Source organism: Rutilus rutilus (genome assembly GCF_951802725.1).
Source record: "Rutilus rutilus genome assembly, chromosome: 12".
In the NCBI taxonomy this organism is placed as follows: Eukaryota; Metazoa; Chordata; class Actinopteri; order Cypriniformes; family Leuciscidae; genus Rutilus; species Rutilus rutilus.
In genome coordinates this window covers 16,612,364-16,900,721 of record NC_140217.1, presented here as the reverse complement: position 1 = coordinate 16,900,721, position 288,358 = coordinate 16,612,364, and the positions used below count along the sequence as shown (strand labels likewise).

Genomic DNA, 288,358 nt, shown 5'->3' with positions numbered 1-288,358 from the left:
CCAGAAGTAAATGAGGTATCTTCACCAAACTCGGTACACATATGTACGAGCTCAATATGAGGTAACAGTAAAAAAATCGCGGCGATTGGCCACATGGTGGCGCTATAATATATAAAAAACATAAAACAGGCTTTAACCACCTGACCGTTAGTCCGATTGACTTGAAAATTGGTATGCAGTGTCTTGGTCCAAGGTGTCATGTATGTGTATGAGGACATTGGCGTATCTAAAAAAACATGGCCGCCATCGGCCAATGAAGTTTGAGCACCTATTAGACAAGGTTAACGGAGGCCGATCGGAACGAAACTCGGTGGGCATGTTCTACTCATGGCCCTAGAGGTCTGTAAGAATTTTAAAAGAAATCGGCCACTAGTTGGCGCTAACGAGTTTTATGGCTCTGTAATCACGTGGTGTTACACTTATTGTCACAAAATGCATACCATTTGATAGATCTCCTCTTGTTGAACAACTTTGCCTCAAGAACCATTGCTGTCAATCAAACCGTTCATTAAATATTCGTAATTATGTTAAAAACGTACTTTTGCGAACTAGTCCCTGGTTTTTCGCCCGATCGGAACCAAACCAGGCTAGGACAATTCTATGGACTCTCTAGGTCAATAATTATCAAAAAAAAGTTGAACTTTTGCATTTTTCGCATGGCTATAACAGGGTCATTTAGAAAATGGGCGTGGTAAAATGCACTCAAAAGCCTATAAATCCTAAACGAAAACTCAGAACTTCACAAAAATTGATGAGCATATGTGTCATAACCTGCTAAAGAAGCATGGAAAATTTTATGAAGATCGGACCATAGTTGTTGCTATAACTGTTAAAACGCTTTAAAATCATATATTTCCTATGGTAAATTGCCTGTATTTGCTGTAAATGGTGTCTTCTATCATCATATAATGTTCATATCATAATGTTCAAAACCAGTGCAGCACAATTCTCTGAACTCTCTAGATCAATAATTATCTGAAAAAAAGTTTAACTTCTTCAAAAGGTGATTTTATATGAATATAATGACATATTAAGCCAATAAGTGGTATTTTACTGCCCCCTGCTGTCATTTCATCATACTACTCCCTAATATTGTTATAAAATTCATATTTAGACTTTATAAAATCATTATTTTAACATTTACAATCACATTTTGTCAAAATTCAACTATTGAGTATTACTATTGACAATTGTGTTACACTGAGATATGGAAATGGACGAAAGTAAATGAATGAAATGAAACGAAAGTAACGGCATTTAAGCCACGCCCCCGAATACAAATTCATTCATAACTCGAAAACGGAAAGTCGTTGCGCGCTCAAATTTTGATGGTGAGGACCTCTCCGGGCTCTTGATCGAAACGTGTCGTCGCGGGCCTCGGGAGCGCGCCCCCCGCGCATCGCGAATCCGCGGGACCCCCGATTTTGAACGGCCATTACTCCCGACCCAGACCACCCCGGACATTGTGTGAGAGCTCGTTGGAAAGGGCACGTCCTTGGCTAGCTTCGATTCAAATGTGGTGTTATTTGCCCTGGGCATTCCAGAGATAATAGCCCGAACAGATATGCCTTATAACAGTCATAACTCCCAGCCCCAATCGCCCAAAAACATTCAAACTCATTCAACAGGGCTCCTCAAGCACTATCTATGCTCTGAGTTTCAGAATTTTTCGCCTTTTGGTTCCTGAGATATAAGTAAAAAAACAAATTCCCATTCATTCATTCAAACACTTCAACTGTAAAATGTAAGCTATAATACCACTGTTGTCCACTAGAGGGAGCAGCAGGATTACGCATGATCTTTTAATTCGCTTCAGTATTGGGAAATAAACAAATGCTTTAAGAAGCAATCTTTTTTATTATGTTTTTTTTTTTATTATTATGATATTTGTATATATTTTATTTTTTTATTATGATTATGAACGGTTTGATTGACATTAGTGATTCTTGAGGCAAAGTTGTTCAAGATGAGGAGATGAAGATATTTTCAAAATATCACATCCTAAAAACATTGAAAACATATTTGTCTTTGTGTGTGTGTGTGTGGATGTGTTTGTGTTTGTGTGTGTGTAAGCATGCTTAATGGAAAGAACATGGAGAAACTGCTTTGTTTTACTGGTGGATAAAAAAAGTCTTTCAAATGAAAGTGAGTCAATTAGTGGTCTTCTACTGCCCTCTGCAGGACATTCTACTTAATAAAATATTTTCATCTGTGCTTTTGCATTAGTTTTTGGACTATATCAAATTACTTGCATGAAAATCACCTATTATAACACAGTCATGTTTTGTCAAAGTTTATCACTTCATTTTTACTGAGCTCTCAGTTTGAACAATTCTGCCTCTCAGTGATTAATTTGAAATCTGAAAATGGTGTTATACAGAGGAGATTTGCAATTATCATTTTGTTACCTATCTTTTATTTTAAATATCTCCATCTACAACAAAATGTGTGTGCATGTGTGTGTTCAAGCATGGTTAGTGTATTAAGTATTATTGTTTAAGTATTATTGTTTTCATTTACATTTTAACCACCAGAAGAAGAACACTCATTGGTTCATTCTGCTCACTAAAATATTATTTTTCATTTTTTTTTCCATTTGAAATATTGTTTAAACTTAATAAAATCATTAAAATAACATTTCAAATCATATTTTGTCTGTTTATAAATCCCACAGACTCACATTGGCTGCAATACTAATGTTTTTGTAAAACACAAACCTGATAGTCTAATCTGTGTGTATTGTGCATATATTATTGATATTATTACTATTGCAAATCATGTTATTGTAACTCATATCTTAATAGAATATTATTTGTAATTTTAATTCTTTATTTCTTAATTGTTTTTTTATGATTACTACAGATATTATCACCAAAGATATCAACTACACCTTCACTTTTAGTATTGACACGCTGCACACACAGCACAATCACACACTCACTAATGCATTCAAATAAATGTAATCTTACTGTGCTACTTTATTTGTACATGATTAGAATGAACAGAAATCTAAGAATATTTTTCTTCTTTTGTTAAAGCCATTTCAGACTCCAAGTAAGCATTATATTACTAATCATCTATTTTACAGGTGCCATACAATTGAAAACTGTATTGTATTTATCTTGGCATAGTTGAATGATAAGAGTTCTGGACATGGAACTGACATACCGTGAGCCTCAAACACCATTGTTTCCTCCTTCATGTGTAAATCTCCTGTTTGCAAAAGACAGCTGAAAAATGAGTGAATCCCACCATAACACCAACTGTGACGTTGGAGTCAGGATCATTAATATTTATACCCCCCAAATTTGCATTTTCCAGTCCATGTTCTAGGCCAGGCAGTGTTAATGTGGACCTGCACAGCCGAATCATCAGAAGATCTGCAGGTATTGTGAAGAAGCAAGCAAGGACAATAGTGAAAATGGCAGATCATGGATATAAATGTTATGTCTGAGGCTGTGCTGTGGATTTGAGAACTTTTCATTCCCTTCCCACAAAAGAGAACTGTCAACAGGCATGGTTGATGTTTACAACAGGATAAACTCACCATTTTAATTCAAAGCTGTTAGTTTGCTCTTAACGGAGGCCGATCAGAACGAAACTCGGTGGGCATGTTCGACTCGTGGTCCTAGAGGTCTGTAAGAATTTTGAAAAATCAGCCACTAGTTGACGCTAACAGGTTTTACGGCTATGTAATCACGTGATGCATATCATTTGATAGATCTCCTCATACTGAACAACTTTGCCTCAAGAACTACTGCTGTCAATCCATTTGTTCATTAAATACTTGCGATTATGTTAAAAACCTACTTTTGCGAACTAGTCCTAGGTTTTTCGCCCGATCGGAAATATACCAGTGCAGTACAATTCTCTGGAAGCTCTAGATTATTAATTATATAAAAAACTTTAACTTTACCCATTGGGTAGCCATAACAGGATCATTTAGAAAATGGGTATGGCAAAAAACACTCAAAAGCCTGTAAATCCTAAACAAAAACTCAGACAACTCACTAAACTGCCTTATGTGCTTAAAGACCCTAAATGCTTGAACCCCGCTAAATGCTGCTTGCAGCTTTAATTAGGGGTTCAAGCACGAAGTGCTGAAACCCTATTGTTATTGTAAGGATTTTTATTATTAGGGGTTCAAGCACGAAGTGCTGAAACCCTATTGTAATTGTAAGGATTTTTATTATTATTATTTTTCTTCTGCCGTAAAACGCATCGTGCAGCCCAAACCGTAAGTGCTAGAGACTTGAAACTTTGCCATATGGTAGTACAAAAATCGAGGAGAGGTTATCAAAATATGAGCCAGATTGGCCAATAGGTGGCGCTACAGTGCAAAAACCAAAAAAATGGCATATTTTTGCTTAAATCTCACCAACCCTTTGTCACAGACTCAAGTGTCTTATATCATTGGAATCCTTGGCTCAAGCCGAACAAAAAAGGCCTCAAGGATTTCCTTTCCGGTATGCAAATTTTCCGCCATTTTGGATTTTGTCCAAAACCTACTTTTGCGAACTAGTCCTAGGTTTTTTGTCCGATCGGAACCAAACAAGTGCAGAAATGTTCTCTGGAGTCTGAATATCAATAATTATTAAAAAAATGTTTAAATTTTGATTCACGGTCGCTAAGGGGTGCCAAAACGTTCGAAGGAGGCGGAGCTAGTTTTACTAAAATGGCTATAACTCCAGAAGTAAATGAGTTATCTTCACCAAACTTGGTACACATGTGTAAGAGGTCAATCTAAGGTCACAGTAAAGAAATCACGGTGATTAGCCACATGGTGGCGCTATAACATTAAAAAAACATAAAACAGGCTATAACCACCTGACCGTTTGTCCGATTGACTTGAAAATTGGTATGCAGTGTCTTGGTCCAAGGTGCCATGTATGTCTATGAGGACATTGGTGTATCTCGAAAAACATGGCCGCCATCGGCCAATGAAGTTTGAGCACCTATTAGACAAGGTTAACGGAGGCCAATCAGAACGAAACTCAGTGGGCATGTTCGGCTCAAGCCCCTAGAGGTCTGTAAGAATTTTGAAAGAAATCGGCCACTAGTTGGCGCTAACGAGTTTAATGGCTCTGTAATCACGTGGTGTTACACTTATTGTCACAAAATGCATATCATTTGATAGATCTGCTCATGCTGAACAACTTTGCCTCAAGAACTATTGCTGTCAATCAAACCGTTCATTAAATATTTGTAATTATGTTAAAAACCTACTTTTGCGAACTAGTCCCTGGTTTTTCGCCCGATCGGAACCAGACCAGTCTAGGACAATTCTCTGGACTCTCTAGATCAATAATTATCAAAAAAAAGTTGAACTTTTGCATTTAGATGGCTGTAATAGGGTCATTTATAAAATGGGCGGGGCAAAATAAATAAAAAAACCTATAAATCATAAATAAAAACTCAGAACTTCACAAAAATTGGTGAACATATGTGAAATAACATCATTAACAAGCATGCCAAATTTTATGGAGATCGGACCAAAGGTGGCGCTGTAACTGTTAAAAAGCTTTAAAACCATATATTTCCTATGGTAAATGGTCTTTTTCATCTATTATGTCAGTAGTTACATGCTTGCTAAATAAATCTTAATAACTTTTGATGCTTTTATGCTTAAAGGCCTTAAAGGCCTTAATTGCTTGAACCCCGATAAATGCTGCTTGCAGCTTTAATTATTATTATTCTGCCGTAAAACGCATCGTGCAGCCCAAACCGTAAGGGCTGGAGACTTGAAACTTTGCCAGATGGTAGTACAAAAATCGAGGAGAGGTTCAGAGATTATGACCCCGATTGGCCCATAGGTGGCGCTATAACAACCAAAAGCGCGAAACTGCTCATAACTCCTAGACCGTATGTCGTAGACTCAAGTGTCTTATATCATTGGAAAGCTGGAAACGTGGTGAACAAAACGTATATCTCCGATTTCATTTCCGGTATGGAAATTTTTCCGCCATTTTGAATTTTGTCAAAAAACTACTTTTGCTAATTAGTCCTAGGTTTTTTGTCCGATCGGAACCAAACCAGTGCAGAAATGTTCTATGGAGTCTGAAGATCAATAATTATCAAAAAAAAAATCGAAATTTCGATTCAAGGTCGCTAGGGGGCATAAAATAAACATTGTGGGAGGAGCCTATTTTACTAAAATGGCTATAACTCAAAAAGTAAATGAGATAGCTTAACCAAACTCGGTACACATGTGTAGGGGTTCAGTCTGGGGTCACAGTAAAAAAATCGCGACGATTGAACAATAGGTGGCGCTATAACATGGAAAAAACATGAAAAGGGCTATAACCACCTGACCGTTAGTCCGATTGACTTGAAAATTGGTATGCAGTGTCTTGGCCCAAGGTGCCATATATGTCTATGAGGACATTGGCGTATCTCAAAAAACATGGCCGCCATTGGCCAATAAAGTTGAGCACCTATTAGACAAGGTTAACGGAGGCCGATCGGAACGAAACTCGATGGGCATGTTCATCTCATGGCCCTAGAGGTCTGTAAGAATTTTGAAAGAAATCGGCCACTAGTTGGCGCTAACGAGTTTTATGGCTCTTTAATCACGTGGTGTTACACTCATCCACACAATATGCATATCATTTGATAGATCTGCTCATGCTGAACAACTTTGCCTCAAGAACCATTGCTGTCAATCAAACCGTTCATTAAATATTCGCGAACATGTTAAAAACCTACTTTTGCGAACTAGTCCTAGGTTTTTCGCCCGATCGGAACCAGACCAGTCTAGGACAATTCTCTGGACTCTCTAGATCAATAATTATCGAAAAAAAGTTGAACTTTTGCATTTGGATGGCTGTAATAGGGTCATTTATAAAATGGGCGTGGCAAAATACATTAAAAATCCTATAAATCCTAAATGAAAACTCAGAACTTCACAAAAATTGGTGAGCATATGTAACATAACATCATTAACAAGCATGCCAAATTTTATGGAGATCGGACCATAGGTGGCGCTATAACTGTTAAAAAGCTTTAAAACCATATATTTCCTATGGTACATTGCCTGTATTGGCTGTAAATGGTCTTTTCCATCTATTATGTCAGTGGTTACATGCTTGCTAAATAAAACCTGATAACTTTTGATGCTTTTGTGCTTAAAAACCCTTAAAGGCCTTAATAGCTTGAACCCCGATAAATGCTGCTTGCAGCTTTAATTATTATTATTATTTTCCCCTAAAACGCATCGTACAGCCCAAACCGTAAGTGCTAGAGACTTGAAACTTTGCCAGATGGTAGTACAAAAATCGAGGAGAGGTTATCAAAATATGAGCCAGATTGGCCAATAGGTGGCGCTACAGTGCAAAAACCAAAAAAATGGCATATTTTTGCTTAAATCTCACCAACCCTTTGTCACAGACTCAAGTGTCTTATATCATTGGAATCCTTGGCTCAAGCCGAACAAAAAAGGCCTCAAGGATTTCCTTTCCGGTATGCAAATTTTCCGCCATTTTGGATTTTGTCCAAAACCTACTTTTGCGAACTAGTCCTAGGTTTTTTGTCCGATCGGAACCAAACCAGTGCAGAAATGTTCTCTGGTCTCTGAATATAAATAATTATTAAAAAAAAGTTTAAATTTCGATTCACGGTCGCTAAGGGGCGCCAAAACGTTCGAAGGAGGAGGAGCTAGTTTTACTAAAATGGCTATAACTCCAGAAGTAAATGAGTTATCTTCACCAAACTTGGTACACATGTGTAAGAGGTCAATCTAAGGTCACAGTAAAGAAATCGCGGTGATTAGCCACATGGTGGCGCTATAACATTAAAAAAACATAAAACAGGCTATAACCACCTGACCGTTTGTCCGATTGACTTGAAAATTGGTATGCAGTGTCTTGGTCCAAGGTGCCATGTATGTCTATGAGGACATTGGTGTATCTCGAAAAACATGGCCGCCATCGGCCAATGAAGTTTGAGCACCTATTAGACAAGGTTAACGGAGGCCAATCAGAACGAAACTCAGTGGGCATGTTCGACTCAAGCCCCTAGAGGTCTGTAAGAATTTTGAAAGAAATCGGCCACTAGTTGGCGCTAACGAGTTTAATGGCTCTGTAATCACGTGGTGTTACACTTATTGTCACAAAATGCATATCATTTGATAGACCTGCTCATGATGAACAACTTTGCCTCAAGAACTATTGCTGTCAATCAAACCGTTCATTAAATATTCGTAATTATGTTAAAAACCTACTTTTGCGAACTAGTCCTAGGTTTTTCGCCCGATCGGAACCAAACAAGTCTAGGACAATTCTATGGACTCTCTAGATAAATAATTATCAAAAAAAAGTTGAACTTTAGCATTTTTCACATGGGTATATTGGGTCATAAAGAAAATGGGCGTGGCAAAATGCACTCAAAAGCTTATAAATCCTAAACGAAAGCTCAGAACTTCACGAAAATTGGTGAGCATATGTGCCATAACATTCTAAACAAGCATGTAAAATTTCATGAAGATCGGACGATAGGTGGCGCTATAACTGTTAAAAAGCTTTGAAAACCATATATTTCCTATGGTAAATTGCCTGTTTTGGCTGTAAATGGTCTTTTCCATCTATTATTTCAGTGGTTAAAAGCTTTCCAAATAAAACTTAATGTCTTAAATGCTTATGTGCTTAAAGGCCTTAAATGCTTGAACCCCGATAAATGCTGCTTGCAGCTTTAATTAGGGGTTCAAGCACGAAGTGCTGAAACCCTATTGTAATTGTACTGATTTTTATTATTATTTTTCTTCTCCGCTAAAACGCATCGTGCAGCCCAAACCGTAAGACCTGGAACCTTGAAACTTTGCCAGATGGTAGTCCTCAATTTGGGGAGAACCTATCAAAGTATGGCCCAGATTGGCCCATAGGTGGAGCTATAATGACCACATTTACTAAATTGCTCATAACTCCTAGACAGTTTGTCCTAGAATCTCAATTTTAGCATCACTGTGATCCCTGGCTCCAGACGGACAAAATGGCTATCTCCAAATTCCCCTACGAGCAAAAAAAAAATTTGTTATGGGCAAATTTGTCCAAAACCTACTTTGGCCAACTAGTCCCTGGTTTTTGACCCAATCGGAACCAGACCAGTCTAGGACAATTCTCTGGACTCTCTAGATCAATAATTATTGAAAAAAAGTTGAACTTTTGCATTGGCCTGGCTGTAACAGGGTCATTTAGGAAAGGGGTGGGACATAAAAACACTCAAAAGCCTATACAACCTAAGGGAAAACCCCAAACTTCACAAAAATCGATGAGCATATGTGTCAGAACATGGTGAAGAAGCATGCCAAGTTTCGTGAAGATCGGACAATAGGTGGCGCTATAACTGTCCAAAACGTCTCTTCTTATTAGGGGTTCAAGCACGAAGTGCTGAAACCCTATTGTAATTGTACTGATTTTTATTATTATTTTTCTTCTCCGCTAAAACGCATCGTGCAGCCCAAACCGTAAGACCTGGAACCTTGAAACTTTGCCAGATGGTAGTCCTCAATTTGGGGAGAACCTATCAAAGTATGGCCCAGATTGGCCCATAGGTGGAGCTATAATGACCACATTTACTAAATTGCTCATAACTCCTAGACAGTTTGTCCTAGAATCTCAATTTTAGCATCACTGTGATCCCTGGCTCCAGACGGACAAAATGGCTATCTCCAAATTCCCCTACGAGCAAAAAAAAAATTTGTTATGGGCAAATTTGTCCAAAACCTACTTTGGCCAACTAGTCCCTGGTTTTTGACCCAATCGGAACCAGACCAGTCTAGGACAATTCTCTGGACTCTCTAGATCAATAATTATTGAAAAAAAGTTGAACTTTTGCATTGGCCTGGCTGTAACAGGGTCATTTAGGAAAGGGGTGGGACATAAAAACACTCAAAAGCCTATACAACCTAAGGGAAAACCCCAAACTTCACAAAAATCGATGAGCATATGTGTCAGAACATGGTGAAGAAGCATGCCAAGTTTCGTGAAGATCGGACAATAGGTGGCGCTATAACTGTCCAAAACGTCTCTTCTTATTAGGGGTTCAAGCACGAAGTGCTGAAACCCTATTGTAATTGTACTGATTTTTATTATTATTTTTCTTCTCCGCTAAAACGCATCGTGCAGCCCAAACCGTAAGACCTGGAACCTTGAAACTTTGCCAGATGGTAGTCCTCAATTTGGGGAGAACCTATCAAAGTATGGCCCAGATTGGCCCATAGGTGGAGCTATAATGACCACATTTACTAAATTGCTCATAACTCCTAGACAGTTTGTCCTAGAATCTCAATTTTAGCATCACTGTGATCCCTGGCTCCAGACGGACAAAATGGCTATCTCCAAATTCCCCTACGAGCAAAAAAAAAATTTGTTATGGGCAAATTTGTCCAAAACCTACTTTGGCCAACTAGTCCCTGGTTTTTGACCCAATCGGAACCAGACCAGTCTAGGACAATTCTCTGGACTCTCTAGATCAATAATTATTGAAAAAAAGTTGAACTTTTGCATTGGCCTGGCTGTAACAGGGTCATTTAGGAAAGGGGTGGGACATAAAAACACTCAAAAGCCTATACAACCTAAGGGAAAACCCCAAACTTCACAAAAATCGATGAGCATATGTGTCAGAACATGGTGAAGAAGCATGCCAAGTTTCGTGAAGATCGGACAATAGGTGGCGCTATAACTGTCCAAAACGTCTCTTCTTATTAGGGGTTCAAGCACGAAGTGCTGAAACCCTATTGTAATTGTACTGATTTTTATTATTATTTTTCTTCTCCGCTAAAACGCATCGTGCAGCCCAAACCGTAAGACCTGGAACCTTGAAACTTTGCCAGATGGTAGTCCTCAATTTGGGGAGAACCTATCAAAGTATGGCCCAGATTGGCCCATAGGTGGAGCTATAATGACCACATTTACTAAATTGCTCATAACTCCTAGACAGTTTGTCCTAGAATCTCAATTTTAGCATCACTGTGATCCCTGGCTCCAGACGGACAAAATGGCTATCTCCAAATTCCCCTACGAGCAAAAAAAAAATTTGTTATGGGCAAATTTGTCCAAAACCTACTTTGGCCAACTAGTCCCTGGTTTTTGACCCAATCGGAACCAGACCAGTCTAGGACAATTCTCTGGACTCTCTAGATCAATAATTATTGAAAAAAAGTTGAACTTTTGCATTGGCCTGGCTGTAACAGGGTCATTTAGGAAAGGGGTGGGACATAAAAACACTCAAAAGCCTATACAACCTAAGGGAAAACCCCAAACTTCACAAAAATCGATGAGCATATGTGTCAGAACATGGTGAAGAAGCATGCCAAGTTTCGTGAAGATCGGACAATAGGTGGCGCTATAACTGTCCAAAACGTCTCTTCTTATTAGGGGTTCAAGCACGAAGTGCTGAAACCCTATTGTAATTGTACTGATTTTTATTAGGGGTTCAAGCACGAAGTGCTGAAACCCTATTGTAATTGTACTGATTAGGGGTTCAAGCACGAAGTGCTGAAACCCTATTGTTATTGTAAGGATTTTTATTAGGGGTTCAAGCACGAAGTGCTGAAACCCTATTGTAATTGTACTGATTTTTATTATTAGGGGTTCAAGCACGAAGTGCTGAAACCCTATTGTAATTGTACTGATTTTTATTAGGGGTTCAAGCACGAAGTGCTGAAACCCTATTGTAATCGTCCTGATTTTTATTATTATTATTTTTCCGCCATAAAACGCATCGTGCAGCCCAAACCGTAAGACCTAGAGACTTGAAACTTTGCCAGATGGTAGTACTATTGCTCGCTACTCAGATACACGGACTCAGCCCAATCGGCCCATAGGTGGCGCTATAGCAATCAAAAGCGCAAAACTGCTCAGAACTCCCAGACCGTAAGGCGTAGCTTCAAGTGTCTTATATTATTGAAATCCAGAGCTCCTGAAGAAAAAAACGTATATCTCCGATTTCATTTCCGTCATGATAGATTTTTCGCCATTTTGAATTTTGTCAAAAACCTACTTTTGCGAACTAGTCCCTGGTTTTTCGCCCGATCGGAACCAAACCAGTGCGGAATTGTTCTCTGGAGTCTGAAGATCAATAATTATCGAAAAAAAGTTGAAATTTCGATTAATGGTCGCTAGGGGCTGCAAAATTAACGTTGTGGGAGGAGCCTATTTTACTAAAATGGCTATAACTCAAGAAGTAATTAAGTAAACTTCACCAAACTTGGTACACATGTGTAAGAGGCCAATCTGAGGTCACAGTAAAAAAATTGCGTCGATTGGCCACATGGTGGCGCTATAAAACAAATAAAAACATATAGACAACTGACCGTTTTTCCGAATGACTTGAAATTTGGTATGCAGTGTCTTGGCCCAAGGGGCCATGTATGTCTAAAAGGATATTGGCGTATCTCGAAAAACATGGCCGCCATTGGCCAATGAGGTTTGAGCACCGTTAACGAAGTCCGATCGGAGCGAAACTCGATGGGCATGTTCGGCTCAAGCCCCTAGAGGTCTGTAAGAATTTTGAAAGAAATCGGCCACTAGTTGGCGCTAACGAGTTTTAAGGCTCTGTAATCACGTGGTGTTACACTTATCATCACAAAATGCATATCATCTGATAGATCTGCTCATGCTGAACAACTTTGCCTCAAGAACCATCACTGTCAATCAAACTGTTCATTAAATATTCATGAATATGTTAAAAACCTACTTTTGCGAACTAGTCCCTGGTTTTTCGCCCGATCAGAACCAGACCAGTCTAGGACAATTCTCTGGACTCTCTAGATCAATAATTATCGAAAAAAAGTTGAACTTTTGCATTTGCCTGGCTGTAACAGGGTAATTTACAAAAGGGGCGTGGCAAAATACACTAAAATGCCTATAAATCATAAACGAAAACTCAGAACTTCACGAAAATTGGTGAGCATATGTGCCATAACATTCTAAACAAGCATGTAAAATTTCATGAAGATCGGACGATAGGTGGCGCTATAACTGTTAAAAAGCTTTGAAAACCATATATTTCCTATGGTAAATTGCCTGTTTTGGCTGTAAATGGTCTTTTCCATCTATTATTTCAGTGGTTAAAAGCTTTCCAAATAAAACTTAATGTCTTAAATGCTTATGTGCTTAAAGGCCTTAAATGCTTGAACCCCGATAAATGCTGCTTGCAGCTTTAATTATTATTATTATTATTATTCTTCCGCCGTAAAACGCATCGTGCAGCCCAAACCGTAAGAGCTGGAACCTTGAAACTTTGCCAGATGGTAGTACAAAAATCGAGGAGAGGATCAGAGAATATGACCCCGATTGGCCCATAGGTGGCGCTATAGCAACCAAAAGCGCGAAACTGCTCATAACTCCTAGACCGTATGACGTAGACTCAAGTGTCTTATATCACTGGAAAGCTGGAAACCTGAAGGTCAAAACGTATATCTCCGATTTCAATTTTTGTATGCAAATTGTCCGCCATTTTGAATTTAGTCAAAAACCTACTTTTGCGAACTAGTCCTAGGTTTTTTGTCCAATTGGATCTAAACCAGTGCAGAAATGTTCTCTGGAGTCTGATTATCAATAATTATCGAAAAAAAGTCGAAATTTCGATTCCTGATCGCCAGGGGTGATAAATTAATGTTGTGGGAGGAGCCTATTTTACTAAAATGGCTATAACTCCAGAAGTAAATGAGATATCTTCACCAAAATTGGTGCACATGTGTATGAGTTCAGTCTGGGGTCACAGTAAAAAAATCGCGGCGATTGGCCACATGGTGGCGCTATAACTTGAAAAAAACATAAAACAGGCTTTAACCACCTGACCGTTAGTCCGATTGACTTGAAAATTGGTATGCAGTGTCTTGGCCCAAGGTGTCATGTATGTCTATGAGGACATTGGTGTATCTCAAAAAACATGGCCGCCATCGGCCAATGAAGTTTGAGCACCTATTAGACAAGGTTAACGGAGGCCGATCGGAACGAAACTCGATGGGCATGTTCAACTCATAGCCCTAGAGGTCTGTAAGAATTTTGAAAGAAATCGGCCACTAGTTGGCGCTAACGAGTTTTACGGCTCTGTAATCACGTGGTGTTACACTTATTGTCACAAAATGCATATCATTTGATAGATCTGCTCATGCTGAACAACATTGCCTCAAGAACCATAGCTGTCAATCAAATCGTTCATTAATTATTCGCGAATATGTTAAAAACCTACTTTTGCGAACTAGTCCCTGGTTTTTCGCCCGATCGGAACCAGACCAGTCTAGGACAATTCTCTGGACTCTCTAGATCAATAATTATCAAAAAAAATTTGAACTTTTGAATTTTTCGTATGGCTATAATTGGGTCATAAAGAAAATGGGCGTGGCAAAATGCACTCAAAAGCTTATAAATCCTAAACGAAAACTCAGAACTTCACGAAAATTGGTGAGCATATGTGCCATAATATTCTAAACAAGCATGCCAAATTTCATGTTGATCGGACCATAGGTGGCGCTATAACTGTTAAAAAGGTTTGAAAACCATATATTTCCTATGGTAAATTGCCTGTATTGGCTGTAAATGGACTTTTCCATCTATTATTTCAGTGGTTAAAAGCTTTCTAAATAAAACTTAATGTCTTAAATGCTTATGTGCTTAAAGGCCTTAAATGCTTGAACCCCGATAAATGCTGCTTGCAGCTTTAATTAGGGGTTCAAGCATGAAATGCTGAAACCCTATTGTAATTGTGCTGATTTTTATTATTATTATTATTCTGCCGTAAAACGCATCGTGCAGCCCAAACCGTAAGAGCTGGAACCTTGAAACTTTGCCAGATGGTAGTACAAAAATCGAGGAGAGGTTCAGAGAATATGACCCCAATTGGCCCATAGGTGGCGCTATAGCAACCAAAAGCGCGAAACTGCTCATAACTCCTAGACCGTATGACGTAGACTCAAGTGTCTTATATCACTGGAAAGCTGGAAACCTGATGGTCAAAACGTATATCTCCGATTTCATTTCCTGTATGCAAATTGTCCGCCATTTTGAATTTTGTTAAAAACCTACTTTTGCGAACTAGTCCTAGGTTTTTTGTCCAATTGGATCCAAACCAGTGCAGAAATGTTCTCTGGAGTCTGAATATCAATAATTATCGAAAAAAAGTCGAAATTTCGATTCCTGATCGCCAGGGGGTGATAAATTAATGTTGTGGGAGGAGCCTATTTTACTAAAATGGCTATAACTCGAGAAGGAAATTAGATATCTTCACCAAACTTGGTGCACATGTGTATGAGTTCAATCTGGGGTCACAGTAAGAAAATCGCGACGATTGAACACTAGGTGGCGCTATAACATGAAAAAAACATGAAAACGGCTATGACCACGTGACCGTTAGTCCGATTGACTTGAAAATTGGTATGCAGTGTCTTGGTCCAAGGTGCCATGTATGTCTATGAGGACATTGGCGTATCTCGAAAAACATGGCCGCCATCGACCAATGAAATTTGAGCACCTATTAGACAAGGTTAACGGAGGCCGATCGGAACGAAACTCGATGGGCATGTTCGACTCATGGCCCTAGAGGTCTGTAAGAGTTTTGAAAGAAATCGGCCACTAGTTGGCGCTAACGAGTTTTATGGCTCTGTAATCACGTGGTGTTACACTTATCGTCACAAAATGCATATCATCTGATAGATCTGCTCATGCTGAACAACTTTGCCTCAAGAACTAATGCTGTCAATTAAACCGGTTATTAAATATTCGTAATTATGTTATAAACCTACTTTTGCAAACTAGTCCTAGGTTTTTCGCCCGATCGAAACCAGACCAGTCTAGGACAATTCTCTGGACACTCTAGATGAATAATTATCAAAAAAAAGTTGAACTTTTGCATGTAGATGGCTGTAATAGGGTCATTTAGAAAATGGGCGTGGCAAAAAAAACATTAAAAAGCCTATAAATCCTAAATGAAAACTCAGAACTTCACAAAAATTGGTGAGCATATGTGACATAACATCATTAACAAGCATGCCAATTTTTATGGAGATCGGACAATAGGTGGCGCTATAACTGCTAAAAAGCTTTAAAACCATATATTTCCTATGGTATTTCCTGTAAATGGTCTTTTTCATCTATTATGTCAGTAGTTACATTCTTGGTAAATAAAACTTAATCACTTTTGATGCTTTTGTGCTTAAAGGCCTTAACTGCTTGAACCCCGATAAATGCTGCTTGCAGCTTTAATTATTATTATTATTATTATTCCGCCGTAAAACGCATCGTGCAGCCCAAACCGTAAGAGCTGGAACTTTGAAACTTTGACAGATGGTAGTACAAAAATCGAGGAAAGGTTCAGAGATTATGACCCCGATTGGCCCATAGGTGGCGCTATAGCAACCAAAAGCGCGAAACTGTTCATAACTCCTAGACCGTATGTCGTAGACTCAAGTGTCTTATATCATTGGAAAGCTGGATGCCTGACGAACAAAACGTATATCTCCGATTTCATTTCCGCCATGATAGATTTTCCGCCATTTTGAATTTTGTCAAAAACCTACTTTTGCGAACTAGTCCCTGGTTTTTTGCCCGATTGGAACCAAACCAGTGCAGAAATGTTCTCTGGAGTCTGAATATCAATAATTATCGAAAAAAAGTGGAAATTTCGATTCACGGTCGCTAAGGGGCGCCAAAACGTACGTTGTGGGAGGGGCCTATTTTACTAAAATGGCTATAACTCCCGATGTAAATGAGGTATCTTCACCAAACTTGGTACACATGTGTATGAGTTCAATCTGGGGTCACAGTAAAAAAATCGCGACGATTGGCCTCATGGTGGCGCTATAAAATGAAAAAAACATAAAACAGGCTATAACCACCTGACCGTTAGTCCGATTGACTTGAAAATTGGTATGCAGTGTCTTGGTCCAAGGTGCCATGTATGTGTATGAGGACATTGGCGTATCTCAAAAAACATGGCCGCCATCGGCCAATGAAGTTTGAGCACCTATTAGACAAGGTTAACGGAGGCCGATCGGAACGAAACTCAATGGGCATGTTCAGCTCATGGCCCTAGAGGTCTGTAAGAATTTTGAAAGAAATCGGCCACTAGTTGGCGCTAATGAGTTTTATGGCTCTGTAATCACGTGGTGTTACACTTATCATCACAAAATGCATATCATTTGATAGATCTCCTTATGCTGAACAACTTTGCCTCTAGAACCATTGCTGTCAATCAAACCGTTCATTAAATATTCGCGAACATGTTAAAAACCTACTTTTGCGAACTAGTCCCTGGTTTTTCGCCCGATCGGAACCAAACCAGTCTAGGACAATTCTTTGGACTCTCTAGATCAATAATTATCGAAAAAACGTTGAACTTTTGCATTTGAATGGCTGTAATAGGGTCATTTACAAAATGGGCGTGGCAAAATACACTAAAAAGTCTATAAATCCTAAATAAAAACTCAGAACTTCACAAAAATTGGTGAGCATATGTGACATAACATCCTTAACAAGCATGCAACATTTCATGGAGATCGGACAATAGGTGGCGCTATAACTGTTAAAACGCTTTAAAATCATATATTATATGGTAAATTGCCCGTATTGCTTGTAAATGGTATTTTCCTTCTATAATCATATAATGTTCATATAATAATGTTCAAAACCAGTGCAGTGCAATTCTCTGGACTCTCTAGATCAATAATTATCAGAAAAAGTATAACTTCTTCATTTGGATGGCTATAATAGTGTCACTTCAATATGTAGCCTTGACCAAGTGTCTCCAAAAGCCTATATCTCTTTAATAAAAACAAGTCAGAACATGTGACTCTTAAGAAGTATGAAAAATTTCAGACAGATCGGACAAAATTTGCCTCTATAACAGTTAAAAATGTAAAAAAATATATAACATGGCATATTAAGCCAATAAGTGGTATTGTACTGCCCCCTGCTGTCATTTCATCATACTACTCCCTAATATTGCTATATAATTCATATTTAGACTTTATAAAATCATTATTTTAACATTTACAATCACATTTTGTCAAAACTCATCTATTGAAGTATTACTATTGACAATTGTGTCACATTAATGAATGGAATCCAGAAACGAAAGTAAAAACGGAGGCCGCCATTTAGGCCACGCCCCCCCCAGTACAAATTCACTCATAACTCGAAAACGGAAAGTCGCTGCGCGTTCAAATTTTGATGGTAAGGACGTCTCCGGGCTCTTGATCGAAACGTATGGTCGCGGGCCTCGGGAGCGCCCCCCCCCCCCCCCCCGCGGATCGTTAGTCCGCGGGACCCCGACTTTGAACGCCCGTAACTCCCGACCCAGACCACCCCGAACCTTTTGTGAGAGCTCGTTGGAAAGGGCGCGTCCTTGGCTAGCATCGATTCAAATGTGGTGTAATTTGCCCTGGGCATTCCAGAGATAAAAGCCCCAAAATAATATGCCTCATAACTCCCGGGCCCAATCGCCCAAAAACACTGCGATGGTCTCATTCAACAGGACTCCTCAAGCACTATCTATGCTCTGAGTTTCAGAATTTTTCGCCTTCTGGTTCCCGAGATATAAGTGAAAAACCAAATTCCCATTCATTCATTCAAACACTTCAACTGTAAGATGGAGACTGTAATTCCACTGTTGTCCACTAGAGGGAGCAGCAGGATTACGCATGATCTTTTAATTCGCTTTCAGTATTGGGAAATAAACAAATGCTTTAAGAAGCAATCTTTTTTTATTATGATGTTTTTTTTATTTTATTATGATATTTGTATATATATATATATTTTTTTTTATTATGATTATGAACGGTTTGATTGACATTAGTAATTCTTGAGTCAAAGTTGTTCAGGATGAGGAGATGAAGATATTTTCACAATATCACATCCTAAAAACATTGAAAACATTTGTCTTTGTGTGTGTGGATGTGTTTGTGTCTGTGTGTGTGTCTGTGTGTGTAAGCATGCTTAATGGAAAGAACATGGAGAAACTGCTTTGTTTTACTGGTGGATAAAAAAGTCTTTCAAATGAAAGTGAGTCAATTAGTGGTCTTCTACTGCCCTCTGCAGGACATTCTACTTAATAAAATATTTTCATCTGTGCTTTTGCATTAAGTTTTGGACTATATAAAATTACTTGCATGAAAATCACCTATTATAACACAATCATGTTTTGTCAAAGTTTATCACTTCATTTGTACTGAGCTCTCAGTTTGAACAATTCTGCCTCTCAGTGATTAATTTGAAATCTGAAAATGGTGTTATACAGAGGAGATTTGCAATTATCATTTTGTTACCTATCTTTTATTTTAAATATCTACATCTACAACAAAATGTGTGTGCATGTGTGTGTTCAAGCATGGTTAGTGTATTAAGTATTATTGTTTAAGTATTATTGTTTTCATTTACATTTTAACCACCAGAAGAAGAACACTCATTGGTTCATTCTACCCACTAAAATATTATTTTTCATTTTTTTTTTCCCATTTGAAATATTGTTTAAACTTAATAAAATCATTAAAATAACATTTCAAATCATATTTTGTCTGTTTATAAATCCCACAGACTCACATTGGCTGCAATACTAATGTTTTTGTAAAACACAGACCTGATAGTCTAAACTGTGTGTATTGTGCATATATTATTGATATTATTACTATTACAAATCATGTTATTGCAACTCATATCTTAATAGAATATTATTTGTAATTTTAATTCTTTATTTCTTAATTGTTTTTGTTTTTTATGATTACAGATATTATCACCAAAGATATCAACTACACCTTCACTTTTAGTATTGATAAGCTGCACACACAGCACAATCACACACTCACTAATGCATTCAAATAAATGTAATCTTACTGTGCTACTTTATTTGTACATGATTAGAATGAACAGAAATCTAAGAATATTTTTCTTCTTTTGTTAAAGCCATTTCAGACTGCAAGTAAGCATTACATTACTAATCATCTATTTTAAAGGTGCCATACAATTGAAAACTGTATTTATCTTGGCATAGTTGAATGATAAGAGTTCTGGACATGGAACTGACATACCGTGAGCCTCAAACACCATTGTTTTCTCCTTCATGTGTAAATCTCCTGTTTGCAAAAGACCGCTGAAAAATGAGTGAATCCCACCATAACACTGACTGTGACGTTGGAGTCATATATGTCAGTGGTTAAATGCTTGCTAAATAAAACTTAATAACTTTTGATGCTTTTGTGCTTAAAGGTCTTAAAGGCCTTAACTGCTTGAACCCCGATAAATGCTGCTTGCAGCTTTAATTATTATTATTTTTCTTCTGCCGTAAAACGCATCGTGCAGCCCAAACCGTAAGTGCTAGAGACTTGAAACTTTGCCATATGGTAGTACAAAAATCGAGGAGAGGTTATCAAAATATGAGCCAGATTGGCCAATAGGTGGCGCTACAGTGCAAAAACCAAAAAAATGGCATATTTTTGCTTAAATCTCACCAACCCTTTGTCACAGACTCAAGTGTCTTATATCATTGGAATCCTTGGCTCAAGCCGAACAAAAAAGGCCTCAAGGATTTCCTTTCCGGTATGCAAATTTTCCGCCATTTTGGATTTTGTCCAAAACCTACTTTTGCGAACTAGTCCTAGGTTTTTTGTCCGATCGGAACCAAACAAGTGCAGAAATGTTCTCTGGAGTCTGAATATCAATAATTATTAAAAAAAAGTTTAAATTTTGATTCACGGTCGCTAAGGGGCGCCAAAACGTTCGAAGGAGGCGGAGCTAGTTTTACTAAAATGGCTATAACTCCAGAAGTAAATGAGTTATCTTCACCAAACTTGGTACACATGTGTAAGAGGTCAATCTAAGGTCACAGTAAATAAATCGCGGTGATTAGCCACATGGTGGCGCTATAACATTAAAAAAACATAAAACAGTCTATAACCACCTGACCGTTTGTCCGATTGACTTGAAAATTGGTATGCAGTGTCTTGGTCCAAGGTGCCATGTATGTCTATGAGGACATTGGTGTATCTCGAAAAACATGGCCGCCATCGGCCAATGAAGTTTGAGCACCTATTAGACAAGGCTAACGGAGGCCAATCAGAACGAAACTCAGTGGGCATGTTCGGCTCAAGCCCCTAGAGGTCTGTAAGAATTTTGAAAGAAATCGGCCACTAGTTGGCGCTAACGAGTTTAATGGCTCTGTAATCACGTGGTGTTACACTTATTGTCACAAAATGCATATCATTTGATAGACCTGCTCATGCTGAACAACTTTGCCTCAAGAACTATTGCTGTCAATCAAACCGTTCATTAAATATTCGTAATTATGTTAGAAACCTACTTTTGCGAACTAGTCCCTGGTTTTTCGCCCGATCGGAACCAGACCAGTCTAGGACAATTCTCTGGACTCTCTAGATCAATAATTATCAAAAAAAAGTTGAACTTTTGCATTTGGATGGCTGTAATAGGGTCATTTATAAAATGGGCGGGGCAAAATAAATAAAAAAACCTATAAATCATAAATAAAAACTCAGAACTTCACAAAAATTGGTGAACATATGTGAAATAACATCATTAACAAGCATGCCAAATTTGATGGAGATCGGACCAAAGGTGGCGCTATAACTGTTAAAAAGCTTTAAAACCATATATTTCCTAGGATAAATGGTCTTTTTCATCTATTATGTCAGTAGTTACATGCTTGCTAAATAAATCTTAATAACTTTTGATGCTTTTATGCTTAAAGGCCTTAAAGGCTTTAATTGCTTGAACCCCGATAAATGCTGCTTGCAGCTTTAATTATTATTAGGGGTTCAAGCATGAAATGCTGAAACCCTATTGTAATTGTGCTGATTTTTATTATTATTATTATTATTCTGCCGTAAAACGCATCGTGCAGCCTAAACCGTAAGTGCTAGAGACTTGAAACTTGGCCAGAAGGTAGTACAAAAATCGAGGAGAGGTTCAGAGAATATGAGCTAGATTGGCCAATAGGTGGCGCTACAGTGCAAAAAACAAAAAAATTGCATATTTTTGCTTAAATCTCATCAACCCTTTGTCACAGACTCAAGTGTCTTATATCTTTGGAATCCTTGGGTCAAGCCGAACAAAAAAGGCCTCAAGGATTTCATTTCCGGTATGCAAATTTTTCCTCCATTTTGGATTTAGTCCAAAACCTACTTTTGCGAACTAGTCCCTGGTTTTTCGCCCGATCGGAACCAAACCAGTGCAGAAATATTCACAGGAGTCTGAAGATCAATAATTATCGAAAAAAATGTAAAATTTCGATCCACGGTTGCTAAGGGGTATCAAAACGTTCGCAGGAGGCGGAGCTAATTATACGAAAATGGCTATAACTCGTGAACGAAATGAGATATTTTCACCAAACTCGGTACACATATGTATGAGCTCAAGTTGAGGTCACAGTAAAAAAATCGCGGTGATTGGCCTCATGGTGGCGCTATAATATGAAAAAAACATAAAACAGGCTATAACCACCTGACCGTTAGTCCGATTGACTTGAAAATTGGTATGCAGTGTCTTGGTCCAAGGTGCCATGTATGTCTATGAGGACATTGGTGTATCTCAAAAAACATGGCCGCTATCGGCCAATGAAGTTTGAGCACCTATTAGACAAGGTTAACGGAGGCCGATCGGAACAAAACTCAGTGGGCATGTTCGGCTCAAGCCCCTAGAGGTCTGTAAGAATTTTGAAAGAAATCGGCCACTAGTTGGCGCTAACGAGTTTTGTGGCTCTGTAATCACGTGGTGTTACACTTATCGTCACAAAATGCATATCATATGATAGATCTGCTCATGCTGAACAACTTTGCCTCTAGAACCATTGCTGTCAATCAAACAGTTCATTAAATATTCATGAATATGTTAAAAACCTACTTTTGCGAACTAGTCCTAGGTTTTTCGCCCGATCGGAACCAGACCAGTCTAGGACAATTCTCTGGACTCTCTAGATCAATAATTATCAAAAAAAAGTTGAACTTTTGCATTTGGATTGCTGTAATAGGGTCATTTATAAAATGGGCGTGGCAAAATGCAATCAAAAGCCTATAAATCCTAAACAAAAACTCAGAACTTCACAAAAATTGGTGAGCATATGTGACATACCATCATTAACAAGCATGAAAAATTTTATGGAGATCGGACGATAGGTGGCGCTATAACTGTTAAAAAGCTTTAAAATCATATATTTCCTATGGTAAACTGCCTGTATTGGCTGTAAATGGTCTTTTCCATCTCTGATCATATAATTTTCATATCATAATGTTCAAAACTAGTGCAATACAATTCTCTGGACTCACTAGATCAATAATTGTCAGAAAAAGTTGAACTACTTCATTTGGATAGCTATAATAGGTTCACTTCAAAATCTGGCCTTTACCAAGTGTCCCCGAAAGCCTATATCTCTTTAATCAATGCTCAGACCTTCTTAAAAACAAGTCAGAACGTGTGAAATATCACCCTGAACAAGCATGAAAATTTTCAGACAGATCGGACAAAATTTGCCTCTATAACAGTTAAAAAGGTGAAAATGATATGAATTAATGGCATGTTAAGCCAATAAGTGGTATTTTACTGCCCCCTGCTGTTTAAAATAGTCATTTTCTCATATTGGTATTGGTAACAGCCATGGTAAATCATGATAAATGATGGTGTGTGTGTGTGTGTGTGTGTGTGTGTGTGTGTGTGTGTGTGTGTGTGTGTGTGTGTGTGTGTGTGTGTGGTACAAATATAACAAAGGTTTTATTTTCCAACATGAAAACAAACATAACAGAGTGCTAGTGCACAAACAATAACCGACAATGATAATGGATGAGAGGGGAACTTAAATACACAGATCAAGACAAGGACAACAGGTGACGGTTATGATGATGAGGAGCAGGTGATGATGAGGAGGGTGATGAGGAGCAGGTGCAGGTGATGACGACAGATGGTGAATGTGATGAAGACAGAAGGTGAATGTGATGAAGGTGAATGTGACACCAATATCACTGAAACATTTGTGTGTGTGTGTGTGTGTGTGTGTAGCATTATTGTGTGTAGCATATGTAGCAAGTATGCATTATTGAGTTAACATGGAAACACTGGTTTGCTTTAGTGCAGAAAACTGGTCAAAATCATGAGGTTTAAAGTGAAAGTGAGCCAATAAGTGGTCTTCTACTGCCCTCTGCTGGCCATTCTACTTATTAATTAAATTTTTCCACATGTGCTTGCATTTATACTTGAATACACACTAAAAATCACTTATATAGCAATAACTATTATAACACAATCATATTTTGTCAGTGTTAATCACTTTATTTGCACTGACACTTCAAATAATTGCTAGTAATGTGGTAAATCATGGTTAACTATGCTGTGTGTGTGTGTGTGTGTGTGTGTGTGTGTGTGTGTGTGTGTGGGTGTGTGTGTGTGTGTGTGTGTGTGTGTGGGTGCGTGTGTGTGTGTGTGTGTAAGCATGCATTGAGTTAACATGGATAAACTGGTTTGCTTTAGTGCAGAAAACTGGTTTAAAGTGAAAGTGAGCCAATAAGTGGTCTTCTACTGCCCTCTGCTGGCCATTCTACTTATTAATGAAATATTTCAACATGTGCTTGCATTCATACTTGAATACACACTAAAAAAATCACTTATATAGCAATAACTATTATAACACAATCATATTTTGTCAGTGTTAATCACTTTATTTGCACTGACACTTCAAATAATTGCTAGTAATGTGATAAATCAGGCTAGAAACATGGTAAATCAAAGTAAATAATACTAGATTGTCGTTTATCTCCTGGTAAATAATACTAGAACGTGGTATATCATGGTAAATCATGGTTAACTATGTATGTGTGTGTGTGTGTGTGTGTGTGTGTGTGTGTGTGTGTGTGTGTGTGTGTAAGCATGCATTGAGTTAACATGGAAAAACTGGTTTGCTTTAGTGCAGAAAACTGGTTTAAAGTGAAAGTGAGCCAATAAGTGGTCTTCTAGTGCCCTCTGCTGGCCATTCTACTTAATAATGAAATATTTTACATGTGCTTTTGCATTCATACTTGGACACACACTAAAAATCACGTATATAACTAACTATTATAACACAATAATATTTTGTCAGTGTTCATCACCTCATTTGCACTGACACTTCACATAATTGCTAGTAATGTGGTTAATCATGCTAGAAACATTGTAAATCATAGTAAATAATACTGAAATGAGGTGTATCAAGGTAAATCATGCTAGAATCCTAATAAATCATTCTGGAACATGGTATATGATAGTAAATCATGCTAGAATCATATTAAATAATTCTAGAATGTGGCAAATCGTTGTGGGAGGAGCCTATTTTACTCAAATGGCTATAACTCAAGAAGTAAATGAGATATCTTCACCAAACTCAGTACACATGTGTATGGGTTCAATTTGAGGTCACAGTAAACAATTTTATGGAGATCGGACCATAGGTGGCGCTATAACTGTTAAAAAGCTTTAAAACCATATATATCCCATGGCAAATTGCCTGTATTGGCTGTAAATGGTCTTTTCCATCTATTATGTCAGTGGTTACATGCTTGCTAAATAAATCTTAATAACTTTTGATGCTTTTGTGCTTAAATGCCTTAAAGGCCTTAACTGCTTGAACCCCGATAAATGCTGCTTGCAGCTTTAATTATTATTATTATTCTTCCCTAAAACGCATCGTGCAGCCAAAACCGTAAGGCCTAGAGACGTGATACTTGGTCAAATGGTAGTAGTATTGCTCGCTACTCAGATACACGGACTTAGCCAAATCGGCCCATAGGTGGCGCTACAGCAACCAAAAGCGCAAAACTGCTCAGAACTCCTAGACCGTATGTCGTAGACTCAAGTGTCTTATATCATTGGGAAGCTGGATGCCTGACGAACAAAACGTATATCTCCGATTTCATTTCCGCCATGATAGATTTTCCGCCATTTTGAATTTTGCCAAAAACCTACTTTTGCGAACTAGTCCTAGGTTTTTCGCCCGATCGGAACCAAACCAGTACAGAAATGTTCTCTGGAGTCTGAATATCAATAATTATCGAAAAAAAGTTGAAATTTCGATTCACGGACGCTAAGGGGCGCCAAAACGTACGTTGTGGGAGGGGCCTATTTTACTAAAATGGCTATAACTCCAGAAGTAAATGAGGTATCTTCACCAAACTCGGTACACATGTGTAAGAGGTCAATCTGAGGTCACAGTAAAAAAATCGCGGCGATTGGCCACATGGTGGCGCTATAACTTGAAAAAAACATAAAACAGGCTTTAACCACCTGACCGTTAGTCCGATTGACTTGAAAATTGGTATGCAGTGTCTTGGCCCAAGGTGTCATGTATGTCTATGAGGACATTGGTGTATCTCAAAAAACATGGCCGCCATCGGCCAATGAAGTTTGAGCACCTATTAGACAAGGTTAACGGAGGCCGATCGGAACGAAACTCGATGGGCATGTTCAACTCATAGCCCTAGAGGTCTGTAAGAATTTTGAAAGAAATCGGCCACTAGTTGGCGCTAACGAGTTTTACGGCTCTGTAATCACGTGGTGTTACACTTATTGTCACAAAATGCATATCATTTGATAGATCTGCTCATGCTGAACAACATTGCCTCAAGAACCATAGCTGTCAATCAAATCGTTCATTAATTATTCGCGAATATGTTAAAAACCTACTTTTGCGAACTAGTCCCTGGTTTTTCGCCCGATCGGAACCAGACCAGTCTAGGACAATTCTCTGGACTCTCTAGATCAATAATTATCGAAAAAAAGTTGAACTTTTGAATTTTTCGTATGGCTATAATTGGGTCATAAAGAAAATGGGCGTGGCAAAATGCACTCAAAAGCTTATAAATCCTAAACGAAAACTCAGAACTTCACGAAAATTGGTGAGCATATGTGCCATAATATTCTAAACAAGCATGCCAAATTTCATGTTGATCGGACCATAGGTGGCGCTATAACTGTTAAAAAGGTTTGAAAACCATATATTTCCTATGGTAAATTGCCTGTATTGGCTGTAAATGGACTTTTCCATCTATTATTTCAGTGGTTAAAAGCTTTCTAAATAAAACTTAATGTCTTAAATGCTTATGTGCTTAAAGGCCTTAAATGCTTGAACCCCGATAAATGCTGCTTGCAGCTTTAATTATTATTATTATTCCGCCGTAAAACGCATCGTGCAGCCCAAACCGTAAGAGCTGGAACTTTGAAACTTTGACAGATGGTAGTACAAAAATCGAGGAAAGGTTCAGAGATTATGACCCCGATTGGCCCATAGGTGGCGCTATAACAACCAAAAGCGCGAAACTGCTCATAACTCCTAGACCGTATGTCGTAGACTCAAGTGTCTTATATCATTGGAAAGCTAGACGCCTGACGAACAAAACGTATATCTCCGATTTCATTTCCGCCATGATAGATTTTCCGCCATTTTGAATTTTGTCAAAAACCTACTTTTGCGAACTAGTCCCTGGTTTTTTGCCCGATTGGAACCAAACTAGTGCAGAAATGTTCTCTGGAGACTGAATATCAATAATTATCGAAAAAAAGTGGAAATTTCGATTCACGGTCGCTAAGGGGCGCCAAAACGTACGTTGTGGGAGGGGCCTATTTTACTAAAATGGCTATAACTCCCGATGTAAATGAGGTATCTTCACCAAGCTTGGTACACATGTGTATGAGTTTAATCTGGGGTCACAGTAAAAAAATCGCGACGATTGGCCTCATGGTGGCGCTATAAATTGAAAAAAACATGAAACAGGCTATAACCACCTGACCGTTAGTCCGATTGACTTGAAAATTGGTATGCAGTGTCTTGGTCCAAGGTGCCATGTATGTGTATGAGGACATTGGCGTATCTCAAAAAACATGGCCGCCATCGGCCAATGAATTTTGAGCACCTATTAGACAAGGTTAACGGAGGCCGATCGGAACGAAACTCGATGAGCATGTTCGACTCATGGCCCTAAAGGTCTGTAAGAATTTTGAAAGAAATCGGCCACTAGTTGGCGCTAACGAGTTTTTTGGCTCTGTAATCACGTGGTGTTACACTTATCGTCACAAAATGCATATCATTTGATAGATCTGCTCATCCTGAACAACTTTGCCTCTAGAACCATTGCTGTCAATCAAACCGTTCATTAAATATTCATGAATATGTTAAAAACCTACTTTTGCGAACTAGTCCCTGGTTTTTCGCCCGATCGGAACCACACCAGTCTAGGACAATTCTCTGGACTCTCTAGATCAATAATTATCAAAAAAAAGTTTAACTTTTGCATGAGTATGGCTGTAATAGGGTCATTTAGAAAAGGGGCGTGGTAAAATGCACTCAAAAGCCTATAAATCCTAAACGAAAACTCAGAACTTCACAAAAATTGATGAGCATATGTGTCATAACCTGCTAAAGAAGCATGGGAAATTTTATGGAGATCGGACCATAGTTGGCGCTATAACTGTTAAAACGCTTTAAAACCATATATTTCCTATGGTAAATTGCCTGTATTTGCTGTAAATGGTGTCTTCTATCATCATATAATGTTCATATATCATTATGTTCAAAACCAGTGCAGCACAATTCTCTGAACTCTCTAGATCAATAATTATCAGAAAAAAAGTTTAACTTCTTCAAAAGGTGATTTTATATGAATATAATGACATATTAAGCCAATAAGTGGTATTTTACTGCCCCCTGCTGTCATTTCATCATACTACTCCCTAATATTGTTATAAAATTCATATTTAGACTTTATAAAATCATTATTTTAACATTTACAATCACATTTTGTCAAAACTCATCTATTGAGTATTACTATTGACAATTGTGTTACACTGAGATATGGAAATGGACGAAAGTAAATGAATGAAATGAAACGAAAGTATAACGGCATTTAAGCCACGCCCCCGAATACAAATTCATTCATAACTCGAAAACGGAAAGTCGTTGCGCGCTCAAATTTTGATGGTGAGGACATCTCCGGGCTCTTGATCGAAACGTGTCGTCGCGGGCCTCGGGAGCGCGCCCCCCGCGCATCGCCAGTCCGCGGGACCCCCGATTTTGAACGACCATTACTCCCGACCCAGACCACCCCGAACATTGTGTGAGAGCTCGTTGGAAAGGTCCCGTCTTTGGCTAGCTTCGATTCAAATGTGGTGTTATTTGCCCTGGGCATTCCAGAGATAATAGCCCGAACAGATATGCCTTATAACAGCCATAACTCCCAGCCCCAATCGCCCAAAAACACCTTGATGGTCTCATTCAACAGGGCTCCTCAAGCACTATCTATGCTCTGAGTTTCAGAATTTTTCGCCTTTTGGTTCCTGAAATATAAGTAAAAAAACAAATTCCCATTCATTCATTCAAACACTTCAACTGTAAAATGTAAGCTATGATACCACTGTTGTCCACTAGAGGGAGCAGCAGGATTACGCATGATCTTTTAATTCGCTTTCAGTATTGGGAAATAAACAAATGCTTTAAGAAGCAATCTTTTTTATTATGATTTTTTTTTTTTTTTATGATATTTGTATATATTTTATTTTTTTATTATGATTTTGAACGGTTTGATTGACATTAGTGATTCTTGAGGCAAAGTTGTTCAAGATGAGGAGATGAAGATATTTTCACAATATCACATCCTAAAAACATTGAAAACATATTTGTCTTTGTGTGTGTGTGTGTGTGTGTGTGTGTGTGTGTGTGTGTGTGTGTGTGTGTGTGTGGATGTGTTTGTGTGTGTGTGTGTCTGTGTGTGTAAGCATGCTTAATGGAAAGAACATGGAGAAACTGCTTTGTTTTACTGGTGGATAAAAAAAGTCTTTCAAATGAAAGTGAGTCAATTAGTGGTCTTCTACTATGGAAGCAGGACATTCTACTTAATAAAATATTTTCATCTGTGCTTTTGCATAAGTTTTTGGACTATATAAAATTATTGCATGAAAATCACCTATTATAACACAGTCATGTTTTGTCAAAGTTTATCACTTCATTTTTACTGAGCTCTCAGTTTGAACAATTCTGCCTCTCAGTGATTTATTTGAAATCTGAAAATGGTGTTATACAGAGGAGATTTGCAATTATCATTTTGTTACCTATCTTTTATTTTAAATATCTACATCTACAACAAAATGTGTGTGCATGTGTGTGTTCAAGCATGGTTAGTGTATTAAGTATTATTGTTTAAGTATTATTGTTTTCATTTACATTTTAACCACCAGAAGAAGAACACTCATTGGTTCATTCTGCTCACTAAAATATTATTTTTCATTTTTTTCCCATTTGAAATATTGTTTAAACTTAATAAAATCATTAAAATAACATTTCAAATCATATTTTGTCTGTTTATAAATCCCACAGACTCACATTGGCTGCAATACTAATGTTTTTGTAAAACACAGACCTGATAGTCTAATCTGTGTGTATTGTGCATATATTATTGATATTATTACTATTGCAAATCATGTTATTATAACTCATATCTTAATAGAATATTATTTGTAATTTTAATTCTTTATTTCTTAATTGTTTTTTTATGATTACTACAGATATTATCACCAAAGATATCAACTACACCTTCACTTTTAGTATTGACATGCTGCACACACAGCACAATCACACACTCACTAATGCATTCAAATAAATGTAATCTTACTGTGCTACTTTATTTGTACATGATTAGAATGAACAGAAATCTAAGACTATTTTTCTTCTTTTGTTAAAGCCATTTCAGACTCCAAGTAAGCATTATATTACTAATCATCTATTTTAAAGGTGCCATACAATTGAAAACTGTATTTATCTTGGCATAGTTGAATGATAAGAGTTCTGGACATGGAACTGACATACCTTGAGCCTCAAACACCATTGTTTCCTCCTTCATGTGTAAATCTCCTGTTTGCAAAAGACCGCTGAAAAATGAGTGAATCCCAGCATAACACTGACTGTGACGTTGGAGTCATATATGTCAGTGGTTAAATGCTTGCTAAATAAAACTTAATAACTTTTGATGCTTTTGTGCTTAAAGGTCTTAAAGGCCTTAACTGCTTGAACCCCGATAAATGCTGCTTGCAGCTTTAATTAGGGGTTCAAGCACGAAGTGCTGAAACCCTATTGTAATTGTACTGATTTTTATTATTATTATTAGGGGTTCAAGCACGAAGTGCTGAAACCCTATTGTAATTGTACTGATTTTTATTATTATTATTAGGGGTTCAAGCACGAAGTGCTGAAACCCTATTGTAATTGTAAGGATTTTTATTATTATTATTTTTCTTCTGCCGTAAAACGCATCGTGCAGCCCAAACCGTAAGTGCTAGAGACTTGAAACTTTGCCATATGGTAGTACAAAAATCGAGGAGAGGTTATCAAAATATGAGCCAGATTGGCCAATAGGTGGCGCTACAGTGCAAAAACCAAAAAAATGGCATATTTTTGCTTAAATCTCACCAACCCTTTGTCACAGACTCAAGTGTCTTATATCATTGGAATCCTTGGCTCAAGCCGAACAAAAAAGGCCTCAAGGATTTCCTTTCCGGTATGCAAATTTTCCGCCATTTTGGATTTTGTCCAAAACCTACTTTTGCGAACTAGTCCTAGGTTTTTTGTCCGATCGGAACCAAACAAGTGCAGAAATGTTCTCTGGAGTCTGAATATAAATAATTATTAAAAAAAAGTTTAAATTTTGATTCACGGTCGCTAAGGGGCGCCAAAACGTTCGAAGGAGGCGGAGCTAGTTTTACTAAAATGGCTATAACTCCAGAAGTAAATGAGTTATCTTCACCAAACTTGGTACACATGTGTAAGAGGTCAATCTAAGGTCACAGTAAAGAAATCGCGGTGATTAGCCACATGGTGGCGCTATAACATTAAAAAAACATAAAACAGGCTATGACCACCTGACCGTTTGTCCGATTGACTTGAAAATTGGTATGCAGTGTCTTGGTCCAAGGTGCCATGTATGTCTATGAGGACATTGGTGTATCTCGAAAAACATGGCCGCCATCGGCCAATGAAGTTTGAGCACCTATTAGACAAGGTTAACGGAGGCCAATCAGAACGAAACTCAGTGGGCATGTTCGGCTCAAGCCCCTAGAGGTCTGTAAGAATTTTGAAAGAAATCGGCCACTAGTTGGCGCTAACGAGTTTTACGGCTCTGTAATCACGTGGTGTTACAAATATCCACACAATATGCATATCATTTGATAGATCTCCTCATCCTGAACAACTTTGCCTCAAGAACCATTGCTGTCAATCAAACTGTTCATTAATTATTCATGAATATGTTAAAAACCTACTTTTGCAAACTAGTCCCTGGTTTTTCGCCCGATCGGAACCAGACCAGTCTAGGAAAATTCTCTGGACTCTCCTGATCAATAATTATCGAAAAAAAGTTGAACTTTTGAATTTTTCGTATGGCTATAATTGGGTGATAATGAAAATGGGTGTGGCAAAATGTACTCAAAAGCTTATAAATCCTAAACGAAAACTCAGAACTTCACGAAAATTGGTGAGCATATGTGCCATAATATTCTAAACAAGCATGCCAAATTTCATGTTGATCGGACCATAGGTGGCGCTATAACTGTTAAAAAGGTTTGAAAACTATATATTTCCTATGGTAAATTGCCTGTATTGGCTGTAAATGGACTTTTCCATCTATTATTTCAGTGTTTAAAAGCTTTCTAAATAAAACTTAATGTCTTAAATGCTTATGTGCTTAAAGGCCTTAAATGCTTGAACCCCGATAAATGCTGCTTGCAGCTTTAATTAGGGGTTCAAGCACGAAGTGCTGAAACCCTATTGTAATTGTGCTGATTTTTATTATTAGGGGTTCAAGCACGAAGTGCTGAAACCCTATTGTAATTGTACTGATTTTTATTATTATTATTATTCTTCTGCCGTAAAACGCATCGTGCAGCCCAAACCGTAAGTGCTAGAGACTTGAAACTTGGCCAGAAGGTAGTACAAAAATCGAGGAGAGGTTCAGAGAGTATGACCCCGATTGGCCCATAGGTGGCGCTATAGTGCCAAAAACCAAAAAAAATCACGGTTTTGCTTAAATCTCCTTAACCCTTTGTCACAGACTCAAGTGTCTTATATCACTGTAATCCTTGTCTCAAGACGGACAAAATGTATATCTTCAATTTCATTTCCGGTATGCAAATTTTTCCGCCATTTTGAATTTTGTCTAAAACCTACTTTTGCAAACTAGTAGAGGGTTTTTTTGGCCAATCGGAACCAAACCAGTGCAGAAATGTTCTCTGGAGTCTGATTATCAGTAATTATCGAAAAAAAGTTGAAATTTCGATCCACGGTTGCTAAGGGGCGTCAAAACGTTCGCAGGAGGCGGAGCCAGTTTACTAAAATGGTTATAACTCATGAACGAAATTAGATATTTTCACCAAACTCGGAACACATGTGTATGAGTTCAATCTGGGGTCACAGTAAAAAAATCGCGACGATTGAACACTAGGTGGCGTTATAACATGAAAAAAACATGAAAAGGGCTATAACCACCTGACCGTTAGTCCAATTGACTTGCAAATTGGTATGCAGTCTCATGGTCCAGGGTGCCATGTATATCTATGATGACATTGGCGTATCTCGAAAAACATGGCCGCCATCGGCCAATGAAGTTGAGCACCTATTAGACAAGGTTAACGGAGGCCGATCGGAACAAAACTCGATGGGCATGTTCAACTCATGGCCCTAGAGGTATGTAAGATTTTTGAAAGAAATCGGCCACTAGTTGGCGCTAACGAGTTTTATGGCTCTGTAATCACGTGGTGTTAAACTTATTGTCACATTATGCATATCATTTGATAGATCTGCTCATGCTGAACAACTTTGCCTCAAGAACCACTACTGTCAATCAAACTGTTCATTAAATATTCGCAAACATGTTAAAAACCTACTTTTGCGAACTAGTCCCTGGTTTTTTGCCCGATCAGAACCAGACCAGTCTAGGGTAATTCTCTGGACTCTCTAGATCAATAATTATCAAAAAAAAGTTGAACTTTTGCATTTGGATGGCTGTAATAGGGTCATTTAGAAAATGGGCGTGGCAAAATACACTAAAAAGCCTATAAATCCTAAATGAAAACTCAGAACTTCACAAAAATTGATGAGCATATGTGACATAACATGCTAAAGAAGCATGGACATTTTTATGGAGATCGGAGCATAGGTGGCGCTATAACTGTTAAAATGCTTTAAAGCCATATATTTCCTATGGTAAATTGCCTGTATTTGCTGTAAATGGTGTCTTCTATCTATTATCGTATAATGTTCATATCATAATGTTCAAAACCAGTGCAGCACAATTCTCTGAACTCTCTAGATCAATAATTATCAGAAAAAAAGTTTAACTTCTTCAAAAGGTGATTTTATATGAATATAATGACATATTAAGCCAATAAGTGGTATTTTACTGCCCCCTGCTGTCATTTCATCATACTACTCCCTAATATTGTTATAAAATTCATATTTAGACTTTATAAAATCATTATTTTAACATTTACGATCACATTTTGTCAAAACTCATCTATTGAGTATTACTATTGACAATTGTGTTACACTGAGATATGGAAATGGACGAAAGTAAGTGAATGAAATGAAACGAAAGTATAACGGCATTTAAGCCACGCCCCCGAATACAAATTCATTCATAACTCGAAAACGGAAAGTCGTTGCGCGCTCAAATTTTGATGGTGAGGACCTCTCCGGGCTCTTGATCGAAACGTGTCGTCGCGGGCCTCGGGAGCGCGCCCCCCGCGCATCGCCAGCCCGCGGGACCCCCGATTTTGAACGGCCATTACTCCCGACCCAGACCACCCCGAACATTGTGTAAGAGCTCGTTGGAAAGGGCACGTACTTGGCTAGCTTCGATTCAAATGTGGTGTTATCTGCCCTGGGCATTCCAGAGATAATAGCCCGAACAGATATGCCTTATAACAGTCATAACTCCCAGCCCCAATCGCCCAAAAACACCTTGATGGTCTCATTCAACAGGGCTCCTCAAGCACTATCTATGCTCTGAGTTTCAGAATTTTTCGCCTTTTGGTTCCTGAGATATAAGTAAAAAAACAAATTCCCATTCATTCATTCAAACACCTCAACTGTAAAATGTAAGCTATAATACCACTGTTGTCCACTAGAGGGAGCAGCAGGATTACGCATGATCTTTTAATTCGCTTCAGTATTGGGAAATAAACAAATGCTTTAAGAAGCAATCTTTTTTATTATGATGTTTTTTTTATTATGATATTTGTATATATTTTATTTTTTTATTATGATTATGAACGGTTTGATTGACATTAGTGATTCTTGAGGCAAAGTTGTTCAAGATGAGGAGATGAAGATATTTTCACAATATCACATCCTAAAAACATTGAAAACATATTTGTCTTTGTGTGTGTGTGTGTGTGTGTGTGTGTGTGTGTGTGTGTGGATGTGTTTGTGTTTGTGTGTGTGTCTGTCTGTGTAAGCATGCTTAATGGAAAGAACATGGAGAAACCGCTTTGTTTTACTGGTGGATAAAAAAGTCTTTCAAATGAAAGTGAGTCAATTAGTGGTCTTCTACTGCCCTCTGCAGGACATTCTACTTAATAAAATATTTTCATCTGTGCTTTTGCATTAGTTTTTGGACTATATCAAATTACTTGCATGAAAATCACCTATTATAACACAGTCATGTTTTGTCAAAGTTTATCACTTCATTTGTACTGAGCTCTCAGTTTGAACAATTCTGCCTCTCAGTGATTAATTTGAAATCTGAAAATGGTGTTATACAGAGGAGATTTGCAATTATCATTTTGTTACCTATCTTTTATTTTAAATATCTCCATCTACAACAAAATGTGTGTGCATGTGTGTGTTCAAGCATGGTTAGTGTATTAAGTATTATTGTTTAAGTATTATTGTTTTCATTTACATTTTAACCACCAGAAGAAGAACACTCATTGGTTCATTCTGCTCACTAAAATATTATATTTCATTTTTTTTCCATTTGAAATATTATTTAAACTTAATAAAATCATTAAAATAACATTTCAAATCCTATTTTGTCTGTTTATAAATCCCACAGACTCACATTGGCTGCAATACTAATGTTTTTGTAAAACACAGACCTGATAGTCTAATCTGTGTGTATTGTGCATATATTATTGATATTATTACTATTGCAAATCATGTTATTGTAACTCATATCTTAATAGAATATTATTTGTAATTTTAATTCTTTATTTCTTAATTGTTTTTTTATGATTACTACAGATATTATCACCAAAGATATCAACTACACCTTCACTTTTAGTATTGACACGCTGCACACACAGCACAATCACACACTCACTAATGCATTCAAATAAATGTAATCTTACTGTGCTACTTTATTTGTACATGATTAGAATGAACAGAAATCTAAGAATATTTTTCTTCTTTTGTTAAAGCCATTTCAGACTCCAAGTAAGCATTATATTACTAATCATCTATTTTAAAGGTGCCATACAATTGAAAACTGTATTTATCTTGGCATAGTTGAATGATAAGAGTTCTGGACATGGAACTGACATACCGTGAGCCTCAAACACCATTGTTTCCTCCTTCATGTGTAAATCTCTTGTTTGCAAAAGACCGCTGAAAAATGAGTGAATCCCACCATAACACCGACTGTGACGTTGGAGTCAGGATCATTAATATTTATACCCCCCAAATTTGCATTTTCCAGTCCATGTTCTAGGCCAGGCAGTGTTAATGTGGACCTGCACAGCCGAATCATCAGAAGATCTGCAGGTATTGTGAAGAAGCAAGCAAGGACAATAGTGAAAATGGCAGATCATGGATATAAATGTTATGTCTGAGGCTGTGCTGCGGATTTGAGAACTTTTCATTCCCTTCCCACAAAAAAGAACTGTCAACAGGCATGGTTGATGTTTACAACAGGATACCTCACCATTTTAATTCAAAGCTGTTAGTTTGCTCTTAACGGAGGCCGATCAGAACGAAACTCGATGGGCATGTTCGACTCGTGGCCCTAGAGGTCTGTAAGAATTTTGAAAAATCAGCCACTAGTTGATGCTAACAGGTTTTACGGCTATGTAATCATGTGATGCATATCATTTGATAGATCTCCTCATACTGAACAACTTTGCCTCAAGAACTACTGCTGTCAATCAATTTGTTCATTAAATACTTGCGATTATGTTAAAAACCTACTTTTGCGAACTAGTCCTAGGTTTTTCGCCCGATCGGAAATATACCAGTGCAGTACAATTCTCTGGAAGCTCTAGATTATTAATTATATAAAAAACTTTAACTTTATCCATTGGGTAGCCATAACAGGATAATTTAGAAAATGGGTATGGCAAAAAACACTCAAAAGCCTGTAAATCCTAAACAAAAACTCAGACAACTCACTAAACTGCCTTATGTGCTTAAAGACCCTAAATGCTTGAACCCCGCTAAATGCTGCTTGCAGCTTTAATTATTATTATTATTATTATTCTGCCGTAAAACGCATCGTGCAGCCCAAACCGTAAGAGCTGGAACTTTGAAACTTTGACAGATGGTAGTACAAAAATCGAGGAAAGGTTCAGAGATTATGACCCCGATTGGCCCATAGGTGGCGCTATAACAACCAAAAGCGCGAAACTGCTCATAACTCCTAGACCGTATGTCGTAGACTCAAGTGTCTTATATCATTGGAAAGCTGGATGCCTGACGAACAAAACGTATATCTCCGATTTCATTTCCGCCATGATAGATTTTCCGCCATTTTGAATTTTGTCAAAAACCTACTTTTGCGAACTAGTCCCTGTTTTTTTGCCCGATTGGAACCAAACCAGTGCAGAAATGTTCTCTGGAGTCTGAATATCAATAATTATCGAAAAAAAGTGGAAATTTCGATTCACGGTCGCTAAGGGGCGCCAAAACGTACGTTGTGGGAGGGGCCTATTTTACTAAAATGGCTATAACTCCCGATGTAAATGAGGTATCTTCACCAAACTTGGTACACATGTGTATGAGCTTACTCTGGGGTCACAGTAAAAAAATCGCGACGATTGGCCTCAAGGTGGCGCTATAAAATGAAAAAAACATAAAACAGGCTATAACCACCTGACCGTTAGTCCGGTTGACTTGAAAATTGGTATGCAGTGTCTTGGTCCAAGGTGCCATGTATGTGTATGAGGACATTGGCGTATCTCAAAAAACATGGCCGCCATCGGCCAACGAAGTTTGAGCACCTATTAGACAAGGTTAACGGAGGCCGATCGGAACGAAACTCAATGGGCATGTTCGGCTCATGGCCCTAAAGGTCTGTAAGAATTTTGAAAGAAATCGGACACTAGTTGGCGCTAACGAGTTTTACGGCTCTGTAATCACGTGGTGTTACAAATATCCACACAATATGCATATCATTTGATAGATCTCCTCATCCTGAACAACTTTGCCTCAAGAACCATTGCTGTCAATCAAACTGTTCATTAATTATTCATTAATATGTTAAAAACCTACTTTTGCGAACTAGTCCTAGGTTTTTTGCCCGATCGGAACCAGACCAGTGTAGGACAATTCTCTGGACTCTCTAGATCAATAATTATCAAAAAAAAGTTGAACTTTTGCATTTGGATGGCTGTAATAGGGTAATTTATAAAACGGGCGTGTCAAAATACATTAAAAAGCCTATAAATCCTAAATAAAAACTCAGAACTTCACAAAAATTGGTCAGCATATGTGACATAACATCATTAACAAGCATGAAAAATTCTATGGAGATCGGACGATAGTTGGCGCTATAACTGTTAAAACGCTTTAAAACCATATATTTCCTATGGTAAATTGCCTGTATTTGCTGTAAATAATGTCTTCTATCTTTTATCATATAATGTTCATATCATAATGTTCAAAACCAGTGCAGCACAATTCTCTGAACTCTCTAGATCAATAATTATCAGAAAAAAAGTTTAACTTCTTCAAAAGGTGATTTTATATGAATATAATGACATATTAAGCCAATAAGTGGTATTTTACTGCCCCCTGCTGTCATTTCATCATACTACTCCCTAATATTGTTATAAAATTCATATTTAGACTTTTTAAAATCATTATTTTAACATTTACAATCACATTTTGTCAAAACTCATCTATTGAGTATTACTATTGACAATTGTGTTACACTGAGATATGGAAATGGACGAAAGTAAATGAATGAAATGAAACGAAAGTATAACGGCATTTAAGCCACGCCCCCGAATACAAATCCATTCATAACTCGAAAACGGAAAGTCGTTGCGCGCTCAAATTTTGATGGTGAGGACCTCTCCGGGCTCTTGATCGAAACGTGTCGTCGCGGGCCTCGGGAGCGCGCCCCCCGCGCATCGCGAATCCGCGGGACCCCCGATTTTGAACGGCCATTGCTCCCGACCCAGACCACCCCGAACATTGTGTGAGAGCTCGTTGGAAAGGGCGCGTCCTTGGCTAGCTTCGATTCAAATGTGGTGTTATTTGCCCTGGGCATTCCAGAGATAATAGCCCGAACAGATATGCCTTATAACAGTCATAACTCCCAGCCCCAATCGCCCAAAAACACATTGATGGTCTCATTCAACAGGGCTCCTCAAGCACTATCTATGCTCTGAGTTTCAGAATTTTTCGCCTTTTGGTTCCTGAGATATAAGTAAAAAAACAAATTCCCATTCATTCAAACACTTCAACTGTAAAATGTAAGCTATAATACCACTGTTGTCCACTAGAGGGAGCAGCAGGATTACGCATGATCTTTTAATTCGCTTCAGTATTGGAAATAAACAAATGCTTTAAGAAGCAATCTTTTTTATTATGATGTTTTTTTTTTATTATGATATTTGTATATATTTTATTTTTTTTATTATGATTATGAACGGTTTGATTGACATTAGTGATTCTTGAGGCAAAGTTGTTCAAGATGAGGAGATGAAGATATTTTCACAATATCACATCCTAAAAACATTGAAAACATATTTGTCTTTGTGTGTGTGTGTGTGTGTGTGTGTGTGTGTGTGTGTGGGTTTGTGTGTGTGTCTGTGTGTGTGTGTAAGCATGCTTAATGGAAAGAACATGAAGAAACTGCTTTGTTTTACTGGTGGATAAAAAAGTCTTTCAAATGAAAGTGAGTCAATTAGTGGTCTTCTACTGCCCTCTGCAGGACATTCTACTTAATAAAATATTTTCATCTGTGCTTTTGCATTAGTTTTTGGACTATATCAAATTACTTGCATGAAAATCACCTATTATAACACAGTCATGTTTTGTCAAAGTTTATCACTTCATTTTTACTGAGCTCTCAGTTTGAACAATTCTGCCTCTCAGTGATTAATTTGAAATCTGAAAATGGTGTTATACAGAGGAGATTTGCAATTATCATTTTGTTACCTATCTTTTATTTTAAATATCTCCATCTACAACAAAATGTGTGTGCATGTGTGTGTTCAAGCATGGTTAGTGTATTAAGTATTATTGTTTAAGTATTATTGTTTTCATTTACATTTTAACCACCAGAAGAAGAACACTCATTGGTTCATTCTGCTCACTAAAATATTATTTTTAAATTTTTTTTCCATTTGAAATATTGTTTAAACTTAATAAAATCATTAAAATAACATTTCAAATCATATTTTGTCTGTTTATAAATCCCACAGACTCACATTGGCTGCAATACTAATGTTTTTGTAAAACACAGACCTGATAGTCTAATCTGTGTGTATTGTGCATATATTATTGATATTATTACTATTGCAAATCATGTTATTGTAACTCATATCTTAATAGAATATTATTTGTAATTTTAATTCTTTATTTCTTAAGTGTTTTTTTTTATGATTACTACAGATATTATCACCAAAGATATCAACTACACCTTCACTTTTAGTATTGACACGCTGCACACACAGCACAATCACACACTCACTAATGCATTCAAATAAATGTAATCTTACTGTGCTACTTTATTTGTACATGATTAGAATGAACAGAAATCTAAGAATATTTTTCTTCTTTTGTTAAAGCCATTTCAGACTCCAAGTAAGCATTATATTACTAATCATCTATTTTACAGGTGCCATACAATTGAAAACTGTATTTATCTTGGCATAGTTGAATGATAAGAGTTCTGGACATGGAACTGACATACCGTGAGCCTCAAACACCATTGTTTCCTCCTTCTTGTGTAAATCTCCTGTTTGCAAAAGACCGCTGAAAAATGAGTGAATCCCACCATAACACCGACTGTGACGTTGGAGTCAGGATCATTAATATTTATACCCCCCAAATTTGCATTTTCCAGTCCATGTTCTAGGCCAGGCAGTGTTAATGTGGACCTGCACAGCCGAATCATCAGAAGATCTGCAGGTATTGTGAAGAAGCAAGCAAGGACAATAGTGAAAATGGCAGATCATGGATATAAATGTTATGTCTGAGGCTGTGCTGTGGATTTGAGAACTTTTCATTCCCTTCCCACAAAACTGTCAACAGGCATGGTTGATGTTTACAACAGGATACCTCACCATTTTAATTCAAAGCTGTTAGTTTGCTCTTAACGGAGGCCGATCAGAACGAAACTCGATGGGCATGTTCGACTCGTGGCCCTAGAGGTCTGTAAGAATTTTGAAAAATCAGCCACTAGTTGACGCTAACAGGTTTTACGGCTATGTAATCACGTGATGCATATCATTTGATAGATCTCCTCATACTGAACAACTTTGCCTCAAGAACTACTGCTGTCAATCAATTTGTTCATTAAATACTTGCTATTATGTTAAAAACCTACTTTTGCGAACTAGTCCTAGGTTTTTCGCCCGATCGGAAATATACCAGTGCAGTACAATTCTCTGGAAGCTCTAGATTATTAATTATATAAAAAACTTTAACTTTACCCATTGGGTAGCCATAACAGGATCATTTAGAAAATGGGTATGGCAAAAAACACTCAAAAGCCTGTAAATCCTAAACAAAAACTCAGACAACTCACTAAACTGCCTTATGTGCTTAAAGACCCTAAATGCTTGAACCCCGCTAAATGCTGCTTGCAGCTTTAATTATTATTATTATTCTTCCGCCGTAAAACGCATCGTGCAGCCCAAACCGTAAGAGCTGGAACCTTGAAACTTTGCCAGATGGTAGTACAAAAATCGAGGAGAGGATCAGAGAATATGACCCCGATTGGCCCATAGGTGGCGCTATAGCAACCAAAAGCGCGAAACTGCTCATAACTCCTAGACCGTATGACGTAGACTCAAGTGTCTTATATCACTGGAAAGCTGGAAACCTGAAGGTCAAAACGTATATCTCCGATTTCATTTCCTGTATGCAAATTGTCCGCCATTTTGAATTTTGTTAAAAACCTACTTTTGCGAACTAGTCCTAGGTTTTTTGTCCAATTGGATCCAAACCAGTGCAGAAATGTTCTCTGGAGTCTGAATATCAATAATTATCGAAAAAAAGTCGAAATTTCGATTCCTGATTGCCAGGGGGTGATAAATTAATGTTGTGGGAGGAGCCTATTTTACTAAAATGGCTATAACTCGAGAAGGAAATTAGATATCTTCACCAAACTTGGTGCACATGTGTATGAGTTCAATCTGGGGTCACAGTAAAAAAATCGCGACGATTGAACACTAGGTGGCGCTATAACATGACAAAAACATGAAAACGGCTATGACCACGTGACCGTTAGTCCGATTGACTTGAAAATTGGTATGCAGTGTCTTGGTCCAAGGTGCCATGTATGTCTATGAGGACATTGGCGTATCTCGAAAAACATGGCCGCCATCGACCAATGAAATTTGAGCACCTATTAGACAAGGTTAACGGAGGCCGATCGGAACGAAACTCGATGGGCATGTTCGACTCATGGCCCTAGAGGTCTGTAAGAGTTTTGAAAGAAATCGGCCACTAGTTGGCGCTAACGAGTTTTATGGCTCTGTAATCACGTGGTATTACACTTATCGTCACAAAATGCATATCATCTGATAGATCTGCTCATGCTGAACAACTTTGCCTCAAGAACTAATGCTGTCAATTAAACCGGTTATTAAATATTCGTAATTATGTTATAAACCTACTTTTGCAAACTAGTCCTAGGTTTTTCGCCCGATCGAAACCAGACCAGTCTAGGACAATTCTCTGGACACTCTAGATGAATAATTATCAAAAAAAGTTGAACTTTTGCATGTAGATGGCTGTAATAGGGTCATTTAGAAAATGGGCGTGGCAAAAAAACATTAAAAAGCCTATAAATCCTAAATGAAAACTCAGAACTTCACAAAAATTGGTGAGCATATGTGACATAACATCATTAACAAGCATGCCGATTTTCATGGAGATCGGACGATAGGTGGCGCTATAACTGCTAAAAAGCTTTAAAACCATATATTTCCTATGGTATTTCCTGTAAATGGTCTTTTTCATCTATTATGTCAGTAGTTACATTCTTGGTAAATAAAACTTAATCACTTTTGATGCTTTTGTGCTTAAAGGCCTTAACTGCTTGAACCCCGATAAATGCTGCTTGCAGCTTTAATTAGGGGTTCAAGCACGAAGTGCTGAAACCCTATTGTAATTGTCCTGATTTTTATTATTATTTTTCTTCTGCCGTAAAACGCATCGTGCAGCCCAAACCGTAAGAGCTGGAACCTTGAAACTTTGCCAGATGGTAGTACAAAAATCGAGGAGAGGTTATCAAATTATGACCCCGATTGGCCCATAGGTGGCGCTATAGCAACCAAAAGCGCGAAACTGCTCAGAACTCCTAGACCGTATGTCGTAGACTCAAGTGTCTTATATCATTGGAAAGCTGGACGCCTGACGAACAAAACGTATATCTCCGATTTCATTTCCGCCATGATAGATTTTCCGCCATTTTGAATTTTGTCAAAAACCTACTTTTGCGAACTAGTCCCTGGTTTTTCGCCCGATCGGAACCAAACCAGTGCAGAAATGTTCTCTAGAAACTGACGATCAATAATTATCGAAAAAAAGTCGAAATTTCGATTCACGGACGCTAAGGGGCGCCAAAACGTACGTTGTGGGAGGGGCCTATTTTACGAAAATGGCTATAACTCCAGAAGTAAATGAGGTATTTTCACCAAGCTCGGTACACACATGTATGAGCTCAATATGAGGTAACAGTAAAAAAATCGCGGCGATTTGCCACATGGTGGCGCTATAATATGAAAAAAACATAAAACAGGCTTTAACCACCTGACCGTTAGTCCGATTGACTTGAAAATTGGTATGCAGTGTCTTGGTCCAAGGTGTCATGTATGTGTATGAGGACATTGGCGTATCTAAAAAAACATGGCCGCCATCGACCAATGAAGTTTGAGCACCTATTAGACAAGGTTAACGGAGGCCGATCGGAACGAAACTCGGTGGGCATGTTCTACTCATGGCCCTAGAGGTCTGTAAGAATTTTAAAAGAAATCGGCCACTAGTTGGCGCTAACGAGTTTTATGGCTCTGTAATCACGTGGTGTTACACTTATTGTCACAAAATGCATACCATTTGATAGATCTCCTCTTGTTGAACAACTTTGCCTCAAGAACCATTGCTGTCAATCAAACCGTTCATTAAATATTCGTAATTATGTTAAAAACCTACTTTTGCGAACTAGTCCTAGGTTTTTCGCCCGATCGGAACCAAAACAGTCTAGGACAATTCTATGGACTCTCTAGGTCAATAATTATCAAAAAAAAGTTGAACTTTTGCATTTTTCGCATGGCTAACAGGGTCATTTCGAAAATGGGCGTGGTAAAATGCACTCAAAAGCCTATAAATCCTAAACGAAAACTCAGAACTTCACGAAAATTGATGAGCATATGTGTCATAACCTGCTTAAGAAGCATGGAAAATTTTATGGAGAGCGGACCATAGTTGGCGCTATAACTGTTAAAACGCTTTAAAACCATATATTTCCTATGGTAAATTGCCTGTATTTGCTGTAAATGGTGTCTTCTATCATATAATGTTCATATCATAATGTTCAAAACCAGTGCAGCACAATTCTCTGAACTCTCTAGATCAATAATTATCAGAAAAAAAGTTTAACTTCTTCAAAAGGTGATTTTATATGAATATAATGACATATTAAGCCAATAAGTGGTATTTTACTGCCCCCTGCTGTCATTTCATCATACTACTCCCTAATAATGTTATAAAATTCATATTTAGACTTTATAAAATCATTATTTTAACATTTACAATCACATTTTGTCAAAACTCATCTATTGAGTATTACTATTGACAATTGTGTTACACTGAGATATGGAAATGGACGAAAGTAAATGAATGAAATGAAACGAAAGTATAACTGCATTTAAGCCACGCCCCCAAATACAAATTCATTCATAACTCGAAAACGGAAAGTCGTTGCGCGCTCAAATTTTGATGGTGAGGACCTCTCGGGGCACTTGATCGAAACGTGTCGTCGCGGGCCTCGGGAGCGCGCCCCCCGCGCATCGCCAGCCCGCGGGACCCCCGATTTTGAACGGCCATTACTCCCGACCCAGACCACCCCGAACATTGTGTGAGAGCTCGTTGGAAAGGGCGCGTCCTTGGCTAGCTTCGATTCAAATGTGGTGTTATTTGCCCTGGGCATTCCAGAGATAATAGCCCGAACAGATATGCCTTATAACAGTCATAACTCCCAGCCCCAATCGCCCAAAAACACCTTGATGGTCTCATTCAACAGGGCTCCTCAAGCACTATCTATGCTCTGAGTTTCAGAATTTTTCGCCTTTTGGTTCCTGAGATATAAGTAAAAAAAAACAAATTCCCATTCATTCATTCAAACACTTCAACTGTAAAATGTAAGCTATAATACCACTGTTGTCCACTAGAGGGAGCAGCAGGATTACGCATGATCTTTTAATTCGCTTCAGTATTGGGAAATAAACAAATGCTTTAAGAAGCAATCTTTTTTATTATGTTTTTTTTTTATTATGATATTTGTATATATTTTATTTTTTTATTATGATTATGAACGGTTTGATTGACATTAGTGATTCTTGAGGCAAAGTTGTTCAAGATGAGGAGATGAAGACATTTTCACAATATCACATCCTAAAAACATTGAAAACATATTTGTCTTTGTGTGTGTGGATGTGTTTGTGTTTGTGTGTGTGTCTGTGTGTGTAAGCATGCTTAATGGAAAGAACATGGAGAAACTGCTTTGTTTTACTGGTGGATAAAAAAAGTCTTTCAAATGAAAGTGAGTCAATTAGTGGTCTTCTACTGCCCTCTGCAGGACATTCTACTTAATAAAATATTTTCATCTGTGCTTTTGCATTAGTTTTTGGACTATATAAAATTACTTGCATGAAAATCACCTATTATAACACAGTCATGTTTTGTCAAAGTTTATCACTTCATTTTTACTGAGCTCTCAGTTTGAACAATTCTGCCTCTCAGTGATTAATTTGAAATCTGAAAATGGTGTTATACAGAGGAGATTTGCAATTATCATTTTGTTACCTATCTTTTATTTTAAATATCTACATCTACAACAAAATGTGTGTGCATGTGTGTGTTCAAGCATGGTTAGTGTATTAAGTATTATTGTTTAAGTATTATTGTTTTCATTTACATTTTAACCACCAGAAGAAGAACACTCATTGGTTCATTCTGCTCACTAAAATATTATTTTTCATTTTTTTTTCCATTTGAAATATTGTTTAAACTTAATAAAATCATTAAAATAACATTTCAAATCATATTTTGTCTGTTTATAAATCCCACAGACTCACATTGGCTGCAATACTAATGTTTTTGTAAAACACAGACCTGATAGTCTAATCTGTGTGTATTGTGCATATATTATTGATATTATTACTATTGCAAATCATGTTATTGTAACTCATATCTTAATAGAATATTATTTGTCATTTTAATTCTTTATTTCTTAATTGTTTTTTTATGATTACTACAGATATTATCACCAAAGATATCAACTACACCGTCACTTTTAGTATTGACACGCTGCACACACAGCACAATCACACACTCACTAATGCATTCAAATAAATGTAATCTTACTGTGCTACTTTATTTGTACATGATTAGAATGAACAGAAATCTAAGAATATTTTTCTTCTTTTGTTAAAGCCATTTCAGACTCCAAGTAAGCATTATATTACTAATCATCTATTTTAAAGGTGCCATACAATTGAAAACTGTATTTATCTTGGCATAGTTGAATAATAAGAGTTCTGGACATGGAACTGACATACCGTGAGCCTCAAACACCATTGTTTCCTCCTTCTTGTGTAAATCTCCTGTTTGCAAAAGACCGCTGAAAAATGAGTGAATCCCACCATAACACCGACTGTGACGTTGGAGTCAGGATCATTAATATTTATACCCCCCAAATTTGCATTTTCCAGTCCATGTTCTAGGCCAGGCATTGTTAATGTGGACCTGCACAGCCGAATCATCAGAAGATCTGCAGGTATTGTGAAGAAGCAAGCAAGGATAATAGTGAAAATGGCAGATCATGGATATAAATGTTATGTCTGAGGCTGTGCTGTGGATTTGAGAACTTTTCATTCCCTTCCCACAAAAGAGAACTGTCAACAGGCATGGTTGATGTTTACAACAGGATAAACTCACCATTTTAATTCAAAGCTGTTAGTTTGCTCTTAACGGAGGCCGATCAGAACGAAACTCGGTGGGCATGTTCGACTCGTGGCCCTAGAGGTCTGTAAGAATTTTGAAAAATCAGCCACTAGTTGACGCTAACAGGTTTTACGGCTATGTAATCATGTGATGCATATCATTTGATAGATCTCCTCATACTGAACAACTTTGCCTCAAGAACTACTGCTGTCAATCAATTTGTTCATTAAATACTTGCGATTATGTTAAAAACCTACTTTTGCGAACTAGTCCTAGGTTTTTCGCCCGATCAGAAATATACCAGTGCAGTACAATTCTCTGGAAGCTCTAGATTATTAATTATATAAAAAACTTTAACTTTACCCATTGGGTAGCCATAACAGGATCATTTAGAAAATGGGTATGGCAAAAAACACTCAAAAGCCTGTAAATCCTAAACAAAAACTCACTAAACTGCCTTATGTGCTTAAAGACCCTAAATGCTTGAACCCCGCTAAATGCTGCTTGCAGCTTTAATTAGGGGTTCAAGCACGAAGTGCTGAAACCCTATTGTTATTGTAAGGATTTTTATTATTATTATTATTATTTTCCCCTAAAACGCATCGTACAGCCCAAACCGTAAGTGCTAGAGACTTGAAACTTTGCCAGATGGTAGTACAAAAATCGAGGAGAGGTTCAGAGAATATGAGCCAGATTGGCCTATAGGTGGCGCTACAGTGCAAAAACCAAAAAAATGGCATATTTTTGCTTAAATCTCACCAACCCTTTGTCACAGACTCAAGTGTCTTATATCATTGGAATCCTTGGCTCAAGCCGAACAAAAAAGGCCTCAAAGATTTCCTTTCCGGTATGCAAATTTTCCGCCATTTTGGATTTTGTCCAAAACCTACTTTTGCGAACTAGTCCTAGGTTTTTTGTCCGATCGGAACTAAACCAGTGCAGAAATGTTCTCTGGAGTCTGAATATAAATAATTATTAAAAAAAAGTTTAAATTTCGATTCACGGTCGCTAAGGGGCGCCAAAACGTTCGAAGGAGGCGGAGCTAGTTTTACTAAAATGGCTATAACTCCAGAAGTAAATGAGTTATCTTCACCAAACTTGGTACACATGTGTAAGAGGTCAATCTAAGGTCACAGTAAAGAAATCGCGGTGATTAGCCACATGGTGGCGCTATAACATTAAAAAAACATAAAACAGGCTATAACCACCTGACCGTTTGTCCGATTGACTTGAAAATTGGTATGCAGTGTCTTGGTCCAAGGTGCCATGTATGTCTATGAGGACATTGGTGTATCTCGAAAAACATGGCCGCCATCGGCCAATGAAGTTTGAGCACCTATTAGACAAGGTTAACGGAGGCCAATCAGAACGAAACTCAGTGGGCATGTTCGGCTCAAGCCCCTAGAGGTCTGTAAGAATTTTTAAAGAAATCGGCCACTAGTTGGCGCTAACGAGTTTAATGGCTCTGTAATCACGTGGTGTTACACTTATTGTCACAAAATGCATATCATTTGATAGATCTGCTCATGCTGAACAACTTTGCCTCAAGAACTATTGCTGTCAATCAAACCGTTCATTAAATATTTATAATTATGTTAAAAACCTACTTTTGCGAACTAGTCCTAGGTTTTTCGCCCGATCGGAACCAAACAAGTCTAGGACAATTCTATGGACTCTCTAGATAAATAATTATCAAAAAAAAGTTGAACTTTAGCATTTTTCGCATGGGTATATTGGGTCATAAAGAAAATGGGCGTGGCAAAATGCACTCAAAAGCTTATAAATCCTAAACGAAAACTCAGAACTTCACGAAAATTGGTGAGCATATGTGCCATAACATTCTAAACAAGCATGTAAAATTTCATGAAGATCGGACGATAGGTGGCGCTATAACTGTTAAAAAGCTTGCCTGTATTGGCTGTAAATGGACTTTTCCATCTATTATTTCAGTGGTTAAAAGCTTTCTAAATAAATCTTAATGTCTTAAATGCTTATGTGCTTAAAGGCCTTAAATGCTTGAACCCCGATAAATGCTGCTTGCAGCTTTAATTAGGGGTTCAAGCACGAAGTGCTGAAACCCTATTGTAATTGTAAGGATTTTTATTATTATTATTTTTCTTCTGCCGTAAAACGCATCGTGCAGCCCAAACCGTAAGTGCTAGAGACTTGAAACTTTGCCATATGGTAGTACAAAAATCGAGGAGAGGTTATCAAAATATGAGCCAGATTGGCCAATAGGTGGCGCTACAGTGCAAAAACCAAAAAAATGGCATATTTTTGCTTAAATCTCACCAACCCTTTGTCACAGACTCAAGTGTCTTATATCATTGGAATCCTTGGCTCAAGCCGAACAAAAAAGGCCTCAAGGATTTCCTTTCCGGTATGCAAATTTTCCGCCATTTTGGATTTTGTCCAAAACCTACTTTTGCGAACTAGTCCTAGGTTTTTTGTCCGATCGGAACCAAACAAGTGCAGAAATGTTCTCTGGAGTCTGAATATCAATAATTATTAAAAAAAAGTTTAAATTTTGATTCACGGTCGCTAAGGGGCGCCAAAACGTTCGAAGGAGGCGGAGCTAGTTTTACTAAAATGGCTATAACTCCAGAAGTAAATGAGTTATCTTCACCAAACTTGGTACACATGTGTAAGAGGTCAATCTAAGGTCACAGTAAAGAAATCGCGGTGATTAGCCACATGGTGGCGCTAAAACATTAAAAAAACATAAAACAGGCTATAACCACCTGACCGTTTGTCCGATTGACTTGAAAATTGGTATGCAGTGTCTTGGTCCAAGGTGCCATGTATGTCTATGAGGACATTGGTGTATCTCGAAAAACATGGCCGCCATCAGCCAATGAAGTTTGAGCACCTATTAGACAAGGTTAACGGAGGCCAATCAGAACGAAACTCAGTGGGCATGTTCGGCTCAAGCCCCTAGAGGTCTGTAAGAATTTTGAAAGAAATCGGCCACTAGTTGGCGCTAACGAGTTTAATGGCTCTGTAATCACGTGGTGTTACACTTATTGTCACAAAATGCATATCATTTGATAGATCTGCTCATGCTGAACAACTTTGCCTCAAGAACTATTGCTGTCAATCAAACCGTTCATTAAATATTTGTAATTATGTTAGAAACCTACTTTTGCGAACTAGTCCCTGGTTTTTTGCCCGATCGGAACCAGACCAGTCTAGGACAATTCTCTGGACTCTCTAGATCAATAATTATCAAAAAAAAGTTGAACTTTTGCATTTGGATGGCTGTAATAGGGTCATTTATAAAATGGGCGGGGCAAAATAAATAAAATAACCTATAAATCATAAATAAAAACTCAGAACTTCACAAAAATTGGTGAACATATGTGAAATAACATCATTAACAAGCATGCCAAATTTTATGGAGATCGGACCAAAGGTGGCGCTATAACTGTTAAAAAGCTTTAAAACCATATATTTCCTTGGATAAATGGTCTTTTTCATCTATTATGTCAGTAGTTACATGCTTGCTAAATAAATCTTAATAACTTTTGATGCTTTTATGCTTAAAGGCCTTAAAGGCCTTAATTGCTTGAACCCCGATAAATGCTGCTTGCAGCTTTAATTATTATTATTATTATTATTCTTCTGCCGTAAAACGCATCGTGCAGCCCAAACCGTAAGGGCTGGAGACTTGAAACTTTGCCAGATGGTAGTACAAAAATCGAGGAGAGGTTCAGAGATTATGACCCCGATTGGCCCATAGGTGGCGCTATAACAACCAAAAGCGCGAAACTGCTCATAACTCCTAGACCGTATGTCGTAGACTCAAGTGTCTTATATCATTGGAAAGCTGGAAACGTGGTGAACAAAACGTATATCTCCGATTTCATTTCCGGTATGGAAATTTTTCCGCCATTTTGAATTTTGTCAAAAAACTGCTTTTGCTAATTAGTCCTAGGATTTTTGTCCGATCGGAACCAAACCAGTGCAGAAATGTTCTATGGAGTCTGACGATTAATAATTATCAAAAAAAATTCGAAATTTCGATTCATGGTCGCTAGGGGGCATAAAATAAACATTGTGGGAGGAGCCTATTTTACTAAAATGGCTATAACTCAAAAAGTAAATGAGATAGCTTAACCAAACTCGGTACACATGTGTATGGGTTCAGTCTGGGGTCACAGTAAAAAAATCGCGACGATTGAACAATAGGTGGCGCTATAACATGGAAAAAACATGAAAAGGGCTATAACCACCTGACCGTTAGTCCGATTGACTTGAAAATTGGTATGCAGTGTCTTGGCCCAAGGTGCCATATATGTCTATGAGGAAATTGGCGTATCTCAAAAAACATGGCCGCCATTGGCCAATGAAGTTGAGCACCTATTAGACAAGGTTAACGGAGGCCGATCGGAACGAAACTCGATGGGCATGTTCATCTCATGGCCCTAGAGGTCTGTAAGAATTTTGAAAAAAATCGGCCACTAGTTGGCGCTAACGAGTTTTATGGCTCTGTAATCACGTGGTGTTACACTCATCCACACAATATGCATATCATTTGATAGATCTGCTCATGTTGAACAACTTTGCCTCAAGAACCATTGCTGTCAATCAAACCGTTTATTAATTATTCGCGAATATGTTAAAAACCTACTTTTGCGAACTAGTCCTAGGTTTTTCGCCCGATCGGAACCAGACCAGTCTAGGACAATTCTCTGGACTCTCTAGATCAATAATTATCGAAAAAAAGTTGAACTTTTGCATTTGGATGGCTGTAATAGGGTCATTTATAAAATGGGCGTGGCAAAATACATTAAAAATCCTATAAATCCTAAATGAAAACTCAGAACTTCACAAAAATTGGTGAGCATATGTGACATAACATCATTAACAAGCATGCCAAATTTTATGGAGATCGGACCATAGGTGGTGCTATAACTGTTAAAAAGCTTTAAAACCATGTATTTCCTATGGTACATTGCCTGTATTGGCTGTAAATGGTCTTTTCCATCTATTATGTCAGTGGTTACATGCTTGCTAAATAAAACATAATAACTTTTGATGCTTTTGTGCTTAAAAACCCTTAAAGGCCTTAATAGCTTGAACCCCGATAAATGCTGCTTGCAGCTTTAATTAGGGGTTCAAGCACGAAGTGCTGAAACCCTATTGTAATTGTAAGGATTTTTATTAGGGGTTCAAGCACGAAGTGCTGAAACCCTATTGTAATTGTAAGGATTTTTATTATTATTATTCTGCCGTAAAACGCATCGTGCAGCCCAAACCATAAGTGCTGGAGACTTGAGACTTTGCCAGAAGGTAGTACAAAAATCGAGGAGAGGTTATCAAATTATGACCCCGATTGGCCAATAGGTGGCGCTATAGTAAGCAAAAGTATAAAATCGCAAATAACTCCTAGACGGTTTGTCGTAGACTCAAGTGTCTTATATCACTGTAATCCTTGGCTCAAGGCGGAAAAAACGTATATCTCCGATTTCATTTCCGGTATGCAAATTTTTCCGCCATTTTGAATTTTGTTAAAAACCTACTTTTGCAAACTAGTCTGTGGTTTTTTGTCCGATCGGAACCAAACCAGTGCAGAAATGTTCTCTGGAGTCTGAGTATCAATAATTATCGAAAAAAAGTTGAAATTTCGATTCATGGTCGCTATGGGGCGCCAAAATGTTCGAAGGAGGCGGAGTCAGTTTTACTAAAATTGTTATAACTCGTGAACGAAATTAGATATTTTCACCAAACTTGGTACACATATGTAGACGGTCAATTTGAGGTGACAGTAAAAAAATTGCGTCGATTGGCCTCATGGTGGCGCTATAAAACAAAAAAAACGTATAGACACCTGACCGTTTTTCCGAATGACTTGAAATTTGGTATGCAGTGTCTTGGCCCAACGGGCCATGTATGTCTAAAAGGATATTGGCGTATCTCAAAAAACATGGCCGCCATTGGCCAATGAAATTTGAGCACCGTTAACGAAGTCCGATCGGAACGAAACTCGATGGGCATGTTCGACTCATGGTCCTAGAGGTCTGTAAGAATTTTGAAAGAAATCGGCCACTAGTTGGCGCTAACGAGTTTTATGGCTCTGTAATCACGTGGTGTTACACTTATCATCACAAAATGCATACCATTTGATAGATCTCCTCTTGTTGAACAACTTTGCCTCAAGAACCATTGCTGTCAATTAAACCGTTCATTAAATATTCAAGAATATGTTAAAAACCTACTTTTGCGAACTAGTCCCTGGTTTTTCGCCCGATCGGAACCAGACCAGTCTAGGACAATTCTCTGGACTCTCTAGATCAATAATTATCGAAAAAAAGTTGAACTTTTGCATTTGGGTGGCTGTAATAGGGTAATTTATAAAAGGGGCGTGGCAAAATACACTAAAATGCCTATAAATCATAAATGAAAACTCAGAACTTCACGAAAATTGGTGGGCATATGTGTCATAACATGGTGAAGAAGCATGCAGAGTTTCATGGAGATTGGACCATAGGTGGCGCTATAACTGGCAAAAAGGTTTGAAAACCACATATTTCCTATGGTAAATTGCCTTTATTGGCTGTAAATGGATTTTTCCATCTATTATTTCAGTGGTTAAAAGCTTGCTAAATAAAACTTAATGTCTTAAATGCTTATGTGCTCAAAGGCCTTAAATGCTTGAACCCCGATAAATGCTGCTTGCAGCTTTAATTATTATTAGGGGTTCAAGCATGAAATGCTGAAACCCTATTGTAATTGTGCTGATTTTTATTATTAGGGGTTCAAGCATGAAATGCTGAAACCCTATTGTAATTGTACTGATTTTTATTATTATTATTATTCTTCTGCCGTAAAACGCATCGTGCAGCCCAAACCGTAAGTGCTAGAGACTTGAAACTTGGCCAGAAGGTAGTACAAAAATCGAGGAGAGGTTCAGAGAGTATGACCCCGATTGGCCCATAGGTGGCGCTATAGTGCCAAAAACCAAAAAAAATCACGGTTTTGCTTAAATCTCCTTAACCCTTTGTCACAGACTCAAGTGTCTTATATCACTGTAATCCTTGTCTCAAGACGGACAAAATGTATATCTTCAATTTCATTTCCGGTATGCAAATTTTTCCGCCATTTTGAATTTTGTCTAAAACCTACTTTTGCAAACTAGTAGAGGGTTTTTTTGGCCAATCGGAACCAAACCAGTGCAGAAATGTTCTCTGGAGTCTGATTATCAGTAATTATCGAAAAAAAGTTGAAATTTCGATCCACGGTTGCTAAGGGGCGTCAAAACGTTTGCAGGAGGCGGAGCCAGTTTACTAAAATGGTTATAACTCATGAACGAAATTAGATATTTTCACCAAACTCGGAACACATATGTATGAGTTCAATCTGGGGTCACAGTAAAAAAATCGCGACGATTGAACACTAGGTGGCGTTATAACATGAAAAAAACATGAAAAGGGCTATAACCACCTGACCGTTAGTCCAATTGACTTGAAAATTGGTATGCAGTCTCATGGTCCAGGGTGCCATGTATATCTATGATGACATTGGCGTATCTCGAAAAACATGGCCGCCATCAGCCAATGAAGTTGAGCACCTATTAGACAAGGTTAACGGAGGCCGATCGGAACAAAACTCGATGGGCATGTTCAACTCATGGCCCTAGAGGTATGTAAGATTTTTGAAAGAAATCGGCCACTAGTTGGCGCTAACGAGTTTTATGGCTCTGTAATCACGTGGTGTTAAACTTATTGTCACATTATGCATATCATTTGATAGATCTGCTCATGCTGAACAACTTTGCCTCAAGAACCACTACTGTCAATCAAACTGTTCATTAAATATTGGCAAACATGTTAAAAACCTACTTTTGCGAACTAGTCCCTGGTTTTTTGCCCGATCAGAACCAGACCAGTCTAGGGTAATTCTCTGGACTCTCTAGATCAATAATTATCGAAAAAAAGTTGAACTTTTGCATTTGGATGGCTGTAATAGGGTCATTTAGAAAATGGGCGTGGCAAAATACACTAAAAAGCCTATAAATCCTAAATGAAAACTCAGAACTTCACAAAAATTGATGAGCATATGTGACATAACATGCTAAAGAAGCATGGACATTTTTATGGAGATCGGAGCATAGGTGGCGCTATAACTGTTAAAATGCTTTAAAGCCATATATTTCCTATGGTAAATTGCCTGTATTTGCTGTTAATGGTGTCTTCTATCTATTATCGTATAATGTTCATATCATAATGTTCAAAACCAGTGCAGCACAATTCTCTGAACTCTCTAGATCAATAATTATCAGAAAAAAAGTTTAACTTCTTCAAAAGGTGACTTTATATGAATATAATGACATATTAAGCCAATAAGTGGTATTTTACTGCCCCCTGCTGTCATTTCATCATACTACTCCCTAATATTGTTATAAAATTCATATTTAGACTTTATAAAATCATTATTTTAACATTTACAATCACATTTTGTCAAAACTCATCTATTGAGTATTACTATTGACAATTGTGTTACACTGAGATATGGAAATGGACGAAAGTAAGTGAATGAAATGAAACGAAAGTATAACGGCATTTAAGCCACGCCCCCGAATACAAATTCATTCATAACTCGAAAACGGAAAGTCGTTGCGCGCTCAAATTTTGATGGTGAGGACCTCTCCGGGCTCTTGATCGAAACGTGTCCTCGCGGGCCTCGGGAGCGCGCCCCCCGCGCATCGCCAGCCCGCGGGACCCCCGATTTTGAACGGCCATTACTCCCGACCCAGACCACCCCGAACATTGTGTAAGAGCTCGTTGGAAAGGGCACGTCCTTGGCTAGCTTCGATTCAAATGTGGTGTTATCTGCCCTGGGCATTCCAGAGATAATAGCTCGAATAGATATGCCTTATAACAGTCATAACTCCCAGCCCCAATCGCCCAAAAACACCCTGATGGTCTCATTCAACAGGGCTCCTCAAGCACTATCTATGCTCTGAGTTTCAGAATTTTTCGCCTTTTGGTTCCTGAGATATAAGTAAAAAAACAAATTCCCATTCATTCATTCAAACACCTCAACTGTAAAATGTAAGCTATAATACCACTGTTGTCCACTAGAGGGAGCAGCAGGATTACGCATGATCTTTTAATTCGATTCAGTATTGGGAAATAAACAAATGCTTTAAGAAGCAATCTTTTTTATTATGATGTTTTTTTTATTATGATATTTGTATATATTTTATTTTTTTATTATGATTATGAACGGTTTGATTGACATTAGTGATTCTTGAGGCAAAGTTGTTCAAGATGAGGAGATGAAGATATTTTCACAATATCACATCATAAAAACATTGAAAACATATTTGTCTTTGTGTGTGTGTCTGTGTGTGTGTGTGTGTGGATGGATGTGTTTGTGTTTGTGTGTGTGTCTGTGTGTGTAAGCATGCTTAATGGAAATAACATGGAGAAACTGCTTTGTTTTACTGGTGGATAAAAAAGTCTTTCAAATGAAAGTGAGTCAATTAGTGGTCTTCTCCTGCCCTCTGCAGGACATTCTACTTAATAAAATATTTTCATCTGTGCTTTTGCATTAGTTTTTGGACTATATAAAATTACTTGCATGAAAATCACCTATTATAACACAGTCATGTTTTGTCAAAGTTTATCACTTCATTTTTACTGAGCTCTCAGTTTGAACAATTCTGCCTCTCAGTGATTAATTTGAAATCTGAAAATGGTGTTATACAGAGGAGATTTGCAATTATCATTTTGTTACCTATCTTTTATTTTAAATATCTACATCTACAAAAAAAATTGTGTGCATGTGTGTGTTCAAGCATGGTTAGTGTATTAAGTATTATTGTTTAAGTATTATTGTTTTCATTTACATTTTAACCACCAGAAGAAGAACACTCATTGGTTCATTCTGCTCACTAAAATATTATTTTTCATTTTTTTTCCATTTGAAATATTGTTTAAACTTAATAAAATCATTAAAATAACATTTCAAATCATATTTTGTCTGTTTATAAATCCCACAGACTCACATTGGCTGCAATACTAATGTTTTTGCAAAACACAGACCTGATAGTCTAATCTGTGTGTATTGTGCATATATTATTGATATTATTACTATTGCAAATCATGTTATTGTAACTCATATCTTAATAGAATATTATTTGTAATTTTAATTCTTTATTTCTTAATTGTTTTTTTATGATTACTACAGATATTATCACCAAAGATATCAACTACACCTTCACTTTTAGTATTGACACGCTGCACACACAGCACAATCACACACTCACTAATGCATTCAAATAAATGTAATCTTACTGTGCTACTTTATTTGTACATGATTAGAATGAACAGAAATCTAAGAATATTTTTCTTCTTTTGTTAAAGCCATTTCAGACTCCAAGTAAGCATTATATTACTAATCATCTATTTTAAAGGTGCCATACAATTGAAAACTGTATTTATCTTGGCATAGTTGAATGATAAGAGTTCTGGACATGGAACTGACATACCGTGAGCCTCAAACACCATTGTTTCCTCCTTCATGTGTAAATCTCCTGTTTGCAAAAGACCGCTGAAAAATGAGTGAATCCCACCATAACACCGACTGTGACGTTGGAGTCAGGATCATTAATATTTATACCCCCCAAATTTGCATTTTCCAGTCCATGTTCTAGGCCAGGCAGTGTTAATGTGGACCTGCACAGCCGAATCATCAGAAGATCTGCAGGTATTGTGAAGAAGCAAGCAAGGACAATAGTGAAAATGGCAGATCATGGATATAAATGTTATGTCTGAGGCTGTGCTGCGGATTTGAGAACTTTTCATTCCCTTCCCACAAAAGAGAACTGTCAACAGGCATGGTTGATGTTTACAACAGGATAAACTCACCATTTTAATTCAAAGCTGTTAGTTTGCTCTTAACGGAGGCCGATCAGAACGAAACTCGGTGGGCATGTTCGACTCGTGGCCCTAGAGGTCTGTAAGAATTTTGAAAAATCAGCCACTAGTTGATGCTAACAGGTTTTACGGCTATGTAATCACGTGATGCATATCATTTGATAGATCTCCTCATACTGAACAACTTTGCCTCAAGAACTACTGCTGTCAATCAATTTGTTCATTAAATACTTGCGATTATGTTAAAAACCTACTTTTGCGAACTAGTCCTAGGTTTTTCGCCCGATCGGAAATATACCAGTGCAGTACAATTCTCTGGAAGCTCTAGATTATTAATTATATAAAAAACTTTAACTTTTGCATTGGCCTGGCTGTAACAGGATCATTTAGAAAATGGGTATGGCAAAAAACACTCAAAAGCCTGTAAATCCTAAACAAAAATTCAGACAACTCACTAAACTGCCTTATGTGCTTAAAGACCCTAAATGCTTGAACCCCGCTAAATGCTGCTTGCAGCTTTAATTATTATTATTATTCTGCCGTAAAACGCATCGTGCAGCCTAAACCGTAAGTGCTAGAGACTTGAAACTTGGCCAGAAGGTAGTACAAAAATCGAGGAGAGGTTCAGAGAATATGAGCTAGATTGGCCAATAGGTGGCGCTACAGTGCAAAAAACAAAAAAATGGCATATTTTTGCTTAAATCTCATCAACCCTTTGTCACAGACTCAAGTGTCTTATATCTTTGGAATCGTTGGGTCAAGCCGAACAAAAAAGGCCTCAAGGATTTCATTTCCGGTATGCAAATTTTCCCGCCATTTTGGATTATGTCCAAAACCTACTTTTGCGAACTAGTCCCTGGTTTTTCGCCCGATCGGAACCAAACCAGTGCAGAAATATTCACAGGAGTCTGAAGATCAATAATTATCGAAAAAAATGTAAAATTTCGATCCACGGTTGCTAAGGGGTATCAAAACGTTCGCAGGAGGCGGAGCTAATTATACGAAAATGGCTATAACTCGTGAACGAAATGAGATATTTTCACCAAACTCGGTACACATATGTAAGAGCTCAAGTTGAGGTCACAGTAAAAAAATCGCGGTGATTGGCCTCATGGTGGCGCTATAATATGAAAAAAACATAAAACAGGCTATAACCACCTGACCATTAGTCCGATTGACTTGAAAATTGGTATGCAGTGTCTTGGTCCAAGGTGCCATGTATGTGTATGAGGACATTGGCGTATCTCAAAAAACATGGCCGCCATCGGCCAATGAAGTTTGAGCACCTATTAGACAAGGTTAACGGAGGCCGATCGGAACGAAACTCAATGGGCATGTTCGGCTCATGGCCCTAGAGGTCTGTAAGAATTTTGAAAGAAATCGGCCACTAGTTGGCGCTAATGAGTTTTATGGCTCTGTAATCACGTGGTGTTACACTTATCATCACAAAATGCATATCATTTGATAGATCTGCTTATGCTGAACAACTTTGCCTCTAGAACCATTGCTGTCAATCAAACAGTTTATTAATTATTCACGAATATGTTAAAAACCTACTTTTGCGAACTAGTCCCTGGTTTTTTGCCCGATCGGAACCAAACGAGTCTAGGACAATTCTCTGGACTCTCTAGATCAATAATTATCAAAAAAAAGTTGAACTTTTGCATTTGGATGGCTGTAATAGGGTCATTTATAAAATGGGCGTGTCAAAATACATTAAAAAGCCTATAAATCCTAAATAAAAACTCAGAACTTCACAAAAATTGGTCAGCATATGTGACATAACATCATTAACAAGCATGAAAAATTCTATGGAGATCGGACGATAGGTGGCGCTATAACTGTTAAAAAGCTTTAAAATCATATATTTCCTATGGTAAACTGCCTGTATTGGCTGTAAATGGTCTTTTCCATCTCTGATCATATAATTTTCATATCATAATGTTCAAAACTAGTGCAATACAATTCTCTGGACTCACTAGATCAATAATTGTCAGAAAAAGTTGAACTACTTCATTTGGATAGCTATAATAGGTTCACTTCAAAATCTGGCCTTTACCAAGTGTCCCCGAAAGCCTATATCTCTTTAATCAATGCTCAGACCTTCTTAAAAACAAGTCAGAACGTGTGAAATATCACCCTGAACAAGCATGAAAATTTTCAGACAGATCGGACAAAATTTGCCTCTATAACAGTTAAAAAGGTGAAAATTATATGAATTAATGGCATGTTAAGCCAATAAGTGGTATTTTACTGCCCCCTGCTGTTTAAAATAGTCATTTTCTCATATTGGTATTGGTATCAGCCATGGTAAATCATGATAAATGATGGTGTGTCTGTGTGTCTGTGTGTGTGTGTGTGTGTGTGTGTGTGTGTGTGTGGTACAAATATAACAAAGGTTTTATTTTCCAACATGAAAACAAACATAACAGAGTGCTAGTGCACAAACAATAACCGACAATGATAATGGATGAGAGGGGAACTTAAATACACAGATCAAGACAAGGACAACAGGTGACGGTTATGATGATGAGGAGCAGGTGATGATGAGGAGGGTGATGAGGAGCAGGTGCAGGTGATGACGACAGATGGTGAATGTGATGAAGACAGAAGGTGAATGTGATGAAGGTTAATGTGACACCAATATCACTGAAACATTTGTGTGTGTGTGTGTGTGTGTGTGTGTGTGTGTGTGTGTGTGTGTAGCATTATTGTGTGTAGCATATGTAGCAAGTATGCATTATTGAGTTAACATGGAAACACTGGTTTGCTTTAGTGCAGAAAACTGGTCAAAATCATGAGGTTTAAAGTGAAAGTGAGCCAATAAGTGGTCTTCTACTGCCCTCTGCTGGCCATTCTACTTATTAATTAAATTTTTCCACATGTGCTTGCATTTATACTTGAATACACACTAAAAATCACTTATATAGCAATAACTATTATAACACAATCATATTTTGTCAGTGTTAATCACTTTATTTGCACTGACACTTCAAATAATTGCTAGTAATGTGATAAATCAGGCTAGAAACATGGTAAATCAAAGTAAATAATACTAGATTGTCGTTTATCTCCTGGTAAATAATACTAGAACGTGGTATATCATGGTAAATCATGGTTAACTATGCTGTGTGTGTGTGTGTGTGTGTGTGTGTGTGTGTGTGTGTGTGTGTAAGCATGCATTGAGTTAACATGGAAAAACTGGTTTGCTTTAGTGCAGAAAACTGGTTTAAAGTGAAAGTGAGCCAATAAGTGGTCTTCTAGTGCCCTCTGCTGGCCATTCTACTTAATAATGAAATATTTTACATGTGCTTTTGCATTCATACTTGGACACACACTAAAAATCACGTATATAACTAACTATTATAACACAATAATATTTTGTCAGTGTTCATCACCTCATTTGCACTGACACTTCACATAATTGCTAGTAATGTGGTTAATCATGCTAGAAACATTGTAAATCATAGTAAATAATACTGAAATGAGGTGTATCAAGGTAAATCATGCTAGAATCCTAATAAATCATTCTGGAACATGGTATATGATAGTAAATCATGCTAGAATCATATTAAATAATTCTAGAATGTGGCAAATCGTTGTGGGAGGAGCCTATTTACTCAAATGGCTATAACTCAAGAAGTAAATGAGATATCTTCACCAAACTCAGTACACATGTGTATGGGTTCAATTTGAGGTCACAGTAAACAATTTTATGGAGATCGGACCATAGGTGGCGCTATAACTGTTAAAAAGCTTTAAAACCATATATATCCCATGGCAAATTGCCTGAATTGGCTATAAATGGTCTGTTCCATCTATTATGTCAGTGGTTACATGCTTGCTAAATAAATCTTAATAACTTTTGATGCTTTTGTGCTTAAATGCCTTAAAGGCCTTAACTGCTTGAACCCCGATAAATGCTGCTTGCAGCTTTAATTAGGGGTTCAAGCATGAAATGCTGAAACCCTATTGTAATTGTGCTGATTTTTATTATTATTATTATTATTCTGCCGTAAAACGCATCGTGCAGCCTAAACCGTAAGTGCTAGAGACTTGAAACTTGGCCAGAAGGTAGTACAAAAATCGAGGAGAGGTTCAGAGAATATGAGCTAGATTGGCCAATAGGTGGCGCTACAGTGCAAAAAACAAAAAAATGGCATATTTTTGCTTAAATCTCATCAACCCTTTGTCACAGACTCAAGTGTCTTATATCTTTGGAATCCTTGGGTCAAGCCGAACAAAAAAGGCCTCAAGGATTTCATTTCCGGTATGCAAATTTTCCCGCCATTTTGGATTTTGTCCAAAACCTACTTTTGCGAACTAGTCCCTGGTTTTTCGCCCGATCGGAACCAAACCAGTGCAGAAATATTCACAGGAGTCTGAAGATCAATAATTATTGAAAAAAATGTAAAATTTCGATCCACGGTTGCTAAGGGGTATCAAAACGTTCGCAGGAGGCGGAGCTAATTATACGAAAATGGCTATAACTCGTGAACGAAATGAGATATTTTCACCAAACTCGGTACACATATGTAAGAGCTCAAGTTGAGGTCACAGTAAAAAAATCGCGGTGATTGGCCTCATGGTGGCGCTATAATATGAAAAAAACATAAAACAGGCTATAACCACCTGACCGTTAGTCCGATTGACTTGAAAATTGGTATGCAGTGTCTTGGTCCAAGGTGCCATGTATGTCTATGAGGACATTGGTGTATCTCAAAAAACATGGCCGCTATCGGCCAATGAAGTTTGAGCACCTATTAGACAAGGTTAACGGAGGCCGATCGGAACAAAACTCAGTGGGCATGTTCGGCTCAAGCCCCTAGAGGTCTGTAAGAATTTTGAAAGAAATCGGCCACTAGTTGGCGCTAACGAGTTTTATGGCTCTGTAATCACGTGGTGTTACACTTATCGTCACAAAATGCATATCATATGATAGATCTGCTCATGCTGAACAACTTTGCCTCTAGAACCATTGCTGTCAATCAAACAGTTCATTAAATATTCATGAATATGTTAAAAACCTACTTTTGCGAACTAGTCCTAGGTTTTTCGCCCGATCGGAACCAGACCAGTCTAGGACAATTCTCTGGACTCTCTAGATCAATAATTATCAAAAAAAAGTTGAACTTTTGCATTTGGATGGCTGTAATAGGGTAATTTATAAAATGGGCGTGTCAAAATACATTAAAAAGCCTATAAATCCTAAATAAAAACTCAGAACTTCACAAAAATTGGTCAGCATATGTGACATAACATCATTAACAAGCATGAAAAATTCTATGGAGATCGGACGATAGGTGGCGCTATAACTGTTAAAAAGCTTTAAAATCATATATTTCCTATGGTAAACTGCCTGTATTGGCTGTAAATGGTCTTTTCCATCTCTGATCATATAATTTTCATATCATAATGTTCAAAACTAGTGCAATACAATTCTCTGGACTCACTAGATCAATAATTGTCAGAAAAAGTTGAACTACTTCATTTGGATAGCTATAATAGGTTCACTTCAAAATCTGGCCTTTACCAAGTGTCCCCGAAAGCCTATATCTCTTTAATCAATGCTCAGACCTTCTTAAAAACAAGTCAGAACGTGTGAAATATCACCCTGAACAAGCATGAAAATTTTCAGACAGATCGGACAAAATTTGCCTCTATAACAGTTAAAAAGGTGAAAATGATATGAATTAATGGCATGTTAAGCCAATAATTGGTATTTTACTGCCCCCTACTGTTTAAAATAGTCATTTTCTCATATTGGTATTGGTATCAGCCATGGTAAATCATGATAAATGATGGCGTGTGTGTGTGTGTGTGTGTGTGTGTGTGTGTGTGTGTGTGTGTGTGTGTGTGTGTGTGTGGTACAAATATAACAAAGGTTTTATTTTCCAACATGAAAACAAACATAACAGAGTGCTAGTGCACAAACAATAACCGACAATGATAATGGATGAGAGGGGAACTTAAATACACAGATCAAGACAAGGACAACAGGTGACGGTTATGATGATGAGGAGCAGGTGATGATGAGGAGGGTGATGAGGAGCAGGTGCAGGTGATGACGACAGATGGTGAATGTGATGAAGGTGAATGTGACACCAATATCACTGAAACATTTGTGTGTGTGTGTGTGTGTGTAGCATTATTGTGTGTAGCATATGTAGCAAGTATGCATTATTGAGTTAACATGGAAACACTGGTTTGCTTTAGTGCAGAAAACTGGTCAAAATCATGAGGTTTAAAGTGAAAGTGAGCCAATAAGTGGTCTTCTACTGCCCTCTGCTGGCCATTCTACTTATTAATTAAATTTTTCCACATGTGCTTGCATTTATACTTGAATACACACTAAAAATCACTTATATAGCAATAACTATTATAACACAATCATATTTTGTCAGTGTTAATCACTTTATTTGCACTGACACTTCAAATAATTGCTAGTAATGTGGTAAATCATGGTAAATCATGGTTAACTATGCTGTGTGTGTGTGTGTGTGTGTGTGTGTGTGTGTGTGTGTGTGTGTGTGTGTGTGTGTGTGTGTGTGTGTGTGTGTGTGTGTGTGTGTGTGTGTGTGTGTGTGTAAGCATGCATTGAGTTAACATGGATAAACTGGTTTGCTTTAGTGCAGAAAACTGGTTTAAAGTGAAAGTGAGCCAATAAGTGGTCTTCTACTGCCCTCTGCTGGCCATTCTACTTATTAATGAAATATTTCAACATGTGCTTGCATTCATACTTGAATACACACTAAAAAAATCACTTATATAGCAATAACTATTATAACACAATCATATTTTGTCAGTGTTAATCACTTTATTTGCACTGACACTTCAAATAATTGCTAGTAATGTGATAAATCAGGCTAGAAACATGGTAAATCAAAGTAAATAATACTAGATTGTCGTTTATCTCCTGGTAAATAATACTAGAACGTGGTATATCATGGTAAATCATGGTTAACTATGCTGTGTGTGTGTGTGTGTGTGTGTGTGTGTGTGTGTGTGTGTGTGTGTGTGTGTGTGTGTGTGTGTGTGTGTGTGTGTAAGCATGCATTGAGTTAACATGGAAAAACTGGTTTGCTTTAGTGCAGAAAACTGGTTTAAAGTGAAAGTGAGCCAATAAGTGGTCTTCTAGTGCCCTCTGCTGGCCATTCTACTTAATAATGAAATATTTCACATGTGCTTTTGCATTCATACTTGGACACACACTAAAAATCACGTATATAACTAACTATTATAACACAATAATATTTTGTCAGTGTTCATCACCTCATTTGCACTGACACTTCACATAATTGCTAGTAATGTGGTTAATCATGCTAGAAACATTGTAAATCATAGTAAATAATACTGAAATGAGGTGTATCAAGGTAAATCATGCTAGAATCCTAATAAATCATTCTGGAACATGGTATATGATAGTAAATCATGCTAGAATCATATTAAATAATTCTTGAATGTGGCAAATCGTTGTGGGAGGAGCCTATTTTACTCAAATGGCTATAACTCAAGAAGTAAATGAGATATCTTCACCAAACTCAGTACACATGTGTATGGGTTCAATTTGAGGTCACAGTAAACAATTTTATGGAGATCGGACCATAGGTGGCGCTATAACTGTTAAAAAGCTTTAAAACCATATATATCCCATGGCAAATTGCCTGTATTGGCTGTAAATGGTCTTTTCCATCTATTATGTCAGTGGTTACATGCTTGCTAAATAAATCTTAATAACTTTTGATGCTTTTGTGCTTAAATGCCTTAAAGGCCTTAACTGCTTGAACCCCGATAAATGCTGCTTGCAGCTTTAATTATTATTATTCCTTCTTCCGACTGGGTGTCTATGGCAGCCCATAGAACCGATTGCGGGAAAGTTGTAATGGTTTGACATTCTGATAGAGGACAGTCCCAACATTAAAGTCCGCGTGAACCGGAAGTTGCAAACGACTTTTCTCCAGTGTTGTGACGTATTTCCCAGTGAAAAGGAATATTGAACAGAGGGCAGGGTTTTACTCTAGCGCTCCTCCTCTCCATCTCTCGCTCACAGCAGACTAACGGTTTGAGGGGAGTGGTTAAGCGTTTCCCAAACCAAGCCGTCAAACCTACGTCATCAGAGAAGGAACGCCATTCCAGACCGGAAGTAACTTTTCAGACTTTGATTAAAGATTACGACGGCAAACAATTTTTTTCTGTGTATTAACTTGCACGGATTAATTGTTCACCACAAGACTAGTAATATGCACTAACAAAGTAAATAGGGTCAATTTTGATTTCAGTTGGACTTTAAATACACCAATTTTGGTGTTTCTAAATCATTTCCACCTGTCCAAAGTTTCACTAATATTTTTCTAATAACTTTTGAACCGTAAGGCCAATCAACGAAGCTCAAGATGATTCGATTGCACCCTATGACGTCATTTTCCGTCATAAAAATATGTCCGCCATTTTGAATTTTCCTAAAAAGCTACTTTTTCGAACTCGTCCTAGACGGTTTGTCCGATTTGCATGAAAATTGAACCAGATCATCTACAGACCATGCCGACAAAAATTCAAGTTGATTCGCTTAACCGTTTTCGATAAACACACAAACAAATTTTACGTAGCGCTTGAGAAAACAGATGTAAGGCGGTATCTCCGCAACGCTTTATCGGATTCAGACCAAACTTGGTACATGTCATCACAAGCATGACCTGAGGCTACATGCTGCGTTTCGGCGCAGCGCCACCTACTGGTCCGGAGATATGAAAAATGGCTATTTTTGCTTATAACTTCTGAACAGTTTGTCCAAAAATCATAAAATTGGTATCGTTAGATTCAGGGCAACATGCCGAGTCGACTGACATCCAATTTTACCATATCGGTCATTTTGACTGTCGGCCATTTTGAATTTTGTGCTAAAATGCTGTATTTTAAGAACGCATGAACGGATTGTTACGAAACTTGGTATGGGTCATCAGCACAATGTCCTGAAGGAGCGTGAGAAGTTTCGAAACAGCGCCACCTAGTGGTGAATTTTTTTCCCCCAACTGCTTATAACTTTGGGTGTGGTTGACTTATTTTCACGAGACTCATCTAATTAGACTCCTGAAACCTTGCCGAGTCCTACGATACCAAACATGCTAGGTTTCGCCTTACGGTTTGTGTAGCGTTGTGATTTAGCGCTTAAAAAACATTTGGCTATATCTTCGAAACCGCTAGTCCGATCGAGACGAAACCACCGTTAGAAGTTTGGAAACATAGGTCGATAGCTAAACATCAATGCCCAAATGCGAAAATATTGATAGTAAGGGGTAGTAAAATCCAATCAAAGTCATGTGTCAGTAATTTTTTACGTGTTTTTTCATATAAATGTCTATAACTCCGAAGCAAATTGAGATATTTTCACCAAAATTGACACACATATGTATGGGCTCACTCTGAGGACACATAAAAAAATGGTGGGACTGAGCCTCTTGGTGGCGCTATAATAGAACAAAACATGAAATTACCATTGACTTCAATACAATTTTGTGAAATAAAATGCAATACTAAATAGGGATGTAACGATATCAAAATCTCACGGTACGATACAATTTCGATATTGACCTCACGGTACGATATTTATTGCGATATTGTGGAAAAGCTCACGGTATTGTTAAATAGCTCACGATAGTGTTTGTGATGATAATAGCGAAAAAACACTGACATTTATTCTGCTTTTGCCAGTCAACAGGCAATTTATTGTTGTATTTATGGATCATGACAACATAAAACGCTGATCACATAGTGCTTTTAAAGTGCAAGTTGTAGTCAGGAACATCAATATTCTGTATAGTCATATTTGGTTGCCTAACTGATTCTTCTGTGCAATGTTCAAGTTAAGAAGCAACTAGAACAATTGTAAACAATAGGGAATTCCCTTTAAGTGCAAACAAAGATCAAGTTAAGTCAGGTTTAAATGTGCAAGGCAAATAAAAGCAGCCTTTTAAAACTGGTATTTAGGAACATAACTTAAACTTAAATAAAATAGTTTAGTCAGTCAAAAAGCCTTTTAAAAAAACACTGACCTATCATTTAGCTTATGTTAACGTTTTTCATCAGAAAGATCAAAATATCTACATCGCAAGGGAGAAGAAAAAAAAAAACCAGTAAAAAAAAAATCCTTAAACAGTCTGGCAAAAAGCCTTCTGAAAAACACTGACCTATCCTTTAGCTAATGTTCAAGTTTTTCTTTAGAAAGATCAAAAGATCTACATTGCAAGGGAGAAGAAGAGACCTCTGGGCATTTACAATATCCCCTGCTGTTGAAAATACCCTTTCACTGGGCACCGAGGTAGCAGGTATACACAGGTAGGTCTTTGCTAATGACGACAGAATAGGATACCGCCCTGCATTGTCTCTCCACCACTTAAGAGGGCAAGCAGACAGAGAAACTAATGCTTCTTTGCAGTAAGAGTCAATTTCTGCCTGAATTCCACCTGTGACTTGATTACTGCTAAAAGAAGAGCCAAGGAGGTCCTCAAGGGCATGCTTCTTAAGAGGAGGCACAAAGCTCGCGCTGCTGTCGTCTAGATCTGCTGGATGTGGGCTCCTGGGCAGCACATCTTGGTCCTGGTTCATAAATGATAAAAAAGACATTATATTAGCATTTTATTGTATTTCTCTCAATTTTCTCTATGGCACAGCGTTAACATTTTTTACCTGTTGTTGCAGCTGTGATGCTTTGAACTTTATTCTTTCAAAGACGTCCTCTCTCTCTCCACTGCCTAGATGTTGCAAGGTCCGAAAGCGTGGATCCAAAGCACTGCTCTCCTGCATGAACTTTTCATCCTCTCCTTGGTATCTGTCAGTAAGATCCTTCAGAATGGCTGCCTTCATCTGAGCAATGGCATTTGAGTGGTGATTATCTGTGGCCATGCTGTCTTGAATCATTTGTTTTAGTGGTGAAATGAGAGATATTGTTGGTTGCGACTCATCACAGAGAACAGTTGTGGCCTTTTTTATTGGTAAAAGAATCTTCACAAGATCCTCTGCATTTGCAATGTCAGATGTGTCCAAAGTGTCAATTTCACGTGACTTGTGTCTCAGTTCATCACTCAGTAGGGCTGCAGCAACAGCTTGTTGTTGTTCAAGGTAGCGCTCCACCATGTCCAGAGAGCTATTCCATCTTGTCACTACATCAATAATGAGTTTATGTACAGGGAGATTGAGTAGTTTTTGTTTGGTGGTCAGCACGGCTGTGGCTGTAGAACTGCGGTGAAAAAAACTTGCTACACGTCTGACTCTACCGAGGAGGCGGCTCACTGCGTTGACCTTTAAACCTGCTTGGGAGGCCAGGTTTAGTGTGTGCGCAAAGCACCGTATGTGAGGGGACAGTTCGGCTTCCTTTACTGCTACTCGCATGTTGCTTGCGTTGTCAGTAACAACAGCGATCCTTGTTCCAATCTTGTCCAGCCCCCACTCTTTGACTGCAGATTTAAGGACTTCGGCTATGTTTACGCCAGTGTGTGATTCGCTAAGCTGTCTAGTTTGTAAAACGTAACTCTGCATTTCCCATTCACTCGTCAAAACATGTGCCGTAATAGTGATGTAACTGTGAGTCGCTCTGGAAGTCCACCCATCAGTGGTAATAGCAATGCACTCAGACTGTTTAAGGTTCAACATGACACGTTCTTTTGTCTCACGGTAAAGAGCAGGGAACACAGTTTGACTAAAATGAGCCCACGACGGCATTTGATACTTCGGCTCAAGCTTGGCCACTAACCTTTTAAATCCTTTGCCATCTACTGCAGAAAAGGGACGTAAATCACACGCTATGTATTCCGCGATGTACCTCGTGATTTCTTGAGCCCTTGCGCTGTTGTGTGGCATAGTTGTTGAAAATGCCTCCTTCAGGGTTTTTTGACCGGACAGGACATTCCTTGTGAGAGAATCTGCAAACTTTTCGGGATGATGGGTCGTCAGATGACTTCGCATATTGCTTGTGTTTCCCGTGTTGTATCGCAGTTTACTGTGGCAGTGCTTGCACATAGTCCATTGTCTGTCCACCACCTTCTCTCCTTTTGCGTTTTTTGACACGGCGAAACCAAAATGTTTCCAGACATCTGATTTAAAAGCTGCAGGGGCTGGCACAATCTCAACTTCGGGGTTGTTGTTTTCATCCTTACAAGTATCGCTGTCGGCCATGCTGGCTTGCTGTGAGCTTGTGTGGACAGCGTGCAGCGTGCAATCCTATTGGCTTAACAACGGTTGTTGTGACGACGCAGCGCAAAGGATCATGGTCTATGTAGTTAACAATGATTTGTTCCGCGGTACTGTGTTTATTCCTCTTGCTTTTTGACGGACACCTGTCCTTTTAATATTGTAACCCAACCACGACGATATCGAGACACGTTTACCACCGCGATAGCGCGATATCGTCAATATCGTTACATCCCTAATACTAAACAAATGCATTGGTGTAATATTACGAAACTCAGAATGTGCCAACAACACCATCCCCTGAAGGTACTCAAAATATTTCGAAACAGCGCCACCTAGTAGTCAAAAGTTATAACAAAATTTCCAAAAAGGCTAATAACTTTTAAATAAATCTGGCTATTGAAATGCCACTGGTCTTAATAGATTCCTTGGGTCAAGCCGAGAACATAGATACCAAGTTTTCCTTATTTGGCCGAACTTCCTGTCCGCCATCTTGATTTTCAGTCAAAACCTACTTTTTCGAACTCCTCCTAGACTGTTTGTCCGATTTTCACCAAAATCGAATCGTATCATCTCCAGACCGTGCCGACTAAAAGTTATGGATTTCGTGTCGATAGACGAAACTGTTTTCGTATAGCGCAGCAGCAAAGTTGAGGCATGATGCTAATAGCACTATTCAGGCTTTATCTCTGCAATGCCTTGACATATTGACACCAAACTTTGTATGTGTCATTGTCACTTCACTCTGACCACATCACATCAGTTTTGTAACTGCGCCACCTATTGGTCGAAAGTGATAATCCATTAAATCATATTTTTAATTATTGTTTCTATGATTTTTCAGGCATTTTGCCTAAAATCCTCTTTAAATGTCTTTAATTGCTCATTGTTGCAGTTGGTCTGACACTTTCAGACATGTTGGCATGTCTTGTCGTCTTATTCTGCTTGGCCCCGGTAATGGCTGCTTGCAGCTATATTTGCTTCTATTTTTATTAAATCCAGGCAATTGGTTGATGAATGAAATTGGTTGGTTGGTGATTTTCGAATAATAATCAAATAATTCCCAGTGATCATCAAATATTATTTTAGCTTGAAATGCCCATCCCTATTAACCACTCTTCAAATTTCTGTAATATGGAGTCAAGTGTTGCTCAGGTGGGAAGGAAAAGGTTTAAGAATGAGTTAAATGGAAGACTACTAATGCTTAAAATTGATTTGGCTGTATGCAGAGACCTATCTGTTCTTTGCATAAATGCACAGTACACTGAACAGAGAAAAAGTTGTTGCGCACTTTGACAGTTGGGAAGGATTTCTTGCATCAATATAATGTTGAATTAAGCCATGTTTGCTCAGTATTATCAAATAATGGTTGTAACATGATAAAGGCAGTGTCTTTACTATACAATATGCAAAAGGGCACACAGCAGTGCTGGACTGGGGATACAATTCGGCCCTGGACAAATCCAGCCCATCCAGACCACAAGTTCACCTGTGAATGCTTTGCTGGGGTTTGGGCCTTAAATTGGAGTAAATCAATTAATAAATAAATAAGACAAACAAATAATGAAATAAATACTAGATATTATTGAAATTAACTTAATATTGCATTTTTGTCACATAGAAATGTACTTGACTGTAAAGCACTGATTTTGAGCTAGGATGCCATAAAGTAAATTTACTGCTATTACATTTTCATTTACTCATGCCATTCAAAACCTGTATGACATTCTCACTTCTGTAAACCACAAAAGATATTTTGAAAAATGTTGGTAACCAAACCATTTAGGTTAACCTTGACTTCTATTGTATGGCCAAAAAACAACAACAACAACAACAACCAGACATTTCTTAAAAGATCATCCTTTATGTTCCACAGACAGAAATTCATACAGGTTTGGAATGACATTAGGGTGAGTAAATGATTACATTTTGGGGTGAAATATACCTTTAACAACAATAACATTAGTAAAGAGTTAATACCTAATTTATGTAAGATACTTATATTTATCTTTCATCAGGCTCTCATTGAATTAACAGAGAGAAGTAAGCTTCATCCTTAATTCATGGGATCCAGGCTTTACAGCTGTTTTGTTAAATTATCCTTTGTAATTGCCTTAATAAAATGTACCATAGTTTTTGCACAGAATCCAGAGTTTAACTGTAGTATTAGTAATAGCATGGTTAGGGATGTAACGATTCACTCAACTCACGATGCAATATGATTCACGATACTGATTTCACAATATGATTTTCTCACGATTTTTTTTAAGCAAAGTTTGATTTAAAACAAATTATAAATGAAAAAGTGTCCTTTTATCATTTCTCAACAAAATGCTGCACATTTCTTTGTAAAAATGTAAATATATTTTGTCAAATAATAAAACTACATTGAAATTTTAAAACAAATACCAAAAAGTCCCTCCAAGGAGATCTTTCCATGCTGTTTTCTTGGAAGGAGGTTGTTTCAGCTCTTTCTGTCTGTCTGGTCAAGAGGCTGCTCTGCGTCAGGGGGGTGCACACTGGTACCTTCTTCACCCTCATCCTACAAAGGAATAGCAGATATAAAAAGACTAAGTTAAATTTAAGTACAACAGGGGTTTCACATTGTTATAAAGGAAAGATTTTAATTTTATTTGTTATAATTTGTATCATTACACTTGAAAGAGTTAGAAAAACAGAACACATTTAGAAAAATATGCCATAAAAATTAACAAATTATTTAAAAACAAAATCCATGTACACATTTAGAAAAAGAAAACACCTGGTTGCCATGAAAACACTGATGTACCTTGTGGTCTCCGTGGCTCTCGCGAGTGAATTGTTACATCCCTAATCATGATATAAAACCATGCTCCTCATTACCATGGGTATATGTTTTCCAAAGTAAATAAATAATAATAAACTAAATGCTCCTCATTACCATGGGTATATGTTTTCCAAAGTAAATAAATAATAATAAACTAAATGCTCCTCATTACCATGGGTATATGTTTTGCAAAGTAAATAAATAAATAATAATAAACTAAAGAATTTATGCAAATAAGAATATTTAACACATACAATCAACCTCAAAGTGATTTTATATATACCCCAATATTTAATGTAAGTACAGTGTGGTACTTTCCACTAACAGAAATGACAACCCCTTTGCAAAATGACTAGTTCAGTGTCTCAAAACAATGCAGTGTTATGTGAAGCTGTTTCATTGACATATTTCTTTAAAACACCAATTCAGTGTAATCAATTTCAGTAAGTTTTTCAGTAAATTTCAGCATGCCTTCTGATGTACATTCATGTTTATTTTGCACCGTATCTTGAAAGAAAGCAGAAGAGATGATCGGGTGTATCTTCTGCAGGATTCTTTGAGAACGCGCTGTTTGGTTGGCCGCTGCAGTCATCAAGTCCGACTAAGGCAGTGATGCATTGTATTTTACAGGCATTCAGTGTGCAGTCCTTAAAGGTGTTGACCACTTAACCAAAGCATCTAAAGACAATATAGGAAGTTACCCCCTGTGAGCTCTAAAAATAGTAGTAACCCCAAATGGTTTGAGCACCTCCTGGTTAAGAAAACTAAGACTGTCAACATTCAAACTTAGTTTGGCTCTCAGTAGGAAGATCAGAGACTGGCAGAACCCCCTCACTGGAAATCTTAATCTAATCTAATTTAATCTAATCTGTAAACTGATGCCATTATGTTCACCTTGAATGCCCAATAAATTGTAGTTCACCTTAGTTTTTCATGTGATGTTAGGTCAGGACATAGGATCGTTCGCTACAAATAATGTTTATTAAGCTTTATTCAGCCTCACTTTGACATTCTCTCTACTGCATATGTGTGTGCTGTCACAAGTTTGTACACTGTATATAACTGTCAATTTTCATACCATGGAATACAGTGAACCCGGTATGCTGCTGCAACTCTACTCCCCTGATTTGTAATAAAGTTCAAAGTGATTCATGCTGTACATCTGGAAAGTTCACTTTTTTTCCTTTGGTTTGACAGCCTGACAGACAGACGCTGATGTGGAGTGCTACCTGGCCTAAAGAGGTGCGTCAGCTGGCTGAGGACTTTCTGAAAGAGTATGTTCAGATCAATATAGGTGCGCTGCAGCTTAGTGCCAACCACAATATCCTGCAGATAGTGGACGTCTGCAATGATGGAGAAAAGGATGACAAGTAAGAATTTGTTACAAATACTTTTGACTGACCTACACATCATATTCAGACTTGCCAACTTATAAACATTTTGACCTTTTTAAAGTACACTGGTATGTTTTGTTTATGTTTACTTTAAACTATGCAAAAAAACTGGTAATGCCTTGGAGTTCAATTGTCCGGAGATGCAAACTTGTCACCTGAAAATTGTTGTTTTAAATCAAAATAGGAGTTTATCAATTGGGAGAGGATGGGGAGAATTTTGTGTGGACTCAAAAGACAACCCCTGAATCCCAATTTGCCTTACTATGCCCTAACAGTATGTACTTTTTTTGTAAGATAGAAAAAGTACATGCTTTTTGAGCATGTAGCAGAAGAGTAGACAGGCTTTGGGTTTGGGACACACTACTTTGTCTTAATTGTGTCTTGAACAGGTCACTTAGTTATGTGCACCCTGTCACCGTTTAAACTTTCCTGTTAATTATCTTTTCACAATTAACATCCTCCACATTTTATTATATTGGCTTGACAAGGCCAACATACTGATCTAATATTTAAGCTTGTTAATTTAGTGGTGCCTGCATCTCACATGCTTTCTCACGTCACATGGCTCTCTCAAGCCAACATACTATTCTTTGGTTTAAACTTATTTAGAGCTTTCGCGATTCCTCGATTAAATTAGAGTGCTCGATTTAAATGCGATTGAGTGCTCTATTGCAATTTACCTGTGTCAATTAACTGGCAAAATACCAGAAGTGGCGTATTCCACAGATGAGAACCCATGAACTGCATCCTTAGACCACTTTCTAAGGCTGCACAATATATTGAAACCATTTAAAATTCATAACATAGCATAGTGCTATAGACCTTATTCAGAGCAGCGCCATGACAGGTATGAAAGTGAGGCTGTGAGGGATAGACCTGTTGTGTTTCCAATGGCATCCGCTGTAAAAAGCTGTATAAAGCTCCTAGATTACTTACAATTTTCCACAGTTTATATTGTCGGAGTTTTTTGTCAACTGAAATTTCTTGGAAAGATATTTTTTCAGTGTTTCATGAGCAGAACAATCCAAAAACACATTAAATAACAGTACAGCCCATTGAAGAGATGCATGTCTGTCCCTCACAGCCTCGCTTTCATTCCCATTAAAAATCCAAGATGGCGCTACTGTGAATTAGGGCTGTCACTTTTGAGAAAAATCAAATTCGAACGGATATCAAATGTCAAGCAATATATTAGAATATCTACGAGTAAAATGAAGTTAACGAACAACCTCGATCCATCAGGAAACGCCACATGGTCGCTGAATTTCACTGCGCTTCATGAAGAGTTTTTCTTTTGCGTGAAAAAGCCGTTCGCCGGAGTTGTGTTAAAAGATAGCGGAGTGCATTCATGATTAGGCTACCGGTATAATAATCCTCCTGGCGCCAGGTCTGAGTGAGTAATTTACTCTTACCTTTGTTCTTTGATTAACATTTAATGACACTTTAAGACCAGCCGCTGCTGACAGAGATGCGATCTGACACGCGTCCCATTTTCTCACAAATCCCTACGTTCATTTAAGACTTTATTTAAATAATTGAAGACTGCTCTTATGAGGACACTCGACAAAACGGACATTTGGCATAATTTGTGTGTTATGGTTTGTTCAAGCCCGAAAGAGAACTCCATACTGACACGCGTCTTTTCTGTGGGTCGTGTGTGTGTGTAAGAGGCAGGAATTACAGCGCGGTCTCTTTAGTCTTGTCGTTATCTTCCATTTTCAAAACAAGCTGGCTATTGGCTATTATTCGCTTGATTTGGTCATGGGCCTACGCTACAATACGTTTAGAGCGGCCACTACTGGATGAGATGGCAAACAATAAAATAAAAAGCAAACAGTCTAATCATAGACTGTAACAAATGCGCAAAACATGGCACTTTAAAAATTGTTTATATAGTTATAGTTAAATTTATAGTTAAGTTATTTAAATAGTTAAATTAAATTAAATAGTTTATTTATAGTTCGATTTCAGATATTTCACGTCATGTTCGAATGCATATTCGAATATCGAATAAAAAGTGACAGCCCTACTGTGAATAAGGTCTATAGTGGCTGCGATTAAATAAAATGTGTTCTGCAAGTTTGTTATAGCCTATGGCTCTTAAGACACAGCATTTAAAAATTCTGTTATGTCAAATACCTAACTGAATTTAAAATCATTGCGATAAATTCTCAACAAGAAAAATGACAATTATACACAATTATATAATAATAATAATGAATTATTATAATTTATATTTTGATAACTCATCTACGAGTCACGATCACATAGCGCACATCCATAGTGTTCACCATATGCCTTAAGCCGGGTTTTTCAACCACACTATACGGCCGCAAATCCTTACAAATGAAATGCACCATCTTTGCACGAGCTGAGGTAGATGGAAGCTTGTTGGTGTTACTATCAAGTGTTGTTTGTATTGAATCAACAGATTTCAGCTGAGGTTGCAGTGCCGCCATTTCATCTGCGTGGTGTTTTAAGTGATAACGCTAAATAAATAATAACGCTAAATAATAATATAATTAAATTAGTATTTTTTGTAGATCATCATATAGCCTAATGTGTTTCCCACATTATTTTTGTTGGTATTTCTAGGGGGGTCCGGTGGCATGCCCCCCCGGAAGAAAATTTTGTACATTTTAAAGATAAATTCATTAATCTGGTACACTTGGAGTCACCCGAATCCACTGTTAAAAATAAATAATCCACCCGCAAACCGCCCATATTCTTTGATTTAGATATCTGCATCTGATCATCACATTACAATTATTCAAATTCTTAGTGTTAAGCATGATAATATGGTAACATATCACACTGAAGTAGGCTGATTTAAAATGAACATTTAAAATAAAAGTTTTTCTTTTGGCAAAATTACATTTCCTTAATAGCCTAAACAGAGGCTTTACTCCCTTCAAACTTAAATTGTCAATGTTTCATTACATCACTGTTTGAAAACACAAATTTTTTGTACCTTTATAAAGGGCATTTTTCCCCTAATTTTATTAAATGTGCTCCATCTTTCATTTCAAATTCTTAAATTTGATCAATATATTCAATTAAAATAATAAGACACTAGGCTGTTACCAATCAAATTGAATAATCTACATTGAAAAATTATAACTGTATTAAATTAGATTATTTTAAATATTTTTGAATATACAAATAAGGAATGTTGAAAAGAATGATAGTTTATGAAACTAAACCGCCAGTAGGAGGCGGCAGGCGACCATCTTAATGAGCGAGTCATTGAGTCATTCATTCAAACGGCTGATTTATTCAGAATGAGGCAGTTTATGAATGGGTAATTGAATCTTTGACTCAACCGATTCGTTCTAAACGCTGAATCATTCAGTAATGCAACAAGTGTTGCTGTGAGATGCGCTATGAACGCTGTGATCTTTGTTTGGAACTATTTTCGCTGCTGAAACAGAACAAAAACAGTCATTGCGTCTAATTGTAAGTGACTTAATTTTAACTATTTGTTTATTGAACTGTTATGAAATCAGTCTCGGTTTCAATCTTGATGGCATTCAGGAAAACAGCTCTCTGTTCGTGTGTAGCCTAGGCTATATATTGTTTCTTAACTATAATATGTTATAAATAACTGCGCGAGCCTCAACAGCGCAACATTGTTACCGTCAGTACATTAGGTTGGCCTATATTATTATCAACTATAGGCTATCAATCGCCACTTACATTAAATGAAATAAAACAGAATCATCCTCACGTTTTCGGTGATTCCCTAGTTATTTTTTATTTATATATTAAAAATTGTTTTAATCAGGGCATTTGTCCGGTTGGGCAAGTAGTATGCCTACAATTCTCTCTCACTTTTCCATTCAAAAAAACAAAAAAACCACACGTGTCCCGGACACAGTCTATGGTCCCTGACAAGCGTTACTCGAACCCTGATATGTTTTCCTTGATTGTTTTTTGCCTGAAGAGAATTACGTTGTTGAAAACGAAAGTAAAAGAGTCACGCACGTTCATTGCGTTTTACCGTGATGAGAGTTCCATGTCTTTATTAAACTCGACACATTATAATGATTTATCTGTCATCCCTCGATTAATTGGAATGGAATGTTTGTATTACTTGGCCTGCCCGACCCGCGGATTATCCGCGATTCGCGCAGCACTATACGGTTTGAGAATGGACACAAGCGGTAACAGCAACAAAACCATCACGGTGGAAAAAGTGTATCTGACCATGTGACTGTCTGTCCGAGTTTTGTCGAGAGCCGGAGGCGGCACGAAATTTGACGGAGGCGGCCGCCTCATAATTCTCTATGCAGGAAAAACCCTGCTGAATATTTTAGTGTAGCCTGGCTAAGCTTACAAACGGCATTTGTTTTATCTAATTCATTAATCCATGACTTATTTTAAAACCAAAGTGCACCCACACGTTGGCTTTGCAAGCTGGAGGCGCTCTTATATTTTCCGCCATGCTCGCTCCTGCTTACTTCTGAGACATTGGCCATTTGAATGTATATGATGGGCAACTGTTAGATTTGTAGATAGCGAGTCAGCGATCTACAGGAACTGAGGAGGTCGTTTGACACACAGAGGGATCTGATGAAATGTTAACGTCATTTTAAAACATGATTTTTAAAAAAGTATCAATATTAGTGGTTGAAATATAGATACACTATTGTGAAAAATAAATTGTGATAGTTAGCTGTATCGATATTTTTGCAGTCCTACTATGAAGTGAAGCGTCGGCTTGAGCATTACCCCGGAGACACATTGCTCGCTAATATCACCCTGAAGAGGTTTCTTTTGCATAACAATCTGCTAGCTGTACACTCTCTCTTAAGGCCTGGTGTGGACTTAATTTTCCATTCCGCAGTTGAGCCACAAGCCTTTCAAAGTATACACCTTTATACACATTTTTGCATTTGGCCTGATGCTTCCTGATATGCTTGCTTAGCTCTTAATTTTATTTATTATTATTAAATACAATTTTTTACAGTACAATATTCCTGTAGTAATATATTCTGGGTGTAATTTTTTTTTAAACTACTAAAACAACTGTATTAATATTATTGGTGTTACTTATTTCTCCAGACTTCTGCGGCTATTGGAGGAGATAATGAGTGAGGAGGAGAATAAGACAATCATTTTTGTGGAGACAAAGAGGAGATGTGATGAGTTGACCAGGAGGATGAGGAGAGATGGGTAAGAGACCACAGTACTGCATGAGTTATGAGGGTTTGTGGATGACCTTAGTCACTTTATCTTATGATGGAATATTCTGTCTTCCAGCTGGCCTGCCATGGGGATTCATGGAGACAAGAATCAGCAGGAGAGAGACTGGGTTCTGAATGGTGGGCATTTAGGACTTTGACTTTTTTTCTTCTTTTTTTTACCCAAAGTAGTAACATTTCACAGTTCTCAGTATAAATTGATACCATAGCAAAAATTATTGGAACTCACTCTCTATTTAACATTTTATTTAACTATTTGAAAATAAAGTTAACTATTAATGATAATAATTGTAATGATTATGAATGCAAGTAATACGTTTAAGCATTAGCATGCCTTCAAATGGTTTTTCAATTAAGGAACCAAAAAGGTCAAGTGAAAGTCAAGAAATGAACAAAAATTTAAGAGAACATTTTTTTTTTTTTTTATTATCTAAATGTAGAGGCTTTTTAAAGCTAAATTTATTGGCAAGTATACAAATTATTGATGGCTGAATATTGCTGTGTCAGGTCTGTTAGTCTGCATGCTTATGCCTAATGCACATGCTGTATCTATTTTGGCATTTGTTTTCTTTCTGTTGCTATTATGATTATCACTGACAATTATTGCAGTTTCAGGAGTAACTCACGGAACAATAATTTAGCGGATTCACTCCCACATTTAAATGCTGTTGTCACTCCAGAATCTTTGCAGTGTGTATGTGGCCTGAAAGACTTTGAAGCCCAACAAGCATATGCAGAAACATGCCTTGTTGTTTGGAGACTCATGGCAGATACATTTTTTTTGCTCTAAAATCATTAAAAAAAAACATGCTTGACTAGATGAATCGTGGTCTAAAGCTAAAAAATCTGAGATAGTGCCTATCATAAACTACGCTGTTCTCTGTCATAAAGAACACACCACCATATGTATAAAACCTGAGCAAATAAAAGGTTTTTACTTGATCAGCAGATGGATCTGCATTTGCATTTATTAGTCCCTGTAACATCCAACATTATATAACTATTTTTTGATAGTCTGAGCAAAAAAAAAAAAAGAAAGGTTCTTTAAGTCAGTGGATCTCAACCTTTTTGACTTCAAGTAATATTTCAAAAGCTCAAAAACGTCCTATTTGAATGGCCAATCATTACGGAATTGGGCATATTTGTACTTCATGTGTACTGAATTTTGTGAATATTGGCCACAAAGTTGCACTATAATAAGCAACTTTACATATTCACTATCTCTGCAACCATGTGTGTACAATCAGAATTCTTCTTTCTTCTGAATCATTGCTTTTAAGCTCTAACAAGTGTACATCGCAAGTGTAACTCCTCAGAGGTTCATTGGATTTTTACCAAACTTTGCACACATCCGCTCTACACCATGCTGACAAAGATATCAAAACAAATGCATTAAATTATTTAGCAAATATGTTCCAATATATTTGTTAGGTCTGGTCATTATGCCAATTATCTTGCGTGTACAAGGTCCAAACTTCTCAACGCTTTTTACATATAGAGATCCAGACATTCTGAAGTAATATGCTAAGTTTCAAATGGTAAATTATCATACGTTTCCACTAATATGTCGGCTGTAATACTAATGTTGTCCACCAGGGGGTGATAAGGATTTTTCTTCTGATTCCTTGGCTCAAGATGTCATATTGCACCATTTTGAATTTTGCGCTCTGATTTTCACAAAAATGTAAATAGAAACACATTGGCACCATGCCCTGACAGTACAATTATAATGAAATTTCTCAAAATGCTAATAACTTTTGATTATATTAGCCTATTGTAATGACACGTCCTTGGGTCATGCCGAGAATATAGATACCAGTTTTGCCATAGTCGGCTCAACTTCCTGTCCACCATTTAGATTTTCTTTCAAAACCTACTTTTTCAAACTCTTCCTAGACTAATTGTCCGATTTTCACCAAAATTGAACTGTATCATCTTCAGACTGTGCCGACAAAAATGTATGGATTTCGTGTTGATGGACAAAACCGTTTTCATATAACGTAGCAACAAATTTGAGGCATGATGCCAAAATGATTATGTATGAAATGATGAGGCTGTATTTCTGCAATGCTTTGACATATTGACACCGAACTCTGACCACACCACATCAATTTGGTCACAGTGTCACCTATTGGTCAAAAGTGATAAACCATTAAATCAAATTACTAATGATTGTAATTATTATTGTATTGTACTTAAATTGTGCCATTTTGCCTAAAATGATGTTAAGATGTCTTTAATTGCTCATTGTTGCAGTTGGTCTGATGCTCCCAGCCATGTTGGCATGACTTATCGTGTGTTTGTGCTTGGCCTCGAAAATTGCTGCTTGCAGCTATATTATTTTTCTTTTTGTTGTTCTTAGTGTTTTATTTGATTTAACCATTTTAAGTAGTCAGTTACCTTTAAAATATGCATGGGAAACAAATTAACTTAGTATTAGTTAAGTTATTAGTTAAAGGGTTAGTTTGCCCAAAAATCGAAATTCTGTCATTTACAGAATCAGGTTATTCCAAAACCATAAGACTTTTGTCTTATTTCAGGATAATCATAATTCTGTATTAATTATATTAATCATGTGGCTTAAGCTAGTGCTACAACCCAGAATCTACCCCAGCTAAATTTATGGTCTGGAGCTTTTACTGGCTGATAGACATTGTTCTTTTTTTACAAATTCTGTATCAGCTTGGTACCAAAGTAATAGTACTTTTGACAACACCAATGAATGCTACACTCTTTATTTTGTTAACATTCAGCAATTTTAGAAATTAAAGGGTTAATTTGTATATCAAGTAAAACTGTCTTTGACCTATTAATGTTCCTCTTTTTTTCCCTCCTTCTTTCTCTTTTTTTCTCTCTCTAGAGTTTAAGTACGGGAAGGCCTGTATCCTGATTGCAACAGATGTAGCCTCACGTGGATTAGGTCAGTACCTTCCAAGATGACACCTATCTTAGTGTCCTCTCTTAAGAGCCAACAAAGTTTCACTTTAAAGAAAGTGCTTTGCTTTCTTTAACTTCTCTATGCATTCTCTGAGTTTTTCTCACCTAAAGGTGGAGTCTTTGTGGCAGGGCCTAGGCATGACAACTCCAGGCCAGCAGAGCAGGAAGGAGGAGTATTGGAACTTGGTGACTGGCTGCCACCCAGTCGCATAGAGAGGTGACTGTGTCCAAGCTGAGCTCTGTGTGCCAGTATCATCTTCAATAAGGCAGTGTGGCTAAGCCTTTTTATAACTCGTTTATATATACTTCTGTTCTCTGTCCATGTATTTTATGCCTTTTAAGTACACCAGTTCCATCTCGAGCCATGTTCCATCTCAAATTACCAAAAATAATGATTAAAAAAAGCTTATTGCTGGTTTTACCATTTTGCCTTGCATGCATTTTGTAAAAGCACTGAATGGCTAGACATTTGTTTGAGATTTGGGCAGATTCTTTCGTTCTGAGCTTGTCCAAGCATGGGGTGTTAAGCAAAATGCAAAAAAAAAAAAACTTTTCCGATTAGTTGCTTTTTTTCTTTATATTATATTATATTTATACTATATTCTTTATATGAGGCACTGGTGTTCATGAAATGGAGAAAGCTCGTTTATTTTCCTCATACCGCAATTGGTGACAACTGGCACATGTGAGGAGCTCTGGGACGCCTGTAGACAGTGGAGCATAAAGCTTTATTCTAAACAAAATGCTCAGCTAAATTTTCTAAGATGGATGTTCCTCCCTCGCCTGCGTTTTTTAAAAAGTCATGTCGAGACCTGCCAACGAGAGACATTTTCTCAAGTGAACACTGGCTTCTGGGAAGATCTTGCCTAGACGAGACTGTGATGAGGGATATGATGATACGTCTTTGATAGCTTGTGCAGATGGGTTGGATATCAGTAGGCTTTTGTTTGTTTTTTAACTTCGGTTTTGTGGGTGCTGTCAAATTAGCACTGGTCTTTTGGGTCTGGGCAAGACTAAGCAGTGCAGCCTTTATTAGCAAGCTTCTAATGAGTGTACTGCTGAGAAAGGACCTTTAGAACCAAAACCAACCCAACAGTCCTCAATCGTCACATGAGGCGGCGACTGTGCACATTGTGGCATACTCCTTAATGGTAAGACATTGTTCAACAAACTAACAAACTTATTGTAAAAAAAAAATAGGGCTGCACAAATAATCGAAACTAATCCGCACGCGATTTGGCAAAGGTTGCAATATTTTTTTTTTGTATTCTTTTTTTATGCGCGGCTTCTCATTGATGCATGGCTCTGTGATCAGTAGTAAATGATCCATCTGAAAGCCAGAGGGCACTCTCGTGCAGAAACTTCAAATATGCCCTGCAGAAGTAAGGTGGCGCATGCCATTCCATGAAATCCCTATTGGGATCATACTGTTGCTGTAGCTGAATAAACAGAATATTGAAAAGCTTTGATTAAACATGACTAATAAACACACAACTACGACAATATATGGTTTTATCTGAGTTCTTCAAGCCTTCTCGGGTATTTTCATGATGATAAAGTATATTTATACTTCAATGCTAATCGACATATTATTTCTATACAGTAATAAAGGCTATGTTGTGCGCCTTATTCTGTGTAAGAAGCATCGTCTCACAGAAGAATGTTTTCAAACACTCAACTGATGTTATGAAGTGAGTTTGGAGTACAAACATGTTATTAAAGGGCCCCTATAATGGATTTTTTTAAATAACCTTTCATGTAGTGTGTAACATAGCTCTAAGTGAATGAAAACATCCTGCAAAGTTTTAATTCTGAAAGTGCACCGTATATAAAGTTATTGTCTTTCAAAAGTAAGAGTCGACTCTGAGTCAATTAAATGAATCGTTTCTCAAACGAGTCATAAGCCATTTTGTTGTGAAACATTAGAATATTGCCCGCCCACTTATTGTATGCGCAGACACCAGGGAAAACTTGAACCTCAAACCAGCAGCTGATTCCTGTGGATACTGGATAGCATCATGTCGAGAAGACGGCGCTGTGCTCTATAATGTGAAGGTAAAGCCATTTTTTTTTTTTTTTTTTCACTGCCCAAGGACGAGCATGTGAAGAATCAGTGGTTAAAGTTAATCTTTACCACGATATCACAGCAGTATAATCCTAAACTTTTGCTGTGTTCCCTTTATTTTACTGAAGACTGCTTCTCAATGCAGTATTCACAAACCACTTGCTCTTGAAAGATGGTGTTCAAAATACTTAGTTTTGAGTTTTATATTGTGTAGGTCTCCTGCTAACTCATGTTATTACTGTCTTACTGAAATACTTCTGATGATCAGTTGTGGGCCATGATTACCTAGCTGTGTCTATTAATGCAGATTGTCTGTCGTTCTCACTGCTTTGAGGAAATATTTGTTTTTACCAACGTTTATGTTACATCAGATCATTCACTAGAGCTCGGCTAATGTATACATGCACTGTTATTGATACAGTTTCCACGTGTTCACCGCAATATATTAGAAAAATACTTGGTAAATAAATTAGTACAAGTAAAATAATCGGTTTGTTGATGGACATGCACTTGTTAATGCTGATGGTGAGGAATTACAGTTGCAACATCTCATATAATATACCTCAAACTTACTGTGTCACTGAAGAAACGTCCTGCTCGAGCCGTCCTTGCGATGGAGGTTCGGGTTGAATAACTAGTTCTTCCAATGTTTCATCATCGGACTTGCGCTCGCATTGATATGGTAAAATCGACGTCATTGTTCGTTACTGTGTTTAGTTTATGGTGTAGGAAGCCTCAGGACAAGCAGAGCTGATGTTATGGCAATGGGCGGTTTTGTTTTCGACATGCTGTACACGGTAGGCCAATCACAACAGACTGAGCTGTCTGGCCAATCAGAGTAGAGTATATCGCGGAAAGGAGGCATTTAGAGAGATTGATTCATTTGACGAGTCGTTTGAGAGTCATTGAAAATGTGATGATGTGCAAATGTATATTATGAGGAAATTAAACTTTTTTTCTTTCTTTTTTTTTGATGCATGTAAACATGGTGTAGGAGACTCCACAACAACATTAGGAAACTTTAAAATAGCATAATAGGGGCCCTTTAAATGTTGTCTCTTGTTGGACAAGAGGTTCATAAATGCTTCATATATGTTTGGAACGATGTTTGACGCATGTTGCTTTTTAACATGCATGTTATAAGCAACTCAAAGCATTTAGTACTGATCACAGATCCATGCTTCATTGACAAGCTGCGCTTAAAAAATAATCGCACAGCCTTTGCGATTTTCATGTTAATTGCGATTTATCGTGCAAGCCCTAGTAAAAATGGGAGGGTGGAACGCATTTAGGTTCTTTTTTTTTTTATTCTTTTTTTTTATATAAATAGAGTGTGCATCGTTTCTCTCTTCTCACAGTAGTCTTCCCATGGAGTCAGAAACTGTCATCTGTTTAAATGTATCCATTAACTTTCTTTTTCAGCCCAGATTCCATTCAGTTGTTTAATGTACTCATTGCTAACTTTTTTTTTTTTTTGGTCTGGCTGTTGTGGTGTGCAAAATCTTGCTGCATTCCTTTTTGCCACACTGCAACATTTTACAGATGTGGAAGATGTCAAATTTGTCATCAATTATGACTATCCTAACTCATCTGAAGACTATATTCATCGCATTGGAAGAACAGCCCGCAGTCAAAAAACAGGCACAGCCTACACCTTCTTTACTCCCAACAACATGAAACAGGCCAACGACCTAATCTCTGTCCTCCGAGAGGCAAACCAGGCCATCAACCCAAAACTGATCCAGATGGCAGAGGACAGAGGAGGTGAGGCTGCTAATTAACACAGAACATTTTAGAAACCTGAGATTAATGACATAATAATTACCCTTTTTCCCCCTCAATTTAAAGGTCGGTCCCGTGGTGGTCGCAGTGGCTATAAGGACGATCGTCGAGATAGGTATTCTAGTGGAGTTAGGAGAGATTTCAGTAGTTACAGAGATAGGGATTGTGACAGGGGTTATGGTAGTGGACCAAAGGTGCAGAATGGTGGCTATGGAGGCAGCAGCTATGACAAAAGTAACAATAGCAGCAGTAGCTATGGTAATTGCTATGGTGGCAATGGACAGACCAGCTACAACACAGCGAACTCAGTTGCTGCTTTTGGGAATCAAACTTTCCAGAACCAGTCCTTCCCGGGTAATCTGGCTCAGGCCCAGAATGGGATAAACCACCCACAGTACCCATTTAGTCCTCCTCAACCGCCCCAGCAGCCACCACAGCCCATGGTTCCATTCCCCATGCCCCCTTCTTTCCCCCAGTAGAGAACAGCAACTGCTGCTATTAGATACTTTCAGATAATGAAGTGACTTTGTCTTGTTTAAATTATTATTAATTTCATTTGTACTGTTTATTTTGCTTATGGCAGAGCTGGATGTTTTAGCTCATCTAGCTGATTTTATTAGTCAAAGCAATTACAGTGCACACATGTTCTACAGTTTTTGTTACATTCCTCAGTCATTTATTTTTACTAGGTAGTGTACACTTTGATTTGTTGAATGTTTTAACACAATGTTTGAAATCTGATTTGAGGGTCATGTATGGATCTTCAAATAAAGAGGGCAAAGAGAATTCCAGTGGTGTCTGACTTTCTTTCTTTTCTTTTTTTTGGGGGGGTGGGGGGTGGGGGGGGGGGGGGGGGGGTTGAAAGGGGTATGTTGTAACAATGCATTTAATCTATAACTTTAGTACATTGAGGGTGATAACATACTCTGTCCATTGTATTGGTAGTTTCTGATCACAGCAACCCTGTTTACTTGGACAATAAAGTGCCATTAATTAAATACTGTGTTGAAGATGTTATTATAGTAGTCCATGCTGTATAGTTTACACTTGGGTTTGTCACATCCAAAAGACAGTGCTGGGAAAGCTCAAGGAATTGTTTTTAAACCCCTGGTGTACACAAATGGGTTGCTGCAAGGGGGGTTGAGAAATAGTAATAGAAATTTGTAGGGATGCACCAATACCAGTATCTGTATCAGGCCTGATACTGTTAGTGTACTTGTACATATTCAGCTGCCTAAAAACAAAACGGGGTTGAAAACCTATCTAAAAATGTTCACATTGGTCCACTTATGTACATAATAAAGAAGAACTATATAAAATCGCATGTTGGTAACATTTAAGTGAATTTTGAACCTTTTATTGTATTTTTTTTCATTTGTATCATTAGATTATTCTAGTGAATTGAAACCCAATACTTGCATTTAAAAGTGTAAACTGGCAATTTCTCTAAAAATTTAATTGAATTTCTCTAGTGAATTGAAACCCAATACTTACATTTAAAAGTGTAAACTGGCAATTTCTCAAAAAAAAAAAAAGAAATCTGTCGTCACCGGCTCACAATGCATCCTGGGGTAGGCAAGGCCGCGAATGATCCATCTGTTGTATCATTTCACAGGAAAAGAAGGCAGCATTTGAAAGAGCCTTTGAATTGGGAGAGCCTTCGTCGCTCCGCTGTGACACAAACGGCTATAGGCTACCTTAAACTTTAACAAGTCTCTGTAACGGCCTTCAATGGTTGCAGCCCCTGAATTGGGACACAGCTATCCAATATTATTCCTACGCTACACGACGCTTTGCGCGAATTATGGGTGTAAAAGGCTCGCTCTATGAACGCAATACGTTAAAAAAAAAAAGTGTCACAATGAGATGACATTAATCTACGGAAGAGTACGGAAGAGGATTAGGGCCAAGCAATAATAAAAATAATAAAACCATCTCGAGATTAAAGTCATTATAATGCGAGATTAAACTCGTTAAATTTCGAGAAAAAAAGTCGAAATACAAGCTTGAGAATAAACTCATTACATTTCGAGAATAAAGTCGTTGTGTTTTGAGAAAAAACTCGTTAAATTGCGAGAAAAAAAACTCGAAATACAATCTTCAGAATAAACTCATTAAATTTCGAGAATAAAGTCAAAATGAAATGTAGGGAATAACGCATTCGATCAGTGTTCATAGCCTGATATCAACCTCATCGAGGTTTCTGGTTTCCCAGGATACCATAAGACGCATTATTAATCGTTGTTGGTTGTGTACGCCCCCATCCACAGAATGTAACGACCATCTATACAGCCATTAATGGCAATGCCTTACGGTTTTAATTTATCATAGCTGTACTGTACATATGCCAGAGTGCATTTGGGCCAGCGCAAGTGTAGGCCTATGGAGGACCAAACCTGCAGAAATTAAAAATTAATAAATAAATAAATAAATAGATAAATAGATAAAAAAATGTGTTAAATAGATAAATAAATGTGATAATAGGAAAAGAAATAAATAAATAAACGACTTGATAAAATAAATATGATTCATTTTTAATCAAATTCATTTTTGTATTATTTTTTCCCCTTAATGTATTATTTTCTGCTTATATACATTTTTACATTTTTTAAAAATCGTTTTAACTTTTATTTATTCGTTAATTATTTATTTATTTATTTTTATATTTTTATATTTATTCTTACATTTATTGTTTAGATTTATTTATTTATTTATGCATTCATTTATTTATAGATTTATTTATTTCCACATGTATTTATTTTTAGATTTATTTATTTATTTATTGATTCATTTATTTTTACATTTCTGTGTGTAACATGGAAATGAGGAAGGCGGTCCTTGTGTAGCTTCAGTGCATCATTGGTTGAGAGCTCACGAATAGAATCGTCAGGCTTAGCTAATAGAGAGGAGATTTTTCAAAAAAAAGAAGAAAAAAAAAAAAGAATGGCGGCAAGAAATAATTCCTTGTCAAGTTTGCTACGGGATGTGGCAGATCAGCTGGAGAGTTGTAAGTCATTTTCACCTAATCGCATTATGCCGAAATATTTTGTTGCGTCAACTATTTTTCCAGAAATAATAACACGAAGCTGAAACTACTTATGTGATCCCTCTCAGCATCGTCATCGAGTGTGGAACCGTCGGCGTCGACGTCGACGTCAGGCGCTGGGTTTATGACACCCAGACACCCAGTGGATGGTTGGTTTTCTAGTCTAATGACTGTTCTGTAATAAATGACTAGATCTTCACTCTAAATGACTGAAATGGTTGCGTTTCTCAACCACCGATGGCTTCTATGAAAATCGGAGCAATCCAGGGCCGCGTTTCCCTATTACGGAGCCCCTAAAGGGACGTGGTGGTGAACATTTTGGGGGATGGGACAATTTTATTTTTTTCAAATCTTTTGCGTTCCCTCGCAAAAGTTTTGCGTTCTCCCGAGAAACTTTGCGTTCCCACGCAAAAGTTTTGCGTTCCCTCGCAAAGATATTTGCGTTCCCACGCAAAACCTGTTTTGAGCTCGGACAGACACGTCCTGTTTAATGTCCCGCTGGCAGTGTTTCAGAGCTCCGTACGTTAATGGAGCGTTTATAGTGTTTGAACTTGGACTCAAATATAAAGAAATGCGGTCAGTGCTTAACTAAAGGAGTTCAGTGAAGTTGGCATTTGGCAATATTCACATAGGCTATTCGAAGTTCCCTATTCTTGAGCTAAACGTTGTTGAAACACAAACAACATCTATTTATAATCACAGTAACCTAGACAACGAGCTAAAACCTGATTGTCATCAAAACAAGCTTTATAATATTGATCTCTATGAGCAGGCGGCTGAGAGACAAGTTAGAAGGGACCGTCTGCAACCCAAAAACGACTACAGCATCAACTCACAGTAGAATAATCATTAACTTCAATGTTACAAACTGTAGTGCCACCCAATTCAGTATCAATGGTGACCCACTGGTCATACTACACTGCTTTTGCACATTTTATATTATGAAAAATATTCAATAACTTCACTGTAACACACCAAATTTAGTTTACACTTGACACATCACTGCTCTAATGTTGGTTTTAGGCCTACAACAAATAGTTTGGGAAATAATTGCACATAAAAAATAAGTAGGCCTATTCTTTACACAAATTATATTGGTAGGCTATACGCAGCTTTTGCATTATATTTGCTTACTGAATTTGATGGCATTACACTGTAGCCTACACTGTATGTAAAGCCGCCTTTCCACTGCGCACGACATTCGCATTCGATTGTCGCATTTCGCCCCCTGGTGTCAGTCGCACGGAACTTTGAAATTGGTCGTGATGCAACCGTTACCCTCGGCTATTCACAATGGTAAAATTAATGATTTTAATGAATGTAATGCATGCATGAATATATCCACACAAAACAAATGACCCTCAATACATCTTATATATTAAAAACAGTCGATTTTATAGAGCTAATCAATATAAATATTGATTTAATATGATACAAATATTTTTTTCTGCCATAATTATTAATAACCGTCATTTTGCAGGAATAGCGTTTACATTAAAGTATTAAAATATTGGTAATTCTAGCTTCGCGCTCATAGTTTTGATTAGAATACATCACATCCGGTCGACCGGTCGCATACGGTCTAGCCGCAGAAGTTCAGATATTTCAACGCATCCGAAGCTCAAATCGGATCCGAAATTTCCGCATACACATATGATCGGAACTCCCCGCAGCTCCCGTACGTCTCTCCATAGGAAATTAATGACTTCCGGTCCGACGGCTGTCGTTTGTCGTTTGCAGTGGAAAGGCGGCTTAAGCCTACACTTCACAGAGTGTGAAGTTATTTTATATTTATTTCTAAAAAGGGTGAAGTTATTGCTTTTATTTCATAATAAATAATCATAAAAATTCTGCATTTTTTATCAAACTAAGTAATGTAGGCCTAGTATAACCAGCAGGAGAGCAGTGATGTGTGAACTGAATTTGGTGACAATTCTGCACATTTTATATTATTAAACATATTCAATAGCTTCACTGTGACACACTGTACTGACCGTACAGTGTGTCACAGTGAAGCTATTGAATATGTTTAATGATATAAAATGTGCAGAAGGGTTTTGAGATTTGCACTTTACAGACGGCCCCTTATTTGGATTTGAGAATTGGGTTATAGCTCGTTGTCTAGGTTACTGTGATTGTAAATAGTTGTCGTTTGTGTTTTAACAAAGTTAAGTTCAAGAATAGGGAAGTTCGAATAGCCTATGTGAATATTGCCAACTTCACTGAACTCCTTCAGTTAAGCACTGACCGCATTTCTTTATATTTGAGTCCAAGTTCAAACACTATAAAACGCTCCATTAACGTACGGAGCTCTGAAACACTGCCAGCGGGACATTACAACAGGAAGTGTCTGTCCGAGCTCAAAACAGGTTTTGCGTGGGAACGCAAATATCTTTGCGAGGGAACGCAAAACTTTTGCGTGGGAACGCAAATATCTTTGCGTGGGAACGCAAAAGTTTTGCGTGGGAACGCAAAGTTTCTCGGGGGAACGCAAAAGATTTGAAAAAAAAAACTCTCCCATCCTAAAAAAATTTCCACCACCACGTCCCTTTAGGGGCTCCGTACCCTATTATAGGTCCACGGCTAGGCCTTTTTGGAAACGCGGCCCTGGATTTTTCGGTCGATTGTCAATGTCAACTGGGTAAAAATAAAAATGAAATCCAGACACAGTATCTTACTGATGAGGTTATAAGTAAGGGTTAATGCCTGACGAGGTGTCCATTGTCAGGTATTAATGGACGACGGCGAGGCGTGAACGGTTGCCTCCGCCAAAGTCCATTAATACCTGACAATGGACACCTTGAATAACCCGCTTATACCATGGTCACTTGCCAAATAACACATTTTTAAAACATTAGTTTATATTTTAATTAGTTTTACAATCGAAATCTAAAGTTTTTACAAACACCCTTAAGTGGTTTCTCGCAGCTGATGTAGCCAGCGCATTTATTTATTAATTTCGAACGGTAAACAGTCAGTTTCACCAGAACTCCTTTACTAGGTGTCCTCTATCACTTTTTAATGGACACCCTGCAGCCAATCAGAATCGAGTATTCACCCAGACCATGATAAAGAGGTTATAAATAACTCTGTAAATGAGTTATGTTACTTTACATACCTGCAAAATAAACGTTTAATGCTCAACTGTTTGTAGTAAGTTACTTGGATCATAAAATTGTCATAGAAAATGAATAATAAAATATAGAAATTAGTGGTTATTGTTCAGTAGTTTTTTTTTTTTTTTTTTTGCCAGCTAAAAGCAAGAAATAAGAAAAATAAAACATGTCAGTTTGACAAAGGTCAGACATTTTTTTATTGCACTTCTGTTACTATTGTCCCCTTCACTTAAAAATGATGGCTGATTTGTTTACTTTCCTACACGTTCTAGCTGAAGTTGCAAGACTATTTACACCTTACAGAGGAAGAGGATTTGCAAGACGAACAAGCTTGCCTGTAATGAGTCGAGCAGTATCCTGCAGCTTTACACATAACTTTTGCTGTCTTGGTGACAAAAATGCAGAATTAGTACCCAGTCGCTGTGCAAAAGACAGTTTGTTCTCTGCTGGGTTAGGGGAGAAACGTGTCACCTTTCGAGGTATGTAAAAAGCAGCTTATTGGAATGTTATTGTTTAAAAGCAAGGTTTTCTTGAACACATTTGGATTATTAATTAACTGTTGTCTTATATACTGCCCTACAAAGCAAAAAGGCAGTAACTACGCAGAGTGCAGAACTGAGAAAAACGACTTTAAAGTTATCCTGTCATCCAGCCTAAGTCGTTGTAGGTAGATTATTGGACATGTGGCTGTTTTGTTACTTTATATTAGCTTATTCTTTGTACATATCAATCCTCATATTTAATTTGATATTTTACCCCTATTTTGCAGTTACTGTATTCTTGCTTTGTAAACTTGCTTTGTATTACTTACCAAAAACGGGGCACCATACCAAGGAAAAAGGCAGTAACTACAGATTCTCCAAAAACTATTACCATTTTTCTCCAAAACAACACACATTTGAGATAAGATGTTTTGTCACATAACAAAGGATGCCTTGAATGTCATGAAAATGATAATAACTCATTTTTGACCAAAAATGCAGTTACTGCCCTTTTGTTTTGTAGGGCAGTATAGTAGGACACAATAATATGGTTCTCAGTGGTGCCCCAACACTGTTGGTTGCAAATATTCTTTTAAAAAAACAGTACGGTCTGTCAGTAGTCATTTTAAATAAAATTTTAACGGAAGTTGTCTGGAGCTTTCAAAACTGAACTGAACTGTATGTCAAAAATAAGTGATAACTGTCAGATTTGTCCCAGTATCTTACATTTTATCTTTTTATTATTATTTTTATTAAAGGGTGCCATGCAGATCCCCAAAAATTTAAGGATGTCATCTTGGAGGCTTATCCAAAACTCAGACAAGGTGGTGGGTTTGAGTTATTAAAAATATCTGGGAACACAAGGAGCCGTTATCTCAGCCTGATACCCTGTCCAAATGAGGGATACAATGTTAAATATTTGAAAGATCCTCAAAACCAAATTGGTCATGCAACCATTTTCATTCGTCCACTTCAACGTAACATTGAAGTTGAACCAGTAAGTTACATACTTTCAAACAGGGAATGTTTTAACATTTACATTAAACATGAATGACATGTTATTTTGTTGTGATGTTTTCTTGCAGGCGAGTCTTCCTAGCAGAGATGAGTTAATTGGACCACCTCAGAAATGTGTTGTGTGTGGAGACGAATTTTCCTTTGCAGCTATCAAGTCTCACAGTGATGAGTGCGGGAGGTATTTGAGGTTTTATTTTTTAAATGGAGTCTCTTATGGAAATGTTTATTTATCATTGTTTTGGGTTTACAGGACAGAACTATTATCTATTGAATTACAGTAGACTTTGTCAGTTTGAACCAGTCAATGTATACACTCACCTAAAGGATTATTAGGAACACCATACTAATACTGTGTTTGACCCCCTTTCGCCTTCAGAACTGCCTTAATTCTACGTGGCATTGATTCAACAAGGCGCTGAAAGCATTCTTTAGAAATGTTGGCCCATATTGATAGGATAGCGTCTTGCAGTTGATGGAGATTTGTGGGATGCACATCCAGGGCACGAAGCTCCCGTTCCACCACATCCCAAAGATGCTCTATTGGGTTGAGATCTGGTGACTGTGGGGGCCATTTTAGTACAGTGAACTCATTGTCATGTTCAAGAAACCAATTTGAAATGATTCGAGCTTTGTGACATGGTGCATTATCCTGCTGGAAGTAGCCATCAGAGGATGGGTACATGGTGGTCATAAAGGGATGGACATGGTCAGAAACAATGCTCTGGGAGGCCGTGGCATTTAAACGATGCCCAATTGGCACTAAGAGGCCTAAAGTGTGCCAAGAAAACATCCCCCACACCATTACACCACCACCACCAGCCTGCACAGTGGTAACAAGGCATGATGGATCCATGTTCTCATTCTGTTTACGCCAAATTCTGACTCTACCATCTGAATGTCTCAACAGAAATCGAGACTCATCAGACCAGGCAACATTTTTCCAGTCTTCAACTGTCCAATTTTGGTGAGCTTGTGCAAATTGTAGCCTCTTTTTCTTATTTGTAGTGGAGATGAGTGGTACCCGGTGGGGTCTTCTGCTGTTGTAGCCCATCCGCCTCAAGGTTGTGTGTGTTGTGGCTTCACAAATGCTTTGCTGCATACCTCGGTTGTAACGAGTGGTTATTTCAGTCAAAGTTGCTCTTCTATCAGCTTGAATCAGTCGGCCCATTCTCCTCTAACCTCTAGCATCAACAAGGCATTTTCACCCACAGGACTGCCGCATACTGGATGTTTTTCCCTTTTCACACCATTCTTTGTAAACCCTAGAAATGGTTGTGCGTGAAAATCCCAGTAACTGAGCAGATTGTGAAATACTCACAGGACCAGGAGCACACCCCTAAATCCATTGAAGCAACTGCCATGTGATTGGTTGATTAGATAATTGCATTAATGAGAAATTGAACAGGTGTTCCTAATAATCCTTTAGGTGAGTGTATATAAACCCTCCTAGTTACTAAAATGTCATTATTATTATTATTATTATTATTGTTGTTGTTGTTGTTGTTTTTAAACCATTTAAAGGCTAAATTCACCCAAAAATTAAAAATTTATTAATTACTTGTCCTCATGTCTTACCAAACCCAAACGTTTTTCATTCATCTTCACAACACAAATGAAGATAAATCTGACTGTCCCTCCATTAGACAGAATAGTGTCCATTGAGAACTCATATTTCATTAAAAAGACCTTCATTTGTGTTCTGGAACAACATGAGAGGGATGAATTGATGACAGAGTTTCCATTTTTGCATGAACTATCCCTTTAAACAGTCTGTGTTTACCCCTTTTCTGAAGGTCAGTGGAGGTCAGTGTTGAGGTAGTGAGTGAGAGAGCTACAGAAAGGGCCACTTCAAGCAGCACTGAAAGTACAGTTGTGAGGCAGGAAAGAAATGATGTAAATCCCAGCACCAGTTACTGCACAATGCAAGATCAGGAAAGCATGACAGTTTCACAGCTCATCACAATAGATGAAGAGAGCACTGAACTTGATGGTTTGTATAGTTGACTTGCACAATATATCTTTGAATTATGCATTAATTTATTTTTAGATTTATTTATTTCCACAATTAATAAATTAAGCAGAGAAATACAGGTATAGAACAAAAAGCAAATCTCATAATGTTCATTTGAAAACACAACATGTGCCTACGGTCTTCAAAGATTACGGGTCATGTTTTTTGGTTTTTTTTTTTTTTCTTTACCTGATCATATGCCTTTTAATGTTTGTTTCTGTGGATAATGTCTCTGGTTTTAGATTGGAAATTTGAGCCAGATGCAACAGAGGCCTCAAAGAAGTACAGAGAAAACCTTTTGAAGACACATGAAAGGGGAAAGGAGCTCAGTTTCCAGATGGACATGAGAGACAGTCCTGAAGACAGGGAGAGAGCAATCTTGACTTTCTACAAGATGGCAAAAGTAGAATGGGCTTGTCCTTTAAAATGTACACTACATGGTAGGTAAAGTAAATCCTATAATACAGGGGTGTCCAGCCCTGCTCCTGAAGGGCCACTGTCCTGCAGAGTTAAAGCAGGGCTCAGTAGTTCCGGGATTTCTTCGCTGTATTCTCGCTTTTTGCTCACAGGTTTCTCTCTAGAGCTCCCCCCACAGCTTCAGAATAGATATTTGACAACACTGTTGTAAAAACTCGTTGCCAATTCTCAGACACCAGCAGAGCAACGACATTAAAGCAGATGGGACATTCTTTAAAACATCTTCTTCATTCGGGTTCGAACAGCATGAGGGAGCGCAATAATGACAGCATTTTAGCAGATTTCTTTTGGCCGTAAAGCAATTGTTTACATCGCGAGACCTGATATCACGCGATGCTTCCTGACGCGGCGGCCCGCCGGCTCAAAGTTGCAAGTGCGGATTTTCCGCTCACGGGCACCAGGGGGGTGCGAAACGACCACCATTCAACCCGAAATAAGTAATATAACCATTCCAATGACTCCGAAGCTGTTCAGTTAAGGTAAAAAAGTTACTTAGTTCACCTTTAAGCCATGTTTACACGAAGGGAAGACGCACAAGAAAACCCTGTTTTTATCATAGAAAACGATTATTTCTAAAAACTCCGGCCAAAGTGGAGATTTCTGATAACGCCGCCAATGTGTTGCCGTGTCAACTGGGAGAAATGGGTTCTCAAACGTCACATTATGCACCAGAAAATGCCTAACGTCATGTTTAACGTTATTTGAGTGCCCTATGACATAGTTATGATGGCGCTCGACGGCGTATTTATGCAACTTTATTAAAATTACAACTTTTTTGAAAACAAGGTTGTGTGCACAATGTTATTATTGAAAACGTAGGGGGGGGAAATATTTGTTTCTCTAAATACCACGCGTAAATGTGGCCTTAACCTCCAACTAGCTCCAACAGACTTGCCTTGAAGTTTTTAGTGAGTCTAATGGTCTTAATTAGTTGGATCAGGTGTGGTTAATCAGGGTCGGAGCTAAACTCTGCAGGACAGTGGCCCTCCACAAGCAGGATTGGACACCCCTGCAATAATGTGATACAGTTCTGAATCTGATTTTTGTTTGCGTTAATGTCCTGTTATACCTTTGCCTTTAAGGGGATCCTGCAATTGGAGACGGTGTGACTCGTCATGTTTTCGCAACCATCATGTCAAAACTCCAGCATGGTTTTGAACTACAACTTGGTTAGTGACCTATACAATACATGTTCTGTCTTTTTCTGTTTTCTTGGGATAACTTTGAAAGAAGTTTGCAGCAATTTGTTGGCATCAACAGTTAATTACTTGCCATTGGCCTTAGGGTTGATGCATTAAGGTTTCTGCATTTTGTATTATTGTAATGCATGCCGGATTGTAACATGGTGATTGGCTTTATTTCTTTAAGTGCCCGGAGGAACACTTCTTTTTGAGGGTGAAAAGGATCACTTGATACCCTCAACATCACAGAGTCTTCTGGATAGTGACTTCTTTGTGGTGGCAGGCCGTATAATCGGACACTCATTCCTGCATGGTGGTCCATGCTTAACTGGTTTAAGCCCAGCAATAATCCACGTGCTTTTTGGTGGACCCCCTGAAACTGCCACAATAGATATACTGGACTGTGTGGATACTGATGTCCGTCAAGTAATAGAGATGGTTAGTTAATCTTTACTCTTATTAATTTTCATTAAATATATTAGCTGGGAATAAAACATTTACTTACACAAAAACAAATACACTATGCAGCCAAAAAAAAGTTGTTGTTTAGATTTTATTAGGCAAATACTTCAGAGACTATGATTGGATCATTATTGCAGTGATTATTATGTTTCTAGCATGTTATATGTTTGGCAACAGTTCTTCTAACCCTAATTGATGGAGTGTGCAGCTTTTCATTTCTTAAACACACATGTAGGAATAAACATCATGGCCATATTCTAGGATGACAAAGTCCAGATTCAACAGGCTCAAATTGTGAAAGAATGGACTATTAGGAGGAATAATTTTCACACGTGAATTGGCACCTCTGAGTCCTGACATTAACCTCAGTGAAAGTCTTTTGGATGTGCTGGAGACTTTACAGAGTGCTCACCTCTTGTGTTGTCAATACAAGATTGACTCTTTAAGTATTTGCCTATTAAAATCCAAACTTTGACACTTTTTTTTGGCCAGGCAATGTATATAATTATTATTTTATGACCAGTTGGAAGGCACAGGTGAATTATCAGAGGAGGAAAAGAGGGCTATTACAGACCTTGCAGTGTCCTGGGATTTGCCTGGTGTGACATCAGAGAACAGAAGATGGCTGCTTGACAAACTTCTCATTCATGCAGTGAGTATGCACTATTGGTTGGAATACTCTTAAAATTTAGAAATGTAATGTATGTTTCCAATCCAAATTAAATTATGTGAAGGTCCTTGAAAGAACTTACAAGCAAGTAAAGCAGCTTCGGCGGGGTTTGAAGGAAACATTGATCTGGCCTTTGCTAACTGAGAGGAAAGACACTATTCCTCTTCTCTTTCCTAGGACTTGTGATACAGTGTACACCCCACTGGTAAGATATGGACCATTTATGTAATTTTGTTGAGCTCTACAATTCTTAAGTAATGATAATTTTGTCAATGTGTCAGATGGTTTTAGAGAGGATATTTTGGCCAACACATGATGAAGACAGCGAGGCTTCTCTTGAAGACACATGTAGGCTCACTGGATTCCTTCGCACCTTCATTGGAAATGGTAATTATAAGAGAAATCAACAGATTTTTTTGCTTTAGATGCTGGATTTTTTTTATTATTTTGTTTTTTGAGTTGCACTCAAGCAGCAACATTCTAATCTGAAAAATGAAGCCTACCCGGAAGTGCGAAAAACTGCAATACATCGAAAATCCGCTAGAGGGAAGTCCCAAAAGGGAGCAAATGTCTATAGACCACCATGTTAAAATGTCCGTTTTCACAGCATAAATTCATGTTTTTAACGGTTGGTCCCATGGACTTTTATTGTATTTTTCGATAGGTTCCGAGTGCCTGACAACTGTGAGGGGGGTGAATTTTTTTCTAACTCGTTAGTTTAGATCGTATTTAGATATAAAATGTATGACAAATAAGGGCGTGGTTAACTTTGATTGACAGCTTGACTGACAGCTGATAACGAGCATAGGCTGCGCCAAGGAGAATGACAACATAAGAAGCGCCATTTTTTAACACAGTTAAAATATAATACTACTGTTTCTGTATCATGAAATGTAGTTTTAAGAGTTTTTCAGGTGAGAATGTAGTTGTTTAAAGCTCAAATCTGTGGTTTATTTATAAAGATTTATGAAAATTTGATCCAGTTGTGAGATCCAGACGATCACCGGGCGCTCAGCGTTCATGTACCCCGCCTGGTACAGCCTTTCCTCGGCTAGTCGTTCTGACGTTTGCCGCTGACTCTGACGTCTATGTAGTGGTTAAACATGAGATATAATTCCTCTTGTGTATATCTAACGGGCGATTTTTGGTCTCGTGAATCTATAATTCGTTCCCTGGCCAATCGTTTTGGCTGAGGGGAAGTTTCATAACTTTATAAGCTATTTAACTTTACCGTTGTATGGTTAGACTAGAGCGCTGACTTTGTATGTTTGACTGATTGAGTTTTGTCATTTTAAATTTTAATAATAGCTTTCCTGTAGCTCAGTGGTAAGAGCATTGCGTTAACAACGCAAGGTTGTGGGTTCGATCCTAGGGGATTGCACATACCTATGTATAAATGTATAGGATAATGCAATGTAATAGGGCTGGGCAAAAAAATCGATTTTTCGATTAATCGTTTTTTAAAATGTGGTCGATTCAAAATCGATTCTCAAACGCCAAGAATCGATTTTTTTTCCATCTTTATGTATTAGTTTTCCTCCACTGTTCATAGGCTTGCAAACTCAATTTTATAGCTAATGCTGTGAGATTTTATGGTAGTTTTATCTAAATCATAAAATAACCTCAATTAGTGCTGCACGTTTAATCATATCGCAATCGCTATGACAAGCCTATACGCAATTAGGCTATATGACCAAAATGCTGCCAAAATGCTGTCGTGACTGTGACAGAAAAACTTGCGATGATATCGTGCGTGCGCACAAGACAGCACAGAATAGAATTATCTTTCGCGCTTGAACGAAGAACACACACAATTATGCCAAAATGTATTTTTGTCGAGTATCTTTATAACATAAGAGCAGTCTTATGACGAACGTGAAGAGTTGTGCCTCGTGAGAGAATGAGTCCGCGTGTGAGTTCCGCGTCTCTGTCAACAGCGGCTGGTCTTAAAGGGACAGTACACTGTAGCCACTAATTATCTCTGTCATTTAAAGGTCCCATGACATGAAATTTTCAATTTCTGAGGTTTTTTAACATTAATATGAGTTCCCCTAGCCTGTATATGGTCCCCAAGTTTCTAGAAATTTCAATCGGTATAAATCGAGCTTTTCCTATCTTTCTCTGCCTTTGAGAAAATGGAGGCTCAATCAGGCTGATCTTGAATCCCCTCTTTATGACGTTACAAGGAGAAATGTTACCTCCCCTTTCTCTGCTTTGCCCGCCCAGAGGATATTTCTCGCCCATGAGAAAATGAGCTAGGAAACAGGAACGCGCGCGCGCGATTTTAGTTTGTCCACGAGAGATATCATGGCTTTTGAGCGAGCGAAGCATAATAATTGCTCAATAATTGGATGTACAAATGAACACTGAAGGGTCAATACAAAGCTGGGCTTGCTGAACGTCTGAAACTAAAGTCTGGATCAATCTCTTTGGCTCAGCTACACACCTCGGACAAGTAAGTCAACTAATGATATATAAGTGGGTTGCTTTACTGTTTATGGTTACCTAGCTTGTTACACGTAGAATGTGGCTGTCACATGAGCTATGCAGTTTATGTGTGTGAATACACACACTGTAACGCGAGTGTTGTACACTTCTTTGTTATTTGGATAACCGTTTTCCTGTTGGTTATATGGCGCGCGCGATATCCGCATTTCAAGATCGCAGAGCTTGATGTAATTGTAATAAGATAAATACAGACGTTACAGATCTCTCATGAAAAGGCAACAGTAGGTTCGCGTTAGCTACATGATAATAACTGTAAACCATCCGAATAAAGTACCGTATTCAAACATAATATTTTAAACTTACCATTCGGAAACGTCCTGCTGGAGCTGCTGAGTTGCAGCTTCTCCATCTGGATCAGATTCTGGGTCAAACTGAAATGCTTGAACGACTGCGTGTCTTCGTGCCATTGCAATATATCCAACATAAACAAACATGCATGGTATCGTTGCGCAAGATGGTCAAGGCCACGCCCACCCTCCACCTTGCGCCGCCTTTCTCCTCCTCATTAGTATTTAAAGCTACAGACACCGAAACGGCCTGTCTGAAGGAAGCTCATTCTGGGACTGGTTTGTAGTGGCTATAATTCTGCACCGAGGCTGAATTTTTGGAAAGAGATTTCAGATACAGTACTAGGGACCACTAAGGTCTATATTAAAGCCTACAAAAAGTAGCATGTCATGGGACCTTTAAGTTAATCAAAGAACAAAGAGAACAGAGAAAAACACTCACTGCTCTTGAATAAAGAACTTTTGTAACTTTGATTAGTCAATATATAATTTATAATTAATGCAACACAGACTGTTTGATAATTTTATTCAATTTCTGTATGTCCTAGCTGTTAGACAGGAAGGGCACATATTATATTATATGCAACGTTTTTATATGTGGGTTTATGTGAGGATTGTTAACCTGTTTGATCAAGACATGCGACTGTTCTGACTTGTCCAATTTTCAGCATAAATTTTTCATCTTGCATCAAAATCCTGTCTATTCATTGTATGCATTTGAAATATAGAGTTGGGTTCTGTTTTAATGTACCCAAGTGTACCTAAAATAAAAAGAGTTTAATATACAGGTTTGTAGCTCTTAATTTCTTTTTATTAATTAAACACTTGAAAACTTGTTCACTTTTTTTTCTTTTCTTTTTCTTTTTTTAAAGGTCCCATGACATGCTACTTTTTGTAGGCTTTAATATAGACCTTAGTGGTCCCTAGTACTGTATCTGAAATCTCTTTCCAAAAATTCAGCCTCGGTGCAGAATTATAGCCACTACAAACCAGTCCCAGAATGAGCTTCCTTCAGACAGGCCGTTTCGGTGTCTGTAGCCTTAAATGATAATGAGGAGGAGAAAGGCGGCGCAAGGTGGAGGGTGGGCGTGGCCTTGACCATCTTGCGCAACGATACCATGCATGTTTGTTTATGTTGGATATATTGCAATGGCACGAAGACACGCAGTCGTTCAAGCATTTCAGTTTGACCCAGAATCTGATCCAGATGGAGAAGCTGCAACTCAGCAGCTCCAGCAGGACGTTTCCGAATGGTAAGTTTAAAATATTATGTTTGGATACGGTACTTTATTCGGATGGTTTACAGTTATTATCATGTAGCTAACGCTAACCTACTGTTGCCTTTTCATGAGATCTGTAACGTCTGTCATTTATCTTATTACAATTACATCAAGCTCTGCGATCTTGAAATGCGGATATCGCGTGCGCCATATGACCAACAGGAAAACGGTTATCCAAATAACAAAGAAGTGTACAACACTCGCGTTACAGTGTGTGTATTCACACACATAAACTGCATAGCTCATGTGACAGCCACATTCTACGTGTAACAAGCTAACCATAAACAGTAAAGCAACACACTTATATATCATTAGTTGACTTACTTGTCCGAGGTGTGTAGCTGAGCCAAAGAGATTGATCCAGACTTTAGTTTCAGACGTTCAGCAAGCCCAGCTTTGTATTGACCCTTCAGTGTTCATTTGTACATCCAATTATTGAGCAATTATTATGCTTTGCTCGTTCAAAAGCCATTATGTCTCTCGTGGACAAACTAAAATCGCGCGCGCGCGTTCCTGTTTCCTAGCTCATTTTCTCATGGGCGAGAAATATCCTCTGGGCGGGCAAAGCAGAGAAAGGGGAGGTAACATTTCTCCTTGTAACGTCATAAAGAGGGGATTCAAGATCAGCCTGATTGAGCCTCCATTTTCTCAAAGGCAGAGAAAGATAGGAAAAGCTCGATTTATACCGATTGAAATTTCTAGAAACTTGGGGACCATATACAGGCTAGGGGAACTCATATTAATGTTAAAAAACCTCAGAAATTGAAAATGTCATGTCATGGGACCTTTAATAAATATAGGATTTGTATTTAATATTCATTGAGTGAGTCGAATCGAAATTAATTTAGAATCAAAATTGGAAAAATCGAATCGAGAATCGAAATCGAAAATCGAATCGAGAATCGAAATCGAATCGAATTAGAGCTTGAGAATCGAAATCGAATCGAATTGTAACATCTGAATCGATACCCAGCCCTACAATGTAAGTTGCTTTGGATAAAAGCGTCTGCCAAATGCATAAATGTAAATGTAATAAAACGAAGATGATCTGTCATGTTGTTTACTGCAACATCTGTTGTTTAGTACAAATGCACATATTGCCTGGACCATATTAAAAATGTTTAATATTTTTATATTATATTTAAACGAAAAGAGGTAGGTTTGTGTTTTATATTTCGTTTTGTTATAAATAGGCAAACGTTATATGCAGTGAATATAATCAATACGCGTTGCCTGAACCACATTTGTGTGGCTATAATGTTTAAGATTTCTTTCAATGAAAACGAAAAGAGGCAGTATGGTGTTTTATTACATATTTCGTTGCCTAAAATAGACACAGAGATAACCGGAGTAGCAGAGCGAGCTGAGTGACGCGCGCTGCGTCCTTTACCCATATATGGATTGGCTAGAAGGTGGGTGGGGTTAGGATTTTCCAAGATGGCGCCCCCCATACCCCCATAAACGGCTTCAAAACCGTTCTTCAGAAAGTCTATGGGTGACGTCACAGACGCTTTGTCCATATTTTTTACAGTCTATGGGTGCACTGTTAATAGGGCTGTCACTAACGATTATTTTGGTATTCGAGTAGTCGGTTCATTATTCCGACAATTAATTGAGCAATCTGATTTATTTTTTTGTGATTAATAAAAATAGCACACATTTGTAAGTGAACAACAGCCTTGACTTAGAATATATATCTAGTTATTTGAACAATTATTAATAACAATGAGACAATAACTGGTTCAAAAGTAATTATCATATGGTTTATTAGAACAAAACTGTTAAAACACATAATGCAATATAATATAAAGAATATAACTTATGTACATTATGTATTATAACAAGAGCCTGCAAAGGACCCCTGTGGTCTAATGATTGCCTTTATACTTTACCTCGCAATCTAATCCTTGTTTAATATTGGCTTAGAACATTTAATCAAAAGTCCACTTAATTTTGTATATTTGGACATTTAGAAATGCTACAGCCACTGTAATTTCTTGAACAAGAACATGCTGAGTGAGGGTTAACTTATTTTGAAATCACGATGAGCAGTTAGCATATTTTTAATTAACATTTAAATCCAATATGTAAATCTGTGATGCTACAAATGCCTTTTTCTTTTTTTTTCTTTTTTAATGCAGCTTCTAGTAATATCTTACGGTTTCTAATGAAATTCTGGACTGGATGGGATGTGCTGCCCAGAAGCCTAGACGTCGAGGTGGTGGATGGAGACCTACCCAAGTCTTCCACATGCTACCAAACTCTCAAGCTTCCTAGTCATTACAAGGACTACGTTTCCTTTGAGAGAGATATTTTAGCTGCTATCTGGAGCTCAGATTATGGATTTGGAATGGTCTAAGTTTATAATATCAGATGCCATTTTTCAAAATGTTTCATGTCTAAATCGGATATTTAGTCAGAAAATCTCAAACATGTTTGGTATGCTGCAATGTTCAGAGCTTTGGCTATGTCATTACATTTGTTATTAAATGTAAGAATTTATTTGCTTGGATGTACTAAAAAGATACTGTTCTAGAAATTCTAGCTATACTAAATGGTTTGGAAATATGGAAGAATATTCACTGGTTGCGAGAGTTCATTCATATTAACTGCCACTGTTAAAATGTCTCACTTTTTCTTCCTGGAAATCCAGTCTGTGAATCTTGTAAGCAATTTTTACATGCATTCAGAACATTGTCAAATTTATACCAAACTAAGCTTTGGTCAAACAAGTTATTTGAAATGTTTATTGATCTTGGTACATTACAAAGATTGTGTGGCTGTTCAAAGTCATTACACAAGTTCAATAAAAATGTTTGATTGTCCATGCATTGTTCTTTACTGATTATATTTTTTTTGGGGGGGGGGGGGGGGGGGGGGGGGGGGGGGGGTTAATAGCATTAATTGAATTACATTAATGAGATCAGAACAAGTGATACATATTTAAACAATGTTGATAAGAGGTCAAAAACAGGCACATATAATTTTATGCAACATAAGTGCAACTTGCTGATGCTCTTTGAAATTGTGTATACTTGCTACTCAAGCATTTCGGATAATAACATTACAGTCTCTCTGTACACCTCCAACACATCAGACAGGGGGACATCTGGGTCTGGCAATCTTTCAACATCCTCCTGTGCAAGTTGATGTATTTGTACTTCAGGAATCACCACACCGGGTTCATGGTGACCACATGGACCTCTCCAGTCAATACCATATTGCATGGCATCTACCTGTAATAGACAATTGATAATTAAAAAATTCTGACTGGGGTTGCTATATGTTGTTTAATTGATCTAACTTATGGTTTTCCTAAAAATGATTATCAAAACTCAGAAAAATCCCCAAAAAACTGCTGATGAGCCAAGACTGTTAAAACTCAATTTAAACACACTGAAGCCCATTAGACTAATTTAAGATCCTCTAATTTATAATCTATCACAGAGGTCTTCATTCCTGCTCCTGGAGAGCCACTGTCCTGCAGAGTTTAGTTCCAACCTGCTTCAGCACACCTGCCTTTGAATACTCAAGCGATTCTGAAGAGCTTGATGAGCTGAATCAGGTGTGTTTGATTAGGGTTGGAACTAAACTTTGCAGGACAGTGGCTCTCCAGGAGCAGGATTGAAGACCTCTGATCTATCATCTAATATTTATCTATCCATTCAATCACATGTTAAAGGGTTATTCACCCAAAAATGAAAATTCTGTCAGTATTTAACAACCCTCATGTTGTTCCAACCCCATAAGACCTTGTAAGACGACCTACCGTAAGACAGTAAGACCCGTTCATCTTCGGAACACAAATTAAGATATTTTTTCATTAAATCTGAGAGCTGGCTTACTCCTCCATAGGCTTCTAAGTGACTGAAACTTGCTGGCCCAGAAAAGTTATTAAAGAGATCGTTAATATAGTCCAAGTGACCACAGTGGCTCAATCCTAAGTTTATAAAGCGACGAAAATACTTTTTGTGCGCAAAAAAACAAAAATAACGACTTTATTCCACTATTAATTTCCTTCTCTCTGGGCCTCGAGTTGGTTCACATAGTGTTTTAGCGCAGCGCTTCTGTGTTATACGTCACCACGTAGGCTCACTATTGGCCGACGCTGGTCATGTGTGAGATACGTGTGGCGTATAACACAGACGGGCTGCGTTAAAACACTACGTGAAATAACTCGAGGCCCAGAGAGAAGGAAATGAATAGTGGAATAAAGTCATTATTTTTGTGCGCACAAAAAGTATTTTCGTCGCTTTATAAACTTAGGATTGAGCCACTGAAGTCACTTGGACTATATTAACGATCTCTTTAATAACTTTTCTGGGCGAGCAAGTTTCAGTCACTTAGAAGCCTATGGAGGAGTGATCCAGCTCTCAGATTTAATCAAAAATATCTTAATTTGTGTTCCGAAGATGAACGAAGGTCTTACGGGGTTGGAACAACATGAGGGAGAGTAATTACTGACAGAATTTTCATTTTTGGGTGAACTAACCCTTTAATTCATGTCATAATTGCTAACCAGCTTTGATATAAATACCTGGATAGGGTCTTGCAGTTGATGACTTAACCAGAGCTGTATTGGTGACTGGTTTCCTTCTGTCCGCAACTTGTGGTGGTTCCAGCCATCCAGAAAGTACTGAAGATGTTTCTGTACATGTGGCAAGAAGCACCTTTGGAGGGCATAGAGATGCACTTCATCATCTGGATTCAGAAGCCCGTCATTCTCAAGGTTGGTGAAGATTGTGTAGAAGAGATCAAGCACTCCAGCATAAACATCTCTCCACAACCTTTCAATCCTAACACAGTAAAATAACCAAAATACAGAACATTTAAAACAACGACCAATATTTATAATGTTGTACATGAAGTGGAGTTTCCATAGCCTAAAATAAGAATTAAAAAATCTATTTTACAGATGTGGGGATTTAGTTTCACATACATTATAAACATTTAAAAAAGAAATTAAAGAATTTTGTTTCCAAGATTGATGGTAGTTACCTGGTAACAATTTTTGAATGGTTTATTTTATTCTAGAAACCATGCATATCTTGGTAATTGTTTGCATTTCTTTGTAAAAAAGAAAAAAGAAAAAAAAAAACCCAGGGGCCTGAAACCGTAGCAAGGCATTGTATATGTTTGATTATACCTCTGATTATGGACACTCTTCCCTGTGATGTGCGAGTTTCTGTTCTCTCCTCTGGTGGAAACCATGAAACGAGCAACCTCGATATTCTCCCCACCTTTATCTGACCTCACACGTGATGGCACACCGTACAGGTTCACACCTTCTAAAAAGCTGGTCAGGACTGTAGCAGCTTTATTATTGGTGGCAGCTTTCAAAAATACGATTAGACGGCTAAAGCCATCGATTCCACCATGAACCACAATACGCCACCTGGAACAGATATAGGAAAATTTATTTCAACAACATTAACAACTAGTCTTTTGAGTAATGATGGAAAATACATTTTACTTTCTATAGTAAATCAAAACAGCCAAAACAGTACATAACATACTTAAGACGATACCTTTTACATACAGGGGTTGGACAAAATAGGTGTGAAATAGACAATATTTATTTATTACTGTGTTTAATCAAAATGTGCCTTTAATACAGATTACAACCTTATTAAACTAGATTAACAGATTAACTACATTAATAGTCTCCAGTTGAATGTCGTCTATCAGAACATCTGCCAATTTGTTCAGAGATGTTTAAGTTGAGAATCTACTTCTCACTCACACTTCTCTCCAAAAATGTCCCGCAGTAGTTCAATAATACTCAAGTCAGGTGATTAAGCTGAGCAGGGCAGATGATAAAGTTTATTTTAGTGCTCCAACTGACCATATACAGTACTCTCATGATGGAAGAGGTGCCTGTGTCGCATAACATAGGGGTCTTCGTGAATTTAGAGGCAGAGCTATCAAAATAGGGGTGTTATCCTTTTTGGGTATGGGCATTTTGCTTTGGTGATTTCAAATATCAACAGTGTTTCTCTAGAAATCCCTTACTGGACCTTTAACAACACAATCACAAAGATCTGCTCGTATAATTCCACCAATAATGTCTTTGAAAATTCAGTTGTACAGACCATGTTAGAATAAATCTTCAAAGATGTTCTAGTCAAATGGATATGTTTCTATGTTGATCAAGATATTTCACCACTCATTCAAGTGGGTTCCTCAGTTCCCTAGCATTACACATACACACACACAAAATGGAATCTACATTTTAGAACAGTTAAGTGAGGAAAGGTCTGATTGCCATCTTCTTATAACAGTTCGTTCAACCTTACTCCAACAAATTCACACTTATATCTACATGGTTGTTATGAAATTTAATTTCATGGTGTTAAAGAGATCTGCATCGAATTAATCTATGAACACATCCCACCAATTACACATTTATGCTTTTGCTTTTTGCAAAAATTGCATTTTCTTTTGTTCAACTGTACAGACATTTCCTTTTCAGTCTGAAATAGAAAACGCATCCAGATGAACATGATAAATAATAATAAATAATATTCTACTATTGTCAGCATACCTTATTAACTTATGGTTACCATCGATGTGCCATAAACTGTTGGGTGCAGGGACTGAGTATTTTCTACGCCGCCGAGGGTTCAGTTGAAGACTGCGCATAAGGACACCCTGAGGATCCACCCGTCTCATGCATTCTTGAACACGTTGCCCTAAAAAAGGTAAATTCATCAAAATATGCAGTAAATATTCCAGTCTTTGAGTTCACCTTTGACATGTTCAGTGGTGACCTAAAGGACAAGTTCAAAAATATTACTGTACTGACACTATCAGATGTGCATACAAAAACTTGAAATTAACTGAGCTGAATAAGTACACTTCTGAGATGTTTTTCTAGCTTTAAATTATTTAATAACAATGAACGTTGCAATACTGACGTATTTCAAAAAAACTTCACAGTAATAAACAGGTAGATAATCTGTATTGGCGATATATATAATTGATTTCATTTCTATTTTACATGCTTTTTACTCAAGGATGCTAATATGTCAAGGTACAAAACCCGCCTTACTCTGTACTCGAATGCCCTGTGCACCGAGATGTCCAACCATCATTTTGTATCCGGCATTTGGGTGGCGCTTTAGTACATCTTCTACCAGAGCATCCAGTTCAGCGTCCTCCACAGTTAAGAACAGGTCGCTTACTCTATGAGAATAAAATAAACCTATTATCAACCACACAACACACAAATATAAACACTAATGTGAAAGCTTAGTAGGTTATAAGGCTATGCTACTAGGAGCTGCTTACCTTAAACCATGATGCGCCATCCTATTCCGGATAGTTCTTTCAGAGACACCAAACAATTTTGCAATGTTTACAGCAGTTTGACCCATTGAGAGATAAGTTTCAATAGTACTTATCGGAAGCAAGTACGATGGACGTCCCGCCGTAGTACCATCTGACTCGCACAGATTTTGAATGTGTTGGGAAATATTTTGCAAAGAACCTAACAATTCAGGCTGTTCTTCGACGTTCATGTCGGCAAATATCTCTCCTAAAACATCGATAAGCACATCTAATCTAAACAACACATAGTCATTTGATGCGTTGTTATCAACTTCATTTGCTAAGTTGCGCAACTCTCTAGCTATTTGTAAAACGTCCGCCATAGTACACACCTGTCTCACCACCACCCGACGTCACAACAAAGCCAGAGTAATCGAGCAAGCGCCTCAATCAACGATGAACCAATGGTAAGCAAGACCAACCCACCTAATTATCATACAAGACAAAGAAATGTAAAAATAAATGAATCAATAAATAAATAAATCTATAAATAAATGAATGCATAAATAAATAAATCTAAACAATAAATGTAAGAATAAATATAAAAATATAAAAATAAATACATAAATAAATCAATAATTAACGAATAAATAAAAGTTAAAACGATTTTTAAAAAATGTAAAAATGTATAAAAGCAGAAAATAATACATTAAGGGGAAAAAATAATACAAAAATGAATTTGATTAAAAATGAATCATATTTATTTTATCAAGTCGTTTATTTCTTTCTTTCTTTTCCTATTATCACATTTATTTATCTATTTATCACATTTATTTATCTATTTATTTATTTATTTATTTATTAATTTTTAATTTCTGCAGGTTTGGTCCTCCATATTGGCCTACTCTCTTCTCTAGCGTCTCCTTCGTCGAAATTCCACACCTTGAGGATCAACAATAATGCGTCTTATGGTATCCTGGGAAACCACGAAACCTCGATGAATTTCATGTTGGACAAAAGCGAGTACATCGCGCAAATTGGACTGATTTTTTCTTCTAAAAAGACCTAGCCGACCTAGACCTAAGAATGTTATATTCTTTGTTACTGAAAGAAAGTCTAAAATATAGCTTGACTTACCTTAAGTGAGCCAACTCTGCCATGTCCTCTATCAGTATAGGCTATGAACACTGATCGAATGCGTTATTGTCTACATTTCATTTCGACTTTTTTTCTCGAAACACAACGACTTTATTCTCGAAATTTAATGAGTTTATTCTCAAGATTGTATTTCGAGTTTTTTTCTCGAAATTGAACGAGTTTTTTCTCGAAACACAACGACTTTATTCTCGAAATGTAATGAGTTTATTCTCAAGATTGTATTTCGACTTTTTCTCGAAATTTAATGAGTTTTTTCTCGAAACACAACGACTTATTCTTGATATTTAATGAGTTTATTCTCAAGATTGTATTTCGACTTTTTTTCTCAAAATTTAACGAGTTTAATCTCGCATTATAGTGACTTTAATCTCGAGATGGTTTTATTTTTTTATTATTGCTTGGCCCTAATCCTCTTCCGTAATACACCCTTCAACCATCGAACATTAAAAGGAAATTTAAAAGTTTAAAAGCATCAACAAGGTATTTCAACAGACCAAATAACCCCAAAAGCGCGAGTCTTTCCACAGCAATAACGGACGGGTTAAAAATCGCTGTAGTAAATCATTATGTAATTTATGTTGCCTAAAAATGTTCATTAACTTCAGCATTGCGTGATACTATTTCAAAGTGATTTCCGTCATTTTATCAGATTATAAATTGCATTGAACCTGTGAAAACAAACCTGGAAAGAGACGTGAGGATTTGAGGAGATAACGAGAGATTATTTGTGCATTCCATTGAATTATTAATTGAATATATCGTAAATTAAATTCGGCAAAACAGACCACAAATGTGCAGTAGTATGTTGTCCTTTTACATACTTTTACAGCGGATTGCAAAGGGAAAAAATAAAATAATCACGAGGAAAAGAAAGCAGCGACTGAAAAGAGCTCTTGCCATAGATATTCTTGTTATAACCTATTTTTTACAGTCTATGGTTATAACATGTCACGTTAAAATACCAAGTATAACGTTATTCTCATGATGTCTGAAAATAAATCATGAAGGAAAATTGACGATCAGTATTTGTAGGGCAACCTTAACCGTTTCAGCCTTTTTGAATGGAAGTTCCCCAAACCGGAAGTGCCACAATTCAAAACGCAATAAGGTCGTCAGGAATCATGAGCCGTTTCTCAATATGTGTTCTTGTCTGTAGGCTTCTTGTGGACTTGTGAAACGTCATCAGTCGCTGCCCAAGTACTGTTCCAATTCAAAGTTCACATCCTATGTTCACATCTAGCCAAGTCCAGTTCAAATCCCCGGATGTGTTCTTGATCCGCCCCTTTTACCGAGGATGCATCGAGAGGTGACTTGTGCGGACTTGAGACATCCCAGAATGCATCTCACACCAACCAGCAAGAGGAGAAACCCCGCATAATTTAAAAATACTGCTGTTATTGTGTCACGAAATGTAGTTTTAAGAGTTTTTCAGGCGAGAATGTAGTTGTTTAAAGCTCAAATCTTTGGTTTATTTATAAAGATAGCGCCTATTTAAAAATTTGAGCTGACGTTTTCGGAGTTGTGAGATCCAGGCAATCGGACGCTCGGCGCTCATGTTACATGTGCGTTTCGTTGTGTTACATGAGTCATGTAGCCTACCCCGCTGAGAACAGCCTTTCCTCGGTTAGTGCTTCTGACGTTTGCCGCTGGCTCGGATGTCTCTAGTCTAGTGGTTTAACATGACTGAGATATAAATCGTCTTGTGTATATCTAACGAGCGATTTATTTATTTTATGTGTCTCATTAATCTATAATTTGTTCCCTGACAAAACGTTTTGGCTGAGGGCAAAGTGAAGTTTCATAGCTTTATATATTTAGTCTATTTAACTTTAACGTTGTAGCCTAGAGAGCTGACTAATATATTTGACTGAATCGTTTGCTTTATTATTGTATAGCTTCTTATACCTTTTAGGCTACTTATACTTTTATAATGGCTATTATTGATCATTAAAACTGACATTTAACAAAAAAGGTTATGTCATTTTATTTTATATATTTAAAACATAAAATAATTTATTATAGGCTACATGTTGCCTACATTCTCTTCACTGTATGTACATATATAATAAAATAAAATGACACAACCCTGTCTCTTTTTGCTAAATGTTAGTTTTAATGATCAATATTATAATGTTTTTTATTTATCATATTTTTAAAATGAAAACAAAAAGAGTCAGGGTTGTGTTTTATATTTCGTGTTGTTATAAATATATGCAGTGAAGATAATCAATTGCGTTGCCTGAATCACATTTGTGTGGCCATTATGTTTAAGATTTTTTTAAATGAAAATGAAAAGAGGCAGAGTGGTGGTTTATAACATATTTTGTTTTATTTGATATAACGAGATAACCGGAGTAGCCAGAGCGAGTTGAGTGACGTTATCAAGTACGCCGCTGTTCCATTTGCAGAATTATCGGACTTGCGTCCTCCCGTCCTCGGGAGTTCGTTCTTCTGAGTCGAACTTGTCAAGTCCGAACTACCAAGGACTCAAGTCCGAAGTTTGCGTACTTGGTATTGAGAAACGGCTATAGAGTAGGGTAGAGTGGGGGAAAACGCCCCCCACCTGTTTTTCCCAAAATAACCACTAAAAGTAGTCAATATAGGTTTTTACTGTTGCTATGCACTACGTTGATAATGGGGATATACAAATCTCTATGGAGAAGCTGACACCAGCAACATATTTGAAGAGAAGAGGATTACATGGTAAATGCTATAATTTTCAGATATTAGTAAACAAGTGTTTAAGAGAATATTGTTCTGCATGATATCACAGTGATGTATGATAGATGAATAGTGAAGTCTGTAGTTTGAGATCATATGTTATTTATAAGGAATATAATTATATTAAAAAAATTTAACATTTTTTTAAAAAGTCATAGCTTGTGGGGTAAAACGCCCCCTACGCTGAGGGGTAAAACGCCCCCCTGGGAGCATAGTTTCTCTCTATCATAATTACTATAATAAAATATTTCTGTCTATCAAATCCTTTGTTTTACACTTAATGCAGTATAACTAGGTGGTAAAATCAAAATATTTGAACAAAACATAAAAAAATTACCTCAAGTGAACATTAACTAGCTAGCTTGCTAGCAAAGTTAGCTCACTGATGGAAGGTAGTTAAATTTGGCTATTTTGGACATTGCTGAAATAAATATTAATATATATACATGTTTATACATTACTTGCCTTTTACTTTCAGAGATTAAAAACTATTTTCTGTTAATTTTGCTGTTGATCTATCAAGCAAACTTGTTTGTAAGAAAGGGGGCATTTTACCCCACCTTGGGGGGCGTTTTACCCCACCGCTGGGGCAAAACTCCCCCTTTGTACAAAAATATTTTCAGTCAAAATGCTAATTAATTATGAAGGCTGAGCAATTTTAATATTTGGTGAATAACTCCTGCCATAGCCACTCAAAACCGGGATGGCAATTCTAGTCACATTTATGTTTTGTTTCACTGTAATGTCACATTTTCCTTAAAGTCCCACTCCGATCATATTTCGAGCTATTTTTAAACATTCTCAGTGGTCTTTAAATGATGATTATGCCGTTTTTAGCCAAAATCACAAAACCTGTGCCGTTTTCTGGGACTTCGCTTCAGCAGAGCGGCAGTAGCTCATTAGCAATTCGCCTCTGCGTTGTGGGCGGAGCCGTTGGCACGGAGACGACCCTCCCCCTCCTCTCCTCTGTACGTTCACACCCGCCGGCGCCGACTTCAGCTTCCGAGAAAACGGAGGAGAAGCTGATCATCGCCGTTGCTGGGTTTCCTATCGTTATCGGATTAATAGCAGTTTAACCATCACAGAGTGAAAGCTTATCATTATGTGTTTTTAAGTCCTGCCAGTTTGACAGGGCATATAAGAACGAGGAGAGAGAGAGAGAGAGAGAGCCCCGGCCGCGCGCGCGCACTCACTAATAATAATAAATAATAATGTGACCAAAACGGTTATACAAATGCTGTCATTATAAAAAGTTTCTAGTGTCAATGTATTGCTTGTTTATTCTGTTTACTTTTCATGGTGTGGCACTTCTCTTCTCCCAGGATCGAACATAGAATGCTGCTACTTCAGAGCGGCCAAAGCGTCAACAAGCTTCCTCGTACTTTTTGACAAGCGTCCTTGACAGGGCGGCCAGAGCTTCTTTGCTGCTCAAGTCGGCGGCGGTGTGAACGTACAGTTAGTATTGCAACCCGCTACCGCACATAGGTGTTGATCCGCCATCGTCTTCTCTACTCCTCAGAACCTGAGCGGGCGGCGAATTTTTTTTTTGCAGGGTGGTAGCGGAAGACTCATTAATATTCATAGAGAACTCATCCCTGATTGGCTCGCCGTTCTGAAGACTACTCCAATGTTCTGAGAAGCCATGGTAACCCCAAACAATGAGATATCAGATCGCTGTGACAAATAACTTACGTGACGAGAGGGATTGTGATTGACCTACATGATTAATGTTAATAATTTCACTGGATTAGCGATGAAAATCATGAACGCAAATAAATGAGTAGTGTTGTTATTGACTTGTTGATTTTTTTTATTGCAATATTAAACAAACAAAAACAAGTCGATACATACAAGAAATATAAACAATCTTTCAAGACAAAAGAGAAATTATGGTTCAGTATAATAATTTAAATCTATTCAACAATAGTCTTAAAAAAAGAGAGAAGAGAAGAAAAAATAAAATAAAAGGAGAGGGCACAACAACAAAAAACATTAAGGGAGAATATTAAACATGGCACAAATTCTGTTTGTTTTCATTGCTTTCTTGTTAACAGAAGTTGAAATTGTATTTAAATACATCTTCAATTCTTCTTTGAAAAAGCTAAAGTGGGGTTTACTTTTCATATATTTACATTTATGGATATGAAACTTTCCAATATATAAAAGAAGGTTTATACAAAAACTTGCATCAATATTATTCCAGAAAGACCGAGCAAAAGGACATTCCCAAAACAAACGATCAACAGTTTCAGAAAAGGCTTCACAAAAAGAGCAGGAAGTATCAATATCACTTCTAAATTTCTTTAAAAAGTATTTAACTGGATAAAATCTTTGAATAATTTTATAGGATATTTCTTTAACTTTATTTGTTAGAAAGAATTTCTGAGGAAGTAGCCAAACATATGACCATTTAATATCATCAAAAAGGTTATTCCAATAAGAAAAGCAGGAAGGAATTGAAGTAACAGGGTCCAAAAATAATGACCTTTCAATAGAAAAGTTCTTTCTTTTTTTTTTTTGCTTGTTTAAATTTGACATACTTGACAAACAGAGCACTTGCAGTTACTGTTAGTTTACTAGTACTAGAATTGTTTATTAGCCAACTTGTAGATGATACAGCATTGTTTCTAAGAGATATCTCTCAGATCCCAATTGCTTTAACCTCTCTTCAGTCTTTCTCTAATGCATCTGGCCTTTTGCTTAATATTAATAAATGCGAATTACTTCCGATAAAAAAATGTGACCTTAATTAGAAAGGTTTCTGCTGATGATAATTGGAAAGCTTGACAGGAAGTTTATTAACTGAATAATTGCACATTAAAAGAAAATGTATACCTCCTAATTGAGAAAAGATATATCTTGGGATTATACTCCAAATAGAAGATTGATTGTGAAGGAAACGTTTAAGCCAATTAATTTTTAAGGTATTGTTAAGAGAATCAAAATCAATGAAATTTAAGCCACCTTTATTATAAGAATTCAAAATAACTGATTTTCTAATATAATGAGTTTTATTTTTCCAAAGAAATTTGAGCAACATTACATCAATCAAGTTGCAAGTAGATTATCCACAAATAAAGACTGAGCAGCAAAGGATAAGCGGGAAATCCCTTCTGCTTTAGTAAGCAGAGTTCTGCCTTTCAAAGATAGATCTCTTAACAACCATAGGTTACATTTTTTGTGTGTTTTCTCCACAACTGAACTAAAATTCATCTGACATCTCAGTTTAGTATCTTTTATTATTTTTATTCCTAAATAGGTGACACTTTCTTTGATTGGGAATGTTTGAGATAGAGGTTGCAGCATTTTTTTATCGGGAGTAATTCGCATTTATTAATATTAAGCAAAAGGCCAGATGCATTAGAGAAAGACTGAAGAGAGGTTAAAGCAATTGGGATCTGAGAGATATCTCTTAGAAACAATGCTGTATCATCTACAAGTTGGCTAATAAACAATTCTAGTACTAGTAAACTAACAGTAACTGCAAGTGCTCTGTTTGTCAAGTATGTCAAATTTAAACAAGCAAAAAAAAAGAACTTTTCTATTTACTATGTTTTTTGGCAAGTGCAACACAGTCAGTGACACACTGCGATAGGCTATGTGGTGCCTGCCTTTTCGGAAGTGAATTGCCCCTTGCCCTTCCGTAGCTGTGCTCTCGTCTCGAGCTTTTTGTTGGTCGCCCAGTAATGAGGGCACGTCTGCCTCCAAGTGGCGTTTTCCGACGAGCCACTGCTGTCGGCTGCACTCCAATTTTTGTGCTCGTTTGCATGCCCCTTCTTGCCATCTTCCAAGCACCTGATCCGGCAGATGCACTTTGCCGGCCAAATGTGGCCAGTGCAGAGATAAGCTGGCTGTCGGTAGTCAGTCTGTCATAAGATGCCAGCATCTTCTCCATGGGAGCCTTGTACAAGTCAGGCTCAGCCTGTAATTTTCGAACAAGGCCCTCCATCATTCCCCTGACCCGAATTTCCAGCCTGCTGACAATGGGCACAACAACATACATCAACAAGTATTGGTTAATGGTTACTAGTAACAAGTAAATTTTTTGTGATGGTGTGTGGTGTGTGTGTGTAAATGGTAGTAACTTCTGGTGTGTGTGTGTCTGTGTGTGTGTCTGTGTGTGTGTGTGTGTGTGTATGTGTAGTAACTTCTTAAAGGATTAGTTCACCTCCAAAAAATGTTTTGCTGATAATTTACTCACCCCAGTGTCTTTTTTTCTTCAGTCGAAAAGAAATTAAGGCTTTTGAGGAAAACATTCCAGGATTTTTCTACACAGAAAGGACTTCAATTGCAACCAGCTATTCAAATGTTCAAAGAAGGTTCAAATGTCGGTCACAATACAGCTTCAAAGTCTCTACACGATCCCGGTCGAGAAATAAGGGTATTATCCAGCGAAATGATTGGTTATTTTCACAAAAAAAATCAATTATATACTTTTAAACCACAAATGCCCACAAAAAAAAAAATCTTTTACCATCTCTGAGATGCGCCATGTATCATGCATCATGTTGGAAAGGTCACAATTTTTTTAAATTAAATACATAAATAAAACAAAAGATGTCAGACAATTTTGAAGTTGGAGGAGAAAATGAGATGGAGTTTTTCACCCTTTCCTACTTTTTTGAACCAGAGTACACACACAAATAACTTGATGGCGTGACTCGTGACCTTTCCAACGTGATGACGCAATGCGTGGCACATCTCAGAGATGGTACAAGACGGGCATTTGTGGTTTAAAAGTATATAATTGATTTTTTTTTATGAAAATAAGTGATCGTTTCACTGGATAAGACCCTTATTTCTTGACTGGGATTGTGTCGAGCATTTGAAGCTGCACTGAGACAGACATTTGAACCTTCTTTGAACATTTGTAAAGCTGGTTGCCAATGAAGACCATTATAAATCCTGGAATGTTTTCCTCAAAAACCTTAATTTCTTTTCAGTTGAAGAAAGAAAGCCATGGATATCTTGGATGAGTCAATTATCAGCAAAACATTTTTGAGGATGAACTAATCCTTTAAAGGGATAGTTCACTTTGAAATTAATTTTTGATATGTTTTAGCTTACCTCAAGGGCATCCAAGATGTAGGTGTCTTTGTTTCCGCAGTAGTTTCAATTTTGATATTTTTAGGTCAAACCGTTCTTGTCTGTCAGTCATATAATGCAGGTCGATGGTCACTGTCTCAAAACACAAGCACAGAGTCCAAATTAAAACAATTCCCCATCGTCCAAATTAAACAATTCCCCATCGTAAGTACATATTGATGGCCTAAGACACGAAACGAATGGTTTGTGTGAGAAAACGAACAGTATTTATATCGTTGTTATCTCTTGAAAACAGCACACGTCTAAATGATCTGACGGTGCAGGCGGGTATAGATATATACATAGAGGTCGCCTTGGCTACTGCAGTTCATTGGAACTAAACCGTAGCCAAGCGACATCTAGTGTATACATCTATACCCGCCCGCGAGCGGGTATAGATGTATACACTAGATGTCGCCTTTGCTACTGCAGTTCAATGGAACGAAACCGTAGCCAAGGCGACATCTATGTATATATCTATACTCGCCCACGCCGTCAGATCATTTGGACGTGTGCTGTGTTACAAGAGGTAACAACGATATAAATACTGTTCGTTTTCTCACACAAACCACTCGTTTCGTGTCTTAGGTCATCAATGTGTACTTACGATGGGGAATTGTTTAATTTGGACGATGGGGAATTGTTTTAATTTGGACTCTGTGCTTGTGTTTTGATACAGTGACCATCGACCTGCATTATATGACTGACAGACAATAACGGTTTGACCTAAAAATATCAAAATTGAAACTACTGCGGAAACAAAGACACCTACATCTTGGATGCCCTTGAGGTAAGCTAAAACATACCAAAATTTATTTTCAAAGTGAACTATCCCTTTAAGGTAGTAACTTCTACCTACTTGAGTGAGTGAGTGAGTGAGTGAGTGTGTGTGTGTGTGTGTGTGTGTGTAAGTGAGTGTGTAAGTGAGTGTGCGAGGTGTGAGTGTGTGTGTGTGTGAGTGAGTGAGTGAGTGAGTGAGTGAGTGAGTGAGTGAGTGAGTGAGTGAGTGAGTGTGTGAGTGTGTGTGTGTGTAAGTGAGTGAGTGAGTGAGTGAGTGTGTGTGTGTGTGTGTGTGTGTGTGTAAGTGAGTGTGCGAGGTGTGAGTGTGTGTGTGAGTGAGTGAGTGAGTGAGTGAGTGAGTGTGTGTGTGTGTGTGTGTGTGTGTGTGTGTGTGCGTGTTTGTGTGTGTGTGTGTGTGTGTGTGTGTAAGTGAGTGTGTGAGAGAGTGTGCGAGAATCACCACTGCCCCTCAAACAGACATAATTTCTGTCACTGCAAACAAACACACACACACACATTAACGCATACCTTTTATGCCCCCAAACAGGGAATGCAACAACACCCACATCCCCCCGTCTCTCTCTCTTGCCTACACTAGCCAGTAAACTCACCTGACCAGAACTACATCTATGCGATAATGTCGTGAGGTGAGGGAGATGAGTTACAGCTCACCCAACAATAAAGAGGACCTGAAAGTCACTATCAGAGCAAGCCTAGCCCATCCATCTCTCTCCCACTTATTTTTATTATTTTTCTGCTGTTCTGTTTAGGTAAAAAACCACATAACATTAAAAACACTTTTAATTTGATTTCTGCCCACCTCTGCCTTTTGGATTGTTCAGATGAGCCCTCACCAGTTGAGCAGTCATCACTATCGCCAGCCTCGTCCACTCCTCGGGCTGGGCTTTCTGGGCTCTCCGCTGCAGCTGCACAAAGGTGATCTAAATAAAAATTTAAATTTAAAATTTAAAAGAATTATTATTATTTTTTTATGAAACTATGGCTGATTGTCAAATGAACCGCATTTTCATTCCAAGTTATTTACCTGTGACAGACTGGTCTGCATTTAGATCTTCAGTCATTCCCATGTACCACTGGCCTGGTATGTTGTTCTTTCCTTTGTAGGGCAGAGGAAGAGGTTATTACTTGCTATACTGTATCTAAACCCATAAAGCATTTAATGGAGGGCAAATCTGGTGTAAACTGACCCATAGCCCTGTCTTAGAGATGTGCCTCACCATAGAACAAGGGACAACAAAATTTGCCACAACACAGGCAAAGTTATGGACCAGGATACTATACCTGTGGCAATTTCATAAAATGTCTTCCTGGCAGCTGGTGTGAGTTTCCGGTCTTTGTCCTGCAGCTGTTGGGTATCAACCATGAAGTTCACCTCATCCTCCTACAGTTTCACATCAAAGGGGACATAACATAATTTTTTTTTTAAAATCATAGCATACAGCATATGAGAATTAAATGGCAATAATAGACCATGTAACAATTTCATACATTGGTTATTCTTGTGTCCCCTTTCAACTTCAACTTTATTCTATTATTTGCTGCGTCGATGAGCCTCCGGCAATAGTAGGCCTCTAGCCTGGTGGTTATGAAATCCATCAGCTGTGTTATGTTGTAGGCCTTCAGCCTATAAAGGACCTGGTCCTTCAGAACCCTCATTGCACTCTCCACATAATTGTTGGTGTTGTTCCCTCGTGTGGGGAGATGAGTGCGGAGACAAATTGCCCAGGCCTCACGTCTGCTGAAAATAGATGTCAGATATTTGCAATATCGTGGGTGAAGCTTTGCCGTGGAGTCCTCTAATGCCCGATGGTATGAGGCCTCAAGTTCTCCTGGATTTCTTGCATACACCATAGCCTTGAAGAGCTGTAGCAGGGTTTGACGGTCAGACTTTGGTACAGCATTGTGGGCATCCCACAGCCACCTCCACATCGCTTGCAAAATGTGGAAAACGCAGAGGATGGGGTGTGTATGTGGATAAGACTCGCTGAGAGCCTGTCGTAATGCCTGGCAGTCATCAGTCATTGCCACTTGTGGGCCGAGATCTCCCCTGCGGAAAAATGCATCCTCTGGAAGAATGCTTTTGAGGAGCTGTAGTCCTGCAGTGATGACACTCTGAGACTCAGATGATGTTATCATTACACCCAAGGGCAGTCCTCCAATAGCTGAGTGGGTCAAAAGTAGGAACACTCTGCTATTAGTTCTGTCGCAATTTCCAGAAGAGTCCACAAAGACCATCTCTGCACTCTCAGGGATCATTGAATGGACTCGCCTCATGAGGGGACTGCACAAGGCAATGATGTTGTTCTTGGAATCTGCAAACATCTTCCCGCACTCAGCCCCCTCCTTTTTGTTGTATGCATCAAGTGATGCCTGTAGGCTGGTGAGCATTGTGTCCCCGGATAACTCCCCGTACGACCTCTTGAAAATGTTGTAATACAGCCTAAAATGACAATTACACACAGGATTTAGTGACATTATCAACATTATATCACATAATTTTTCACTTGATAATAGTGATCACATTCTTAGAATGTTCCAATTGTATTTTTTACTTTTACTTACCTAAAACAGAAACTTAGATCAGGACAAATCGAGCGATCAGCAGCTGCAAAGATGTAGGAGTCGCCCATCTCTTCCTGAAGGTCGTATTTCAGTGTATTTAAAGCAGAGGAGGGAGAGTGGCCCCTTTGAAAAAGAGTCTGTAGTTTGTTGATTGTCTCTGGTGCTACATCTCGTTGCCTCATAGCCTCAGCACACATGAGCAGGTGATTATGTTGATGTTTCAGGTTGATGTACAAACATAATCCTTCTTCTATGTGTAAATCAGCAGATCTGAGTACAATAAAATTATTACATATTATTGCGTTATTTAGGAAACTGAGACAGAGAGTGACTTTTTTTTAAAAACAGCAAGCCTGTTTTTTGGGGAAGAATGCCGTGTGTTGTGTTGGCATCTAAGGTCCACCTTCAAACACATTCAATTAACGTTTTGGCTCAACCCTTGAAAAAATAAATTAATGCACCTGCTATGAAATCACTTACTCTGTATATGTTCTGCCTTTGTTGTTCCACAGGGTAGCTTTTGTTCACCCGCCATGTCGTTTGTGATGACTTTTGAATGGCTTGAAGCCATCTGCGAACCTCCTCCTCAGTGTGAAGTCTTACTTTTAGAGAAATGTTGCAGTTCTTGCCCTCGAGAGGCTCAAATAAACAGATATGGTGTTCATAGTCCTCGGGGAGGAGTTTCTGTCAAAGCACAAAAAACATTTAAAGAGTAGGCAAATGCATGGTGTAACCAAAGTAACATTTAACATTAACACCTACATTCTGTAAACTATCTCTGCCTTTAAGTCAGTTAAGCGTGCTCCATGCACAGATGATAGAAATGGCTTTCCAATATTTCCAATACTTATGTCAGTGTTGTTTGTTTAAATTATTTATGTGATGCTTTTGCTCAATAGCTTCTAACTAAACTTTGCCAATGGGACCTATACGCTTAAAACCCACTCAGAAGAAGTTGTTTTTCTATACACTCTGTACTAATGGAGGGGAAAAAAGGGGTTGGAAGCCAATGGAACACAACAAGATGTTGACTTAATGTCAAAGTGTAATTATGTGTTTGCTAACAGCCTAACAAGTAGTTTAACATTATCCACGCTTCAACAACACTGTTTTTTTTGTTTTATTCTTATCCATCTACACCTAACCTCCAGCAGCTCCATCTCCTCAAAGTTGTCAAGTGTCTGGCAAATGTTGCAAGCTTTAATAAATCCTGCCATTATGCACACCACTTCTAGAAACAGAACAAAATGGAGTCTTGAATGGAATCATCAAGACATGGACACTTTAAAACAATAACTGGCTTTGGCAACATCTGCAAAAAGTTCACAAGGTTCATAACCCTTACGTGCCCGCATCGAACATTCCAATGTTGGTGCTGGATAACCACCTCACATAAAAAGTTCTATGTCTTGAGTAAGTAAGAAAGTAAATGTTTATTTATATAGCACATTTTTATACACTGGGTCCAATACACACACTCTCTATATATATATATATATATATATATATATATATATATATTGATATTGATATATATATATATATAAAATATAAAATATTATAAATATACGAGCTTGAAAAAAAAGATCATTCTAGAAGAAAATTTCTGAGAGGCTTTTGCATCTGAACTCTTCATACCACGAATGAGAGCATACTGTCAATTTACTTGTAAACATTTAAGAAGTGAAGTAAACATTTAGAAGTGAAGCAAAAATTTAGATAAAACATGATAAGAACCGATTTAACAACACTTTGTCCTCTTTAAGAAATGTAACATATTTTACCTTTTTTAATATCAACGACAATAGAGCGAACGGACACGTAAGGGTTAATTCATACCTGTCAACATTTGGATACCAAAATACGGGAAATCTGATTAACATTGATATTAACATTTAATAAATACATACTATTCTGTTAAAATAAACAGAAATAAGACTTTTTCATGTTTCTTTATTTATTTTTATCGATTGCACCAATTAACTAAATTAATTAATCACGATTAATCGCCACTAAAAAAAACATACTTTTTAACAAATTTTAGAAGGTAATAATTTCACAATTAATGTCCAAATTAAAGGTGCATTGCGCAACTTTTCATGTTAAAAATACCCGTTTTCTAACCCATACATGCTTAAACAATTGCCTGATGGGCTGACTGAGCCCTTCTCTGATCACTGCGATTGCCTCTATAATCCTGTACAGTAAAATAAATAAGAGGGATTCGGGTCGGAATCTGAGACTGGGCGTGACGTCATGCGCGTTCACGGCACGCTCATATGTCTGGCAGGTTTGTGTATGCGCCGACGCCGCCATTCTCCGTAGAAAATGGATTCTAAGAGACCGGCTTGTAGTTCATTTCAAACGCAAACTCCACGTAAGATAAAAAAAAAAGAGAACTTTTGTCTAGTGCAACCAAAAGGTCCAAATTGGAGTCAGACAGGCGTCGGGGTAAGACGAGAGTAAACATAGGGAAGGCTTTCAACAAATGGAGAGATCTCCGGTCTGCTCTAGGGCTCAAACGGGATCCTCAGTTGGCTTTTTTCTTGATAAAAAGGTAAGATATATCCCATTCTCTAATGTCTGATACGGCCAATAATGACAATAAATGACGATCCATAAAATGTGTAATGCTTTAGCGTAAGCTATAAATGTACAATCGGAATAGGTTTTACTAACTTACCATTGTCAGTGATCAGGTTCAGAATGATTGTGATATAAAATGCTGATATATAAGTTAGATACTTAGACACAAATTTTGAGCAAATTACTGCTTAATTACGATGTATTGCTATTGGAATATGCTACTTAGCTGATCAATAAAACAGGCTAAACCCCCGCAAATCTTCGGCGGATTAGCCTGTTTGGCTTTTATGATAACGTCATAGTGCAACTTGATTGTTTATTACCTTGAGACATTTGGGTGTACTTTGTTGACCGACTGTGTATGGTATGGTATCATGATTACAATTTTGAGCTTTTACAAAGTTATAACTTATATTGTTAATGAACGTGTTTCCATAATAATAGTCATAAGTGGATACAGTAAACACATAACACAGTTCAACATGGAGATAGATGGGAATAAAAAACGAAGTTTTCTACTACCCCCATTTTTTCCCTCACACATAAGTGTGTTATTTACTCAATTGCCTTTCCTTTCACATATTTTAAATTACTTGCAGATTTAAAACTTTATTACCTCTGAAGACTTTATGATTGTAAAGATTTGTTAAGATTTGTGCGGCTGATGCTCCTTGGGTTATGACCAGCTCGAGCTCGTGCAAGCGTGCGTGTGCGTGTGGTCCGTGAGCGTGCACACCTCTGGTTGCAGTTTCGCTTGCCGCCAGAGGGGGCGTAGTTCTGCGAAAACTCAGACTCTCGCGCAATGCACCTTTAATGTAGAAAAACATAAAGACAGTATATTTTAAATATTTGTCTAACAGGTAGGAAAAAAATACAGAAATTGAAGTTATCAAACAGTTTGCACGTACTGCATACATTTTAAATTGTACATAGATTAATCCTTATTAAAGTAAAAAAAGGTCTTTAGTCAAGAGCAGTGAGTGTTTTTCTATGTTACCGTTGTTCTTTGATTAACTTTACTGACAGAAAGCTTTATTGGCTACTGTTTCTTTAAAACCAGCCGCTGACAGACACGGATCTCACACGCGCCTCATTCTCTCACAACTCTTCGCATTCATTTATGACTTTAACTAATTTAAGACTGCTCAGACTGTTCTTATGAGGATACTCGACAAAACGGACATTTTGACATAATTGCGTGTGTTAATGCCATCTCTCTCATGTTCGTCCATCCTCGGGATGCTGCTGTTCTTCTTCGCGCGATTTTTTCCCCCAAAACTACTTCAGCGGAAATCCCGCCCTGCAGCCGATTCTAAAGATTTTATTGGTCATGTGAATCACAGTACTGATTGCCTACACCAAACACTGATCCCTAAACCTAAAAAACGTGTTTACAGCCTGGTGTCTGTATGTGGATTTGGTCTATACAGCTAATTTTGCCCTTCATAACAACTGTGAGGGGGGTGAATTATTTTATAACTCGTCCGTTTAGTTGATTAATATTTAAAATTAAGGGTGTGGCCAAGCCACTTGAGTGACAGATGGATTGCCGCTGTCAGTGCTAGCCATTTGTCTGCTGTTACTAGCCGTCACTTCACCTCAGCAATGTTAGCTGCTGAACTTGCCATCTCTGCAGTGTTTGTGCTTTTTTTCGGGATTATTATTTCATACAATTTAATACTTGGGTAACGTTACAAAGCCCATGTCTTTGGATTCCGTCGTTATCGTTCGAGAGAACAACCAGCGCTGTATTTCAGTTGTTTTCCTCTGTGAACAGGCACTAATGGATGTCTGACAATTTCGTTGCTTTTGGGGGTTTTCAAATTTAAAACGTCAATAAATGCTCGTTCGTTCTGCTCCCATGGAACAGATGGATTATAATATGCTTATGTAAAAGTTACCGTCAGATGAAATCATGCGGGCGTCGGCGCTTTCTCCGTCCGTGAATGAGCGCGGATTTTCTAGCGCATTTACTTGCACTTCAAAGGCAATATATCTATGGTTTAACGGTTAAACCATAACCCATTTGAGAGACGGCCAACATCAGAATTTAAAATGGACTGAATAAGCTCTCTACGAACTTGAGCGATGCCGCGCTGACGGACCATGAAAGAGTGACGGACATGTATGCACATAAATCACTGTCACTCACACACAAACACTCTCGAAGTAATACACAGTCTCACTTGTAGCTATGTCTTTTAACTATTATAATATTTCGAAGGGCAAAAATAGGAACGTTTAATTGGCTTTACATCATCAGCTAACTCGATCACGTCGAGCTAGGTGATTTCAGATAGCCAGGCTCCTCAGCTCCACTCACGCCCCGCCTGTTTGTCTATTTTCTGTATTCCGGGAGTGACGCCAGGCCAAGATGGCGACGGCCGGCTCCGCCCACTTTAGGCTTCAAAAATGCTCTTCAGAAACCTACGGGTGACGTCACGGACACTACGTCCATATTTTTTTTACAGTCTATGGTTTGCACCCATTGGGATAAAAAAAAAAAAAAAAAAAAAAAAAAATTTTTTTAGAAAGATTAAAAATACGGGAGAAATACGGGAAAATATTTAAACGGGATGATAGCGGGATAGCAATGTAAAATACGGGAGAATCCCGGGAAAAACGGGAGGGTTGACAGGTATGGGTTAATTCCCTATTAATTCAGTTGTTTTTTGAATACTAGGCCATTAAAAGTTTATTAGAAGATTAATCACATGTGTGATCAAATAATCAAAATATGAAATGAAACTTTACCTTCGTGAATGTGTCTGTTGTCACCATAGACTGTAAAAAATAGGTTGTCGCGATCTGAGGCGATGTATTCTCTATCACTCTGGGCACTGTGTCACTGTGTCACGCGGCGAGCCAATCAGGGATGAGTTCTCTATGAATATTGAAGCCATTAAAAGTTTATTAGAAGATTAATCACATGTGTGATCAAATAATCAAATATGAAATGAAACTTTACCTTCGTGAATGTGTCTGTTGTCACCATAGACTGTAAAAAATAGGTTGTCGCGATCTGAGGCGATGTATTCTCTATCACTCTGGGCACTGTGTCACTGTGTCACGCGGCGAGCCAATCAGGGATGAGTTCTCTATGAATATTAATGAGTCTTCCGCTGGCGGGGGCGGAGGGGAGTATGAGCTTGTGGCCCCACCCAGTGGAGTTACTACGTCACAACTCCAGTCTATTTTAGCTGGCATTTTAGCGCCTGCTACTGATTCACAGCCATTTGAATGCAGAAATACTCAGAAATACAACTTTGAGCTTATTTTTCTCAATATATGTCCTCTAACATCAGAAAAATGCCACAAGAACATGTTAACACCTAGAAAAACATGTTTTTCATCGGAGTGGGTCTTTAAGGGGGGCGTTTTCCCCCACTCTACCCTATATGGTCAGGAATAAGGTGAATAGTCTCTCTTCCTCCAATATGGATCAATGATTTTGATGATATCACTCGTGCAGTCGTCAGCTTAATTCTCTATAGAGCTGGTAAGTCCCGCCCCCTTCGCTAACCCCGCTGGACCTCTAGGTTGAAAAATCGTCAATGCAAGTGAATGGGAGAAAATAATTATTTTCTGGTCCCGTTTGAATTGTGCCATGAATGTGAACATATGTTGTCTGCATGGGCGTCAGTTTGGTTTGAAATGTGCTGGGGACAGAGACGCATTCGGAAGTGCATTTTCAGAAGTGCTGGGTACAATGACGCATTCATTTTTTTTCTCTCTTTCGCGCAGGTTATGTTTTGGAAGACGATGTCCTGTAGCTCAGGCACGGCCCCACTTTTCAACAGGCCCACCCAAAAAAAAAAAAAAAAAAAAAAAAAAAAAAACTTTTACTATATTCTAATTTTGTCAATAATTATAAAAAAATCGCCAATGAGCTCATTTGTGCTAAAATAGTGTTTAGTTTTAAAAAACATTTTAAAAAGCTGGTTATATTTTGATGTTTCTGCGCAAGTTCAGCAGACAGTGAGTTTCGGGTTTGTTCCGAATCCGATCAGAGCTCGTGAGTGGAGAGCGCATTTCTGAATATTCCGCTCCGCTCGTCCACTTCGTAAAAGTAATGATTATGAATGATTGTTAATAGGCTATATCTTCATAGAGATATAATTAAACAAAAACTAGTCAAAACACATCTAACAGAACATAGCCTAAGTTGTTTATTTTTTACACCTTGTGTTTTTATTTTGTTTAATTAACGAAATGTCAATCTTCGTGTTTATAACAGAAGATACAATACAATACAAAAATCTTCAAGATGTATAACGGATTGTCACCTTATAAACAGTCCATTTTTTAATGGAATAATACACCCTTATAATAAAGAAAAAGCTTCAGTGATAAAGAATATGAACGCAATGCATTTAATTATACATTAAGCGTTTTCCTTTCGTAGAAACCCTTTATTATAAGGAAAATAGGTGGCTCTTAACGTGTCTTTCTATGGGAGGATGGCATAGCGGTGCATAGCAAATATTCAATGCATTCAATGAAAATATGCAATGGTATTCAATGCAAAACAAATAAAATAAAATAAATAAATTATTGTGGCATTAATTAGCCCATAAACAATATTTATTTTAAAGCCTAAACGAATTTGTTTAAAGAAAAACACCAGCGTTGGGCGTTTGTCTGTATAGGCTAAGTGTTTCAGCCACCCTTTTCAAACTGGCGCAATAAAATGCAACAGAATTTGATTAGTTAAACATGAAGAGGATTATCCGTCTGGCATGGCCGCTCGCTCTAACGTTAACCTAAATAAATGTTTGCTATTAGGAAGCGCATATCCAAGTGTTTGTGCGGAGTATGGAGCGCGCACTATAGCCTATGTGGATGGAGGCGCCGGTGCCATCACTCGCATTTTCCTATCAACAGTGGAAACAACTTAAAATACTCCATTTCTGGTCATACAGAATATAATAATACATCAGTCGCAACTACTTTTATTTGTGTAAACTCACAACAACAAGAAAACGGTGTGCCTTTGTAAAATAAAAGAAAACGAAGGTGCCTTTGTAAAATAAAAGAAAACGAACAGGGCGCGCTTTCATGATCTCTGTGAATTGGAGCGCGCCTCAAAAATGAACTGACAAACAGTGTATAGACAAGCCTCACAGACATGAGAAATATAACTATAAAGTTACTAAAAAAATGTCCACCAACGAAAAAAAATCCAATCGAAAGCAAATACGGTAGCTACCATCTGATTATGTAATCCTGTCCGTATGAAAGGCGCATCTAGGCTACATTACAGCGGAGATGTGGAGATAAGTATGCAGGCAGCCTACACTGATTTAGAAAAGACTAGTTCATTAATAAACAATTAAAATGCATAGTTATTTTAAAACGACATAAGATCTCGTTAGTAGACATAATTGAGGTGAAAAAATAATATGTATGTGGCAGCAATGCGTCACGTATGATTCTGCTATATTTACTTTTTATAGCTATATTAAATCCATTGGTTCATGAAACATTGATTAAAATTAAGATATAATTAATACAAAACGAAATTCACTTTAAAGAAAGGCAGCTGTTCTGTTTGAGGTCTCTGTGAAAGTTTTAAAGCAGTCTTTTAGTGCCGCTTTCAGAGCGCTCTGGGGTGCCTTTCCCGAAAGCATCGTTGGCCAACTATGGTCGCAAGTTCATCGCAATGTCCATTGAACTCTATTGGTAACGACGGAACTTGCGACCATAGTTGGCCAACGATGCTTTCGGGAAACGCACCCCTGGTCCGTAACCTAAACTGACACATTGTTTTTTCCCTCATAAATGCTAACACGGAAAATAAAATAAAATTAATATTATAATGTTTTTTTTGTTGGGTCAGACAATGATTACCAAATTTCTCTCTCATATTGCTCCTCACAACCACTGAAAACGGTCAAAAAAATCGAACCAAAAGTCAAATTAATATGGACGGAAGTTAAAAGTGGTGGGTACAAAATGACTCATGACGAAATCTGGGGGGTACGCGTCCCCCCCGTCCCCCCCGAAATCGACGCCTATGGTTGTCTGTGAATTTTTTATATAATCTTTCATGTTACGAGTTTGACAGTATATGGTATGATTCTTCGGCTAGCAGTTGTGGAAAAGACATAACAAGAAAGACTACATGTCGCCTATGTGACGTCACCCCATAAAGTTGACTTACCCGTGGTTTTCGCCAACCTCAACGATTTTGTCCTCTCCCTGAAAGAAGGCGGTGAAGTGCACCAAACAAAGACACAGTCACAGCAGAGAATGTCTAATATGGCGAGAAGTTTCACTCTCACTACACTTCCGGCTTCTGAACTGGTTGCAGTTCCACTCTGATTCCATATGAGGGCGCTCACAGGACGAGTGCAGAATGAATGGAGGTCAATGGCGGTATACCCCTCAAAATCCACTTTTCTCAGGATATAATTTTTTGTCTAGTAATTTGAATGTTGTATTCGAAAGGAGATGCAAAGAAATTACACATTGCTGGGTGTTAGATTTTTTAGAGTCACTTATTTGCTTTAAAAAAGTCTTTCAAAGTGTCAATGACGTCAGAATGCTGACGTCATTAGCAGAATGCTAGCGTGTTATGGGCAACAACAACTCAACCTGTAAGAAATCAAAACGACATAAGTACTCGTTCATTCAACTTTCGACCTAAAACCCATGTTGAACTTGCAAAATCTACAATCAGATCTGAGATTTCTCAACGGCAATCGGGTGAAAGAGACACATTTAGCCGTCTAGCCCCATTGACTCCCATTCATTTTGCACTCATGGCGAGCGCCCCCAGTGGAACTCTGGTGGTACTACAACCAAAATTCGGTACAATAGGGCTTAATAGGGAGTGGACAGGCTCTCCGTAGACGGGCTCTGGTCACAGTCATGTTTAGCGGGATCCGTGAGCTAGTGTCCGTGTGCGAATGGTGGTGACGTTTCAAACGCGTCGAAAGCAGCGAAGAGTTGTAATCCACAAAGTGCTCTCACACAAAGTCTAACCGTATCAAACTTCTACCCGCTAAATTGTAGTATTCTTCACACGAAAGATTATATAAAAAATTCACAGACAACATATGTTCACATTCATGGCACAATTCAAACGGGACCAGAAAATAATTATTTTCTCCCATTCACTTAATTGCATTGACGATTTTCCAACCTAGAGGTCCAGCGGGGTTAGCAAAGAACCCCGGGACTGGGACTTACCAGCTCTATAGGGGATAGGAAATGATTCATGCAGTGTAAATATTTTTTCCATCGGGGCGAATGAAGTCTGGTTTTGTGTTAGTGTCAGGCGAACTGTGCGCACACAGTCTGCTCCGGTCCAGAGACACGATAGCCCAGAGCGGGCCACCATTTCTCCAGCAACCTGTCTGTCACTCACAATTATAGAGTATCTACTAAGCAACAATGATGATAGCCTTGTAAAATAACATAAACTAGCTTTGATAAGGTATCTAAAAGAAACAGGAAATTATACACGAATATAGTTTTATTTGATTTATATTTACTATCATTTTGATTAAGTTATTATCATTATTAATCGTTATTGAATATTTTTTTCCTCTGAGCACTGACGAACGCTCCACACTCCAGTTCAGTAGGTGGCGGCAATTGCACCGAAAGCATGTTTGCCAAGCGCCAATAAACAATACAAGAAGAAACATGCAGCATGAAAATTATTGTAGATATTCAAAAGAATGTGGGAGGGTGCAGAAACGTACATAGGAATACTCAGGAAGAAGATGTGATCTCTAGGATGAGGCTAGGCCATACAGGTTTGAACAGCACCTTGTTTTTAATGAAAAACATGCTGATGGCACGTATAGTGATTGCAATACTCAAGAAACTATAGAGCATGTGATAGAATCCTGTAGTACCAGCATGAGAGGCAGAAGTTACTTAGGTGTCTTGAAGCTGAACATATACCCTTAAGGATTAGAGGGTTATTACAGAGACAGTCTGAAGAAACATGCTACAGCTATCTGTTCCTTTTCTTAAGAGAAACGGGTCTACTAAGGAGAATATAATTTTTTTTTTTTTTTTTTTTTTTTTTTTTTATAGAGAGTAAGTAGTCCAGATCCACACTCCTTTTCAGAAGGTGGCGGTAATGCACACCATTCGTTGTTTGCCAACCGCCAAATAAACAGAAGAAGAAGAAGAAGAAAATTATTGTAGACTTCATTGCATGAGAAGAAAAGTACTGACTATCTCATGCAACACCCGCAGACATACGGAACACGAAGTAAAGGGTATATTATGAGACAGTTCTTTCAAACCTGCCATAGCGGTGAAGTCTTGTTAGCCATTTTTTATTTTGGACCGCTGCAGAAATTTTCACGCTTAATCTGAAGAATATATGGTTTTCCTCTTTTTTTTAATCCATTACTGCCAACTACTAACGATTTAACCCTTTGGCAAAATGTTACTCAACTGCATCAGAAGGCGTCTCCAGCTTTTAAGCGAAAAGATCCCATGGTATCATCGGAATATATCAAAGTGCATTACTCGTGATGACAGATCTGATGAAACAAGCCTCTTGATGCAACTTTGCGCTGAGCGTTATTACATTTCTTCTGAAGCTTTTCACACCAGGTCATGTATATATGGGCCCTTAGGAACAGAACTAAAGAAAAATATTATTGAGCAGTGGACTTCAGCAATACGTTCAAGGGCATATGTATTTGGGATAAATACTTCAGCGTTAAGTAGAACGTGTGAGGAACCTGTCAGGATTGTTGACATAAGGGCTCTTAAAGAAATCCTTAACCAAGACAGTTTTACTAAAGAAGAAGCATCTCAAAAGATTCAAAAACTTTTGGAAGACAGTGCGTCTGTTCGGACGAGTCTCCTACAGGGTGAGTGCAGACCCGTCTTCTATGCATACAGTGCGCTTAGTTTCCATAGGTGAAATACACATGGCGCAGTCCATGCGATGGTTTTCGTCATCTGGGGTTTTATTATTTTCACCTCAAGGTGCTTTACAGCAGTATACTCAGGCTTTGGAGCTTGTGAATAGGACATTGCCTTTTGGATTGGCAGAGATTGGTCGGTGCCATCATTTCGATAATCAGCTCAGACATTCATCCAGTTGGTGAGTGAGGCCTTATTATCTTATTTTTTATTTTTCTCAGCTGTGTTATTTTAATGAGTGACTTTTTTTTACTAGATCACTCTAATATCCACAATGAAATAATGTAAATTAGTAATTATTTTAATTGCTTTGCCTTTACATAATGCAAACTTTTCATTAACCTTCGTTAGTTCATTTGAGGTAACCGAATCATCTTTAGTCTGGTTCTGTTCTCCTCGGACTTCTTCACAGTGGATGGACTACTGGGCTCATCAAAGACTGCAGTGGTGGAGGAAGGTAAAGCATGGGAGCACAAATATGGGAGAATTGGGTACCGACACTTAGAGCAGTAGTTCTCAACTGGTTGGGCCATGGGACCCACCATTTTCCCATGGTCATTAAGCCGTGACCCAAATATTTTCCATATTATTTTCTTAAAGATGGCTGACACACAAGTACTGTCCCTCTTTACTTAAAATTACATTAAAGAATGTTGGTAATCAGACAGTTGATGGTAGCCATTGACTTCCATAGTATTTTTTTCCTACTATGGAATGGCTACCGTCAACTTTTTACTTTACTCTTGTGTCTGACTAAATCTGTAAAGTTAATGATTTGAAAAGTTAGTAATACAATATTCAACAAAGAAACACATTACACAATAAAATTGGCAGATCTATTATTTTGCATTTACAAGCCAAGACTTAATGCACAGGATCAGTCAATTACAGCGCAAGGTACACAAAACTGCACTGTTGGGAAAACTCCCGTTATAACCAATATACGGTGCAATGATTCTCTAAATCAGTGGTTCTCAACCCTGCCCCTGAAGGACCCCCAACACTGCACGTTTTCTTTGTCTCCCTTATCAAACACACCTGATTCAATTCATTAGCTCATTATCACATGGGTTAATGAGCTGATGAGTTGAATCAGGTGTGTTTGATTAGGGAGACAAATAAAATGTGCAGTGTTGGGGGTCCTTCAGGGGCAGGGTTGAGAACCACTGCTCTAAATGATAGTGTGTTTGTACTTTGTTGGTAATAATGAAAGGATTCGCAAGCATGCAGAACTCGTGCTAAATAAACTCAGCGGCGTTGAGCGAATTCTGACTGAACACATCTGATTGGCCATTGCGTTCACATGCTCAACAGATATATCTGTGATTAGTTACAAAGCTCAACACTGCAAAATCACGTTGTAAATGGAAACCTTTGACACTCTTCACAGAGCGCTTACACAAACACTCAGAGGCGTGTTTTGAAGCATTTGAAATCAGTGGGTACCGGTACTGCAGGGCTTGTTGCTAATTAAAAAATTTAGGAGCCCGTTAAAAAAACGTAAGGGCCGCAATGCATATTTATCAAATAATGTGTTTTACCTTAATAGTTAGGGAAAGTTAGGAATTTTTTTTGCCAATCTGCAAAAAAATTTCTTACCAATAGCTTTTTTTACCATGTGTTCCTATAGGTGTCTAGTAACACCTCCCAATTTATCCACGGCCAAATCCTCGGGGAAACGCCTGGAGAGGCAATCAAAGTTGGGGTGCCCAGACGGCCTGGGTAAAAATAATGAACATTTTTTTTTTTTTTTTATATTACCTTTTGAGATGTCTAACTAGGGGTTTTTAGGGGTACCAAATCTATCCCAGCCATTAGTTTTGGGTAAAAATGACTCCAAGTCCATACAAAAACCACATAAAAATGGTTTTATTGAACAATTACAAAACAAAACTTACTAAATCGGTTTAAGGCCAGACACTACAGGTGAATAGAGTCAAATTTTTAACTAGCAGATATCACCATGAAACTTTCCTAGTTGATTACCTATATTAAGATGAGAAAAAAATGTATTACAAGTTTTCTGTAATAAAATTTTTAAATATGCAAATTAGGCAATATCTAATTAAATATGCGCTAATTTGCATATCTTTTAAAAAACAAAATCTGAGTATTGGATAAAGCCAGGTTAAAAATTATTTTTTTATTGTGTTCATATATTAGATGGGCAAAAAATTACGGAGGGATTTATGGATATCTACTTTTGTTATCCTGTAAATCAGAAAATACTGTCAATAGCCTTAAAAAAATTATTTTTGCCATGTTTTTTGGAATAAAATGTTATATAAATCAGGCTAGGAATAATATATTTACAAATCCCTCTGTATATGTCTTCATAATATAACTAGGTACAAGACTGGAGAGTTTGGTGTATATAGGTGCTACTGAAGTGGAGATTTCTGACTTGGAGTATGAGAGAAAAGTCATTTTGAGAAAACGGATTTGACCAATTTGACTTTTCTCTCATTCTCCAAGCGCGATAATAGAATATGGGCTTGTGACTTGGTTCGTTCATACAGAAAGTATTCAGGCCGCTACTGTAAGCTGCATCGGGAAGCCCCGATTGCATGACTTGTTTTTCCAAAGTTTGCGTGCCTGTAACTCTAAAAGTATTAAAGATATCTTAATATCCTTCTAGATTCTCATTCTTAATAAACTATTCTTTTATAATCTTCATTTTTAAGGCCCTGTTTGGTTCAGTGCCAGAGATATGGGATTTTTTTTTAAGGCCCAGTGGTTCAGTCTCAGTGGTATTGGGATGTCAGTGTGTATGTAGTTACGATACTGCATATTTGAACTCTTGCTAGCTTCAGAAACTGTTGAAACAACGATGCCTTCTTTCAAATATCCTTGAAGCTGATTCAAATATAGATTATTATAAATCCACTTTTGAGAGCAAGTTAATGTCTCTCAACAGGACCATTTCAGTGGACTTTTGTTACTCAGTTGGGTATGTTCTATGTAGTTGGTTTTATAGAGGGAAACAAGAATCATTCCTAGTTTCAACATAATTTATTCTTCAAACATCCCCCTTTAAATGCAATAAGTATCAGCTGTGTGTAAAGTGACTCACATTTGGTTTTCGACCATTGAAATGGGTTAAATTCAACAATTTGAACATGGAGCTGCATTGAAATGTCTATGGGATTGAACCATATACGGCCTTGGAAATTAAGATTTAAAAACACTCAGACTGGTATGTTCTATGCAATTGTTTTGATAGAGAAAAATTAGATAGATTTCTGGAACATTATTTATTCTTCAGCTGTTCTTCTTTGAAATAAAAAAAATCAGCAGTATGCAAAGTTACCCACATTTTGTTTTTAACCACTGAAAATGTGTACAATTTAACAATTTACTCAGGCAATATAATAAAATATTATATATAATTAATGGGGTCATATAATGCCATTTTTGTACAAGCTAATATGATTCTTTAGGGTCTAAATTACAAGTTTGTAATATACTTTAATTAAAAATTCTCATTAGTGTTGTAAGAAAACACTCATTTTACCTGGTCAAAAACAGCTCTGTTTTCAGCACGCCGTTTAAGTGCATGTGTCTTTAAATGATAATGAGCTTTGCTCACCCCGCCCCTCTGTTCTATGGGCGTTTTGCCACAACAACACACGTGGAGTGTTGCCTTGACAACAGTTGAGGGTATATTTTGAAGAATGGCAGCGGGAGTTTCTGAGGACACTGTGCAACCGTATCAATTTGAACCGGAGTTGGAAAACAGGACGTTTCTGAATGGTTGGTTAACGTCACTTTGATCTATCTTTGTATGTACTGGCAGGGTAGAGTAGTGAGATACGAACGCAATGTGTTTACTGATGTATACGTTAGTTCATTGACAGATTGATGTTACAGATAATGGTCATGAAAAACTTTTTTTCGGTAAATGTAGGCTTGTCCGTGATGCGTAACGTTATCTATGCAGTGTTAGGTACAACTGTCTGGGCTGAAGCACTAAAATTTTACTGATCTGTTTAAAAAATAATCAGTCTGTGAGACTATGACAGTTATTAGGCACATAAACAATACATACTCAGACAGGAGCTAATACCTTTTTCAATGTTCTCGTTTGTAAAGCAGTCTGGTGAAATGATTCGCGCAAACATGAAAGCATTGACGTTGATCGTGGGGAATATTCCCTTCGAAAACAAAACTCAGCCACTGCGTCTTCAGTGGTTCCGATTTAGGAACATCAAAATGACTGCTGTGTTCGTTATTACACCTAAGAGCAGAATTCTGCCATAGACAGTGCTCCAGCGTATCAACAATGACGCGCAGACTATGATGACAGCTCGCTCACAAGCGAGGGCGGGTCTGTGTTGAAACGCTGCTGTCAATCAACAGTCGTGGGAGGGGCGAGGGGGGGAACGGCTTGATTTGAGATGGGGGGAAACATATAAGAAGATTTAAAAAAAAAACACTGGATGGATTTTTATCATTTTATGATGGTTGTGTACAGGCACTGCCAACACACATTTCAGTACAATCAACTTGTAAAAGTGCATGTACCATTATATGACCCCTTTAAATGTTACATGTTATTAGCCAAATTCCCCAACACATCAACTTTGTGTTGATCACAAAGAAAAAAACTGCAAGGCCAAATTATGAGAAACAGAAATGATTAATTAATTGCTTCAGGCTGTGTAGTCTGTTAGTTTACCTTACCTCCCGATATGAGTCATTCGTTTTTTTTCATCACTCTCTGACACAACTCATTGTTCCCGAGTCATATTAAAGGTTCGTTCAAAATCGACCCATCACTAACACACATGCTATGCAACACAGGCAACAACTAACAGCTGGCAAATCAGACGGCTCTTGCACGTATGGATAATTCCGCTGTAATTCAACAACAACAACAACATTTCTTGGTTTTGTGAAACATAGTAAAACCAATGTTAGTTGCGTATCAAGCAGAAATAAAGCAACCGTTTTCAGACCTTCCTGCTCTCTAATGTGTCTGCAGTGCTGAAAAGCTTTTCCAGTATTAATGCAGGTCCTAGCTCTTGCCTGATCATAACCCTTTTTTTTTCTAATTATTTTCCTCTGACCTTTTCCTCTTTGGTAATATAGTATCTCAGCCATCTCTCTATTTACAATCTTTCTACAAATTCCCAGCTCTGATTTGGAGAGATGCACAGAAATGGCAACACAGCTATTTGATTTGCGATTGTGCTGTGCTCATTTCATTCAGTCAGTTTACACTTGAAGTAATTTCGCCACCATGAGGACATTCACACATCCCGTCCGCGTGCAGTCCAATTTTTTAGACCTCGCGGACAGTGCACGTACAACTGCGCATGTGCGAGTGACTTGTGACGAGTGGCTTGAAAACAAAATCCACTAGATAGTGCGCACACGTTCGTGGCCAAAGAAGTATACTTTGAGACCGAGCGGAAAGTGGAAAATAAAGTATACCTGGGCCTTGAGGCGCCTAGGTTGCAGTGAGCTGTCATGCCACATCAAAGTGTCAAAACTGCATTTATTGTTTGAATTTCGTGATAAAATGGACAGAATTGGAAATTTGAGACTTTATTTCTTATCGAAAGTAACACAGAGCTTATTGCAATTATTGGTGGTTAATGGCTGTTAAAAGTGGTTAATAGGCTACAATGCTGTATTCGTTGTGTATGCAAGACATTTACCAAAATTTCTTGGTTCAAATAAGTGTACCGTTATATCCCTAATTAACTGTGACACTATTCTGATTTAAGAGAGCTTTTAACACTTAAAATAGTTAACCCTGTGTCATTCTAAACCTCGGGTAATTGTAACCTGGGTTGTCTTGAATCACGTTTCACACTGCTCATACTTTACCCGGGGTTAACAGTTATTCCTGGGTATTCATTAGCTGACGTTTCACAAGCTACATTCCTAAACCCTGGGTTAATGTCCGTATTTGAGGTGTCAGTGTAATTGATTGGACGAATGCCACACACAACCTGCTCTAGCATAGTGTTTTCTCAAATTACATTGTCAACTGTACTATCAAGTTTTTTAAAAAGACTATAAAGCTAAAAATCCACTCCAAATTGTTTTTTTTTCATCACTGTTTGACATTTTTCCTGTTAAACACTGAAACGACTGTGTATGTACAACACGGAGTGTTTTACGTGACTGTCCAAAGCATCTGAATATGAGGCATGCGACTGTTGTGTGTTGCATCAAGTCATAATATTACAACGCATCATTTCACAATGCGCACATTTGGCACCGCAATGTGAGATTAAAGGCCCGTTCACACCAAGGATGATAACGATAAAGATATAGTTCTAAAATATTACTTCTCAATATTAAAGAATAGCAGAGTTATATTACCATATATCCACAGCTATAACCACAGCTATAACGGTAACGGCACAGATAAACGATATCATTGGATTCACCAGCTGATGAACGATGAAAACATTTATAGACAATCAGAATCCATCCTTCTGTGAGGAGCTTGACCATTTAAAGCGGCAGACAAGCATGTGCTTAGAATAAACAGAACAATATTGTCCGCTGGTGTGGACGCTATATACAGTAGTTATCGTTCTTGGTGTGAATGGGCCTTAACACTGCAAAAGCGTGCTAACCCTGCTCCAGAGGGTCCATCAATTTAATTAAGTGTAGAAAGACTGAAGAGAGAGACCAATTTGCAATCTGTTTTGTCATTTAAAGTAGAGTTTCAGGTAACTCTTTATTCACTCACACATTGTTGTCATCTCCAGTAATTTGTTGTTGTTCCTTCTCATTGTTTCTTTTTCAACTTTGAAACAACGGGCCTGGGCAGTGTTGCCACCTTATGAAGTAATTAGTGAGAAAAAACCTAATGACTTATGCACATCTTGGCGTTTCCATCCTCCTAATTTTATATGCAATTTGGGATATAGCATAAAAAAACGCTGGATGGAAATGCCATTTTGGGCATTTTAGAATTTAACTAATATTCAATCTTTTTTTGTTGTTGTTGTTGTTGTTGTTGATTTCATTCAACTGCACACCGAAGATAGACAAATGTGGATACCAAAATATGTTTTAATTTGTGTAAAATGTTTTAATTTGTGTAAAATGTTTTAATATGTAAAACCATCCTGAATGGTATTCATTGTACTGTATTTTAGTGTATATTACCTGGTCTTTATTGAGAAAATGTGATTCTCAGTGTGCACAGACGACAGAGTGCAGTGTTAGTTACTACAAATTAATTGCAGCAATGTTGTGCCTGTGTTATATATTATCTTTTATTTGTGACTTCTTATCAATCATGTCATGAAAAAACATACTGGTCATCCACTTTTAAAGTAAATGAAACATTTTTAAGGAATATTGGTGTAGTGCAGGAAAAGAATTTCTTGAACACCTACTGAAGTTTGCTTTAGGTCCGTCTGACTTCAGCATGTGCAATGTGGTGGATGACGAACTGAGAGAGGGGACATCTCATGGTGTTAAAATCCTTTATAAGTTCCCCTGGGGCTCAGAGACACTGGAGACACTGTGGAGCCTGGGGGACACACAACTGATAAAGACTCACCAAGGATCTTGTATCAATCTACAGGTCAGAGCAAAACTTAGATTATGTTTAAAGGTGCATTGCGCAAGTCTCTGAGTTTTTGCAGAACTATGCCCCCTTCTGGCGACACGCGAAACTGCAACCAGAGTTGTGCACGCGGTTACATGGAGTTTGCGTTGGGGTTTGGGATGAACTAGAAGCCGGTCTCTTTGAATCCATCTTCTACTTTTGCAAAAGTCGCTTGAGTTGTCTTCGCTGATGCGGATAATGGCGGCGAATACACAAACCTGCCAGACATAGCCAGGTGAGCGTGAACGCGCATGACGTCACGCCCAGTCGATTCCGACCCGAATCCCTCTTATTTATTTTACTGTACAGGATTATAGAGGCAATCGCAGTGATCATAGAAGGGCTCATTCAGCCCATCAGGCAATTGTTTAAGCATGTATGGGTTAGAAAAACGGGTATTTTTAACATGAAATGTTGCGCAATGCACCTTTAAGGTGTAATTTAGTTTGTTTGTCAAATAAATTTTACTAACTTTGATCTGAATTATATATTATGCACAAGGGTAACTCAAAGTGAAAAATAGTATACTTGAAGTAGTATAAATGAATAGATTTTTTTTTTTTCTCCTAGAAATCGTTATTTCACAACGATTTATTAAAGACTGCTATGATCATGTAACTTTCAGTGCAGAGATGGAAGAAAGTCTGTGGTTCCTCATGTCATCTCTGTCAGTGTGAATGTGGATCAAGGAATGCTGGCTTACCTATTTAACTCACTTCAACTGCTGAAAAAAGCTGACAGCAAACAGAAGCTTCATCAGAGGACAGTGAGTAAGCTAAGTTTCCCTATTTTTTTTTTTAGCATTAATAAGTGGTTGGAAAATGACCAACCACTAAAAATGTCAGGGAAGTTGACCAGGGTTTCTTTGCTTTTTTCAGGTTTTAAAGCTGCATCCCAGTTTAACTCCAGTGAAAGTGGCTTTGGATATGGGACGAGGCTCTAATTCAGAGCTTAGACAGGTATAGAGGGATAAACAATCACTTTTTATAATTACCAAAACTACTGTTCAAAAGTTCAAGATCATGTTTAGTGGTAACATGTTGAAGATTAGCGAATAGTCTGTCAATTCATAAAGTGATCAGTCATTTCCTCTCAAAAGTGAGCTTACTGAATTAAAAGTGTTGAAGCCTCTCTCCCATCGACGTCCATAAAAAAAAAGACAATCCGTTCTCATTCCAGTGGCCTCGTCTGCTAGGACTCATTCACATACCAGACAAGAAGCACCTCACAGCGACTAGGACAGTCACACACCGGATGTGTCATTCTGTACTCGCTGTACTCGCGTTCTCAAGTTCAAGGTGGCAGTCCGAAAAAGTAAAACTAATCACTAGTATTCGGGCAAAAGTTTACTTAAAGAATAAAGTGGCATCAATGAGTTTGAAGGTTTTTGAAAAAAAAAGTACAAATTGTGATCTAGAGAAAGGGTGATCTATATTGTAATAATTCTGAAGCATAGAATTTTATTTTATTTAAGCTACAAAGTTGTAGTAGCAGTTGGGCACTCCGACAGATGCTGAGTGGTACCGCTGGTGTGCGTACACTTATAAAAACAATATATATTAGAATTTTTTTCTTTAGGAGGATATATATGAAAAATAATATGCCAAACTGGCTAGTGAATTGATTGTTACCAGGCATGGTTGATTTTCACCTGCATTTGGTAGGTGTTAATATCAATCCCTGTACCTAGGTAAATATAGTGTGCATTGTAGAGTGGCCATCTTAAATAATTTCTAGGCCTATAATCTGTGAATGGATAGGAGAGCTTTAAATGTGTGAAAAAAGTGTTTTATCCCTCCTTTTTTTTATTTAAAGAGGGATGTCTTTTCTAAAATAATTTTGCAAGCAGTCAACCAAACCCGTTCGGTGTTCTGCTGAACATTGGTACTCTGTTTGTTTGTGCCTCAACTCTTCCTTGAGCAGAGTATCCTATACCAAAGATTCCAACACAATCTTTCTGGTTAATACCCACAAGGGTTGAAACTCAAGCGATAACGGTTACATTTCAAAGACTAGCACAAATTATTCCATGCAAAATGCTCAGCAACTCAGTTCCACGTCTCCACTTTCCTCACCTCTCTTCACCTGTACTTTTTGTTTCCTTTAGCAAACCACACCTTTTTTTTTAGTCATCTTTTTTATTTTCGTTCAGATAAATAATGAAGCTCATTACTGTAATGAATTGGTTTAAAACTTAATTATTTACTTTATTTGTCCCTTGAAGGTAATAAAGTGAAACAAAAACTCTGAATCTGCCTCAAAGTTTAATGATCCGTTACAGCATGCCGAGTTTGAGATTCCACTTGTTACTGAGCTAGGGCTTGCAGAAATTTTGTTAAAAGCCTACTTTGTTTTTTGAGAATCAACAGATGTAATATGTAAGTATAACAAATAATACAAATTACCAGTATTTTACAATAAAATGCCATTTCTAGCCAACATATACATTAAGGGAAATCTCAAATGTGACACGTGACAAAAAGAGTCTCAAACCCTCTCCATTTTAAATTGACCCTAAAACTGGACCATTTAGCAGTCTTGATCCTTACATTTAGATTTAAATTCTAATCTCAAATTTTTAGTCTAAGTTAAAAGTCTAAGAAACAAGAGTGTGCAAAATCTGTAATCTCTAATCTGGTGGTTTTGCAATACCAAAACATAGAGGTAATCACTCAAAAAACAAAAAGGTAAATTAAAAATGGTCACGCAACCAACTTTACAAATTTGTGGACCACTTGAGATGGACTGACCTTAAGACAATTGTTTCTCTTAAGGTTTGTGAGGGTTTACTCCAAGAGTTTCTTGAAGTTGGAATTTCCACATGGCCTGGATACTTGGACACGATGTCATTATCTCTGGAGAATTTACACACAAAGTAACTGACTATATATTTTCTATACAATTCTGAGTAATCTTTTGAGTAAAGTTTACATGATGAAATAAATGTTGAGAGAAAGTTTTCTTTATGCTACAGGTATGATGAGATGGGTGTCCTCTTCACAGTGGTGGTCAGTGAGAGCACACTAAAAAGTGGCCTTCTGCTAGTCCGTAACAGAGACACCACCATCAGAGAGACCATGCACATCTCAGAAATCAAATGCTACCTGCTTAAATACATATCTGCCTCAGACAATATCTGACTTTTATCATCTGAATCTCAATGGAATACATATTGTAAAGTACTGTAATGTGGTGATATGATAACTGTTGGGAGTGATGTAACTCTTTCAAAATTGTTTCTCTGTTAATGTAAAATGCTATTAGTGTATACCATTTAAAAAAAAAAAAAGATGTAATATTAAACTTTATCATCAGCAGTTCCATCCTGTTTGCATTTATTTTTGACCATGCTAACTAATATCTACTCTATATCTCTCACTTTGACTTTGCCCCAGAGTTTATTTTGATGTTATATGGTAGGAGTTTAGTGGTTAAAAATCTGGCCCAGATAATCAAAGAATTAGGGTTAGTTCACATTTTGCAAAGGTTGGAAAATGCCATTGTAAATAGTATAAACCTGGGGACGACAAGCAAATTTTCGTTGCTAGATCTAAGAGTCCGGGCAGGAAGGTATGGTTGCACTAACTCAGCGAGGTATTGAGGTGCGGGACCGTGACAGGCTTTATAAACTAAGACTAATAGTTTAAACTGGATGCGATTGACCACAGGAAGCCAGTGAAGTTGATGAAGGATAGGGGTAATATGTGCAGATTTTTTTATTATATGTAAGTGCTCGAGCAGCAGAGTTTTGTACCATTTGAAGGCAATGTATTGCTTTGGTGGGTAGGCCGCTGTATAAGGAGTTACAGTAGTCCAATCTGGAAGTTATGAAAGCATGAATAACAGTTTCAGCATCTCCAAAGTTAAGAGAGGGGTGTATACGAACAATATTCCGCAGGTGAAAGAAGCATGATTTAACAGTCTGACCGATATGTGAATGAAAGCATAACGTGGGGTCAAACAAAACTCCAAGATTCCGCACAGTTTTTGAAGGCCTAATCTGAACACCATCAATATCAATAAGAATGTCATGTCCAGGTAAACTCTTTGATTTGGGGCCAATAAGTGCTTTTTTGTTGTGTATCTTTGGATTATGTTGTGTTGTAAATAAATCCAAACAATCTAAAAGCCATTCTTTTTTAAATCTCATTCTTTGTGCAAGGTTGCTCAGAATGATGGGCCCTGATAAGCTCCTAATAGGGCCATTAGGGAGTGTCTTTGTCTTTCTCAGGTGTGGAAAGCTTACATATTAATGAGGTGATCCGCCCCTCCCGCATAAAGCTTTATCACACAAAACACGTCGTAAAATTTTTAAATCAATATATTGTCTTCTCTGAATGAGCAGTCAGGGTGATTTTCACATAGTTTTAGAGCAAATATTCTAGGCTACGTCATACAATTTTCAAAAGTCTTGTGAAGAAATAATCAGTATGGGTTTCATGACCTTATTTCAGTGAGAATTTTTTTTTGTATTTTCACAAACCACGCATAAATGTCATTATCTCAAAACTACAAACTTTTACACACATGCTGCTGATATATTATTGTAGCAGAGTTTGTGCTGAATACAGTGTAATTAGACTAGCCATGAAAATGTCACAAGTAACAGAAATAAGCACAAATGTCAGAGCATGTCAGAACACCTCCAGGGCCCAGAAAACAGCTCAGACCCCAGAGGGTTAACAGGATTTCAGTTTTCCCAGCATTAAGCTGTAAGAAGTTATCATCCATGTTTTAAGTTCCTGAAGGCAGGAGATAACAGAAGCGAGTGGACAAGCTGAGTTGTACCAAGACAGCATTCTATGGGCCTTATTTTAATGATCTAAGCGCATGGTGCAAGTGCACTTAAGGCATGTCTGAATCCACTTTTGCTAGTTTAATGATGGGAAATATTTGTCGGCATGAAGGGTTGTCCCTATTCTCTTAATGAGTAATGGGTGTGTTTTGGGCGTAACATGCAATAAACCAATCAGAATCTCATCTCCCATTCCCTTTAAAAGCTAGTTGTGCTCGCGCCATGGCAGATTCACTATTTACATGGCAGAATTGTGGACCCGCCTATAGGTGCATATTACTAACGCACTCTTTAAAGAACAAAAAAATATTGTGCCATTGACTTTAGACCAGGTTTCAGTTGGTCAATGGCGCAGTCTATTTCAGTTGCCTCAAAATAGCAACGCACCAACAATGCGCCCGAACACTCCTCGTTTTCAGACCAGCACGCCCATGGGTGCACAAGTCAAGTCAAGTCATCTTCATTTATATAGCGCTTTTAACAATGTAGATTGTTTCAAAGCAGCTTTACAGAGATAAACGTATAATTTAAGGTAACATTTTTTGGCTTTATAGCGGTTCTTTATAGCGGCACAACTGGGTGCAAATGCATTTGCTATTTAAACAACATGGCGCAGGACGTGAAAATGATAACTACGTCGAGCTGAAACTAGCAAAAAACACTTGTGTCACGCCTGGCACTGCATTGCACCGTGTGTGTGATAGGGGCCCTATGTGTGCTTGTCAGTCAACATTAGAGCTCTACCCTCAGGCTGAATAACGCAAGGACGTTAGACCTTTGCCAAAAGTGTGTCTGCATGTGTTCAGCGATTAGAATATATTAAGTTTACAAAAAATGTATCATAAACTAGCACAAAAATCCATAATCTGCCCTACCTAAATTTACGGTCAGGAGCGGCTACTGGATACAGGGGGAGTGACTTTGCTCCAGAGCAGGTTAGCGTTAAATAACCATGGTGATGAACACCGCAAAAAAACCTATCTTCTTGAACCCGAAAAAACAAAATTGCTCAAAACTACCTGGGTAGTCATTGAAATCGGCTGCGTGAATAGGCCACATCTTTCTTTAATTATTTACTAGCCTACTACTACCCATTATTTAGTCAGATTGATGTCACCAGTAATATAGTACAAAATCTGTAGGAATTAAGGGTGATTGGAACATAAGGGCAAATGGGACAATATGACTATACAGAGTTTATTTTCTTGCCTAATGAGCAAGATAAACTTAAAAAATAAACTTTTTTACTGAGACCTAGCTGTGACCTCATAATCAAAATTGGATATCCTCATTTGTGTGACATCATGTAGGTGGCGGCAGGCATCAAACAGGATGCAGACCCTTAAATGCATACTATGCTTTTAAGCTTTTGCTAGGTTTCATAATAAGGTCATAAAATTCTCACAACTACTATTTTACACAAACTTTTGATGGAAACATAAATATGATACACTACTGCAACAAAATCTGTAAAAATGTGTTCATTTCATGTTTCTATTTTCAGAATTAGGTTGTTTTTATTTTGTCCCATGGGACAGCATGGTTTTGGGTGATTGGGATAGTGCCTTACTTTTTTAATTAAATGATTACCCTTGAATAGAGAACCATTTTTTAAAAACTTGTTTACACCTTTCAATGACTTTTGGAGTTAAAGCCGCCTTTTACCTCAGTTGTGTTGTACTGGATGAATTGTGGATGAATTAATCAACATTGAGAAGCAAAGTTTAACAGAAACAAACTCTTTTAATAATGATGAACAGAAAAGGTAAATCTAGCATATGAAATTATATCAAAGTATGTACTAACTTGTGTAATCAATATGCTTACTACTAGCCCAAATCAATGAAAAGATGTGCTGTCTCAAAATCACCCATATGTTACCAAAACACAGTTTTTTTTGTTTTTTTTTGGCTGTTTACGTAAAAGTGTATGTCATACATCCTTTCACAATATAAACTTGTTTCCTGTTCAAATGGATAGGTAACATATTCAGTATTATAGAAATGTATTATGTGTTGGGCTGATGTTTTTAATTTATGGCAAGAAACTTTACAAATGGCTGAAATTCATAAACTGTCCCAATCACTCTTAATTCACCCAAGTAACTAGTTATTCTTTGTCAACCACTAATTAGCAAACTCGCTTGGAAAGAAATTCACGCTGTGGATACAGAAATAAAGCACATAACCCCTTAAGCAACCAGTTAGCCTATCTAAAATATATTTTTATAGTATCATGAATGTAGTTTTTTTTTTTTTTTTTTCGTGCTACAGCTCAGTAGGTGGCGGTAATGCTATTTAGTTTGTGACACAACAACAGAAGAAAGAAGAAGACGGATTATCCTCATCCGCTGGTTGAAGGTTCATCAGACGTGTGCTTGCTGAAAAATGGCCGCTGAGAGGCAGAATGAGGTGAAAATATCGACAATGGAGGAAAATAAAGAGAACAGCATCGACGGAAGTCTTGGCCTGGAGAGTATCCTCAATGTTAAACTAACTGTGTCAGTTAGCTAGTGCTGGAGAGTAGCATTAAAGCAGCAGTTTAATGGAGGACGGCTGCTACGGGGGTCTAATGGGATACGTGTCACTTGATCTCAGAAGTAACGTACTGAGTAGAAAATTGTTTTCTGTATAATCAAGAGATTCAATAGGGTTTTCATAAATATTTATGAGTGTTGATTAAAGTAGTGGATTATGACTTGGTGGATAATGATTTAATGGAAAGCCAAATTGAGCCCTTTTCTGAGAGATGTGTTATACTGTCTCGTTTTAATGTATTTCTTGCAGTGTACACCCTTGGTAGTACATTAAAATCCTAGCATGCTGTATTTGAATTGAAATGTCCTGGGTTTATTGTCCTTAGCACTGACTTCAGTTCTGCAGATCATTAAGGACTCTCAGCAGCAGCATGGACTTAGGCATGGAGATTACCAACGCTACAGGTAAGGCAGAGGGGAGGTAGCAAGGACACCTTTTTTTTTTTCCAGTTAAATAACAAAGTTGTCTTGAAATAATGTTGATCCTCTCCTCTGACACCAAAGGGGTTATTGCTCCCGACGACTGCGTCGATTGAGAAAGACTCTGGGCTTTAAAATGGGCAATAGACACAAGTTTACTGGCAAGAAAGTGACTGTGGAGATGCTTTCAGACAACAGGTAATTTAGCACTTAAAAAAATGTGCACTTAAAGCAAGATGCTTTATCTTTGGTCTTAGTCTCAATTCCTCTCCCTATCTGTCTACTCTAGACATCTCTTGTTAGTGTTAATTGAAGCAGAAAGAGCATGGAGTTATGCCATGCAGCTGAAACAGGAAGCTAACACTGAGCCCCGAAAGCGTTTTCATCTGTTGGCTCGTCTGCGAAAGGCCGCCAAACATGGGGAGAAGCTGGAGAAGCTGTGTGAAAGTCCTCGTGTTGACGCAAAGACCAAACTTGAGGCTCAGGTTGGTCAAAGATGCATTTTATTTGATAATTTTTTTCCAATGTGATTTCAGGGAGACCATCACAAGACGTTTTACACAACGTTTTTATGTCCACTAATAGTTGCTGATGTTCCGCTGTAAGTGTGTTTGTTTTCCGCAGGCTTATACTGCTTATCTTACTGGAATGGTTCAGTTTGAGCTGCAGGAATGGAAATCTGCAATGGAGGCCTTTAACAAGTGCAAGTCAGTGCTTCCTTTTATTCTCATTTATTTATTGCTATGCATTTGTTGCACTCTGCAGACACTATTACTGTCTCATTATTGTATGACCATGTCTACTTATTGGCAAGGTTGTAATTGACTATTGTTTTCCTTCACTTTTTTCATGAGGTATTGTCTGTCTTTTTGCACCTTTTTATAGCCAGTGTAGTGTTTCCCACAGGATTTTGTGAGACTGTGGTAGGTGAAACTCATACCGTGATGGGTTGTCCATGGGCATACTCCCTTGAAAGAACATATTGAATATTTTGAAGTTAAAGTGATGTTGTGTGACGTCACTTCTTGTTGACGTTCAAAGTATTGTCAAACAAAACGGAGGCTAGCTAGACCCTCCCTCCTCCTCATCCGTGCACTAACCCCCCAAACCCCAGCCCCAAATCCTTCTTGTCGGTTATTGGCTGGAACAGTTTATGTTTCGTGGTGCGGGTTAGCCCAGTTTGTTTTTGTTGCCGTTTGTGGAGCCTGGGCTGTCTACAGAGACTGTGTTTTTTACAGTAGGAGGAGATGTTTGCTGTAAGTGACAAAAAATGTTTTGGCCTAAAAAACGCGTGACATCGCTTAGAGTACCTTTAAATACACCAACCTGGTGCACTTTGAGAGCAAAATAAAAACCTGAACACAGTAAAAAAAAAAGAAGAAGTTTTTACTAACTTGTAGCTGATCTTTAAAGTGAACTCAAACCTCTTTTTAGTTGATAGTATCTCAGGGTTGGGCAATATGATGATATAACCTATATTGGTGATATCTCACAAGTGGCCCGATGTCAATGACAACATTGAACCATCAACAATATCGGCCAAAAAACTAGGAATTTGTTAAATTAAAGCTATAGTAGGTAATCCTGTTCAGAAACACTTTTTTTTTATACTGGGTGAAATGGTCCTTCCATCCTGAGAGTAGTCAATACATTATGTGTTCAGAAAAAGGAATGAAAACAATCAGACCTCTGTAGCAGCTGCAGGACAGTATAAACTCTGACCAATCACTGCCATTTGGTGCGAATGTAAAGAACCAATCAGAGCCAGGAGGAGTGTCTTAGCAGTGTCAATCAAGTTCGCGTATGCGCTGATCGCCCCTCTCTTGCACAGCGCGTACCGTCATTCAAAATCAAGATTGCCGGTGTGCCGAGCAGCTGTGCTAATGGCGGACAAACAACCAAAACTGACAATTTCTCGAGTGGAACCTGCTCATACAACAAAGACAGGTAAACGGAAAAAGACCGATGACGATAAACAAGCCCGTCGGAGCCCATTGACTCAGTGTTAAAACTCTAGCCACATAACATACAGATAAAATGTCACGCACTGTGCAAAGCAACAATTGAAACCTGCTAACCTTATATCTAGCGACCTTATCCGTCGTCATCGGTGACCCTGCATGTTTACTAGCCTGCGCGTTCACGGCAGGCTCCGCTGTGGGGGGAACTTTACATAACAAAATACATGTTTAACAGCTAGTAGGCCTAACGTTATATGTTATGAATCTTACACGAAATTCATCTTCATCACAGTGCAACTAATGGAAATGGAAAAACGTGTATCAATGCAACCTGTTTTTAGCTTTGCCTTATAGTTATAACTAGCTCGTTAGCGAATCAAAAAATATATATTTTAAACTTTACCAATATCGATATGATAGCTTGATAGTGAGTAGGCTACTAAAATACATCTTATTTGTTTATATTCATAATGATAAAGTAGATTTTATAGATTTTTTTATTACATGTGATTCTGACATGATGCTACATGCACTGCGCTCCTTCCTCTCCGCTCGTCTCAGGTAAATAATGCGTCTTCCAGCTCAGCTGTCGGAGTCGCGCGTTCATGTGTTTTGGGGGCGTGGCTTTGGAAGGACCCCAGAAGGGAGAGGGTGGACTGAATGGAAATAATGAGCTGTCTTTAAAACAGTCGTTAGAGGTCTACATACACTCGATTTTTATACTTTCTTTTTCAGAATACTTACATTTTAATTATGTATTGATATATACATAAAGTTTAAACAAATTTGAAAAATAAGTTGTTTAGACCATTCTTACCTACCCCAGCTTTAATTAGTAAAACCTTTATAAACCGAATCGTGAGTAAACTGAACCGTTACACCCCTAGTTCACATACCTCTTGAACTGAGGTGGTTACATCTGTCACATCACATTAAACATTATAAAAAAAATTGATTTGTGATAAAACTGACAGAATTTGAAAGCTGATTTAGTTTCATATAAAAAGTAGCAAAACTCTGAGATTACTGGATGGCAGGCAAAAAATATTTAGACACGATTTGTACAGAAATAGACAGAAAACAGCTTAGACAAAAAGATTGGTCTTGAGATTTAAGAATCCTTATCAGTCCACAAGATACAGTTAAGTGCTCATGGAAGAGAGTAGATTTCAGCTATTACTTGAATGTTGTCAGGGATTTGTCTATCAGGATAAGGTTAGGTAGCTCATTCCACCACCAAGAAACAATGAACGTAAACATTATCGAAAGTGATGTGCCTCTAGACTGCAGGCTTCTGGAGGGGATGTAGACGTGGGGTCTCTTGGGCTCATTGAAAACCAGTTGCGCTGCTGCCTTTTGCGTTTTAAGAAGTGCGCAGAGCCATATTGTGATTTACAGATGCATTGCCAAACCAATGGTGCAAAACAGCATTAGAGCTTTTTTGTTATGAGAAATATTTTCAGCTGAAGCAATTTGGGTGGGCTGCCACAGTCTAGGTAATTAATGGGAAACACTGCAGTGGCTTAAAATAGCTGTTTACAATTATTATTTTTTTTTATTTATTTTTTTCTTGTTAAGAAAAAGTTGAAAATATTTGGTGTATATTTATTCTGTATATTTTGTGAAAGATTGTTTTATTTCTTTGGACTGTTTGCAGGACCATCTATGAGAAACTGGCAAGTGCTTTTACTGAGGAGCAAGCAGTGCTTTTTTATCAGAGAGTGGAAGAGATTTCACCTAACATCCGATACTGTGCATATAACATTGGTGAGAAACTGAGACTGTTTCAGATAACCTTTAATGTGTTTTATAGCTGTCTGTGAATGAAAAAGGTCCACAAAGTTTCAAAGAGCACAATAAATGGAGTAATTGTCTTTTAAAAGAAAGAACGATTCTGAACTGCCTGAAACAAGTCACCAGTAATTCCAGTCTTGCCTCCTCTACGAACCCATGTAAGTTTGTAACAGATTTGCTTAATGCCACCCTAATGGTCTTCATTAGCTGCCCGCAAATTCTCCCTTAAACACTGTAGTTGGAACTGAGGCCTAGAAGAGTTTGGTATGTGATGTCGAGACAACACAAATGCTGTTTTCTGCATTGCAAAAATATGCTCAACACTGTTTTCTGCGCTATCGACTTTGTGTGCTCTTCCAAAGGACGAGGACTCTAATTGATAGTTAAACCGATGCCATCGTTACATAGAAGGGATTTAGAGAGACTGAGTTCTTTATCGAACAGTCTCAGACACTGTTAGAAAAGGTCATTCTGCAATGTATATTATGAGAAAAATATTATACTTTTTTTTTTTTTTTTTTTTTGACCTTGAATGCATGGAAACCTATTGTAGGAGACCTCCAAAACAAAATTTGGAACCTTTGAAATGGCTTAATAGGGGCATTTTGAAGGCTAAGGTGGGTCACTCAAACAAGCATGAATGAGATAAAGCATTACACTTTGTTGCAGCTTTTGTCACCTTATACACTGAACAAAATTATAAATGCAACACGTTTATAATTTATATTTATAGTTTATAATTTAATGCAGCGTTTATAATTTTGTTCAGTGTAGTTGGAGACAATTGCCTTATTAAAGGGGTCATATAATGGTACATGCACTTTTACAAGTTGATTGTACTGAAATGTGTTGGCAGTGCCTGTACACAACCATCATAAAATAATCCATTCAGGGTTTTTTTTTTTATCTCCTTATACGTTTTCCCCTCTCTCAAATCAAGCCGTTCGATTTTGTGACATCACAAAATCGAGGCCCCTCCCACGATTGTTGATTGACAGCAGCGTTTCAACACAGACCCGCCCTCGCTCGGGAGCAAGCTGTCTGTCATAGTACGCGCAACAGCAATGCTTTCATGTTTGCGCGAATCATTTCACCAGACTGCTTTATAAACGAGAACATTGAAAAAGGTATTAGCTCCTCTCCGAGTATGTGTTGTTTATGTGCCTAATGACTGTCATAGTCTCACAGACTGGTTATTTTTTAAACAGATCAGTAAAATGTTAGTGCTTCAGCCCTGACAGTTGTACCTAACACTGCATAGATAACGTTACGCATCACTGACAAGCCTACATTTACCGGAAAAAAGGTTTTCATGACCATTAGCTGTAACATCAATCTGTCAATGAACTAACGTATACATCAGTAAACACATAGCGTTCGTATCTCACTACTCTACCCTGCCAGTACACACAAAGATAGATCAAAGTGACATTACGTTAACCAACCATTCAGAAACGTCCTGTTTTCCAACTCCGGTTCAAATTGATACGGTTGCACAGTGTCCTCAGAGACTCCTGCTGCCATTCTTCAAAATATAACGTTACCCTCAACTGTTGTCAAGGCAACACTCCACATGTGTTGTTGTGGCAAAACGCCCCACAGAACAGAGGGACGGGGTGACATTATCGTTTAAAGACACATGCACTTAAATGGCGTGCTGAAAACAGAGCTGTTTTTGACCAGGTAAAATGAGTGTTTTCTTTCAATACTAATGAGAATTTTTAATTAAAGTATATTACAAACTTTTAATTTAGACCCTAAAGAATCATATTAGCTTGTACAAAAATGGCATTATATGACCCCTTTAAAGCATTAAATTGACATTACAGAAAGTAGCTTTAGAACTTATAATGCTGTTTGTGTTATTTCCATATCATTAAAGATAAGCCTATCACTTGACTACAGCCCACAGCCTTTCATTTGCTCATAGTATGTATGTGTGAGACTAATGGACCAAACGGTACTGATGCTGCTAGTCAACATTGAACATAGTAGTAGAGTAATTTTTTTTCACACATTTATGTTTGCTTTATATATGTACAAAGGCTATGTTCAAATACTGTCATGTTAATGTTATTTTTCAAAAATCCATTGTCTAGTATCTTTTAAAATAAAGTGTAAAGGCACATTGTATTTCAAGGGATCTATTCCCCCCCCGAAACGCTCACATATTCATCCAAACATACTGAAACATACATGCACTTTGACTACTTTGTCCAAACCACAGCCTTCATGCCCAGATGCTCTTTGTTCTCTAGGTGACCAGAATGCAATAAACGACCTCATGCAGATGAGACTGAGTGCAGGAGGAGGGGGTGGCATGATGGCTGAAAAATTGGAGGTCAATCTTCTTGTCTTCATAACCATGTTCTTGCTTTTTAGGCTATGATATTCTAGCTCCTCCAACAATATATTTATGTCTATTTGTCTAACATACTATATAAAAACATTTTGTGTTTTCTGGGAAAAAATTACATGCAACTATGCAATTACTCTTACTTTCAATTTTTTTTATTTTTTTTACGAAATCACAATTGACCCTTCGCTAAGCCCCGCCCTCCTTAGTTACTGTTGCTACGCCTATCAAGCTTTTGCGCCTGGCACGTCTATTACAGTATGTATGCACCGGTTTCAGACATTCCCAAGGAGATAATTAGTCATTTTTGGCGAACAGGTGAAAATCTGAGAGAGCAAGACAAAAGGGACTGCAGTATGCATTCGAGGGATATATCCATGACATAATATGCAAACGATTACAGAATAATTTCATACGCTGACCATTCAAATGGGAAACACACAAATTGAGGAACAGCTATGTGCATGCACACCAGGGTGAGTGAAATTTGAAAATCTAATATTTATAAATCAAACAGCTTATCCATAAGTATTGTGGAATAAACACAAGACATTAGCCTGACCACTTTGCAATGATAACATTCTCCCGCTTATATTTTTAGTGCGCCAGGCTACAGCTCACACGTCGTGGGTCACATAAGTGACTAACGTTACTGTTATGAACTGATTAAGTTTGCATACCAACCTTTTCCTTGGAGATCTCCGGCAAGCCCCCTGATGTTCCCTCCTTTTACTAACTACCTTTTACTTATACTAGAGTCCGGGAGAGTCGCGATCGGATTGGGGTACTAGTTTAGCCGTCGATTAACAAAATGCTGAAATATATTTTTAAGTAACGTTAAGTTATGTCAGTGAGCCTCCGTCTTGCCTTTAATCACACTGCTTGATTCACGAGCTGGACAATAACTTTATTCTAGAGCTGCTATAAAGCCAAAACACTTTACTTTTAATTTCCTATTATCACTGTAAAGCTGCTTTGGAACAATCTACATTGTTAAAAACGCTATATAAATGAAGATGACGCCCGGCATTTCTCCCCTTTGGTTTTAGGTTTCGGGAAGGGAACAAAATCCACCACCCCGTCCAAACTTTTAGGATACCGGGTATCAGATTTGCACAATCCATACGCATAACGCTTGGGCATGTTTCCCTCGCTCGAAAGCTTGCCAGACCTCCCGCGCCTAGTTACGGTTGCTAAGCCACGATTGGCCAGTGGCGGTTTTCGGGCGTGGTTTAGCGAAGGGTCAATTGGTAACATTTTTAGCCTGTATTTTAGAAAATTGGTTGGAGGATTCTTCAGTGTAGTGACCATCTTTAAAATTGTTCTCTTCCTTTCTCTCAGACACTGATTTCTCAGACAAGAGCTAAGCAGGCAGCTGTGATGAGTGAGGTTGAGTGGAGAGGTCGTACAGTTCCTGTCAAAATTGACAAGGCTAGAATCTTCCTGCTGGGTCTGGCAGACAATGAAGCCGCTATTACACAGGTCTATAAACTCACCCTTTCACAATTCATTTTGTATTTGCATGCAGTACTGTGACTATGATAGTGACAATAGCCCTTCCTCATTAAAAATGGATGGTAATATGGAAGAAAAATAATGACAAATGTTTTTGAAACAAAAAAGATTGTTGAATTGCACTGCTTGAAAAAAAAAAATGCATTCCATTAACCCTGCCAGGGTTCGTACGGGTGCTTGAAATCCTTGAAAGTGCTTGAATTTTGATGTTGTGTTTTCAAGGTTTGAAAAGTGCTTGAATTTTGGATAAAATGCTTGAAAATGCTTGAATTTGTAACTGTATTTCTTTCACAAGAAATATCTTTCTGACGAAATAGTTCTTTATTAAATGTAGAAAAAAAATGTAGCCCTTTAGAATCAGATACAGATTGATTTGCGTTACGCTGGCCAGAGCAAAAGTAGGCGGAGTTTTCATTTTGATTTCCGCGGTTGTATGGATGCACCGTTTTTATTGGCCACGCAGCGGCAACAGTTGAACTATTTTAAACTTTGACCGCGGCGTGCGCGCGAGCTCGCTGAGCTCCGCTTTGGTCCGAGTTGCGCGGCGCATGCCATTGAAATATATCGGTTTCATTTCATAGCGCAGCGCGGTCCGCGTCCCATATGAAAGGGCCATAGTGACTGAGAGTACTTGGTGTGATAATGTAATGTAAGTATTGCATGTCCGTTATGTCACGTTCATTTGTGGAATATGCAGTGAACATTGCCAAAATTACAGAACTGTAACGTGCAAATTAACCTGCTAACGTTAGCCCAGTGCATATTGTTCAAACCATGTCTATATCAAGAATGTGTCCCAAAACGGGAAGGCCTGTCAAATATTTCTGTTCAAATCCTAAGTCTTCATATTTGAAATTAATTCAGTTTTACAGCCTATAAATCACATTATCTGGTAAGCAATATTTGGACATTAAGATAATGAAAACTATATTATACATATGCTTTAGGCTATATACTTAGTGATACATTTTGAAGAATAAAACTTGTGATTGGCTTAAATATTAGGGCTGCACAAAATATCGAAATATTGCAAATGTATATATTACAATATGCATAATTGCATATCGCAACGGCTTGCAATAACTTGGGTCATGAACAAAAGACAAAGACAATGCTCACTGCTTTTGTCTGAATAGGCTAACTTTTGTAGCTTTAATAAGAATCAGTATATTTAATTCATGCAGTGAAAACTAAGCAGTGTTTATTTTTACATTTGATTAATCAGTTTCTGTTGTTAAATAAACCTAATGTAGGATAACCTGAACCCCTAAACCCCAGTGATGTTAAAATAACACTTCTTATGCTATAGTAAAACACTGATGTTCACTGTCAGAAGTTGTAGGGGTGTTTTCTTATCACAAAAAGAATGTGAAACACGTATGTGTAGGTTATATCATTTTAAAGATAATTTAAGTTAATTTGACACACTTTAAGCATTATCGTATCACATATTGAATATCGCATTATTTAATGAGTTATTGCATATCTAATTTTTCTTCAATATCGTGCAGCCCTTTGCTATTATGAAACATTTGGCTGTTTATCTCTTTTGATGTGATAAAAACACTAAATAATAATTTTAACTATGTATTGGTATGTAATTTACGGTAGTGTAAGGTGCTGGAAAAAGCTTTAAAATGGACCTGGAAAGTGCTTGAAAAGTGCTTGAATTTGACCTTGGAAAAAGTGTACGAACCCTGCCCTGCTTGCATTTTAATGCATTGTATTTTTAGGGCTTGCATTTTTATGGGCTGAAATTCAACATGGTTGTATATTTAAGCTGTGAATATTTCGGTTCAAAACATTTCACACACGTTTTCATTTCTAAAAATTCAATAATCCATATTCACCTTTTCAGATTTCACTTCCACATCCTATAATATTCGACAGGCAATTTTTGGTCCATTTTATTTCGCTTTACAAATTTGCTTTCACAAATTCAGTGGTTTAAATTCGACAGAAAATGCAACATTTGACATCCGGGAACGGCAGGAATATCAGTGGATTGCCGATTGATAATCTCATAGCTGTTAGTCGACCTCACCAGCAGGGGGTGCAAGCGGCTGTTGACAAAGAAAACTATAGAGCAATGGGTGAGAGAGTCATTCATTCATAAAAACAGATTTACAGAAATGGACCAAACGGTAAGTATTTGTGATGATCAGGGCCAGTATGTATATGGAAAAGCTGATAAAGACACAAAGCTGCGTTTACATTTAAGTCTTCACAGTTAGTTTTGCACATGTAAGCAGCTTTCTCTACCGTGAACGAGATTATAATGTTATTTCCCGATGCTGATGTACAGATAAAACGTTAAATCTTGTAAGAATCCCGCAATACATCAATGTTCAGGATTCCCCTGCGATCAGGACACTTAACGCTTAATGGGCTAATACAGTGATATAAAAGGCCAAAGTCGCACCTTATTGGGAATGTAGGCCATACTAGATATAGGAACAGGCAAGTAGACTCAGAATATGAACGTAATGCACAAATGTTCACGCTAAGCGATTCCCAGTGAAATACTGGCATAAAGTTGGCTTGACACTGGATATTCGCTCATTTAGGGAACATCTCTAAAGATGCATACGACATTGGTACAGATGTTTCTATCTTCATTTAGAAGTTCGTTTGTACATCAGCATCGGGGAATAACATTATAATCTCGTTCACGGTAGAGAAAGCTGCTTACATGTGCCAAACTAACTGTGAAGACTTAAATGTAGACATCAGCTTTTCCATATTGGCCCTGATCATCATCACAAATACTTACCACTTGCTCCATTTCTGTAAATACGTTTTTATGAATGACTCTCTCACCCATTGCTCTATAGTTTTCTTCGTCAACAGCCACTTGCACCTCCTGCTGGTGAGGTCGACTAACAGCTATGAGATTATCAATCGGCAATCCACTGATATGCCTGCCGTTCCCAGATGTCAAATGTTGAATTTTCTGATGAATTTAAACCACTGAATTTGTAAAGCGAAATAAAATGGACTGAAAATTGCCTGTCGAATATTATAAGTTGTATTTTTAAACAGAATTAATATTTTGGAAGTGAAATCTGAAAGGTGAATATGGATTATTGAATTTTTAAAAATGAAAACGTGTGTGAAATGTTTTGAATTGAAATATTCACAGCTTAAATATACAACCATGTTGAATTTCATCCCATAAAAATACAAGCAGGGTGAATGCAATGCATATTTTTTTCAAGTAGTGCAATTCAACAAGCTTTTTTGTTTCAAAAACATTTGTCATTATTTTACTTACATATGGCAATCAACTGAGACGTATTGGTTGATATTAGTTTAGTCTTCTATTAGTTGATAAACTATAAAACTTAAAACTAAGAGCCATAAGTGGCAGGCAGGATCCAAGCAGATGGAAAAGGGGTAGATAAATAGAATAGATGTTGTGGATACTGCTATATTCCAGTTAAAAATGAATTGTCTGAAAAGAGTTTTCTAGGGCTGTCACTAACTATTATTTTGATAATCAAGTAAGTGGTCTATTTTGACTTAGAGTAATCAAATATTTTTTTTGTGCGAATAAAAATGGACCCAAGCAAAGACCCAAGCCTTTAAAATTGCTTAAGATACATATATTAAAAAATGAGGCAATAATATTTGGTTCAAATAAAGTATCAAAAGCAAGTAATCATATTGTTTTATAGATAAAATACATAATGTAAACTTATGTACATTATATATTATAACAAATGCCTGCAGAGGGCGCCAACTGCCTGGTGTTACACTTTACAGCAGATCAAATCCTTGTTTAATATTGACCAAACAACATTAGTTTAATTGTAATATTTACTTAATCTTTAATAGTTTGCCACTTCTTTATGATAGAAATACTATAGCCACTGTAATTTCTTGAACAAGAATTTGTGGACATAGAAACATGCAAACTTAGAGCGAGCGTTTAAACTTTTTTGGAAATCGTGATGAACAGTTTGCATATTTATAAACACATTGACGTATTCTCCTGTTTTGGCATAGGATTATAAATTATTTATCTTACAAACCTGATATGGCAAATAGTATCCTTTGCGTACCCACACTTGCAGCATATGCAGAGATGGATTTGAGATGCGCTCCACACGTAAATAACAGTTCATGTGGAGCTGCATTTTCTGTGAAAGGAGCCGCTCTGAGACGCACGTAATCTACATGCATGTAAATAAAGCACGCACACACTCATACATACACCCACACCCACATATACATTATATATACACACACACACACACACACACACACACATATATATATATATATATATATATATATATATATATATATATATATATATATATACTGCTCAAAAAAATTAAGGGAACACTTAAACAACACAATGTAACTCCAAGTCAATCACACTTCTGTGAAATCAAACTGTCCACTTAGGAAGCAACACTGATTGACAATCAATTTCACATGCTGTTGTGCGAATGGAATAGACGACCGGTGGAAATTATAGGCAATTAGCAAGACACCCCCAATAAAGGAGTGGTTCTGCAGGTGGTGACCACAGACCACTTCTCAGTTCCTATGCTTTCTGGCTGATGTTTTGGTCACTTTTGAATGCTGGCGGTGCTTTCACTCTAGTGGTAGCATGAGATGGAGTCTACAACCCACACAAGTGGCTCAGGTAGTGCAGCTCATCCAGAATGGCACATCAATGCGAGCTGTGGCAAGAAGGTTTGCTGTGTCTGTCAGGATAGTGTCCACTGTCCAGAGCATGGAGGCGCTACCAGGAGACAGGCCAGTACATCAGGAGACGTGGAGGAAGCCGTAGGAGGGCAACAACCCAGCAGCAGGACCGCTACCTCCGCCTTTGTGCAAGGAGGAGCAGGAGGAACACTGCCAGAGCCCTGCAAAATGACCTCCAGTAGGCCACAAATGTGCATGTGTCTGCTCAAACGGTCAGAAACAGACTCCATGAGGGTGGTATGAGGGCCCGACGTCCACAGGTGGGGGTTGTGCTTACAGCCCAACACCGTGCAGGACGTTTGGCATTTGCCAGAGAACACCAAGATTGGCAAATTCGCCACTGGCGCCCTGTGCTCTTCACAGATGAAAGCAGGTTCACACTGCGCACATGTGACAGACGTGACAGAGTCTGGAGACGCCATGGACAACGTTCTGCTGCCTGCTTTCATCTGTGAAGAGCACAGGGCCCCAGTGGCAAATGGCCCTCAGTGTTGCTTCCTAAGTGGACAGTTTAATTTCACAGAAGTGTGATTGACTTGGAGTTACATTGTGTTGTTTAAGTGTTCCCTTAATTTTTTTTGAGCAGTGTATATATATATTTATTAGGGGTGTAACGATTCATCAACTACATCGATGTATCGATTTATATTCCTACGATCCAACTACATCGATCTGTGCTCGGCAAGTTGGTCTTCCGGACGACATATATCGATCTAACATCGTTTTAAAAGGTAATGAATCGATTGTATCGATACTAGGAAATAACGTATTGGATTTAAGCACGTCAGACTTTATATGGATGTTTTTTCTTAGCACTTTTAATGATAAAGGCGTTAAACGTTACTCGATTCAGTCTGCCTATCTGTGACGTCGTCGCCATGCGTGACGCACCAGCAGCAGCGCAAAGACAACAAGCAGCGCAAAGTCTCTCACCTCAGAAAAATAATGAATTTTAATTAATTATTTAAATTTAATTTAATTAAATTCTTTAATTGCACGCCCAAATGCGGCGGAGCGCGCTGTATCACTTCACTAAAGTGCAAAAGACATACGAGAATGCAACGTCGTAAATTAGTAAGTTAAGAAATAAAAGTAAAATACCAATAAATTACGTTATTGGTACGTCATGTGTGTTGCTATTTATCAGGAGCAGTTTCCATGTTTCTTTACCAGTTCTTATAAGTATTGTGTATCACCATGGTAGCCTAATTGTTGTTTGTTTCCATAACAAAATGCCACTTACTGGTTATTTTGTATATTTTTATATGACTGTGGTGGCTCATACCAAGATTGTATTAACAAAAACTAGTTTGGGACTGCTATTTAATAGCTTAACCTCTTAGTGCCTACTGTTTATCAGTATTTGTCATATTCTTACAATTTTTTTTTTTTGTATGTTAAGTAAAGAGGGACAGAACTTGTGTCAACAATTTTTGTGTAAACAAATGTATTATAATAGGCCTATATAATTCCTAAAAAGGTGGGTCACGGCTTGATGACCATGGGGAAATGTGGGTCCCATGGCCAAACTATTCAAAACATCATTCAATGTTGTGATAATCGTAATTAATAATCGCAATTACAATTTCAAGGGAATAATCGACAATGATAATTTTGGTCATAATCGTTCAGTCCTACTTTATTCAAATAAAATGTGAATGCATTTGACATTAATTGTTGTTTACTTGTTTGTTTATATCCATAATTAATTGATACCTGATTCCCTTACAAGAATTTTTGGCTAAAAAGTCACTGAATCGATTTCAGGTCACTGAATCGTTTCGTATCGTATCGTTCTAAATGAACCAATATCGTCCTTGAATCGTATCGACAACCACGAATCGCGATACAAATCGAATCGTTGTTAAAACGAATCGTTACACCCCTAATATATATATATATATATACATACAGTGAGGAAAATAAATATTTGAACACCCTGCTATTTTGCAAGTTCTCCCACTTGGAAATCATGGAGGGGTCTGAAATTGTCATCGTAGGTGCATGTCCACTGTGAGAGACATAATCAAAAAAAAAAAAATCCAGAAATCACAATATAGGATTTTTTAACTATTTATTTGTATGATACAGCTGCAAATAAGTATTTGAACACCTGTCTATCAGCTAGAATTCTGACCTTCAAAGACCTGTTAGTCTGCCTTTAAAATGTCCACCTCCACTCCATTTATTATCCTAAATTAGATGCACCTGTTTGAGGTCGTTAGCTGCATAAAGACACCTGTCCACCCCATACAATCAGTAAGAATCCAACTACTAACATGGCCAAGACCAAAGAGCTGTCCAAAGACACTAGAGACAAAATTGTACACCTCCACAAGGCTGGAAAGGGCTACGGGGAAATTGCCAAGCAGCTTGGTGAAAAAAGGTCCACTGTTGGAGCAATCATTAGAAAATGGAAGAAGCTAAACATGACTGTCAATCTCCCTCGGACTGGGGCTCCATGCAAGATCTCACCTCGTGGGGTCTCAATGATCCTAAGAAAGGTGAGAAATCAGCCCAAAACTACACAGGAGGAGCTGGTCAATGACCTGAAAAGAGCTGGGACCACCGTTTCCAAGGTTACTGTTGGTAATACACTAAGACGTCATGGTTTGAATTCATGCATGGCACGGAAGGTTCCCCTGCTTAAACCAGCACATGTCAAGGCCCGTCTTAAGTTTGCCAATGACCATTTGGATGATCCAGAGGAGTCATGGGAGAAAGTCATGTGGTCAGATGAGACCAAAATATAACTTTTTGGTCATAATTCCACTAAACGTGTTTGGAGGAAGAAGAATGATGAGTACCATCCCAAGAACACCATCCCTACTGTGAAGCATGGGGGTGGTAGCATCATGCTTTGGGGGTGTTTTTCTGCACATGGGACAGGGCGACTGCACTGTATTAAGGAGAGGATGACCGGGGCCATGTATTGCGAGATTTTGGGGAACAACCTCCTTCCCTCAGTTAGAGCATTGAAGATGGGTCGAGGCTGGGTCTTCCAACATGACAATGACCCGAAGCACACAGCCAGGATAACCAAGGAGTGGCTCTGTAAGAAGCATATCAAGGTTCTGGCGTGGCCTAGCCAGTCTCCAGACCTAAACCCAGTCTCCAGACCTAAACCCAATAGAGAATCTTTGGAGGGAGCTCAAACTCCGTGTTTCTCAGCAACAGCCCAGAAACCTGACTGATCTAGAGAAGATCTGTGTGGAGGAGTGGGCCAAAATCCCTCTTGCAGTGTGTGCAAACCTGGTGAAAAACTACAGGAAACGTTTGACCTCTGTAATTGCAAACAAAGGCTACTGTACCAAATATTAACATTGATTTTCTCAGATGTTCAAATACTTATTTGCAGCTGTGTCATACAAATAAATAGTTAAAAAATCATACATTGTGATTTCTGGATTTTTTTTTTTTTTTTGATTGTCTCTCACAGTGGACATGCACCTACGATGACAATTTCAGACCCCTCCATGATTTCTAAGTGGGAGAACTTGCAAAATAGCAGGGTGTTCAAATACTTATTTTCCTCACTGTGTATATATATATATATATATATATATATATATATATATATATATATATATATATATATATATATATATATATATATATATATATATATATATATATATATATATATATATATATATATATATACACACAGTGAGGAAAATAAGTATTTGACACATACGTTATATATATATATACACACACACACACACACACACACACATATATACATATATATATGTGTGTGTATATATATATATATATATATATATATATATATATATATATATATATATATATATATATATACACACACATATATGTATGTGTGTGTATATATATATATAACGTATGTGTCAAATACTTATTTTCCTCACTGTGTATATATATATATATATATATACACAGTGTATATATATATATATATATATATATATATATATATATACACAGTGAGGAAAATAAGTATTTGACAAATACGTTATATATATATATACACACACACACACACATATATACATATATGTGTGTGTATATATATATATATATATATATATATGTATATGTATGTATATATATATGTGTATATATATATATATATATATATATATATATATATATATATGTATATGTATGTATATATATATATGTATGTGTATATGTATGTGTGTATGTATGTGTATATATAATGAATGTGTATGTGTATATATACACACAGTGGGTACGGAAAGTATTCAGACCCCCTTAAATTTTTCACTCTTTGTTATATTGCAGCCATTTGCTAAAATCATTTAAAGGGGTGGTTCAGAATTTTGGACATCGGACCTCATTTACAAGTTAGCCTGTGTGTTATTTATCAGTGGAGACAGTTTTCAAAAATGTTCACCCAGTCCTTCCAGTTGCATAGTGCGCCGGTGCTAGGCTAGCGCGAATCAACGGTATCTGTTAGCCTGCCATTAAAAACAGTTTTACCCACTCCACAGTACACCAAAAGCAAATAAATTATAACATTTACATTTACATTTAGTCATTTAGCAGACGCTTTTATCCAAAGCGACTTACAAATTAGGACTAAATTAAGCGAGTCATCATGAAGAGGCAAAAACAACAACAACGCAAGAAGTGCTCAGAATACAAAGTTCAGGCATTATTCAGAGTAGCATAAGCCTGATACGTGATGTTTCAAAGGGAAAGTTTTTTTTTTTTTTTTTTTTTTTTTTAGGAGGTTAAGTGCTCACAGAAGAGATGGGTTTTCAGCTGTTTTTTGAATGTTGCCAGTGATTCTGCATTCCGGATGAGGCCGGGGAGAGCGTTCCACCAGCATGGAGCTGTGAATGAGAATGTTCTGGAAAGTGATTTTGGGGCTCTCTGTGATGGAACCACGAGACGTCGCTCGTTGACCGATCGTAGGCGTCTGGTAGGGATGTAGACTCGTAGGAGTGAGTGAAAGTAGTAGGGAGCTGAGCCTGTGATAGATCTGTAAGCAAGCGTCAATGCCTTGAATTTGATGCGAGCAGCGAGAGGTAGCCAGTGCAGAGAGATGAACAGAGGAGTGACGTGGGCCCTCTTGGGCTCGTTGAAGACAAGACGAGCTGCAGCATTTTGGATCATCTGTGGAGGTTTTGTTGCACATGCTGGAAGTCCGGCCAAAAGAGCATTACAGTAGTCAAGCCTAGAGATGACCAGGGCCTGGACGAGAAGTTGTGTTGCATGTTCAGTTAGGAAAGGCCTGATCTTCCTGATGTTGTGCAGTGCAAACCTGCATGATCGAGCTGTCTTTGAAATGTGATCTGTGAAGGACAGCTGGTCATCAAACGTTACTCCAAGATTTCTGACTGACCTTGATGGGGTGATTGATGATGACTCTAGCTGGATGGTGAAGTCGTGTTGTATAGACGGATTGGCAGGGAGGACGAGAAGCTCAGTCTTTGCCAGGTTGAGCTGCAGGTGATGTTCCTTCATCCATGTGGAGATGTCCGCCAGACAGCTTGAGACCCGTGCAGCTACTGTGGGATCATCTGGTTGAAACGAGAGGAAGAGCTGTGTGTCATCAGCATAGCAGTGGTAGGAGAAGCCGTGTGCCTGTATGATGTGTCCCAGTGATGTAGTGTAGATGGAGAAGAGGAGGGGACCAAGAACTGAACCCTGGGGAACCCCTGTGGTCAGTTGATGTGCTCTGGATACCTCGCCTCTCCATGCGACCTTGAAGGACCTACCTGTGAGATAGGACTCAAACCAGTGGAGTGAAGTTCCTGTGATGCCCAGTGATGAGAGGCTGGACATAAGGATCTGATGATTCACAGTGTCGAAGGCAGCAGACAGATCCAGGAGAATGAGGACTGAAGACTTGGAAGCAGCTTTTGCGATCCGTAGGGCTTCTGTGACTGACAGTAATGCAGTTTCTGTTGAATGCCCTTTCTTGAAGCCAGATTGGTTGACATCCAGCTGGTTGTTTAGAGACAAAAAGGATGTTATTTGGTTGAAAACAGCTCTTTCAAGTGTCTAACGCCAGACTATCGATGTAAATGTCTGTTGAGAGAATAATGTTAGAAATCAAACTACTCTTGCATCTCAATGATCGCATTACATTTACAGGAACTAGTTTCTCAGCAGCGGCGGAATTTTACTTTGCTCCGGTTAGTACTGCACCGAAAAGTAACCACAGAACAGAAGCGCACTACAGTCGGGACGTCTAGCTAGCTATATGTAGCTATACATTTTCTGCACTGGCACCACCGGTCTCCCGATGTTCTGTCCCGGTTCTCTACGGCATCTCCAGCTGCTGTTGTCTCTACAGACAGACATTCTTTCTATTTCTGCCCTTTTAGCATCCATCTCGATTAGTTATTCGTCTGTGTATTCCGGCTCATACATGTAAGTTACGGTTCGTTGAATAACACACATTCCTTGCCTGCATCGTCTCCAAAGTCCAAAACATTGCCATGGCTTTCAAACATGGCCATAGTCCTATGTCTTGTTGATTTCTTCGTGAAATATACTCTGCTTCTGCTGTAGTGATGAGTGTCAGCAGCAGGTAAATACACTTGCGTGATTGTCATGTGGACCGGCTCTCTCGGTTGCCTAGGTAACTTAATATCACTTCGCCGCTGTTGTAGACTGTGCTAATAAATACAGGGAACAAAGTATAACTATTGCAATGCGATGAAAGGGTAGTTTGATTTTTAACATTATTCTCTCAACAGACATTTACATCGGTAGTCTGGCGTTATAATTTATTTGCTTTTGGTGTACTGTGGAGTGGGTAAAACTGTTTTTAATGGCAGGCTAACAGATACCGTTGACTCACGCTAGCCTAGCACCGGCGAACTATGCAACTGGAAGGACTGGGTGAACATTTTTGAAAACTGTCTCCACTGATAAATAACACACAGGCTAACTTGTAAATGAGGTCCGATGTCCAAAATTCTGAACCACCCCTTTAAGTTCTTTTTTTTTTTCCTCATTATTGTACACACAGCACCCCATATTGACAGAAAAAACACAGAATTGTTGACATTTTTGCACATTTATTAAAAAAGAAAAACTGAAATATCACATGATCCTAAGTATTCAGACCCTTTGCTCAGTATTTAGTAGAAGCACCCTTTTGATCTAATACAGCCATGAGTCTTTTTGGGAAAGATGCAACAAGTTTTTCACACCTGGATTTGGGTATCCTCTGCCATTCCTCCTTGCAGATCCTCTCCATTTCTGTCAGGTTGGATGGTAAATGTTGGTGGACAGCCATTTTCAGGTCTCTCCAGAGATGCTCAATTGGGTTTAAGTCAGGGCTCTGGCTGGGCCATTCAAGAACAGTCACGGAGTTGTTGTGAAGCCACTCCTTCGTTATGTTAGCTGTGTGCTTAGGGTCATTGTCTTGTTGGAAGGTGAACCTTCGGCCCAGTCTGAGGTCCAGAGCACTCTGGAGAAGGTTTTTTGTCCCGGATATCCCTGTACTTGGCCGCATTCATCTTTCCCTCGATTGCAACCAGTCGTCCTGTCCCTGCAGCTGAAAAACACCCCCACAGCATGATGCTGCCACCACCATGCTTCACTGTTGAGACTGTATTGGACAGGTGATGAGCAGTGCCTGGTTTTCTCCACACATACCGCTTAGAATTAAGGCCAAAAAGTTCAGAGAATCTTATTTATCACCATCTTGGAGTCCTTCAGGTGTGCTTTCATGTGTCTTGCACTGAGGAGAGGCTTCCGTCGGGCCACTCTGCCATAAAGCCCCGACTGGTGGATGGCTGCAGTGATGGTTGACTTACTACAACTTTCTCCCATCTCCCGACTGCATCTCTGGAGCTCAGCCACAGTGATCTTTGGGTTCTTCTTTATCTCTCTCACCAAGGCTCCCCCGATAGCTCAGTTTGGCCGGACGGCCAGCTCTAGGAAGGGTTCTGGTCGTCCCAAACGTCTTCCATTTAAGGATTATGGAGGCCACTGTGCTCTTAGGAACCTTAAGTGCAGCAGAATTTTTTTTGTAACCTTGGCCGGGTCTGTGCCTTGCCACAATTCTGTCTGAGCTTTTCAGGCAGTTCCTTTGACCTCATGATTCTCATTTGCTCTGACATGCACTGTGAGCTGTAAGGTCTTATATAGACAGGTGTGTGGCTTTCCTAATCAAGTCCAATCAGTATAATCAAACACAGCTGGACTCAAATGAAGGTGTAGAACCATCTCAAGGATGATCAGAAGAAATGGACAGCACCTGAGTTAAATATGAGTGTCACAGCAAAGGGTCTGAATACTTAGGACCATGTGATATTTCAGTTTTTCTTTTTTAATAAATGTGCAAAAATGTCAACAATTCTGTGTTTTTCTGTCAATATGGGGTGCTGTGTGTACAATGAGGAAAAAAAAAGAACTTAAATGATTTTAGCAAATGGCTGCAATATAACAAAGAGTGAAAAATGTAAGGGGGTCTGAATACTTTCCGTACGACAGACAGACAGACAGACAGACAGACAGACAGACAGACAGACCCAAAAGTTTATTTGATCAAAAATACAGACAAATTTTTTTAATATTGTGCTATATTATTACAATTTAAAATAATTAGTTTTCAATTTATTATACTTTAAATTATCATTTATTTCTGTGATGCAAAGCTGAATTTTCAGGATCATTACTCCAGTCTATCACATGATCCTTTAGAAATCATTCTAATATGATGATTCATTATCAAAGTTGGAAACAGTTCTGCTGGTTGTCACTTCTTGAGTCTCTCCATCATTGACTGACTCTGGTTTGAACATAAAAGGCTATAAGTTTTTGAAAATTTCAGTGCATGTGGGTGTGAGGTAAAAGGACACGAGCTCTTGAAGCGCCGCCCTCTGTGCCGGGAGCAGCAGCTCGTTTGCATTTAAAAGAACAGACACAAAACGGTGCTTTTTTGCTCACCCTCAAAAAGTGACAATTTTAAGTGACTTGAAACTAAAGGCTGTAATGCACTACACAACTTTTACGCCATACACTACACAAGTGAGCTAAAAGTTCACATACACACTCTGGGGACATCAAAGACTTAATAAATAAACCTACTGTACCTGAAAAAAAAAAAAAAAAAAAAAAAAAAATATATATATATATATATATATATATATATATATATATATATATATATATATATATATATATATATTTGTCCTAATGTTTATTTTAATTTTTTTTATCAGTTTTATATTTGCATATTTATACTTTTTTTTTTTTTTTTTTTTCTATCAAGGAATTTTATTTATGTACTAAGTAGTTTGCTCAGGGCTTTCTTGCTTTATTACAGAAGACTGTTAGTCATGTGTAATGATTGCAGTCAGTTTAAATCACATTTGTTTTATAATGTTGAGGACTAAAATGGGAAGAAAAAACAAAATAAATTTCAAGGTTTACAAATAATTCAGTGATATTTTTTTTCTTCTAGACTTAAACTGTCTACCGCAGTCAAATAAGAAAAGTAACACAAAACGGTTAACTACTATCAAATCTCTGCATGTATGTCGAATCGGAAATTTTATTCAAAATTGTGAATTGATTTTTAATCGAATCATAATCTCAAGAATTGTTTCGAATCAAATGGGGTGGTACTAAAAAATTCCTAGCCTAATGTTTATAGTTATTGGTATCTTCCCCACCTAGGCACACCTCACCCATGAGCATGCTCACATCTGTGGTATGTTGTCCCATCTTAACCAGACTGCATTCTGGACAGAATAACCATTCTTAGGGACTGCTCTCCTAGTTTTTTTTCTTTTTTGTTTTAGTCTTACTAAAGTCTCACTTGCTTTCACTGAAATTCTGGTTCACCCTGTTGCAGTTAGTCATGCAAGGTGTTGGTTAGGTGTGACCACAGTCTCTATGTGGGCGTGTGCTTACGTTTGTTTCTCATGGTGTTCTAAAGTTCATTTTGTTGCAGTACCATTAAATTAACATTCAATCGTCCATTTAGTTTTTTTCTTTCTATGCTTCTCTTTCTTATCCCACAGAAATCTGATGGCTTCTTAATTATACTTTTATTATGATTACATTTTTTATTTTTTTATTTATGGAATTTGGGTTTGGTATTTAATTTGCCTAGTCTCTGCTACAACAGGAATGCTCCAGAAACTTGTTTTGTTACGTTCTTTGCGTTGATGCTTGTCTTTCATCTTCAACATATTTTGCCCTCTTAGACTCTGGAGGTTTACAATTTTATCTTGTTTACTCATACAGTTGTTATGCTGGTGTTTTAATTGTGATGTACAATTAAGTATATGATCCTTCTGTTGCTACTACTATGGTGCTTGACACTATTATTTGTCCAATTTCTATTCCAAGTCTATAAATGGGCCCCCTGAAACAGCCTGAGGTTACAATCTTGATCATAGTTAGTAGTAGTGCAGCAAAAATATGGTGATAGTAATTTTCCAATTTTTTGAATCACAACTACCCAAAATTGATCTCATAACCTTGTTTAAGCAATCCAGATTCTTAGATATCAGGCTTCCATCACACCTGTATTATAAATGAGGGTTGGGCGATGTCCCCTAAATTGGCAGTTGACGATGTTTACAGTAAAACATCGTGATGGACGATGATATCGTGGGGTGGGGTTAATTTAAATAATATTATTAAAAACGTGCTTTTTCCCCAATAAAATTAATTATTAGGTCCATATAGACAATATTCAGCAAACAAATAAGTTGTAATATGGAATTAATTGTGCAGGACTTTTTTACTGTGAGGTTGAGTTACCAACTGATGAGCATAAATCCTCTTCGTGTGCGTGTGAGAGAGAGAGAGAATGCACACCGTAGCCTACTTACATCCTACGGTGTTTAAGGGAATACTCGACTTGGCAATTTTATATATTTCTGTGTTTATTTGGCAGCTTAGGCGCGCAACCGAAGACAAAGGCTATGCTTGTCCGTGTTGCGCTCGGAGCGCGCGCACAGCATCCTGTCAGTAGAATTCAGTTCTCTTTCGCGACTTATCGCGCTTTAAGTATTTATTTTCAATATAAAGCACATCAGCTCTTTTCTTTCTCATTTTGTTATTAATACATTTAAACAGAATCGTCAACTGAAATCTGCGCGGATTATCAAAAATACAACACATTTATAGGACATATGGGTCTCTGCAGCAAAATTGAAAGTACCAGCGGCCAGCGGGTGAAATGTTTCGAAATGTCTCTTTGCACATCAAAGCACCCGTTTCAATAAAATGATATATTAAAGTTTATATAACCTACTTTTACATTTTCGCTGCTGTTCTAAAATGGTTTTCGCCAGGTTGAATCCCAGGGCAGGAGCTGTAGGTTACCACAGAAACGTAAGTGGGTAGGTGATTGTTGTGGTGACTCGTGACACTCGCGATCGCGAACAGCACTGAACACGCACTTTTGCCGGTACAACTTGAATATTATTATTATCATAAACTTTTCATTAACTCCGGTTGGCTGATTTTTCTGCAGAGAGCCGATCTCTGTTGATGTGTTTTTTTTTTTTTTTTTTTTTTATCGATCGTTGATTGGTAAAGGGTGAGAGACCTTGCGAGCCACTGGTTCCAAACCACTAGTGTACACGAATTAATAGATTAAATTACGTGACCATTTCACGAACTGCCGTGAGACTGTGCTGGTCTGACAGTATGGGGGGCGTGGCATCACGATGGTGGCTCTCCATCGTGATGTCGGTCAGCCATCACCGTCCATCTGCACAACCTTATTATAAATGGCACTGTGCATGTCTCTATCATCAGATACTTTCTGTGATCCTGAAGTCAATTTGAATTGCAATTCACAAGTTCACAACCCAGGACCAATGACCAAATACTTTTGTTGACCACAGTAAATCTTTTCTTTTACTTGTCTTGAAACTAAAGGCTGAAATGCACTACAAAACTTTTATGCCATACACTACACTACATTACTGAGGATCACGCATTACCCGACTGGCATTCTGAATACAACAAACTCATGTGGTAATGTGCCATCCTGTTGCTTCCAGTATGAAAAGGACATACTTTTACAGAATTTTAAAAATATTTATTGAAAACTAAAAATTTCACATTTTCATGAGAAATTTGATTGTCCTTAGTGGTTGTTACATTACTGAACAAATATAACTTTCCATTTACTCTTAAAGAACACTTTCTTAAGAACACTTAGTCTTCACTATATAAATTTAAATATAGATTAATCTTTGTAAAAGCAGTCTGTTGTTTTTTTAACAATGACAGAGAGCAGCAGGAATATGTAGGCTGCTGTCCCTTTAAGACATAATGTTTCATTATAATTTTACACATCCAATTTCTTTCTCTTTTATGTTCACTTTAAGACACAACCAACTGTTTACGAGAAAACTTGTCAAGACGGGTATTTTGATGGTATGTTATGGTTAGGGATGGTTACCGAAACCCGGTGTTTAATGAGCCCCGGTGCTAAATTATGAAAGACCGCAGTATCAATAAACTCCGACACTATCGGTTCTGCTGTTGGTACTGGAGAAATTCAGAAAATGCTCTTACTTTTTGCTATATAGACGTTATCTTGCAAATTCTATCTTGCCGGCCATTTCTATATGCAATAATATTTAACTATTTGCCTGAGATGCATTTTTTCTATTTGTAATCCAGAAGAGACCGATCTCTAGGCCTGTCGCGATAGTCGATAAGTCAATTAATCGCACAATAAAAAAAAATGAGCTCGATAATTTTTCCGGCCGCGATAATTCCATTTGCATGCTTGTTTGTTTTCCTCGTCTCTCTCTCTCAGTCTCTACCAAAGAGACTGGATGACCACTCTCGGTTCTTTAGCGTATAGGAGGAGTGAACTCTCTTGTCAGTTGCATGGTCTTTGTGTGGGGAGGCGGCGCTGCGGCGCTTGTCAGTCACATGGTCTTTGTGTGGGAAAGCGCCGGCGGGACTGTTTGCGGCAACTGCCGGGAGAGAGAGAAGATGCTAGTTGTGAGTTGCGACAGCGAGCCCGATCACATGAAAATGCGTATCTATACCACGAATGTTATTTCTCGTGCCATTTATACGCCAAAAATTGTTTTTGCGTGCATATGATACGCTCTTTATGGCGTGTAATATGCACGCACTCCTCACCCCTAATCCTAACCAAGTATTTTCAGTGCGTAGCATATACACGCAATAAAGCGCGTCTCCGTCTTCCCGACAGTACACAATCACTTGACAAAGTAACAGGAGGACAAAGTAACAGGAGTAACAGTGCAAAATTGTGCGATATGGCTTGAGGCTTTTTTTTGTTTTGTTTACAAAGGTCCTAACTGTCAGTTTTGCCTGTTATGGAATGTATCACTATTTATGCCTAATGTCTAAAGCCTAATGTTTAATATTTTTTGTAGTGCAATTTTGTTTACATCCATTTTATTTATTAACAGACATTTATTTTGTTAACAGACACTAAGAGTCCATTGCTTTTATTGTTTTTGGTTGTTTTGTTCATTTTTTTGGATATTTAAAATGTTTTCCGTTTTCAATGTTTAATATTCTTTAGAAATAAAAGTTTATAGATCGTTGAAAAGGTGTACCTGCATTATTATGCCATTATAATTATATTAAATGAAAATGGTCTCAGAACGACAATATTATCGTTTATCACGATAATTTCTTGGACAATTTATCTTCCAGCAAAATTTGTTATCGTGACAGGCCTACCGATCTCTCTCACGGAGCTACAGCGCACACAACACGAAAGCCCCTGCTTAATGAGTGACGATGGCCAAGAGAACTAAACACTTTAGGGCTGTGATATTTAATCTATTTTTATTTTAAATTTCGGCTTCCAAGGATTATAAAGAGAAAATACGAGTTACAACTATTAAACTAGCCGTGTTCCGTCTAGCGCTACTTCCTTCCCTTCACAACAGTGCGTCATTTCTCCCTAAAACCCAAACTTAACATCAAAATCTGCACAATCGGTGATTGTTGTAAAATGCAGTCTCTACTGTTGCTAAATTGTGGAACGTGTTTGATGATAAAAAGAGCTATTAAAAGCACAATAATCCACACAAGAGACTGTTTCCAACTTCTAGTTTGTGCGTGCTCCGAAACGGACAGCAACTACAAGCAAATTATACTTTAGGCTTTGTGTGCGCATCTAAATGATTTAATACACACAAAAATAGCCTGTCAAAATGACCAAAAAGAAAATGTGTATTATTAGATCTGCATTTAGTCTTAAAGGGGCAGCAGTCTAATAAACCTGCTTACAATTGTGCCATTCATGTGAATCAAACAACAAAAGGCAAAGGGAAAATTACTTATCTCCGAATGAAAAACTATAGCTTTAATAAGCATTAATTTATCAATTTATACAGTGAAAACTCTGCAGTGTTATTTTACATTTGATTACTTATAAAAACAAAGAACCGATAATACCGTTAAAGTACCGGATCGATAAGCAGTTTCGGTAATAGTAATACCATTAAAACCTTAACCATACCCATCCCTAGTTATGGATATATAATGTGTTGTGTCTTATCTGTGCGCTATTTGAAATGTGGCTATGTATCTGCTCTCTATCTCTGTCGGAAACGTGTGCATGCTTTGAGTGTGTGCAGAGGAAACGTGCAAGTACCAAATTGTTTTCTTTTTTGGCGTCACTTGATTGGTTTAAAATTGTACAAATATTTAAATCGGCAAGACTTAGAAACGCATGCAAATGATAAACTTTCACTTTATGATGGTAAAGTTTGCAGTTAAGCCGCGGGTCACATGCGTGCCAAACCGTGGGGCTCAGGTCCTACTTTTAAGCCTCAGTTTAAGTGTTTGTCCCTGCCAAATGACTTTCTAATTCCATTATTAAATGCATTGTTTCCCCCCCATCTAGGGGTTCGGATGCAACACAAATTTGACTGTTAGCAGGGCAAACAGTTTTTTTTTATGACTTTATTTCTATTGCTCCTCAACTAACATAAACAGGATAAAGCATAGGCATGAACAAAACAACCCACACCTCCTACAGCTTTCTAGATGTCTGATTTTAGGCTTTAACAAAAAATATTAACTACAAAAGCAATCTACTCCTAGTAACTATGGAATGCCAAAGCTGCCAATATTAAAAATAAATAAATACATAAATAAATATACAAATAAATGTAAAAAATAAAAAATAAAAAAAAAATATATAAATAAATATACATAGAAAAGCAAAAAAAACGAAAATAAATAATTATTTATACATTTATTTCCTTATTTATGTATATATTTATTTTTTCCATATTTATTTATTTATTCTTTTATTTATTTATACATTTATTCATTTATACATTTATTTATTTATACATTTATTTATTTTTACATTTATTTATTTATACATTTATGTATTTCTACATTTATTTATTTCTTCATTTATTTCTTCCTACATTTCTTCCTGCGTAGGGTAATGAGGAGGGCGTGGTTTACCTCAGACATAGCAATCGAGCTCAGAGTAAGCGAAGGCGAAGGGTTGAGGCCACAGTGACACCCTGTGGCGAAATACAATAAGTATAGCTCACTGATGTTGATGCGGTCTGTGACTGCGAGGTATATAAATCCTAAATCTTACTGTGTGACATGGATAGGCTACTCTTTATTCCGGACATGGCCGTAGAACATCGTTTGTCTGGATTTGTAAAATGTCCTGGGCAGGTCCGGCTGCAGGATGAAATGACTGAGGGGGCATGTGAAATTGTTAAGGGGGCTTAACTTTATACCATCAATGAACAATACACACTGATAACTTGCTTGGTAAAAAAGATCAGCCAGCGTCATTTATTATGCATATAGTAACCCTTTCACGCTTAATTTTAATATTCTAACTGACTCCCATAGTGAGTTTTTTCAAGGCGACTGTTATTTTAGAACGTTCCCCCTTAATGTTTCCATGGCGACGCGTCATATTTGTCACGTGACACACCGCAGCCACAATAACTCTGATGTATCGCTTTTATTTCCTTTTCCCTTTTTTATTCAAAATATTCACAAACTTGCTTACCATGTCATCAACTATCTGATATTCCGATTCTCAAAAATGTGTATGTGAGTGTGTTTGGTCATTTAAAAACCTTTATAACTAATCTTGATCTTGATCTAACTATCACGTTACTATAACGTGAGATCTTTGCGCCGCAGTTCAGAGAATCCTGTGGCTGTGAGTCATCAGTTTCTCCCGAAAAATAAATGCAAGAAAGTGGTCGGTGAACTGTGAGAAGAGTAAACTTTATAGTTACTTCCACTGTGTTTGTCTGATATGAATAACACACGTCGGCAAATTATATTTGAATAGATTGTTATTGCTGCTTCCACATACATCAGTGTGTGTATTTTACAAACTCCAAATCTATTGTTTTACTAGTGCTTATGTGTATTTAAATGTCTGAAACCTAAAATAAACATTGTGAGGTTGAAAACACTGCCGTCTCTGGCTCAGCGCCAGCCAACGCGCGAAAGCCTTCTTTACTGTCTATGGCGAAAGCACAGTTTGAATCTGGCAGTTATGTCGTCACTGAACATTCTAAATCCCATATGTGGGACCGTACTCTCAGCACTGAAATAAAAATTCCATATAGCGCTCAAAAGGTTAAACATTTCATTTGTAACCATGAATACAAAAGGGTCAACATCAGTGAGCTATACTTATTGTATTTCGCCACAGGGTGTCACTGTGGCCTCAACCCTTCGCTTACTCTGAGCTCGATTGCTATGTCTGAGGTAAACCACGCCCTCCTCATTACCCTACGCAGGAAGAAATGTAGGAAGAAATAAATGAAGAAATAAATAAATGTAGAAATACATAAATGTATAAATAAATAAATGTATAAATAAATAAATGTAAAAATAAATAAATGTATAAATGAATAAATGTATAAATAAATAAAAGAATAAATAAATAAATATGGAAAAAAATAAATATATACATAAATAAGGAAATAAATGTATAAATAATTATTTATTTTCGTTTTTTTGCTTTTCTATGTATATTTATTTATATATTTATTTTTTTATTTTTTATTTTTTACATTTATTTGTATATTTATTTATTTTTAATATTGGCAGCTTTGGCATTCCATAAGTAACTGCTATGTAACTGACACTTGGCATTTGTGTTAAAAGGACAACTCTCTCTCTTAAGATCATAGTTTACGAGTATCAATCCACAGTTTTGATCACTACTGGACTACGCATCTTGTTAGACAATCCTGTGCACTTAAGTTCAGGAAACCTTTCCCACCAAACCAAATGAACATAAAATCACATGCACATGTCTGCACCAAAACTTTTAATGTAAAGACACTTTTATAGCTATAGAGCACATGCCATTTGAAAAAGATTTGATCACTGTACAGTTATGCACAAAATACACAGTGAATGCGGGTATCCTGACTGTTTAGTCTTTTACTCTTCACAGGCAGATAATGAAGAAACAAAGGAACACCTATATGAAAGCCTGCTGGCAGAGTGTAGAGACACCATCCAGGCGGTCAGAGAGGAGATCAGGACTGATGTGGTGAGACGCACTACTGACACTTCCTACACTTCTCCAAGTGTGATTTGAGCAATAATAACTTGACTATATGCATTGCATTTTCATTGTCTGATTGATGCATCAGTGTGTGTGTATATGGTTACATGATGCCCCCCTTAAGGACAATGTGGATTTACTTTTAAACTAACTTTTAGATACATGTTAAGCATTGTGCTGGATGATGATCATAATGTTTTATAGGAAAGAAATAGAAACATTTGCTAATTAAGAAATTTCAAATATTAAGAGTGGTAAGATGGCCCCCTACCTGGGGTAAGAAGCCCCCACTGAATAAACTTTTAAAGAATGTATAAATTACTTTTGATTATAATTCTCATTCATATTTATATTTGTCATTAATGTAAAATACTAAATCAACAATTTGATCTAATTTTAATTTGACAATTTAGTTGAATAATGGAATAACAGATGACAGAAGCAGAATCCTAGTAAGGTTTTAACTGAAAGGTAAAATTATTCTATGACTTATCTACAGGCATATGAATGTTTACATATTTAATTGCCCATATTTTAATTGAAAATGTCATAATAGAAACGCCATGACATTTTCAATTAAAATATGGGCAATTAAATATGTAAACATTCATATGCCTGTAGATAAGTCATAGAATAATTTTACCTTTCAGTTAAATCTCTTCTACTAGGATTCTGCTTAATGATTAACCCATTCATTATTATAAGTGTTCAATTTAAAAATAACACAAGTAACATCATGCCTTCTGTGTCAAATCTGGGGGCATCTTACCCCAAGGATCTAATTTTATCTTTTTACCTTAAAATAAAAACTATACATTTTACTCCACAAATCCAAAAACATTGTGCTACAAATCCATCATTAACAATTAGACACAAAAAACGTTGATATTCAACAATGTCATGGCTCAATATTTTCCACTGGCACAAAATTAGATCAATTAACCTCAAAACTGTTTTGACTGACTAAATCTCACAAATGATGATATTCAGATGAAATGACAAAATTAAAAATAACTGTTTTTAAATAAAAATTCTGAGATGCGATTTTGTGCCATCTATGGTCAGGAGAAAAATTGTTGGGGGGTCATTGTTGCCCCAGGGGCAAGATGACCATGTTACCCTATGTTTGGAATTACATGGGCATTATAATGTAAGCAGACACTACAGGTGTAAACAATGTTTTATTAAAATTCAAAACATTCCAAAAGTTTTCCTCAATGGTTATCTTTTGGGGTGAGGTTAGGAATAGAGAATATAAAATACTCAGAATAAAAAAAAATAATGGCTAAGGAAAACCATATATACAAGTGTGCAGGCCCGGAGTGGTCATCGGGAGAATTCCCGGCGGAAAGCGCAAGTCATAGTTCATTTTCAATGAGAGGCACACAGCGGAAAATCGCAGGTGATTCTAGTAGCGGCGAAGACCATGCAAGCAGTGCTCGTACACCCGAAATTCCGTAGCTTAAAGCTCTTCGCAGCGGTTATAAATAATATTAGGGGCCAAGCACCGAAGGTGCGGAGGCACCTATTGTATCTGTTCCCGTTCTTATTATTAGGGGCCAAGCACCGAAGGTGCGGAGGCACCTATTGTATCTGTTCCCGTTCTTATTATTAGGGGCCAAGCACCGAAGGTGCGGAGGCACCTATTGTTTCTGTTCCCGTTCTTATTATTATTAGGGGCCAAGCACCGAAGGTGCGGAGGCACCTATTGTTTTCGTTTGCGTTATTATTATTAGGGGCCAAGCACCGAAGGTGCGGAGGCACCTATTGTTTTCGTTCGCGTTCTTATTATTAGGGGCCAAGCACCGAAGGTGTGGAGGCACCTATTGTATCCGTTAGCGTTCTTATTATTGTTCTTCTTCCGCTCTGGGAGTCTATGGCAGCCCATAGAACCGCTTGCGGGAAAGTTATGAAATTTGGCACTCTGATAGAGGACAGTCTGAAAAGTCACCATAGCAAATTTAGTGTCTTAAAACCAATCCCTCTAGCGCCACCAACTGTCCAAAGTTGCACTCATGTTTATGCTAATAACTTTTGAACCGTAAGGCCTATCAACAAAATTATTTTTTCCTCTGATTCCCTAGCTCAAGACAATTCGATTGCACCCTATGTCGTCATTTTTCGTCATGGAAATCTTTCCACCATTTGTAATTTTCCGAAAAACCTACTTTTTCGAACTCCTCCTAGGCCGTTGCTCCGATTTTCACAAAAATTGAACTGGATCATCTCCAGACCATGCCTTCAAGTTCAAATTCAAGTTGATTCGTCAAACTGTTTTCGATAAACCCACGAACAAATTTTGCGTAGCACTTGCGAAAACAGATGTAAGACTGTATCTCCGCAACGCTTTATCGGATTCTGACCAAACTTGGTACATGTCATCCCAAGCATGACCTGAGGCTACATGCTGTGTTTCGTCACAGCGCCACCTACTGGTCCGGAGATATGAAAAATGGCTATTTTTGTTTTTTAACTTCTGAACAGTTTGTCCAAAAATCATAAAATTGGTCTCGTTAGATTCAGGGCAACATGCCGAGTCGACTGATATCCAATTTTACCATATCGGCCATTTTGAATTTTGTGCTAAAATGCTGTATTTTAAAAACGCATGAACGGATTGTTACGAAACTTGGTATGGGTCATCAGCACAATGTCCTGAAGGAGTGTGAGAAGTTTCGAAACAGCGCCACCTAGTGGTGAATTTTTTCTTTTCAAATGCTTATAACTTTGGGTGTGGTCGACTTATTTTCACGAGACTCATCTCATTAGACTCCTGAATCCTTGCCGAGTCCTACGATACCAAACATGCTAGGTTTCGCCTTACGGTTTGTGTAGCGTTGTGATTTAGCGCTTAAAAAACATTTGCCAATATCTTCGAAAGTCCAATCGAGACGAAACCACCGTCAGAAGTTTGGAAACATAGGTCGATAGCTATACACCTATGCCCAAATGCGAAAATATTGATTAGTAAGGGGTAGTAAAATTCAATCAAAGTCATGTGTCAGTCATTTTTTACGTGTTTTTTCATATAAATGTCTATAACTCCGAAGCGAATTGAGATATCTTCACCAAAATCGACACACATATGTATGGGCTCACTCTGAGGACACATTAAAAAAATGGTGGGACTGAGCCTCTTGGTGGCGCTATAATAGAACAAAACATGAAATTCCCATTGACTTCAATACAGTTTTGTGAAATAAAATGCTATACTTAACAAATGCATTGGTGTAATATTACGAAACTCAGAATGTGCCATCAGCACCATCCCCTGAAGGTACTTAAAATATTTCGAGACAGCGCCACCTAGTGGTCAAAAGTTATAACAAAATTTCCAAAAAGGCTAATAACTTTTGAATAAATCTAGCTATTGAAATGGCACTGATCTTAATAGATTCCCTGGGTCAAGCCGAGAACATAGATACCAAGTTTTCCTTATTTGGCCGAACTTCCTGTCCACCATATTGATTTTCAGTCAAAACCTACTTTTTCGAACTCTTCCTAGACCGTTTGTCCGATTTTTCACCAAAATCGAATCGTATCATCTCCAGACTGTGCCGACTAAAAGGTATGGATTTCGTGTCGATAGACGAAACCGTTTTTGTACAGCACAGCAGCAAATTTGAGGAATTATGCTAAAAGCACTATTCAGGCTTTATCTCTGCAATGCCTTGACATATTGACACCAAACTTTGTACGCGTCATTGTCACTTCACTCTGACCACATCACATCAGTTTTGTAACTGCGCCACCTATTGGTCGAAAGTGATAATCCATTAAATCATATTTAGGGCCCAAGCCCTGAAAGGGCGAATCGGGCTGAACAACTTTTGTGCTCTAAGTTTTACAAAAGCCCAACAGGAAGTCGGTTATTATACATTGTTTGGAAAACGCATACAATGAAATGTGAAATACTCCTCCTAAGGAATTCATCCGATCGCCACCAAACTCAGTGTGAATGAAGTCAAGACATTGAGGATGAATTCTTGCGAACGGATTTTTGATATCTCGAACGGTTTGGCCGTGGCGAGGAAATTAATTTATGGCGAATAATGGGACACAGGAAGTGTGTTATAACTTCTGCATACATTAACTGATCTTGATAACTTCCGCAGTGTGTTCGTTGTAAGAGGCCGATCACATGGATGTGACTATTGTGAGTCAAAGTTATAGCGCCACCAACTGGCTACAGGAAGTTTGTCACTTTCAAAATGCTTTGAAATCACTCTCTTATTTTTACCCGATTTGCTTCAAACTTTGTGTATAATGTAGACCCACAGCAGATGTAGACCTGTGAAAATATTATTGATATCTAATGGCGCTTTTCCACTGCATGGTACGGCTCGGTACGGTTCGACTCGGCACGGAACGGTTCGGCTCGCTTCGCTTTTCCACTGTGTGGTACGACTCGGCTCGGTACGGCACGGTTCGGTTCGCTTTAGCTCGGTTGCTTTTCCACTGCAGTTAGTACCGCTTCAAAGTGGGTGGGACTGATCGTTATAGTTGCCGTCTCTACTGCCATGACATCATCATATTAAATGCGAATTTTTCATTCCGGGTTTCCCCATCCGCTCCTCGGCAACCAACGTCTGCACGTTGCAGAACGTCTGCACCTCGTCCAATGACCACGATTCAGCCATTTCTTTTTTTTAAGTTTATACTATTTTTTTGAAGCAAATACTTTTAAAACAGGCGCTACAGCGTTAGCTGTTGTCTACTGGCTATTTAAATCTAGCGGGTTTAGTGTCTCGTGTTGTAAATACAATGACGCTGGTAGTGATGATTCTGTCTGACCAATCAGTGATCTGCAGTGTTTCCACGTCACATTTTAGTATCGGTACGGTACGCTTGGAACCTCAACAGAGGTGGTACCATTTAAAGCGAGCCGAAGCGAGCCGTACCGTACCGTACCATGCAGTGGAAATGCGTCATAAGTGAGCCGTACTGAACCGAGCCGTACCGTACCATGCAGTGGAAAAGCGCCAAAGCGTGCCGTACCGAACCGAGCCGTACCGTACCATGCAGTGGAAAAGCGCCATTAGATACTGTTGCCATGGCAACGCATCAAACTTTAATATTCTTTTTTGATGCTTTTGAGACTCTTAGCATGCTTGAAATTGCATGAAACTCAACAGACACATCACATTTATTAGCCAGTAGACGTGTAAAGTTTCAGAAACGGGCGTGGTGGAATGGCTCAGTAGCGCCACCTTTTGACCAAAGTGGGGGGTTAGATTCATCTACACATACCTGCAAACTAGTCGCTTTTCGGCGAAAATCGCCGTTTTGAATGGGAAAATGTCATCCACCTGAATCGTGTAGATCCGAAGAGTTTTGGGGGGGGGGGGGCGGAGTCATTTGGCCAATCACAGTCAAGATAAATAACGGCAGCGTCTTCTTTGAAAAGCCCCTGGCTGCAGCTTTTCCGCGGATGAATTCACGTTAGTGAACATGTTTAACATCAGCGTTATAATGGAAAGTAAGCTTGTCGGCTACTCAGCTAACGTAAGATCAGCAAATTGTGTTGTTAGCCTACAATGTTAGTTCAATGTCAAGGAATTTGGCAAGGCTATCTCCTCCACTGCATTATATTACAGTGTTAATTTCGTTGACGAACAATTTTCCTCATTATTTTCATCAACGACATTTTTCACAGACGAAACCTAAACGATAAAGTAAATTATAAAAACTAGTTTTGAATGACAAAAACTATGACGAAAATCTATTGACATTTTCGTCAACGAATAAAAACTAGACGAAAATGTTAGATAGTGACGATTTGGGAAGCGATCCATTCAGAACTGATAGTAGATGCGCACATTTGTAATGTAACGTGCTGATGTACCCAGCGGGACACGAGTTGGCATGCGCTGCATGTCTCATGTCTCATCTTTCTATGCGCACACACCCGCCCCGAAGCGTGCAGCCATAGACACCTATACAGCGCGCGAGAACTGAATTGAGCTCTGTTTCTTGTCTGAATGGACAAATGCACACAACATTATGTCTAAATGTCCGTTTTGGAGACTATTCACGTAAAATATGTCGGTTATGTCTTAAACAGTTTGTGAGCGTATCGGAGGTGCATCAGTGCAATTCTGGATCCGCGTGTCATTGGAAATGATCCGATGTCTTAAAGTGACAGTGGGTAATAAACCTAATGCGGTCTGTGTCCTTAAAATTGATCAAGCAACAAAAGAAAAAGAAAAGCATTCACTGCTCGTTAATAGCTTTAATAAGGATTAATTATATTTAATTAATTTAAATATGTCTGCTTGAAAGAATAAAGAATGATGTATGCAAGTAGTTATAAAGAATGCATATGTCATTAATTGAAAAGAAGACTGTGTTCTACTTTAGGAAAAGTGGTTTTATTTAATTTTAAGATATTTTTTAAGTCACAGTAGTTAAATATGTATCTGTATTGCATGTTCAAACTTTAAAATCAATTATGTTAACAGGTTAATAGATGTTTTATCCGGGAGTATATGGGTTTGGACATTTTAGAGACATTCTAAATGAATGCATTACAATTGAACTAAACCCATAATATTTTAGTCGACTAAAATCTTATTGTATTTCATCGACTAAAACTAGACTAAAACTAAAACAATTCAGATGACTAAAATATGACTAAAACTAAATGGTATTTTAGTCAAAAGACTATGACTAAAACTAAATCAAAATTTGCTGTCAAAATTAACATTGTTATCTGATTTTTTATGTATATCTTGTCGTAAGAGATGAGCGAAATGATAACGAACACGTAATGAAACAAGACCCATTGGTGTCTGGTTTAACGTTAATGAGTGATCGAAACACCTGCTGTTTGGTGTGGCCCGAAAGAGGCACATGGCAAAACAGAGAAAACGTGCCCTTGAAAGGCTTGCCCAGGCCAAAAGAGTAAAAAAAAAAAATTTAATTGGGGGGAGGGGGAGGGGGGGGGCGGGGGTGTTATCAAATGTGTCACCTTTTTCAGACCTTCTGAGTTTGCAGGTATGTCTACAGCAACAAAACTTGGTATGTATATTGTTCTCATCAAGCCGGACAACTTTCCAATTTACAGTCATTAGCACCGACCAACAGGAAGTCAGATATTTTGGTTTGAATGTGGATTTTTCTGGAGAATTTTCTCTCCCTCTCTCTGTCTCTGTGTGTGTGAGGAGGGGGTGGGGGGGATTTTTCACCCTTGAACGGGGTCTGAAAACTTGGTCCATAGATCAAACACGCTTGCATGAATTAATATGAAACTCAGTACACGTACAGATCTCATCGGGCCGAACAACTTTCCCTGGTCAGGTTTTACGCCAGCCCAACAGGAAGTCGGCTATTATGGTTTGTTTGGAGAACGCTTGCTCTGGTATTTGAAATAATCCTCCTAGGCAATTCTTTCAATTGCCACCAAACTCGGTCAGCATAAAGTCAAGACATTGAGGATGCTAAATTGCGGACAGATTTTTGATATCTCGAACAGTTTGGCCGTGGCGAGGAAACGAATTTATGGCGAGAAAAGATAAAAACGAAGTGTTTTAACTTCTGCATACATTAACTGATCTTGATGAAACTTAAGCAGTGTGTTTGTGGTAAGAGGCCGATCACATGTATGTAACTATTGTGAGTCAAAGTTATAGCGCCACCAACTGGCAGCAGGAAGTATGTCACTTTCTAAATGCTTTTGACAAAAGTGAGGGGGTTAATTTTATGTACAGTCACAAAAATCAGTACACATATTGGTCTCATCGAGGCGGACAATTTTCTAATTTACAGTAATTAGCTCCGAGCAACAGGAAGCCACTTTTGGGTCCCTTAACATGCTCAAAAACTCATCAGAACCTGCGGCCATTAGGGCCGGGCTGAAGTTGGTACCGGGGCGTGGCAGGGGGGCTCGACAGCGCCCCCTGGAATGGGGTCCGAAAACTTGGTCCATAAATCAAACACGCTTGCATGTAATAATATGAAACTCAGTACACATATAGATCTCATCGGGCCGAACAACTTTCGTGCTCTAAGTTTTACAAAAGCCCAACAGGAAGTCGCTTATTATACGTTGTTTGGAAAACGCATACAATGGAATGTGAAATACTCCTCCTAGGGATTTCATCCGATCGCCACCAAACTCGGTGTGAATAAAGTCAAGACATTGAGGATGAATTCTTGTGAACGGATTTTTAGCTCTTCAGTGAAGGCCGACTATTCTCGTACAGCTTTTTATTCCTTTTTTTGGTGTGTGAATTGGTGAATATTCAGGTGAATTGTTTCGTGGCCACGAATTAATAATACCTCAGCACGTTTTACAAGACCCTTCTCGATCGCAGCGGCAACAAGCACTTTGATCACTTGATTTAAAAAACAAAACATTTCAGCGCTAGATCGCCTAAAAAAAAAAAACGAACGAAATGAATGCTCTGCTAGTTAACTGGAGATGTTTTGTTTATTTGTATTGGTATTCCTGCCGCGAGATGTTTCAAAAGTGGTGGGGACAATATCGACCTTAGAAAATAGTGGTGGGGACATGTCTCACCCGCAAATTACGCCTATCTCGGGGTTGCGGCGCGCACACTATGGTTAACCGAGTATTAACCGCTAAGGGCCTCGGTTAACGGTTAATGAAAAACTTGAAAACGTGCAGCCCTAGTTATAACTTCTGCATACATTAACTGATCTTGATGAAACTTCAGCAGTGTATTCGATGTAAGAGGCCGATCACATGGATGTGACTATTGTGAGTCAAAGTTATAGCCAACTGGCTGCAGGAAGTTTGTCACTTTCAAAATGCTTTGAAATCACTCTTATTTGTACCCGATTTAATTCAAACTTTGTGTTTATAAAGTAGACACACAGAAAATTTAGACCTGTGAAAGGATTATTGATAGCTTAGATACTGTTGCCATGGCAACACATCAAACTTTAATATTCTTTTTTGATGCTTTTGAGACTCTTAGCACGGTTGAAATTGGATGAAACTCGACAGACACATCACATTTATTAGCCAGTAGACATGTGCAAAGTTTCAGAAACGGGCGTAGTGGAATGGCTCAGTAGCGCCACCTTTTGACCAAAGTGGGGGGTTAGATCAACTTGGTCCATAATCAAACATGCTTGCATGAATTAATATGAAACTCAGTACACGTATAGATCTCATCGGATGTCAGATATTTTGGTTTGAATGTGGATTTTTCTGGAGAATTTTCTCTCTCTCTTTCTCTCTCTCTCTCTCTCTCTCTCTCTCTCTCTCTCTCTCTCTCTCTCTCTCTCTCTCTCTCTCTCTCTCTCTCTGTGTGTGTGAGGGGTGGGGGGGATTTTTCACCCTTGAACGGGGTCTGAAAACTTGGTCCATAGATCAACATGCTTGCATGAATTAATATGAAACTCAGTACACATATAGATCTCATCGGGCCGAACAACTTTCGCACTCTTAAGTTATACGTCAGCCCAACAGAAAGTCAGCTATTATGGGTTGTTTGGAGAACGCTTGCTGTGGAATTTAAAACACTCCTCCTAGAGAATTAATTCAATCGCCACCAAACTCGGTGTGTATGAAGTCAAGACATTGAGGATGCTAAATTGCGGAAGGATTTTTGATATCTCAAACGGATTGGCCATGGTGAGGACATGAATTTATGGCGAGAAAAGAGAAACACGAAGTGGTATAACTTCTGCACACATTAACTGATCTTGATGAAACTTCAGCAGTGTGCTCGTGGTAAGAGGCCGATCAGATGGATGTAACTATTGTGAGTCAAAGTTATAGCGCCACCAACTGGAAGCAGGAAGTGTGTCACTTTCAAAATGCTTTTGACAAAAGTGGGGGGGGGTTAGTTTTACCCACAGTTAAAAAAATCAGTACGTATATTGGTCTCACCGAGCCGGACAACTTTCTAATTTTACAGTCATTAGCTCCAACCAACAGGAAGTCAGATATTTTGGTTTGAATGTGGATTTATTTGCAAATTCAGCCTCTGCTTTTTACCCACTCCTGCTAAGTGTTTTTTTTTATTCACACCAAACTTTTTCAACATGATGAAAATACATTAAAGATGCTAAATTGTGAACGGATATTGAATATCTCAAACGGTTTTGACATGGCGAGGGATTAAAATAATGTCAAAAAAGAATCAGAAAACATCTCATATCTTCTTAAAATTTAATTATACACCATTTATTTTTATATAAAATTATACAAATATCAGAACTAAACCGAAACAGAACTAGTTTTGGGTTTATTCAGTTTTTTTCAATTCAAGAATTATGTACAAGTTTAAAATCAGCCAGAATGCGCTATTTAGTAAAAAAAAAAGTCATACATAGGGCTATACTGCCCTCTTGTGTTCAAAATCAGGTAGGCCCATTGTATATTGTATTTATATATAAATATAATAGCGATGTGACTGAGAATTTTTTCCCACTGGTTAATGGATGTGTGACACCGCGGCGGGGGCTTTTAAATCGCTAACTTAAAGGGATACTCCACTTTAAATTGAAAATTCTGTCATCATATACTCACCCTCATGTTGTTTCAATCCTTTATTAATTTCTTTCTTCTGCTGAACAGAAAGGAAGATATTTAGAAGAATGTCAGTAACCAGACAGTTTCTGGTCTCATTGACTTCCTTAGTATAATTTTTTTTCCTACTATGGAAGTCAATGGGATCAGAAACTGTCTGGTTACTGACATTCTCCTAAATATCTTCCTTTCTGTTCAGCAGAAGAAAGAAATTCATAAAGGATTAAAACAACATGAGGGTGAGTATATGATGACAGAATTTTCATTTTAAAGTGGAGTATCCCTTTAAAAGCGAAAGTGAAATACGGACGTCCAGTAGGAATGAACTAAAAAACATTCACTCTGTTCTGCTCGTTCCTCGCTGTAGACGCGTTATTGCCCATGCAGCCGTGAGCATTTTAGTTTCATTTAAAAAATAGCGCCATTTCGGGGGTGGGATTGCTTGAATGTTTTTTTACAAAAGCACAATGTTGTGTTTTTATTGCGAGTGTACATAAATATAAGTAAACACAGTGCAGTTTAAATGATGTCCTGTATGAACAAACCGACGGAGTAGCCTATGTTTTTATGTTTCCACTGTTCGATCGCGCCCACGCCTCACACACACACACACACACAAACACACACACACACACACTGTGCATTCCAGCATTGCAATCTTGACATCGCAGCCGGTTCATTACAGCCGTAATAAAATATAATAATAAATATAAATAGTCAACCTATTTGCAGCAAATGATAGTAGATTTTAGATCAATATATTTGTTTTCCTTACAATTTTAATTAACACTAACTTTATTCTCATCTGAATTATAAATAATTTATTTCTGTATAAAATAATACTACCATTAAAAAATACATTTGATTGTCTTTTTTAATCAATGGAGAATGTGTGACTTAAAAATAAACAGATTAGTGCTCGGTTTGAGGACAAGAAATGAAATCCAATGCAATATGATGAATGTCCAAAAACGTTCGCTCTTCTCTGCCCGTTCCTCGCCTCGCCATATATATATATATATATTTATATATTTATTTATTTTTTTTTATTTTTATTTTTTTTGTTACATACAGTGAGGAAAATAAGTATTTGAACACCCTGCTATTTTGCAAGTTCTCCCACTTGGAAATCATGGAGGGGTCTGAAATTGTCATCGTAGGTGCATGTCCACTGTGAGAGACATAATGTTAAAAAAAAAATCCAGAAATCACAATGTATGATTTTTTAACTATTTATTTGTATGATACAGCTGCAAATAAGTATTTGAACACCTGTCTATCAGCTAGAATTCTGACCCTCAAAGACCTGTTAGTCTGCCTTTAAAATGTCCACCTCCACTCCATTTATTATCCTAAATTAGATGCACCTGTTTGAGGTCGTTAGCTGCATAAAGACACCTGTCCACCCCATACAATCAGTAAGAATCCAACTACTAACATGGCCAAGACCAAAGTGCTGTCCAAAGACACTAGAGACAAAATTGTACACCTCCACAAGGCTGAAAATGACCTGAAAAGAGCTGGGACCACCGTTTCCAAGGTTACTGTTGGTAATACACTAAGACGTAATGGTTTGAAATCATGCATGGCACGGAAGGTTCCCCTGCTTAAACCAGCACATGTCAAGGCCCGTCTTAAGTTTGCCAATGACCATTTGGATGATCCAGAGGAGTCATGGGAGAAAGTCATGTGGTCAGATGAGACCAAAATAGAACTTTTTGGTCATAATTCCACTAAACGTGTTTGGAGGAAGAAGAATGATGAGTACCATCCCAAGAACACCATCCCTACTGTGAAGCATGGGGGTGGTAGCATCATGCTTTGGGGGTGTTTTTCTGCACATGGGACAGGGCGACTGCACTGTATTAAGGAGAGGATGACCGGGGGCCATGTATTGCGAGATTTTGGGGAACAACCTCCTTCCCTCAGTTAGAGCATTGAAGATGGGTCGAGGCTGGGTCTTCCAACATGACAATGACCCGTAGCACACAGCCAGGATAACCAAGGAGTGGCTCTGTAAGAAGCATATCAAGGTTCTGGCGTGGCCTAGCCAGTCTCCAGACCTAAACCCAATAGAGAATCTTTGGAGGGAGCTCAAACTCCGTGTTTCTCAGCGACAGCCCAGAAACCTGACTGATCTAGAGAAGATCTGTGTGGAGGAGTGGGCCAAAATCCCTCCTGCAGTGTGTGCAAACCTGGTGAAAAACTACAGGAAACGTTTGACCTCTATAATTGCAAACAAAGGCTACTGTACCAAATATTAACATTGATTTTCTCAGGTGTTCAAATACTTATTTGCAGCTGTATCATACAAATAAATAGGTAAAAAATCATACATTGTGATTTCTGGATTTTTCTTTTTAGATTATGTCTCTCACAGTGGACATGCACCTACGATGACAATTTCAGACCCCTCCATGATTTCTAAGTGGGAGAACTTGCAAAATAGCAGGGTGTTCAAATACTTATTTTCCTCACTGTATATATAATGTGTATATATATATATATATATATTTTTTTTTTGTTACATTTATATATATATATATATATATATATATATATATATATATATATATATATATATATATATATATATATACAGTGAGGAAAATAAGTATTTGAACACCCTGCTATTGAACACCCCTGAAGGGCCGCTGTGCCTTAGTGAAACGGTGTTTGTACGTGAAGAGCTCTTTTCCAAAACGCCATAAACCTAAAAAGCTGTCTCAAAGATCCAGCAAAAATAATGATTATGAATATGTAAAATATTGCAATAAGACATTTTAATTGTTTATTAACTTCTGGCAAAGATGAAGTTGACGATAGGCTATTGACTCACGATCTTCGCAGTAGGCTGGTGAACGCACCGGAGAAATGCACATTTATTAGGCTACATAGTTTTTTGTTTTGGATGGTTTTGTTTAGAACCAGCTTTCTGTAAATATATTTCACATTTTTTAGACCTGTGAGGCGAGTAGGCTACGGTCAGGTTCATGATGATCTCCAGTTCAAGCACCTTATGTTGTGATTGCTAGCCTATTTACTTTTTATGTATTAAATCCTGGAAATTTGTTAATGAAAATAATATTAAAATTAAGATACAATTAATAGAAAACGAAATTCGTTTTAAAGAATGGATTTGTGCTTTCTGTTTTGAGGTCTCTGTGAAAGTTTGAAAGTCTTTTAGTGCTGCTTCAGAGCGCTCGCGTCCATAATGGAGAACTGTCACGTAATATTGTTTTTTCCTCATAAATGTGAACACGTGTCAACTAATGCAAGTAAATTTAAAAAGACTTACTCACCCGAAATATTATCCACGGCTGGATCAAGTCGCTCAACGTTCGTCGCTCAAAATACAAACGTTCGTCGTCAGAGTCCTGCTCTTCTTCTGAGCAAAATTTGAACTCGTGTCATCTTCCAACAGCGCAGGAAAGTGAATAAATGAAACTTGCTGGTTTTAAGGCATTTCAGGGGGCGTTTACCTTATTTTGCATAGATCACCTCAGCTCATTATCTTATGAATAGCGCGCTCTGCGAGTGGGTGTGAACTCATTACCGATAATTAGGTGAGACGGGAGAAACTGTACTTCTCTTTAGTTTCTTACAGATTACATTGCAGGAGAATATTTGTTTTGAATGTGAATTGTTTTATTTAAAAGTAGAAATTTAAAGCTTTCTTTAGACGCATGTTTCATGGTTGTGTGATAAGTATTAGCTGAGTTTCAGTTCATTTTCCAGACTTGTTTCAGAAAGATTTTTGCGGAGACAGAGTGAGCTGAAAGCGCACCCTGTTTATTTTATTTATTTAAAAATAAAAACAAGGTTTTGATGTTAATGTGAGTGTACACAAAAAAAAGAAGACCCTCTATAGTTTATAATCATGTATTTATTTTATTAATATGACCGTAAATGACGGATTTTTTTAAGTTTATGTTGCTGCTATGTGAAAAAAATCCAGCAAAACACGTGGGCGCGTTTGCCGACCTCAGAGGGTTAATACAGTGCAGTCGCCCTGTCCCATGTGCAGAAAAACACCCCCAAAGCATGATGCTACCACCCCCATGCTTCACAGTAGGGATGGTGTTCTTGGGATGGTACTCATCATTCTTCTTCCTCCAAACACGTTTAGTGGAATTATGACCAAAAAGTTATATTTTGGTCTCATCTGACCACATGACTTTCTCCCATGACTCCTCTGGATCATCCAAATGGTCATTGGCAAACTTAAGACGGGCCTTGACATGTGCTGGTTTAAGCAGGGGAACCTTCCGTGCCATGCATGATTTCAAACCATGACGTCTTAGTGTATTACCAACAGTAACCTTGGAAACGGTGGTCCCAGCTCTTTTCAGGTCATTGACCAGCTCCTCCCGTGTAGTTCTGGGCTGATTTCTCACCTTTCTTAGGATCATTGAGACCCCACGAGGTGAGATCTTGCATGGAGCCTCAGTCCGAGGGAGATTGACAGTCATGTTTAGCTTCTTCCATTTTCTAATGATTGCTCCAACAGTGGACCTTTTTTCACCAAGCTGCTTGGCAATTTCCCCGTAGCCCTTTCCAGCCTTGTGGAGGTGTACAATTTTGTCTCTAGTGTCTTTGGACAGCTCTTTGGTCTTGGCCATGTTAGTAGTTGGATTCTTACTGATTGTATGGGGTGGACAGGTGTCTTTATGCAGCTAACGACCTCAAACAGGCGCATCTAATTAAGTGTGCTTGCTGAAAGCAGCACACTTATAGTTCTTCTTAAGTTTTCTTATTATTAAGTGTGCTTGCTGAAAGCAGCACACTTATAGTTCTTCTTAAGTTTTCTTATTATTATTATTATTATTCCCGGGAGAAAAATTTTGGCCAGCTCCTGCGCCTAGGCCCTTTGAGACAGAGACACCGTTCCAACTTTAAAACGTACGGTCAGTACCGGTTTAAGTTGCTCGCGAAGATGACATCACGAGTCCATGTCGTTTGTCCGCCACACTGGATTGAACAGAAAGCGAAACTAAATTTTCACAGGTCACAAATTTTTTCCGAACTTCACGAAACTGGACGTGCATGATCCTTGGACCAAGCCTCACAAAAGTTACTAGAAGGATTTTTGATTTTCGGAAGCGTTTGCCCGTCACAGCCAAACGAAATCAGCGGCGTAGTCGCCAAAACAGGAAGTAGTTCATATTTCAGGAACTCTGTCACGTATCGAAACCAAACTTTGTACATTAACTCAAGACTCCAATGTGAGGATGTACAAGATAAAAAAAAAAAATTCTAAATTCAAAATTTTACATCATTTGGCAACCCCCCCCCCCCCCCCCCCCCCCCCCCCCCCCCAGCTATTTGGTCAGCTCCTGCGCCTAGGCCCTTTGAGACAGAGACACCGTTCCAACTTTAAAACGTCCGGTCAGTACCGGTGTAAGTTGCTCGCGAAGATGACATCACGAGTCCATGTCGTTTGTCCGCAATATTGGATTAAACAGAAAGCTAAACTAAAGTTTCACAGGTCACAAATTTGGTCCGAACTTCACGAAAATGGACGTACATGATCCTTGGACCAAGCCTCACAAAAGTTACTAGAAGGATTTTTGATTTTCGGAAGCGTTTGCCCGTCACAGCCAAACGAAATCAGTGGCGTAGTCGCCAAACAGGAAGTCGTCCATATCTCAGGAACTCTGTCACGTATCGAAACCAAACTTTATACATACTCGGGACTCCAATGTGAGGAAGCACAAGATCTGAATTTTTTTTTATTTTTTTTTATTTCAGGCTAATAGACAAACCCATTTACCTATGTCTATGCAAGAGTTTCACCTCACACTTTTAATGTTAATGCATTTAGACAGTAGGTGGCACTGTTGTATTACATTTCACAGACCTGCCAAGTCAGTGTATATACTGCATTCGTTTTTACTAGGTTTGTCTTAATAAATGCAGGCATGAATTTCGTTTTTTGCATTGGTCTAATTGAATCATCATCTGTATATTAAAGGAGTCATAATGTAGAAATTTCACTTTTCCACGAGAATCAATGTATGTTATGATTGCATAATGATTGTACACTGGCCGGGAAGCCGATATTTAAAAGTGAAGCGTTTGTTTACCTCGGGGTTTGTAAAATAGGCCACGTGCACGCGCACGAAAAAACGAGATTTTGATTTCTTCCCCTTCTTGACGTCAAGACGGGGGAGGATATACCAAATATGGACACAGCAAACCTATGCCGCGGGAAGCCCGCCCCTCTCCCCCTCAGATTCAGTTTAGTTGACTCGAGAAAGATGGAGAAATCGAGTGCACACCTGAGATGCTCTGTGGTTGACTGCCACAAACAACATGCAAATGTGTTTTATCTACCAAAAACGGACGAAACTATCAGGGAACAGTGGATGAAATTCATTTTTAATGACGCTGTCCCAACAACTCTTTCAAGTGGCGTATCGTTAGGTGTGTGTGCTAAACATTTTACACCGGAATCTTTTACAAATTTGGGGCAATATCAGGCGAACTTGGCCTCGAAGCTCCGTTTGGGAAAAGGTGCCATCCCAACCATCAGGGACTTGCCAGAAATTGAAAAGGTAAGACTGTGTTTTTATTGCTCTACTGTGCATGCTAGCATACGAATGCTAGCCACATCTTTCGACTTTGTTTTACACTAGCAGCTACAGTAGTGACGGTACAGGAGTCCATGCTCAGTGGCTAAAACTGTTTAAATGCAAGTATGAAAACAATATACCACTAGGGATGCACCGAATATTCGGCCACCGAACATTTTCGGCCGAAAATGGCCCAAAAGTGCATTTTCGGTTTTCGGCCGAAAGACTTTTATCACCGAAACAATACGGCCGAAATGTTGTGATGACGCAAACAGCAGACACCGCGACCTGCACGTGCTTGTCTGAAGCAACATTACATATCTGCGGTGTGGACGTATTTAAATATATCTAAGAGTGACCCACGGACAGCGATTTTCAAAACACAGACATCCCAAGTCTTCCGGAAGTTCCGGGAGTCTCCCGCGTATTGATACCGGCTCCCTAATGCCCGCAAATTAGTTTAAATCTCCCGGAATCGCGAGCGAGCATGAGCGCGCATACGTAGCGCGCGCGGCAGAGAGAGGGAGCGAGAGACCTTTGCGTGTGTGTGCAGAGCAGCCGTCATTTCTCAGAGGTTTACCTGAGCTGTTTATGGTTTTTGCAACTCACGTCCATGAGCATATAACTGCAGATATTATTTTGGGCTATGGCAGTATTGACCTAAAATATCGAAAATAGCTTTCAGTTAGTGGGGCTTCTGTAAGAATGTATCTGGCAATGGTGTATTTTTTATTTTTTCTTTGGTTGTGATTACAATTTCACTAACAATAAGTACCGTCACATTTATTGAGCTATTGCAGTATTTTGTCTATGTTTTTGTACCTGCAACCAATCAACGCGCCCCTCATTTGCATTATTATAATGACCGTCCACGACAGCCAAAACATCGCATCAGATCTCGCGAGACAATAATGCCTTTAGAAATAAGGGTCTGAGGGGCTCTGTGTTGATTTTTTTTCCACTTTTCTTTTTTAGAAGTGCCTAAAATACTATAATAGAGCATTTGGGTATCCAAGGTAACACAACATTATGACTCCTTTAATATATACAGAATTGTATGCATGAATTGTGCATTTCCAGTTCTCAAAGCAGTTAATAACAACAAAAAAAAAAAACTTTATACAAGATACATCATGCTCTTCTTCGCTAACCGAACAAACAATTACAGTGAGGAAAATAAGTATTTGAACACCCTGCTATTTTGCAAGTTCTCCCACTTGGAAATCATGGAGGGGTCTGAAATTGTCATCGTAGGGCATGTCCACTGTGAGAGACATAATCTAAAAAAAAAAATCCAGAAATCACAATATATGATTTTTTAACTATTTATTTGTATGATACAGCTGCAAATAAGTATTTGAACACCTGTCTATCAGCTAGAATTCTGACCCTCAAAGATCTGTTAGTCTGCCTTTAAAATGTCCACCTCCACTCCATTTATTATCCTAAATTAGATGCACCTGTTTGAGGTCGTTCGCTGCATAAAGACACCTGTCCACCCCATACAATCAGTAAGAATCCAACTACTAACATGGCCAAGACCAAAGAGCTGCCCGTCTTAAGTTTGCCAATGACCATTTGGATGATCCAGAGGAGTCATGGGAGAAAGTCAAGTGGTCAGATGAGACCAAAATAGAACTTTTTGGTCATAATTCCACTAAATGTGTTTGGAGGAAGAAGAATGATGAGTACCATCCCAAGAACACCATCCCAACTGTGAAGCATGGGGGTGGTACCATCATGCTTTGGGGGTATTTTTCTGCACATGGGACAGGGCGACTGCACTGTATTAAGGAGAGGATGACCGGGGCCATGTATTACGAGATTTTGGGGAACAACCTCCTTCCCTCAGTTAGAGCATTGAAGATGGGTCGAGGCTGGGTCTTCCAACATGACAATGACCCGAAGCACACAGCCAGGATAACCAAGGAGTGGCTCTCTAAGAAGCATATCAAGGTTCTGGCGTGTCCTAGCCAGTCTCCAGACCTAAACCCAATAGAGAATCTTTGGAGGGAGCTCAAACTCCGTGTTTCTCAGCGACAGCCCAGAAACCTGACTGATCTAGAGAAGATCTGTGTGGAGGAGTGGGCCAAAATCCCTCCTGCAGTGTGTGCAAACCTGGTGAAAAACTACAGGAAACGTTTGACCTCTGTAATTGCAAACAAAGGCTACTGTAACAAATATAAACATTGATTTTCTCAGGTGTTCAAATACTTATTTGCAGCTGTATCATACAAATAAATAGTTAAAAAATCATACATTGTGATTTCTGGATTTTGTTTTTTAGATTATGTCTCTCACAGTGGACATGCACCTACGATGACAATTTTAGACCCCTCAATCATTTCTAAGTGGGAGAACTTGCAAAATAGCAGGGTGTTCAAATACTTATTTTCCTCACTGTAATTGTCTGTGGCTGTGTTTGTGCGCACGGGAAATATGCTGCACATAACAAAAGAAAACAAGGAGAAACGCGCAGTCACATGCTCAAACAATCAACAGGTGCGTTCCATTTGACCATAAGTGGACTGCGAAGTGGACTTCACAGGGTTTTATATATAATAATCTTAAGTTAGATTCTAATCCGAAGGGAGCGAACATGTTTAGTTCGAAGGACACTGCACACGGCATAGGGAATAAGGGAACATCGATACATCACTTCACAGGAAGTGGAGAGCGATGATTACCCAACTGTCATTTCGCGCATCACGTCATCACCAGTCAGAACGGTCATAACTAACGATGGAGGAGTTTACGTATGTGTGTAAGTATTCATTTCGCCATTGTTATACAAATGACAGTATTTTTAACGGTTATTGTTGTGAATATTACATATACTATTTTTGATGATTATAATTTACCTCAGTGAATGCAGCCAGCTTAGCTAGTTTGTGAAGTAAAGTGATTTTATTTTAGGTAGTTGTAAAATAGTGCAATATAATAGGGGTTATGCGGAACATACTTCCGGGTTCTACAAAACGGGTATAACTACTTCCGGTCGTCAGCTACTGAGGTGTAAACAGCGTAGGAATGGCGACCTTTTATAGCCGGTGTTTACAGGAGCTACCCATTCTATCCATTCCAGATGTACATCGTATTGCCAAACGGACGTCCAGAGCCCCGAGTACTTCGGTAGATAAAGGATTTAAGTTTTTACGCCTCCTCATTTATTCACGATTATGAAGGTATGTAAGTTAGTATATGTAGCTTTTGCTAATGGCACCCGATGTAGAGTTAGCTAACTATCAGTAAGTTAGTTTAGACTTGTATGCTATCATAGTAGTTTAACCTTTTATATTTGCTTGCAGACGATTAAAACAATCGAATGAAGACTGCATTTTATTTTTTTTATAAAATTTTATTTTCTGATACTTAAGCATTCGTGACATTTTTATTAAAACAGAAATAAGAATTGTATTCTAAAAAAAGCGCAAAATAAGTTACCTCAGAGATAACCTACTGCTGCAGATGCGTACGGTAATGCAAACCGGAAATGTTTATACCCGTTTTCCGGTTCGAACGTTGGGCGTTCCGCATAACCCCTATTGTAAATATATAAAAAATAAAATATGAATGTAGTCCTATATTTATGTTATATGATAATCTGCGCGACTCCGTCGTTGACTTTCTTTGATGACATTTGCAGGGCGTTTCAAATGAGCGGGTATTGTCAGTGAAGTCCACTTCAACTGATATACCGTGCTCAGGGGGTAGGGGAGCAGTGAACATTGCGTATGGACCCTGTCGAATGGAACGCACATTAGATGTGTAAAAACCATAAAACAAGTGGAAAGCGCAAGCGCGCCGCTGTCTCCTTTCCACAAGCGCTTGTTCTCCTGTGGCGTCTGTCGTTGCTATGCAACCGTGAACTGCGCTCTCCATGATGACAAGAGCTGTGTCTGAAATCACTCCCTATTCACTATATAGTGCACTATTTAGGGTGTCGGCCATTTTGTAGTGGTGTCCGAATTCTGAGTGAACGACATCATTCCCTACATTCTTCACTACTTTTACCCACAATCCTCTCTGAATTCGAGTGTACATACAATTCGTGATACGATGTACACTTGCTGAGACACTATTTCCCACAATCCGACTCAATAAGGCGATAGAGCGCGAATGAAAAATAAACAAAAATGTCACCATGGCAACGGTGCACGCGAGTTAGAAAACAATCATTTATAAGACCAGACGCCTGGTTATTTATTTATCTATACCGTTATATCTATATTTGAATAAACAAATGTGTTGTGTAGTGTTTTGTTCTCTTTAATTTTCACATATAAATGTAAAAAGTAAATAAATATGACAAGCAAGTGTTTTTATTATCTTTTTTTTTAATCAAATGACGCAATAAACGTGAAAAATACATACATACAATTGTTACAATTCATACAGCCAAAAAAAAGGAAATATTAAAGATGGGTAGGTAATGTTTATGACAAATTGTCTGAGCTCTCTGGCGCGTGATAATTATGTCAGCGTCCGAATTCTTTGCTGATGTAGTGCACTCAACTGCCATTCATTATGTAGGGATTAGTGAACGAGTGAGCGGTTTCAGACACAGCTAAGGAAGTATCAGCAAAAGATTAATAGATTTCTAGCCCTTGCATTAGCTTTACTACTAGATATATTTATGGAGATGGAAAATAATAAGGCGCCCTGTACAGCTATGATCAGCTGTTCGGCCGAGCATTCAATGTTGTTACGCTGCAAGCTGATGGTTTGTTGCTGCCGCGCTCTATCACTCGCACACCATAAAGAGCAAATTGTTTTTTAATGTTTCAATTTCGTGATTAAAATGACATAATTTGGAAGCGGATCATTTCTTCACAAACAGCTCATAATGACTCAATGTTAGAATGCTGCACCTACACTCGATAGTGTGAATAAGATCAGCGCAACGCAGACCACTGCATTGACAGGGTAAAACATATGATCTGTCTACGGCCAGGGCTCAGCGGAAGACAGAAAATGCTGGTCCAGCGCTGATTGAGGAATTAAATTCAAAAATAAAAGACAGTTTTACATCTTTTTTTCTCGCATTCTCGCATTTTTTCTCGCATCTCGCATCTATCCACTACCTGCTAACGTTAGTGCACTGCACCCGAGCAAGCACACTTTGCAGTTCCTCCGGAAATGCATTTTTCTAGTTATTATTATTATTATTATTATTCCCGGGAGAAAAATTTTGGCCAGCTCCTGCCTTTGAGACAGAGACACCGTTCCAACTTTAAAACGTACGGTCAGTACCGGTTTAAGTTGCTCGCGAAGATGACATCACGAGTCCATGTCGTTTGTCCGCCACACTGGATTGAACAGAAAGCGAAACTAAATTTTCACAGGTCACAAATTTAGTCCGAACTTCACGAAACTGGACGTGCCTGATCCTTGGACCAAGCCTGACAAAAGTTACTAGAAGGATTTTTGATTTTCGGAAGCGTTTGCCCGTCACAGCCAAACGAAATCGGCGGCGTGGTCGCCAAAACAGGAAGTAGTTCATATTTCAGGAACTCTGTCACGTATCGAAACCAAACTTTGTACATTAACTCAAGACTCCAATGTGAGGATGTACAAGATAAAAAAAAAAAAAAAAATTAAAAATTTTACATCATTTGGCAACCCCCCCCCCAGCTATTTGGTCAGCTCCTGCGCCTAGGCCCTTTGAGACAGAGACACCGTTCCAACTTTAAAACGTCCGGTCAGTACCAGTGTAAGTTGCTCGCGAAGATGACATCACGAGTCCATGTCGTTTGTCCGCAGTATTGGATTGAACAAAGCTAAACTAAAGTTTCACAGGTCACAAATTTGGTCCGAACTTCACGAAACTGGACGTACATGATCCTTGGACCAAGCCTCACAAAAGTTACTAGAAGGATTTTTGATTTTCGGAAGCGTTTGCCCGTCACAGCCAAACGAAATCAGCGGCGTAGTCGCCAAACAGGAAGTCGTCCATATCTCAGGAACTTTGTCACGTATCGAAACCAAACTTTATACATGAACTCGGGACTCCAATGTGAGGAAGCACAAGATCTGAATTTTTTTTATTTTTTTTTTATTTCAGGCTAATAGACAAACCCATTTACCTATGTCTATGCAAGAGTTTCACCTTTTAATGTTAATGCATTTAGACAGTAGGTGGCACTGTTGTATTACATTTCACAGAGCAGCCAAGTCAGTGTATACTGCATTCGTTTTTACCAGGTTTGTCTTAATAAATGCAGGCATGAATTTCGTTTTTTGCATTGGTCTATTTTAATCATCTTCATTTATTAATATATACAGATTTGTATGCATGAATTGTGCATTTCCAATCCTCAAAGCAGTTAAAAAAAAAAAAAAAAAAAACAACAACAAAAAAAACCTTTATACAAAATACATCATGCTCTTCTTCGATAACCGAACAAACAATTCATTGTCTGTGGCTGTGTTTGTGCGTACGGGAAATATGCTGCGCATAACAATAGAAAACAAGGAGAAACGCACAGTCACATGCTCAAACAATCAACAACGTCGCTCTAGAGGTGCGTTGTGGACTGCGAAGTGGACTTCACAGGGTTTTCCGCCATCTTAAGTTAGAGTCTAATCCGAAGGGAGCGAACATGTTCAGTTCGAAGGGCACTGCACACGGCATAGGGAAAAAGGGAACATCGATACATCACTTCACAGGAAGTGGAGAGCGATGATCACACACCCAACTGTCATTTCGCGCACCACGTCATCACCAGTCAGAACGGTCATAACGATGGAGGAGTTTACGTATGTGTGCAAGTAATACATTTCGCCATTGTTATACAAATGACAGTATTTTTAACGGTTATTGTTGTGAATATTACTATTTTTGATGATTATAATTTACCTCAGTGAATGCAGCCAGCTTAGCTAGTTTGTGAAGTAAAGTGATTTTATTTTAGGTAGTTGTAAAATAGTGCAATATAATTGTAAATATATAATATAATAATAAAAATTAAAATATGAATGTAGTCCTATATATATTTGTTATATCATATCTGCGCGACTCCGTCGTTGACTTTCTTTGATGACATTTGCTGGGCGTTTCAAATGAGCGGTTATTGTCAGTGAAGTCCACTTCAACTGATATACTGTGCTCAGGGAGTAGGGGAGCAGTGAACACTGCATATGGACCCTGTCGAATGGAACGCACATTAGATGTGTAAAAACAAGTGGAAAGCGCGAGCGCGCCGCTGTCTCCTTTCCACAAGCGCTTGTTCTCCTGTGGCGTCTGTCGTTGCTATGCAACCGTGAACTGCGCTCTCCATGATGACAAGAGCTGTGACTGAAATCGCTCCCTATCCACTATATAGTGCACTATTTAGGGTGTCGGCCATTTTGTAGTGGTGTCCGAATTCTGAGTGAACGACATCATTCCCTACATTCTTCACTACTTTTATCCACAATCCTCTCTGAATTCGAGTGTACATACGATGTACACTTGCTGAGACACTATTTCCCACAATCCAACACGATAACGCGATAGAGCGCGAATGAAAAATAAACAAAAATGTCACCATGGCAACGGTGCACGCAAGTTAGAAAACAATCATTTATAAGACCAGACGCCTGGTTATTTATTTATATATACCGTTATATCTATATTTGAAAAATCAAATGTGTTGTGTAGTGTTTTGTTCTCTTTTATTTTCACATATAAATGTAAAAAGTAAATAAATATGACAAGCAAGTGTTTTTATTATCTTTTTTTTAAATTCAAATAACGCAATAAACGTGAAAAATACATACATACAATTGTTACATACAATTCATACAGCCAAAAAAAGGAAATATTAAAGATGGGTAGGTAATGTTAATGACAAATTGTCTGAGCTCTCTGGCGCGTGATAATTATGTCAGCGTCCGAATTCTTTGCTGATGTAGTGCACTCAACTGCCATTCACTATGTAGGGATTAGTGAACGAGTGAGCGGTTTCAGACACAGCTAAGGAAGTATCAGCAAAAGATTAATAGATTTCTAGCCCTTGCATTAGCTTTACTACTAGATATATTTATGGAGATGGAAAATAATAAGACGCCCTGTACAGCTATGATCAGCTGTTCGGCCGAGCATTCAATGTTGTTACGCTGCAAGCTGATGGTTCGTTGCTGCCGCGCTCTATCACTCGCACACCACGGGCAGGGCTCAGCGGAAGACAGAAAATGCCGGTCCAGCACTGATTGAGGAATTAATTTAGAAAATAAAAGACAGTTTGACATCTTTTTTCTCGCATTCTCACATTTTTTCTCGCATCTCGCATCTATCCACTACCTGCTAACGTTAGTGCACTGCACCCGAGCAAGCACACTTTGCAGTTCCTCCGGAAATGCATTTTTCTAGTTTAGGATAATAAATGGAGTGGAGGTGGACATTTTAAAGGCAGACTAACAGGTCTTTGAGGGTCAGAATTCTAGCTGATAGACAGGTGTTCAAATACTTATTTGCAGCTGTATCATACAAATAAATAGTTAAAAAATCATATATTGTGATTTCTGGATTTTTTTTTTTAGATTATGTCTCTCACAGTGGACATGCACCTACGATGACAATTTCAGACCCCTCCATGATTTCCAAGTGGGAGAACTTGCAAAATAGCAGGGTGTTAAATTTTCCTCACTGTGTATATATATATATATATATATATATATATACACTGCTCAAAAAAATTAAGGGAACACTTAAACAACACAATGTAACTCCAAGTCAATCACACTTCTGTGAAATTAAACTGTCCACTTAGGAAGCAACACTGATTTACAATCAATTTCACATGCTGTTGTGCGAATGGAATAGACGACCGGTGGAAATTATAGGCAATTAGCAAGACACCCCCAATAAAGGAGTGGTTCTGCAGGTGGTGACCACAGACCACTTCTCAGTTCAGTGGTATGAGGGCCCGACGTCCACAGGTGGGGGTTGTGCTTACAGCCCAATACCGTGCAGGACGTTTGGCATTTGCCAGAGAACACCAAGATTGGCAAATTCGCCACTGGCGCCCTGTGCTCTTCACAGATGAAAGCAGGCAGCAGAACGTTGTCCATGGCGTCTCCAGACTCTGTCACGTCTGTCACATGTGCTCAGTGTGAACCTGCTTTCATCTGTGAAGAGCACAGGGCGCCAGTGGCGAATTTGCCAATCTTGGTGTTCTCTGGCAAATGCCAAACGTCCTGCACGGTGTTGGGCTGTAAGCACAACCCCCACCTGTGGACATCGGGCCCTCATACCACCCTCATGGAGTCTGTTTCTGACCGTTTGAGCAGACACATGCACATTTGTGGCCTACTGGAGGTCATTTTGCAGGGCTCTGGCAGTGTTCCTCCTGCTCCTCCTTGCACAAAGGCGGAGGTAGCGGTCCTGCTGCTGGGTTGTTGCCCTCCTACGGCTTCCTCCACGTCTCCTGATGTACTGGCCTGTCTCCTGGTAGCGCCTCCATGCTCTGGACACTATCCTGACAGACACAGCAAACCTTCTTGCCACAGCTCGCATTGATGTGCCATTCTGGATGAGCTGCACTACCTGAGCCACTTGTGTGGGTTGTAGACTCCATCTCATGCTACCACTAGAGTGAAAGCACCGCCAGCATTCAAAAGTGACCAAAACATCAGCCAGAAAGCATAGGAACTGAGAAGTGGTCTGTGGTCACCACCTGCAGAACCACTCCTTTATTGGGGGTGTCTTGCTAATGGCCTATAATTTCCACCGGTCGTCTATTCCATTCGCACAACAGCATGTGAAATTGATTGTCAATCAGTGTTGCTTCCTAAGTGGACAGTTTGATTTCACAGAAGTGTGATTGACTTGGAGTTACATTGTGTTGTTTAAGTGTTCCCTTAATTTTTTTGAGCAGTGTATATAAATATAAATATAGCTGCGAGCAGCGATGGAGGGCCCAAGCCGGTGACACCGCCACCCCGGTGGCTTTAGTGTAACTAAAGGCACCAGGGTGACGGTGCCACCGGCTTGGGCCCGCAATCGCTGCTCGCAGCTATATTTATTATTATTTTTCTAACGACTATTCAGGCACTTTTGGGGCCCTTAACATGCTCAAAAACTCTTGAAACTTTGCACACGGGTCAGAACCTGCGGCCATCAGGGCCGGGCTGAAGCTGGTACCCGGGCGTGGCAGGGGGGCTCGACAACGCCCCCTGGAACGGGATCCGAACACTTGTCCATAAATCAAACACACTTGCATGTAATAATATGAAACTCGGTACACATATAGATCTCATCGGGCCGAACAACTTTCGTGCTCTAAGTTTTACGCCAGCCCAACAGGAAGTCGGCTATTATGGGTTGTCTGGAAACGCATGCTGTGGAATTTGATGTACTCCTCCTAGAGAATTCATTCAATCGCCTCCAAACTCGGTGTGCATGAAGTCAAGACATTGAGGATGCTAAATTGCGGACGGATATTTGATATCTCGAACGGTTTAGCCGTGGCGAGGACACGAATTTATGGCGAGAAAAGAGAAACACAAAGTGGTATAACTTCTGCACACATTAACTGATATTTTTTTTTTTTTATATATATATATTTTTATTGAAGGAAGAACAAAGTGATGTAACACATACATAAAGACTTTAACAATACTCCTTGTTTTTTACAATTTTTCCCCTTTCCCACAACCCACCCATTGAACAGAGATAAATAAATAAAATAATATAATAAAACAACATATAAACAATATATATATATATATAAAAAAAATAAAATAATAATAATAATAATAATAAAAAATGAAAAAAAAAATGAAAAAAAAAAAATTCTAAGTTCTTATATTACAAACAGTGAGAAAATAATTGACAACACACATTAACTGATCTTGATGAAACTTGAGCAGTGTGTTCTTGGTAAGAGGCCGATCAGATGGATGTAACTATTTTGAGTCAAAGTTATAGCGCCACCAACTGGTAGCAGGAAGTGTGTCACTTTCAAAATGCTTTTGACAAAAGTGGGGGGGGGGGTTACTTTTACCCACAGTTACAAAAATCAGTACGTATATTGGTCTTATCGAGCCGGACAACTTTCTAATTTACAGTCATTAGCTCTGAGCAACAGGAAGTCAGATATTTTGGTTTGAATGTAGATTTTTTGGATATTTCAGACTCTGAGTTTTTAGCTATTCCTCCTAAGTGGTTTATTTTATTCACACCAGACTTTTTCAACATGATGAAAATACATTAAAGATGCTAAATTGTGAACGGATATTAAATATCTCAAACGGTTTTGCTATGGCGAGGGATTAAAGGAATGTCAAAAAAGGAAACACTAAAAGCCTTATGTCTTCTAAAAATGTAATTGTACGCCATTTATTTCTATATAAAAGTATACAAATATCAGAACTAAACCCATTTTATTCTTTTTAAAAAAAATAATTTTATCCTAATTCTAATTTTATTCTAAGTTTAAAAACAGTATTAGTAAAAAAAAAAAAAATCAAGTCATACATAGGGCTATACTGCCCTCGTGTTCAAAATCCGGTAGGCCTATTGTATATATATATATATATATATATATAAAAATATACTAGGTATGTGACAGTGAGAATATTTTACCACCGGGTTAATCGACTTGTGACACCGCTGGGGACTTTTGAATCGCTAACTTAAAAACGAAAGTAAAATATGTTCGTCCGCACTGACATTGATAATGGTGATAAACTTTGATAAAGCAGAGCAAGCGTTTTCAATGAATTCCTATGGAAGTAGGAATTAACTTAAAAACGTTCGCTCTTCTCTGCTCGTTCCTCGCTGTGGATGCCCGTGCAGCCGTGAGCATTTTAGTTTAATTTTAAAATTAGCGCCATTTCGGGGGCGGATTGCTTGAATTTATTTTACAAAAGCACAATGTTGTGTTTTATTGCGACTGTACACAAATATAAGTTAACACTTTGTTGTTTGAATTATGTCCTGTATGAACAAAATGACACACACACACACACATTCCAACATTGCAATCTTGACATCGCAGCCTGTTCATTATAGCCCTAATAAAATATAAAAATAAAATAGTCAACCTAACATATAAAAATTACACTGCTCTGTTTGAATAGTCAGTAGTACAATTTGTACCATTCACGGTAAGCACTTCTCCACTGGGATGTTTCCAAGCACATTTTTGCGCGTGTGAAGAGGATGATTTTTTTCCATCAATATTGGAACACAAGTGAAGTACAAAGCCTATAATAAAGAATAGTTTAGCATCCAAATGCATCGCAAATGTTGAAACATTTTGATTCTAATGAGAGGGTTACATGAGCCCAACACTGCTTACTTTCTTTTTTATTTTTACATTAAATTTAAAGGATTTGTTGTGGAATATTTTGAGTGTATCATAAAATCAGAATAAGGTAATGAGGTTTCTGTCTTCTTTATATATATATATATACATACATATACAGTCATGGTCAAAATTGATGGCACCCCTGATAAATATGATAAAAAATGGCTGTAAAAAATAAATCTGCATTGTTTATCCTTTTTGATCTTTCATTCAAAAAATTCACAAAAATCTAACCTTTCATTGAAGTAAAAGAACTGAAAGTGGGGGGTAAATCACATTATGAAATAAATGTTTTTCTCCAAAACACGCTGGCCATAATTGTTGGTACCCTGTTATTAAATACTTTCTGCAACCTCCTTTTGCCAAGATAACAGTTCTGAGTCTTCTCCTATAATGCCTGATGAGTTTGGAGAACACCTGACAAGAGATCAGAGACCATTCCTCCATACAGAATCTCTCCAGATCCTTCAGATTCACAAGTTAATGTTGGTGGTGCTTCTCTTCAGTTCACTCCACTCATTTTCTATATGGTTCAGTTTAGGGGACTGGGACGGTCATGGCAGAAGCTTCATTTTGTGCTCAGTTACCCATTTTTGTGTTGATTTTGATGTTTGTTTTGGACCGTTGTCCTGATGGAAGATCCAACCACGGCCCATTATATGATTTCTAGCAGAGGCTGTCAGGTTTTGATTTTTTATCTGGTTGTATTTGCTAGAATCCATAATACCATGGATCTGAACAAGATGTCCAGGACCTCCAGCAAATAAATAGGCCCACAACATATAAGATCCAGCAGTGTATTTAACCGTAGGCATGGGGTACTCTTCATCCCTGTTTGCACCAAACACATCTGGTGGGTTTGCTGCCAAAAAGCCCTTTTTTTTTGGTTTTATCTGACCATAGAATCCGGTCCCTTTTGAAGATCCAGTCGTGTCTGACAACTGAATATGCTGGAGTTTATTTTTGGAGGAGCGAGGAGGATTTTTCGTGAAACCCTCCCAAACAACATGTGGGGATGTAGGGGTTGTTTGATCTTTTTTTTTTTTAGGCTTTCTGACACCCAAGACTCAACTAATCTCTGCAATTCTCCATCTGTGATCCTTGAAGAGTCTTTGGCCACTCAAACTTTCCTCCTCACCATCCATTAAGACAATATAGACACACGTCCTCTTCCTGGCAGATTCGTAACATCTTTAGTTGATTATAACTTCTTAATTATTGCCCTGATGGTCAAAATGGGGATTTTCAATTCTTTAGATATTTTCTTACAGCCACTTTCTATTTTGTGAAGCTCAACAATCTTTTGCTGCACATCAGAACTATATTCTTTGGTTTTACTCATTGTGATGGATGAGCAAGGGAATTTGGCCTTTGTGTTTCCTCATATTTAAACTCCTGTGAAACAAGAAGTCATAGCTGGACAATTTCATGTTCCTAGTCACCCTGGTTACTTAAAAATGTAAATATTAATGGGAATATACTTCAGAGATATTTTTCTCATAAAAAATTCTGGGGGTGCCAACAATTATGGCCAGCGTGTTTTGGAGAAAAACATTTATTTCATAATGTGATTTACCCCCCAATTTCAATTCTTTTACTTCAATGAAAGGTTAGATTTTTGCTAATTTTTTGAAGGAAAGATCAAAAGGATAAACAATACAGATTTATATTTTTACAGCCATTTTTTATCATATTTATCAGGGGTGCCATCAATTTTGACCATGACTGTATGTGTGTGTGTGTATATATATATATATATATATATATATATAGCTGCGAGCAGCGATGAAGGGCCAAAGCTGGCGGCACCGCCACCCCGGTGCCTTTAGGTAACTAATGGCACCGGGGTTGCGTAACATCAGTCAATGTCTTTTTTAATATAAACAACTCAGTAGACAATAGAAGTTCTGTTACACTGCAAACATTAATGCAGTTCCAATGTTTTGACATCACACTTTTTTCTCACTTGATTGCATAAACTTAAGATATGACCTGTTTACATTAATACCTCATTAGAATAGGCTTTTCAATAAAGTGGATTTGATTTTTACTTGTGCATCCCCATCTTACCATCTTTGCTCTTAAACACAGCACAACAGACTATAAACAAGACAATTAAAATTTTGTTTGAGAGAATCCAACGTCAATGTAAAAAATTTAAAAAACGTTGCAGAGCTTTTATATTGTGAAACAATTTTCTGTCCATTATAAAACTGTGGCTGGAAGCCACAATTTAGGTAATTAATCAAAACACTGACTTCTCAAACCTAAACCTAAAAAAATCATGTCTTTTTTTTTTACGTACAACAAAACTTTTTTTTGCCTCAACAGAAGCAGCGAGAAAGAGCTGCAGAAGGTGCTGAGAGTGGCAGAGTGTCTAATCTGCAATACCTGCACAGGTGAGTATGATGGCTGCACAAGTTAATTTGACAGCTGATGAAAAACATACTTTGCTGTGATGCTTGACAGTCATGCATGCCTGTATTTATACATATGCATGCAGCTACCTGACATATATCAAGCTGTGGACTTTGGTGAAGAGGAATGAGAGCATGGCTCATGCGCTTCAAGCTAAACTGAAGGAGCCACAGACTGATGAGAACAAAAGAGGACCACGACCACAGGATCTTATACGACTCTATGACATCATCCTACAGGTTCAGAGATCACGCATTCTTCATACATGTAAACATTTGATAACTATTTATATTACAGAGTACTTGTTACATGTATTTTCTATGTAAGTGTACTATAAAATAATTGTATTTTTATTTAATACTAATTTTGTATTTTAAAAATATAACAGTATTATCGAACTATTTATTAATTTATTTTATAAAAAAACCAGCAAAGTGCAGTAATGCAATTATTAATGAAATTTTTTAGAGTTATTTTTAATTTGCATTTATTCATTTAGCAGACGCTTTTATCCAAAGCGACTTACAAATGAGAACAACAGAAGCAGTTAAACTAACAATAGGACAACAATATGCAAGTGCTATGACCCTTTCCAGTTTAATCCAACGCAGTACCATATTTAAAAAAAAAAAAAAAAAAATTTATAAAGATGTTAGGTAAAGAATAGAAGAGAAAGTGTTAGTATTAGTGAATCAAGTGTTACCGAAAAAGATGCGTCTTCAGACGTTTCTTGAAAATGGACACAGTCTCTGGTTGAGTTGGGCAGGTCATTCCACCAGCAGGGAACAGTCAAGGTAAAGGTCAGAGAAAGAGATTTTGTGCCTCTTTGAGAAGGCACCACAAGACGGTGTTCACTTGCAGAGCGCAAGTTTCTGGATGCCATGTAAGTCTGAAGTAATGAGTTTAGGTAGGAGGGAGCAGAGCCAGTGGTTGTTCTGTTGGCAAATGTCAGTGACTTGAATTTGATGCGAGCGGCAACTGGCAACCAATGCAATTTTGTGAGGAGAGGAGTGACATGCTCTCTTCAGCTCGCTAAAGACCACTCTAGCTGCAGAATTTTGGATCAGTTGCAGAGGTTTAATAGTGCAAGCTGGAAGACCTGCCAGGAGAGCATTGCAGAGTCCAGTCTGGATAGAACAAGTGCTTGGACAAGGAGTTGTGTAGCATGCTCTGATAGGAAGTGCCTGATCCTCCTGATGTTGTATAAGGCGAATCTGCAGGACCGGGCAGTTCTAGCAGTGTGGTCTGTAAAGTTCAATTGATCATCAATCACAACTCCAAGGTTCCTGGCTGACCTTGATGGAGTTATGGATGACAAACCTAGCTGAATGGAGAAGTTGTGGTGAAGTGTTGGGTTGGCCGGGACCACAAGCAGCTCTGTCTTCGTAAGGTTTAGTTGAAGGTGGTGGTCCTTCATCCAGCCAGAAATGTCTGTCAGGCAGGTTGAGATACGATCAGCTACGGTTGGATCGTTAGGCTAGAATGAGAGGTAGAGTTGTGTGTCATCAGCGTAGCAGTGATGGGAAAAGCCATGTTTCTGAATCTCAGATCCTAGTGATGTCATGTAGATAGAGAAGAGAAGTGGTCCAAGCACTGAGCCCTGAGGCACCCCAGTAGCTAGATGTTGGGTCTTAGTCACCACACCCCTCCACGACACCCTAAAGGACCTACCTGAGAGGTAAGACTTGAACCATTGGAGTGCGGTCCCCAAGATGCCCTTCGTCTTTAGGATTGATAGGAGGATCTGGTGGTTAACTGTGTCAAAGGCAGCAGACAGATCCAACAGGATGAGAACTGAGGGTCTCAGAGCTTCAATTACCGAAAGCAGGGCCGTCTCAGTGTCCGCTTTTGAAGCCAGACTGGTTGTTGTCCAGGAGGTTGTTCTGCATAAGAAAGGAAGAGATCTGGTTGAAAACAACTCGTTCAAGTGTCTTCGCAACGAATAGAAGAAGGGATACCGGGCTGTTATTTTCCAGATGTGCTGGATTTAGAGTGGGTTTCTTAAGCAGTGGGGTTACTCGAGCCTACTTAAATACTGTAGGTAAAGTACCCGTATAAAGAGAGGTGTTTATGATGTGCATAAGATTGGTCACAACTGAGGAAGAAATGGCTTGAAATAGATTAGTGGGAATAGGATCAAGCGGACAGGTAGTAGGGTGATTGGAAAGGAGGAGTTTGGAGACTTCAGCCTCTGAAAGTAGAGAGAAGGAGGGTATAATGTGTGTGTTAGCTGGTAAGATATGTGTCAGTTTGTGGTTTGGTAAATTGGCCACTGATGGTGGTGGTTTTGTTTATGAAGAATGTTGCAAAATCGTCCGCTGTTAGGGTTGATGGAGGAGGAGAAGGGAGGAGAAGGTTTTGAAAAGCATGCGAGAGTCAGAAGAATTGTTAATTTTGTTGTAATAGTAAGTCATTTTAGCAGTAGAGATATTAGTAGATCAGGAAGAGAGGAGGGATTGATAAAGACCAAGGTCAGTAGGATCTTTCGATTTGCGCCACTTTCTCTCTGCACCCCTGAGTTTAGAACGATGTTCACAAAGAACATCAGATAACCAGGGGGCAGAGGGTGTGGCGCGGGCGAGCCTGGAGTTCGGACAAAAGCTGTTCGGACCAATCAAATTGTCAGGGCGTGCTTTATACGATGATGGACAGATGATCAACAGTAACGTAATCATCCACATCACCAAAGAGCGCTTGGGTTGAATTAGTTTACAACGAAGATGACTGCCGCTGGAGAATTGAGATTTCACGAGTTCACACTTACAAATAAGGCAGATAGAATAAATGCATATTTGGCGTGCTGAGGAGAGGGCTCCGGGCTCGGTGTTCGCCCGAACCCAAAGTACTCCCCCTGTATTTCTGGCTGTGGAAGAACAAGCTGAGAGTGAGTGGAGGGATGCTGAAAACTGTCAAGGAATGTTAGGTGAGTTGACAGAGTGAATAAATATATGCTTCCTCTCATGCTGATAGGGTAGACGGTAATTGTTTGATGAGAAGTTGATTGGATTGTTTATTTGAATGTGCTCCTCCCGAACTTTGTTTATAAAACATCATCTGTAGATTCCGCCATCGCCTCTGTTATAGAAGATATTGACAGCGCATTAATCGGAAACATGAATGAAAAACATACGTCACTTACTCCGTTGCTCTGATTGGTTGTAGGTCTATCCAATTGAGTGCAGAGGCATTTTCTTTCCTGGTTCGGTTGAAACACACCCCATAATCACAGCTCAATGGAGCAGTATCAGACTCACATTCTGACTAGAATCTGAGTATGACGACGTCAGGCTACCAAGCAGGAGGTTAAAGTGGAGAAAAGAGTTTCGGTTGCACTGTTAGTATCTAATGTTGATAGCTGATTAGCTGGAGGAAGTGTGGATGAGACCAAACGTAACCATGAGTCCTGTAACGAGGATACCTTAAAGCTACCTATAGGATACCTATTATGCTATTTTAAAGTTTCCTAATGTTGTTTTGGAGTCTCCTACAACAGGTTTACATGCATCAAAGGTAAAAAAACGGTTTCATTTTCTCATAATATTCATTTGCACATCACCAGATTTTCAATGATTCTCAAACAACTCGTCAAATGAATCAATCTCTCTAAATCCCTCCTTTCCACGAGCTACTCTGCTCTGATTGGCCAGATAGCTCAGTCTGTTGTGATTGGTTTACTGTGTACAGCGTGTCGAAAACAAAAACTCCCATTGCTATAACAACGTCAGCTCTGCGTGTCCTGGTCCTGAGGCTTCCTACACTGTAAACTAAACACAGTAACGAACAATGACGTTGATTTTACCATATCAATACGAGCGCAAGTCTGATGATGAAACATTCATTGGAAGAACTAGTTATTCAACCCAAACCTCCATCGCAAGGACAACTCAAGCAGGACGTTTCTCAGTGATACACTAACGTTACTCAGTTTGAGGTACATGAGATGTTGCAACTGTAATTCATCAGCATTAACAAGTGCATGTCCATCAACCGATTATTTTACTTGTACTAATTTATTTACAGAGTATTTTTCTAATATATTGCGGTGAACACGTGAAAACTGTATCAATAACAGTCCATGTTAGTTATGCAATACATTAGCCGAGCTCTAGCGTGAATGACTGATGTAACACAAACATTGGTAAAACAAATCTTGCTCCATGCTTAATCTTTTATCAAACTAGTGAGAACGACAGACAATCTGCATTAATAGACACAGTTTTAGGTAATAGTGGCCCACAGCTGATTAGCAGAAGTATTTCAGTTAGACTGTAATAATGTGAGTTTAGCCAGTTAGCAGGAGACCTACACAATATAAAACTCAAAACTAAGTATTTTGAACACCATCTTTCAAGAGCAAGCGGTTTGTGAATCCTGCATTAACCCTCTGAGGTCCCTGATTAACCCTCCGCGCCCGCGCGTTTTGCTGGATTTTCTTCACATTGTAGCACTATAAACTTAAATTACTCCGTCATTTATGGTCATACAGAAAAAAGAAATATAAAAAAAGAATCTGTGATATTTCTACTTTTGTATGTGTCCACTTACAATCAAATCAAAACATTGTGCTTTTGTAAAATAAAGAAACTAAACAGGGTGTGCGTTCTGCCTCTCCATCGCGGTGAACTTTTTTTTCTTGAGCACGTCTATAAACTGAAACCAAACTCAGCGAATACTTGTCACACATTTATGAGCCATATACCTTTATAAACATTTAAGTGTGTACTTTTAAATGATCGGATTCAAACTGAAAACAAATATTCTCTGTTTAAGTAATATAAAACCAACAAGATGTCCAGCTTCTCAAACGCTTCCTAATTATTTTTAATTTGAACACGCCCACTCGCGCAAAAGACATTCACATGCAAATCTCCACATGGAACGCGATCGCGCTCATTACCTCAAAAACAAAACACTTCACAAGTCTCTGCTTTTCGTCGAGTTTGAAAGACACGCCATGAGCTTACATTGGATTTAGGCTACCTCAGAAGAAGAAGAATGCGATTTGAAGACAAGAAAGATGTAAGGTAAGAAATTCTTACATATTAGTTTGTTATTGTTGCATAAATTTCACATTGCAGTTGAACTGTTACTAGATATATGGTGAATATTATAATATTTAGACCCGTGTTTACTGTTACTGTGTTTGTGGATATCTGCTCAAACGTAGATATGTATATGGTAACCATAATGTTTTATATTTGAGCGCGATCGCGTTTGAATGTATCATATTTTATACTATCGAAAAGCAAAACGCACCAAACGGCTTCATGTTTTTACTATTATCTCATTTCATATCATCATAACGAATGGAAACATTTGAAGTAACATGATGATCAAGATATTTTTCGCTAGCTTAGTTGTTACTGAAATATTTTGGAAGATTTATAGGCTGCTATGGTTATTGTTATTATTATTTTATGCAGCACTGCGCATAGCCTATGCCTACAAGGCACAACAAACCTGGTGTTCATTATATTATATATTGTTGGAAACATTTGTGTGTGTGTGTGTGTATTCTGTGAATTTTAAAAAGCAATTTTAACCAGAAAAATCTAAAATGTATTCTCAAAATCGTGCAGGCCTTTCTCTTGATATTAGTATGTTCACTTTTTTTTTTTTTCAGGGCCCAGATGCCACTCCTGCTGACTTCAACATTCACATGAGTCTCTGTACATGAACCTGGTAAAGTGAAAATCAAACACCTTGGAAATGAAAGGTATGTACAATGTTTTTAGGAATGGCACAAAGGTCTCTGTCTTTGGATCATTGGTTTCAATTATTGCTTTTTTGTCATTTGTTGTGTATCTTTGGATTATGTTGTGTTGTAAATAAATCAAACAATCTAAAAGCCATTCTTTTTTAAATCTCCTCATTCTTTGTGCAAGGTTGCTCAGAATGACAGGGCCTGATAGCTCCTAATAGGGCCGTTAGGGGAGGGTCTTTGTCTTTCTCAGGTGTGAAAAGCTTACATATTAATGAGCTCCCGCATAAAGCTTTGTCACACAAAACACGTCGTAAAAATTTTAAATCAATATATTGTCTTCTCTGAATGAGCAGTCAGGGTGATTTTCACATAGTTTTAGAGCAAATATTCTAGGCTACGTCATACAATTTTCAAAAGTCTTGTGAAGAAATAATCAGTATGGGTTTCATGACCTTATTTCAGTGAGAATTTTTTTTTGTATTTTCACAAACCATGCATAAATGTCATTATCTCAAAACTACAAACTTTAACACACATGCTGCTGATATATTATTTTAGCAGAGTTTGTGCTGAATACAGTGTAATTAGACTTTAGCCATGAAAATGTCACAAGTAACAGAAATAAGCATAAATGTCAGAGCATGTCAGAACACCTCCAGGGCCCAGAAAACACCTCAGACCCCAGAGGGTTAAGCAGTCTTCAGTAAAATAAAGGGAACACAGCAAAAGTTTATGATTATACTGCTGTGATATCGTGGTAAAGATTAACTTTAACCACTGATTCTTCACATGCTCGTCCTTGGGCAGTGAAAAAAAAAAAAACTGGCTTTACCCTCTACATTATAGAGCACAGCGCCGTCTTCTCGACATGATGCTATCCAGTATCCACAGGAATCAGCTGCTGGTTTGAGGTTCAAGTTTTCCCTGGTGTCTGCGCGCGCAATAAGTGGGCGGACAATATGCTAATGTTTCGTCTTGACGTCACGACGAAACGGCTTATGACTCATTTGAAAAACAATTAATTTCAATGACTCAGTCGACTCTTTTGAAAGACAATAACTTTATATACGGTGCACTTTCAGATGCACATTGAAAAACATTGCTTTGTGTAGTGTACAAGCTCATCTGTCATGAATGCGTCCTGGAATGCAGTGAATGGCCGCCAACTCATTGCCCACTCATCTAACAGGTGATCGTTCTGGGACGTGTTGTGAAAAAAAAGCACAGGAAAACAACTGCTTCAAACTTTGCTGTGTTGTACCATAACACCCAGATTACAGCTGAAGCTGCACTGTTAATTGCTTTAATTTCCTTCCTTTCCTGCTCGCTCATAAGCAGCATAACATGGGTTTATTCAGTAATGCTCGTGCGCCACAGTCAATGAAATAAGAAGGGAGTGTCACACCAAGTGGTCACAGAAGACGCATTTAAAAACCATGTTAATATCAGGTGGAAATGGTCAAGCATATAGGCTAACCACTTTTGATCAGATTGCTGTAAACATGTAAAGAGTAATTAATGATGGGCCGTTGAATTATTAGAAAAATGAGATGGTAATGCAAAGCGTAGTGACTGTTACACTTCGGTGTGCATTGTTGTCTAGTATAAGCAGAATAATTGACTCCAGGCCATTATTACGTTTACCACACCAAGACAATGTTCAAATGTTTAAAATGCTCTTGCAAGATTTTTCTTGGGTCTGGTCTTTGGTGGTGGCCTATTGATTCATGAAATCAATCTGTCAGGACAGATCATAAAACAGTGCTTGGAACTATTTTATATTTAAAAATCTGTGAATTTACATGTAAAAAGTCTCTGAGTGACTAATCTGAGAAGTTAGTAATAAAATGAACAACAAACACATTACATAGAAAAAGTGTCAGGCCTATATTTTGCATTTACACTCCAAGACTTAATGCATTGTTATCATCACATTAAATAAACAAACAAAACTTTGATGAAACAAAAACCATCTTGTGTATAACTTATGCATTCCTTATGCATTTTATCCCATGCCTCCGTTGCTAATTCCAAGATATAATTTTAGAGCTATTAACAAAGGCTTGAGCCATTGGTATCCAGACAAATGCAGTTATTAGAGAAAGAGATTTAGCATGTGAATGATCCGAGTCTGTGCAACTCTCAACAGGGATTGGCAGCAGCGTTTCTACTAATAGTGAATCTATAAGTTGAACTGCTTCAAAAACATCAATGTTATTACCTTGCTACTGAGAAATGTCATGTAGCTTTTAGGGATGTGCAAGACTAGTCAACTAAACGGTACAGCTGCTATTAGTCCAACACTGAAAACAATAGTCAATTACACAGAAGAAAATACACAAGATTTTATCGTTCAAATTACTGTCGTTTTAATGTTATGGTGAAGAGCAGGGCGCGAGCCGTGGGAACGGAGTGAGGCCAGTGGCGTGAGTGTTAATGAACGTCACTGCGCGCTGTACCAGTCTGGAGTCTCAGGAGCTCTGAAGGATAAGAGGAGGAGTGATGACAGTGGAAGACGAGAGAAGACCAGACCTGGGACATTTACATTGCGTTTTGTCTATGTATGGGTGTCAGTCGGCTAAGAAGCACCTGTTGTTTACTTTAGTTTTATTTATTTTAAAACTTCCGTTTACCGGTTCCCCATTCTTCACAGCGCCTGAAACTTTGTTACATTTATTCGCCAAGTGTGCGCCATTTAGCACCATTTATTATGGGATTTGACTGTTTGATTCATAGATTGTTTCAAATGGATCTTATATACACAAGTCTTTAGAGGGGTTCTTACTTTTAGACTATTCGGTTACAAAACTTCTGTTTAAATGACTGTCAAATTAGTCGATGTGCACACTCCTAGTAGCTTTTCAGTTGCGAAACTTTTAGCACTTATAAGTTTCTATGCACTTGTTTAGTGTTTCCGTGTGTGTGTTTGTTTGTAATTTCGTTGGGGGAAAAAAGTCATAACAATAGTCATTTTTATTCTATTGTCAATGTCTTTCTTTAGCTGTTGTAGGCTGTAAAGACCTTTTAAAATAACTGAAATCATTTGGCAAGTGATGAAACTGTAATGCGACCGCTGCACGTTTCCTGTAAATTAAATTAACTCAATCGGCCTTATTTTAATGATCCAAGCGCATAGTCTAAAGCGCAAGTGCACTTAGGGCGTGTCCGAATCCACTTTTGCTAGTTTAATGACAGGAAAAATGGTCGGCGCACCCGGCTCATGGTCTATCAGGGTTGTCCCTATTCTCTTAATGAGTAATGGGTGTGTTTTGGGCGTAACTTGCAATAAACCAATCAGTCTCATCTCCCATTCCCTTTAAAAGCCAGTTGCTCTCGCGCCATGGCAGATTCGCTATTTACATGGCGGATTTTGCAAGCGGAAAGACTTAACGCTTCTCCAGAGAGGAAACTGATCTGCTCGTGCGCGAGGTTAAAGCGTGCAAGCAGACCATCTACGGGACAAGCCAGATTCCACCATATCTTTATGTACAAAATAATGATCTTTTACATTGTAATCCTTTTATTTTTAACATTTGGCATGTTTGTGTGCTGCTGCGCATTGTGGACCCGCCTATAGGCACATATTACTAATGCACCCTTTAAATAACAAAGAAAATACTGCGCCATTGACTTTAGACCAGGTTTTTGTTGGTCAATGGCGCAGTCTATTCAGTCCTCAAAATGGCAACGCACCAAACAATTCTCATTTCTTTTCTTTTTATACTACTACTTTCATTTCCAGAGTCTTGCTGAGCTGTCATCACTGCAGGGTCTAGAGGAAGATCACACCTTTCAGAAGGAAGTGGCACTCAAGACTCTGGTCTACAAGGCTTACAGGCGAGTTTATTGCAGTCTCTTATTGATTTAAATCTACAAGACTGCTTACATGTATGGCCCTGTTTCCAGCTATTATTAAGATGCATTTTCGGTCTTCCGATCACAAGAGGTCCGTTCTAATTTCAGGTGCAAACGGGGTTTAGAATGTTTTAAAACATCTTAATTCCAGAAACCGGGCCTATGTGTGCTTGCATACACGTTCTGTCATTTAGATGTTTTTTTTCTGTTCGAAGTTTTGAAATGTTTGTCGTTGCACTCTGGACAGGTGTTTCTATATAGCTCAGTCCTATGTTCTGGTGAAGAAATGGAGTGAAGCTCTGGTTCTGTATGAAAGGGTTCTGAAATATACCAGAGAGGTCCAGTCCAAAGCCAAGAGCCTCAATAACAGCCTTAAGGTACCAAACACCACACATTACTTCCCTTACAAAATTGTGATGGTATCGGATTATATACAGTAGTGGTCAAAAGTGATGATGTCCGGCATTTTGGTTGTGTTCATTATATTTGTGGTGTGGACTCAGCTATTGTGTTAAGAGTTAAAACGATTTTTAAAACTTTATAGTCATAGTTGTCTGTTTTGATGTGAGTTAACCTTTAGTAAATGTTAAATAGTGTATAATGTTTCCAATGCGGTAATGCTGCTGTCAGCAGGGGGGTGCTGCAGTTCCCACGGCCTTGATTATTGACAGTTCAAATCAGAACGTTTAGTACTAGAATTAAGAATTACAACAAAAAGGTAAAAAAGTTTAAGTAAGGCTTGTGTTCCAGTTTTTCACTGTTTTAAGTAACACAATGAGAATATTTATGTACCTATACAAGTAGAATCAATTTGTACTTTTTACTAAAGAGTTTAAATTAAAAAAAAGTTTTTAATTGGTTAATTTAAATGGATAGTTTAATTCACAGAAATGACTCAAACTTACCAACTTATTACATAACTGTTTTTGCTACAGAAGTCTAAATCTGAGATTATATTATAAACATTTGATATTTCTGCCAGACCTTTTTCCATACTACTTCTGGTACGTTTTAGTTGTGTACAGTTTAGTTGTTTAGTCTGTCAGTATTTTAAGCCAAAGTTTTACTTTCAGTTTCGCAATTCTACTAGGTCAAGTAGATTGTGAAATTCAATGTGCTCTACTAGATAAATGTTTTGCACTCAGTGTTGCACACATGCTGTTCCATTCCTTCCTCTCAGAATCTCCCTGATGTCCAGGAGTTGATAGCTGAGGTCAATGCTGAGAAGTACTCCCTTCAAGCCGCAGCCATCTTAGGTGTGTAAACATGGCCGCCGCTATTTCCATTCCACAAGGGACCAGTCACTTTATTGACCTTCCGCCCTCATCCACAAATTCTGACACAGTGGCCATATTTCTTGAAAGCTTCATTAGCTGCAACTGACTGTGACATTTGTATTTGTGTTTTAGACACAGATGATGTTGCTGAGGTGCCCCCACCACAGCAGATTAAAGATTCCATGGTAAGGAGAGGACAAATGGAAAGACTTCATCAGATGTTTTCTAAACTATTTTTTCAGTTTTTACCTTTATATTGGGCATTATTAGTTTGCCCTAGATTCATTAAAATATTCAAAACTGTTTTATTAACCTTTTAAAAATATTTTCTATTTGCTATTCACAAGCTCAAGATCATGTCTATTTTATAGTTTTAGTCAAGGAATGCTGATTTGTAACTGCTCTCCAGGTACACATAAGTGTTGAGGGGGAAGGAGGAGTAGAACAGTGGAATGTTGCTGGGCGTGTGCATGTGTGTGTGTCAGGTTCATGATGTCCTGCGGTAGGGATGGGCCCTGGGCTTGTTTAAAGGAATAGTTCTTAGATGAGATGAGAGAAAATATAACTCTCCTTCAAATTCTTTACACAACTCTTTCTAGTTCATAGTGACCACGTCTGTCAGGGTGTTTGTTTTTTTGTTTAATGTTTAACAAGCACATTCTTTGTCTTTGAATTCAAGATCTGTGTTTCTGGTTTATCTACAGCCCCTGTCTGATCGATTGGATAATTTCCGGCTAGACCCCACCCTCCTGAGCAAGCAGCCCAATCTGGTGCAGTTCCCTCCAGACTTCCAGCCCATTCCATGCAAGCCTCTCTTCTTTGACCTAGCTCTCAACCATGTGGCTTTACCACCTCTTGATGACAAGGTTGAGCAGAAGGGCAAGGGTGGCATCACTGGCTACTTCAAAGGCTTCTTTGGCTTTGGGAGCTAAATCTAGTCCCAGGTTTTGGTTTGGCTTGTTTGGCTGTATTTGTAGTCATCTGAAAACAGATCTCTCTTCAAGACCGAGAGTTATGGATCCTTATTCTGTCAAACAATTTTCCCCAAAACACGCCTTTATAGATTTAAGAGATGTAAGTGCAGCCTGTTTGGTAGTAAATGCATATTGACTGAATTGGAGGTGATTTATAAAGAGTGATTATTATGAGTTTATGCAAAGTTTTCATCTTGCAAGAAGGGTGTTATATAAATCCTGCCAAGTGTCAGCGTTAATGCTTGGTGTCACTACACCCTGTTGAATCCAGAGTAAAAAGTTGGGTCTATCTTTTTTTTTTTTTTTTTTTAATCAAACTCTTGAACTAAGATGCCTTTGTTTGCCTAGACCTCATCTCAATCTGCCCAGCACATTATATAAAAGTGGGCTTATTTCACTCAAGAAGTCTACACTTTAACACTCTCTGTGTAGATACCATGAAGGATTTTGATCTCTGCAAATAGTGTCATCTTTGCATGTATCTTAGAAATATACGCTGGTGCAATTTTGTTTAAAAAGTCATAACTTATGTTTAAACTATCATCTTAAAACAAAGCCATTGAGAGAAAGGAAAAGGTTTGTTAGTGCTTTACATGTGTTTTTTTTTTTTTTTTTGCTATATTTTAACTCATTTCTTTTAGCTTGCAGATGAGTTGCTATTTTTTTTCCCCTTGTTTCATCAGAGATCTCACCATTATAATGACAGACTGTTAAAATGGATTGGATATGCTAAATTATAAAACTGAGCGATTTTTAGTTTGAAGTCTCCTGATTTAAAAAATAAAAAAAACTTTTCTGGTCATCACTGCATGTGCCATGTTTTTGAACTGGGTCAAATATTGGAGGTTCTGTTGTCTTGTGTGTTTCTATACATGCAGATCAGGTTTGTAAACATAGCAAAAGCGTCAAACGCCACTAGTCCATGTTTGTCTGCACTAGACTTTAGTCAGTTTCTACCTATAGATAAAGAAGTCTCAAGTAGATCTTTATCACAGCTCTTGACAGCTTTCTGTTGTCGTTTGGTCATCTTTACATTCCTGAGCACATGTACATCATTCCAGGCAGGATGCATTTCTGGCCTGAGGAATCTCACATAAGGGAGTTTGAAGTTTAAAAGGCTTACTTTCTCATATTTGGTTGTAGCATGGATTTTATTGTATTTGGTAATGGGTTAATCTGTTTAGGTTATTGGGCATTTAAGTGCATATGTCATAAAAAAATTCCATTGAAATCTGAAAGCCCTTAATTTAGTTCAATTTGATACCGCCAAGACGCATAGAATCACATGCAAGACATTTTACTATCAGCAAGATTTACCTCGTCAACCCATTAAGTTTCTATCAACAATTGTTTGGTTTCTTTTGTATAAAGAAGACAGTCATCTCATTAACAGCCCAAAATAAGATATCCGTTGGTGTATGTGAGGAAGCACCACACCCCAATGTGAATTATCCTCCTTCAATCCCAGCCACTCCTTACCTGCTCTGTTGAAGCTTTTGTTTTTTTGTTTTTCTATGCAAGCTGCATGGAACATCACTCATGATTGTGATGGTGTGCAAGGACTATCAGTACATAGTTTTTATAGAGTCCTCTGATAGTTTTTTATGTAACATATTTAGGGCCAGATTTAACAGTTTGCGCAATTTATGGCGCTCTCACGCTAATTTGCCGTATATGTTTTTAATACATATTGAATGCATTTTTTTTCCTGGCTTTCCAGACAATGGGAAAAACTGGCTAGTTTATGTGTCAATTTAAGCAGTGTGACATGCTTTAATCTCAAACTACTCCAAACATTTACTTCAAAACTTCTCATGATTTTGTTGAATTGCTGGACTTGTTGAATTGTTGAATTGCTGGACTATTTAAGTAAACTGATTTTTTTTTTTTTTTTTTTATAAATAAGAGTGACTGTTCAGAAAGGAAGTGTTATAACACTATTTTCCTAATGGGCTCACAACAATTGCAAAAAAAAACAAAAAAAACCCAACTGTTTATTGTAATAGTTATTCTAGTTTCTGTGATATATTTATTCTAACTTGTTTGCTGTTTTAGAATAAAATATGTTAAAAATTTAAAAAATATATTTAATTTCCTGGTTTAAAAAAAATGTTTTTATTAAAATGCTAAAAAATGAAGTAGGTTGGAGTTTAGGAAAAAATAGTGGGGGGGTGTAAATTTGATTAACAATGAAAGTATCTAAAGAAATTTAACTGACGTCCATATTTTCATTAGTTACAACCCACCCCAAGTACAATTGACATTTTTGTCACAATACACTTTTTTTTAAGTTGTAGGCCTACATAAAAAAATAAAATAAAAAAAAGATCAGAAAAAAATCAGTAGTTTGTACCTGATAAATGGGTTAATGGCAAAAAAAAAGAAAACAAGAAATAAACTGGGTAAGGATGGTAGAGAGAGGGAGTGACTCTGGGGCAAGACATTAGGCCTGAATCTCTGGCACACCCTACCATGTGACGGTGCATGTTAGAAATGTGGGCTAACTACCACAGCCCTGCTGAGAGAAAGTGACCCAACAACATTCCACACCATCTTACATTCACAGATACTACACATTTAACAAGCAGAGTCATTAAAGGAACACTGTGCTGAAAATGATTTAAATGAACTATTGGTTACTGTTAATAAAAGGAATTCTTCAAAAGTGCAACATGTCTAACAAAATTGGGTCAATTTTAATACACTAAATACTAAATCACCTGAAAGCAGACATGATTAGAGTGAATAGAACCAAATTTTGGGCTTATTGTTAATATCATGACTTTTGTGTGTATATACTTGTATATACAGTAAAACAGACACATTTAATTACTATCAATAAAAAAATAAGAGAGATAATAAGCTGAGATAAATGACAGAGATGTGTGTGTGTCGTTGAAAAATGGGAAGGTGAAACTGGTCTGCCCGGTCCTGCAAAAGGAGGTGGCCTGGGTGTCGCCCCACACCTGTTTCTCAGGGCGGAGTGGAGACAGAAGAACAGCTTTACTTCACCACTCTGTGACAGTTCTAGAGAGGCAGAAAGTGTGTTCAGAGAAGTTTGTGGGGCTAAAGGAAAAACGGAAGTAGGACAGATTCACAAACACACATCAGCAACAGAGAAGGTGAACCTCACCTCACTAAAACGTGTAGTATGTTCAAGAAGAAAGAAAACACGGTGAAAGATGATTCCAAGACAAGCCAGTGAGTGTTGTTGGTTATTTTATACTCTTGGTTCTGTTCTGTTTTGTGTTCAGGCAGGTCTGAGATCAGTTTTAGATAGACTCAGGTAACCAGAGCCCAGAAAGTGAAGGTCTAAAGGTGATTAATTCTTAATTCCTGAGAACTTTCGATCTGAAATCTGTCATGTTTCACCTTAACAATCAAAAAATGCTTGTTTTTTGGTTTTTTTGGTTTTTGTTGTTGTTGTTGCTGGGTCTACAACCACCAATATATGAATATATATCAATATATTTGGTCATATTTTATTCTCATTTTAAATTGTACACCTCCATTCCATTCCAATTAGAAGTGAAAATCAGCAATATCATTAGTTTGTATAGGTTTACTAATAGAAGGAAATGGAAACATTTCACAAAGGATACCTAGTTCTGTGGGCCCTTATGATGACTGTTTTGGTAATAATATAACCTCTGCTTTGTAAACACAAGTTGGAATTATTATGGTCTGTTGAAAATATACTACAGTGGTTAAAAATCTGTTTATTCCAATTTGCTCTGCTAAGTAAAAACATTTATTTGTCTTATGTATGATGGAAAGTGTATTTATTTATACTACAAATTCAAGAACATTTAATACATAATATAATACAATATTATGTACATAATACAATGTTTTCTATATTAAACTGACATTTAAAATAGACATTATAGATGTACCAGCAATGCAATTAAAAAGTACACCTATATACTGCTTGTCAGAATGGTAGCCATCCTTTTAAGAACCTGCAAGCATGTTCTTAGATCTCAGAATTGATGTCTCACTCCCATCTGAACACACCAGTCTAATCTGATTAATGCATGTGTAATGAAGATACAACTGAACAGCACAATACAGATGTTAGCATGAAGTTACTCAGGTATGTGAAAATATGCAAAAATCAGGACCATCGAATAAAAGTAAATCTGGAAAATGTTTTTATAGAAACAGTGAAAGGAGTGTCCTTGCTCCCAAAGCTCAGTTCCTGTAAGGGCTGACGTACTTGTTCCTTCACTAGGCTGCTGGGTGTTGGTCCATTGTTTCATCATGGTAATGCAAACATGACATTTCAAAAACAAACACAATATAATTCTAGTAAAACATTTTAAAAGGCAAAAAGAAATGGAGTTTTTTCTTTTTCTTTACTTTGTATTCTGTGGTTTTAATAGGTATTGGTAGAAGTGGTAGGGACTGTGGAGTATTTTAGGTGGAATAAGAATGATGAATTTAGAACAAAAACTAGACATTAGAACCTTTCAGGAAATCAAAACATTATTTTCCTTGTGTGTTATGAGTTTCATTTCCCAAAATCAGTGACTTGGTGAAATCAAACTCTTTAAGATCTGCTACAGAATGAGGGCATTGTCGTCCTGTGTGTTGGTTTAAAAACATCCACAGAATCAAGTGTGGAAATTTAAAAGGAAAACCACTATTAGTCACAAATATTTTGACCTTCAGGGACATGGTCTCTGTCTTAGAAGCTTGTCCAAAAATGGCTGTATCGGCAGTTGAAGTTATGTTGAGATAACAGGTGTGTGAAGGGTGATGGAACTCTCTGGACTAGCATGGCATGATGGGAAAGAGATATAATGATATAATCTCTGAATCTCTTGCAAGCTTCTCAGAACAATATTTAACAGCACATGGTGAGGCATTAATGTCACATGTGTTTTATCTGTTTGACAGTTATTTTTCATTCAGAGGAGTGTCACAGACAGCAAAAAAAAAAAAAAAAACCCAAATCTGCATAAGATAAATAATATTTTGTTTCATAACATAACAAAGCAGCTTAAATGACTGGATATAACCAATATCCACCAACTAAGGACAGCTTTTTGTTTAAATAAACTGGGATGACCAATGAGGATTTCAAATGGAATCCCACAGAGTTCCCATTATTAGGAACAGGTTTTTAAAATGTGCCTCTACCCTGTGAGTTCTCAAATTCATTGTTGTTTTTTCAAGAAGGCAAAATAATAACATAAAAAGAAGTGCATACTTCTCAGAGACACTAAATTGTAGAGTTCTAATGCAGGGGATTTCAAGACCGAGATACCGCACCCAGATTCTCAGCCCATTCAGGGATTCTCTATATAAAAAGCTTAATTTTATCAGTAATACTTTATAATTAACATTCATTAGAAACATTTACATTAGGGAGGGCCACAGCCCTGCAGAGTTTAGTTCCAACCCTGCTCCAACACATACTTGTAGTTTTCAAATAAGCCTGAAGGACTTGATTAGCTAGATCAGGTTTGTTAATTTAGAGTTGAAACTAACTCTATTTAGAGTTTTGCACCCCTGGTTTACATCCTTACATTATATTAGTTCATAGTTATAAATGTATTTAAAATGTATTATGTAATATATGTAATCTCTATGGACCCCCTCAGGTACACTTGGGATCCCTAGGCACATGGATCCCTGGTCAAGTGAAGATTCTTATACCTCACTTTTGCCTGAAACAATTCTTCTGACTAACGGGCTTAATTTACAGTAAATCTTATTGATATGTCTGATTATCCCGTGTGCTTTGATGCTCTACACATATTTCCTTGTGTAGACGACCACTTTGACCATCCAATATAGCACATAGAATCCTAACTTTTAATTTTGACCTGACAGATCTCAGGTGAGTAACCTGGCCTTGCTGATTGCACGTATGCAGAAGAATGCAGACACTGTTGAGAAAGATGTACTGCGTGCAGAAGAGCTGCTGCTCATTGTAAGAAAACATTTTCTATTTCATTATGCACATGTATATGTTAGTAGTTCTAAATGGAAAACATAAACATGTTCCACCCACTTCTATTTGCTCAGGATGCTGGCAATGAGAAAAATAATGAGAGATTACAATATCAGAAGGAAACAGCAGATCTTTTGGGCCGGGCTGAGGGGCTCCTAAAGGATCTATTCTTGGATATGGACAAAGCCAAGAAAATGAAACACCCTCAGGCAGGAGAAATAGAGAATGAGTGAGTGACACTAAAAGCATCCTTCACACCCTGTTCATGACTCAGTCTGTTGCTCTGTAAGATTGAAACTAAGTTTGCACTTACACATATTAGTAATGAGATAGAACATACACATGTTCTATCTCATTTATATGGTTATATTGAAAACTAAGAGTATTTGTGTTTTTCTATTTTTTCCACTAATTAGTGTTAGTCGGCTTCATGAACGTTGGCTGAAAGACTGTTCCCTTTACCGAGAGCTGTATGAGCCATTGAACGAGGTGGAACTACAGCCAAGAATTAACTGGGCTCTGGTACTTAACCAAAAACAGGTCAGAAAACTGACAATCTTTTCTTTTGTACTTACAATCAAAAGTAATTGTCATATTAACACACAATATTAAGACATTGTAAGAGGTACTGTAGATCATTTCAAAACTTCAAGTTAAATGACAGAATTGCTATCATCAGCAGATTCTCGTTTAATTTGGCACTTCTACTGGACCCAAAACGATTGCAATAAAAAAGGGTGGTCTACTGACAGTTGACACAATTGTAACACTTGATCACTTCATGCGTCAATCAGATTGCTACGTGTCACGTATGCTCTCAATCTGCCCATCTTCAACAGTCCAGTCATCTAGTTAAAGATTGCATTTCCCAGCATCCCTCTTGTTTATCACCTACACTTCATTGGTCATCACCCACACCTATTTCCCATCAGTACTCCAATCTGTACCAGGATGAGAGCGTACACCTCACAGTTACTCTTTGTCTGGTCCCAACTACGGACAACAGACTACTTACCTGCTCTACTTACCTTTTGGATCTCCCTGTGATACTCCAGCGACCTCCTAGTGATTCTCCAGCAATCTCCCTGTAAGCTGGAGAGCTCCACCATAAGCTACACTCTGAAGACCATCTTCTGGAGTGGGTTGGATGATAATTTCTTCCAATAGGCCTATGTCACACTTCCTGCTTCCGGAACGCGGAGTAGGGATTCAGAACTTCCGGTCAACGGTATTTCTCGATAAGGATTTAGATTATCAGCCTAAACCATGTCTAAACCATCCGAGGTAGACTGACCATGAGCAATGAGGTTGTGAAACGAAGGTTTTTGCTCCTGTAGAAGCTATAAGTTCGTATGAAATCAACCTTGTTTTAAGAAAAACATGTTTTATCCGCGATCTTATGAAAAAAAAAAACTACACTACCCACAATCCATGCTTAGGATCCACGCAATCCTAAGCGTAGCAGCAACGTCTGCTGATTGGTCCAACTCGCTGTTACCATAGAGACGTGTACCTTACTGGCGAACGGCTAGAGCTATAACAACAATGGCAGGCTACACCCGCAGCTGTTGTTGTAGTGTACCGGGTTCCTCTGCATCAGGACGTAGACAGCCATGCCTCAGCTTTCACGCTTTCCTGAAGGACGAAACACTCCGCAAGTCTTGGACCATACCGTCATATGTGACTTCAGGCAGGTTGCGGAGAGATTTGGTCCAGCGGTATCTATCGGACTCCGCCATTGTAAAAAGCTAACCGTAATATATATATATATAAAATATATATAATATAATATAATATATAATAATATATATAATATATATAATAATATGTATAATAATAATAATTTATATAATAATAATAATAATAATACCGCATTGACGGCATCAGCCAAACTCTCCCACTCATATTTTTTCCTTTTGTTATTAATCCCGGAGGACAAAGTTCCAAATAAAATATTTTTCTCGTTTCTACCTCCAATAGTAGCACCTCCAATTCACTTTCTGTAAAGTTTCGTTTCTTGCCGCTTGCTTTAGCCATTTTCTTACTGCTTTCTTTTGCCAAAGTGGACTCATTACCATATTTAAATTGATTTAATTAAGGGAGAAGACTGGGTGGGGCGTTGTGCTCGTGCATGTGCGCTCAATTTTACGTTAATTGGGATGTACAAAGAGAATATGCGTGGGATCCTTCGTACGCAGAGATTCATACATCTTTTTTTTTTTGTGCGTACGCACATTTACAGCTTTGTCCGTACGCAATGTTTTAGTATGAATTCAACGCAAGTCTTTGTACATGAGGCCCCTGGTGTCTTCATCTCAGAGACATCATCTGTGTAGCATGCCCCCCGAATAAGGATGAGACTTTTACTGATGGTTTTATAATAATAATAATTCATTACATTTATATAGCGCTTTTCTAGGTACTCAAAGCGCTTTACATGGAAGGGGGGAATCTCCTCAACCACCACCAATGTGCAGCTTCCACCTGTGGAGAGGAGACAGTGATGAAGCCAATCAGTATATGGGGATGATTAGGAGGCCATGATGGACAGAGGCCAAGGGGCAAATTTGGCCAGGATGCCGGGGTTACATCCCTACTCTTTTTTGAAGGACATCCTGGGATTTTTAATGACCACAGAGAGTCAGGACCTCGGTTTAATGTCTCATCCGAAGGTCGGTGCTCTTTGACAGTATAGTGTCCCCATCACTACACTGGGGCGTTAGGACCCACACAGACCACAGGGTGAGCGCCCCCTACTGGCCTCACTAACACCTCTTCCTCATTTATGATGTTTAATACTTTATGAACCTTAATCCATTCACCATATCACCAACGTAAGAGCTGAAATGTGTACAAAACATGTAACTGATCAGCTAGCATTGTTCACATTCACATGGTGTCTTACATTTGTGCAAAAACGAACATATTAACAGACAAAATGCTCATATCTCAACTGATTTAATTAACACACCTTTTGCCACTTCGGAGGGGCTGCAAGTATGACATTCGACGTTTACCAGGTCTCTGTGTCGAAGTTATTGCCGTATTTGGGATAACAAGCTATATGCTATAAACTGCGCTAGCTTGGGAGTGCGCATTCTAAAAGAAAACAAAAGCACGTAGCTTAAGACTGGAAGTCAACCATTTCAATACAAAACATTTCAAAATAAAAGACAATCACCTTTTCTGTAACAAAATATACTTATGGTTATTTACAATCTGCCTTGGAAGTCCTCTCTGGTCCTTCTCCATCCTTCCTCGCACCTACCACTGAGCCAGAGCCAATGATTGCAACAGAACCCGAATCAAGACAACCCCTTACCCAACTCACCACAGTCACAGAGCCAGGGTCGACAGTAGACCCAGAACCTGAGCCAGTGCCCACCCTGAGTCAACAGCCAGAGCCAGCACCCGCCAAGGACCTGCCACGGACGGAGAATGTCACACAGAGCCAGAAGCCCTACTCATTCCTGAGCCAGTCGTTGTGTCTGATCAGGTGTGAGAGCCGGTACACATGACCATCCCCAGTGGGGATTTTAGTGGAATTTTAAGGTGTGGAGATGGATTTTATCCATGCCAACCAGCACGGTCAATATAATGGATGCCCGGGTTCCCTCCTATTCCCAAGCCAAGTCTACTTCAACACTGCTGTTGCTGTCCAGCCCCAAGGCTCCTGTGTCTCCGCTGGTCCCGCCCAGTTCCAAGGCTCCTGTGTCTCCGCTTGTCCTGCCCAGCTCCAAGTCTGCTGCATCTTCGATGGTCCCACCCAGCATCCCTCTCCCATCTCCTCTACCAAATCTAGCCAGTAACCACGCTGTATGTAAATTCAATGGAGTTCACTTCACAAAAGCTAAAAAAAAAAAAAACAATGTTATGTGCTGCCTTTTGTTTATCATCAGCCCTAAAAGATCATAATGGGAGAAATAGCTAAATTGTGGTGAGAAAAAAAATATTACTCATGAAGATTTTAATGAAGATAAATGTGGGATGCCATGCTGAACATCCAATTTCATTTGCGCCAGTTTGCACTCCTCTCCGATACACTCCTCTCCGAAGTAGGACTGTGGAATTTGGTTACCAGAAGCAGATGTAACATGCTTTCACACTTTTATTTTTGTCATTTTGGGAGGCTTTGACATCCAGATCCCATTTAATTTAGCTGAGTCACATCTAGAATATGTCTTCAAACTACTTCCTGAATTGGCTTGAGTGATTAGGCTACAGTCAGTCTCTAATACGATACAGAAGGCATTTACACCTGGTCTTTTCACAATTGGATAGCGATCTGATTAGTGAAAACACATGAAGTGGTGAATTGTCAAAAAAAATTTCTTCATATTAAATTCATACAAAAGTTAAACTGATATCCATGTTCAAAGTTCCACGGTAAGCTGTATAGATTTCAAACAACGTTAATTTGTGGCAGATAAATATGTGGTAGAAGTTTGAGCTTCATAGCTGAGAAAAAAAAAAAAAAAAAAACACAGATATTACAGACATTAAAGCAAAGATAAATCTTATTTCGATTTATAATATCTTTGCCAGCAATGCAGTAAAAGCCAGATTATGGTAATTAATTAGTATTTCTGAATACGGAATATTACAGAAAGATGCAAGCAAAGAGGAGTATGGCCCCTCTATGGCTGACCTGAAGAAGCAGATTGCAGCTCATAACATCCTTCATAAAGAGATTGAGTCTTACAACAACCAGCTATGCCCTGGATCAACCAGCTCTCAGGTGAGCAGCTTTCATCAACTGGGCAATTTTTTTGTTACCAAGACATGCATTCCTCGTTACCTCAGCCTTTACTTTGGGAAGAAAAAATACAGGAAAATTCCTGAAAAAGAAAAAATGTCATCAGGTTCCTTGTTTCTGTCTTCCATTGAAGGTTCATAAAACTAAAACATTGATGTTTCAAAAGTTCATAAAGACATTTAAAAAAATAATCACTATGAATCAAATGGTTTAATCCAAGCCACAATCTCTTCATATGATGAACAAATTTATTTCAGTCTTTTATTTACATATTAACATTCATCAATGCACATTCTGAAGTGTCAAAATTTTGGTTTTGTGGACCTGCAATGGATGAACAGAAATCTCATTTGTGTTTCAAAAATGAGCATGTCTTATGGGTTTGAAACAACTGGGCGAGTAATTGATGGCAGAATTTTCATTTTTGAGTGAACTAACCCTTTAATCACAAAACGTTACATCCCTCATGTTGTTCCAGGAGGAATATGCTGCCATTAAGAAGCAATATGCTAACGTACTGGTAAGAAAACATTCACATTATGACTGATATTGAATAAATGGAAGATTTTTGAAAATTTTAAGAGATACTGTTGGTGCCAGAGAGAGAATGGAAAAGTTCTCATTTAGCATTTTCAATGTTTCAGGATAACTCAAAATGGAGACGTCACTATCTCAACAGCCTGTACGACTACATGCAGGACTGTGAGAAGGAGGTGGCGTACATGAGGGAAGAGCAGAACAAGATCCTTAAACAGGACTGGAGTGATCAGATGGCTGACCATGCTGACGTTCGCAGACAGTATGAGGTAACTAGGATTTGAACTGGTTGGATGACTTAAATGAACTAAAGGACAGATATTCCTGTAGACCAACATTTTTTCAAAAAGGAGGGCTTGGGGAATATATCAGTCATCAGGGTGGCTGGAAAAAAATATTCAAAAACACAAGTTGCACACAGGGCAAAAGAGACTGCTCATTCACATTACATAACATTTAAAAATACGGACTATATGTATAAAATATGATATATTAGAGGTTAATTACAAAATATTTCTGTAAAACACTATACAAAAAAATATATATAAAAAATACATATATATTCACAATCTACAATCAATAATTAATCCTTTTTTCGTCTTTAATGTGGAAAATAAAAATACCTGGTTGCACAAGTGTGCACACCCCTTAACTAATACTTGGTTTGAAACACTTTTTGCTTTTAATACAGCAGTCAGAATCTTTTAATAAGGTCAATCAATGCTTGCACCATCATGCTTCATCGTGGGTATGGTGTTGTTTTGGTGATGAGCAGTCTTTTTTTGTGCAAAATGTACTTGTTAAAATTATGTCCCAAAAGTTATATGTGACCCTGGATCACAAAACCAGTCATAAGTTGCACGTGTATATTTGTAGCCTGGTAATACCAAACTCTGCTACTTCGCTTTGCTTCGTAGACAGAGTCTGGAAGGGCGTAATAGAAAAGCGTTTTCTATAGCCGCTTTCCGACCATGTAGTTACAGGAACTTATGGCGCTTTTCCATTACCAGTACCAGCTCGACTCGACTCGCCTCGCCTCGCCTCGACTCAGCTCGGCTCGCTTTTCGCTCCGTTTTCCATTGCAGATAGTACCTCCACAATAGTACCTGGTCGTCATAGCGACGCCGCAGGAAACTGCCGTGACTTAATCTTTTACGCGAGACGCGCGAGACACACCCGCTACCCACACACACACACAGGGCAAAGGAGGAAATCGAGTGTATGCTGTTTTTGGATGTTTTTGTTTTTGCTGTTTTTTATTCAGGATACTGCGTCTGGCGCGTGCAATGATGACGATTAGTGACGAATAGTGACGATTCTCTCTGACCAATCAGCAGTCTGCCATGATTTCACGTCACATTTTAGTATCGCCTCAGCTCGCCTCAGCCCGCTTATGGCGCTTTTCCACTACACAGTACCAGCTCGCCTCGGCTCGGCTCTGTTTGGTTTTCCACTGTGTAAAAGTTGTACCTGTACCTGCTTCCAGGTACTTTTTTTCGTACCACCTCCGGCGAGGTTCTAAGCGGGCTGAGGCGAGCTGAGGCGATACTAAAATGTGACGTGAAATCATGGCAGACTGCTGATTGGTCAGAGAGAATCGTCACTATTCACTGCGGCTGAGTCCCAATTCGCCTACTTATACTACGACCTAAAAGTATGTACTTTTTTTGTGAGGAAAAAGTACATACTTTTGAGTGTGTAGCAAAAGAGTATGCACGTTCTGGGACATACTTCGATGACGTCATGCAACGTGAACGAGAACGTGGTTGCTTAGTTACGCACACCATGACTGTTAACAAAACATTTTACATTTCATTCATTCTTATATGTCATATATAAATGTATTTACTATTCCCATCTTTTTTTCCAAAATACATATGTACAATGTGTCCTACCAAATTGACGAGTGTAGCAGGCTGTCGTCGTAGATCAACCAAACGCAGGTCGTTTGTGTGAGGCGGCTGGTTCTGACGTTCATGTGCAATGTGTGTAACGAAAGCTAAAATATTTCAAGTTTATAGTATAACTATTGTTTAACGTATTTTATACTTATGTATAATACTCAAAAATACCCTGATGAAAATGAACCATGCTTTTACTATAGTAAAAGTGTAGTAACCATGTTTCTTTGGTTGGATTGATAAAGTTAACATTTGTACAGCCACAGTATTACTACAAATAAGTCAGTGTGGTTAAACTATGGTTAGTGTAGTAAAAGGTGTTTATTTTCATAAGGGTTTATAATAAGGTAACTTATAAATCTAAGACAGAAACATCAGAAGAAATACATTTAAAAAAGACACTTGCATGACACTGTACTTTTTATTTCATCGGACCCTACAAGATAAACACGGTACTTTTTGGCACAACATAACCCCATTAATATTACGAGACAATAAAATATAACTTTAATAAGGGTTAAACATTTGAATTCTTACACTTAAAAACTGAGGGCGAATCTCCGCGGCTGCATCCGGCTGCCATGTTTACATCACCATAGATACCACCATCACCACAAAGTTCCTCCCTCCCGCACGCAATGGGTTGTGGGCAATATTAGCCGTTAGAGTGTGCATTGATCTGCACCAGAGCCCGTCTACGGAGAGCCTTGGCACTTCCTATTAGCCCCATTGTATCGATCTTGGTTGCAGTTCCATTAGAATTCCACTGGAGGTGATCGCGGGCGAGTGCAGACTGAATGGGAGTCTATGGGGCTAGACGGCTAAATGTGTCTCTTTCACCCGATTGCCGTTGAGAAATCTCAGATTTTATTGTAGGTTTTGCAAGTTCAACATGGGTTATAGGTCGAAAGTTGAATGAACGAGTACTTATTTCTTTTCGATTTCTTACAGGTTGAGTTGTTGTTGCCCATAACACGCTAGCATTCTGCTAATGACGTCAGCTGACGTCATTGACATTTTAAAAGACTTTTTAAACCAAATAAGTGGCTCTAAAAAATCTAACACCCAGCAATGTGTTTTCTTTGCATCTCCTTTCGAATACAACATTCAAATTACTAGACAAAAAATTATATCCTGAGAAAAGTGGATTTTGAGGGTTTTTCGCCATAGACCTCCATTCATTCTGCACTCGCCTGCGAGCGCCCCCGCATGGACAGAGACGTGTTACTGCAGCCAGTCCAGAAACCGGAAGTAAGCAGAGAGTGCCAATTCTCTTCCTATTAGACATTCTCTGTCTGCACTTCGAATTCTAACCGGAAATAGTAGACCATCCGGGTATCTTTGGAATACTCTTTTCAACATACTACGATTTGGGACGTACTAATTCTAGTTTCGCATACTATTTAGGACGGATAGTATGCGAATTGGGACTCAGCATGCGTCATCATTGCACGCGCCAGACGCAGTATCCTATGGAAGGCCAAAGGGGCCAAAACGTGTGAAACTGTCGTGTAAACGCGTAATTACGCGTTAACGCGCAATTTACGTGTTAACACGCGATTTACGTGTTAACACGTCATTACGTGTTAACGCGTAAATGACGTGTTAACACGTAAATTGCGTGTTAACACGTAAAATATTGGACATTAGCACCACCTACTGGTTTGGTGCTCTTGCTCAAACACACAGAACCTAATTAGATTAAGCTTGGAAAAAGCCGTTTTTAATGTGAAAATACATGTTGAACAATGTCTTTTCAGAATATAGGCTACAACTACATTTTAAATGGGCATATTTAGACAGTTAACTATAACTAATTAAGCCCTGAAAGTCATGACCGTTTTCACAATCACAATAGAAATTGTGTAAGGATAATAACACATTTCTCCAAACAGTATTTTCATGTACACTTATACTGTAGCATATTTCTAAAGCATCTTTTTATAATTTAACCTCTATGCATTATTTGTTAGAGAGCCCCTTCTGATAATATATATATATATATTAGGGATGGGACTTTTTCTCGACAAAACGACCGACATTCGACACATGCTCCACTCGACAAAAAAAATAGAGTGTCGACATGTCGAGGGGGCGGGGCTTGTGGGATTTCCAAATTGCATTTTTTTTTTTTTTTTGCCTTTTAATTTATTACATTTCCTCGGTTACTTTAACCTCGGTTCCCTGAAGGTTTGCGTTGCAAACGCTATGAGAAAACTCCTTTTCTCGAGAAAAAAACGACCATGGTGTGTAAACAGAAGCAGCAGCGGAAATGGGCGGCGACAGCTTCTTACAGTTGCGGGAGCTTTTTCCTCAGCGCCGTCAACAGAGAGAGCGTTAACTGTAGGTACGTACACACCGCCGCCGACTTGAGCTGCAAAGAAGCTCTGGCCGCCCTGTCAAGGACGCTTGTCAAAAAGTACGGGGAAGCTTGACCGCTCTGAATGGTGAGTGCGCGCGCGCGCGGCCGGGACTCGCTCTCTCTCTCTGCTCGTGCGTGCGCGCTTAAAATTTCATATTTTGTTATGAACATTCACCCGCCAGTGTGGCGGATAGCCTTTTGAGATTTACTCGCCAAACAGAAAATCTACCCGCATTTGGCGCTTGGCGGGTGTTAATTTCGGACCCTGATGTAGAATATTTTCCACCCTCCGCATTGCTGCTGCTCTTTAAAAAAAAAAAGAAAAAAAAGGCCGACAATCCGACAAAAAGTCGACACATGGGCCTCGACAGTCGATTTCCCAAATCCCGTGTCGTTCCCATCCCTAATATATATATATATTCACTTCGAATTAGCACCACCTGCTGGTTGCTTGGTTTTTAATAAACACTGTTACGCCCGTTTCACACATACTCCGTTTGCAGTGCGTATGCGGTGCGTATTTTTTTCCGTACCCATGTTAACAGGTTAGAGCTTTCACACTGCACGCGGTTGCAGTCCGTCGATCCGTTCCAGCTGCGGTGCGTATACAGCAGTGCAGAGATCGTTTCCGCACCGAGTCTATTTTTGCTGTGCTGCAAACGCTGAATTAAAGTGACAGCGCATGTTTCGTGGTCAAAATGAACACATATTGACCTGAAAATGTAGAAATTTCACCATAAATGCGATTAATGAAATAAAATGTAGTAATCTCACCATAAATGTATTTAATTAAATACTACTTTTTCCACAAGACCGGGGTAAAGCAAGGAAAGCTACAATTTACCTCAACAAGGCGACATACAACACTTGTCTCATTCGTGGAGGTAAAAAAAACAAGTTCTTTGTGACATGCAAGATTTATTGTATTAAAATTTAAATGAAAAAGAAAAGGCATGCAAGTGGGCTGTTTTTGTCAATTTTAAGTTTTAATTTAAAATGTTTGCGATTTCATATGTAGGCTACATGGTTAAATTTTATCACTTGCTTGAGCAACTTAATATAAGTAGAAGTAGGCTATGCATTGGATAATAGGCTGCCGTTGTTTAAATTGTGTTTAAACGTGCATACGTCTATTAAAGAGTGTATGTACAAAGAGAATCGCAATGCTGAGACGTTAAGACCGGGGTAAATCAATGGAAAATACAATTTACCTCAACAAGGCGACATAATGAACAACACTCGTCTCATTCGTGGAGGTGGAAAAGTTCTTTGTGACTTGCAAGATATTATAATATAAAGATTTAAATTATGCAAGGAAAGGGTATGAGTCTGCTGTTTTTGTCAATTTTACGTTTTAATTTAAAATGTAGGCTTTGCGATTTTAAGTAGGCTACATGGTAAAATATTTTACCACTTGCTTGAGCAACTTAATATATAATTATATAGAAGTAATGCATTTAATAATATGTTGTTTAAATTGTGTTTAAACGTGAATACATCTATTAAAGAGTGTAGGCTATATGTGTACAAAGAGAATCACAATGCTGACAAAAAAAAAAACATTTTTTAAATAAAAGTTGCTGATAACTTCTTGATTTGAAATACAAATTGAAAGTATGTATTTGTGGTATAGCCAGCAGCGGATCAGTTACGCACTGCAAACGCAGCATATGTGAAAGCACTATTGCGCGTGCTGCTCCTGCACTGCATACGCACTGCTACACGCACCGCACACGCACTGCACACGGAGTATGTGTGAAACGGGCGTAACCCCTATCTCGTCTTTGCCATTCGATTGACACCCTCGTAAAACTTGTGTTGGTCCTCAAATATAATTTTATCCTAACGCATCATATCTATTTTCAAAAAGCCCAAGGACACGCTGTTACCTCGCTCACGTTATACAGTGTTAATCAGTCATTTAAATACTGCCACCTGCTGGTAGAAAGGGGGAACAGTTATCCATTACGGTGGAAACCACATTAAATATACATTTAACTATATAATATAGCGCTAACAGTAACAACTCTGCACACACAAATTGAGCCAAACAATGCGCTCATTAAACGTGACTGGTGATGTCTGGATATTAAATAGCTGTAATAAACTACTGTTGCTAACATATTTATTCCGGTCCGGTTTATGTAAGGCTATTTATTAATTGTTTTTTTCTTCCTTTAACGTTACTCTGGTATAACATTAGCGCTGAATATTATGACCGTTCTAAAAGCTTGGCTTTTATTTTGATAGGCCATATTTACTATTACTTCCGGGTCACATGGCCAACCTGTCTATATTTCAATGTAGATCTTCAAACGGAAAAATGGAAAAAGGAATTTCAAAAAAACTAAATCGGACCGTTATTTGATTTTGGTTTTGTCATTTTTCGCTTTTGGATTCAGAACCAAAAACGGGAGAACGGCTCTTTTTTTACCGTTTCTTTGTTTTTGGTTTGAAACGACAAACGAAAAACAGGTGGTTTCTCGTTATTTTGTTTTGTGTTTCAAACGAAAAAACAAACTATCAAAACGTACACGGACCGTATTCATTCAATCGCTGTCAGTTCGCTGTCCATTACGGTGGAAATCACATTAAATATAAATTTAATTATATAATATAGCGCTAACAGTAACAACTCTGCACACACAATAAGTTCTTAGGTTAACCTATTACCAACTGTATTGAGCCAATGCGCTCATTAAACGTGACTGGTGATGTCTGGATAGGCACGATATTAAATAGCTGTAATAAACTACTGTTGCTAACATATTTATTCCGGTCCAGGTTTATATAAGGCTATTTATTAATTGATTTTTCTTCTTCTAACGTTACTCGTATAACGTTAGTGCTGCATATTATGACCGTTCTAAAAGCTTGGCTTTTATTTTGATAGGCCATATTAACTATTACTTCAGGGTCACGTGGCCAACCTGTCTATATTTCAATGTAGATCTTCAAACGTGAAAATGGAAAAAGGAATTAAAAAAAAACAAAATCGGACCGTTATTTGATTTTGGTTTTGTCGTTTTTGGATTCAGAACCAAAAACGGGAGAACGGCTCTTTTTTTTACCGTTTCTTTGTTTTTGGTTTGAAACGACAAACGAAAAAGAGGTGGTTTCTCGTTATTTTGTTTTGTGTTTCAACTATCAAAACGTACACGGACCGAGAAGTAACTTGAGGTTTTGCTCTCCTGTTGGTTAATAGCTTGTTTGCATATGACGTCGCGTTACTGCGTTGCCATGGCGCGAAATGCAGATGGAGGGCAGGAAGTGATTTGCTACATTTAGAACCACTATAACAAACTCAAAATGCCTATGTTTTGCGTCGTTTATGGTTGCTCAAATCGATGAAACCACGAGGAGTTTTTATCGAGTACCAAAAGTTGTTGTTCATAAGGGGGAAAAAGGCAAGAAATTGACCGAAAAACGCCGGGAAAAAATGGCTTGCTACGTCGGAAAATGCCTGTGTGTGCAGTGATCACTTTGTCAAAGGTGAATTAACTTATGTGGCTATGTTTGTGTAACGTACCAGTTTCTGAACTTCGTAAAGTGAAAGTAATTGTTTCTTCTTTTCTTTGAGTTTGTAAGTTACCCCTGTAACTGAAGACAGACTCGTAACGTTACAGGCAAAATCTTTCAATTCAGTTGAAAAATCGCTCCTCTTCATAACGTAAGGATCACGTCCAACATATGTTTCGATTTTTTGTTGTATATTTCTCTTGTAATAGCGTCAAAAGTAGTCCAGTACGGACTTTCCGCCATCTCGTCCATTCCGCTCTTCACTTCCTGTCCTCCATCTGAATTTCGCGCGTCATCAGAATCACGTGACTGCAAACCACCTATTGCAGAAGTGGCAGCACATCTTAAATAAAACATTATATTAGACCTGTGAGCTATTGTCTGTTAGCCTGGTAATACCAAACTCTTCTACTTCGCTTTGCTTCGTAGACAGAGTCTGGATCAAGGGCGTAATTGAAAAATGTTTTCTTTCTCGCGGGGGGGGGGGGGGCGCTTGTCTGAAGTTTAAAATAATTGGTTACCCGTAAGCCAATCACATAACGTTTGGTTATGGCGTGTGTTATTATGCGCATGCTCAGCCGCATCTGACTTCCACTGCAAACACATGTATGATGCGAAAACAAAACCATCGAGCGAAATACCGGAGTGAACATGGCGGTGAACGACTTTTGCAGATTATGTGAAGTAATTCTACGCATCCACGGTACAATCAGCGTCTACGTTACGGCTCTCAGCCCGCCCTCTGTTCGTTGATTGGCCCGGCTGTTTTGAGGCTGGAGGAAAACGGTCGCTATCTCAGACTGAGTACAGAAGCAAACTGAAATTGAGCGGAAGTACGAAGTCTGACGTAGTCAGGCTAATTGTCTGTTGCAGATCTTCAAGAATAACAGTCTGCTGTCGCATGAAAGTGAGGTCAACAAATTGCAGGATGACGGAGACCGACTGATTGAGCTGAAACATCCTGCTGCCAGCACTATTCAGGTCAGAAAACACAAACAAGATGCCCAGCTATATAAATGTGATATTTTTGGCATTGGCAACTGCAGCAATATTTGACATTCTTAGATTTGTTGTTTCAGGGTTGTCAAACTCAACTCCTAGAGGGCCACTGTCCTGCAGAGTTTCGCTATTCAACACACCTGATCCAGTTAATCAAGGTCTTTAGGAGTGCTAGAAACAAACCACTTGAAGGCAAGCCTGCAAGGTTAGCAAAAAAAAGGTGGAATGCCTGCTAATGCTGTGGTACGCAGGGAAGGAAACCAGGGGCCATTTGTTTTGAATGGGATGTCAATGGAAGAGAGGCTTCACTATGCTGAATAAACTGCTTTTGTGGGAAAACAGCTTATCATTTAATGAATTGACAGCCCATCGGCTAATCTTTAACATGTTTGCTCTTAAACATTAATTTTGGATTTATCTATTTTTAGAGTTTACACCGAAAAAAATTCTGTTTTCTAAGAGAATTCACAGACAATCACGCGACAGGTAGGATTCAGTTTACGGCATTCATTCATTTCTATGGTATCCGCAAACAGTGATTTACTCGCACAACTCTGAAGGCTGTAATGTGATTGGTTGTCAAGGCACACGTGATCCAAGTTAGCCGTTACGCTTTCTCCAATGGTAGAGCCACGGACCCTCGTATCTCCCAATAACAAGACCATCTCTACTAGAAACATCCAGGCAGGTGTGTTGGAGCTAAACTCTGCAGGACAGTGGCCCTCCAGGAGCTGAGTTTGAAATTTGTGTTTTACACTGCTGACAATGTGTGGTATTGTAAATAAGAGTTGACTTATTTAATTTGTTTTACTTATTTAATTAACTTAGTTAATTAAATGATGTGTTCAATAATTAAGTATTGCATTCAGTATGACACAACATCAACATAAGCAAAGCTGAGCTCTGATGTGCTGTTTGTGTGCCCAGGCCCAAAGAGACACTGTGAGGAATGAATGGCAGAAGTTTCTGAATCTTTGCATCTGTCAGGAAACACATCTGGACAATTTAGAGGAGTACAAAAGGGTAGGTAGGGCAGATGGATGGATCAATCATTTGCATTAAGCACATTTTTGTTATAAACAGTTTGTGCATGAGTAAAGCCTAAACAAATTTGTGTTTTTCTTAACAGTACCAACTGGATGCAGATACCTTGTCTGAGTCTTTGTCTAAACTCGGCTCCACTGTTGATGCCAAATCACTCAATGGCAAAACCAACACTGAAATTCAGATGCAGCTTGAGGTCAAATCACATTTTAAACTACAGTAGTCAACATTTGAAATGGATCAAAAAAGTTCATCAAAGTTGTTGAAAAAGTTCATGAAAGTTCAGTTGATCCACTTCAAATGTTGACTATTGTATATTTTAAATAATTATAAATTTAATATCAGTAAAAGGATTTCTCATACAGTGCTCATGCAAGTTTCTTTGCAGTTCCACTGTATATATATATATATAAAAAAAACAATACAGCTCTGAATGTGACAATATCTTGTTTTCTGTGTGTCTGCAGGCTGAGGAAAGGCCACTACAGCGCAACGAGCAGCTTTTGGCTGACCTGAGAAAGCGAAGCACTGCCATCACACCACTAAAACTTCGCCATACTCCTCCTAGCAAAACTACCACGGTTGAGTCTCTATGTGACTGGAAAACTCCCAAGGTTAGAATTCTGAAAAACACAAGAAGGTGTTAAAAATCTCTTTATAATATGTAGTATGAAAAGCTATGGTCACTAATGTGCTATTAATTCATTCTTCTATTCATTTGTTAATCATGGGATTCTTCTCAGGTTTCATTGGACAGAGGAGAGCTGTTTAATCTGAAGTCCAACACAGACAATGACAACTGGGAGGTTCAGTCCAATGATGGGACAAGAAAAACATTTCCTGGAGTTTGCTTCATGATTCCTCCACCGGATCCTGAGGCCATCAACAGAGTCGACCTGTAAGAATAAAAACTACTTTTCATACTCCAAAGACATTGTAAAATGTGTGTTATTAACCCTTGGTGTATGCTTATGTAAAAAAAAAAAAAGAATAATAATAATAAATCCTTTAGAGACCAAGAATAACTAATCATTTGTGTTTGTATGAGAAGGCTGGGGAAAGAGTTGGAAGATCTAAAGAAAAAGCGAGCTGCTTTGAGAACTTCGCTGAAGAGTCATCCATCAAAGGCCCCTGTTTCACAGGCTCCAGGTAATGTTTCCTTCAGCCTGATGTTTATTTGTTTCACTTTTGGTGTGAATGGGCCTTTTGTCAATGATTCATTTACCTTTTTTGTGTCATGTTTAGTGTGAAAGTGCCTTTACACCAGGCACTTATGTAGGGGTGGGCCAGAGTTGGTCCATAAGTCCATACTGGGGTGGGTTTCCTGTACAATGATGTAGGCTAGCTAGTCACGACTTTCCCGAAACCATGAAACCTATCATTAATGATGTCATGCATGTGGTGAAGTAACAACTTGTATAAATAAATTGGGTTAAAATTAATGTCAGATTATTGCTGTAAATAATGAGCATGGAATCTGATGACTACTACTATTTTGTTCTCCGTTGTTTTGCTTTATTCAATTGTGTGTTCCCTCTTAGTTCATACTCAGGGATCTAGATCACTTAGCATGCACACTCTTCAAAAATAGCACTTTCATTCTCTTGACAAACTAAAAGAAGTAGAATGAAAATACTTTTTTTTCCAAGTAACGAGTAAAGTAACGCATTACTTTTAAATTTACAACAAAATATCTGAGATACTTTTTCAAATAAGTAATGCAAGTTATTTTGTTTTCCCATGTATTAACTGACACTTCTCCTGTCCTCATGTTGAGAGCATCAGGAGTAAGTGCCAGAGGCGTTGTGTGCACTGTGTGTAAACATGATGGGTATTTGTAGTTCTAGACTAAATGTGAGCAGGCATTTACTCATCTCACTTGCACAAAAACACATTCAGTATTCCTCAAAATGAATATGTGAAATGCAAACTAAGAATATTACGTAAACCTACACTAAAAAAAATGTGCTTTAAAATAATGGTAATCTACTGGCAGCTGTGGTTGCCAGTAATGTACTATTAATTTAATTAACAGCTCTCCTACCAATAATTTACAGCTTTCCTTTTTTTACAGTATGTTACCATAATAATACAATGGAAGGTAATTCATTTTATTTGGAAAACAGATTGCTTCAAACAGTCCGAGTTTAAAAACTAGTATTTATACGGTGTTAGTAGTGTGAATTTATTTACTTTGAGTCCACTGAAAAGGAATATTTCTTAATATAAAACTGCAAACACAATGTGTAATAGTGAAATAATCACAAACTTGACTTTAACTCAAATCTTTGCAGTTCATCGTTAGCTATAGCAATAGCACACATGCATGTGCTAAAGTACTCAGCAAACTGCTTATCACTGCATCAGCAGCTACAGAGTTACTGCCTTTAAATAAAGCAACATGCAGCATAACATCAGTATTTCTCTGATGAAATCAAATGAAGATAAAAGACAATGGGCCCTATCTTGCACCCAGCGCAATTGACTTTGTACACTGACGCATGTATCATTCCTAGTTTGCACCCACGCAAAGCGCGCTTTTCCCTCCACAGAAGCACGTCGCTAAACTAGGGAATGAACTTGCGCTCCCCGGGGCGGTTCAGCGCAAAGAGGAGGCGTGTTCCGGCGCAAACGTTCCTTCATGCTATTTTGCAGGTTTAGAAAACAATTGCGCCACTAACCAGGAAAAAATAGTTTAAAGTCAGTGGCGTGTTGCGCATGTTATTCATATGCTATTTTAAGGGCGCATGCTTGGCCATAATCAATGTAGCGTGTGCACAACGCGCATACACTTTGATTCTCTCATCTACACAGAAGCAGCAGTTTTCATTTTTGCAAATCATACATTATTACGATAGATAGATAGATAGATAGATAATTTATTATAAAAGCATACATCTAGCTTACACATTTACCCAAATTATTATACGCCTTTTTAACCGAAGTTAATTTAAAAAATAGCAACAGCACCAAGACCCGCCCACAAAGTTACTTGCGCTGTGCGCTTTGACACTTGCGTTTCAGATCGTTAAAATAGGGCCCATTAAATCTCTGAAGATCTCAGCAGATGATTAAACAACTCCACAAACAACATTACCAGCTTCACTTATTACTAACCAGTTTGGCTGTCATACAACATATCATACATCTACAGAAGCTCTTATTGAGAATTAAAAGCAGTTTAGTCAAGTCAAGTCACCTTCATTTATATAGCGCTTTTAACAATATGGATTGTTTCAAAGCAGCTTTACAGTGATAATAGGAAATTACTGTAACAGATTGTTTAGGCTTTACAACAGCTCTAGGATAAAGTTATTGTCCAGCTAAAGTTAGTTTTGATTGATTGACTCACTTCAGTTGTGAAGATCATTAGTTATTAATTTAGGGGCCGCTAACACAACCCTGTTCTAACAGGAAAACCCTAACGCGCTCCGGCCGCCCATCCGCACAACAACAGTGCCTGGTGTCTTGAGAACGCACTCCCTGAAATAGGTTCGAAGATAATCAAACGATTATCTGTTATCTCTGCGCAAACCTCAAAAACGCAAACCCGCGAAAACGCAGATGTCGCGCACATGCGCATTACGTGTTCAGTCCAAAGGTATGCACGTTTGAATGTGTACAGGCGTGTAGTCCTTCTTTACAAATCAAGCCTCAATAAACTACTTGTCTGGCCTTAAAAAATTATAATACAGAATTTTTTTGTTGCGTCTGCATAGCCACGCGAACCAGAATTATCCTGACAACATTTTATCTGTACTGGGGGGAAGGGAAGGAGGCCTTCACAGGGGAGGGACTGGTTGACACTTCAGGACTGCGTTGTCATCATGTCCAGGCGCAGGTCTTTCATCGGATCTGGATACTGCCTGGATCCGGTGTACTGCGGTATACCTCGGATAAACAGAGAGACTAATATTAGCGTAGACGCCATTCTTCTTATGATTTATGGGGAGTGTTCCCGGTTCCGGCTGACCAAATCTATGCAGCCTAACATTGAATTATAGAAGTCTATAATGTGTTATGTGTATGCTAGGCCAAAGAGATGTGTTTTTAGTCTAGATTTGAACTGACAGAGTGTGTCTGCTTCCCGGACAATGTTAGGAAAATTGTTCCAAAACTTTGGTGCTAAATAGGAAAAGGATCTACCGCCAGCAGTCGATTTTGATATTCTACTATTATTATTATTATTATTATTATTATTATTATATTATTATTATTATTATTATTACTATATACTATGTATTATTCTACGATATTCTGACTATAATGTGTTAAGAGCTCGCTCAAGTACTGGGGAGCTAAACCATTTAGTGCTTTGTAAGTAATCAGCAATATTTAAAAATGTATACGTTGTTTAATAGGGAGCCAAATCAGTGTTGACAGAACCGGGCTAATATGGTCATACTTCCTGGTTCTGGTAAGAACTCTAGCTGCTGCATTTTGGACCAGCTGTAGTTTGTTTATTAAGCGTGCAGGGCAACCACCCATAAGAACATTACAATAATCTAGCCTTGATGTCATGAACGCATTAACTAATTGTTCTGCATTTTTCATTGAGAGCATATGACGTAATTTAGATATATTTTTTAGATGAAAAAATGCGGTTTTACAGATACTAGACACGTGACTTTCAAATGAAAGATTGGTATCAAAGAGCACAACCAGGTTCCTAACTGACGACGAGGACTTGACAGAGCAGCCATCAAGTGTTAGACAGTATTCTGCAAATTAAACAAGCGGTTTAATAATAGCCAGCTTAAAAGTTTTCGGTATGTATCCTAATGACAAAGATGAATGGATGATATTAAGAAGAGGATCTATGACCTCTGGAAGCATCTCTTTCAGTAGCTTAGTCAGTATAGGATCTAACATATAAGTTGCCGATTTAGATGATTTAACGAGTTTAGAAAATTCTTCCTCTCCTATAGCAATGAATGAATCAAATTTTTCCTTAGGGAGACTACAGTGCACTGGCTGATACTGTAGTAGACGGTTGCATAGTTATAATTATCTCCCTAATATTATCAATCTTATAAGTGAAGAAGTTAATAAAGTCATTTCTGCTGTGCTGCTTGGAAACTTCTGGGCTTGAAGCTTTATTTTTGCGTTAGTTTATCCACTGTTTCAAATAAATACCTAGGGTTTTGTTTATTTTCTCCTAACAGGGCTGAAAAATAAGCAGATCTAGCAGCTTTTAAGGCCTCTCTTTACGCAATCGTGCTCTCTTTCCGTGAAATGCGAAATACCTCTAGTTTTGTTTTCTTCCAGTTTCGCTCCATTTTTCTGGCTGCTCTCTTAAGGGCCTGAGTGTGCTCGTTGTACCACGGCATTGGACTATTTTCTTTAATCTTCTTAAGCGCAAAGGAACAACTGTCTAAAGTGCAGGAAAAGAGAGAGTTAAAAGTTTCTGTCACAATATTGAGTTCTTCTAAGCTATCTGGGATGCTGAGATGATGAAACTGGTCAGGAAGATTATTAATAAAGCAATCTTTAGTGGCAGAAGTGATAGGTCTAACATATTTGTTACATGGAGTCGGCTTTGCAGCCTTGGCTAAATGAAGTTTACACAAGACTAGATAATGATCTGAGATTTCATCGCTCTGCTGCAGAATTTCAATGGCATCAACATTGATTCCATGTGATAATATTAGATCTAGAGAATGATTACGACAATGAGTAGGTCCTGACACGTGTTGTCTAACTCCAATAGAGTTAAGAATGTCTTTAAATGCCAATCCCAATGCATTTTTTTTCGTTATCTACATGTATATTAAAATCACCAACAATTAGGACTTTATCTGCAGCCAGTACTAACTCTGATAGAAAGTCAGCAAATTCTTTGATAAAGTCTGTATGGTGCCCTGGTGGCCTGTATACAGTAGCCAGCTTTACACTAGATAGTGTTACATTAAGCACCAACACTTCAAAAGAATTATATTTGAAACTAGACTTCTTAGTAATTCTAAAAAATATTACTATAAATTACAGCAACACATCCCCCTTTGCCTTTCAGACGAGGTTCATGTTTATAACCGTAATCTTGGGGGATGGACTCATTTAAAGTCATGTAAGTCATGTAGTTTGGTTTTAGCCAGGTTTCTGTCAAATACAGCACATCTAGTTCATAGTCTGTAATCATATCATTAACAATAAGTGCTTTTGAAGTAAGGGATTGAATATTCAGCAACCCAAGCTTTATCAGTTGCTCATTTATATTATTTCTGTTTTTTTATTTGTTGAACATCAATTAAATTTTTACCCTTAGATGGGTTTGGAAGTTTTTTGTATTTCCTAAATCGGGGAACAGACACAGTCTCTATATGATGATATCTAGGTGAAAGAGGCTCTATGTGATGGGATTTATCTGACCATGTCTGCTTCCTGACCTGAGCCCCAATTCATGTTTGAGCTCTAAGACCATGTGCCATATTACTAGAGAGAAGAGCAGCACCATCCCAGAAGGGATGAATACCATCTCTTTTCAACAGGTCAGGTCTGCTCCAAAAACTTTTCCAATTGACTATGAATTCTATATTATTTTGCGGACACCACTTAGACAGCCAGCCATTGAGTGAGGACAGTCTACTAAGTATCTCATCACTCCGGCGAACAGGAAGGGGGCCAGAGCAAATTATAGTGCCTGACATCGTACTTGCGAGTTCACACACCTCTTTAACGTTAATTTTAGTGATCTCCGACTGGCGGAGTCGAACGTCATTAGTGCCGACGTGAATAATAATCTTAGAGAATTTACGATTAGCATTAGCCAGCACTTTTAAATTTGCTTTGATGTCAGGCGCTCTGGCTCCTGGCAAATATGTGACTATGGTGGCTGGTGTCTCTATTTTCACGTTCCGTGTAATAGAATCGCCAATAACTAGGGCACATTCAACAGGATTCACAGTGGGTGTTTCACTGAGTGGGGAGAATCTATTTGTTATGGCAATCGGAACGGAAGAGCGGTATTTTGTCCCGCGACTACAGCGTCTCACCGTCACCCAATTGCCCTGCTGCATGGGCTCTACAGCCGGAACCGAACAGTGTACAGAGTTCAATAAGATAGCCCTTGCACTCTTACAATTAACCTCGATTAAAATTTGGATGCGTGTCTCTAGTTCTGAAATCTTCTCCGTCAGCCTGACTATCTCCCTGCATTTATCACATGTAAATCCTGTGCTGACAGAGAAGGCTATGCTATACATGTTACATGAAGTGCAAGTGACAATAAGGGGAGAAGATGACATGACTCTCTGTGTTTGTTGACTGATCCTACTCACCTAAGTTGTTTGATGAACTCATAAAAGGCGCGAGAGAAAAAATAAATAAATAAATAAAGAGCGCACGGATGGATAAATAAATAAAGAGCGCTAACAGGCTAGCGAATTACTAGCGTGTTGTGCTAGCAATAATGATTTAGATTGAAGCTAGCGATATCAGGTTAATGTGTGATGTTGAGTAAGCTATATTTAGCAGTATAAACAACAAGGAATGATCGTTGGAATTTAGGATTCAGATGTTGATGTTTTATTGAAAAACATTTTTAATACATCTTAATTTTACATTACCACCACTGTGCTACTAGTAAAAGATAAAGCAGTGCTGAGCAAACAGTTTTAAAGGATTTTTTTAATTATTTGCAAAACAGGTTTGAACTACAGCATTATTTAGATAGACAGAAACATCAAGAATGAGCATATGAATCTTAACAAGGGTGACAATAAACAAAAAAGAAACAGATTAACTCTAAACATCACAAAACAAGCTACTAAAAAGTCAACACAGAAACAATCGCAAAAATAAAAGCAAATAGTAAGAATTAAAGAAAATAACCGGACAATTCAACTGCAACATGCTGGGAGTCATAGACGATTTTTGTACTATGCTGGTACCCAGCATGCATTGCAGTATGACACTTTTGATTGTCACCATCGTGACAGTTTTGGGTATGAAAGAGCCTTTACATTTGCCAAAAATAGAACTTTTGATTATTTGTTATTAAAGATCAAACAAGCAAGCCCAGCCCAGATAAAAAAGTAATGCTAAAGTAACTTAATGCATTACTTTCTATTAAAATTAACTAAGTAAAGCAATTAATTACTTAGGGAGTAACACAATATTGTAATGTATTACTTTTAAAAGTAAGTTTCCCCAACGCTGGGAATGTTATTTTTCTCAAAAGCATGATATACTTAAGTCACACTAACAATTATGCTTTTAACCACGTCACTTTGCAATGTTTGCTAATGTTTGTTGGAATTATGGTTGTGGCAAACACAGAATCATTAAACTATGTAGGAAACAATGGAACTAAATAATGCTTTTGAAAAAATCACCCCAGTTCAGCCTATTCACAGTCATAGTGGACAGTTTTGTAAAATATGAAATACAATTGAGAAGCCATATTTAAATTTGCTCACCTAAAAAGAAATTCAGCCTATACCCCAGCATTCAGTCTGAGTTAAGTGCAAATCACATATTATTCAATAAACTATTAAAAGTGTGTGTTTCTTGTTGGGGTCAAATCCCCTAGTTTGGTTATTTTTAAAAACACAGTAGACAATTAGAAAGGGTGATCATGTATGTGGTGCTCATGAAACAACTAGGAACTTTTAACATAATGTACTGAACTTACCTCTGAGATAATAAATCAGTGTCATATTTGTTGTTGTAGTTCCTGCTCCAAGAGCCGAGGAGAACTCCAAAGCTGTAGAGCTGACTAGCCTTCTAAACCAAATAGATAAAGATCTAGCTCAAGCTGAGATGGACACTCTGAGCAGTCTGAGAGCCCCACTGAACCGCACTGACCCTGCCACAGACCTCGCTAAACGTCTGAAGGAGCAAGAGGTGAGAAATGCTTTAGACATCTAGTAGAGATAAGCTTCCTTGCTTAGAGATAAACCGCCTGCATGGGTTTATACTGTCAAATAAGACAAAGTGCAGGAATGAACTACTCAACCAGGTTATTGACTGTTGATAACTCGATGCAAGATAACCGATAACTGATTCAACAACCTTAAGCAAAGGTTTTGGAAAAATGGGCCAGTAGGTGCTGCTCATATAAGATTTTTCTTCTCTAAACAGAGAACAACTACAGCTCTCCAGCAGCTGGAAAAACAGAGGGCTGCAGCCCAAAAGGACCTGGAACCTCTACTTTCAAAGAATTCTAATGGGCCAACCTCTTCTACTATATCCCAAAAACTCAGTGATGCCAAAATCAAACAAGACAGTCTAGCTGCTCTCATTGATCTCTACAAAAAGAAGTACGTACAATTACAAGTCTATTTATTTAGGAAATTGAAGAAAGAATTCTAGATGTTGCAACTCTGTTGTCTCTTTTTAACACTAGGGCAAATGCTTCTATGGTTTTGGAGAGACAGCTTACAAAGATGGACAGCACTGTCTCAGGATTTGAGAAACAGCTCACTGATGATGGTGTCATCCCAGACAAACCGAGTGCCATTCAGACCAGTACCCAGGAGATTCAAGTAAAGACATTATTCATTCTGAATTTAGTAGAATGTAATTATGTCGCCACTTCTAATGTGTGAATCACAAACCTGGACTACATACCCAGAGTTATGACATTAAAGTATTCCTAGATTATCTATCTATTTTTTTTTACTTATGGTAAAATTTTTCCTTTTTAAATTTGCAACCTGTGTATTTTCCAACAAACCATGGGATTTGTTTTTTTTTAAAATGCATTTAAAGTCATGCAATTGCACATAACCAGTAGGGTACTAAAATCTTATGCATAACAAAATATATTGTCATTCATCCAGAGTTTGAGAAAAGACGTTGCTGGTGCTCAAAGTGAGATGCAAAAGCTTAGCGAGGACCTAGAGGCACTTAAGAAGCTATGCAGTTCACTTCAGCAGGGTTACCAGGAGTATTGTCCTGATATACGCAGACATGAAGCAGAAGTGAAGAATCTTCAAAGCCGATATGCTAATGTGAGCAACCAGCTAAATGAAAGGTGAGTTACATACGCTTACTCATGCTAAAAATGTAATCTGAAAGGCATTAAATTAGTTTAATGTGGTGCTGCTTAGATATACCTTCTCTTTTCTGCAATGAGCTGAACAAAAAATGTTGTTACTTAAAACGTTTTTATATTTCCTTAGAGAGAGGCTTTTGCAAGAGGCTAACACAAAACACCAGGACTTCCAGAATGTGAGCCAATCACTGAGCTCCTTCTTAAATAATCTACCTAAAAACAAGATTAACCCCGAAAATGATTTGACTCAAGTCAATGCCAAGCAGAACTCTCAGAAGGTTAGATCTGTAGACTATATCAGACAATATATAAAATAAATGATCTGATTAAAATAATTTTTTTTTAAAACTACAATTCTCACTATGTGGTTTTCTTTTACTCAAAAGAGGGTGATAGAGGATATAAAGAGGAAAGGTGATAACATGGACAGGGTGGTTGATCTCTCCAAGGATCTCCAAAATACTCTCAAAGTAAGTCAAATGTTTGGGCTACAGTAAATGCATGTATCCAGAATCACACACCAAATATAACTTTTTATTTAAATGGGGTATAAAACTGTGAAAAAACCTTTAATGATAAAATTATTATTAAGTTATATATACAGTGTAAATTGTATACTGCATTTATTTTGGGCAGGAATATGAGATGAATTGTGATAAGTACAAAGCTACTCTTGATGACACACCTGTGACAAATGCTAAAAGGCTACACACCACCACCCTAGCTAGTGCTGTTGCAAAGCAGGTGAGTTATTTGAAATGTAAAACATGAGACATTTTAATATTAACTAAATACTTAATTCCGTATTCTGTTTTGCTACAGGAGAAGGATCTTACAAAACATTATGCTGAAACAGCTGCTGAGAGTGACCAGTTACTCAACCAGATGAACTTTGCAAAGAGCATCATGGCTGAGGTGCAAATGAGAGATCAACAGTTTTCATATTTTACCACTAATCAAAAAGCTTAATTTGTATTATACTGCAATTAATTTTATCTTTGTTATGAAGAGCAAATAATCCTGTGACTCTTCAAAGTGTTCACCTTTGAAATATTAACTGGTCTTACTTCCATTTACACAGAATGTGGTAAAAGTAAATGCCGTACAACAGCAACAGGTGCAACAAAAAGCCTCTGAGGACACTGAAGCTCTGCAGAAAGAATTAAAGGAGGAAATTGCCAAAAATGCCAATGCAGAGAATAGCCTGAGTAGCATCAAGACCAGATATTTATCTCTGAAGAGTCGAAGAGGTGTAGAGCGAGTGGAGGAGAAAGAAGTTCTGCAGTATTACCGTGACCCAAAACTTGAGTCTAATTTGGAGGACTTTCTAAAAAAGATTCACGAAGAAGCACTGAAACGCACCAAAACACAAAGTGAAATTGAGGTACTGACTAGAAAGATCACTAGCCTAGAAAGTGAACTTAAGAACACTAAACCCAAGCTAGTCACAAGAGAGGTGACGGAGGTAGAGAAAGACCCCCAGCTGGATATAGAAGCATCAAACATTCGAGAAAAAATAAGCAAACTGAGAAGTGAACTTAGAATTAAAGAACAAGAGAAGGCTTACCTGCAATCAGAGATGACAATTTTGGAGCAAAAGAAGCAAATCATAAAAGAGAAGGTGGTGCAAAGGGAAGTGGTAAGACAGGAGAAAGATCCAACAATGTTGAAGGCAGTTAGGACATTTGAGATGGATATCTCGGATGAAGGTGAGAGGTGCAAGTCACTGAAGAGTGAAATCTCCCAAACCAGAAGCCAGATCAATTCTATAGAGAGGCTCATCCCAACTTTAGAGCCAAAGGTTGTCACCAAGGAGGTGAAAAGGGTTGAGCAGGACCCTGTACTCATAAGTGAGTCTAAAGGGCTTCTGACTACAATAGAAGAAGTGAGAAATGAGAACAAAAGTCTCTTGATTGAGCTTAGTAACCTTCAGTCACACTATGTTCAAATACAACAGATGAAGCCCAAAGTGGAAGTCAAAGAAATCATAAATGAGAAATTCAGGGTGGCACCTGAGACAGAGGCAGAGATGCAACGCTTGAGATGGGAGCTTCAAGACAGTAGCAGGCAGGGCTCAGACTTTGAGAGACAAATTAGTATTGTGAAAACAGAGCTTGGTGCTCTACATTCACAGAAACCCAAAGTTGAGTATAAGGAAGTAGTTCAGGAGGTTGTAAAAGAGGAAAGAAGTCCAGAGAATGTAAGAGAAATACAGAGGCTCTCAGATCAAGTATATTCCCTGCAAAAAACCTACAGTACTTTGCAGGATGAGCTTATCCGTCTTAGAAAAGACAGGGATGAGTGGAAGACTGAAAAGTCAAAGGTTGAGACCAAGATTGTCACAAAAGATGTAACTAAGTATGTTGATGACCCACTTCTGGAGAAGGAGGCAGATCGTCTCAGGAGAGAGATCCGTGAGGAAACTCAGAGGCGAAGAACTATAGAGGAAATGGTATTTGATCTTCAGAATAAATACATTCAGCTTGAGAGACAAAAACCAGAGGAAAAAGTAGTAGTGCAAGAGGTGGTGCGTCTACAAAAGGACCCAAGGCAGATCCTTGATCATGATAGGCTAGGAAGGAGTCTAGATGAAGAAGTGAAGAATCGTAGAAAATTTGAGTTAGAGGTGCAGCAGATGAGAGCACTCATAGAAGACAAGGAGATAATCATAAGGAGCAGTGATGAGAGGCAAAAAAAGATACAGGTGGAAACTGAGCTGAGACAAATTAAATCTAGGATCCATGAGCTAGAAACTGCCCCACCACCTATTGAAGAGAACATAGTCATAGAGGAAGTTCTGAAAGTTGAGAGGGATCCAAAATTAGACAAACTGACCAATGGTCTTCGGACAGACATGGATAAGGAGAGCAGTGACATTATGCGCTTAGATAGAGACATCAGGAAAATTACATTCGAGATAGAAATTTTGCAGCGAGAGAAATCGGTTGAGAAGACCATCTATAAAGAGGTTGTTCGTGTAGAGAAAGATCAAGCAGTGGAAGCAGAACGGTCCCACCTTAGAGAACTGTTACAACAGGAGAAAAATGCCAGACGAGACCTTGAGGATGAACTCCATCGTCTAGATGAGAAACTGCAGCGACAAGCAAGCAAAAGAACTACCACATCCCTGGAGGAGACCAACCTGATTCATGATCGGGACAAGCTGCAAAGAGAAAAAGAAAACCTTCAGAAAGAGCTAAGAACTTTGGAATCTGAAAGACAAAATATCAGCATCTCATTCCACCAGCAGTCTAGGCTGATGAGTGAAAGAAATCAAATGAATAGGCAAAGAAGCATTAAAATGGAATCAGATGTTCAAAGGCTAGAAAGGGAGATCCTGGAAGAGAAGGACACAATTCACAAGCGAGATAACATAATCAGGGAGCTAAAGAACAGTTTGAGGAAGGAGGATTCCTCAGAGACTCGCACTAAGGAAGTCAATGTCTCCACAAAGATTAGCATCTTGGACCCTAACACTGGTAAAGACATGTCACCATATGATGCCTACATGCGAGGCTTCCTTGATCGCAGCCAGTACATGCAATTACAGGAACTGGAGTGTGACTGGGAGGAAACCACCACAATGGGACCTGATGGTGAGATTTCTGTTTTGCAAGATCGCAAGAGTGGCAATCAGTACTCAATCAAAAATGCACTAAAAGAAGGCAGGGTGACTAAATACCAACTACAACAGTACAAGGATGGCAAAATGCCCATCTCAGAGTTTGCTCTTCTTGTGGCTGGTGAAAAAAAATCTAGGTCATACACCCCAGTTACCTGCCAACCAACTCAGCTCAATGAAGAGTTCCCTATCTGCGGAGTGTATGATGTACACACTGATTCATGTCTAAATGTGCACAGTGCCATGGGTCGAAAGATGATTGACACCAACACTGCCCAAAAGCTTCTTGAAGCACAGGCAGCCACTGGTGGCATCGTGGACATCAGCAACAGCACAAAATATTCTGTCCACAAAGCAGCTGATCGAGGTCTGATTGAGTCCAGTCAACTACAGCGGTTACTAAATGCTCAGAAGGCCTTTACTGGAGTCGAGGACCCTGTGACTAAAGAGCGTCTGTCAGTCGGAGAAGCTGTACAGAAAGGGTGGATGCCCAAAGAGAATGCCATGAGATACATGGAGGCACAATTTCTGACAGGTGGGTTAGTCAACCCCAACAAAGCAGGAAGAGTTAACATTGTGGATGCTGTCAGCTCTAAGATGATTGACAGTACAATGATGAGAGAGCTTCAGGAAGAGATCAACTATGCAAAAGAGCTGATTGATCCCATCACAAAGGAGAAGATCAACTACAAGCAGGCTTTGGCTCGTTGTAAGACAGACCGACTCTCAGGTCTTCCTATGCTTCCTGCTTCCTCAAAAGATTCTGCCTATGCTTCCCCATATTTCCCTCATACATAGACACTCATAGTCTACATAAGTTTACAAAATTAATAATGCATTAAATTTTCTGCATTGTCGACTATTTCTCATTGGCTAAGATGAAAATATTATATTTCACACAAAAAAACACTCAAGTCCTGGACAAGTTTATAATTGCAAGTGTTTAGTGGGTGTGTTGATTCAATTTGTTCAAGTTCAATCTGCAACACCAGGAAAAATAGAATAAGATTTTATTGATTTTAAGATAATTAATGTATAATAATAAACATGTTTAGAGATAACAAAAAATAAAATAAAAATTGTACTTGAAATTTGAAAGTAATACGTAATCTGATCTGTACTGTACTTGTAATACAACTTATTGTAAATCTCAGGTGCTATACAATCTCTAAAATTTGAACATTACTAACATTAGTTACATTTAACTAAGAGTCATTTAAAAATCTCAGCTGATGAGATGCTTATGTTTACTTCATTTTTACAGTATGTAATGGGGCAGAATATAGTAACACAGAGCAAAGGGAATATTTAACAAAAAAGCTAACATGTTATGCATGTTTTATTTGCATGGTATGATGGGCCAGAAGAGCAATTTCTGATTTAAAATCATTATACTTTTAATTATTTATGTCTTTACCATTCTCTTTCCTTTCTAATACTGCTGAAATTAAAAATGCAACAAATGATTTCTGTCTTTTTTGTTTCTAATTTGTTCTACTAAATGAAGTCAACACACAAAGAGTGGTATTAAATTTATTATTTGCAGGCATAGCATTTTATTAAGCAGAACACATACAGTGATATTTCTTTGTAATTGTGCTAAATGTATTATTTAGTTATTTTTAAAATACATTTTAAAAGCGTTTCTTTCTAAATAAACAGAGGTATAGTGTTTGACCTACCCCCTGCACTAGCCATCAAATATACAGAGGGTATCAAAGTTCGGAACAAATACCACATATTATATAGCAATCCAGAGAGCCATTTACCTCTGCTACAACCTCTGAATATTTTACTTGCTTATTTGTAAAATAATTTAAAAGTAGATTTATTTTTACAGTTAGCTAATGATAATCAATTTACATCTACTTTCTGTAAAAATCCAACTTTGAGAGGTTGATACAAAGTCACACATTCTCAAATTGTACAAAAAAACATTGATAAATAGTTCTCAGTTGATCACATTTCACAGGATATTTATGTATGAGGGCTCTCACAGCAGGGAGCTTGCACATTCATCTAAGTCTCTCTCTCCTTAAAGAAGCGTCTCTGTTCCACAATGGCTTGTTGCATTAGTGCAAGGTCTACTCCATCAACACAAGTCAAAGCACGGGCATGCAGTATACCTCCACTTAATCCTGGAAGCAGACAAACAGAAAAATACTGGTAAAAAATACAGACATTCTGAATACAAACAACAAAACTACCTCTAGATTTAGGCTACACTGAGTACATAGGCGGAGGGTGAACCAACTCCAGGGTAAGGCTATGTGCGCTTCGCTTCCCCTTGATGCAAAATAGATTTCCTATCACATGTAAGTTTTAACCAACGTGTCGCCTAGCAACAACTTAAACGTCCCGGTATAAACGCTCCCGTTAACTAATTTGTTATTAACGCGACTATACGTTTACAAACTGTTTTTTTTTTTCAGGTTTTTATTTTTTTAACGAAACAAATACAAACAAATCAGGTACAATGTAAAAATCTTACTTAGGTACTCTTAGGTACTACGACCCTACAGTGCACATCTTAAATAAAAGAACACGTTTACAAACTGTTCATTTTAGCAAAAAAGCAAGCAGTAGGCTACTGTATGCCTGGCACGGCTGGCAGCCAATATAAATAAACACTGCCTTACCTAATGCAGCAAAATCCTGCGTTTAGACCTGGCATCATATGCGTTGATGATGTCCTCGTTGTTTAGTTTTGTGGTAATGTCACTCTCAATATGCAGCAAACTCAAGGATGAAAGTCTCTCCTGGCCCATTGTTGAACGCATCCAATTCTTTACGCGTCGCATAGCTGAAAAAGATCTCTCGCATGTTGCGGTCCCCACCGGTAATGTTAGAGCCAACTTGAAAAGTTTTTCGAAGTTTGGATAAAATCCAGTCGAGAGTGCCTCCTTAACGAAGTCAGGAGATGTGTGACGTGAGTTCAGTTTCAGTAAATTCATCTCAGTACATGCCAATTTAGGGTTGATAGAGAGGGTGGTCGCATATTTATTTAAAAGAAACTGCGCGCCTTCTGGGTCACATTTTAGCACAGCATCCACACTCTTTGCTATTCCCATTGTCTGAGTGGAAAACCGGGACTGACACTCACCCAACAGGGTATCCAAAACAGGAAAATATAGCTGTTGGGCCCATTTCTCTTTCATGCTTTGTGTGATGTTTGTTTGGTATTCTCTTTGTCCAAGGGAACTTGTGACAACAGAGGAATCCAACGTAGCAGTTCTTTTCGCAGTTCGCTTATGCGTAAGATCGCGTTCATCTTCTGACTGAAATGTCAAGTGAATTACAGAATGCTTTAATCTCCATCCATAATTCGTCCCACTTTTCAGTGGTCCTCATGTTCTCAAGGCCGTTTATTGTAGATTCCATGACACTTGAGGCCTGAGATAATGTCGTGTCTTTCTTTTGTAGTGCCTTGTGTGCAACGTGGATCATACTGAAAACCTGGTAAAACACCAAAAGACACACACAGAACGTGGCCTTCTTGAGATGGCTTAAGAGACCGGATGCCTCAACAAACCTACGATAAGGGGGAACAGAGAGCTCGGAAAGAGTGGAGAGCAGGGCTCTTATTGAAGTCTTGACAGCTGCTATGTTTTTCCATCGACACGCCCATCGCGTGTCGCTGAGTGCTGTCAGTTCGCCTTTAACCCCAAGCTCCTTTTGGTGCTGCTGGTATGCATGGTGTGTGCCTGGTTGTGAGAAAAACACATACAGACTCTCGAGGATGTGAAAAAACGTAGCTGCTGTACGATTTACCTTGCATGCATCGACCAAAACCAAATTCAACTTGTGGGCCATACAGTGAATGTACACCGCAGATGGATGGTCTTGACGGAGTTTCTGCTGGACTCCGTTTACGTGACCGGACATGACAGCCGCTCCGTCATAACTTTGTGCAACAATGGGTAAAGTGTAGATTCCACACGCATCCAGAAAGTGCTTTATGTGTCCATAAATTCCAGTAGCATCAACTCTTTCAGAACAGTCAACAAATCCTAGAAATCTTTCCTTTATCTCCAGCTTCTCTGTGTACCTCACACACACGGCCATTTGTTCCTCTTTAAAACTCCGTGCTTCGTCCACTAGAACAGTAAAAAAACCATTGTTTTCGATGCCGCGGATTATTTTGTTTTTGACTAAACCAGACGCAATTTCTAAAATTTCATTTTGTGTGTCAGGGCTCGTAAGATTGAACGGGGCCTTTAATCGAGCGCAGAAAGCGTCGTCACGTCTGGCGTACCAGTCACACAGCTCCAAAAAGTTCCCACGATTTGCAGAAGTTTCTCTCTCATCGTGCCCTCTCAGTGCAAGTCCTTGTTTTCCTATATAGAGCAATATGTCAACAATGGATGCTGCATATTCCCTATTGCTCTGCACTGAGGTCCTGTGAGATTCACTTAACTGTGCAGCGATGGAACCAGTAGCTTTGGTTTGCTCAAAGCAGTGCCACTGCTCACTGCACTGATGATGTGGTGCTCCGTCTGCGTGTTTCTGTAACTTTGCTAATATATTCTTCCAGTCACATACTCCATTTGCAATAAAAGCAGGATCTCTGTATGCACCACTAGAACTGCACTGAAACAATCTACATGGGAAGCAGAAAATCGCGTCTGCCTCTTTGCTGTATTCAATGAATGAATATGTCTTATAGTAATCGGACGAAAATGACCGGTTCTGCTTACCGAACAATGTTTTTGGGTATTCGGGCAAGTAGGGTTGTGATGGTCCAGTTTCCTTTGTGCCCAAATCCACTGGTGTGCTGCTGCTTTTATTGGTAACACACTCAAAGATCCGTTCACAAGGCCTGGTGCAGCCAGACTCACCGGCTGTATCTGTTGATATCTGTGAAGACGAGCTTTCTTCTAAGTTTTTGTCCGATATTTGCACACTTGAATTGGATGGGCAAGGGCTGTTGTTTAGATCGTTGTAGCTTGAAGTCTTTGTCTTGAAAAATGTTCGTATGTCGATTATGTCAACTAAATTGGCTGCCAGCTCAAAATTAGCCTAATAGCCTAAATCACTTTTTTTTTCTAAAGCACATAAACCCGCGTTTTTAGGCGAGTGCCGGATATGGGTGTCATAAACTATTTTTTAAAATGAACGAAAAGTGATCACAATTTAATAAAAACATTGTAATTGATGAATTACATTGCTTTCATTTATTTAAAAATTGTTTATCGAAAAAAAAATCCTGCATAAATGAATTATTTCTGCGCGTGCGCACGGCATGCAATTTACGTTTTCCACAGACCACAGTTGACTGAGCCAGCCGCGCTTATCATTTGGTTTTGGAGTGGAGGAAACTGATCCTAGACCAGCAATTATGGGCAGCTTTTCTTTATAAAAGCAACTAGTAGTAGCAGGCAGGCTGCTTTTGAGGGAGAAATTTTCACTCGAATTGTTTTTTTTTTTTTTTTACTCGAATTGTGCTAGTCTCAAGTCCGTGGCCAGGGGAAGGCTGAGCCTTCCCCAGCCTTACATACCCTCCGCCTATGACTGAGTAGGCAGAAACTTGTTTTAATCATATTGTCTTATTCAAACTCACCATCAGTCTTTTCAATTTCGCCAAGGACAAAATACTGAGCTCCAAGTATGGGCTGGAAAGGTTCAACAAGTGTTGTTTGTACAGACACGTGGCACTGTGCAGAAAACTGCTGACCACTTAGAACAGCTTTGGACTCTTCTGGCACGTAACTTGTAAGTCTAGATGGAAAGATGGACACAAGCTAATTTATTATTTTTTTTTCAGGCGAAGGATATACATAATGATGATTTACTAGGCAATTATGACAAAAGAGCTAAGAAACAAGGAAGAGCTGGATCCAATCACAGTACTTTAATATAGCCTTCATATAGCCTAATAACAAAGGTACATAAAAAACAAGAAAAGCGAACTAAGCTCACAACAAAACAACCAAAACAGACAAGGCTTGACACCTAACTAACAGTGGAAACAAAGGGGAAAATGGGTAACGAGAGAAATAACAAGGGAAACAGGTAGACTACAAACTAAATGTGAGCATTAGACAGAATCATGACAGAAATCCTTTATTTAGTAAATGGTGTTCAAAAAAATAAATTGGAATACAATTTGGAGCAAAAGTAGAAATCTAAAACAGAACTCTGGAAAGATTGCAGAGCATTAATTTGATTGCACAATTACAGATAGTAGATAGGCCTACTATAAATATATTATACTAATTATTTCAGAATTTTAATATTGTCTGTTAATGAGAAAAGTTAGAAAATTACTAAAACATAAACATGGTCTCCCTAATATTTGGAGAGGCTCCAACACCAAACGTTATCTTACAAATTTTGGATTCTGGTTCAAAACAAACTATCTGTTTTGCATAGTTATATCGAAGGCTCAATTTAGTTACATCCTAAAATACATATTCTATAAACATCTTTTTCAACATATCAATGATATGTTTTACAAAAAAACTAATAAATGTAACCTACATTTTTAGTCATAAAAACGGAAGTTCGCAGCACTTCTCGGAATATATTAGGCAGTTACACTAAAGATATAATGGGGTTACACGAATAAAAATCGCACCTAAACATTTCTGACAACTTTAACAAGTGGACCGACCTGCCAAACGTTCGCACTGACGCACCATCTTTCACCAGGTCTGTGTTGATCTCCAAAGGAAAGTAAAACGCGGCTGGAGGAGGCAGCATATCAGTTTAACATGCATATAAGAGACTCACTTGGGTCATTAGAAATTAAGAGTATTTTGGTTACTTCACACTTCTCTCCATTACGACTAGTTGTGTTCGACATCGGCTGCGATTGCATGTAACTGATCGGCGAGGGAGGAGCTGAAAACGGAACGTGAAGTCAGACACTTTCTGCTTCCCGTAGTAGCGCTCGCGTACTTTACCACAGCTGAAGTGAAATAAATACAATATTTGTCAAATAGATGTTTCGGAGACATTTTCATTCAATAGTTTATGTACTGCTCAAATACAGCGTCTGTTTGCACAAGTTTCTGTTTTGTGCATTTCACAATTAGTTTCTTTCCTATACAATGCCCTAAAAATTATGAAAATTAAAAACTTCCTGCTACAATAGAAGAATATGACTTCAATAGGACTTCCCCGTGGTCCTTACATAGACTGTAAAAAATAAACATACATTCAGTATATAACAAATATGTTACAACGTATAAATATCGGTGTTTTTTTGTATTTGCTTATGTTTTATTTATATCGTAATTATTTATTTTTGTGTTGCTTTACTTTTTTTTTTACATTTATGGAAAGGCAAAAGGGGCGTAACTCATATTAAAACGGCTTTCATCTTATTTATTTTATTGAACAAAGATCACAGGGGATAATTGTGATTCTTGTGCCTTGCCGTAAAACACCAAGCGCTTAGAGAGGGTCACGACCGAGCTGGGGCACGTCAGAGAATGTCTGGGCACGTTCAAGTTCAAAACGGTGCGCAACGTTTTGCTACGGTTTCCGGGTTGAACGTCATGTTTCCTGGAAACGGCGTGCACCGGTGTGCAACGGGGTTTGAGATATACGTTTTTTAAACAGAAACGGTGATGCGTTGGCTTTGGTTGAACCAGAGAATGTCTTGAACACACTGTTCTGATGACGCAAGAGCTGCAACTATGGCAGCTGAGAAGGCCATTCTTTGTGTTCGTTGTGAATAATTTTCTGAGCCTGATGAAGTCGGTATAAATATGTGTTTAATACTACAAAATATGCCCGATGTTACAGTTACTGCACTTGCCGCCCAGAACAAAAGAGAACATCCCAATCGAGTGAAGGGATTTGTGGAAACTGAAATGGAAGCACACATCTTACCTAATTCAGACTAAAACACATCTATTTAGCCTCACATACTGACTTTATTTGTAGTTCATACTGTTTTAATGCCCTGTATTTTCTTTCTCATTTTTAGGAAAAGCACTTAATTACCATTGTTTATTTCTATACCAAATGTCATACACTTGCAATGAAGCTAAAAATATAAACAACTACATCATTATGTTGATATCCTATATTTTTACAATAAAACTTACGACAAACATGTCTTCTAATATCCTCAGTTGTTGCGTATACCGAGCTGCATCGAACACATTTGTAAATTACTTTCCTTGAACCCATTGTGCGAGTTAGTTCACTTTAATACCGCGTGCTTTATATGTTGCGGCTGATTGGACTGCAGTTCTGACACACCCACCAAACAAGAGAAAACGTTGTGCAACGTTTTGTCGGGGCTGAACCTTTTACAGTCTATGGGCTGAACCTATTTTTTTACAGTCTATGGGCTGAACGCAGCCCTGGTAAGTCCCACCCATAGATATCATATATAAAGGCTAGATGTCTCGTGCGCACTGCTGGCCAATGGAGGTCGACGTCCGCACGTGGCGGCCATCTTGCCACAGTGTACTCGCTCACTACTTCAATGGTGCATGTACTTTTAAATAACCATAACTTGCTCATTTTTCTACCGATTTTCAAACGGTTTGGTTTGTTATAAACGTCAGAGATGTAGTTATGACACTGCATACATACGAAAAATTATAACATACATGTTCAAGCATTCGGAATTATAGCCACGTTAATAACGTTTGTAAGAAACCAAACCGTTTGTAAATCCGTCAAGATTTCAGCGAGATAAGAGGATTTGTGTGCGTGCTGATCATTCACCTTAATGCACAGAGCACTGTCACAAGATGGCCGAACGATGATGCCGGAAGTGACTGCGCCATAAGACATCTAGTGTTTATATATGATATGGTCCTACCCATCCGTAAAACCCCAAGTGGACCTCCAGGTTGAAAAATCGTCAATGCAAGTGAATGTGAGAAAATAATTATTTTCTGGTCCCGTTTGAATTGTGCCATGAATGTGAACATTATGTTGTCTGTGAATTTTTTATATAATTTTTCATGTTACGAGTTTGACAGTATATTGCACGATTCTTTGGCTAGCAGAGGAAAAGACATAACGAGAAAGACTATGTCGCCTATGTGACGTCGTCATCCCATAACACATTTTCCCTCCACTTGTCAAATCACGGTGCTAATGCTGCGATAATCTATGGAGACAGATCGAGATGCCTGTGTGTTTTGTACCCAAATGTCACCATTCAAACCAAATGGGCTGTTCTTTCTTCAAACGCGTCGAAAGCAGCGAAGAGTTGTAGTCCACAAAGTGCTCTCACACAAAGTCTAACCGTATCAAACTTCTACCCGCTAAATTGTAGCATTCTTCACACGAAAAATTATATTAAAAATTCACAGACAACATATGTTCACATTCATGGCAAAATTCAAACGGGACTGTCTCACATTCACTTGCATTGACGATTTTTCAACCTAGAGGTCCAGTGGGGTTAGCGGAAGGGGCGGGACTTACCAGCTCTGCCCGCCTTCCAGGAAGTAACAAACTCCACTAGGCCAGAGTTGAAACGTTATACAACATCAATAAAAGCACACAAAGCAGAAGGCACTTCGTCCAAAAGAAAGTCCAACGGAGCAGTCATGAATCCTGATATTAGCCGTGAACGTGAAAATGCATCTTTTAACATGGAGATCCTTACGAATATTCTGGACGGTGGTGCAGAAAAGACTCGCAGGAGGAGAGAAATAGGTCAGCTGTGATCAGAATTATCTGATATCATCTGCACTTATTTATTGATTTATTTTATAATAATAATAATTTTAAATAATATTAAAATGATGCAGTTGTTTGGCCAATTTTGTATTATTATTATAAAAAGCTTTGGTAGCTATTGTAATGGCATGTAGTTTTGCTTTTAGTCTTTTTATGTGCCTTCTGTGGCTGGGTTGACTTGACTCATGACTTGATTGTTCTCATGCACTGAGCTTGAGTCTCCAGTCATGTCTTGTCCATACTCCTGTGTGGTATACAAAAAAAGCAAAACACTTAAATCGAAAAACTGTCTTAATTCTAAATCTTAACATAAATAACTCTAAAAATAATTCCTTAAGGGCAGAAACATAAAAATGGCTCGAAATTATTTATTGCTATTTTCCCAACAAAACAATTTTCATATTTGTTTCTGCAAACTATTGCGGTGCTTTTTTCAGTTGTACAGTTTTTGTTTCTCATGCAGTTTTCTCATGAAAATTACCTGTATGCCATTCAGATAAGAGAAACATTTCATTTATCTTGAGGTCAGTGGCCCTCTCACTGCTGCCATGCTACTTTGAGGTGATTCTTATATCACGTCATTTGACCTGAGTATTTGCAGGGACCACCATTTCATTATCATCATTTTTCTCTCTTTCTCTTTTTTTGTGTGTGTGTGTCATAAATCTGGCACCTAGCCTCTTAAATCTCTCTATATCCATGTAAAAAAAATAACCTGTACAGTTTATCACCTATCACCTATATTGCTTTATTTTTCTTCCCTAGAGTCTTTGGTCATTAGTGATCCAGACTTCCAGCATGAAGACCTGAACTTCCTCTCCCGCAGTGAGAGATATGATGCAGCAGTGCGTAAGAGTGCTCAGATGATTCTGAAACTTAGGGAATATGGTATTTCTGATCCAGAGGAGATTTACTCCTACAAGAGGTATGCATATTTGTCATGATTCAAGAAACTCTCTCTCGGTTATGATATACACTCACCTAAAGGATTATTAGGAACACCTGTTCAATTTCTCATTAATGCAATTATCTAATCAACCAATCACATGGCAGTTGCTTCAATGCATTTAGGGGTGTGGTCCTGGTCAAGACAATCTCCTGAACTCCAAACTGAATGTCAGAATGGGAAAGAAAGGTGATTTAAGCAATTTTGAGCGTGGCATGGTTGTTGGTGCCAGACAGGCCGGTCTGAGTATTTCACAATCTGCTCAGTTACTGGGATTTTCACGCACAACCATTTCTAGGGTTTACAAAGAATGGTGTGAAAAGGGAAAAACATCCAGTATGCGGCAGTCCTGTGGGCGAAAATGCCTTGTTGATGCTAGAGGTCAGAGGAGAATGGGCCGACTGATTCAAGCTGATAGAAGAGCAACTTTGACTGAAATAACCACTCGTTACAACCGAGGTATGCAGCAAAGCATTTGTGAAGCCACAACACGCACAACCTTGAGCCGGATGGGCTACAACAGCAGAAGACCCCACCAGGTACCACTCATCTCAACTACAAATAGGAAAAAGAGGCTACAATTTGCACGAGCTCACCAAAATTGGACAGCTGAAGACTGGAAAAATGTTGCCTGGTCTGATGAGTCTCGATTTCTGTTGAGACATTCAGATGGTAGAGTCAGAATTTGGCGTAAACAGAATGAGAACATGGATCCATCATGCCTTGTTACCACTGTGCAGGCTGGTGGTGGTGGTGTAATGGTGTGGGGGATGTTTTCTTGGCACACTTTAAGCCCCTTAGTGCCAATTGGGCATCGTTTAAATGCCACAGCCTACCTGAGCATTGTTTCTGACCATGTCCATCCCTTTATGACCACCATGTACCCATCCTCTGATGGCTACTTCCAGCAGGATAATGCACCATGTCACAAAGCTCGAATCATTACAAATTGGTTTCTTGAACATGACAATGAGTTCACTGTACTAAAATGGCCCCCACAGTCACCAGATCTCAACCCAGTAGAGCATCTTTGGGATGTGGTGGAACGGGAGCTTCGTGCCCTGGATGTGCATCCCACAAATCTCCATCAACTGCAAGATGCTATCCTATCAATATGGGCCAACATTTCTAAAGAATGCTTTCAGCACCTTGTTGAATCAATGCCACGTAGAATTAAGGCAGTTCTGAAGGCGAAAGGGGGTCAAACACAGTATTAGTATGGTGTTCCTAATAATCCTTTAGGTGAGTGTATATGGTAGAGTGAATTATTCAGGTTGATTGGGATACATTTTGCCATTGAGATACCTGGGAAAATGTGTCTCAATCAACCTGAAATCACCCTATATGGAATATGTTTATAAGATAGAAAACATTTGAGTTGTAAAGTTTATATAAAATGATAACAGACTAGTCAAAATGTTCGTCTAGTATCTACTAGTCTACTCATTCCTTATCATTACAATTTTCCCACTCAAATTCATGGTCTTAACAAATATGAAAGTAAGTTACTCCTTCATGAGTGCCCTGGTGTCTTTGCCACCTTTATCTCAGAATCTCTGTAATCGAATGACATGTCATGTATAAAAATCATACATGACATGTCATTCGATTACAGAGATGCTGAGTGCCCACATTGCTGAAAGAATACATTTTCCTGCATTTGGAGTACAAATGTCCTGTTTATTTTTCTAATTATTATTGTTAGTTTTTTTTAATGAATAGAAATCTTGTAAATGCGCATTAAACAATTTGTCACATTACATTATTTAGTTATCTTTCTCCAAAGGCAAAGGCAAGTTCCAACGTGTTTAAAGAGACAGCCTGAGCAAAGGTCTCCAATTAAAAGTGTGTCAAAGGCAATTGAAGCCAGAGCTACCAACTCCACCCATATTCTCAAACTGAATTAGCAGAAGGAAATTAAACTGGTTATTATTCACATTTAGGTGATTCAGACATGCTTGAAAAGTTCACTTTTAATACACATTTAGCACAATGAAAATAGTTGAGTTAGCATCAACCAGTGCAGCCACTCTTGACTGTTAATTAATCATTCAAATCAGTTCTGTATAAACATGTACATATCTTTGCCTTTATAAAATTGTACATTTCTGTAACTAAATATCTACATGTTTCTCGAGTTGAAGTTTTATACGTGTCTTCCATCCTGCAGTGTTGCTAAGGGTGTGTATCAAGAGCCCTTTGGTGTCCATTATGTCATGTTCATACCCACCTTAAACAGCCAGTGCACTACTGAACAGCGCAAAAAATGGATCCCATTAGCCGAGTCATTCCATATCTTAGGCACCTATGCTCAGACAGAGCTTGGGCACGGTCAGTCTCTCTCTCTCTCCCAGACAATTAAGGAAAATGTACTTTCTTTGTTTAGACCAAAATGAAAGTGTTGTCCTTTTGGGGTTTAGAGTTAACAGTACATACCGTTAAGCATGACCCTTGCAGGTGTTGACAGCTCAGTATGGTCATATTCTCAGATTTATGGTCTCCTAAAGTATAATGAATTGTTAGCTGGCTATAGTCACTCAATACCAGAAAATAAGTACTCCTGATTTAACCTAGTTTTCACCGTTCATTAAAACATTTTCCATCCCGTTCTGTGTGTATTAGTCCACTTTTCAAAAACATATTTTCATCCTGACCTTATTAGCATACAAACATTAAGGAAAAAGGATTGCACCTCAACCACGGCCTGTAATGTTTATTTTGATGGCTAAGTCTGGTCCAGCTTTTTAGTTTGAAATCTGTCACGTGCCTGTTATATTGTAGTTATACATCCTGTTTTGTACTGTATATGTGTAAATTAAATGCATTATTTAGATTTTTTTGTCCTACAAAATGTATTAGTTTTATTAATTAAAACTCTAATTTTAGTAGGAATGTGAGATAGTACGTTTGTAAGAAGGAAGAAGCAGCAGGCATTGAGAGAGTAATGGCTTCTTTGTGCTGAAGTGTCAGTTAGAGGGAGGAAATGTATCTGCTGGGAATATGGGACAAACAGGTCACCCTATTGTTTCTCTCTTGAAAGTAAGATTTTTGAGAGAGGCGTTTACTATTTTCTCCTCAACACGCATGTGCATTAGCTTGACATAAAAATATTTAGGTGATTTGAAATATATTATTGAAACAATCTTGAGAAACAGTTTTGGAGATTTTGTTCTTTCCCAGTTTAAGTACCCATGTCCCATGGCCATGGGTGATATATTAGTTTTTGTCTGTTGCTTACATAGAAATGGACACTTCTGTAGATGTTTTTCTTTCCATTTTCCTTATCCTCTCAGTTATTCATACCATAAGTGCCATGTTTTTAAGATGCATTGTGTTGTCGAGTAATGTAGAAAAGCTATATCAACATCCAGCTCTATCTGTTTTTGAACACGAGTGAATCCTGTATGAATGGCCCCTTAGTCTGCAACATTTTTTTTTTATTTTTTTTTATGTGCCGCTGCTTTAAAAAAAAAAAAAAACTATTAGAGTAAACTTGTTATATCTTATGCATGTTTTTATGCATTCTTTGAAATTGTATTTATTGCCATTGAAGAGCTTCTGTTTTAAGGAATACAGTTTGTGCAGTTATTTTTACAGCAGTAAAATGTTGTTTTTATTATTATAATTGATAAATGATTTGTGTAATCATTAATCATTATTAAATCTGATGTTTAATCAGCATCTGCATGACCTGCTTAAAATGATTTCTCTCCTTTTTTGTAATTTTCTGTCCATCATCTTTAATCCCATCCATATTCGTCTACATTCATACACATTCTTCTGACATTTCTCCTTTTCATTCTTCACACCCCCTTGTTTGATTCTCAATACATATTCCACCTTTCTACTTGCCTTTCTATTTCTTTCTTACACCTTTTTTTTTTCTTTAAATACTCCTCTCACTTTGACCCTTGCCCTATCAAAGCTGTGTGCACCGAGGGCGTCCAGAACCCCTTGATCTGCACTTGGGCATGTTCCTGCCGACGCTGTTGAACCAATCCTCACCTGAACAACTGGAAGCTTTCTTCATGCCAGCATGGAACCTGAAGATTATTGGCACCTACGCACAGACTGAGATGGGGCACGGTAACAAATCTGGCAACCTACCTGCACGCACATTTCTATACTTATAAATCTTATAAAGGTATTATAAATTTTTCCAGATTTTGTAGAAATTTTGTTACTGCATCATCTCTGTTACTGCATTATGTGGACAGTATTTTATAGCTATCATAATGGCAAGAAAAGGGCAAATATCAAAGAAAGACAGACTGAGATAAAGGATGGTTCCTAATTGTATGACACCAATGATACATATCCACCTGCAGAGCCATACATGACAGCAGTTTCTAACCAGCAGTGCCAGGCCAGCAGTCTCAGACTAGAAGTTTGGGTAGAGACTCACTCAGTGCCTAACTCCGCCACTAACCCTAACCTCACTGAGGCTATATGCTTTGTCTTAACTTCAATCTTGATACAGCTGGCTCGGTGGTTTGTATGGCTCTGCGGCACTGCTGTTGGATACTGTCGACACTAACTTCTAAACATGGAGCTGGAAGCTTAATGGTCTAGGGTTCTTTTGTTGGATCCATAGTCAGTGGCACCCTGAACCAAAAGCAATGGCCAGCACATTACATTCTCCTAATGTAATCTGGTTTGGGGATGAACTTGGCAGAAAGGTGTTAACAAAGCAACCTACAAGTGCAATAAATTGTTTGATATCCATTTTAGAATCAATGCCACAGGTGTGTTTTGCTGTTGTCTGGTAAAGATAGCCGATTGACTCTCTAATTGATTATTTCTAATATGCTTTATTTTCAAAGTAAACTGAATTTCTTTATAAAATCTGAAAAATTAGGTTTTCAAAAAAATTGAGAGTGAGTTAGTGAGTAAAGAGTATTTATTTTTCTTGCTGTCAAACACCTACAAGGGTTGCCTTAACAATGCTATTAGAACTTTTAAACTTAAAGATTATGAATACTGTTACATACTGAACCACTAAGGGGATTAGAGCTTGTTAATTTGCTCAGTCCTAGATATTTGTTTAAATAATTGGCAATACTTGACTTTGAAACTGCATGAATTTCACTTTGATTTACTCGTAAATCTGTAATATGTAGTTACAGTTGTCTGTGATATGTCACATGTATAATATCCTTCTAGGTACACACATTCGTGCTCTTGAAACCACTGCTACTTACGACCCTTCCACCCAAGAGTTTGTTTTGAACAGTCCAACAATCTCCTCTATCAAATGGTGGCCAGGTGGATGTGAGTAAGCCCTGCTCAAATCACACAATTTTATGTCAATTATAATGTCACTGTGTACAACTGATTACGTTACATGCTTTTTTAAAATTATTAATTTACTCTCTGTCTTTCTAGTGGGTAAAACCTCAAATCATGCTATAGTCCTGGCTCAGCTGTACACGCAGGGCAAGTGTCATGGCCTACATGCCTTCATCACACCCATTCGCAGTATGAAGACACACATGCCACTGCCAGGTACAGAACCTTGAGTTGGTGTATGTCCCTAAAAGTTGTGATGATATATAGAGAGATACAGAATGGAGCATGTGTGTGAGGTTTTGGTTGTTTTTTTGGTATGGTATTATATGACTATAAGACTGTTTAGATCAGGGGTGACAAGCTCAGTTCCTCGAGGGCCACAGTCGTGCAGAGTTTATTAAACGCACCTTATCAAGCTAATCAAGTTATTTAGGTATGGTTGTTGGAGCAGGGAACTAAACTCTGCAGGAATGTGGACCGCCAGGAGCAGAGTTTGGCACCCCTAGTTTAGAAGGACTGCAGTTGTTACACAGTCACCAGATTATGGAATGATTGCTTTATCTTATCACAATTATATGCCACTTTGCAATTTTACAATCACTTGTTGCCTTCCAAAAATGGGAATTGTACATCAATACGTACACCAATGAAATGCAATTTTTTTTCTTGTTAATTGTTGCGCTGTGTAACTGGACCAAAAACCTATTGATTCATCTTACACCGAGCCTATGCAATAGTGCAGTTTTAAAAATATTGTTTCAAATTATTGGATTTTAAAGCCAAGTTACACTGTTATGGCAACAACTAAAAAAGGACAGTCCAATAACTTATATATGATTTGTTGGATTTGCAAGAAGTAGGGGTGGTGGCAAAAGTTGCTAATTCCACAAATGTATAAAGAAATAAAAATAAAATCTCGAAGGACCCAACACTCCATTAAATTTGCTTAACTTGGTGAACTGAAAAGAAAAATCACACCCTTAGCTCTTTCTAGTCAAATGCCTAAATATAAACTTGACAGTACCACATGGCAAAGTTACAGTAACTGACAAAACAAACGGAAAAAAACCCAGCAGTTAAAGAAAAGCTGAATGAATTTTTTTTTTTTTTTTGAAATGTTTTTTTTTCTGCAGTATCTTGTTGTAATAGACTTTTTATTTAGATATTATTAAGTCATTCTGTCCAAAATGAATTTTTATTTACAATTTGACAGCCCGATATTTTGATGCTTAGACATTTGTCTAGTAATATGATTTGTACAAAGAATGTAGTCTTCAATAATTAAGTCATTGTTTTTGTATCTGTTGTGTTTGAACAGGTGTGGTGGTCGGTGATATTGGCCCCAAATTTGGTTTTGATGAGGTTGATAATGGCTACTTGAAACTGGAAAATGTCAGGATTCCACGTGAGAATATGCTGATGAAGTATGCCAAGGTGAGCATATCCTGCTCACACAGAAAGATAAAAAGGTTACAGCAATTGTGTTTTCGCTTGTGTTTAGAGTTTATAAGCAAAATCAAGGAAGATTTTAAATAGTTTATAATTATGTGTGCTCATTTATATTGAGTGGATTCCAAAAGACTAGACAAAATCTAATCTAATCTAATCTAAAGACTAGACTAATTTAATACTGGAAATAAACAGAATTTTAGAATTTTGAAAAGCAACAAAATGTTATGACAAAAGGAATAAATAATATAAAAAAGAATAAGAAAGATTCTGAATTATTTTAAGATGTGTACTTTAACTAAATAAATAAATTATGAAGAAAACTGTTTCCACTGGGGCATTCTCAAATGTAATTGCTTTACTTGGTGTGTTCTTGTATAGGTTGAACCAGACGGTACATATGTGAAGCCTCCTAGTGATAAGCTCACATATGGCACTATGGTGTTTATTCGCTCCATGATAGTGGGAGAGTCAGCACGAGCTCTCTCCAAGTCCTGCACCATTGCCATCCGTTACAGTGCAGTCCGACACCAGTCTGAACTACGCCCAGGGTGGGTGTCTCTCTCTCTCTCTCTCTCTCTCTCTCTCTCTCTCTCTCTCTCTCTCTCTCTCTCTCTCTCTCTCTCTCTCACTCTCACTCTCACTCTCACTCTCTTGGGTTTTCCTTTTAGACTTTTGCTCAAACAAATATTACAGAAATAAATAAACATTTTAAGGTGATTTTAAATTAACTTTAAATTAACTTTAAATTTTTTTCTTTTAGAGAACCAGAGCCACAGATCTTGGACTATCAGACCCAGCAGTATAAACTATTTCCTCTGCTGGCCACTGCCTATGCCTTCCACTTTGTGGGGCAATACATGAGTAAAACATACCATCGCATCTCAGGAGACATTAATCAGGGTGACTTCAGTGAGCTGCCAGAAGTGAGCAGAAATATGTTATAAAAAAGTTTGATATATGTGTTTATCTTTTTTTTTTTTTTTTTTTACATGTTTGTCTGTTTTATAGCTCAATTTGAGTGTCTTTTGTCTAATTTTTTTACTTTTTTTTAATTACTTCTCTTTATTCTTTCTATAGCTGCATGCTCTATCTGCAGGTCTGAAAGCTTTTACCACCTGGGCGACGAATGCAGGCATTGAGGTGTGTCGCATGTCATGTGGTGGACATGGTTACTCCCGCTGCAGCAGTTTACCTGACATCTATGTCACCTTTACACCGACCTGCACTTATGAGGGAGAAAATACAGTTATGATGCTGCAGACAGCTAGGTAAAAACACCTGTTTACATTTACTGTTTCAAACTGAAGTTGCAATGAATAAGTAAAATAGATTATGATAGATTATGATATATATCTGTAACTTCATGCAGTGATTTGGGAGGAATGTTGTGTAGTCCCTACCAGCCGTTTGTTTATAGTCCTTAAAAATCGATTTCTTTAAAAGCAAATATCTTCCTTTGCTTTGAACTTTGAGCATTGTAACTTTGCAGATGTTGTTTATGCTCAAACAGCAATATTACACACTAACTAAAGTTAAAAGTGAAATCATAATCAACCACCCCTTTTAAGCCGTGTCTGTGAAACTGGGGGAAAGTTGGCTAATAAGAAGAGACTGGTGTCAGCACTGACATTAATATAGTTGTCCGTCACTGAGTGAAGCAACTAAACTCACACCATAACTACAAATATACTTTTTTGGCCACTGGTACTGTGTGTGCGGTAGCTAACAGTTTTGCACTTGCCTGGCCTAGCCGAGCCCACATTTGTGCATTTTGAATGTAACAGAGGCTTGTATTAAAGACTGAGAGATTGGTTTCAAGTGATGAGCCTGGTGCTTAGGGCATAATAGGAGTGACTGCTGATCAGAAACAATACAATGAGTAATTTGACGCACTGCTATGGAAGCTTATGGGTAGCAAATTTCAATTTGAGATGTAATATGCGAAATGACAATGCAGTATGTAAAAGGGCAATGCATTTCTGTATTTTAATTTTAATTTTCCAATACATTTGTGCAACGTTTGGTGCAAAATGAAAATGAAAATTATATCATTTACATTTGCCATTTCATACACTGTTTAATATGTAAATTTTATACATATTTTAACGCTTTATAAGTTGCAAAATTAAAATTAAAATGTATTACAGAAATGATTAGATATGTTTAACATGTTCAAACAAAAACTGTAGCAAAATTGTAATTTAAATGTTATTTTTTCTTAATTGCATTTACACTAACAGTTAAGACACTTGCGATTGCATTTCCATTAAGTGTCCCGCAATGAATGTAGCAAAATTCAAAATGCCGGTTTTGTTTGTGCTGCTTCAGTTTTTGAAATATTAGACCGAATTATAGACGATGACGTCACCAGCCCCCCGACCTGCTCCACATTCACCCAAAATAGTCTCATATGTTTGTGCTAATTTGCGCCGATAAACGTTTATTTTGTGCTGCTTCGGTTTCTTAAATGTTAAAATAATATTTATTGGTCATTCTGAGGTCACTCAGCCCCCTACTGCTCCACATTCACCCAAAATAGTCTCGTTTGTTTGTGTGATCGTTTGTGCCGGTTAAAGTTTCGTGTGCTGCTTCGTTGTTTAAAATATAGACGATGACGTCACCAGCCCTCGACCTGCTCCACATTCACCCAAAAAAGGCTAGGTCGATGAATTTGACCCGTCAGATTCCGTGACCCTGTGTATTAATACCTGATCAATATGCTTGATAAAATAGAAAGGGGATTCGCATGTCTGCCTCATATTTTATGATTATACAGCTGCATAAACAGAGATGGTCACACATCACATTCGTCACTTTATTGAACATTACAGTCAGTAAAGAGCGGTCACGTTTTTAGGTAGCTATTAATACCGAATACCAACCGAGCTTTGTCATATTATGTGATCACAGAGTAATAGGCCTATGCATTTGTAAGGAAAAACTATAGGATCTCCAACATTATTGGGTATTAAAGTTAATATTAATAAGAATAAAGATAAGCATGTATCAGACAATGAGAATATTTTATACAAAACGAAACCATCAACGCAGTCCAGCATCAGACAACAGCAGCTCAGCATAATGTTGACTCCTGATAAGGCAGAACATTCTCCCAGACCCAGACGGTCCAACATCGTACTGGTTCTATCACCTGCAGACGCGTAATAATCTTCGGAAACACTACCATTTCTCTGTCCACGCTCCACTTCATCTGCTAGTGAATGTAACGCTCGTATCAGCTCTGCTGCTGCCGTGTTTCCTTCCAACACCTCAAAATACGCACCGTAGCGTATTTTTACCTGTTGCCGAGCCCCGCCTTCACGCAGTGATTGACAGGGCGGGGCGGGCACGTGATCGGCTCAGAATGCATTTTCAAATTGCACATTGAATTTTGCTACATTCATTGCGTGACACTTAATGGAAATGCAATCGCAAGTGTCTTAACTGTGAGTGTAAATGCAATTAAGAAAAAATATCATTTAAAGGTGCATTGCGCAACATTTCATGTTAAAAATACCCGTTTTTCGAACCCATACATGCTTAAACAATTGCCTGATGGGCTGAATGAGCCCTTCTATGATCACTGCGATTGCCTCTATAATCCTGTACAGTAAAATAAATAAGAGGGATTCGGGTCGGAATCGACTGGGCGTGACGTCATGCGCGTTCACGCTCACCTGGGTATGTCTGGCAGGTTTGTGTATTCGCCGCCATTATCCGCATCAGCGAAGACAACTCAAGCGACTTTTGCAAAAGTAGAAGATGGATTCAAAGAGACCGGCTTCTAGTTCATCCCAAACTCCACGTAACCGCGTGCACAACTCTGGTTGCAGTTTCGCGTGTCGCCAGAAGGGGGCATAGTTCTGCAAAAACTCAGAGACTTGCGCAATGCACCTTTAAAGGTGCCCTAGAATTTTAAATTTAATTTATCTTGGCATAGTTAAATAACAAGAGTTCAGTACATGGACATGACATACAGTGAGTCTCAAACACCATTGTTTTCTCCTTCTTATTTAAATCTCGTTTTTGAAAACCCCCCCTGAAAAATAGGTGAATCTCCACATAACACCGACTGTGACGCAACAGTCGGGATCATTAATATGTACGCCTCCAAAAATGTGCATATGCCAGCCCATGTTCAATGCCAGGCGGAACTGCGCAGACGAATCATTTTTCTTCGAGAGACATCATGGCTTGCAAACGAGCGAAGCATGGCAAGTTGCTCAGTGTTTGGATGTACAAATGAACACAAAGGTTTTTTTTAGTTCCTTCATCCGAGCCTCTGAAGACCCAGTGGGTTATGTGAATGTCTGATGTGTAATTGTTCAAGTTCAGACAGATAATCTTTCTCTCAAAGTCGTTCAATACTGTTTATGCATCAGTAAATCAAGCCAGTGACTAAACGATCAACTTCACGTCGTTTCTCTTAGTAGGATGAAAATAATCTTACTTAAACTGTGATTAATATACAGATAGCGATCAAAGAACAATCCCTTTCCAGTCGCCCAAGCTGTCAGTCACACAGCGCGAGTTTATCTGGACACTTGCCAAAACTCGTTATGAAATCAATGACGCTGTTACACTGCACAACGAAGCTCTTACTGTATGTACATCATGTTTGCATTGGTGAAATCATTAGTGAGAGTGCAGAAACTGCGTTGCAATGATAAGATCTTCATTCACGTGATCAACAGGCTTACACTGAAGTCTCACAGCAGCCAATCACAACAGTGGGCGTTTACACTGAAGTCTCACAGCAGCCAATCACAGCAGTGGGCGTTTACACTGCAGTCTCACAGCAGACACGCCCCTTCAAACAAGAGTGTTCAAATCAGAGGCTAAAATCAGGCTAGGAAATATGACTTTTATTTCTAAATTATAACAAATTTTGCTCTAAAAAACATACTGACATTATAAGGGCACCCCAGGAAACATTCTAAAATAATAAAATAATCCATGCAATGGCACCTTTAAATTACAATTTTGCTACAGTTTTTGCTTGAACATGTTAAACATATCTAATCATTTCTGTAATACATTTTAATTTAAATTTTGCACCTTATAAAGCGTTAAAATATGTATTCAATTTACATATTAAAACTAGTGTATGAAATGGCAAATGTAAATTATATAATTGAATTTTCATTTTGCACCAAACGTTGCACAAATGTATTGGAAAATTTAAATTAAAATACAGAAATGCATTGCCATTTTACATATTGCATTGTCATTTTGCATATTACATTTCCAATTGAAATTTGCTACCCATAAGCTTCCATACACTGTAGGGTCATGGAATGGGTTGTCCACTCAAGGGATATGCAGTGATGAAAGCTTGAGAGAGTAGTAGTGTCTGTTAGGGGCGAGTAGGCAAGAAGCTGATCTCCATACAAATTGATGTAATCTGTCAGCAGGGAAGCCCAGTGAGCCTGGCAACATAGGAATCATCAGGGCTAGCTGACAGAGAGACAGTGGGAAGATCACAGGACTTGGCAAGAGGTGAAACAGTTCGCTACACAGGAAGTGTAGAATCATAGACAGAGAATAGTCCAAAATGGGAACACTAAAGAGACTTTAGGCAGGGAAGAAATCTACAACCATAAATGCAGAAAAATCCAACAAGAAAAAATACTAGACCATCTAGGCAAGAATAAAGTTCAAACTTTCCACATATTGACTGAATGTAGAGACATGAAAAATAACAGAGTACCAATACTACAAAATACTAACAAGATGGCTGGAAAGTTTCAGAGTAGGTTTAGAGTTGTCAAGTCTAGATAAGAGTTCACAAGTCTAGATACATCCAACCTGGTTTGGGATCAGGTTTAGCGGTCTCACAAAGCTCGGTATAAACGTTCTGTCAACTCAGGTTTGATCCAGAGTTTGCACTTAACTCTGAAGCGTGTGCACCTGAAAGTGTGACGTGCGGCAAACAGCCAATCACATGGAACATGAAGAGCTTCAGTTTAATTCACTTCTCGTGACCGTGAAACACTGGAACAATGGGGAACAAAGGAAACACTTCAAAATATCGAATGGTGTCCTACAACACAAAATCAGAGAAACAAGAATGTAACATCTAAAATGCCTTAATTTTTTATTTTTTGGCAGTTAACTAACTATATTTGTGCTTATTTTAGTTACTACCATTGCTAATTGCTAAAGTCAGATTACACTGTATACAGTAAAAACTGTTCTACAATAATATGTGTGCCAAATGTATGTAAAAGTTTGTATTTTTTGAGAAAATCAAGTTTTAAGACACTGATGTAAAGCCATAAAACACATGCTGAACACTTGCTTACAAGACTTGTTTAAGCAGTTTTAATTTTAATTTCCTATTCCAGTGAATAACCTTAAATGTTACCTAAAAAGGTACAAATCCTAAACTGCCAGAGGTTAAAGAAACAAGTGCCGTTAACATCCGAATTCACAAATTTTATCATGCAATTTTGTACAGACATCCTGCTGAGAAATAATTGGCTGAATTTTTTTTTTATTATGCATATAATATCTATGTACAGTATAGTGTTACGTTATGTATACGTATAGATAATTTGTTTTCAGTTTCCGAGTGTTTTTAAAATAGTTCAAAGTTAAAGTTATTCACAATATTCAATGAGATGATTTACCATGTATCTCAATTAAATAATTTATTTGTACAACTTTAATTACCTGACATGTCTTCTGTTAATTAGGTATTTGGTGAAGAGCTACAAACAAGCACGGGCAGGACAGCAGTTGACGGGCATTGTTTCTTACCTGAATGAACCTCAGAACAGAATACAGCCCCATTCTGTGTCCTCCCGTCCCACTGTTGTCAGTATTAATGACCTGGTCAGTATTAATGACCTGGCCAGCATTGTGGAGGCATACAAATTCAGAGCTTTAAAGTAAGTGGGTTCCAGAAAAACGTATAATAGATTGTAATAGATTTTGTGGTATATTATGGCAGGTTGTAAAATGTGCCATAGATAACAGTGCTATTAAAACCTTGCTCACATAGAATTTTTGCAGTGACTGAGAATGTTTTTGAAAAATGCTCACAGGTTAGTTGAAATGGCAGCTAAGAACCTCCAGGCAGAGCTACAGCACAGCAAGAGCAATGAGGATGCCTGGAACAACAGTTCCATTGATCTAGTCCGAGCATCTGATGTGAGGCTTCTTTAAAAACAACCTGAGTAATAATATAAACACTAGGGTGTCCAATCTTGGTCCTGGAGGGCCACTGTCCTGCTGGATTTAGTTCCAACCCCAATTAAACAAACCTGAACCAAGATAGAGGTCTTCACAATATGGGCTGTGCCCGAAAGCTTGGGCAGCTGACTTGTTGATCTCAAACAGCTTCTGAGGCATCTTAACAGTCTAATGTTCTTCAATAGAAAGCTTTGGTCATAACCAGGCCCGGCACCATGAGGGGGCTAAAGGGGGATCTGATTGATTTGTGCTCCCTCAGTTTCAATTGAAACACTTCAACTACACTTCCAGGCAGGCATGTTAAGACAAGTTGTTGGTCCCTCAAGGACCAGGATTGGTCACCCCTCTGTTAAAACAAATTCAGTTAATGAATTGTTTCAGTATACAAAACCCATTCAATCATTTCATAATAGATGATTTGTACAGATTCAGCGTTGCAGAAATTATTATTTTAAAGATTTTGTTTTTGACTAATTCCTTTTCATTCTCTCTCCACAGGCTCATTGTCATTATGTGGTAGTGAAGCTGTTTGCTGCTAAACTGAGTGAGATTGGGGATACGGCTGTCCACTCTGTGCTCAGCACTTTGGCTCTGCTTTATGCCCTTCATGGAGTCGCACAGAACACTGGAGACTTTTTACAGGTTATACACCATACAGTATATAAGACATATTTAGTTCATATATTTTGCTCAACCCAGATAATAAATCAGTACCTGAGACTGCAGAGTTTATTTAATTGAATTTATATGTTGTGAAATGTTAACATTTATTAATTGATAACAGTTATGAATAGTTATTTTGTCTCTAATCATAGAAGGAACAGCATCTCACTCACCAGATACATTAAAAAACAGGAGATATGTATCAATACTAGATCCAAAACTGCAGCACTGATCATTAATATATACTGTTTATCCAGGGGTGTCAAACTCCACAGCCCTGCAGACTTTAGCTTCAGGAGCTCCAGGAGCTGAGTTTGACACCCCTGGGGCCTGTACCATAATGGTAATTGAACAAACTAAGGGTTACAAGATTAGTTTTGAGTTGACAAATCTAAACCAATCCAGTCGTTTGTTGGTACCATAACAGTGATCACCAACTTTCTCCATCAACTCAGGTTTTAATCCTGAGTTCAGGGAGCTTGTGCTTATCAGTAAGTGACATCAGTAGCAAACAGCCAATCACATTCCTTGAAACATGCGGCGCTGCGATTCGGATTCACTTCTCGGGGATTCAATTCTCTCTACTGCTGAAGATAAAAATATCTTACTATATCAGTGCAACTGGAAGTTGTGAAGTTAGTTTATATAGTTGATAATATACAGAGATTTGAACCTGTAAGCTCATGTAGTCATTAAGCATATTTATTCTAGAGTGTGTTTATATTACATAATGATCCATAATTAATCCATCCTTAATACATATCTATATATATATATTTATTTAAACTAATTGCTTAATAACAGTTGTTAAACTACAATAAATTGCTTATGTGCAATGGATAAAGGGTATAATAATTATATAAATCATATAAAATAATTATAATAAATCATAATCACTAAATGCCAGAGGATTTTGTCTTTCAAAATCCTACTATATAGCAGTGGCGAGTGGGTGCCGTGTCATGTTAAAAAATGTGCCCAGTTCAGATATGTTGGATGGGTTTAATAAGCGAGACGCTCACGTTCGCTCTACACAGTGTTAGCTACTCACTTGCTTACTCTCATGACACATAGCAACACAGCTAAAAGTATTCCTAATATGTTGGACCTTTTATTGAAAGTAGTCTACGTTAAGACATGCCTTCACAAGCACCCCGTAAGAGCGGTGATTGTGAGGTTTGAATTGAGAGAGGCGCGAAAGGGACATTTTTAAAATGTGCTTTATTTTTGTAATTCCGTTGGTGCCACTAATGTCGCAGAAACTACATACTTCACCTTTAAACGGTACAGCGCATCGATTTAGAACACACAAAAGATTCAAATCTAAATCAGACAACAAATAAGACATACCATGGCAGGTGTTAATTTAAATGTCTTTTTTAATTAAGAATTAAAAATAAGTATAATATAATACAGATTAGTTGCTTATTATAAATATAATTATAATAAATCAATAAAAATATATGTATTCTTTAAAGAGATGCTTCCAGAGGTCATAGATCCTCTTCTTAATATCATTCATTCATCTTTGTCATTAGGATACGTACCGAAAACTTTTAACCTGGCTATTATTAAACTGCTTGTTAAAAAAGCGCAACTTGATCCTACAGAATTAGTCAATTACAGATCTATCTCGAATCTACCTTTTCTGTCAAAGATACTAGAAAAGACAGTATCCTCACAACTATGTTCCTTTTAGAAAGAAATGTTATCTGCAAGGATTTCCAGTCAAGATTTAGACCATAGTACTGAGACTGCTCTCATTAGAGTTACAAATGATTTGCTCTTATCCGATCGTGGTTGTATCTCTCTACTAGGGTTACTCAATCTTAGTGCTGCATTTGACAATATCGACCCCAACATTCTTTTGAATAGACTCGAAAATTATGTTGGCATTAGTGGAATTGCATTGGCATGGTTCAAATCATACTTATCTGACCGTTATCAGTTTGTAGTAGTAAATGAAGAGATGTCATATCGATCACAAGTTCATTATGGAGTACCACAAGGCTCACTACTAGGACTGTTGCTGTTCAATCTGTACAGGCTAACCAGGGGAGATATCATTAGGAAGCATTATGTTTTCACTGTTATGCTGATGATACTCAGCCGTATATTTCTTCGCGCCCTGACGAAACTTACCAATTAACGGAATGCATAGCTGATATAAAAAACTGTATGACTAGTAATTTCCTACTACTTTATTCTGAAAAAACAGAGATTCTAATTATTGTACCAAAAGCCTCAGCACGTACTAACCTAGAATACCGTCTAACAATTGATGACTGCTCTGTCAAGTTGTTGGTTAGGAACCTGGGTGTGCTCTTTGATACCAATCTTTCATTGGTTCATCATTTCTAGCATCTGTAAAACCGCATTCTTCCATCTTAAAAATATAAATATAAATTACAGTTAGTTCATGCGTTCATGACCTCAAGGCTACATTGTAATGCTCTACTGGGTGGTTGCCCTGCACGCATAATAAACAAAAGCTGGTCCAAAATGCAGCAGCTCGAGTTCTTACTAGAACCAGGAGGTATGACCATATTAGTTCTGTCAACACTGCATTGGCTCCCTATTAAACATCGTATACATTTTTAAATATTGCTGATAACTTACAAAGCACTAAATGGTTTAGCTCCCCAGTACGTGAGCGAGGTCTTAATGCATTATAGTCCTTCATGTCTATTGCGATCTCAAAATTCTGGCCAAATGATAATACCTAGAATATCGAAATCAACTGCTGGCGGTAGATCCTTTTCCTATTTAGCACCTAAACTTTGGAACAGTCTTCCTAACGTTGTCCGGGAAGCAGACACACTCTGTCAGTTTAAATCTAGACTAAAAACACATCTCTTTAACCTGGCATACACATAGAACATTATACATTTCTATTATTCAAATCATGTAAAATGTTAGGCTGCATAAATTAGGTCAGCCGAAACCGGGAACACTTCCCATAACACTCGATGTACTCGTTACATCATAAGAAGAATGGCGCCTACGCTAATATTAGTCTTTTTTTTATTTATCCCGAGGTTTACCGTAGTCCACCGGATCCAGGCCATATCCAGATTTGAGGAAGGACCTGCACCTAGACACGACGACAATGCAGTCCTGAACAAATAGACTCCTTCCCTTTACCTCTGTACAGATAAAACGTTATCAAAATGATTCCAGTTCGTATGGATCCGTGGAAACGACAAAAAATTCTGTATTATGCAGGCCAGACAAGTAATTTGGCAATGTCACTTTGTAAAGAAAGACTACGCGCCTACGCATATATATATTCAAATGTGCATACCTATAGACTAAACACGTAATATGCATGTGCAATCCGTCACCACTTTCACAGATTTTGAAGTTTACACTAAACCGGCTACATGGTATAGGCCCCTGGTATTGTACTCCTTTTTTTTTTTTTTTTTTTTTTTTATATGTGCTAATTAAGCTTGAACTATTATTGTGACATATTATTATAGTATTGTGACAAACATAGTTGGGCCCTGTCTTGTGGTTCACAGGGGTGTCCCACAGATTTGCAGTATGTCATTGGACATGGAGACAGCTGCTCCTAGAACAGCAGTTTAGCATATCTCTTTTAGGTGTAACAGCTGTAACACCTGATCATATTTTTCTTCTTTGTCAGGCTGGTCTGCTAAGTGTTCCTCAGCTGACTCAGATCTCACAGAGGCTGAAGGATCTTCTCTCTGAGCTAAGGCCCAATGCAGTGGCTCTGATTGATGCCTTTGACTACCGTGATGAGATGCTTGGTTCTGTTCTGGGGCGATATGATGGAAATGTCTATGAGCACATGTTTGAGTGGGCCAAGAGATCGCCTCTGAACCATACTGAGGTGAGTAAACAGTGCTTGGGTGTCTGTGAAAATGTTGTCTTATTTTAGAAATGTGAATGTATCGTATTCATGTCTGGTGAAGAATGCAATGGCAAATTGTGTTGTGCAAGTTAAAAACTTTTATTTTGTAAAATGATATTACAAGACCCTCATATAATTTTTTTTTCTTAAGGTGCACGAGTCATACCACAAGTACTTGAAGCCCCTACAGTCCAAATTGTAAGCAGTGCATTTATGGGAGAAAGGGAAGAGTCTGTCGAAGACAGCTAATACCGTTTGCTCCACCAGCTGTAGATTTCCTTGTCATCTACTGTAGAAAAGGACCTTCTATTCATCACATGTATGGATTCTGCTGTCAGAGATGAGATTATTTTTTGTTTTTGATTAATTTTAAATGGGTATGGTTCTGTTATGCATTCTAATTTTTTAGAGAAGTAGGTCATGATTGCTGTCTCTATGCACTTAAAATAAATAATAATTTCAAGTAAATCCACATTCATTACTTTTTATAATTGTATAGATTATTTGTTGTATGTAATATTTGCTTAATTTGTCTCTCTAGAGGATCAAATCATCAAGCTATATTTGCATAAAATCCAAAATCCTCTGGGTCATAAACTTCAAATGAAATGCTAAAAGTGAATGTTTGTACTATGAATACTGTGAATAACTTGAGTTTGAATGCTATTTACTGAATAATTAAATATTTGAGGGTCAGACATACCTCTTTAAAATCATGCCTTAATAAGACCCCCAGACAGGAATGTTTTAATTTTTGTAGCGAGAATCAAAATCAATGTATTGGTAGTTCTATTGCAATGATTTCCACCATTTACATAGAAGTGTACTGATCTGTGACTAGATTTTTTTTCACACTGTTGTTATTTCAATTCTTATGCTACATTAATAAAGGGAAATTATAACATTTACAGTTGTGTAAATTGTGGAGTATTTTTAATTCATGAATTTAGGTAGTGGAATTTTCATTTCTAATTACAATTAAAATATTTACATTTAAATGAATTATGAACACATCGAGAGCATATGGTAAACTCTGAAGCTTGTGTATGCCTCGTGCTAAAACAAATCTCATCTCAAATCTAGCTTTGGAACAGCATGATGCTAAGTAAAGTATGACAGAATATTCATTTTTGGGTGAACTATCCTTTTAAGGGTAATGCACAGTCCACAGCTTTGGGTCTACCATAAAATGATGGTCTTTCTCCACCTTTCTAAAGATAGCACACTGATTCTTGACATAAGAGACAAAAGATGTCCTACACAAAAGTCCTCTTTATGTTAAAAAT

The 288,358-nt window shown here is 38.1% G+C and overlaps 9 protein-coding genes and 1 long non-coding RNA gene across 26 annotated transcripts in view; 6 read left to right on the top strand and 4 right to left on the bottom strand.

Moving 5' to 3' along the window:
• LOC311301183 (putative ATP-dependent RNA helicase DDX5) overlaps positions 1-106,234 on the top strand; it is a 332,367-nt gene extending 226,133 nt beyond the window's left edge. The window contains exons 8-24 of one of the 8 annotated variants that reach the window (XM_084426114.1): positions 74,683-74,855; positions 79,944-80,054; positions 80,142-80,203; positions 82,944-83,003; positions 86,628-86,849; positions 86,934-86,982; positions 89,982-90,062; positions 93,302-93,508; positions 94,270-94,508; positions 94,597-94,706; positions 96,782-96,979; positions 98,099-98,185; positions 98,385-98,635; positions 99,183-99,311; positions 99,394-99,534; positions 99,611-99,716; positions 105,546-106,230. In XM_084426114.1, the coding sequence (XP_084282240.1) occupies positions 74,683-74,855; positions 79,944-80,054; positions 80,142-80,203; positions 82,944-83,003; positions 86,628-86,849; positions 86,934-86,982; positions 89,982-90,062; positions 93,302-93,305 (762 nt within the window). In that variant the 3' untranslated portion in view covers positions 93,306-93,508; positions 94,270-94,508; positions 94,597-94,706; ... (5 more) ...; positions 99,611-99,716; positions 105,546-106,230. Of the gene's footprint in view, positions 1-74,682; positions 74,856-79,943; positions 80,055-80,141; positions 80,204-82,943; positions 83,004-86,627; positions 86,850-86,933; positions 87,654-89,697; positions 89,875-89,937; positions 90,063-93,166; positions 93,186-93,301; positions 93,509-94,269; positions 94,509-94,596; positions 94,707-96,321; positions 96,519-96,781; positions 96,980-98,098; positions 98,186-98,384; positions 98,636-99,182; positions 99,312-99,393; positions 99,535-99,610; positions 99,717-105,545 lie in introns of those variants that run through there. The other 7 variants (XM_084426118.1, XM_084426116.1, XM_084426112.1 and 4 more) reach the window with 7 other exon arrangements.
• Positions 68,558-70,793, bottom strand: LOC311301186 (E3 SUMO-protein ligase ZBED1-like). The gene is made up of 2 exons (XM_084426122.1): positions 69,180-70,793; positions 68,558-69,089 (listed from the first exon to the last, which is right to left on the bottom strand). The coding sequence occupies exons 1-2, from the start codon at positions 70,662-70,664 to the stop codon at positions 68,688-68,690; spliced, it is 1,887 nt and encodes a 628-aa protein (XP_084282248.1). The 5' UTR covers positions 70,665-70,793; the 3' UTR covers positions 68,558-68,687.
• On the bottom strand, positions 73,086-111,177 carry LOC311301189 (uncharacterized protein). 2 transcript variants are annotated; one of them, XM_084426127.1, is made up of 6 exons: positions 110,695-111,177; positions 110,456-110,589; positions 109,949-110,096; positions 108,551-108,799; positions 107,942-108,200; positions 73,086-73,221 (listed from the first exon to the last, which is right to left on the bottom strand). In XM_084426127.1, the coding sequence occupies exons 1-6, from the start codon at positions 111,054-111,056 to the stop codon at positions 73,144-73,146; spliced, it is 1,230 nt and encodes a 409-aa protein (XP_084282253.1). In that variant the 5' UTR covers positions 111,057-111,177; the 3' UTR covers positions 73,086-73,143. The 2 variants fall into 2 exon arrangements, with proteins under 2 accessions (XP_084282253.1, XP_084282252.1); XM_084426126.1 differs by lacking the exon at positions 73,086-73,221 and adding an exon at positions 106,281-106,640 and having other exon boundaries at positions 110,695-111,174.
• Positions 111,178-116,366: 5,189 nt separating this feature from the next.
• On the bottom strand, positions 116,367-132,445 carry LOC311300728 (uncharacterized protein). 5 transcript variants are annotated; one of them, XM_084425223.1, is made up of 10 exons: positions 128,555-130,122; positions 128,341-128,470; positions 126,203-126,394; positions 123,481-123,684; positions 123,001-123,270; positions 121,927-122,878; positions 121,720-121,819; positions 121,463-121,534; positions 121,238-121,358; positions 118,042-118,529 (listed from the first exon to the last, which is right to left on the bottom strand). In XM_084425223.1, exons 5-10 carry the CDS (start codon positions 123,195-123,197, stop codon positions 118,094-118,096), a joined length of 1,878 nt encoding a protein of 625 aa, XP_084281349.1. In that variant the 5' UTR covers positions 123,198-123,270; positions 123,481-123,684; positions 126,203-126,394; positions 128,341-128,470; positions 128,555-130,122; the 3' UTR covers positions 118,042-118,093. The 5 variants fall into 5 exon arrangements, with proteins under 5 accessions (XP_084281352.1, XP_084281349.1, XP_084281351.1 ...); XM_084425226.1 differs by having other exon boundaries at positions 116,367-118,526; positions 128,341-130,122; XM_084425225.1 differs by lacking the exons at positions 128,341-128,470; positions 128,555-130,122 and adding an exon at positions 131,750-132,445.
• LOC311300730 lies at positions 120,279-121,306 on the top strand. Its single transcript, XR_014629368.1, has 3 exons — positions 120,279-120,427; positions 120,965-121,064; positions 121,188-121,306. It is a non-coding gene; the product is annotated as an uncharacterized lncRNA (long non-coding RNA).
• Positions 132,446-133,704: 1,259 nt separating the features above from the next.
• On the top strand, positions 133,705-145,391 carry polg2 (polymerase (DNA directed), gamma 2, accessory subunit). Of its 3 annotated transcripts, XM_084426882.1 has the most exons (9): positions 133,862-134,432; positions 134,551-134,668; positions 134,900-134,944; positions 136,118-136,209; positions 141,870-142,045; positions 142,695-142,835; positions 142,948-143,028; positions 144,844-144,944; positions 145,044-145,391. In XM_084426882.1, the coding sequence occupies exons 1-9, from the start codon at positions 133,997-133,999 to the stop codon at positions 145,207-145,209; spliced, it is 1,356 nt and encodes a 451-aa protein (XP_084283008.1). In that variant the 5' UTR covers positions 133,862-133,996; the 3' UTR covers positions 145,210-145,391. The 3 variants fall into 3 exon arrangements, with proteins under 3 accessions (XP_084283010.1, XP_084283008.1, XP_084283009.1); XM_084426884.1 differs by lacking the exon at positions 136,118-136,209 and having other exon boundaries at positions 133,705-134,432; positions 134,839-134,944; positions 141,860-142,045; XM_084426883.1 differs by lacking the exons at positions 144,844-144,944; positions 145,044-145,391 and adding an exon at positions 143,249-143,644.
• Positions 145,392-149,173: 3,782 nt separating this feature from the next.
• Positions 149,174-224,097, top strand: srp68 (signal recognition particle 68). 2 transcript variants are annotated; one of them, XM_084426123.1, is made up of 16 exons: positions 149,174-149,339; positions 149,739-149,805; positions 149,905-150,018; positions 150,110-150,305; positions 150,445-150,527; positions 153,439-153,548; positions 155,834-155,916; positions 157,273-157,413; positions 179,576-179,674; positions 211,396-211,463; positions 211,568-211,721; positions 220,929-221,023; positions 221,289-221,418; positions 222,222-222,297; positions 222,451-222,503; positions 223,023-224,097. In XM_084426123.1, exons 1-16 carry the CDS (start codon positions 149,252-149,254, stop codon positions 223,248-223,250), a joined length of 1,785 nt encoding a protein of 594 aa, XP_084282249.1. In that variant the 5' UTR covers positions 149,174-149,251; the 3' UTR covers positions 223,251-224,097. The 2 variants fall into 2 exon arrangements, with proteins under 2 accessions (XP_084282249.1, XP_084282250.1); XM_084426124.1 differs by lacking the exons at positions 211,396-211,463; positions 211,568-211,721.
• A 2,189-nt stretch (positions 224,098-226,286) lies between these two features.
• Positions 226,287-259,450, top strand: evpla (envoplakin a). The gene is made up of 22 exons (XM_084426111.1): positions 226,287-226,493; positions 229,134-229,233; positions 229,329-229,483; positions 229,671-229,794; positions 233,861-233,992; positions 234,489-234,530; positions 234,655-234,816; positions 243,203-243,310; positions 244,256-244,351; positions 244,458-244,568; positions 244,840-244,986; positions 245,116-245,270; positions 245,424-245,521; positions 253,044-253,216; positions 253,454-253,632; positions 253,719-253,857; positions 254,155-254,348; positions 254,497-254,647; positions 254,756-254,839; positions 255,006-255,113; positions 255,192-255,284; positions 255,451-259,450. Exons 1-22 carry the CDS (start codon positions 226,444-226,446, stop codon positions 258,787-258,789), a joined length of 5,940 nt encoding a protein of 1,979 aa, XP_084282237.1. The 5' UTR covers positions 226,287-226,443; the 3' UTR covers positions 258,790-259,450.
• Positions 259,451-259,510: 60 nt separating this feature from the next.
• ten1 (TEN1 subunit of CST complex) lies at positions 259,511-264,831 on the bottom strand. Its single transcript, XM_084426128.1, has 3 exons — positions 264,605-264,831; positions 263,552-263,709; positions 259,511-260,129 (listed from the first exon to the last, which is right to left on the bottom strand). Exons 1-3 carry the CDS (start codon positions 264,691-264,693, stop codon positions 260,011-260,013), a joined length of 366 nt encoding a protein of 121 aa, XP_084282254.1. The 5' UTR covers positions 264,694-264,831; the 3' UTR covers positions 259,511-260,010.
• Positions 264,832-267,378: 2,547 nt separating this feature from the next.
• On the top strand, positions 267,379-287,980 carry acox1 (acyl-CoA oxidase 1, palmitoyl). 2 transcript variants are annotated; one of them, XM_084426120.1, is made up of 14 exons: positions 267,379-267,624; positions 268,414-268,573; positions 272,520-272,680; positions 273,758-273,865; positions 273,980-274,099; positions 275,202-275,317; positions 275,714-275,883; positions 276,096-276,258; positions 276,413-276,603; positions 282,034-282,228; positions 282,385-282,490; positions 283,031-283,174; positions 286,845-287,051; positions 287,224-287,980. In XM_084426120.1, exons 1-14 carry the CDS (start codon positions 267,516-267,518, stop codon positions 287,272-287,274), a joined length of 2,001 nt encoding a protein of 666 aa, XP_084282246.1. In that variant the 5' UTR covers positions 267,379-267,515; the 3' UTR covers positions 287,275-287,980. The 2 variants fall into 2 exon arrangements, with proteins under 2 accessions (XP_084282246.1, XP_084282247.1); XM_084426121.1 differs by lacking the exon at positions 272,520-272,680 and adding an exon at positions 270,765-270,925.
• The last annotated feature ends 378 nt before the right edge of the window (positions 287,981-288,358 follow it).

Coding starts and splice junctions, on each gene's coding strand:
- LOC311301189 (XM_084426126.1), bottom strand. CDS start 111,056: ATGGCGGACGTTTTACAAATAGCTAGAGAGTTGCGCAACTTAGCAAAT. Junction 110,590..110,694: donor ATGGCGCATCATGGTTTAAG/GTAAGCAGCTCC, acceptor TTATTCTCATAG/AGTAAGCGACCTGTTCTTAA. Junction 108,800..109,948: donor GGTAACCATAAGTTAATAAG/GTATGCTGACAA, acceptor TATCTGTTCCAG/GTGGCGTATTGTGGTTCATG.
- srp68 (XM_084426123.1), top strand. CDS start 149,252: ATGGCCGCTGAGAGGCAGAATGAGGTGAAAATATCGACAATGGAGGAA. Junction 157,414..179,575: donor ATGAAGCCGCTATTACACAG/GTCTATAAACTC, acceptor TACTCTTCACAG/GCAGATAATGAAGAAACAAA. Junction 221,024..221,288: donor CTGGTCTACAAGGCTTACAG/GCGAGTTTATTG, acceptor CACTCTGGACAG/GTGTTTCTATATAGCTCAGT.
- evpla (XM_084426111.1), top strand. CDS start 226,444: ATGTTCAAGAAGAAAGAAAACACGGTGAAAGATGATTCCAAGACAAGC. Junction 234,817..243,202: donor ACGTTCGCAGACAGTATGAG/GTAACTAGGATT, acceptor TGTCTGTTGCAG/ATCTTCAAGAATAACAGTCT. Junction 244,352..244,457: donor ATTTAGAGGAGTACAAAAGG/GTAGGTAGGGCA, acceptor TTTTCTTAACAG/TACCAACTGGATGCAGATAC.
- LOC311301186 (XM_084426122.1), bottom strand. CDS start 70,664: ATGGCCGACAGCGATACTTGTAAGGATGAAAACAACAACCCCGAAGTT. Junction 69,090..69,179: donor CATCACAGCTGCAACAACAG/GTAAAAAATGTT, acceptor TTTATGAACCAG/GACCAAGATGTGCTGCCCAG.
- acox1 (XM_084426120.1), top strand. CDS start 267,516: ATGAATCCTGATATTAGCCGTGAACGTGAAAATGCATCTTTTAACATG. Junction 267,625..268,413: donor TCGCAGGAGGAGAGAAATAG/GTCAGCTGTGAT, acceptor TTTCTTCCCTAG/AGTCTTTGGTCATTAGTGAT. Junction 276,604..282,033: donor ATGATGCTGCAGACAGCTAG/GTAAAAACACCT, acceptor TCTGTTAATTAG/GTATTTGGTGAAGAGCTACA.
- polg2 (XM_084426882.1), top strand. CDS start 133,997: ATGTTACTCAACTGCATCAGAAGGCGTCTCCAGCTTTTAAGCGAAAAG. Junction 142,046..142,694: donor GATCTTGTATCAATCTACAG/GTCAGAGCAAAA, acceptor TGTAACTTTCAG/TGCAGAGATGGAAGAAAGTC. Junction 144,945..145,043: donor CTGGAGAATTTACACACAAA/GTAACTGACTAT, acceptor TTTATGCTACAG/GTATGATGAGATGGGTGTCC.
- LOC311300728 (XM_084425225.1), bottom strand. CDS start 123,197: ATGTGTGCTGAGGCTATGAGGCAACGAGATGTAGCACCAGAGACAATC. Junction 121,820..121,926: donor GGGACACAAGAATAACCAAT/GTATGAAATTGT, acceptor GTGAAACTGTAG/GAGGATGAGGTGAACTTCAT. Junction 121,359..121,462: donor TGCAGACCAGTCTGTCACAG/GTAAATAACTTG, acceptor ATTTTTATTTAG/ATCACCTTTGTGCAGCTGCA.
- ten1 (XM_084426128.1), bottom strand. CDS start 264,693: ATGCTGCCTCCTCCAGCCGCGTTTTACTTTCCTTTGGAGATCAACACA. Junction 263,710..264,604: donor TCAGTGCGAACGTTTGGCAG/GTCGGTCCACTT, acceptor CTTTCCATCTAG/ACTTACAAGTTACGTGCCAG. Junction 260,130..263,551: donor CGAAATTGAAAAGACTGATG/GTGAGTTTGAAT, acceptor GTCTGCTTCCAG/GATTAAGTGGAGGTATACTG.